General features: G+C 45.2%; 12 protein-coding genes and 1 pseudogene across 22 annotated transcripts; 7 read left to right on the forward strand and 6 right to left on the reverse strand.

The window, feature by feature from the left end:
• Positions 1 to 7,653: 7,653 nt before the first annotated feature.
• LOC127931353 (protein yippee-like 2) lies at positions 7,654 to 34,097 on the reverse strand. The gene is made up of 5 exons (XM_052523561.1): positions 33,850 to 34,097; positions 20,888 to 21,125; positions 16,981 to 17,024; positions 16,430 to 16,538; positions 7,654 to 9,674 (listed from the first exon to the last, which is right to left on the reverse strand). Exons 2-5 carry the CDS (start codon positions 21,002 to 21,004, stop codon positions 9,585 to 9,587), a joined length of 360 nt encoding a protein of 119 aa, XP_052379521.1. The 5' UTR covers positions 21,005 to 21,125; positions 33,850 to 34,097; the 3' UTR covers positions 7,654 to 9,584.
• Positions 34,098 to 35,161: 1,064 nt separating this feature from the next.
• On the forward strand, positions 35,162 to 39,456 carry LOC118384090 (zinc finger protein OZF-like). 2 transcript variants are annotated; one of them, XM_035770440.2, is made up of 5 exons: positions 35,162 to 35,457; positions 36,756 to 36,903; positions 37,148 to 37,218; positions 37,310 to 37,385; positions 37,514 to 39,456. In XM_035770440.2, exons 1-5 carry the CDS (start codon positions 35,293 to 35,295, stop codon positions 39,052 to 39,054), a joined length of 2,001 nt encoding a protein of 666 aa, XP_035626333.1. In that variant the 5' UTR covers positions 35,162 to 35,292; the 3' UTR covers positions 39,055 to 39,456. The 2 variants fall into 2 exon arrangements, with proteins under 2 accessions (XP_035626333.1, XP_052379544.1); XM_052523584.1 differs by lacking the exon at positions 36,756 to 36,903.
• A 6,135-nt stretch (positions 39,457 to 45,591) lies between these two features.
• On the forward strand, positions 45,592 to 54,662 carry LOC118384113 (gastrula zinc finger protein XlCGF26.1-like). 2 transcript variants are annotated; one of them, XM_035770456.2, is made up of 4 exons: positions 45,592 to 45,734; positions 51,194 to 51,458; positions 51,586 to 51,668; positions 52,910 to 54,662. In XM_035770456.2, the coding sequence occupies exons 1-4, from the start codon at positions 45,714 to 45,716 to the stop codon at positions 54,305 to 54,307; spliced, it is 1,767 nt and encodes a 588-aa protein (XP_035626349.2). In that variant the 5' UTR covers positions 45,592 to 45,713; the 3' UTR covers positions 54,308 to 54,662. The 2 variants fall into 2 exon arrangements, with proteins under 2 accessions (XP_035626349.2, XP_035626342.2); XM_035770449.2 differs by lacking the exon at positions 45,592 to 45,734 and adding an exon at positions 45,741 to 46,014.
• Positions 54,663 to 55,679: 1,017 nt separating this feature from the next.
• Positions 55,680 to 59,345, reverse strand: LOC118395208 (insulin-like growth factor-binding protein complex acid labile subunit). The gene is made up of 2 exons (XM_035788962.1): positions 59,304 to 59,345; positions 55,680 to 57,923 (listed from the first exon to the last, which is right to left on the reverse strand). The coding sequence occupies exon 2, from the start codon at positions 57,912 to 57,914 to the stop codon at positions 55,860 to 55,862; it is 2,055 nt and encodes a 684-aa protein (XP_035644855.1). The 5' UTR covers positions 57,915 to 57,923; positions 59,304 to 59,345; the 3' UTR covers positions 55,680 to 55,859.
• Positions 59,346 to 63,647: 4,302 nt separating this feature from the next.
• Positions 63,648 to 131,688, forward strand: LOC118384130 (MAP/microtubule affinity-regulating kinase 4-like). Of its 3 annotated transcripts, XM_035770471.2 has the most exons (18): positions 63,648 to 64,650; positions 79,962 to 80,159; positions 95,231 to 95,284; positions 110,209 to 110,257; positions 111,000 to 111,065; positions 113,533 to 113,603; positions 113,818 to 113,874; positions 114,071 to 114,307; positions 114,654 to 114,773; positions 114,874 to 114,973; positions 115,185 to 115,294; positions 115,881 to 116,064; positions 116,344 to 116,570; positions 117,146 to 117,252; positions 121,811 to 122,080; positions 124,183 to 124,265; positions 125,859 to 125,903; positions 128,858 to 129,069. In XM_035770471.2, the coding sequence occupies exons 1-18, from the start codon at positions 64,603 to 64,605 to the stop codon at positions 128,920 to 128,922; spliced, it is 2,091 nt and encodes a 696-aa protein (XP_035626364.1). In that variant the 5' UTR covers positions 63,648 to 64,602; the 3' UTR covers positions 128,923 to 129,069. The 3 variants fall into 3 exon arrangements, with proteins under 3 accessions (XP_035626364.1, XP_035626371.1, XP_035626357.1); XM_035770478.2 differs by lacking the exon at positions 124,183 to 124,265 and having other exon boundaries at positions 63,649 to 64,650; positions 125,867 to 125,903; positions 128,858 to 128,964; XM_035770464.2 differs by lacking the exon at positions 124,183 to 124,265 and having other exon boundaries at positions 63,650 to 64,650; positions 128,858 to 131,688.
• Positions 131,689 to 131,908: 220 nt separating this feature from the next.
• LOC118384153 (creatine kinase M-type-like) lies at positions 131,909 to 135,713 on the reverse strand. 2 transcript variants are annotated; one of them, XM_035770489.2, is made up of 8 exons: positions 135,546 to 135,713; positions 134,231 to 134,443; positions 133,814 to 133,968; positions 133,507 to 133,639; positions 133,229 to 133,400; positions 132,969 to 133,092; positions 132,591 to 132,780; positions 131,909 to 132,410 (listed from the first exon to the last, which is right to left on the reverse strand). In XM_035770489.2, the coding sequence occupies exons 2-8, from the start codon at positions 134,418 to 134,420 to the stop codon at positions 132,232 to 132,234; spliced, it is 1,143 nt and encodes a 380-aa protein (XP_035626382.1). In that variant the 5' UTR covers positions 134,421 to 134,443; positions 135,546 to 135,713; the 3' UTR covers positions 131,909 to 132,231. The 2 variants fall into 2 exon arrangements, with proteins under 2 accessions (XP_035626382.1, XP_035626390.1); XM_035770497.2 differs by having other exon boundaries at positions 134,231 to 134,440; positions 135,546 to 135,696.
• Positions 135,714 to 144,813: 9,100 nt separating this feature from the next.
• Positions 144,814 to 146,200, forward strand: LOC127908291 (putative protein TPRXL). Of its 3 annotated transcripts, XM_052466313.1 has the most exons (3): positions 144,814 to 145,242; positions 145,517 to 145,597; positions 145,801 to 146,200. In XM_052466313.1, the coding sequence occupies exons 1-3, from the start codon at positions 144,877 to 144,879 to the stop codon at positions 146,164 to 146,166; spliced, it is 813 nt and encodes a 270-aa protein (XP_052322273.1). In that variant the 5' UTR covers positions 144,814 to 144,876; the 3' UTR covers positions 146,167 to 146,200. The 3 variants fall into 3 exon arrangements, 2 of the variants coding, with proteins under 2 accessions (XP_052322273.1, XP_052322894.1); XR_008067706.1 differs by lacking the exon at positions 145,801 to 146,200 and having other exon boundaries at positions 144,814 to 145,080; positions 145,517 to 145,634; XM_052466934.1 differs by lacking the exon at positions 145,517 to 145,597.
• A 16,288-nt stretch (positions 146,201 to 162,488) lies between these two features.
• LOC118384171 (kinesin light chain 1-like) lies at positions 162,489 to 171,256 on the forward strand. 2 transcript variants are annotated; one of them, XM_035770510.2, is made up of 12 exons: positions 162,489 to 162,610; positions 166,983 to 167,213; positions 167,422 to 167,652; positions 167,952 to 168,027; positions 168,277 to 168,505; positions 168,631 to 168,718; positions 169,003 to 169,104; positions 169,903 to 170,076; positions 170,296 to 170,395; positions 170,572 to 170,752; positions 170,843 to 170,909; positions 171,107 to 171,256. In XM_035770510.2, exons 2-12 carry the CDS (start codon positions 167,004 to 167,006, stop codon positions 171,197 to 171,199), a joined length of 1,551 nt encoding a protein of 516 aa, XP_035626403.1. In that variant the 5' UTR covers positions 162,489 to 162,610; positions 166,983 to 167,003; the 3' UTR covers positions 171,200 to 171,256. The 2 variants fall into 2 exon arrangements, with proteins under 2 accessions (XP_035626403.1, XP_035626398.1); XM_035770505.2 differs by lacking the exon at positions 162,489 to 162,610 and adding an exon at positions 162,621 to 162,845.
• Positions 171,257 to 174,507: 3,251 nt separating this feature from the next.
• LOC118396298 (general transcription and DNA repair factor IIH helicase subunit XPD-like) lies at positions 174,508 to 185,355 on the reverse strand (annotated as a pseudogene).
• A 954-nt stretch (positions 185,356 to 186,309) lies between these two features.
• Positions 186,310 to 195,008, reverse strand: LOC118384190 (cdc42 effector protein 2-like). Its single transcript, XM_035770519.2, has 2 exons — positions 194,838 to 195,008; positions 186,310 to 188,367 (listed from the first exon to the last, which is right to left on the reverse strand). Exon 2 carries the CDS (start codon positions 188,011 to 188,013, stop codon positions 187,150 to 187,152), a length of 864 nt encoding a protein of 287 aa, XP_035626412.1. The 5' UTR covers positions 188,014 to 188,367; positions 194,838 to 195,008; the 3' UTR covers positions 186,310 to 187,149.
• Positions 195,009 to 205,444: 10,436 nt separating this feature from the next.
• On the reverse strand, positions 205,445 to 222,231 carry LOC118384201 (zinc finger CCCH domain-containing protein 4-like). Its single transcript, XM_035770526.2, is given in 15 exon segments — positions 205,445 to 207,511; positions 207,514 to 208,487; positions 213,166 to 213,414; positions 213,593 to 213,882; positions 213,981 to 214,411; positions 214,529 to 214,638; positions 214,830 to 214,941; positions 215,106 to 215,207; positions 215,334 to 215,470; positions 215,674 to 215,758; positions 215,909 to 216,096; positions 216,196 to 216,475; positions 216,590 to 216,697; positions 216,871 to 217,160; positions 221,909 to 222,231. Coding segments are annotated over 14 exon segments (4,041 nt in total). The 5' UTR covers positions 217,153 to 217,160; positions 221,909 to 222,231; the 3' UTR covers positions 205,445 to 206,818.
• A 2,570-nt stretch (positions 222,232 to 224,801) lies between these two features.
• Positions 224,802 to 242,816, forward strand: LOC118384212 (SUMO-activating enzyme subunit 1-like). Of its 2 annotated transcripts, none has more exons than XM_035770545.2 (9): positions 224,802 to 224,944; positions 227,712 to 227,823; positions 228,223 to 228,396; positions 237,428 to 237,573; positions 237,680 to 237,782; positions 237,878 to 237,983; positions 239,601 to 239,745; positions 241,592 to 241,661; positions 242,387 to 242,816. In XM_035770545.2, the coding sequence occupies exons 2-9, from the start codon at positions 227,806 to 227,808 to the stop codon at positions 242,477 to 242,479; spliced, it is 855 nt and encodes a 284-aa protein (XP_035626438.2). In that variant the 5' UTR covers positions 224,802 to 224,944; positions 227,712 to 227,805; the 3' UTR covers positions 242,480 to 242,816. The 2 variants fall into 2 exon arrangements, with proteins under 2 accessions (XP_035626438.2, XP_035626429.1); XM_035770536.1 differs by lacking the exon at positions 224,802 to 224,944 and adding an exon at positions 227,269 to 227,485.
• A 22,157-nt stretch (positions 242,817 to 264,973) lies between these two features.
• LOC118384231 (coiled-coil domain-containing protein 9-like) lies at positions 264,974 to 279,857 on the forward strand. 2 transcript variants are annotated; one of them, XM_052523720.1, is made up of 16 exons: positions 264,974 to 265,081; positions 265,633 to 265,690; positions 266,042 to 266,146; positions 268,113 to 268,274; positions 269,484 to 269,918; positions 270,217 to 270,300; positions 270,422 to 270,589; positions 270,808 to 270,992; positions 271,869 to 271,937; positions 272,255 to 272,295; positions 272,944 to 273,064; positions 273,145 to 273,271; positions 273,405 to 273,948; positions 274,168 to 274,326; positions 274,910 to 275,026; positions 277,971 to 279,857. In XM_052523720.1, exons 2-16 carry the CDS (start codon positions 265,688 to 265,690, stop codon positions 277,973 to 277,975), a joined length of 2,325 nt encoding a protein of 774 aa, XP_052379680.1. In that variant the 5' UTR covers positions 264,974 to 265,081; positions 265,633 to 265,687; the 3' UTR covers positions 277,976 to 279,857. The 2 variants fall into 2 exon arrangements, with proteins under 2 accessions (XP_052379680.1, XP_035626479.1); XM_035770586.1 differs by lacking the exon at positions 272,255 to 272,295 and having other exon boundaries at positions 271,869 to 271,933.
• The last annotated feature ends 8,501 nt before the right edge of the window (positions 279,858 to 288,358 follow it).

Here is a 288,358-nt window from a genome sequence, read left to right on the forward strand (position 1 = left end):
TGTGAGGGAGCCCACAATATCACAAAACAATTACATTGTGTCAATCCATATCTTTCATATCACTCAATCTATTCAGCACAGTATTGAATAGTAGGCCCCTAGTGTTTACACAGTTCCATTCCTACCATTGTTACTGCTATACTATACACAATAAGATTACGTTATGCCTGGACTGGAGAAAGAACATATCCTCTTTCAATGTTCAGCTAGAGCCTTTGTGGAGAGTTTTGATTTGATTTATTGCATGGAAAACAAAGTTGTGGTCGAATAAACTCTCCAATTGATCTGAGTAGACTAATACTAATGCACCAATATCCTGCTGCCTTTTCCACTCATTAAAGAAAGACCTTTTAACAAATACCGAGAGTCATTCCTGATTAAAGTCAATTCCTTGACGTCTGTACAGGACCTTGCTGTCAACATCAATGCCCAAGTAAGTACACTGTTGGTTAAAGTTATGTACAGCCGTTTAGCATTTGTCTTTTGCATTCTTTGAACACCGCTCCTTATTGTAACACAAGGCTTCTGTGGGGTTTGCCTGTCATGTAGAACAGAATCGTGTCTGTCTGCTCTATTCATTATGTTTCTGTCTGCAACATTCTGAACGTTTCACATCATGAAATAGACCCCTGTATCCAGCGTAATGATCAGTCTATAACTGTTCTGATAGCCCTTCATTATCAACTCAGCAAATAAAGAAACGTCCTCTCACTGTCAACTGAGTGTATTTTCAGCGAACTTAACATGTGTAAATATTTGTATGAAGATGACAAGATTCAACAACTGAACAAGTTCCACAGACATGTGACTAACAGAACTGGAAGAATGTGTACCTGAACAAAGGGGGTCAAAATCAAAAATAACAGGTCAGTATCTGGTGTGGCCCCCAGCTGCATTAAGTACTGCAGTGCATCTCCTCCTCATGGACTGCACCAGATTTGCCAGTTCTTGCTGTGAGATGTTACCCCACTATTCCACCAAGGCACCTGCAAGTCCCTGGACATTTCTGGGGGGAATGGCCCAAGCCCTCACCCTCCGATCCAACAGGTCCCAGACGTGCTCAATGGGGTTGAGATCCGGGCTCTTTGCTGGCCATGGCAGAACACTGACATTCCTGTCTTGCAGGAAATCACCCACAGAATGAGCAGTATGGCTGGTGGCATTGTCATGCTGGAGGGTCATGTCAGGAAGAGCCTGCAGGAAGGGTACCACATGAGGGAGAAGGATGTCTTCCCTGTAACGCACAGCGTTGAGATTGTCTGCAATGACAACAAGCTCAGTCCGATTATGCTGTGACACACTGCCCCAGACCATGACGGGCCCTCCACCTCCAAATCGATCTCACTCCAGAGTACAGACCTCAGTGTAATGCTCATTCCTTCGATGATAAACGCGATTCCGACCATCACCCCATGTGAGATAAAACCGCGACTAGTCAGTGAAGGGCACTTTTTGCCAGTCCTGTCCAGCGACGGTGGGTTTGTGCCCATAGGCGACGTTGTTGCCAGTGATGTCTGGTGAGGACCTGTCTTACAACAGGCCTACAAGCCCTCAGTCCAGCCTCTCTCAGCCTATTGCGGACAGTCTGAGCACTGATGGAGGGATTGTGCGTTGCCATCCTGCAGGTGTGATGTTCGGATGTACCGATCCTGTGCAGGTGTTGTTACACGTGGTCTGCCACTGCGAGGACGATCAGCTGTCCATCCTGTCTCCCTGTGGCGTTGTCTTAGGCGTCTCACAGTACGGACATTGCAATTTTTACAATGAAGAGCTATTTGGATTTTTACTAATTATCTTTGAGACTTATCCTGAAAAAGGGACATTTCTTTTTTTGCTGAGTTTATTTTCCAGGTAGACTGCATGGCAAGGAAGTCCGACAGTCTCAATCAATCTCTCAATCTGGGGATCACAGCAATTCCATATAACTCTCAGCCCTCTTCAGTCCTGGAGGGAAGACTTAGTTCTACATGTGTATATGAGTCCCTTTCACACGCTCGCACATACAATCTAAAAATATACATTTTCAAAGTGGAAATTGGGCGTGAATCAATCTGTATAATCTGAAATAAATGTGGAAGTTACAGCAAACTCTAACCTAGAGGAATTAGACCCTACAGTAACTCCTGGACCTGTTTTCTATCTGCCACACACACTTCTATACTGCATACACAGACAGCCGTACAGTACCAGTGAATCCCACCATTTTATTGCTAATCGAACACAACAGAGTTGTGTTCATTAGGGTACACAACAGAAAGCGTTTTTCAACAGAATGCAAAGGCAAATGTTTCTTATTTAGTCCCTCCCTGTTTCTGTCCATTTTCTCCCATTTGGTGCCAGGAGAGCATGCTGGTTTATTTATTTCAGTCTTCATTGTGAACAGGTGTCAGGCCCTACATGTGGTCCTCTCTCTGTGGGTGTTTCTGAGCAACTAGAGGTAAACATTCCTTCCCCCCTATGCTGTGCTGTGTACTGTACTGTTGGCCTCAGCTATGGGTGATCTGTGTTGGGATCTCTTCCTAACTGAGACCAGACCTGAGCACCCAGCGAAGACATCTGACCAGACTGACCACACACACACCACCGTGTCAGTATTAATTTTTCTTTGGTTAATGTAAAAAAAAAAAAGAGAGTTTACCCAATGTATTAATTTATTTCCAATTGTTCATTATCAATGTTCTGTACAACAATGTGGAGGATGCTGTTTGCTCGGCTGTTGTTTGGCTGATTTGTGTTGTAGGACACAACACGGCATCAGCCTCTCTAATCCATTACAAGCAGGGAGGGGAGGAGTGATTCCATGGCTCCAAGTGAGGCTGAGCTATTTTTAGTTCCCTGCGGTTGGTTGGGAGCTGAGGAGGCACTAGGCTCCATCAGGTCCCCTGGCAGAGGGCGAGAGTGAGAGCGGCCTCTCTCCCCCTATACTCCGATGACTGAGGTTCTCGTCATGAGGCCTGGACGGACCCCACCCCCACATCCCAAACAAACACATCCATTCAGACACACTACAGCCCCCCCGGTTGCTCTCATCACAGATGTTAATCTTGACAGGGTTGTTGTTTTTTTATTCCGCTGAAGTAAACAAGGTCTGGATCCTTTACATTGTCATTTTATTTATCGGATAGTGACTGTGGTTCTGATGCATAGTGCTTTGGATATAGGAGGGGAAAACAATATATTCCACTGAGGAAAACTGGACAATAACAGTAGAACGATGCCCATAACCGCATGTGCAGAATCACAATATGAGATGGATTCTAACGAATCATCACATGCTAGGTCATTCATAGGATGCGTGTGATCTGTTATCAGTCTGGTATTTATTTATTTTTTTGACCACATGACCTGACCAGGAAAATGTCTTGGGTCTACCCGCATCACAAGACTTTAGTGTGGAGTTGACCTGTTCATCTACTTGGAGCCAGGAGGAGCTATAGTCTTTGTGTGCCTTTACAGGGTTAAAGCTCTAAAAAGGAGCCCTTAGTAATGTGAAGCCAGGCCATGTGAATGTAATCACTGTTCCAATGTTTGTGTGAATAAGGGAGTCAGCCATAGGAACAATAAACTATGATCAAACCCAGCCTGCCTCACTGGAGGCCTTTGCTTACATTGTTTTCTCTTGCCTTGCACGTTGAACACCAGTCATTATGCTAACGCTAGTCAGCGTTAGAGGCAGTTTCGTAAGCTAACTTCCTTCATACTGGACCCATAGACATAGAAATGGTATTCACAAGTTCATCTGACTGGGGGCGTAGATAAAGGGCATCAATGCCAAAATCCCGAAGTGTCTCTATAAGTGACTGACACAGACATGTGGTCACTGGACAATAAAATAAAGAGCTTTCCTTTTCTCGGTCTCTCCTCTAAGGGCTGTGGTTCTTGAAAGCAAACAAGCAAAATGGCAAATGATACTGCTTTCTCAGGGGCGATGATGTTTCACCAACACAGACTGAGACAGAGTGCCCGCTGTTCATTGGACAGCTTTTAGAGGTTAGCCGAGTCCCCGGTGACCTTATGGTGAGATATCACACCAATATACCCTTAAACAGCTAGGAAAGCAGTGTTGCTGTTCGTTTTTATTAACTCCCAATAAAGAGCATACACCTTTAAGAACAGGGGGAAAGTTCCCAGCTACAGTCACAGTTCACAGGCACAGGACCATTTGAGTGTTGTTTCTCAATCTGTTCACAGAAAGATGATTTGACGCTTGTGGGTTTGTAATTAAGCCTTGTATGGCTAAAAGACACAAACAAACAAGGCCATGAATTAAGTGGGAGTGTAAACTGCATTCATTGTGTTTTCTTCTCTCCCTGCTATAGACAGCCAGTCTGTGTGGGTTGGTTTCTGTCCTCAGGCCGGAGCAGGGAAATGTCAAGAAGTGAGTCCTAACTCGCCCTCTGGGTCGGCCGAGGGCTGTTCATGAGAAAGCTGATGGGAGGATCGGGGGAGGCGATGATCACACAATGATATGAATGAACAAGTCCAATCATTCATTCAACCTCTTCAGGTGTGTGCATCCTCTTTCTGTAGGTGGTACAGTACGTGTAGTAGGCAACACAGTACCTTCACGAAGGCTCTGTGAGTGAGACAGTATGGCTCACATACTTTCATAAAAGTTTTGGGCCAATAGTTGAATGCAGCCACAGGTTAAACTGAAGCACTTGGGAGAAGCAAATGCTTTCTTTCTTACTTTATTCATAGTAACTCTATGCGTTTGTTTCACAACACCATATTCATGGCCCGTTGGTCTGAGGCTGGGAGTAAAGGCTGGGTCCAGACAGACAGACAGACAGACAGACAGACAGACGGTGCACGACACCAGCTCCTACCAATGTGCCACACCTCCACAAAATAGAGCCTGTGCGGTTGCTAAGAGAACTGGCCAAATACACAGCAACATCTGCTGCAATGATCTAAGAGGGTGGTGGACTGACCATGCAGCAGAGCCCCCTCTCAGCCTGGCACCAAGCTTCCACTGGAAACCCCTCCCCTTGGGAGAGGGGTTGAAGGGGAAGGAGAACGAGGGAATGATAGGAAAGCGAGAGAAAGGCGAGGGAGAAGATAGGGAAAGTGAAAGAAGAAGAGACGGGAGAGAGGAAAAGCCCACACATTCTCCCATGAAATCTGTTTCCCTCCCAACGAAAACAGCATGGGTTTCGAGCTAAAATAATGATCACATTTGTTTTTGATGAGGCTAGAAGTGGGGGTGTATAATCAGTCCTCAAGAGCTGCTATAGATAAGGTGAAGCTGCCATTTTGTTTTTCCACAATTTATATGTATGTACAGTGCTTTCGAAAAGTATTCAGACCCCTTGACTTTTTCCACAGTTTGTTACGTTACAGCCTTATTCTAAAAATGTATTAAATACCTTTTATCCTCATCAATCTACACGCAATACCCGACAGGTTTTTAGAACTTTTTGCATATGTATTACAAATAAACAGATCCCTTATTTACAAAAATATTCAGACCCTTTGGTATGAGATTCAAAATTGAGCTCAGGTTCATCCTGTTTCCATTAATCATCCTTGAGATGTTTCTACAACTTGACTGGAATCCACCTGTGGTACATTAAATAGTTTGGACATGATTTGGAAAGGCACACATCTGTCTATAAAGGTCCCACAGTTGACGTTGCATGTCAGAGCAAAAACCAAGCCATGATGGCGAAGGAATTGCCAATAGAGCTCAAAGACAGGATTGTGTCGAGGCACAGATCTGGGGAAGGTTACCAAAACATTTCCTGCAGCATTGAAGGTCCCCAAGAACAAAGTGGCCTCCATCATTCTTTAATTGAAAAAGTTTGAATCATCAAACTTAGAGCTGGACGCCTGGCCAAACTGAGCAATCGGGGGAGAACGGCATTGGTCAGGGAGGTGACCAAGAACCCGATGGTCACTCTGACAGAGTTCCTCTGTGGAGATAGTTGTCCTTCTGGAAGGTTCTCCCATCTCTGCAGCACTCCTCGAATCATGCTTTTACGGTAGAGTTGCCAGACAGAAGCCACTCCTCAGTAAAAGGCACATGACAGCCGGCTTGGAGTTTGCCAAAAGGCACCTAAACGATTATCAGACAATGTGAAACAAAATTCTCCAAGATTGAACTCTTTGGCCTGAATGCCAAGCGTCACGTCTGGAGGAAACCTGGCACCATCACCATGGTGAAGCATGGTGGTGGCAGCATCATTTTGTTGGGATGTTTTTCAGCGGCAGGGACAGAAAGACTTGTCAGGATCGAGGGAAAGATGACAAAGTACAGAGAGATCCTTGATAAAAACCTGCTCCAGAGCGCTCAGGACCTCAGACTGGGGTGACAGTTCACCTTCCAACAGGACAACGACCCTAAGCACACAGCCAAGACAACGCAGGAGTGGCTTCGGGACAAGTCTCTGAATGTCCTTGAGTAGCCCAGCCAGACTTGAACCGAGTCGAACATCTCTGGAGAGACCTGAAAATAGCCGTGCAGCGACACTCCCCATCCAACCTGACAGAGAGGATCTGCAGAGAAGAATGGGAGAAACTCCACAGATACAGGTGTGCCAAGCTTGTAGCCAAGAAGAATCGATGTTGTAGTCCCTGCCAAAGGTGCTTCAACAAAGTACTGAGTAAAGGGTCTGAATACTTATGTAAATGTGATATCAGTTTTTAATTATTTAGCTTTGTTATTATGGGGTATTGTGTGTAGATTGATGAGGAAAAAAATAATAATTGAATCCATATTAGCATATGTATACAAGATGTAGGCTATTGCAAATGGCTGTATATATAGATCTCGTCTGTCTTCAGCCTACGTCACTACCCTATTCTACGTCACTACCCTATTCTACGTCACTACCCTATTCTACGTCACTACGCTATTCTACGTCACTACGCTATTCTACGTCACTATCCTATTCTACGTCACTATCCTATTCTACGTCACTACGCTATTCTACGTCACTACCCTATTCTACGTCACTATCCTATTCTACGTCACTACGCTATTCTACGTCACTATCCTATTCTACGTCACTATCCTATTCTACGTCACTACCCTATTCTACGTCACTATCCTATTCTACGTCACTATCCTATTCTACGTCACTACCCTATTCTACGTCACTATCCTATTCTACGTCACTATCCTATTCTACGTCACTACGCTATTCTACGTCACTATCCTATTCTACGTCACTACCCTATTTTACGTCACTACCCTATTCTACGTCACTATCCTATTCTACGTCACTACCCTATTCTACGTCACTACCCTATTCTACGTCACTACCCTATTCTACGTCACTATCCTATTCTACGTCACTATCCTATTCTACGTCACTATCCTATTCTACGTCACTATCCTATTCTACGTCACTATCCTATTCTACGTCACTACGCTATTCTACGTCACTATCCTATTCTACGTCACTATCCTATTCTACGTCACTATCCTATTTTACGTCACTACCCTATTCTACGTCACTACCCTATTCTACGTCACTACCCTATTCTACGTCACTATCCTATTCTACGCCACTATCCTATTCTACGTCACTATCCTATTCTACGTCACTACCCTATTCTACGTCACTACCCTAGTCTACGTCACTACTCTAATTGATACATTATGGTGATGTATATCCAAGACCAACATAGCACGCAGAACACACCCAATACAGGTACCAAGGTGATGCTTTAATTGACCAAGTTCCAATGATATTGTCACTCCTATCTCCTCCTTTACAAAAGACACTAAAATTGAAACATTTTCAAAAGAGTAAAAAAGTAGTAAATATTGTTCAACCGACGAGGGATATACCAGAGAGAAAGCATGGCAAGAATCCAAATCATATTCATAATCATGACGATCATAGATAAGAGACATCACATATTACTATTTACATTTAGTAACACAGAGATTGACATAAATTATAATATATGTATATATTAAGATCTGTCATTTACAAAAATCATAATGCATTATATCACAGAAAGGCTATCCATAACCTTGGCTTTCAACAACAATTCTCAACCCCATGTTGTGCAACACTTTGACACAAGCAAAAAAAATGTATCTTGTGTTTGGTCAATTTATTGTAGATGGGTGTGTTCTTTGGTTGTGCTAGGGACTTCTACAGCCTCTGATTGGAATTCTGGACTGCCAGTCAGTTGCCGTGGATACCAGGGAGATTGGTTTGATTAGTTGTGTTGCTTAGTTGGCTTCTGTTTAGAAAAATCCACAGGTCTACTGTACGGCTTTTCTGTTCAGTGTTTTATGTGAGGGCCAGGTTGTAAATTAGAGTGTGTGTAACAATCTATGAACTGCTATGATCATCCAAGACTGAAAGAAAGCTTCAGAACTTCATAAGAGCATCTCCTAAAGGCCTCCACATCCCAACTGCTTTCAGTTACCATACCAGGCCAAAACACTAGAACCAAATCTCCAAGCCTGTTCAAATCAGAGTTTCAAAAGTCAAAGATGTTTAACTCTATAGTTCAAATTTAATCCAAAGTGGTGATGGTAGATGTATCTTAACTTACATCAGACACACCACATGAAGTATCCAAACATCACAAGACATGATTTCAGGCATCTACGGATAATGGAGAGAGCCAAAGCACTGACTGATCAGATTCTTCTCAGAGTTTAGACATATCCTTGAATCCTTTCACACTCCCTAACATCCTGATTCGCACAACAAAAGCTGCTGCCGGTAAGACCTGGACTGGATCACACGGCTGTGCAACCAGCTGTACCTACAACCCCACAACCAGGATGGACTCGAATCCAGAATCAGGACCTGCCCTCTCCCTGACCCACCTCCCCTCAACCCTTCCCCCGCCCAGCCCCCACAGTCCTCAGTGCCAAACCTTAACACCAGGCCTCATCACTGTCCCAGCTGGCACGGCCTTGGGTGGATCAGATCAACTGGATTTGGGGATAATCATCTTAGGCCATCTCATTCACATACAGACGAGAGCTCCCATCAGCTGTTTAAGCCAAGGCTACTGACCCTGCCAGGGCCTGGTCTCTCCTCACACTGCAGGTCAACCCGCCCTAACATAGATAGTAACACAACATTACTGGCCTTGGCCTGGCTCTCTATCTAAAGAGCTACCCATCAGGCTTGGATGTTGGTCTGGGACATGCGTGTGTGTGTGTGTGTGTGTGTGTGTGTGTGTGTGTGTGTGTGTGTGTGTGTGTGTGTGTGTGTGTGTGTGTGTGTGTGTGTGTGTGTGTGTGTGTGTGTGTGTGTGTGTGTGTGTGTGTGTGTGTGTGCACGTGTGTGTGTGTGCACGTGTGTGTGTGTGTGTGTGTTTGCTTGCCATTGCGTGTGTGTCTGGTGGTGTCCATCCATCCCCAATGACATCCTCCTCCAGTCCAGACACACACAGAGCCCAGAGGGGCAGGCCAGGCTGCTACTACAGCCTCACACACACACTCCCCTACTACCTCCACCCTGGAGGCTGCTGGTGTGTCATCAGGAGGGGAGGACAGAGGTCCATGGTAAATCAAAGTCGCACACTCACCCACACACTCGGCTCCTTTCCTCCCATCCACCCCCATTCAACCCCAAACCGAGTCACGGATGACGCTTCGTCTTTCAGTCCCAGCCGTTGTCCTTGATCATGTGGGCCAGCTCGATGATGAACTTCCCCTCCTTGTACTTCTGACTGCTCTCAAAGGCATGCTCCTGTAGGGGATTGTCAGGGTGTTGGAAGAGAAAGAGGGAGGGAGGGATAGGGGGAGGGGAAAAAGAGGCAAAGGGGAGAGAGGAGGAGGGAGAGAAGGAGGGAAAGAGAGGGAAAGGGGAGAGAGGAGGAGGGCGAGAAGGAGGGAAAGAGAGGGAAAGGGGAGAGAGGAGGAGGGAGAGAAGGAGGGAAAGAGAGGGAAAGGGGAGAGAGGAGGAGGGAGAGAAGGAGGGAAAGAGAGGGAAAGGGGAGAGAGGAGGAGGGAGAGAAGGAGGGAAAGAGAGGGAAAGGGGAGAGAGAAGGGGGGAGAGAAGGAGGGAAAGAGAGGGAAAGGGGAGAGAGGAGGGAGAGAAGGAGGGAAAGAGAGGGAAAGGGGAGAGAGAAGGGGGAGAGAAGGAGGGAAAGAGAGGGAAAGGGGAGAGAGGAGGAGGGAGAGAAGGAGGGAAAGAGAGGGAAAGGGGAGAGAGGAGGAGGGAGAGAAGGAGGGAAAGAGAGGGAAAGGGGAGAGAGGAGGAGGGAGAGAAGGAGGGAAAGAGAGGGAAAGGGGAGAGAGAAGGGGGGAGTGGTAGAGGGAAAGGGGATAGCGAGGGGAAGGGGAGAGAGGGGGGGAGAGATAGAGGGAGGAAGGGGAGAGAGAAGATTAGGCTTTTCCAGGATGATAAACTTCACACTCATTGCCATTGAAAACACTGTACTCTGATTTCACCTCTGAACCACTTTATATAATGGAGCATTGCAGAAAGTGCTGCAGGCTACTGCAGATTACAAATCTAGTCAAATGTGTTTTTACTGTACATCTCAATATCCTGTTTAGTCTTTCCTATTCAAGCGTAGAGAGGAGTTATCAGGTTACACGGTCTGGAAGTCTACTGGGTCAAGCGTCTGTGGAACTTGGACGGCGGTGTAGAAACAACCGTTTCAGAGATATTAATGGCCTCGTCCCGCTATCGTTATATCTGGGCAGACGTGTGAGGTATGAGTGAGTCATAACGACCCCCTCCCCTCCCCCCCACAGGTCTGGAGGAAGTGGCAGTGACAACCGGGCATAAAGCCATGCTGATAAACGGGACAGCTGGTATGTGGAGCGGTTGTGTGTTCCACGTTGACCTGCTACTAGAAATATCACCTTTACTAAGTACTGAACATGGAGGCAGAATTATATTTCAGTGCAAATATAAAGCTGTCCCCATCTATATCATAGATATACAGTACCAGTCAAAAGTTTGGACAAACCTACTCATTCAAGGGTTTTTCTTTATTTTGCCTATTTTCTACATTGTAGAATAATAGCGAAAATATCAAAACTATGAAATAACACATATGTAAACATATAGTTACCAAAAAAGTGTTCAACAAATTAAAATGTATTTTATATTTCAGATTCTTCAAAGTAGCCACCCTTTGCCTTGATGACAGCTATGCACACTCTTGGCATTCTCTCAACCAGCTTCATGAGGTAGTCACCTGGAATGCATTTCAATTAACAGGTGTGCCTTGTTAAAAGTGAATTGTTGAATTTCTTTCCTTCTTAATGCATTTGAGCCAATCAGTTGTGTTGTGACAAGGTAAGGGTGGTATACAGAAGATAGCCCTATTTGGTAAAAGACCAAGTCCATATTATGGCAAGAACAGCTTAAATGAGCAAAGCGAAACGAATGTCCATCATTACTTTAAGACATGAAGGTCAGTCAATCCGGAAAATTTAAAGAACTTTTGTTTGAGTGCATGATGAAACTAGCTCTCATGAGGACAGCCACAGGAAAGGAAGACCCAAAGTTACCTCAGCTGCAGAGGATAAGTTCATTAGAGTTAACTGCACCTCAGATTGCAGCCCAAATAAATGCTTCACAGAGTTCAAGTAACAGACACATCTCAATATCAACCTTTCAGAGGACACTGCATGAATCAGGCCTTCATGGTCAAACTGCTGCAAAGAAACCACTACAAGTATTTGATAAACTGCCGATTTTGCAGGTTTTTCTACTTACAAAGCATGTAGAGGTCTGTAATTTTTATCATAGATACACTTCAACTTTGACAGACAAAATGAGAAAAAAAATCCAGAAAGTCACATTGTAGGATTTTTAATGAATTTATTTGCAAATTATGGTGGAAAATAAGTATTTGGTCACCTACAAACAAGCAAGATTTCTGGCTCTCACAGACCTGTAACTTCTTCTTTAAGTGGCTCCTCTGTCCTCCACTCGTTACCTGTATTAATGGCACCTGTTTGAACTTGTTATCAGTATAAAAGACACGTGTCCACAACCTCAAACAGTCACACTCCAAACTCCACTATGGCCAAGACCAAAGAGCTATCAAAGGACACCAGAAACAACATTGTAGACCTGCACCAGGCTGGGAAGACTGAATCTGCAATAGGTAAGCAGCTTGGTTTGAAGAAATCAACTGTGGGAGCAATTATTAGGGAATGGAAGACATACAAGACCACTGATAATCTCCCTCGATCTGCAAGATCTCACCCCGTGGGGTCAAAATGATCACAAGAACGGTGAGCAAAAATCCCAGAACCACACGGGGGGGCCTAGTGAATGACCTGCAGAGAGCTGGGACCAAAGTAACAAAGCCTACCATCAGTAACACACTACGCCGCCAGGGACTCAAATCCTGCAGTGCCCGACGTGTCCCCCTGCTTAAGCCAGTACATGTCCAGGCCCGTCTGAAGTTTGCTAGAGAGCATTTGGATGATCCAGAAGAAGATTGGGAGAATGTCATATGGTCAGATGAAACCAAAATATAACTTTTTGGTAAAACCTCAACTCGTTGTGTTTGGAGGACAAAGAATGCTGAGTTGCATCCAAAGAACACCATACCTACTGTGAAGCATGGGGGTGGAAACATCATGCTTTGGGCCTTTTTTTCTGCAAAGGGACCAGGACGACTGATCCATGTAAAGGAAAGAATTAATGGGGCCATGTATCGTGAGATTTTGAGTGAAAACCTCCTTCCATCAGCAAGGGCATTGAAGATGAAACATGATTGGGTCTTTCAGCATGACAATGATCCCAAACACACTGCCCGGGAAACAAAGGAGTGGCTTCGTAAGAAGCATTTCAAGGTCCTGGAGTGGCCTAGCCAGTCTCCAGATCTCAACCCCCCCATAGAAAATCTTTGGAGGGAGTTGAAAGTCTGTGTTGCCCAGCAACAGCCCCAAAACATCACTGCTCTAGAGGAGATCTGCATGGAGGAATGGGCCAAAATATCAGCAACAGTGTGTGAAAACCTTGTGAAGACTTACAGAAAATGTTTGACCTCTGTCATTGCCAACAAAGGGTATATAACAAAGTATTGAGATAAACTTTTGTTATTGACCAAATACTTATTTTCCACCATCATTTGCAAATAAATTTACAATGTGATTTTCTGGATGTTTTTTCTCATTTTGTCTGTCATAGTTGAAGTGTACCTATGATGAAAATTACAGGCCTCTCTCATCTTTTTAAGTGGGAGAACTTGCACAATTGGTGGCTGACAAAATACTTTTTTGCCCCACTGTATAGGCTACATTATATATACACATGCTACATTATACTGTACAGAGGCCACATATATACAGGCTACATTATATACAGGCTACACAATGCATTATATCTAGGCTACATTATATATAGGATATATTATACATGCACTAAAATAGCTCAAATTCCCACAATAAGTTGGTTGAATTTTGGCCAATTCCTCCTGACAGAGCTGGTGTAACTGAGTCAGGTTTGTAGGTCTCCTTGCTCGCACACACTTTTTCAGGTCTGCCCACACATTTTCCATGGGATTGAGGTCAGGGCTTTGTGATGTCCACTCCAAAACCTTGACTGTTGTCCTTAAGCCATTTTGCCACAACTTTGGAAGTATGCTTGCGATCATTGTCCATTTGGAAGACCCATTTGTGACCAAGCTTTAACTTCCTGACTGATGTCTTGAGATGTTGCTTCAATATATCCACGTAATTTTCCTTCCACATCAGACCAAAAAGTACAATATTTTTCCCCGTGTGCAGTTGCAAACCGTAGTCTGGCTTTTTTATGGCGGTTTTGGAGCAGTGGCTTCTTCCTTGCTGAGCGGCCTTTCAGGTTATGTCGATATAGGACTCGTTTTACTGTGGACATAGATACTTGTAGCGGTTTCCTCCAGCATCTTCACCAGGTCTTTGCTGCTGTTTTGGGATTGATTTGCACTTTTCACACCAAAGTACGTTCATTTCTAGGAGACAGAACGCGTCTCCTTCCTGAGTGGTATGACGGCTGCGTGGTCCCATGGTGTTTATACTTGCGTACTATTGTTTGAACAGATGAACATGGTCCCTTCAGGCGTTTGGAAATTTCTATCAAGAATGAACCAGACTTGTGGAGGTCTACAATTTTTATTTTGAGGTCTTGGCTGATTTATTTTGATTTTCCCATAATGTCAACAAAAGAGGCACTCAGTTTGAAGGTAGGCCTTGAAATACATCCACAGGTACACCTACAATTGACTCAAATAATGTCAATAAGCCTATCTAAAGCTTCTAAAGCTATGACATAATTTTCTGGAATTTTCCAAGCTGTTTAAAAGCATAGTCAATTTAATGTATGTACACTTCTGACCCATTGGAAGTGTGATACAGTGAATTATAAGTGAAATAATCGGTCTGATTTGCAAAAACTATAGTTTGTTAACAAGAAATGTGTGGAGTGGTTGAAAAACTCATTTTAAGTGTATGTAAACTTCTGACTTCGACTCTATGTAGGCTACATTATACATAGGCTACATTATACAATATATAGGCTACATTATACTGTATACAGGCTACATTAAATATTGGATACATTATACAGGTTAGAGGGTATATTATGTATAGGATCCATTATACTGTATATAGGCCACATTATATATAGGCTACATTATATATAGGCTACATTATATATTGGCTACATTATACAGTATATAGGCTACAATATACTGTATATATGCTACATTATATAGGCTTCATTATACAGTATATAGGCTACATTAAATATAGGCTACATTACAGTATATAGGCTACATTACATATAGGCTACAGTATACTGTATATAGGATACATTACATACAGGCTACATTACACAGTATATATATATACACTGTATAAATAACTGAAAACTGCTGTTCACAAATGCTCTCCATCCAACCTCACTGAGCTCGAGCTGTTTTGCAAGGAGGAATGGGAAAACATTTCAGTCTCTCGATGTGCAAAACTGATAGAGACATACCCCAAGCGACTTACAGCTGTAATCGCAGCAAAAGGTGGCGCTACAAAGTATTAACTTAAGGGGGCTGAATAATTTTGCACGCCCAATTTTTCAGTTTTTGATTTGTTAAAAAAGTTTGAAATATCCAATAAATGTCGTTCCACTTCATGATTGTGTCCCACTTGTTGTTGATTCTTCATAAAAAAAAATACAGTTTTATATCTTTATGTTTGAAGCCTGAAATGTGGCAAAAGGTCGCAAAGTTCAAGGGGGCCGAATACTTTCGCAAGGCACTGTGTATATATAAATATATAAATAAATAAATAAATATAAATATATATAAATAAATATATAAATAAATATATAAGTATAAATAAATATATAAATAAATATATAAATATAAATAAATATAAATATATATATATAAATATATAAATAAATATATAAATATATATAAATAAATATATAAATATATATATATATAAATAAATATATAAATATATATAAATAAATATATAAATAAAAATAAATATATAAATATATATATAAATAAATAAATATAAATAAATATATAAATATATATAAATAAATATTTAAATATAAATAAATATATAAATATATATATAAATATATAAATATATATATATAAATAAATAAATATATAAATAAATATATATATATAAATAAATAAATAAATAAATATATATATATATATATATATATATAGGCTACATTATATATAGGCTACATTATACTGTATAAAGGCTACATTATTTATAGGCTACATTATACAGTATATAGGCTACATTATTTGTAGGCTACATAATTACAGTATATAGGCTACATTATTTATAGGGCCTACTTATTCTGTATACATAAAAACTGACCTTTTTTTGAATGCATTCTAACCCTTTGTCTAATTTGTGATTGGATAAGCAGTTGTTCTTGTTGCTGGTCAAACTGGTCTTGAATCACTACAGTTATCTCAGTGTTCGCTCTGGATAAGAGCGTCTGCTAAATGACTTAAATGTAATGTATGTAAATGTGGACAGCACAGCTCTGGTCCATCATGAATGACCACCATCTCTGAACTAGGGGAAGGGGGTCAAGTTTGGTTTGTTGAGTACTTAGAAAATGTATAGGCCTACATCATGAGAAATATGCCCCTTAGATCAAGATTGGGACTGCAAGGAATCCCTATGAGTCAGCCTATGTACTGAAATGTTACACTGATGTTAGGAATGATGGGTCCAAAATAGTCTCATGGTCCAAAACTAAAACCAGAACTCATCCATGTCAATAAGATAACATGAAGAGTGAAGTAGGGCCTGCACACTCAATTGTTCCAAAACCTTTATTAGTTCACAGTGTTTCAATCCTACAATGATTTAATAAGGTAATAAAGGTATTACTAATGAAGGTAATGTGCCAATGCCTATCCGCTCTAACTCTAGATACAGTATCTGCCACTCTAGATACAGTATCTGCCATTGTTCTACCCCCCTCCGACATGTGCACACTCTTACACTCACATATTTCCAACCCAGAGTTGTCTTGCAGTTCTCACAGTAGATATCTGCCACAGCATGGAGCCCCGTGAGCAACACTCTCTCTTCCGCCGGCCCACACCCCACGTTCACCCTGAGAGAGAGAGAGAGAGAGAGAGAGAGAGAGAGAGAGAGAGAGAGAGAGAGAGAGAGAGAGAGAGAGAGAGAGAGAGAGAGAGAGAGAGAGAGAGAGAGAGAGAGAGAGAGAGAGAGAGAGAGAGAGAGAGAGAGAGAGAGAGAGAGAGAGAGAGAGAGAGAGAGAGAGAGAGAGAGAGAGAGAGAGAGAGAGAGAGAGAGAGAGAGAGAGAGAGAGAGAGAGATTCGTAAAGGTTGCCCATCTATACTGAGTCATAACACGCCCACTCACACACACTAGATAATATTACCCAGAAGGCACTTCATACTGAGCTAGATAGGGACCATGTTCATACAGTAGGAATGAGCATCTTCATTTCATTCTGATTGTGATTGTGCTCGCGGGCTGAGGACTGGATCATGGCTGTACTGTAACTACATGTAGACACCGTGATACTCACACTGAGTTGAACAGATAAGCTCTGCCTTGGCTCCCCTGGAAAGACTGCAGGAGAAGAAGATAAGTAGGTTAAAAAGGAGGAGTATCCTCAGCAGTCAGCATTAAACACAAAACAAAAGAGCGAGGTAAAACCTCTAATAAATACACGGGACAAGACCCGTAATAACAGCACACGGGACGAGACCCGTAATAACGACACACGGGACGAGACCCGTAATAACAGCACACAGGACGAGACCCGTAATAACGACACACGGGACGAGACCCGTAATAACAGCACACGGGACGAGACCCGTAATAACGACACACGGGACGAGACCCGTAATAACAGCACACGGGACGAGACCCGTAATAACGACACACGGGACGAGACCCGTAATAACGACACACGGGACGAGACCCGTAATAACGACACACGGGACGAGACCCGTAATAACAACACACGGGACGAGACCCGTAATAACGACACACGGGACGAGACCCGTAATAACAACACACGGGACGAGACCCGTAATAACGACACACGGGACGAGACCCGTAATAACAGCACACAGGACGAGACCCGTAATAACGACACACGGGACGAGACCCGTAATAACAGCACACGGGACGAGACCCGTAATAACGACACACGGGACGAGACCCGTAATAACAGCACACGGGACGAGACCCGTAATAACGACACACGGGACGAGACCCGTAATAACGACACACGGGTCGAGACCCGTAATAACGACACACGGGACGAGACCCGTAATAACGAGTACACAATAGACGCAGTACGAAAGACAAAACAACAAAACACATGTACTCACAAGACCAACGAACATGGGAACAATAACCGAAAGAGACAATGGCGAACAGAGGGCACATGTACAGTTGAAGTCAGAAGTTTACATACATTTTAGCCAAATACATTTAAACTCAGTTTTTCACAATTCCTGACATTTAATCCTAGAAAAATGTCCCTGTCTTATGGCAGTTAGGATCACCACATTATTTTAAGAATGTAAAATGTCAGAATAATAGTAGAGATAATGATTTATTTCAGCTTTTATTTCTTTCATCACATTCCCAATGGGTCAGAAGTTTACATACACTCAATTGGTATTTGGTAGCATTACCTTTAAATGTTTTAACTTGGGTCAAACGTTTCAGGTAGCCTTCCACAATAAGTTGGGTGAATTTTGGCCCATTCCTTCTGACAGAGCTGGTGTAACTGAGTCAGGTTTGTAGGCCTCCTTGCTCACACACACTTTTCAGTTCTGCCCACAAATGTTCTATAGGATTGAGGTCAGGGCCTTGTGACGGCCACTCCAATACCTTGACTTTGTTGTCCTTAAGCCATTTTGGCAAAACTTTGGAAGTATGCTTCGGGTCATTGTCCATTTGGAAGACCCATTTACGACCAAGCTTTAACTTCCTGACTGATGTCTTGAGATGTTGCTTCAATATATCCACATAATTTTCCTTCTCTGTGATGCCATCTATTTTGTGAATTGCACCAGTCCCTCCTGCAGCAAAGCACCTCACAACATGGTGCTGCCACCCCAGTGCTTCACGGTTGGGATGGTGTTCTTCGGCTTGCAAGCCTCCCCCTTTTCCCTCCAAACATAACAATGGTCATTATGGCCAAACGGTTCTATTTTTGTTTCATCAGACCAGAGGACATTTCTCCAAAAAGTACTATCTTTGTCCCCATGTGCAGTTCTGGGATTGATTTGCACTTTCGCACCAAAGTACATGAATCTCTAGGAGACAGAACGCGTCTCCTTCCTAAGCGGTATGACGGCTGCGTGGTCCCATGGTGTTTATACTTGCGTACCATTCTTTGTACAGATGAACGTGGTACCTTCAGGCGTTTGGAAATTGCTCCCAAGTATGAACCAGACTTGTGGAGGTCTACAATATTTTTTCTGAAGTATTGGCTGATTTCTTTTGATTTTCCCAAGATGTCAAGAAAATAGGCACTCAGTTTGAAGGTAGGCCTTGAAATACATCCACAGTTAGACCTCCAATTGACTCAAATGGTGTCAATTAGCCTATCAGAAGCTTCTAAAGCCATGACATAATTTTCTGGAATTTTCCAAGCTGATTAAAGGCACAGTCAACTTAGTGTATGTAAACTTCTGACCCACTGGAATTGTGATACAGTGAATTATAAGTTAAATAATCTGTCTGTAAACAATTGTTGGAAAAATTACTTGTGTCATGCACAAAGTAGATGTCAATACCGACTTGCCAAAACTATAGTTTGTTAACAAGATATGCGTGGAGTGGTTGAAAAACTAGTTTTAGTGACTACAACCTAAGTGTATGCAAACCTCCGACTTCTACTGTACACAATTACTAATTAAGGGCAAGGGATTTGGAACCAGGTGTGCGTAATGAAACAGTTCATTGACGCCTAGAGGCCGGTGACGTAGACCTCCGGAACTGGTGCACGAAATGAGCTGCAGTACCGGGGGAATCCGTGACACACGCCACTTCAATGACATGATCATTGAACAGCAGGAAATATCCCAGATTTTGCCTTTAAATTAAGACAGACAGACAGACAGACAGACAGACAGACAGACAGACAGACAGACAGACAGACAGACAGACAGACAGACAGACAGACAGACAGACAGACAGATGCTTTTTGTACAGGTGAGGGTTTACTTTACATAGTGTAACACAAGGAAAAAGTAATATTCTAACACACAAACACACACAAACACACAAGCTGTAGAAGTAAGATGGCTGTGAAATGAGCGACACAGAGGTGCAGTAGGCTCGTTTCCCGTCTGAAAGGGCAGCGTCAGCTGTAATACTAGGTCCAAGTGTGAAGGAGTCAGCTAGTAGAGCTTTAAAGACAGCTGCAGCAAGCACTCAAACCTTTACAGTTATTACTGTGCGATGCATTGAAATTCTAATTAATCTGTAAAAACTACAGTATTTATACAGAATATCCTTTATTTAACCAGGGAAGTCACGTTAAGATGGACCTCTCTTTCATGTAAGCCCTAGAGCCTAACAGTAGCATGTTCTCTCATTCTCTCTCTTGGGAATGACTTGCATATTAGGGCAGTTTTTCCCTTACATACCGGATTCAATTTATCACCAAACTCTTGATTAGTAGATTCAGGGTCAAATTAATTTGGCACAAAACAGAGGTAAACGGACTGAAACAGGGACTGTCTACCTGGATTTGTCAAAAATACCTCTTATTTTCTGTTGTAAAACATTTTTTTAATGTTTTCCACTGCATGCCCTAATGAACACCACCCAGTTGTGTTAGTGCTGGGCTTTAAAGAGTGACTGCCTTTATAAAGCAACAAATCTCTTTGAAAACGGATATGAGTCAGAAACAGTTATTCTAGTGTAAAAATGTACTACAAAGTGTAAATAGGATAAGTCTTGTCTAAAATTCAGTTTGGAACATTCGTGAGTCACAACAGATAAACGAAGATGTCCATTTGCCCACTAACATTGGGCGAACAGCTGCAGTGATTTCTCTCAATCCAATAGCATAGACAGTGAGACAGACCTACCCAGCACTTCCAACTGTTTACATAAGACAACACGTCAATCATGTTTTTACTTGAGAAATACTGCACCAACCACCTTAGTTAGATCTAAAATTGCGTGACTAAAATATCCTTGGCAAAAATGTCAAAACGAATGACATATTTCTTGAGTTATCTTAAACATCATTAACCAATTGCGGAATCGGTCAGGAAACACACATCCGGGACTCAAATCTAGTTTTTCTAATGAGCAACAGAAAAACATAGGTGCCAATCGCCATGTTCTGTGGCTCTTTAAAGGAAACGTGGAATAGATTGAGGGAAACACTATTAGAGCAAGCAGTGTCATTAGGGGATGGACGGTTTTGGTCGGTATGTTAAACAGTCAGTATTCACCTTGGAGATGAGCTCGTCGTGGTTGGCCAGGTGCGCTCTGCAGTGGATGCAGCTGTAAGTTCGGTGGCAGCTGGGCAGGTAGGCCTGGAAGGTCTTGGAGCGTGTCATCCTGACCATCGGGTGGGGCGGGGTGGGGGGGCGGTGCAGGAAAGGGCTGCCGGCCCAGCTAGGCTCGCAGGGGAAGCACCGCAATACACAGGTGAGGGCCGTGGTGGGGGGCGGGGCGGGAGGCACACACCTGGTGAAGCGGAGCACAGGAGAAGCACACTGTGATGAAGGTGGTCTATACTCGAAACCTCGTTGTTGTTTTTGACCTAATCCCTGTGTAGGTTGTTGGCAACACAGCACAAACAGATCTGTGGATATAAAGACATTTTAACTTGAGTACCTTGGATTGTCTTTTATATATATGAGCTCCCACAGGGATAACTTTATATTGCTGCATAATATATATCATTGTGTGTAAAATAAGAAAATCTGTTTGCCTCCATATGTTCTCTGCATATGAAGTACAGTAGGCAAATTACTTTGCAGTGGAGCATGACAGAACATGAATGTGTGTGTAGCCTATGATGGACGACAAATGTCAACAAGCATAGACTGTGATATCATGATCCTTGTATTATACTAAGAGACAGTGGCTTTAAAATGATTTCACTCTAGACTGTTAACACAAAGAGGCTTGTAAGGGAAAGGCTGTGTGCTATAAGCCTTAAGACATGCCCTTGTTTTCTCTGTCGGCTTCTGCCTCTGAGCCAACCGTGTGGGACCAGGGCATAAAGAGACCACTCAGAGGTCTTGCGTGCCCACTAACACACACACACGCAAGCACACATAATTTAACACCAAAGCCTTTCCTTTCTCTCTGTCATTTTAGGACGAAAATGTGAGGATAAGGCTAAAGCACAGCTTAGCACAGATCCAAGTAATCTCCACAATCTCCATAGACTCCAATTAGGAACAGGTTGTTACTCTAAACCAGGCTTGTGGTCAATTCCATTTCAATTCAGTCAATTCAGGAAGTAAACTATAAATTCCAATTCTACATGTACCTAACTGAAACACATTGAAGAAAACTGGAATGGGAACTTCCTGAATTGACCCCAACCCTGCAATAAACCCTGGGTGTAATGAGGTTCATCTAGTCAAACAGCCTTAGAGAGAGACATTTATATCGGTCAACTAGCAGGTTCAAGGCCTGCCCTGACATTATCTTGAAATATGGAGCTAAATGCAGCTCCAATATATTTAGTTGCAGTTTACATCAAAGCAGTGCTCTATGAATCCAATATGTTCCGTGGCTAATGGATGACGAGTCAACCACACTCTGTAACGGGTCGTTTGATTATCTAGGTCTATTTCTGTCTCATGGGGACATCACTCACGCACACACTTACAACAGCAGTGTTGATATAGTATGTTGACATGGGGAAATGAAGTGTTGTGAAAGAGAAACCTTATGTCACTGCCTTTTGACTCACTGAGTCACTTTCCCACTTTCCATCCAAAGGATCTATTCCCAAGCTTTTCCAGTGCAAGTCAGTGACTCGAGAGATGAAATGAGAGCTGAGTCTCAAAATCAAATTATCCTTCCAAATCACCTCCATTAGTAATGATTTTCCATCCTCGACTCAGATATGGAAAATGATTTGTCCAAGTCTCTCCGCTTTAAGAGATATTACATCTCCATGTAACATATGTATAAAAAGAGAGTAACAGATATAGAAATAGCAGGTGAATACAATGCATTCGGACATTATTCAGACCCGCTTACTTTTTCACATTTTGTTACATTACAGCCTTATTAAATATTTTTTTCCCCTAATCCATCTACACACAATACCCCATAATGACAAAGTGAAAACAGGTTATTAGAAATGTTTGCAAATGTATTGAAAATAAAACAAGTATTCAGACCCTTTGCTATGAGACTCTCAAAATTGAGCTTAGGTGCATCCTGTCTCCATTGATCATCCTTGGGATGTTTCTACAACTTGATTGGAGTCCACCTGTGGTAAATGTACTTGATTGGACATGATTTAGAAAGGCACACGCCGGTCTATATAAGGTCCCACAGTTGACGTTGCATGTCAGAGCAAAAACCAAACCATGAGGTCGAAGGAATTTTCCGTAGAGCTCCGAGACAGGATTGTGTCGAGGCACAGATCTGGGGAAGGGTACATAAAAAATGTCTGCAGCATTGAAGTTCCCCAAAAGCACGGTAGCCTCCATCATTCTTAAAATGGAAGATTAGAACCACCAAGACACTTCCTAGAGCTGGTTGCCCGGCCAAACTGGGCCATCGCGGGAGAATGGAACCCAATGGTCACTCTGACAGAGCTGCAGAGTTCCTCTGTGGAGATGGGAGAACCTTCCAGAAGGACAACCATCTCTGCAGCACTCCACCAATCAGGCCTTTATGGTAGAGTGGCCAGATGGAAGCCACTCCTCAGTAAAAGGGACATGACAGCCCACTTGGAGTTTGCCAAAAGGCACCTAAAGGACTCTCAGACCATGAGAAGCAAGATTCTCTGGTCTTGTGAAACCAAGATTGAACTCTTTGGCCTGAATGGTGGCAGTATCATGCTGTGGGCAGGGTTGGGGGCAGGGTTGGGGAGTAACGGATTACATGTAATTACATGTAATCCGATACATGTAAGGGATTACAAAACAAACTAACTGTAATCCATTACTTTACCAGCAGAAATATTGTAATCAGATTAGATACTTTTGAAAAACTAGATGATTACTTCGAGGATTACTTTTAAATTCACAAAGGATGTTTTCAAAATGACATTCAAATCAGCATTGAAAAATGCGCAAGTTTAAATTTGTTCAACGTGAGCGAGTCTGACCATAAGTCAGAGACCACTATGATGACACACCAAATGTGTTTGATGGATAATGGGAAAAGAGCAGGAATAGGCTTTTGTAGGCTACAGTCCAAGCTATGTCTTCCAATAGTGCGGCTGCTGTCGGCATCCAAAGATTATCCAACTTGAATAAACGGTTGGAGGTAAGGATGACAGCAGTGGTGTAGTCTACAGCAATGCAGATATCACTTATTATTGGTATCTACATAGCGCATTGATGTGAATCACACTGCAGCGCTCTCATTTAGCTATTTGCGCCTTACAGATGGTTTGTTGTGGTTGTTGTCGATGGCTGTTCACAAATCTAAATGTGTATTGGAACCCAATAATTGTTGAATTCAAGATGTTTAAGCTGCCTATCAATCATTGTTTTTAAACCAGTGGACAGCCAGTGAAAAATGCGCTCTTGCAACAGCTGCATAGTGCGGATCCCAGCCTATGTAATAAAAGTGAGGCTTTTATTGCTCAATCTAATTCTTGCTGATAAAACAAATAAATCCATAGGCCTAATGGACATATACTTAAACTCGCACACTTTGTGAGACGCAGAGTAGGTGATCGGATGATCTCCAAATGTGTGGTTCCCACCGTGAAGCATGGAGGAGGTGGTGTGATGGTGCTTTGCTGGTGACACTGTCATTTGTTTTTCAACAGGACAATGGCCCAACACACCTCCAGGTTGTGTAAGGGCTATTTGACCAAGAAGGAGAGTGATGGTGTTGCATCAGATGACCTGGCCTCCACAATCACCTGACCTCAACCTAATTGAAATGGTTTGGGTTGAGTTGGACTACAGAGTGAAGGACAAGCAGCCAACTAGTGCTCAGCATATGGGAACACCTTTGGGACCACCTTTAAGACTGTTGGAAAAGCATTCCAGGTGAAACTGGTTGAGAGAATGCCAAAAGTGTGCAAAGCTGTCATCAAGGCAAAGGGTGGCTACATTGATGAATATCAAATATCAAATATATTTTGATTTGTTTAACCATTTTTGGTTACTATGTGATTCCATATGTGTTATTTCATACTTTTGATGTCTTCACAATTATTCTACAATGTAGAAAATAGTAAAAATAAAGAAAAACCCTTGCATTAGTAGGTGTCCAAACTTTTGACTGGTACTGTATTGATTGATTGTATGTCACGCCTTGGTCATTGTATTTTGTGTTTTCGTTATATGTTTGGACAGGCCAGGGTGTGACATGGGTTTATATGTTGTGGTTCGTATTGGGGTTTGTAGTATTTGGGATCGCGGCTGATTAGGGGTGTTGTATAGGCTTGGCTGCCTGATGCGGTTCTCAATCAGAGTCAGGTGATTCTCGTTGTCTCTGATTGGGAACCGTATTTAGGTAGCCTGAGTTTCGCTTTGTATTTCGTGGGTGATTGTTCCTGTCTCTGTGTAGTTTCACCAGATAGGCTGTAATTAGGTTTCACGTTCCATTTGTTGTTTTGTATCGTTATTTCATGTGTCACTTTTTTCTATTAAAGTCATGAGTAACCACCACGCTGCATTTCGGTCCGACTCGCTTTCGACAAACGAAGAACGCCGTTACATTGTATCGATTCTTGAAGAATATAACTTATAAATGCCTCATGAGTTCAAATGTCACACTCCATGAGAACCAAAAATATAAGATTGTTTTCTTCAATGTTTGTAAACGTTGTAAATGTTAACAAACACTGTATAGCCTCATAACATGGTTCAAACTATAATGTTGATACCATGGATGGTCAGTCCTTGCCTCCATAGCTCTGTCCATTAAGTGGTTACATTTCTCCAGGCCCATCCCTCAGCCTTTAACCAAAACAGAGGCAGGACAGCCGTTTTGTGATTGTTTTATCTGTGGATTTGCCCTTTAAACAGCTGCATATTATCAACACATCAAAGTGTCACCAACAAAAAGGTCAACAATAGGCCTATAGCAAATGCAGCATATGGCATTCATTTTTCACGTGTAAATAGCACTTTTCAATAGTGCTTAAAGCATGTCATTCCATGAGCGCAGCATTTATTGTTCGACTTGAATCAATGAGCCCAGTCAGTCCTCCATGACAACAAAATCATAAACAACAGAGTTGGGCTGGATAATAATTCCTTAGTTTTGGGGTCATGCTCAGATAAAACAATTAGTCTAATCTATAATTCCATATTTCCAAGTCCTATTCTTGAAGATCAAGGGGTACAACATTTATTGGAATGACTGGAATTCTGATATCTTTACATTAAAAAAAAAATGAAGTCTATCATTTAAATTGTATTATTATATGTAGTAGAAAGTGATGGGTTAGAAGAAGCCTACATAACCAACCCATAAAGTAAAATGTAACATCCATATATGGCCAGCTATGTAAACTTTAACATTGATTTACCCTGCAATAGATGTTGTTCAATTGGTAACATACATTTTTGTCTTCTTCTAATGCCTCTTAAGGGGAAAGTAATTTAAAAGTAACGGAATGTAATCAGATTATGTTACTGAGTTTGGGTAATCCAAAAGTTATGTTACTAATTACAATTTTGGACAGGTAACTAGTAACTAACGGATTACATTTAGAAAGTAACCTACCCAACCCTGGCTGTGGGGATGTTTTTCAGCAGCAGGGACTGGGAGACTAGTCAGGATCGAGGGACCGATGAACCGAGCAAAGTACAGAGAAATCCTTGATGAAAACGTGCTGCGGAGCCCTCAGGACCTCAGACTGGGGTGAAGGTTTACCTTCCAACAGATAACGAGTCTAAAAGACACAGGCAAGACAATGCTGGAGTTGCTTCAGGACAAGTCTCAGAATGTACTTGAGTAGCCCAGCCAGAGCCCGGACTTGAACATCTCTGGAGAGACCTGAAAATAGCTATGCAGCGACACTCCCCATCAAACCTGACAGAGCTTGAGAGGATCTGCAGAGAAGAATGGAAGAAACTCCCCAAACACAGGTGTGCCAAGCTTGTAGTGTTATACCCAAGAAGACCCGAGGCTGTAATCGCTGCCAAAGGTGCTTTAGCAAAGAACTGAGTAAAGGGTAAATGTGATATTTACATTTTTTTAAATACATTTCCAAACAGTTCTAAAAACCTGTAGATTGATGAGGGGGGGGGAAACGATGTAATCAATTTTAGAACACGGCTGTAACGTAACAAAATGTGGAAAAGGTCAAGGGGTCTGAATACTTTCCGAATGCACTGTATATTCACTTGCATCTAACATTTTATTCTTTAACTCAACATGTGTTGCACCTGTTGTTTCTTAGGTAAGAGGATGACGGACACATTGAAGAATCCTTCACTCATTTTCAAACACCAGATCATCTTTTGATGCGCCCATCTAGAAAAGGATCTCTTTCAAGACCCAGCATTTGTTTGTAGACTAAATGCAGCCCCTACAACAACACAGCACAACAAGTAGAGGCCTACCCTGCTTTGCACCAAAGCTTCTTTGTTTCATATCACAGAAGAAAATCTAAGACAGCTAAGAATAAGCCCAAAGACTAACCAAAACACAAATTCTCTCCCTGTAAAATAATTCTTCAAATATAATATGGATAGGATCCGCCAAAGCTGTCTGAGCTTGCAAAAACTGCCAGCGTGTTTTTCTGACACATCATCGCCCCTGAAGGCTGATGTGCTGAGCTGAATGGTATTGGTATAGTCTGGGTGCCAGACTACATGCCACATCACTTACCAGCCAAAGGTCCTCCCTGGTATCACAACAACAACCTTGCTTATGTAACCGGAGAGGAGCTGCTGCTGCGGTCAAACAGTCAGAGGGACAATGATAGCGATAGCAGCCAGGGGACTGAGAGAGAGAGAGAGAGAGAGAGAGATAGAGACGGACTGGGAAGCGTGCATCCTTGTGTTTGGGGCCCTACAGTAGCTGTCCTTCAGAGCACACAGCTCCACAGCTCCAATGGGAGGCTTTATGTAGTTTCCTCTCTCTCTCTCTTTCTCTTGTCTTTTTCAGGGGCAACAGACAGCATAGCGATGCGTTACATCACTGACTGCAGCAGACTGAATCTCAAATCCTCTTATCTGATCTTGAGGGTGGACAGTTATTGGGGTTTTCCCTTATTTGATCTGTATGAGCCTTCAAGGGGCGGACATACAGTACCAGTCAAATGTTTGGACACACTTTTTTCTTTATTTCATTATTTTCTACAATGTAGAATAATAGTGAAGACATCAAAACTATGAAATAACACATGGAATCAGTAACCAAAAAAGGGTTAAACAAATCAAAATATATTTTATATTTGAGATTCTTCAAAGTAAGCACCCTTTGCCTTGATGGCAGCTTTGCACACTCTTGGCATTCTCTCAACCAGCTTCATGAGGAATGCTATTCCAACAGTCTTGAAGAAGTTCCCACATATGCTGAGCACTTGTTGGCTTCTTTTCCTTCACTCTGCGGTCCAACTCACCCCAAACCATCTCAATTGGGTTGAGGTCGGGTGATTTTGGAGGCCAGGTCTTCTGATGCAGCACCATCACTCTCCTTCTTGGTCAAATAGCCCTTACACAGCCTGAAGGTGTGTTTTGGCGTATCGCTGCAGAATGCTGTGGGAGCCATGCTGGTTAAGTGTGCCTTGAATTCTAAATAAATCAGACAGTGTCACCAGCAAAGCACCCCCACACCATCACACCTCCTCCTCTGTGCTTCACGGTGGGAACCACATATGCAGAGATCATCCATTCACATGCTCTGCGTATGACAAAGACATGGTGGTTGGAACCAAAAATCTCTAATTTGGACTCATCAGACCAAATATTTCCACCGGTCTAATGTCCATCGCTCGTGTTTCTTGGCCCAAGCACGTCTATTCTTCTTATGGGTGTCCTTTAGTAATGGTTTCGTTGAAGCAAATCAACCCCATGAAGGCCTGATTCACGCAGTCTCCTCTGAACAGTTGATATTGAGATGTGTCTGTTACTTGAACTCTGTGAAGCATTTATTTGGGCTGCAATCTGAGGTACAGTTAACTTATCCTCTGCAGCAGAGGTAACTCTGGGTCTTCCTTTCCTGTGGCGGTCCTCGTGAGAGCCAGTTTCATCATAGCACTTTTTTTATGAATGCACTTGAAGAAACTTTAGAAGGTCTTGAAATTTTCCAGATTGACTGACCTTCATGTCTTAAAGTAATGATGGCCTGTCGTTTCTCTTTGCTTATTTGCAATCCAACATGGCGTAGCAGTCAGACGTATTTGTCTTGTCTTGTCCCGTGTATATCTTATTTTTTCTTCGTATATATTTTGAATAGATTTTTAAGATTTTTAACCTCAACTTCAACATACTCTCCTGCAACCCGCCTCTCCCAATGTGGTATGGATCTGCTATTTTTTATACTTTAGGACCAGAACCCCCAACAGAAGCTAGCCAATTAACTAGCTACTAGCTAGTAGTCAGTTAGCCACTGCTAGCGGTCATCAGCTAGCCTCAGCCTGGTCAACTCCTGCCAGTCTGCACAGTGCGATTCAACCCAGAGCATATCAGACTGCTTTTTCTCGACCACATCTCCACATCTCTGGATTCCTACCGCAAACTCTGAACCTTTTCACCTGGATCATCGCAGCGATCTAGCTGCTATCCGAGTGGCTACTCCGGGCTAACGACTCTGTCCTGAAGCAAGCACCAGTTAGCCTGGAGCTAGCCTCGTGCTAGGCCTATCTCCCGGCTAGCTGAAGAGGTCCATCAGCCACTTCTTGGGCTACAATACCTATTTTGCCAATTGGCTTGGACCCTAATACTGCCGACATGGAGCCCCACCGATCCATCACGACTGTTCTGCCGAAAAAACGTCTTAGGGGTTCCAACAGGCTCTTCCATCGCAAAGTTCCCCTAAGGCCCTTCTGCTAACCTGCTATCCCCAGCCTGCTAGCTGTCTGAATCGCCGTGTCTCCAGCTCGCCTAGCTATTCACTGGACCCTATGATCACTCGGCTACGCATGCCTCTCCCTATTGTAAATATGCCTTGTCCATTGCTGTTTTGGTTAGTTATTATTGTCTTATTTCACTGTAGAGCCTCCAGCCCTGCTCAATATGCCTTAGCTAGCCTTTTTGTTCCACCTCATTCGGTGACCTCACCTGGTTTAAATGGTGTCTCTAGAGACAAAACCTCTCATCTTCACTCAATGCCTAGGTTTACCTCCACTGTATTCACATCCTACCATACCCTTGTCTGTACATTATGCCTTGAATCTATTCTTCCGCACCCAGAAACCTGTTCCTTTTACTCTCTGTTCCGAACGCACTAGACGACCAGTTCTTATAGCCTTTAGCTGTACCCTTATCCTACTCCTCCTCTGTTCCTCTGGTGATGAAGAGGTTAATCCAGACCCTGCAGCGCCAAGCTCCACTCCCATTCCCCAGGCGCTCTCATTTGTTGATTTCTGTAACCGTAAAAGCTTTGGTTTCATGCATGTTAACGTCAGAAGCCTCCTCCCTAAGTTTGTTTTATTCACTGCTTTAGCACACTCTGCCAACCCGGATGTCCTAGCCGTGTCTGAATCCTGACTTAGGAAGGTCACCAAAAATCCAGAAATTTCCATTCCTAACTATAACTTTTTCTGACAAGATAGAACATGTCAAAGGGGGCGGGGTTATAATCTACTGCAGAGATAGCCTGCAGAGGTCTGTCATACTATCCAGGTCTGTGCCCAAACAATTAGAGCTTCTACTTTTAAAAATCCACCTTTCCAAAAACAAGTCTCTCACCGTTGCCGCTTTTTATAGAACACCTTCAGCCCCCAAATGTCCCTGGACACCAGATCTGAATTGATTGCCCCCCATCTATGTTCAGAGCTCGCACTGTTGGGTGACCTAACCCGGCACATGTTTAACACCCTGGTCCTACAATCTAAGCTAGATGCACTCAATCTCACAGAAATGATCAAGGAACCTACCAGGTACAACCCTAAATATGTAACCATGGGCACCCTCTTAGATATCAACCTGACCAACTTGCCCTCTAAATACACCTCTGCTGTCTTCAAACAGGATCTCAGCGATCATTGCCTGTGTGCGTAATGGGTCAGACGTCAAACAACCATCCCTCATCACTGTCAAAAGCTCCCTAAAACGCTTCAGCGAGCAGGCCTTTCTAACCGACCTGGCCCAGGTATCCTGGAAGGATATTGACCTCATCCTGTCTGTAGAGGATGCCTGGTTCCTCTTTAAAAGTGCTTTCCTATCCATCTTAAAAAACCCTGCCCAAGAACAGATATAGCCCCCGCGATATGCAATTTTTCAGGGAAGTCAGGAACCAATATACTCAGTCAGTTAGGAAAGCTAAGGCTAGCATTTTCAAACAGAAATTTGCATCCTGTAGCACTAATTCCAAAAAGTTTTGGGACACTGTAAAGTCCATGGAGAATAAGAGCACCTACTCTCAGCTACCCACTGCACTGAGGCTAGGAAACATTATCACCACCGATAAATATCCGATAATTGATCATTTCAATAAGCATTTTTCTATGGTTGGGCATACTTTCCACCTGGCTACCCCTACCCCGGCCAACATCTTAGCACCCCCTGCAGCAAGCCCCCCTCTCCCGCTTCTCCTTCACCAAAATCCAGACAGCTCTGAAAGTTCTGAAAGAGCTAAAAAAACATCTGGATCCCTACAAATCTGCTGGGCTAGACAATCTGGACCCTCTCTTTCTAAAATTATTCGCCAAAATTGTTGCAACCGCTATTACTAGCCTATTCAACCTCTCTTTCGTATCATCTGAGATCCCCAAAGATTGGAAAGCTTCCGTGGTCATCCCCCTCTTCAAAGGGGGAGACACTCTAGACCCAAACTGTTATAGACCTATATCCATCCTGCCCTGCCTTTCTAAAATCTTTGAAAGTCAAGTTAACAAACAGATCACCGACCATTTTGAATCCCACCATACCTTCTCCACTATGCAACCTGGTTTCCGAGCTGGTCATGGGTGCACCTCAGCCACGCTCAAGGTCCTAAACGATATCATAACTGCCATTAATAAAAGACAAGGCTTTCGACTCTGTCAATCACCGCACTGTTATCGGCAGACTTGGCTTCTCAAAGGACTGCCTCGCCTGGTTCACCAACTACTTCTCAGATAGAGTTCAGTGTGTCAAATCGGAGGGCCTGTTGTCCGGACCTCTAGCAGTCTCTACGGGGGTGCCACAGCGTTCAATTCTCGGGCCGACTCTTTTCTCTATATATATCAATGATGTCACTCTTGCTGCTGGTGAATCTCTGATCCACCTCTACGCAGACGACACCATTCTGTATACATCTGGCCCTTCTTTGGACACTGTGCTAACAAACCTCCAAACAAGCTTCAATGCCATACAAACACTCCTTCCGAGGACTCCAACTGCTTTTAAATGCAAGTAAAACTAAGTGCATGCTCTTCAACCGATTGCTGCCACTCCCGCCCAACTAGCATCACTACTCTGGACGTTTCTGACTCAGAATATGTGGACAACTACAAATACCTAGGTGTCTGGTTAGACTGTAAACTCTCCTTCCAGACTCACATTATGCATTTCCAATCCAAAATTAAATCTAGAATCTTCTTCCTATTTCGCAACAAAGCCTCCTTCACTCATGTTGCCAAACATACCCTTGTAAAACTGACTATCCTACCGATCCTTGACTACGGCGATGTCATTTACAAAATAGCCTCCAACACTACTCAGCAAATTGCATGTAGACTGTCACAGTGCCATCCGTTTTGTCACTAAAGTGACCTGTACGCTCTCGTTGGCTGGCCCTCACTACATATTCGTCACCAAACCCACTGGCTCCAGGTCATCTATAAGTCTATGCTAGGTAATGCCCTGCCTTATGTCAGCTCACTGGTCACCATAGCAACACCCACTCGTAGCACGTGCTCCAGCAGGTATATTTCACTGGTCATCCCCAAAGCCAACACTTCCTTTGGCCACCTTTCCTTCCAGTTTTCTGCTGCTAATGACTGGAACAAATTGCAAAAATCACTGAAGATGGAGTCTTATATCGCCCTCTCTAACTTTAATCATCAGCTGTCAGAGCAGCTTACCTGTACACAGACAATCTGTAAATAGCACACCCCCATATTATTACTGGGGTGCAAAAGAGCAAGAGGGTAAGTATCTCTACTTGCACATCATCATCTGCACATCCATCACTCCAGTGTTAATGCTAAATTGTAATTATTTCGCCTCTATGGTCTATTTATTGCCTACCTCCCTCTTGTACATTTGCACACACTGTACATAGATTTTTTCTATTGTGTTATTGACTGTACCTTTGTTTATGTATAACTCTGTGTTGTTTGTTTTTGGCGCACTGCTTTGATTTATCTTGGCCAGGTCGCAGTTGTAAATGAGAACTTTTCTCAACTGGCCTACCTGGTTAAATAAAGCTGAAATAAATAAATAAATAAAACATTTGAGCTGTTCTTGCCATACCAAATAGGGCCATCTTCTGTATACCAACCCTACCTTGTCAACACACAACCGATTGGCTCAAGCACATTAAGAAGGAAAGAAATTCCACAAATGAACTTTTAACAAGGCACACCTGTTAATTGAAATGCATTCCAGGTGATGACCTCATGAAGCTGGTTGAGAGAATGCCAAGAGTGTGCAAAGCTGTCATCAAGGCAAAGGTTGGCTTCTTTGAAGAATCTCAAATATATAATATATTTTGATTTGTACAACATTTTTTTTTGTTTTGCTCGGAATTTGCGCTACTCCACTGTATATGATTATATTGACATTGTCAGCAGGCTGGATTATGTTACTGCGCTCGATTCTCCCATACGGTATTCCTGCCTGCGACTGCTGGTGGTGCAGTATCAGGCCACGCGTAGCGTGTAATAATAATAACAACCAGCTCCACTGCAGACCTTGCCATCCCATCCATGCCCGCAACATAAACAACCAGCTTGCAACATTCTGAACCGCAATGGGCAATTCAATTATAAAAGCCTATTCCACCATAACGGTCAACCATTTCATTATGCAACTGAAATGTAATTTAATAATTATTATGACAGCAAACGATTCCCCATTACAACACAAATGTGTGTGTGTGTGTGTGTGTGTATACACACGCGTTATGGCAATGATTTACATAGATTTACCTTTGAATAGAAGAAAAATATATGTTGACCACTTAAAAAGTCGCACCTCCTCGTTTTCCTCGTAGCAATGCCAAACCTAAAACCTTCTTCGCATTCCTTTCGAGTAAATTTCCTCTCCAGCCTGGAAAGTCGTGCAGACGCAATGCTTTCAAGCGCGCGGTGCCCAGACCGAGTTTGATGTAATTGCACAGAATCACACTGTACTTCGTCTGGAGACAAATTGACAGCCGTGTCCGCCAACCAATACAGCGATAATGCATAGCAACACTGCGCTTATTGGTTATGAATAGACAGGAGCAACCAATACTCTTGTTCCGACTGTTAGGCTGGCTACATGCAGTTCTTTTCAGTTTTAGGACAGAGACAGATACAGACCTGTATTAAATAATTTGCTGAGGAAAGCTATATCATTCAGAAATTGTGTTGAAATTATGTAAATAGGCAGAATAGGCACAGCAATGGACTATGGACTTCAACAACTCAACTTTTGATCAAAGATGAACCCTTCATATGACTTGTTTTGACGTTTGGTGGACTCTCCTTGCACCCTACTTCAGGGTTTCCCAAACTCGGTCCTGGGGTCCGGTCCCCCTTGGGTGCACGGGATTTGGTTTTTGAATCAGCTGTGTAGTGCTAGGGCAAAAACCAAAACGTGCAAACCAGATAGTTAGTTTGCAATCTTTGTGTAACTGATTGCTGCCTCCTAGTGGTGGTTTTAAACCACACTCAATACAAATGAGGTGAAAGTAAAGGTTGCGTGTGAAAGCAGATCAGCACCATCTGATGTTTATACTTGGGGACGTGCTGTTTGATATAAACAATCTAATTTCTTTCCAAATGGCTTCAACATCTATAAACTTCACCTGAGTTTAATGGTAATTTAGCCGCAATCCTGATAGACACGAGACATAGATGCGTTGCCTTTTCTGTTCAATATGCCTTATTGTTGTATATTTTATTCTATGGATCCTGTTCGAAATCTTTACTGACTGATGTCTGGTGATTGTTGTACATATATTCGGATGTTAGTGGGATATAAAGCCTAGAGGTTAAGAGCGTTGGGCCAGTAACTGAAACGTTCGAATCCCCGAGCTGACTAGGTGAAAAAATATGTCGATGTGCCCCTGAGCAAGGCACTTAACCACATTTGCTCCTGTAAATCGCTCTAAGAGCGTCTGCTAAAGAGCGTCTGCTAAATAACTAAAATGTACATTTCCAATTATCTCACTTGTTGGACTTTTATTCTGAAACTGGAAAAGGCACAATAAGTCTATATATGACGTATTAGAGACGTTCTGGAAGTACCAAGGCTGCCATTTTTTGTCTGTTGAGACGTGCAAAGGGGCCATCAGTCAACTTTTGATTCAACTAGCTATCTTACTGGAACTAAAGAAGTCGAACAAAAATTGTTAATTTTAGTATTAGACTGAGGACACAATTTCAATGGATTACGAGTCATTTCAATCACAAGCAACTTCAATTTTGGCTATTGTTGTTGAAGCGTCCGTGGCAGAAATGTGCAGAGTTGAGCATGAAGCGTCAATCATGGCATCATGTAGTGAAATATCTTGCACTGGAGATGATGGTGATCAAAATGTCAACACAGGGGTGGGTGTCTTCCTACGTAGCCAGTTAACTAGTTTGGACTCAGTTTGCATAACAGTACCTAATGTAGCCTATTCCAAGATAGCTAGTTTGTAAATTAGCCTTACATCTTAACGTTCCCGATGCTCAGTTAATACATTTCACTGGCCAAGTCGTAACTTCAGGGGTCAGGAGGACTCGACACTCACTGGTATCTCACTGGTATGATGGCCAACAGCCCAAACTGGTTTTGGAACCACTGCTTTACTAGATGCCCCTAGTCCCCCCCCCCCCATAACACACTAAAGATCCAACTGTGGGATATGGGGTGTTGTTTATTAGGATCAAACGGTTGGAGATGGGGTGTTGTTTATTAGGATCAAACGGTTGGAGATGGGGTGTTGTTTATTAGGATCAAACTGTTGGAGATGGGGTGTTGTTTATTTGGATCAAACTGTTGGAGATGGGGTGTTGTTTATTAGGATCAAACTGTTGGAGATGGGGTGTTGTTTATTAGGATCAAACTGTTGGAGATGGGGTGTTGTTTATTAGGATCAAACGGTTGGAGATGGGGTGTTGTTTCAAATTGGAGATGGGGTGGTTTATCAAACTGTTGGAGATGGGGTGCTGTTTATTAGGATCAAACTGTTGGAGATGGGGTGTTGTTTATTAGGATCAAACTGTTGGAGATGGGGTGCTGTTTATTAGGATCAAACTGTTGGAGATGGGGTGCTGTTTATTAGGATCAAACTGTTGGAGATGGGGTGTTGTTTATTAGGATCAAACTGTTGGAGATGGGGTGTTGTTTATTAGGATCAAACTGTTGGAGATGGGGTGTTGTTTATTAGGATCAAACTGTTGGAGATGGGGTGTTGTTTATTAGGATCAAACTGTTGGAGATGGGGTGTTGTTTATTAGGATCAAACTGTTGGAGATGGGGTGTTGTTTATTAGGATCAAACTGTTGGAGATGGGGTGTTGTTTATTAGGATCAAACTGTTGGAGATGGGGTGTTGTTTATTAGGATCAAACTGTTGGAGATGGGGTGTTGTTTATTAGGATCAAACTGTTGGAGATGGGGTGTTGTTTATTAGGATCAAACGGTTGGAGATGGGGTGTTGTTTATTAGGATCAAACTGTTGGAGATGGGGTGTTGTTTATTTGGATCAAACTGTTGGAGATGGGGTGTTGTTTATTAGGATCAAACTGTTGGAGATGGGCTTTAGTTTTGTAGGATCAAACTGGGAGATAAGTACATGGTGTGATTGTGATATTAGGTAGCCTAATATTGCTTCGCCACGATTTTCTTCCCATTTCCATCAGGCACGGCTTGTCTCCATCATGCACCTGTTGATGAAGGAAGCCATTCGAAAGTTATGTAGGTTATTCACAGAGTGCACTACAATTCTACAAAATGAAAATGAGACCCTGAAGAATAAACTGGAATTAATGGTGACACCACTGGAAAAGGGTGAGATCTAAAAAAGACTAATTCTGTGTTGACCAAGAGTAATCAGTTTGGTTAGTTGGGAGTGTGTCTGAAATCCACAGGAAACCTCAGATTGTAAAAATCTGAAATACAACGTTAAAATCTAAATAGATAGAATACCATGCAGAGCATTCGATAAACTGGACTATGTAATCATATTAATCTGGTTTCATATGAAAGAGAAACCGAGTTTAAATAATTCCACTTATTTCCATTTCTCTTTTAGGTTATCTTGTGTCTCCTGCCAGTGCAATGAAAGATGGGGAGACTTCTGCATCATCAGAGGAAGACTGTGAGGTGGGTAGATTGTATTTCATCAAAACATGCCAAATGAAATCATTGTAATAGTAAGTCTGTTTTTACTGTGTGTGTATTTGTCTGTTGGCAGGAGGATGACTCAATCGACTGTTCCATCAAGGAGTGTGATATCTCAGGAATCAATGTGACATCAACCAGAGGAGAGGGTAAAACTCTTGGATTGTGTTATCTCAGTAATTCTGCTCAGTATACATCTCAACTGTATTTAGCTTATTTTGCAATTGACCAGAGGTTTATGTGGCTTTCTTTGTGTTTGCACTCTATTTGTCCTTAGGTCCTGCAGATGTTGATAATGCACGCAGAGAGAGTTCAGGCACAGACAGTGACCCCCCTGCAGGAGGCCGAGAGGAAGTAAAAACAGAGCCCACATCAAGAGACCCGGAAATTGGCGTTGAACACATCCATGATGCTCTCACTGATGGCCCACTAGTCAAAACAGAGGGCAATGGAACAAATGAAGAAGTTTCATCTGCTGATGTAACAGAAACTACAGAGCACAGCTGCCCCAGAACAAAGCAGATCTTTCCCATAAGGAAGAAATCCTTTAACTGTGACCAATGTGGGAGGCGTTTTCATCTGAGCAGCTTGCTGAAACAGCACAAGCGAGTTCACACGGGAGAGAAGCCTTTCTGTTGTGGCCAATGTGGAAAGAAGTTTATATACTTAACTTCTCTCAACAAGCATATCTTGGGTCACTCAAAAGGGAGGACTTTTGGCTGCACAGTTTGCGGAAAGACGTTCCGTGAGGAGAGAGCACTAAAGTCCCACGAGTTTGTTCATTCAGAGGCAAAACCATTCAACTGTCTGACTTGTGGACAGGGTTTCACAACAAGAAACAGTCTTATGGTGCACCAGAGAATTCACACAGGTGAAAAACCATATAGCTGCACTATGTGTGGAAAGAGTTTTGCACAATCCAGTTACCTCACGACACATAAGAGAACACACTCCCTCGACAAGCCATTTAGGTGTGCTCAGTGTCAAAAGGGTTTCATGACTGAGCGGGCATTGAAATCTCACCAGGTAGTGCACACAGGACTGAAGGCATTTAAATGTGAGATATGCGGAAGCAGTTTTGGTCACGAGGTCAACCTTAAAAGACACCGTCTGATTCACACAGGGACTAAACCGTTCAGCTGTAAGGTGTGCGGAAAGCAGTTCAACCAATCCAGCACCCTCAAAGGACACATGCAGGTACACGAAGGATTGAAGCCCTTTATGTGTGACATTTGTGGAAGAACATTTGTATACAATTACGCTCTGAGAAACCACCAGCAGACACACATGGATGACGAAAAGAAGGACAAGCACAGGAAACCACAAAGTTGTGAGATATGCGGGAAGTGCTACAGCTCCATTGGGACGCTTAAAATACACCAGCTGCTTCACACAGGTGAGAAGCCGTTTGTTTGCTCCACATGTGGGAAAACCTTCACCCAGCGAGCTGCTTGTGTCATACATCAGAAGGTTCACACTGGAGAGAAGTCTCACATGTGCAGCGTGTGTGGGAAGAGCTTCAGTTTGCCAAACAGTCTTCGACTACATGAACGAATTCACACTGGCGAGAAGCCTTACACATGTGAAACTTGTGGGATGACCTTCCGTATCAGCGGTAACCTTAAAAGGCATATGCGTGTTCATACAGGAGAAAGGCCCTTTAGCTGTGAAGTCTGTGGGAAAATGTTCAGCCAAGCTAATAATGTCAAAGCTCACATGCAGGTGCACAAAGCAGAAAAGCCATACTCATGTGACAATTGTGGAAAAAGCTTTGCCTATGTAAGAAATTTCAAGGAACACAAGTGTGTCAGTCGATAACCATTTGCAGCACTGTGAGGATTGTATCACAAAATGTGTAGTTTGGGGTGCCTACATGGTTGACAAGAGGATCAACTTTTAGTATTATTATTATTAAGAGAGTGGGATTTAAAAATGAAATCTCTTAGTTTTAGGGTTGATGATGCTGTAAACTGATATCTGGGCATTTGTTGAGCAGGAAGATGACATGGTCTCAGTAAGTTATTTATTTGTAGCAAAACTTATTTTGTTCTTTTAGCACTTTTATCAAATTGCATAAACTTTTTCTTTAATGGACAGATAGAAATGTACTGGGGGAGGGATGGTCCAAAATAAGGGAGGGTTGTCAATTACATTGTTTTGCTTTGGGGAGGGTTGTGTGGGTTTTTTTATTGGGCAAAGGGGAGGGTAGTGTGTTTTTTTGGGGGGTTCTCCCTGGTTTACATTCGCTCTTCTGCATGTATTTTCCCTATAGACAATGGCTTGTGGAAGAACATTTGATATTACACTAATAAACTTAAAAAATGTTTGTGAAGGTTTGGTATGATGTGGCTATAATTATGCTTTAGCTACTGCAAGCCTATGATATGAAGGCAGTGCGCCCTGGAGCTCCAACTGACTGACAGTTCAACTTGAGGTGAGGAGGTCTATTTCAGGTCTACCAGAGTTTACTCCTATAATCTAACAATATAATGCTTATCTTATCTTATCTTATCTTAATGCTTATCTTATCAAAAATATTCTGATTGAAAATCTACAAATTAGCCTCCGTCTGTACATCTATAGCTGCATAGCAGACGCTATAGCCTACAAAGAAATACATTGTGAAGCATTTGCGAGTGCGACACACTAGGCTGGTAGGGGAGTCAGGGACATTAAATGCTGAGCTTTTAAAAAACATTTTGTTGTATTAAATCATTATAGTCTATAAATTGCGCATATAGGCTGTGAGTTACTTATAATTAAATAAACAGTGACTTTGAATACATTTTTAGAAACACCAGTTTGGCCAGAGTCTGGCTTTAGGATCATGCAATGGTGCTGGGAGAGCATGCCAGCATCGAAGAATATCCTCTCCGCTCTTGCAGAGCTACTGGGGTTGCAAAACACTCTTTTGGCTACTCTTGCCAGGCTGGGCAGGGATGCAGAGTTTAAAAAATATATACACTGCTCAAAAAAATAAAGGGAACACTTATACAACACAATGTAACTCCAAGTCAATCACACTTCTGTGAAATCAAATTGTCCACTTAGGAAGCAACACTGATTGACAATACATTTGACATGCTGTTGTGCAAATGGAATAGACAACAGGTTGAAATTATAGGCAATTAGCAAGACACCCCCAATTAAGGAGTGGTTCTGCAGGTGGGGACCACAGACCACTTCTCAGTTCCTATGCTTCCTGGCTGATGTTTTGGTCACTTTTGAATGCTGGCGGTGCTTTCACTCTAGTAGAAGCATGAGACGGAGTCTTCAACCCACACAAGTGGCTCAGGTAGTGCAGCTCATCCAGGATGGCACATCAATGCAAGCTGTGGCAAGAAGGTTTGCTGTGTCTGTCAGCGTAGTGTCCAGAGCATGGAGGCGCTACCAGGAGACAGGCCAGTACATCAGGAGACGAGGAGGAGGCCGTAGGAGGGCAACAACCCAGCAGCAGGACCGCTACCTCCGCCTTTGTGCAAGGAGGAGGTACTGCCAGAGCCCTGCAAAATGACCTTCAGCAGGCCACAAATGTGCATGTGTCTGCTCAAACGGTCAGAAACAGACTCCATGAGGGTGGTATGAGGACCCGACTTCCACAGGTGGGGGTTGTGCTTACAGCCCTACACCGTGCAGGACGTTTGGCATTTGCCAGAGAACACCAAGATTGGCAAATTCGCCACTGGCGCCCTGTGCTCTTCACAGATGAAAGCAGGTTCACACTGAGCACATGTGACAGACGTGACAGAGTCTGGAGATGCCGTGGAGAACGTTCTGCTGCCTACAACATCCTCCAGCATGACCGGTCTGGCGGTGGGTCAGTCATGGTGTGGGGTGGCATTTCTTTGGGGGGCCGCACAGCCCTCCATGTGCTCGCCAGTGGTAGCCTGCCATTAGGTACCGAGATGAGATCCTCAGACCCCTCAGACCCCATATGCTGGTGCGGTTGGCTCTGGGTTCCTCCTAATGCAAGACAATGCTAGACCTCGTGTGGCTGGAGTGTGTCCGCAGTTCCTGCAAGAGGAAGGCATTGATGCTATGGACTGGCCCGCCCGTTCCCCAGACCTGAATCCAATTGAGCACGTCTGGGACATCATGTCTCACTCCATCCACCAACGCCACATTGCACCACAGCCTGTCCAGGAGTTGGCGGATGCTTTAGTCCAGGTCTGGGAGGAGATCCCTCAGGAGACCATCCCTCAGCACCTCATCAGGTGCATGCCCAGGCATTGTAGGGAGGTCATACAGGCACATGGAGGTCACACACACTACTGAGCCTAATTTTGACTTGTTGTAAGAACATTACATCAAAGTTGGATCAGCCTGTAGTGTGATTTTCCACTTTAATTTTGAGTGTGACTCCAAATCCAGACCTCCACGGGTTGATACATTTTATTTCCATTGATCATTTTTGTGTGATTTTGTTGTCGGCACATTCAACTATGTAAAGAAAAAAGTATTTAATAAGAATATTTCATTCATTCAGATCTAGGATGTGTTATTTTAGTGTTCCCTTTTTTGAGCATTGTATATAGGACACACCTACTCATTCAAGGGTTTTTCTTTATTTTGCCTATTTTCTACATTGTAGAATAATAGTTAAGACATCACAACTGTTAAATAACACATATGGAATCATTTAGTAAGCAAAAAAGTGTTAAACAAATCAAAATGTTATATTTGAGATTCTTCAAAGTAGCCACCCTTTGCCTTGATGACAGCTTTGCACACTCTTGGCATTCTCTCAGCCAGCTTCATGAGGTAATCACCTGGAATGCATTTCAATTAGCAGGTGTGCCTCGTTAATTTGTGAAATTTCTTTCCTTAATGCGTTTGAGCCAGTCAGTTGTGTTGTGACAAGGTAGGGTTGGTATACAGAAAATATCCCTATTTGGTAAAAGACCAAGTCCATATTTTGGCAAGAACAGCTCAAATAAGCAAAGAGAAATGACAGTCCACCATTACTTTAAGACATGAAGGTCAGTCAATTCGGAACATTTCAAGAACTTTGAATTCATTAGAGTTCATTCAAGTTCATTAGAGTTTCCAGCCTCAGAAATTGCAGCCCAAATATATGTTTCACAGAGTTCAAGTAACAGACACATCTCAAAATCAACTGTTCAGAGGAGACTGTGCGAATCAAGCCTTCGTGGTCGAATTGCTGCAAAGAAACCACTACTTGGCTTGAGCCAAGAAACACGAGCAATGGACATTAGATCGGTGGAAATCTGTCCTTTGGTTTGATTAGTCCAAAGCTTGTTGTCTTTGTGAAACGCAGAGAAGGTGAATGGATGATCTCCGCGGGTGTGGTTCCCACCGTGAAGCATGGAGGAGGAGGTGTGATGGTGTGGGGGTGCTTTGCTGGTAAGACTGTCAGTGATTTATTTAGAATTGAAGGCACACTTAACCATTATGGTTACCACAGCATTCTGCAGTGATACACCATCCCATCTGGTTTGCGCTTTGTGGGACTATCATTTGATTTTCAACAGGACAATGACCCAACACACCTCCAGGCTGTGTAAGAGCTATTTGACCAAGAAGGAGAGTTATTGATTGCTGCATCAGATAATCTGGCCTCCACAATGACCAGACCTCAACCCAATTGAGATGGTTTGGGATGAGTTGGATCGCAGAGTGATGGAAAAGTAGCCAACAAGTGCTCAGCATATGTGGGACCTCATTCAAGGTTGTTGGAAAAGCATTCCAGGTGAAGCTGGTTGAGAATGCCAAGAGTGTGCAAAGCTCTCATCAAGGCAAAGGGTGGCTACTTTGAAGAATCTCAAATAAAATATATTTTGATTTGTTTAACACTTTTTTGGTTACTACATGATTCCATATGTGTTACTCATAGTTTTGATGTCTTCACTATTATTCTACAATGTATAAAATAAAGAAAAAACATTGAATGAGTAGGTGTGACTGGTACTGTATACATACAGTGCCTTCGGAAACTCTTCAGACCCCTTAACTTTTTCCACATTTTGTTACGTTACAGCCTTATTCTAAAATAGATTAAATAAAAAAAATCCTCATCAATCTACTCAAAATACCTCATAATGATGAAGCAAGAACAGGTTTTTAGACATTTTCGCAAAATATTAAACAGAAATACCTTGTTTACATAAGTATTCAGACCCTTTGCTATGAGACTCAAAATTTAGCTCACATGAGAACACAGTGGCATCCATCATTCTTAAATGGAAAAGTTTGGAACCACCACGTCTCTTCCTAGAGTTGGCCGCCCAGCCAAACTGAGCAATCACAGGAGAACAGCCTTGGTCATGCAGGTGACCAAGAACCCGATGGTCACTCTGACAAATTTCCTCTGTGGAGATGGAAGAACCTTCCAGGAGGAAAACCATCTCTGCAGCACTCCACCAATCAGGCTTTTATGGTAGAGTGGCCAGGCGGAAGCCGCTCCTCAGTAAAAGGCACATGAAGCCCACTTGGAGTTTGCCAAAAGGCACCTAAAGGACTTGGGCCTCTGTCTTTTGCCTGAATGCCAAGCGTCACATCTGGAGGAAACCTGGCAACATCTCTACGGTGAAGCATGGTGGTGGCAGCATCATGCTGTGTGGACGTTTTTCAGCAGCAGGGACTGGGAGACTAGTCAGGATTGAGGGAAAGATGAACTGAGCAAAGTACAGAGAGATCCTTGATGAAAACCGGCTCCAGATTACTCAGGACCTCAGATTGGGGTGAAGGTTCACCTTCCAACAGGACAACAACCCTAAGCACACAGCCAAGACAATGCAGGAGTGACTTCGGGACAAGTCTCTGAATGTCCATGAGTGGCCCAGCCAGAGCCCGAACTTGAACCTGATCGGAAATCTCTGGAGAGACCTGCAAATAGCTGTGCAGCGATGCTCCCCATCCAACCTGACAGAGCTTGAGAGGATCTGCAGAGAAGAATGGAAGAAACTCCCCAAATGCAGGTGTGCCAAGCTTGTAGCGTCATACACAAGAAGAGCCTAGGCTGTAATTGCTGCCAAAGGTGCTTCAACAAAGTATTGAGTGAATACTCATGTAAATTTGATGTTTCAGTTTTTTACTTGTAATATATTTGTAAAAATTTCAAAAAAATCCCAATTTGCTTTGTCATTATGTGGTATTGTGTGTAGATTGAGGGGGGGAAACTATTTAATCCATTTTAGAATAAGGCTGTAATGTAACAACATTTTGAAAAAGTCAAGGGGTCTGAATCCTTTCTGAATGCACTGTATGTATTATTTTAACTGACAAATAAAATTAATCAATCAATCCAAACTGTGCAGCAGCCAACTGATGAATGAAAAGAGACATCTGTTACAAAACACCAAGTTTAAAGACATTCGGAGATTGTCAAGCCAAGCCTTCAATACTGGGTAAGCCTACAAGGTAGGGAGGGATGTATTTTCCGTTTGTTGAGATTGACATAATCTATTTATTTTGGTGTTGAAAATGCAAGCCATGATATTGAAGTGCTCTAAGTAGTCAGTATACTTTGTTTATTGGTTGTGTGGTGCATTGGCACAGAAACCTGTTGGTTGGAGAATTTGTTGCAAAGGTTTTATAGAATTATAAATATGGCATCAAAATGTACATCTGATTTCCCCCAAGCTGATCATTGTCTCGAGCCGGCTCTGATCGTGAAGTAGTAAAACAGGCAGGGAGAGTCTCGTCTGCGGTGGTCGGCGAACCCTCAACCTTCAAGCCCCTAGCCCTGTGTGGCATTGATAGTGCCACAAACGCATGTTATATCCACATTTATAAAGACATGGTCGCTACAGGTATTGTTAATTTTGGTCGTAAACATTCTTTTGAGCTAATTCTATGAAGTGGGAGGGTGTTCCATTTATTTTACAGTACAAGGGGAGGCTCATGTGAAAAAAAATGTTCATGTTGGGGAGGGGGGTGCATCATTTTGTTTATGGCATCTTGGGTTGGACAATCCCCCCCACACAGTACATTTTTATCTGTCCCTAACCTACATTAACATTCCCTACACACCTGCAAAGCAATCCCTGGATTCTTTGGATGTGCAAGTACATTTCACTTATGTCAAAATAAACATTTCCGTTGGCAGGAGACTGGGTGACTGATGACTTTTTAATGCATTTTTTTGTAATGATTTCTGCGATTTTTGTAGTGTACGAAATATTTTTCTGTAACACAAACATCACTCTTTCCCATATAGCTAATTTATAAGTGAAAACAAAGTTACTTTTATTTTGAAAGATTAAAAACGGTTGTCACAACACACCACAGCCACAAAGTCATAAACCCCGCCCATTTGTACAATTTATCTTCTTGGGTTTTTAAACTTAACCACACTGCTAACTCAATGCCTAACCCTAACCTAAAATTAAGACCAAAAAGCAAATGTTCATTTTAATGAATTTTTATGATATAAGCCACTCTGACTTTGTGGTTGCAATAACTAGTGGAAACCAATAACAAAAAAACATACTTCGACCCGGAAGAACATGTGACCTATGCCGGTCGAGTTGTTTCAGGTCAGTCGGACAACAACACTGCTAACAGCACTAGCTACACTTATTTTGTAGTTAACGTGACATAGGGCTAGGCCAACTTGGCCAATAGCGCGTATTTACGAAGATTTTTAAGTGCGTTGTGATTTTGACAAAAATGTCAGTTTTGCAAGGGCAGATTGACTCCATTTTGGAGATAATGGTTAGAGCGACTGTTACAGAAATTAGCAAAGTTATCGAGGGTTCTGCCTCGTCTGAAGTGCCAACAACGGGAGATAACGCGAATGAAGCCCCAAACGAACAGGTATATCTGCTGATTATGTAAAGTAAGGCATTTTGTAAACTAGTCCGCTATTTAATTGCACCGACGTAGCAGCCTCCACTCCACTCTGGGGCGCAATCATTACGCCCAAACCGTTTACTCCAAACGGAAAACGCATACGAGAGTTTCTATTCGACAAATTCAAGAAGAGACCTACCCATTTCGTTCGGTTTGGTTCTGCGTTATGCAGAAATCGTTCCGCCATTTCATAGTTAGCCTAGTTTTAGTTTGTACCAAAACAATTAAGTGTAGACTATTTATTTTATTTCACCTTTATTTAACCAGGTAGGCTAGTTGAGAACAAGTTCTCATTTGCAACTGCGACCTGGCCAAGATAAAGCATAACAGTGTGAACAGACAACACAGAGTTACACATGGACTAAACAATTAACAAGTCAATAACACAGTAGAAAAAAAGAGAGTCTATACATTGTGTGCAAAAGGCATGAGGTAGGCGAATAATTACAATTTTGCAGATTAACACTGGAGTGATAAATGATCGGATGGTCATGTACAGGTAGAGATATTGGTGTGCAAAAGAGCAGAAAAGTAAATAAATGTAACCTTTATTTAACTAGGCAAGTCAGTTAAGAACAAATTATTATTTTCAATGACGGCCTAGGAACAGTGGCCTGTTCAGGGGCAGAACGACAGATTTGTACCTTGTCAGCTCGGGGGTTTGAACTAGTCCAACGCTCTAACCACTAGGCTAGCCTGCCGCACCAAATAAAAACAGTATGGGGATGAGGTAGGTAAAATTGGGTGGGCTATTTACCGATAGACTATGGACAGCGATCGGTTAGCTGCTCAGATAGCAGATGTTTGAAGTTGGTGAGGGAGATAAAAGTCTCCAACTTCAGCGATTTTTGCAATTCGTTCCAGTCACAGGCAGCAGAGAACTGGAACGAAAGGCGGCCAAATTAGGTGTTGGCTTAAGGGATGATCAGTGAGATACACCAGCTGGAACGCGTGCTATGGGTGGGTGTTACCATCGTGACCAGTGAACTGAGATAAGGCGGAGCTTTACCTAGCATGGACTTGTAGATGACCTGGAGCCAGTGGGTCTGGCGACGAATATGTAGCGAGGGCCAGCCGACTAGAGCATACAGGTCGAAGTGGTGGGTGGTATAAGGTGCTTTAGTAACAAAACGGATGGCACTGTGATAAACTGCATCCAGTTTGCTGAGTAGAGTGTTGGAAGCTATTTTGTAGATGACATTGCCAAAGTCGAGGATCGGTAGGATAGTAAGTTTGGCGGCGTGAGTGAAGGAGGCTTTGTTGCGGAATAGAAAGCCGACTCTAGATTTGATTTTAGATTGGAGATGTTTGATATGAGTCTGGAAGGAGAGTTTACAGTCTAGCCAGACACCTAGGTACTTACTATACTTGCTTGTTTGTAGAGAATCAGAATCATTGTACCATCTATACCGCTGTGAAATCTCTTCCATAACCAAAAATATTGTGATTACCAGTGGTATAAAGTACTTAAGTAGTACTTTAAAGTATTTTTAATTAAGTCTTTTTTGGGGTTATCTGTACTTAACAATTTATATTTTTGACAACTTTTACTTCACTATATTCCTAAAGAAAATAATGTACATTGGTGTCCTTTAGGACCATGCGGAAGCCTCCGAGCGGTCGAGTAGGCTGTTTGGAGTGTTTTATCTGACTGGATTTAGGGATAGGCGTCCCGTTAATGGGACAGTTGTAAATCAGGCAGCACCTTTTGTGACAATCACATATTTAGAGAAACAACAAATGTCGGTACATATGTGTCTTATATCGCTGAAAGCTTGAAATTCGTTATTAATTAATATAACTGCACTGTCCAATTTACAGTAGCTATTACTGCTAACAAATGCCATGCTATTGTTTGAGGAGAGCTCCTAACAACAAAACACTTATTTTCACATGTGTACTTACATTCTGAAATCTTGCTCTGATTTATCATCCAAAGGGTCTCAGAGATAACATTTAAGTGTCGTTTTGTTACATAAAATAATTTTTCATATCCTAAAAAGGTCCATGTAGCATCGAGTTTCTATTTCCACTCGTTCAATTTGCAAAGAAAGGAATCTGTGAAAATCTAACCCTAAATGTTGTTTCAACCAGTCAAATCACATTCATATGTATTCCTCAGAGATCCTAGAACGTAACCAGACTTCACTATATCATTAAGGGTGTAGTATATCCTATAGGACACCAAATTTGGTCAGAGAGCGACACCTTTATGTCACGCCGATGATGCGGCCGGTCTTCATTTGATCTACAGTATCTTTGTCAAATAACTGTAGATGCTAACCTTTTGCGAAAGCATGCCCTTTCCTTTTGGACAAAAATTATACAGTTAGTGCATCCCGGGTGGCGCAGTGGTCTAAGGCAGTGCTAGCTGTGCCACCAGAGACTCTGGGTTCAAGCTCAGGCTCTGTCGCAGCCGGCCGTGACTGAGAAGCCCATGTGGTGGCGCACAATTGGCCTAGCGTCGTCCGGGTTAGGGAGGGTTTGGCCGGCAGGGATATCCTTCTCTCATCGGGCACTAGCGACTCCTGTGGTGGGCCGGGCGCAGTGCACACTGACCAGGTCGCTAGGTGTACTGTGGTTCCTCCGAGACATTGGTGCGGCTGGCTTCGGGGCTGTGTTAAGAAGCAGTGCGGTTGGGTTGTGTTCTCGACCTTCGCCTTTCCCGAGTCCATACGGGAGTTGCAGCGATGAGACAAGATAGTAAATAATAATAATTGGATACCACAAAATTGGGGAGAAAAATGGTCAGAAAAGTCAGAAGTTTACATACACCTTAGCCAACTACATTTTAAATTGAGTTTTTCACAATTCCTGACATTTAATCCTAGTAAAAAATCCCTGTCCCTGTCAGTTATGATCACCACTTTATTTTTATTTTAAGATTGTGAAATGTCAGAATGATAGTAGAGTGATCTATTTCAGCTTGTATTTCTTTCATCACATTCCAACTCGGTCAGAAGCTGACATACACTCAATTAGTATTTGGTTGCATTGCCTTTAAAATGTTGGATCAAACTCTTCAGGTAGCCTTCCACATGCTTCCCACAATACATTTTTAAAGTCATGCCCCTCTCCATCCTTGACTATTCCTTAAGTCTATTAAACACACTCGTTGTTCACAAACAGAACTGGTATTATAACCAGTTTTAGGTGGACGTGTCGTTTTAAGTGGTTTTCCCGTTGACTCTCCTCCCGACGGTAGGGCCTGCGCCCCTCCCAATAGTTGAAGGTGCCATGTCCAGTTGATAATCACCCAGATAATTGCCTCAACTCAACCTAAACTATACCAAAACTAATTTCACACTTATCACAACAGATCAAATAAATGAAGTAAAGTATGATGGGGAGAATCAGTGATTGAGAGGACACGGACACATAATTATGTAATCACCAATTGTGAATGAAGATCAGGACGGGCCATTCTATTGTATTAATCTATTCTAATTATAATCAGTCCACCGAATCCAAGCAGTCCTATCAGTCTACTCTGGCCTACTTGGGGTAAACAGTCAGTGAGGGCGTGCATCATTTACAATGGCAAGAAGATTAAGACAAATGGATGGACATGCTGTGTTAAGCATTGCTACCAAATCTGAATGAAAATGACTGATGGTGGGGAAGAAATTAATCTCGATGACATCTGATTATCAGCACAAAACGTTGTAACGGAGAGCACTCCCTAAAAAACATTTGCAACAAACTCGTCAGCTTTTGTTGTTTATGTGCATGCTTTAACTGATGCCATTGGGTGAAGAAGTACACCATGTATGCACGAGCTGACAATAATAGACTATTTTTGACTGCTGTCATATCAACACATATATTCGTTAAAAAGCCATTATTGCTTTTGTGCAGATGTTCCATATTTATCAAGCACACCTGACACTTATAATGATGTTTAGGCTACTGATGTTTTCATCATTCCACCGCATATGTTGCTGGCAGTGCGTCCCGGTGTTTGGGGTATTTTTATTTGGTTATAAAAAGTTATCTGTTACTTTCATTCCAACACATGCTTTCTTTTTCATAGTTATAACAAAGGCACTCCATGTACAATTGATTGAAACCTTGTGCGTTTTTAAATTATTTAATTTTGTGTTGAAATGTATCCTACAGTAACAAACTAATAAATGCTTTTGTGTTATTTGAGACCTTCATGGACACAACCAAATGATTATTTTTGAATTGGGGATATGAAATGTATTAATTACACTGCTAGAATGTTGCAGTCAGAATGACTCAAGGCCCAATGGTTCTAGGAGGTCCCATGAAAAAACAACATGCCCCCTATGGAAATGAAATGCCCGCCAACTGATTCGTTCTGGTGCCGGCTCAGCCATAGCCTGGGGACCTGACATTTGAATTTCATTCAATTCAGCATCGGGCGTAAATGAGCGTTTGGATCAGCAATGTTTCCTCTCGCAACCTCTTACAAGCCGGAATGTGAAATAAAATTACATTTTAACTTGCTTTAACAGTTGTCTGTGTGGTTGGTCCTTTTGCAGGTAGGAATGTGAGACGATATATTCACAGGAAGGTATAATTAAATCAACTTTTCAAAGCGCTGGTAGTGCGTTCAGATGTCTATCACCTGATGTATTAGCACTAGATGATAATATAATGCATGCATACTTGCCAAGCTCATAAATGTGTTTACACATTCTGCGCATGCTTCATGTGATAGAAATCTTAACACACTACCAGCGCTTTGAAACGTTTATTTAATTATACCTTCCTGTGAATATATTGTCTCACATTCCTACCTGCAAAAGGACCAACCGCACAGACAACCGGTAACGTTAAAATATCATTTCATTCAACATTCTGACTTGTAGAGGTCGAGAGGAAACCTTCCTGATCCAAACGCTCAATTAAATGAAATTCAGCTTTGGGTTTTTAGGCTACCCATCCCTGACCTAGGGTATGTGTTCTACGTCTGGTTAATTTAGCTAATACATTACGCTAGTACTTACCACAGGGTTGGCTCAACTGGAAACATGTTTGTATAATTTAGATCTGCAAGCATTTAGCATAATCGACAGAAATACTTGTCAGAGACGTTTATAATGGAAGCTAGCTAGTTGAGTAAACTGAAGTTTGTTCTGTATGCCCTAAACTTGCTTTTGCTCATTTCACTCAGTTGACCCAGTTGACATCATTCATGGAGATACTGGCAAAGGAGGCTGTGGACCAAATCTGCAAGCTATTCAACGAGTGCTCCTCTATTCTGCATCTGGAAGTGTCTCGGAGTCAAACTGAGAATGAGGACTTGAAGAAGAGGCTAGATGCGGTTGAGACCAAACTGAGGACTGTCTTAGAAGGGAGTGGAGGACAAGAGAACACATCAGCGAATGGCTGCTGCAGTGAAGTCAAGATCATCCACCAGTTAAAAGGCACATACCCAGGTGAGAGTTGGCATTATTTCAGGGAAGCCATCAATCTGGTTTTAGATTGCTTTGGTACACTGTTACTAAAACCAGTGCTTTTGAATTCAATTCAAACCTTTTTGATTTTGACTGCAATCTTTTTCAGGCGTATGTGCTGGTGATGCAGAAGTGAAACGATCCCCCATCCTCCACCTGTGGAAAGGGAGACTTCCCTCAGCTGTAAACGAGGTAGGCTTATTAAGTTTAGATCTTGGAAAGCTGTCTGGAATTACTAGGGTGTACAGAACGTAATAATCTATTTACTTGTCTGTATCATTATACACCATTTGGTACCAGGTAGTTACCAATTGTATTTAATTATTGGAAGTGAGTACAAGAAGCATTTTATCCCTTTGTGAAGATTTCTGTTGTTTTATGATATTATATGGATATATAGGTATAGATAGTACCAGTGAAACGTTTTGACACACCTACTCATTCAAAGGTTTTTCTTTATTTTACTATGTTCTACATTGTAGAATAATAGTGAAGACATCAAAACTATAAAATAACACCTATGGAATCATGTAGTAACCAATAAAGTGTAAAACAAATCTAAATATATTTGAGATTCTTCAAATTAGCCACCCTTTGCCTTGATAACAGCTTTGCACACTCTTGGCATTCTCTCAACCGGCTTCACCTGCAATGCTTTTCCAAGAGTCTTGAAGGAGTTCCCACATTCTGAGCACTTGTTGGCTGCTTTTCCTTCACTCTGCAGTCCAACTCATCCCAAACCATCTCAATTAGGTTGAGATCGGTTGATTGTGGAGGTCAGGTCATCTGATGCAGCTCTCCAGCGGTCCTCATGAGAGCCAGTTTCATCATAGCGCTTGATTTTTTTGCGACTGCACTTGAAGAAACTTTAAAAGTTCTTGAAATTTTCCGCATTGACTGACCTTCAAATCTTAAAGTAATGTTGGACTGTCGTTTCTCTTTGCTTATTTGAGCTGATCTTGCCATAATATGGACCTGGTCTTTTACCAAATAGGACAATCTTATGTATATCACCCCTACCTTGTCACAACACAACTTATTGGCTCAAATGCAAGAAGGAAAGAAATTCCACAATTAACTTTTAACAAGGCACAACTGTTAATTGCAATGCATTCCAGGGTCCTCATGAAGCTGGTTGAGAGAATGCCAAGAGTGTGCAAAGCTGTCATCAAGGCAAAGGGTGGCAACTTTGAAGAATATCAAATATAAAGTATATTTGGGTTTGTTTAACACTTTTTGGTTACTACATAATTCCATATGTGTTAGTTCATAGCTTGTAGAATAATAGTGAAGAAATCAATGTGGAAAATAGTAAAAATAAAGAAATACCCTTGAATGAGTAGGTGTGTCCAAACTTTTGATTGGTACTGTAGATAGAAATAGATGGGTCTCTAAACCTGCGTTCCATTAAATCCCTTTCCCTCTCATCTCAGCACTCTAACATGGAGGAAACGATCGAGTCAGTTATTATCAAAGAAGAAGGCTTAGAAGATTACTTGTACAGTAGCACCTCAGACCCAAGTTCTTTTTTAGAGAGCCACGCCCAGGAGTTGAGTGACCCAGAGGACCCAAAGGACAGAGGCGGCGCCGCAGGGCCAAAGCATTTGAGAAAGCCAAAGATCACTGGGGCTCGTCAGGCAAGGCCCAAAAAGGAGAACCATCTTAGCTGCAAGCACTGCAGGAAGACATTCAGCAAACTGATCCAGCTGAAAGCTCACCAGGCGATCCATGCAGCAGCGGAGAAACCTTTTAACTGCAAACAGTGCGGCAGAGGTTTTTCCTTTAAACGCAGTTTGGATGCACACCAGCTGCTTCACACAGGAGAGAGACCACACACCTGTGGCGATTGTGGTAAAGCTTTCACCTTAAAGCAGCTACTCAAGAATCACCAGAGACTCCATGCAGGGTTGAGACCGTTCCGCTGCGACGAATGTGGCAAGAGCTTTAACCGGGCCCACGGTCTCAAGATGCACCAGATCGTCCACACAGGAGAGAGGAAATACAGCTGTGAGATCTGCAAGAAGAGTTTCAGCATACCAGGAAATCTCCACAGGCACCAGCGTATACACACCGGTGAGAAACCGTTCCGCTGCGATACGTGCGGGAAAAGCTTCAACCAGGCAGACACTCTGAAAGGCCACCAGCGGATCCACACAGGAGAGAGGCCATTTACCTGTGAGACGTGTGGGAAGTGTTTCATTCAAAGAAGTGCTCTGAAAATGCACCAAAGAACCCACGCAGGAGAGAACGCCTTCCTCTGTGTGGTGTGCGGGACAGTACTGGCTTGCGTCAACTCTCTCAAAACACACCTTCAGGCTCACACAGCAGAGATGCCTTGTATTTGCTCAGTGTGCGGTAGTAGTCTTAGTTCATTCACTCACCTCAAATCGCACCAGCAACTCCATACTATGGAGAAGCCGCACAGCTGTGGCCTATGCAACAAGAGCTTCAAGTCGGTCAGCTACCTGAACATACACATGAAAACTCACACTGGGGAGAGACCGTTCACCTGTGACGTGTGTGGAAGGATGTTCACTCAACACAGCAGCCTGAAAACCCACCAGGCGGTCCATACTGGGGAGAAACCGTTCAGCTGTGAAACATGTGGGAAATGTTTCAGCAACACTGGGAACCTCAACAGGCACCAGCGGATACACACTGGAGAGAAGCCTTTTAGCTGTGACCTCTGTGGGAGGAGCTTCAACCAGGGCAACAGCCTCAAAGCCCACAAACAAATCCACACAGGGGAGAAACTATTCATGTGCGACAAATGCGGGAAGAGTTTTTCCTACCTGAGGAATCTGAAAGATCACAAGTGCTATTATATCTAAAACCAATAGGCATAGCCTCTTATTGCGATGGACCACACTTGGTTTGAACAATTGTCTCGGCATTAAAAATGCATTTATAGGTCAGTGAGTGGCATACTAACATAAGAAGTGTACTGATTAGATTGGTTGCCAAAAAAGCCTTTTTTTCCCAAAGTATTTAATTTTGTATAACCAGTTGCCTTTGTGGGGTAGAAATACTTTGAGTGGATTGGCTGGTGGTCCAGTAACTGTTCAATGAAGCAGAGCCTAATTTATTTGAGAAGGATGTACATCTGTAACCTTTCTTGTCTTGTGTACCTTTTATTACTGTTATCTCGTATTTGTGTGCCAATGGTAAATAAAACTCCTGAAATGAGTCCTTTGTTGGTGTGTGTGTGTGTGTTGCTATCCGTGCATATAGTCCCTCTAACAGCTGCAACATAACATTAATGCAAATGATCGAGTGCCTATAGGTTGGTGTCCCTCTATGGCGCCTTGTATGAAGTGCCTCAGATGAGACTGATAAGACTCGTATGGATATTACATAAGGAGAAACAACAGGAAAATAAACCTGTATTTCAGTCCATTTTTGGCATCAAATATGCAAATCCTCATAGGGTAATCAATGAAAGATGGTCCTAATATTGTTGCACACTTCACATTGATTAATTCATTTAATATGTGGTTTTGGTGGTCTGCCTCGCACCCATCTATGGTCATCCTTCCCTCCAATCCTATTCCTGAAAATCACAAGTCTACTTATGTTCCCTGTCAGTCACATTAATGGGTATGGCATAATGTCTATGTTTTGACCAAACTCACCAAAAATGAATATCTTTAATTATTTTCCCCAATGTTCTCTGATGTACTCCATGCACATAATAGCAGAGAACTTGTCATATATATATATATATTAAGGGGAACTTCCTTGCCACTCTTCACCACCTAGAATGCAGTGCAGGAGGTGAGGGACCAAACCTTGTGGTCTGCTGTCGGGAGCCTGACCTGACCCTGTGTTCTACAGTTACCGACATGTCTTTCCATTTAGGGTTAATCACATTCAACCTCAAAAGGTTGACTCGAGGCTCACTCACGAATGCTCAGCAGTAATGCCCCTCGGCACTTGTAGGTTAATGTATCCTTGAATCTGCACAGTGGGTACGCAGTGATGTCTAGTGGCGTTTCGAAGAACAAGCAGTTGTATCTCTGAGTGTGCGACTGCATGTCTTGAGTTGGAAAGAGTATGTTTTGTATCCATGGATGGGTGTTTAGTCATAGATTATAGAGTAAATGCCTCAAGTTTTTTTAACTCTGAGCAACACTCCTGGTGTCTAATTCACATCAAGATCACACATGGCAGATATTGTAACCCATCAAGAAATTAAATGATTTGTTTTATTTCAAAGAAAAGCATGAATTTTCAATCAAATATTTAACACCATTCCATGGTGTTTTAATCTTTACACTATATCACTTACTCTTCACAATGCATGTGCAATAGACAGTTGCATGAAAGCATAACCATCTGAAAACAAGAAACAAAACCACAATGCTGAAACCGCAAATGTGTACGTCAAAGAAAACCGCTAGCTAGAAGCCAAGCTGTAAGCACTGTCAGCATCTCTAGGGGAAGTTTGTGTCTGGGGAAGCATGCAAAGCTCACACAGGGCTTTAAAAGGTGTGCAGGCTGTGAAATGGGTCGGTTGAGTGTGGAACACATGGGTTCGTCCTGTAACATCTGGGTGTTGTTGATGATCCAGTTACTGATGTACAGGATGGGTGATCTGCAAGAGCAGTCCCAGGGGTTCCCCTCCAGGTGGAGGGCCTTCAGGCTCTGCAAAGGCTCCAGTGTCCCATTCAAAAGAGTACTGAGGCGGTTTGATTTCAGGTGAAGTTTCTGGAGACGGTGAGGGCCTTGAAACATGTCAGGGTGTAGCTGTTCTATCTGGTTGTTGTCTAAGTCAAGCTCCTGTAAGTCGGCCAGGGGTGCGAAGACTTGAGGGTGCAAGGCCACCAAGCGGTTGTTCTGGAGAAGGAGTCTACGTAGGTCATCCAGGGAGTAGAAGGTTGCATATGGGAGATCACGGAGCTGATTGAAGCTGAGATGAAGCTCCTTTAGTGTACCTAACCCATCAAAGCCTGCAGGAGTCAGTGCTGTGAGGCGGTTGTTATCCAAATCCAGCATCTTGAGGCTGCGAAGCTCAGAAAATATGCCTGTGGGAAGATCTTCGATCAGGTTTTCATTCAGCAGGAGCTCTCTCAGGTTTCCAAGGGTAGAAAACTGCTCAGGTTGAAGAGCTGTGAGACGGTTATTGAAAAGCTTCAGGGAGTGGAGTTTAGCCAGACCATGGAAGATGGACTTAGGGAGAGACCTGAGGTGGTTATTGTTCAACTGTAGCTCCCTGAGTCTCTTGGTCTTGTGGAATAGGCCTCTGTGAATCTTGCTTATTGCGTTGTTGTCCAGGTAGAGTGTCCGTAGCCTTCTCAGTCTGGAGAACAAGGCATTGTGGAGGTCAGCTATTTGATTGTTGTCCAGCTGGAGTTCCCTTAGCTTAGACACCATGTGAAAGAGCCCTGGTGGTATGTATGAGATATTGTTGCTGTCAAGTTGCAGCTCTCTCAGCATAGTTAGGTTGTGAAACAGGTTCTCTGGAAGGTATGTCAGCCTGTTGTGGTAGAGATCCAGGAGCTCCAGTCTGCATAGATATTGAAACACTTCAGAAGGAAGGGATTGGAGGTTATTGTAGCTCAGATCCAATTGACCGAGATGTGCTAGACCACTCAATGAGTCCTTAGCCATTATGCTCAGATGGTTATTATTCAAAACCAAAATCCTTAGATGGCTGAACTCAGAGAAAGCATCTTCTGGTAAAAATGTAATGCTGTTCTTCTGGAGGTACAAGCTGTGCAGCTTTGACACATCCTTCAGGGCAGCAACGGGCACAGAATCTAACCTGTTTCCACTGAGGTCCAGATGACTCAGGTTAACTGCTCCCCTGAATGTGCCATTCCCAATGCTAACCAAGTTGTTCTTAGACAAAATCAGCTTTACCAATTTGGATGAATTCTCAAACACCCCTTCCTCAAACTCCACAATACTGTTGCTGCTCAGGTGAAGGTCAGTGAGTGCAGGGGCTCCACCCAGTGCCCCGTACTGCAGGCTGTTGATCTGGTTCAGTGTTAGAATGAGCGTCTTTAATTGACCAAGGCCTTGTAGGGATCCTGGTTGCAGGGCCTCCATGTTGTTCTCGCTGAGGTCCAGGAAGGTGAGTGCTGAGAGGCCTTGGAGCTGCCGAGGGCCCAATGAACCCAGGTAATTACCCCTGAGAAACAGCTTGACCAGACTGCTCATGTTGGGCCAGATGAAGTTGGAAGTCAAGGAGACATTGAGACAGTTCTTGGTGAGATCCAGGTACTGCAGCTGCTCCAGTCCACTGGTGGGGAATGCCTCGATCAGGTTGTGGGCCATATAAAGCTCCTCAGTACCATCTGGGAGGTTAGGGAACTTCTTCAGCCTCTTGTCCGGGCAGCTGACTGTGACGTTGTCCAGACATTCACATGGTGAGGCAGGGCAGGTAGCAGCTACTGAGATGAGTGCCATGATGACCGTACTTAAACTCACCAACATTGCGAGGAACTAATATTGATATGACAGGAAAAGAAATTGGGTCAATGTGAGATCTGAAACAAATATATGAAACTTCTGTTGTGACATAATTCCTGTTTACCAGTACACATCCTGCTCAACCGTGTCAATGTAATCTATGCCAATTCATTGTTCATTTCTTTGGATATTCAGTACAATGTCTTGTTAATTATGTGAAAATCTTGCTACACTACAAACTTGTTGGACGCATTTGCAGTTTGTTTTGTTTGTGTTTCAGATTATGTTGTGCCCAATAGAAATTAATGGTAAATAATGTATTGTGTAATTTCAGAATCACTTTTATTGTAAATGAGAATTGAATCTGTTTCAGAACACTTCTACATTCATGTGGATGTTACTGTGATTATGAATGAATCATGAATAATGATGAATGAAAAAGTTACAGGTGCAAAAAGATCATGCCCCCAAAACATTGGAGTTGGAGTACGAGTTGGAGAACGATATTTATGGTAGCATCCACATTTACAATAAAAGTGAGTCCAAGATACATAAAGTGCTTTCATTTCTAAATGATAAAACAGATGAAAATACGCTCAAATTAAATGTGACATTCTGTACTGTACATAAATACTGTACTGAATGAAAACATTTGATCACAAATCCAAAATGGCGGAGTATAAATATATATATATTTTTAAAGTTTGTCTATAAACATATCAGTACTGTGTAGCAATGAGTACAATATAATTACACTGTGCTTTCCAACTTATTCCAACTTAACAAATATACAGGTTCCCTGTCACTTATTATAAAAATGGAACCCAACAGATTGCTTGGGAGTGACACCATCTGTCTTTACAGTAGATTCCCTTATGTAAAATTCCATCATTAAAACATTTATTGAGATTTAAGGGTCAACCTGCAGTTAAAAACATTAACAAAGCGACACCCCGCCACTCTTTTGGTTAAAAGCTGAGTGATGGGGCTGCAGAAATGTAACACTCAAATTCATGGACATGGCTATGGATACAAGGAAAAGTATAGTTTAAACCATGTTTTGAGGCTTTACATTGTTAGTTTACAAGTACAATGTTTACTAACAAAGGAGTAAAACAAGCTTATATTTTTGGTTCTGATTGGGTACAACTGTTGAACTAAGCTTATGAGGCATCCATAAGTTATATTCTTCAAGAATCAATGGGGATAATATAATTAATTTGAAAGTCTAAAAATGAATGTTACAAGGCCAATTGCCCCTTTAAGGACTTGCATGTTTATCATATTTTAGTAATGACAAAAGTGTAAAATATGTGCATGCATTTCATTCTCACTTTGAAAGTAAGAGTAAATGCACAGTTGCATACAAATATTTAACCACATTTTTTATTCACTAATCATAAGTCAACTTACCTTTGAGGAGGAGAGATTTGTGCTGCATGTGATTGTAGTGAAGTCATAATGGTGAAAGGCACTTGCTTTTAAAGGTGAGGGTTTTAGGTGTCGGAAACTTTTTTCAGAATATTACAATTTGTCAGCACAAATGTTGTGGTTTAGAGCCCCTATCTGTGACATCAGATCAGTCTCATATTTGAATACCACAGAAAGCAAAGCAGGTGTCTAGAGGTGAGAGATGCATGTCAGTACCAAGAAAATGAAATAAACCACTTCAAAGCTTTGTCTGTGACTGCACTGCAATCAGTCTAGTCTGTGTCTAGGGTATACTGATAATATCTTGCTGTGTTTGATAATGTAGAACAGGTAGTCCCAAACTGGGGTATGCGGAATGCCATCAGGGTATGCCAAGTAAAAATGTGATTCACATTTATTTATTTATTAATTAATTAACATTTTCAAACAGTTAATTTATATTTTCCAACAGGGCTATACATCTGGGTGAGGTTTTTTTCTCACCTGAGTAGCCTCGTTTCACTGCCAAAACTAAAATTAAACTATCTAGTGTTCAGCGAAATAACAACACAATGTCAGATACAGGTAGCCTCGTCAAATAATTAACGGGAATTCCACTAAGTCTGTATGTAGCCAAACGTAGCTGCTGCTCATTTCGTTTGCTCGAAAATTGATTGTTAAAATGTTTTTTTGTTGGTAAAAAAAGTAAGACCCTCGTCCATAGAGACACATACCAGCTCTACTGGTAGTACTGCTACTACCAGCAGTACTACACCTGCACCTGTCGACGACACAAGTTGTTCTGCTTCCACGAGCACATCCAATGCTAGCATGAGTAATTCTACATTTGTTGTTAGCCCAGCTAGCATAGACACTGACAGTTGTGAATCTGATGCAGCTGAAGAGCTACTGCCCCCTTACCCGGGAAGCACCGAACAACAGACAGGGACGTTGGACCCTCGAAGAGGTGCAAATATGATGAGAACTACATTGATTTGGTGTTCACTTATATTGGGAGTAGTGCCTTTCCCCAGCCACAGTGTGTTATATGTGCAAAGTACTAAATAGTCTGGGTCAGAGTATCCTGCCTTGGCAAATCGTGCTGTTATGACACTGATGCCCTTTGCAACCACATACCTATATGAGAGTGGATTCTCAGCCCTCACTATCATGAAAACTAAATACAGGCACAGACTGTGTGTGGAAAAAGACTGAGACTCTCTCCAATACAACCCAGCATTGCAGAGTTATGTGCATCCTTTCAAGCACACCCTTCTCATTAACTTGTGGTGATTTATCCACAGTTTTTGATGAAAAAATAAGGTTTTATATATAAGATGGCTAAGTAAAGAGCAAAATTATTGATTATTATTATATTATTATTTGTGCCCTGGTCCTATAAGAGCTCTTTGTCACTTCTCACGAGCCGGGTTGTGACAAACTCGCACTCATTCTTATGTTTAATGAATGTATCGTATAGTGTGTGTGTGGCAGGCTTTACAATGAAGGCAAAAAACAACATTTGAGAGTGCGCTGACCCTAGTGCTAGAGAGGGTACGCAGCTGGAGGTTGAATGTTTTAAGGGGTACGGGACTTTAAAAAGTTTGGGAACCACTAATGTAAAAAATGCAAAAGGCACACACATTTTGATGGGAAATATAGTATTTGTAAACAATTATCTGATACCTTATTATAACATAGTAATGTACTGTGCAGAGAGAGAGCGAGAGGAAGAGAGAGAGTAAGAGAGCGAGAGAGTAAGAGAGAGAGAGCGAAAGAGAAAGAGAGAGAGAGAGTAAGATATAGAGAGAATGCAGCGACGGCCTGTTTAGTTGATTCACTTCCTATTTATTTTTTCCTTCTATAATGTTTTAGTTTCAATCACCAAGCATATATCCGAGAGCCTTGAAGCATGGCAAGTAAGCTATGCTAGATGAAAGTGAGACCTTTTTGTAAGATGTCTTTCCAGGCTCTTTTTTGAGTGGCTCTGGTCATTTTCACCCTTTTAAGCATTTTGTGATCAACTTGATCTCATAATAGATGCAGACATAAAGGGCAATGGTAGAGAGTGGGACAATTCAATTTGTCACCCAAAATGTGGCAAGAGGTTCATCTAAATGCTGAAACTTGAAACAAGGATGAAAGATTAAAGTACTGTTGGCCAATGTCCTTCCCCGGCTGTTTTGAATAGGCCTCCCTGTGGTTCCAGTTCAAACTCACACCAGTTCGGAAGACTGGAAGTACTTTGATTTCCTGATGGTGCACTCTACCCTCTCTCTTATATAGACTACACAAATGGAAGAGGGGTTTCGGGCTCAAAGCAAGCAGGCGATCACCATGTCACAATTATAATGTTAAAAAGGGGGGTTTGCTGATGATGCAACAAAACACTGCCACCACATAACAAGTAAAAGAAAACAGAATCATTGACAACTACAAGATGACGCCATCACAACAGTAATAAGGATGCCTCTGGCCGTGATGAGGCTACTACTCCACTAGGTGGCCCTCTATAACCTAACATAATTTGCAACACAGCACAGAGAGCAAACAGGATGACATTGCAACTTCTCACCAACAAGATGTTATTTAAAAATGTCAATCAGCAAACAAGGTAAACATAACAAGCAAAAGTATGATAACTATATATGAGATATTAGGAAAAATAATTTCTAAAAATGCCACTCTTGCCTATTTCAATGTTAACCTAACCAATGTATTATTCTGTTCCCCATATACTCTTGAAACCCATAATCTATACAATCAATTGTCTTTACTTGTATCTATTTGATTCCTTTAACAATTTGCATTCATATTAATAGTTGGACAACATCTTCAAGCATATTTGAATTACAGCCAAGTCTCATCAAATATAATAATGATTCTACTGCCTGATTTTGTTCACAAAAAAAGGTATTTGTAAACTTTGAACAACAACATCCTGGGGTTCAGGGACAGTCAGGATTGGACAGACACTTGATTAAGGGCAGAACATAGCCTCCAATGTGCCTCCAGACATCATAATCTCTGCCAGATTAGAGATTAATGCATGGGGGGTTGGCCATGGTACTGCCTTCCAACAGCTGTAATTAGAGCATTGAGATGACTAGGTCTGAAATACAGTAGGTCAACTGGAATAGAGAGAAGTTTCAGTAGTTTGTAACTCTCCTCCATTTGAGGATATGTAAAACATTTTGGATAACAGCTGATACTGTTCATGTTGCCATGTGATGTATAGGTCTACACTGAGTATGCATGTTTTTTTAATAATAATGTAGAAGCCAAATAGTTCACATGTCAGCTGAAGTTGTAAGGTAACATGTTTGGAATGAATGGGCTACTAATGGGTTATTAATACAGTACTAATACTATTAATTTATGAAGCTATATCAAATCAGATTTGCCAAGAGTCTTGAGTCAGACAGTGGAGGCTCTGTTGGACAGCAGACCTGACTGGAGGTGGTTTGTGTTCAGTTCCTCAGGGTCAGCCAGGGTTGCAGTGGTGGGCAGGGCCCTGGTCGATCACCCTCACCCGCTCTGTGTGCACACATCACTTACAATCATGTCTCGGCTCTCTCCATGGTACATGGAAAGAGCAGCATCATCTGACGCCCACACTTTACCTGCCTTTGTACATACCCCATTAGGAGTATTGAAAGTTCCACATAAAGTGGTTCCCAAATTATTTGGTCCCAAATGACTGCCTAATTGATGCTGAGGGACTAGATGCTGATTAGAGAGAGTTTGACGTGTGGAACTTGTCAGGTTCACACTGTTTCAATAGTGACTCACTTTCACACACTGCTCTATCACCCATGCGAAACCAAGAAAAGAGCTAAACCAACATTCACTATATGCCTATCTCAATAACAAAATACCGAGTGCCCAGGGACCACAGCAGAATGAGGTGTTCATGGGCCCGGCCCTCTCATGTCCGATTTGTACAGGTGAGACTATAGTCTTTGGTGATGTGCTTCTGCTGTCATCACCCACTTGGTATAATCAATAAATAGACATGAATAATATAGATAGATTAAAACATAAATTATATACACCAGAGAACAGATGGTTTGTTCTCACAACAATATAAATTACAAGTGGAGGGAAAATTACATAAAAGTGCAGTAGTTTGTTGCTTTGTTAAAGTGTGTCTTCTTCAGACAGGGCCCTGTCGCCCCTGTTGTCAAATGCCCAAGAAATGCTGTCTGCAGCGTCAAGTGATGACATTACTGTACAGAATATTGCTTGCCAACGTGGTTGACGTGTGGCTGGTGCTGGTAACTGCTGTTCTACCAATAAATGAATGGGGGGATTGTCTCTTTAAGAATATGGGGGAAGGGTGTGTAACTGAGCCACCGACGCAGCCCTGCCTATTATTTCTCTTGAGGTTCTTCCCTCTTGCTCTTGTCATACAGTTTGGAGATGCCGTTTTCTGTAGGCAAATGTTACAACTGATAGTTATGTAGGATATCTGCGAGAGTAAAAGTTAAATCATTTTTCGAACGTTGAGTGTTATTCGACGGCTACTTTTTCAGGAAGTGGTCCATCACGTGCAGAAAGAGAAAGGGGGTAACAGTACATTCGCCGATGCTCTATCCGCAATTGTCATGTCGTTGTATTGTTTCTTTTGACGGTTAATTATTTATTAATTAACTATGAAATGTGGGCTGGCAATTAGGCTTAAGTCGTTCAGTGTTTTGCCTTGGGAGTGGTTGGTTTTGCGAGCATTATTTGGCACCCCCCCAAAAATACATATTTTTCAACGACAGACATCCACCCATGGTCGTGGTACGCGCAGGCTACCTGACCAATGTTTTTTGTTTTGACAATTGTTTTTTTATCGGATATAACAAACTGCTCTGTTCCTGACATACACCCACATTCATCACTGGAAACACAGAATTGCTTTAAAAAATGTTAGTATAGTAATGGTGCGATAGTGACAAGAAACCTATTTTGGGTTCATTTTATTTCCAGAATGAGGTACATCATTGATGCCTTTCTTCACATGAATAATCAACCAAACATGAAGTGGATAGCCTAGAAGGCTATTCGGACAGTTTTCTAGACAATTGTCGTGTTCGGTGCTTTTTACAATGAAAATGAGTATTTGAGGATACAATTCTGTCTCACTGCTCTCGAACCTGGGGTTGCGGGTAGGAAAGGCGGCTATTGCCTTGAACACTGGCTAGGCGGTGGAGCTGCCAATGTCGACCGTTATCTTCGGTAGAATATAATCTTGTATATAACTGTTACCTACATAAAAACCAAGTAGCCTAATAGAAAGGATACCTCAGGGACAATGTCTTCTCGTGCAGCACTACCTGGGAACGAGCGGAAATCGGACCTCGTAAGTATTTAATACATTTTATTGTCTTGTATAATCTTTTGTAGAGGTCTGACTGTCATGTGCATTACACCCTTTAAATGGAACAGTGGCATGGAATCAAGCTAGGTGACATATCAACGTACTAAAAAATGACAGGAGGATGCATAAAGCCGATACAATCATTGATTGCTGGCTGACTGTAGCCTATTTGCACTGCTGTTTAAACCATCATTCATTCACTCTGTACATTTTGTTCAAGTGAACAGAATAACCCATAATACATAATTTTGAGAGAGAGCACATGCTGCGCCTAGAAAGTCTGGAAATCAATAATGAAACATCTATAACACTGTCATACCATTATGTAATAATATGGCAATTCAATGTGACACATGTGGCCTAGCTAATGCAGTGGCAGGTTTATATACAGTCTCCCAGGCACAGATATGTCACTTTGGTTTCATTGTTTGCTTCACACACTTTTTTTTAGGATTGGTGAAAAGAGGACATTCTGTTAATCATCATAGAAAAGCTCTATACCTCTTCTAATTCCCGTCAATCATGAAGGAGATGTTTGGCTTGAGTCTAGTCTGTTCAGTACAGTATCAATGCTGTAGAATAACAGAGCTTAAATAACAAGTAGCTCACCAGTTTTGCACAGACCTTCTTGACGGATAACTGGCATTTAAAGACGTGGATGTTGATTAAGACAGCCCCCCGCACCTCTCTGATTCAGAGGGGTTGGGTTAAATGCGCAAGACACATTTCAGTTGAAGGCATTCAGTTGTACAACTGACTAGGTATCCCCCTTTCCCTCTAAACCTAGACCGTTGTATATGTTTACTGACAGTGATCCTCGGCCAGACACTTTTAGAAGTGTGAAAATCCACCCGGTATTTTGATCACAACATTGGACGGGCCCCAGTTTATTTCTTTATTTACATAGACGAACAATAGATAGATAGACAATTATATTATGCCACGCCCACATAGCATATTATGTTCTGATGATTGTTGTTGCTTTTATTTGTTGATCATCCTCTGCTACAATAAATATCAATTCAAATCCTATATCTAAGCAGGTCTCACATTCTCATGCCACTGACTTGGTCCTTCCTGGAAGGAATGGCATGCAAGAGTGACACCATCAAAGGCAGATAGATTCACTACAAAAGCATTTGAGTTGAATTGACAAAGCAATTTTGACAGGTGGATATATCGGAGAGGTGTAGGGTCTGTCTAGCCCTGCTGTGCCAACCCTCATCCATAATATTAGGGCATGTCAGGATGTTGGTTGATTGGTGTGGGTGCAGGGCTAAATTAGGATAATATTACGCAACTACAATACATGACCTGAGCTTACATTGTTTTTCAAAAATATTTATTAAAAGAAAGGGCATAGAAATCTTCGAGACATTCATGAAGCAGATCATGCTTGTTGTCCTCTTCAGAAAGGACAGACTTCCAGAAGGACTTCCATTGTTTGTTTACATCACATCAAGTGACTAGACCAGAGTACATTTTTGATAACATGATTCTCTTAATTACAACCTCTTTATGCTCGCTTCGAGGAATACAACACAGAGTCTTGTGTGAAAGCCCCTGTTGTTCCAAATGACTGTGTGATCTCGCTCTCCGTGGCTGAAGTGAGTAAAACTTTTAAACAGGTTAACACTCGCAAGGCTGCCAGGCCAGATGGAATATCAGGGCATATTCTCAAAGCATGCGCAGACCAGTTGGCAAGTGTGACATATTCAATCTGTCCTTGCCTGGCCTAGTCTGTAATCCCAAAGACAGTTTTAAAGAATCATGATATGAAGAAAATGTAGTCAAAACAAAATCAAATGTTATTTGTCACATGCGCCGAATACAACAGGTGTAGGTAGACCTTACAGTGAAATGCTTACTTACTGGGCAGTCCCTCAACCAACAATGCAGTTTAAAGAAAACTTTGAAAAGCCTATTTCAGAAAAAAGAATAGCATACTTGTCCTTATGTGGCTATGCCAAATGGTTGTGGGCTACACTAGTTAATTTAGCAGACAAAATTTGCTTATAATTCCATGGCATTATTTTATAGTGCGAAGAATACAAAGCTGAATAAAATAGAAACATTTTCTCAAAACGATTTGAGGGAGTGCACTCATGCGGCTATTCTGTGTTGAGCGGCTAACAAAGAAATAGGTATTCCTATATGCTTAATTTAGAGTTATTAATATATCGACATAACCTGAAAGGCCGCTGAGCAAGGAAGAAGCCACTGCTCCAAAACCGCCATAAAAAAGCCAGACTACAGTTTGCAACTGCACATGGGGACAAATATTGTACTGTTTGGAGGAATAAGGGGAGGCTTGCAAGCCGAAGAACACCATCCCAACCGTGAAGCACTGGTGTGGCAGCATCATGTTGTGGGGGTGCTTTGCTGCAGGAGGGACTGGTGCACTTCACAAAATAAATGGCATCATGAGGAGGGTGTGGATATATTGAAGCAACATCTCAAGACATCAGTCAGGAAGTTAAAGCTTGTTCGCAAATGGGTCTTCCAAGTGGACACTGACCCCAAGCATACTTCCAAAGTTGTGGAAAATGACTTAAGGACAACAAAGTCAAGGTATTGGAGTGGCCATCACAAAGCCCTGACCTCATCCAATAGAACATTTGTGGGCAGAACTGAAAAAGCGTGTGTGAGCAAGGAGGCCTACAAACCTGACTCAGTTACACCAGCTATGTCAGGCCAAAATTCACCCAACTTATTGTGGGAAGCTTGTGGAAGGCTACCTGAACCGTTTGACCCAAGTTAAACAATTATTATTAATTTATTTTACCCCCCTTTTTCTCCCCAATTTCGTGGTATCCAATTGTTAGCAGTTAGGATCTTGTCTCATCGCTACAGCTCCTGTACGGGCCCTGTGTCGGAGGAAACATCGTGCACCTGGCGACCTGGTTAGCGTGCACTGCGCCCGGCCCGCCACAGGAGTCGCTAGTGCGCGATGAGACAAGGATATCCCTGCCGGCCAAACCCTCCCTAACCCGGACGACACTAGGCCAATTGTGCATCGCCCTATGGACCTCCCGGCCGCGGCCAGCCCCCGACAGAGCCTGGGCTCGAACCCAGAGTCTCTAGTGGCACAGCTAGACCACTGCGCCACTCGGGAGGCCTAAGTTAAACAATTTAAAGGCAATGCTACCAAATACTAATTGAGTGTATGTAAACTTCTGACCCACTGGGAATGTGATGGAAGAAATAAAAGCTGAAGTCAATTATTTTCTCTACTATTATTCTGACATTTCACAATCTTAAAATAAAGTGGTGATTCTAACGGACCTAAAAAATTGAATTTTTACTAGGATTAAATGTCAGGGATTGTGAAAAACTGAGTTTAAATGTATTTGGCTAAGGTGTATGTAAACTTCTGACTTCAACTGTAAGTATTCAGATCCTTTGCTATGAGACTCGAAATTGAGCTCAAGTGCATCCTGTTTCCATTGGTCATCCTTGAAATGTTTCTACAACTTGAATGGCATACACCTGTGATAAATTCAATTGATCGGACATGATTTGGAAAGGCACACATCTGTCTATATAAGGTCCCACAGTTGACAGTGTGTGTCAGAGCAAAAACCAAGCCATCAGGTCAAAGGGAAGTGTCTGTAGAGCTCTGAGACAGGATTGTGTCGAGGCACAGACCTGGGGAAGGGTCCCCCCAAAAAATCTGCGTCATTGACGGTCCCCAAGAACACAGTAGCCTCCATTTTTAAATGAAAGAACGTGACCAAGGACCTGATGGTCACTCCGAGAGAGCTCCAGAGTTCCTCTGTGGAGATGGGAGAACCTTCCAGAAGGGCAACCATCTCTGCAGCGCTCCACCAATCAGGCCTATATGGTAGAGTGGCCAGACAGAAGCCCCTCCTCAGTAAAAGGCACATGACAGTCCACATGACAGTTTGCCAAAAGGCACCTAAAGACTCTCAGACCATGAGAAACAAGATTCTCTGATCTAAAGAAACCAAGATTGAACTCTTTGGCCTGAATGCCAAGTGTCACGCCTGGAGAAAACCTTGCACCATCCCTACTGTGAACCAAGGTGGTGGCAGGATCATGCTGTGGGGATGTTTTTCAGCGGCAATGACTGCTTAGACTAGTCAGGATCGAGGGAAAAACTAATAAAGCAATGTACAGAGATATCCTTGAGTGGCCCAGCCAGAGCCTGGAATTGAACCCGATTGACCTGAAAATACGAGCAATGGACATTAGACTGGTGGAAATCTGTCATTTGGTCTGATGAGTCCAAATTTGAGATTTGTGGTTCCAACCGCCGTGTCTTTGTGAGACGCAGCGTAGGTGAACAGATGATCTCCGCATGTGTGGTTTCCATCGTGAAGCATGGAGGAGGAGGAGTGATGGTGCTTTGCTGGTGACACTGTCAGTGATTTATTTACTGTTCAAAAGTTTGGGGTCACTGAGAAATGTCCTTGTTTTTGAAATAATTTTTTTTTTTTGTCTATAATAATAACATCAAATTGATCAGAAATACAGTATCAACATTGTTAATGTTGTAAATGACTATTGGAGCTGGAAACTGCAATATTTTATGGAATATCTACATATGCGTATAGAGGCCCATTATCAGCAACCATCACTCCTGTGTTCCAATGGCACGTTGTGTTAGCTAATCCAAGTTTGTCATTTTAAAAGGCTAATTGATCATTAGAAAACTATTTTTCAATTATGTTATGTTATTATAGCTGAAAACTGTTGTTCTGATTAAAGAAACAATTAAACTGGCCTTCTTTAGACTAGTTGAGTATCTGCAACATCGGCATTTGTGGGTTGGATTACAAGCTCAAAATGGCTAGAAACAAGACCTTTCTTCTGAAACTCGTCAGTCTATTCTTGTTCTGAGAAATGAAGGCTATTCCATGCGAGAAATTGCCAAGAAATTGAAGATCTTGTACAGCGTTGTGTACTACTCCTTTCACAGAACAGCGCAAACTAGTTTTTAACCATAATAGAAAGAGGAGTGGGAGGCCCCGGTGCACAACTGAGCAAGAGGACAAGTACATTAGAGTGTCTAGTTTGAGAAACAGATGCCTCACAAGTCCTCAGCTGGTAGCGTCATTAAATAGTACCCGTAAAACACCAGTCTCAACGTCAATAGTGAAGAGGCGACTTCGGGATGCTGGACTTCTAGGCAGAGTTCCTCTGTCCAGTGTCTGTGTTCTTCTGCCCATCTTAATATTTTCTTTTTATTGGCCAGTCTGAGATATGGCTTTTTCTTTGCAACTCTGCCTAAAAGGCCAGCATACCGAAGTCGCTTCTTCACTGTTGACGTTGAGACTGGTGTTTTGCGAGTACTACTTAATGAATCTGCCGGTTGAGGACTTGTGAGGGATCTGTTTGTGTCATGCACAAAGTAGATGTCCTAACTGACTTGCCAAAACTATAGTTTGTTAACAGGAAATTTGTGGAGTGGTTGAAAAATGAGTTTTAATGCCTCCAACCTAAGTGTATGTAATCTTCTGACTTCAACTGTATGTAAAACACAGGGAAATCCAATATTCTGCTGCACTGGCCCTTTAACAAAAACCGCATGTTGGTTGTCCTTTATGTGACAGAAATGTTGCAGGTCAGGGTTCGAAATGATTGACCTGCTCTTGCTGTCAACTGGGTCACATGCTCCTCTTGTTTGAAATCTCTCCATGGAAACCCAGGAGTGTTTTGCTTCCCAGTCCACTTTCCTCCCAGTTCGACATCTATGCTGAGTGAAAGGTGGTGGCGTAAAATGAGAAAGCCCACACCGATCTCCTCCTATCATGTTGCTCGCGCCATACCTCCCAGAAAGCCCCATCTGTAATTAAAATTATTTTAGATTGTATCGTCTTCCTCGATCTCGTTGCCTGGGACAGCCTGGGGGTGTGTGGGAGAGTGAAAATGTGTTGCGTGGAGGTTGATGTAGTGTATGTGTACAGTAGGGTGGGACGGGGCATTTATATGCTTAAGATTTTGGTAAATCATTGGTAACAACAAACCAGACCTGTGAGGCTGTTGGCCTAAAATGAAGAATTTCTTGAGGGTAGCATATTTGGCTCAGTAAACAATTGATACAACCACCATTTTCAATATTCACATGAGTTTTTCTGCTCGAATAGATAATAGGCCTACACATTGAAGTAGACTACTAACCAGAAGATGACATGATGTTCAAACTCCAAGTGGGGTTTCACTTGTGTTGTGCCCTTGTGTAAGACGTCTTCCTTTATCCTTGTACATCAATCTGTGTAAGCCTAATCATTGTAATTCCATGTCTGTAAAGCAAAGGAATGTGTTATGTAGGTCAGCCTAATGATGCTTATTCAATGGAATATTATCTCTCTATCATCATAACTTGAATAATAAACCTAACAACACACATGGTGGCACACATTAGTCATCCAGATTTGAGATTTGCATAATCGCACTTGCTTCGCACCTCCCGCTCCAGCATGTCCCAGGGATCCAAGTCGTTCTGAGTCAGGCCACTAATGCTGTCTTAGCACTGGTACAGTTTCGCACCCCCCTGCATTGTGACATCCTCTGTATGCCCCTCATTCTCTCGCTTCTATCAGCACCATCTGGTAGAGGGACCTTTACTCTCACTCTCCAGTTGCCCAGCCAGTCCTGTGAATGGAGACCATGTAGGCCCCCGTTTCTGTTGTTTTGATCAGTACATTTTACTTACCTCTATACATTTCTTATCCAGCTCAGCTTGCAAATTCGGCCCAAATACAAATAACCCTCCATATTGTGAACAAACTCTTAGTCATACATTTTGCATATAAACTTTTTGTTGTATTTACCTGTCAATAGTTTATGGCCCCTTTGCAAATAATTCACAAGCCTGTATAATGCAACCAGATGCAGGTCTGAATGAATGAACAGGTTTTTCCCGGTGGCACAGAACAGAGCCATTGTGTGGACTTGGGTTGATGGATTCATGATTTGGCTGTCTCTAAATGGAAAGGACTCCTCAAATCCCATTGGAGCCATGCAGGTCACGTAGGAATGTTCACAGTCTGTTGAATTGCATTGAACAGAACCTCGTATCAATGGTGGGCTATACATGACCTGCTCTATTTGAATTGCTTCAAGAACATTAGCACACAGCTCTCTGCACTGTTACGTAACCGTTGCACTCTGGTGTCACTTTACCTGTGCGTCTCCAGGGTTGAGTAAAGGGCTGGGCGATACTGTATATCGTGGAGACTAGTATACCGGTATGGATTTTTACAATACCCTCTATAAAGGTATTTTGAAACAATGCTAAATAAATAAAACAATCAGAACTAAGAAAGACCAATAAAATCACTTAGAAATAATGTGTGGCCTTTCTAGGGTCATTCACTACTTCTAGAACTTATTAAGATCTTGTAATCTTCAGAAACTTAAAATACCGCCATATTGCCCAGCCCTAGCTGAGTGGGTTACCTAGCGACGCATAAGACAGCTGTTTCACCTGGGCCTACTGTCGCTTTCCAGAGTGACTAGGCTGCACTAGAGCATTCCACTCCTGTGTTCGACCGCTACTCGTTATTTGTTTCACATTTTCATTATTGGATATAAAAGACTGTAAAACACCAGGAAATCAGCTCCAAGTGATTTTAATTTGGAAATCTTTTCCCAAGTATTCCCATGCATAATAGAGAGACATATTTGATCGTTTACCAATAATAATAATTGATTGGATTTATATAGCACTTTTCTACCAACTGAGGGGGGAAATGTGTAGCACCCACCTCAGTGATGTACGCCGACTATTTTTGTGCCAGAACGCTCACCACACATCAGCTATCAGGTGGAGAGGTGAGGAGTGATATATACCTATTAGGAATGAGGGGGATGAGTAGGTGGCCATGAACACCGGGGTGAAAACCCCTACTCTTGCAGTAAGCGCCATCTTTAATGACCACAGAGTCAGGACACCTGTTTTAACTTCCCATCCGAAAGATGGCACCCTGGGACAATGTTCCCAAATGTAATCAAGGTTTGAAATAATTATGTTTTAATAAATATCATATCTGTTGAGGCTTCTTGTGCTCAATTTGCAGTCAAAAAATATTTATTTTATAATGTTCCGGCCCCCTGACCATCCGCTCAAGCAAAAATTGGCCCGCGGCTGAATCTAGTTGATGATCCCTGCAGTAGATGGTAGAGTCATGAGTCCTAGTTTCAGTTCATGCCTAGTTTCATACAACAAATTATAGTGGACTCATAGAATGTGGTAGGATCTATCCTGTTTACTTAAGCCTATCTAGTTTCACTGCACAGTACTGCTCGACCTCCCCTGGCCTCGGCATGGAGCGTCTGTTGATGTTGGAAACGTCGCATGACATGTCACAGCACTGCACAGAGATTCTGCAAAAGCGAAGTGGATGGGCCCTCCCGAGTGGCGCAGCGGTTTAAGGCATTGCACCGCAGTGCTAGAGGCGTCACTACAGACCCATATTCAATCTCAGGCTGTGTTTCAGCCGGCCGCGACCGGGAGGCCCATGAGGTGGCGTACTATTGTCCCAGTTTCGTCCGGGTTAGGGGAGGGTTTGACCGGCCGGGATTTCCTTGTCCTATCGCGCTCTAGCGACTCCTGTGTCGGCCCGGGCGCATGCACGCTGATTTCAGTCACCAGTTTTATGGTGTTTCCTCCGATGCATTGGTGCGGCTGGCTTCCAGGTTAAGCGAGCAGTGTGTCAAGAAGCAGTGCGGCTTGACAGGTTTGTGTTTTTTGGTGGACGCATGGCTCTCAACCTTCGCCTCTCCCAAGTCCGTACGGGAGTTGCAGCGATGGGACAACATTGTAACTACCAATTGGAAATCACGAAATTGGGGAGAAAAGGGGTAATAAGTACAACAACAAAAAAATAATGAAGTGGAGAGGGAAATGGAAGCACAAGTGTCAATTGCGAAAAAATGATCTGGCAGAGTATGCAAACCTCTTCTGTCTAGCCACTGTGAGAGTGTATGTAAACAGAGGGAGACTGAGACAGTGAATCTGCTCTACAGGCTAATCTAGGGCAGCTAATTACGTTTTATCTCTGACCTTAGTCCTGCTACTTAGCCCCAGCAGACCCTATGGAGCCATTCATTACTTTTTAATCTGTGCTTGAGTTCTCCATGGGCCATCTGCCTTGTTCATGTATGAAACTAAGCGAGGTCCTGTACACAATCAAGAATGTTTGGTTCTTCAGCAGAAGGTCAGATAGGTATTTGCCTCCTGTGTGGGGTTATGACCAGAGCACAATTGGAAAAGCTAAGCGATATGGTAGGCTTACAGTGTTAGGCCAGTCTAGTGAAAGCAGTTTGTTATGTTCTGGTTTCACACGTTGCACACTGTAGTAAAATTAACTTTCCTATTGAAGACTAATGGCCCTGTTTCTCTGAGCCAGTGCTCCTGTGTTCTTGCTGGTGTTTAGGCTGTTTCATATGGCAGTGCCGTATAGATGAACTGTATAGGCTGTGCAGTGCACTGTAAGTGGCTTTGGATAAGGGCATCAGTTAAATTCATTTCAGGCTTCTAAGATACATCGATTAGAGAACCATGACTGAGAACTTGTGTGTGTTTGGTTTGTGTGTCGTATGTGTGTGAAACCAGAGAGCCATGGAGCCCTGTTTCTGTGTCCGCTAGAGGATGAGAGAAAGAGAGAGGGATATCCGACACAGGAAGAAAAAAGCAACATAAATAAGCAGTAGTGCTTGCTGGTAGAGTTCAGTTCCCTCCTTTCATCCGCCTTTGTTGATGTGTGTTTGTGTGCACTAGCACGTGCCTATGAGTGTGGGGGATTATTAGACATGTTGCAATGATACAAATTAACTTCAAAGGAAGGAGGGAGTCTGTCCTGTCACTCTTAATTAATGGGTTAAATGACAGCAGTGAGTGCAACTCCCCAAACCTGTTACTAATACAACATGACCAGATTTGTATCTGTTATTCGCTTAGTTTGTATAGAGGCTTAATCCTATGAGAGATGGAACATTTCCTGCTTTGAAAGCGAGATATACTCTGTCTGTCTGTCTGTCTGTCTGTCTGTCTGTCTGTCTGTCTGTCTGTCTGTCTGTCTGTCTGTCTGTCTGTCTCTGTCTGTCTGTCTCTGTCTGTCTCTGTCTGTCTCTGTCTGTCTGTCTGTCTCTGTCTGTCTCTGTCTGTCTGTCTCTGTCTGTCTGTCTGTCTGTCTGTCTGTCTGTCTGTCTGTCTGTCTGTCTGTCTGTCTGTCTGTCTGTCTGTCTGTCTGTCTGTCTGTCTGTCTGTGTACGGCCATTTTGTTCTAGAACATATTTGTTGTACTGAACGAGAAAGCTTCAGGCACTCTTAGAGGCAGATTGTTACTCAAGTTTGACCCGCATTCTCTTCTGCTCTTCATACATTTAGGAAAGACTTCTCACCTCTTCGGTTGCTGAGATATACTTAGGATTGAATGATCCTGATGATAGCTTTAGGGAAAGGAAAGGGGGGATACCTAGTCAGTTGTACGACTGAATGCATTCAACTGAAATGTGTCTTCCGCATTAAATTTGTTTAACCTTTATTTAACTAGGCAAGTCAGTTAAGAACAAATTCTTATTTTCAATGACTGCTTAGGAACAGTGGGTTAACTGCCTGTTCAGGGGCAGAACAACAGATTTGTACCTTGTCAGCTCGTGGGTTTGAACTAGCAAACTTCCGGTTACTAGTCCCACGCTCTAACCACTAGGCTCCCCTGCGACCCTGCCTGCCGTATTTAACCCAACCGCTCTGAATCAGAGAGGTGCGGGGGCTGCCATAATCGACATCCATATTTTTGGTTCTTCTTCTAACATTGTATTGGTTAGGTTCCAAGCCCTGAGGGGATGGACCTTTCCTGCTGTAGTGTTCTTTGCCATAAGCATATGGTCTTTACATTTCAAGGTTTTGTTTGACGCCAAGGTGAGACCTGTGCTGTGAACCACACCGGCTGCAGTGGCTGTGTCTCTAGTGTTCTGAAGCCATTATCTCCAGTCGCTTCTCAGCTGTGTTGCTCATGGTTTTGGTAAAAACCACAGTGGTAGTTTACCGACTGGACTGACTGAGGAGAGTTCATTCAGTCATGATTCATGCTGTAGAATTCACTAGCAGGCAGGTGAGCAGACTGTCTGAGACTCCCAGAGAATAGAGCATGTTCGGTCGTTGCTGCAAACTAATCTGCCCCCAACCAACACAACAGGATTTGCCAAAAGTTCAGTAAACGCTCTGGATTAACAGCAAAGCAAGTTTTACGTGAAAATGTACTGAAATGTAACTGCTGTAGAGCTACAAATTATTGAAGAGGATTGATACTGGCAGAAGAACTACAGTTTACCAGCTCAGTGTCTGACCTCTGCACGACAAAGCAAAAGATCTGTCCGAATGTAGCTAGTAGCAAATGAATAAAGTAGCCTAATGTTGGTTCTATTGGGATAATATGTTTTGGACGCTGTCTTATTCACACTCTGTTTTTTAACCAAGCTGGATTTCCTTGTCAACCAGTCCAGGAAACACTGCACAGCAGTGTATGACATGTGACAGTGTGGCATGTCACGTGCTCTTCAGGACAGTAAGACGCTGGCTACGGTCACAACTTCCAGTTTGATGGGTGCTAGCTAGGCTATATATCAGACATTTATGAACAGAGACATTCCAACTATCCACATATGTACAAGGGACATAGATTTTGTAACACTTCCTATACCATCATATTTAGATTCTACTCTATGGACATATCCAGCCTGAAAAACTGTCATCACAGGCACAGAGAGGAAGTCTGAAGGGAGGTTATGGGGGGGGTGGCATTGTGTAAGGACGGGATGTTGAAACCCTGACCCATCCTCAACCCATAGCACAGCCTCCTATTGTTTTGCCGCTCACCAGTCATGTGATCCGATGCAAAGATAGACACAAACCGCCCCCAGGCACTGTCCAGCCTTACTCAGACAGAAGTGGTTCACATTTGTCTACAATGGTAGAGATTGCCATGTAGCCTATTAGAATGACTTTTATATAGGTTAGCAATCATGCTAACCTATGCTACAGGCTTTTATTGGACTGAATATATAACTTGTAGGTTGCCATACAGACCTAGTATTTCAGGGATGGCCTCACCCAGTGATGCACAGGAAACTAAGTGTGCCTCCAGGTTGCCATTACATGACTGGGTCATGACAACTTTCCTCTTTAGGAGGTGTAGCCTTGACCCTGAAATTCTCTCTCTGTTTACCAGCTCTGTACTTCCTTTATTTTATTTATTTATTTAACCAGGAAAGTCAGTTAAGAACAAATTCTTATTTACAATGATGGCCTAGGAACAGTGGGTTGAGCATTGTTCAGGGGCAGAATGACAGATTTTTACCTTGTCAGCTCGGGGATTCGATCTAGCAATCTTTCGGTCACTGGCCCAACGCTATAACCACTTGGCTACCCGCCACCCCTTTAGAAGAAAATGGTGGAGTGAGAGAATGGCAAACTTGTTGGGTGTACTGGTGTTATCATATCACACCTGTTGTTGTAGTTATAGTTGCGTGCTATGACATAACCTGTATCTCTTTCTCTCTAGTTGACTATGACTAATTATGGTTTGATCCAGCAGGACCTTCAATTTATTTCAGCTGGTTGAATGTTATTTTGTGGAACATTTGCAATTCTATGCATTCCCTATTGTTTACACTCAAACCGATCCAATCTCTCACACTTGATTATTCTGGCTTTCACCCTCCAGGGTTCTCATGGCCCACACAGAACATTGTTGTTGCAATAAACAAGTAAAAATCACATGCATATAGTCACTTGTTTTTTCATGTTCATGTTTTTATTGTTGTGGTGACCTGTCTGTGACCCTGCTCTGTTGAACTGCTGCAACACACATTCATGTCTCTCTAGTCTTGCCCCCCAGTCTTTCTATGTATGTATCAGCGACTTCATCTCGTACCCAGCCCTCTGCCCTCAGACTTCATCCCACTATCTGAATACATTGACGTGGCAATTGGATGGAGAGAGAGAATCGATGGGCTCTCCTTGAAAGGGTCAAATGGAAAAGGGAGGGAAGAGAAGAGAACCCAGATTGTGAGGTTGGCTGAAAATGAGAGAAAGATAGCAACACTAGACACAAGGGGATCGGGGTCGGGTGTGGAAAGGAGAGGGAGACTAATTGATTTGTTTTGGGGGAGAGGGGAGATGAAGGGGAGGGGGCTAACTGAGGGCTTGTCACACCCAGTGAGATGGGGATGCAGGCGGGACATAGGGGCTCGGTCGGAGGCGATGCCCAATAGGAGTTCTCCTTTTTCCTGTGGGAGCGAACGAGCGAGGGACACGACATGGGAACAGGTGGATGAGAGGAGTGATAAACCGGACTGCGGCAGGGCGGGGGAGGGTGGGATGGGGAGGGGATGAAAGGGCTCTGCCAAGAGTAGTCTGATGCAGCACCAAATGCTCTGTTTCACCTGATGTGCTGATCTGGGTTTAAGGCTGATGCTCTTGCATATGCATTGCACATTTATGATAGTATACTGTGTGTGTGTGTGTGTGTGTGTGTGTGTGTGTGTGTGTGTGTGTGTGTGTGTGTGTGTGTGTGTGTGTGTGTGTGTGTGTGTGTGTGTGTGTGTGCGTGTGCGTGTGCGTGTGCGCGTGTGTGCGCGCGTGTGTGTTGGTGTCTCTGCGCATGTGTTTTAAAGAAAGACTGTCTCAGTCAGGCAGCGGGATCTTTCCTGGGAGTTAGGGTGCACTATTCTGTCTGAAGGTTATACAGTATGCCTTCCCTGTGCTAGCCTACACATGGCTGTGGTCTGAAGCTGGGAACTGGTTGTGCTTAGGGCTACTGATGAGATTGTGGGCCTCACCCCGCCTGCATCTGTCTTTTCAATCCTACCGTCTATCTCTCTGGGTGCATTCGAATAGGCATTTGAGGCTGGAAGTCTTTGACAGGTTGCAAGGAAAACCGCTTTCAAATGTATTGAACAAGGGAAGGACGATCTATCAGTCCTTACCTACCTTCTTTAGCCAAGGGTGTAGAGGCTGCGTTGTTGATTAATGTCGTCATAACTCCGCCTAAGTATAATGACGTGGTTTGGGGCGTTCTCTGAAGCGTTGGCTTAACATGATTTAAATACCACAAAATCATCATTATCTTCATTGTAGTGAGTTCCTCAGTAAATATGGATAAATAAATCCTTAAAATGTTACTTCATACATGCTTTAGTGAGATCGGAGTGGTGAGGATGGTTAGATTCATTCAAACGCTATCCCCTTTCCTCAGCGACTTTTCCTCCCCTCTTTACCTTGAACACTGTGATCTTTTCAAATAAGGTCAAGGTAAAGTCACCAGGAAAGGAAAAAAGCCCACCATCTCTCCTGCCCTTTTCCATAAGGGGCCCCACATTTCCCTTCCCTCACCACACCTCGCCTAAATTATTCAGTTGATTAAAAATAGTTTTACCTCGTCACTCCACTTCTCCCTTCTCTCCTCCCTCTCTTTTTCTTCATGCTCCTGCATTGGCACTGTATCATAAGGTCATTATTGATACTACGTTGGAAAGTGTAATTTCTCTCAAATGACTCTGTTACTTCAGGAACACCATGCTGTGACTCTTATCCAAACTATTCTCTAAACGTCGTTAGGGATTTGAAATGATTCAACCAAATGTTGTCATAGATTGTGTTATCCAAACTCTCCGTTTATGCTTTGTTGACTTGGAACATGCTGCGATGGGTAACCCATCGAGCCAAGGCACCGTGTAGGAGGAATGTTGAGCCGCTATGTCGCGTTGGCGTGCAAACACAGCTAGCTGTACGCTACAGTGTGGTGTCGGGCATTCCAGAGCAGATCGATTAGGAGATGCTGAGTTGCACCATGCCACCCGTCTTTATTTTATGACCTCAGAGGAGCATGCATGTGAAGAATGCCAGCAATGTGGGGTGGACTGAGATTAGCTGCCTTCCTTGGCTTCCATAGGCCTCATTAGCCACTGCTAACCGTGTTAATGTGTTAACCTGTTAGCTAGCTTGGCACTGCTCAGTATTTACTGTCAGCCCAATAGCTTACTCTAATAGCATTAACAGGTTTTTCACAACAGACCTTGATGAATTACTCATGGCCACTCAACACTCGACATTAACAATTCCATTCCACAAAGCCCTCTATAAATGTTGGCTTTGGGGGTTCTAGTTCACCAGAATTTCTTAGCTGATGTCTGCTTAAATCGCTTGTATGTGTTCTCGAATCATCTATTGGCAGAGAATTTGATTTCACACCATTGATGTCAAGATGCGATGCAGCTAGATGATTTTGAATTTTGTTTATGACCCCTTTCTCTTTTCCCAGCATACCTCTCTCTCGACGAGCCGCTCGGAGAAGAGCACTGGTTGGTCGAGCAGATCACTCGGAGCACGATGCCGGAACTCTATCGCCTCGTGTTCGGACGAGCAGCCGCACATCGGCAACTACCGTCTGCTCAAGACCATCGGCAAGGGCAACTTCGCCAAGGTCAAACTGGCCAGGCATATCTTGACGGGCAAAGAGGTGAGACTGGACTGGGCTGGAGGTGTGGATGGGCTAGACTGAGGGGGAGGCTGGACTGGGCTGGTGGTGTGGATGGGCTAGACTGAGGGGGAGGCTGGACTGGGCTGGTGGTGTGGATGGGCTAGACTGGGGGTGAGACTGGACTGGGCTAGACTGAGGGGGGGGCTGGACTGGGCTGGTGGTGTGGATGGGCTAGACTGGGGGTGAGACTGGACTGGGATAGACTGAGGGGGAGGTTGGACTGGGATGGAGGTGTGGATGGGCCAGACTGAGGGGGAGGCTGGACTGGGCTGGTGGTGTGGATGGGCTAGACTGAGGGGTGAGGCTGGACTGGGCTGGTGGTGTGGATGGGCTAGACTGAGTGGTGAGACTGGACTGGGCTAGTGGTGTGGATGGGCTAGACTGAGGGGTGAGGCTGGACTGGGCTGGTGGTGTGGATGGGCTAGACTGAGGGGTGAGGCTGGACTGGGCTGGGTGGCTGGTGGTGTGGATAGGAAAGACTGAGGGGTGAGGCTGGACTGGGCTGGACTGGGCTGGGATGGTGGTGTGGATGGGCTAGACTGAGGGGTGAGGCTGGGCTGGGTGGCTGGTGGTGTGGATGGGCTAGACTGAGGGGTGAGGCTGGACTGGGCTGGTGGTGTGGATGGGCTAGACTGAGGGGTGAAACTGGACTGGGCTGGTGGTGTGGATGGGCTAGACTGAGGGGTGGGACTGGGCTGGGTGGCTGATGGTGTGGATGGGCTAGACTGAGGGGTGAGGCTGGACTGGGCTGGGTGGCTGGTGGTGTGGATGGGCTAGACTGAGGGGTGAGGCTGGGCTGGGTGGCTGGTGGTGTGGATGGGCTAGACTGAGGGGTGAGGCTGGACTGGGCTGGTGGTGTGGATGGGCTAGACTGAGGGGTGAGACTGGGCTGGTGGTGTGGATGGGCTAGACTGAGGGGTGAGACTGGACTGGGTTGGTGGTGTGGATGGGCTAGACTGAGGGGTGAGGCTGGACTGGGCTGGTGGTGTGGATGGGCTAGACTGAGGGGTGGGACTGGGCTGGGTGGCTGATGGTGTGGATGGGCTAGACTGAGGGGTGAGGCTGGACTGGGGTGGGTGGCTGGTGGTGTGGATGGGCTAGACTGAGGGGTGAGGCTGGACTGGGCTGGGTGGCTGGTGGTGTGGATGGGCTAGACTGAGGGGTGAGGCTGGACTGGGCTGGTGGTGTGGATGGGCTAGACTGAGGGGTGAGGCTGGACTGGGCTGGGTGGCTGGTGGTGTGGATGGGCTAGACTGAGGGGGGGGACTGGGCTGGAGGTGTGGATGGGCTAGACTGAGGGGGAGGCTGGACTGGGCTGGTGGTGTAGATGGGCTAGACTGAGGGGTGAGGCTGGGCTGGGTGGCTGGTGGTGTGGATGGGCTAGACTGAGGGGTGAGGCTGGACTGGGCTGGTGGTGTGGATGGGCTAGACTGAGGGGTGAGGCTGGACTGGGCTGGTGGTGTGGATGGGCTAGACTGAGGGGTGAGGCTGGACTGGGCTGGTGGTGTGGATGGGCTAGACTGAGGGGTGAGGCTGGACTGGGCTGGTGGTGTGGATGGGCTAGACTGAGGGGTGAAACTGGACTGGGCTGGTGGTGTGGATGGGCTAGACTGAGGGGTGGGACTGGGCTGGGTGGCTGATGGTGTGGATGGGCTAGACTGAGGGGTGAGGCTGGACTGGGCTGGGTGGCTGGTGGTGTGGATGGGCTAGACTGAGGGGTGAGGCTGGACTGGGCTGGGTGGCTGGTGGTGTGGATGGGCTAGACTGAGGGGTGAGGCTGGACTGGGCTGGTGGTGTAGATGGGCCAGACTGAGGGGTGAGGCTGGACTGGGCTGGGGGCTGGTGGTGGATGGGCTAGACTGAGGTGTGAGGCTGGACTGGGCTGGTGGTGTGGATGGGCTGTACTGAGGGGGAAGACTGGACTGGGCTGGAGGTGTGGATGGGCTAGACTGAGGGGGAGGCTGGACTGGGCTGGTGGTGTAGATGGGCTAGACTGAGGGGTGAGGCTGGGCTGGGTGGCTGGTGGTGTGGATGGGCTAGACTGAGGGGTGAGGCTGGACTGGGCTGGTGGTGTGGATGGGCTAGACTGAGGGGTGAGGCTGGACTGGGCTGGTGGTGTGGATGGGCTAGACTGAGGGGTGAAACTGGACTGGGCTGGTGGTGTGGATGGGCTAGACTGAGGGGTGGGACTGGGCTGGGTGGCTGATGGTGTGGATGGGCTAGACTGAGGGGTGAGGCTGGACTGGGCTGGGTGGCTGGTGGTGTGGATGGGCTAGACTGAGGGGTGAGGCTGGGCTGGGTGGCTGGTGGTGTGGATGGGCTAGACTGAGGGGTGAGGCTGGACTGGGCTGGTGGTGTGGATGGGCTAGACTGAGGGGTGAGGCTGGACTGGGCTGGGTGGCTGGTGGTGTGGATGGGCTAGACTGAGGGGTGAGGCTGGGCTGGGTGGCTGGTGGTATGGATGGGCTAGACTGAGGGGTGAGGCTGGACTGGGCTGGTGGTGTGGATGGGCTAGACTGAGGGGGGAGGCTGGACTGGGCTGGTGGTGTGGATGTGCTAGACTGAGGGGGAGGCTGGACTGGGCTGGTGGTGTGGATGTGCTAGACTGAGGGGTGAGACTGGACTGGTGGTGTGGATGGGCTAGACTGAGGGGTGAGGCTGGACTAGGCTGGTGGTGTGGATGGGCTAGACTGAGTGGTGAGACTGGACTGGGCTGGTGGTGTGGATGGGCTAGACTGAGGGGTGGTACTGGGCTGGGTGGCTGATGGTGTGGATGGGCTAGACTGAGGGGTGAGGCTGGACTGGGCTGGGTGGCTGGTGGTGTGGATGGGCTAGACTGAGGGGTGAGGCTGGGCTGGGTGGCTGGTGGTGTGGATGGGCCAGACTGAGGGGTGAGGCTGGACTGGGCTGGTGGTGTGGATGGGCTAGACTGAGGGGTGAGGCTGGACTGGGCTGGGTGGCTGGTGGTGTGGATGGGCTAGACTGAGGGGTGAGGCTGGGCTGGGTGGCTGGTGGTATGGATGGGCTAGACTGAGGGGTGAGGCTGGACTGGGCTGGTGGTGTGGATGGGCTAGACTGAGGGGGAGGCTGGACTGGGCTGGTGGTGTGGATGTGCTAGACTGAGGGGAGGCTGGACTGGGCTGGTGGTGTGGATGTGCTAGACCGAGGGGTGAGACTGGACTGGGCTGGTGGGTGGATGGGCTAGACTGAGGGGTGAGGCTGGACTAGGCTGGTGGTGTGGATGGGCTAGACTGAGTGGTGAGACTGGACTGGGCTGGTGGTGTGGATGGGCTAGACTGAGGGGTGGGACTGGGCTGGGTGGCTGATGGTGTGGATGGGCTAGACTGAGGGGTGAGGCTGGACTGGGCTGGGTGGCTGGGCTAGACTGAGGGGTGAGGCTGGACTGGGCTGGTGGTGTGGATGGGCTAGACTGAGGGGTGAGGCTGGACTGGGCTGGGTGGCTGGTGGTGTGGATGGGCTAGACTGAGGTGTGAGGCTGGACTGGGCTGGTGGTGTGGATGGGCTGTACTGAGGGGGAAGACTGGACTGGGCTGGAGGTGTGGATGGGCTAGACTGAGGGGGAGGCTGGACTGGGCTGGTGGTGTAGATGGGCTAGACTGAGGGGTGAGGCTGGGCTGGGTGGCTGGTGGTGTGGATGGGCTAGACTGAGGGGTGAGTCTGGACTGGGCTGGTGGTGTGGATGGGCTAGACTGAGGGGTGATGCTGGACTGGGCTGGTGGTGTGGATGGGCTAGACTGAGGGGTGAAACTGGACTGGGCTGGTGGTGTGGATGGGCTAGACTGAGGGGTGGGACTGGGCTGGGTGGCTGGTGGTGTGGATGGGCTAGACTGAGGGGTGAGGCTGGGCTGGGTGGCTGGTGGTGTGGATGGGCTAGACTGAGGGGTGAGGCTGGACTGGGCTGGTGGTGTGGATGGGCTAGACTGAGGGGTGAGGCTGGACTGGGCTGGGTGGCTGGTGGTGTGGATGGGCTAGACTGAGGGGTGAGGCTGGGCTGGGTGGCTGGTGGTATGGATGGGCTAGACTGAGGGGGAGGCTGGACTGGGCTGGTGGTGTGGATGTGCTAGACCGAGGGGTGAGACTGGACTGGGCTGGTGGTGTGGATGGGCTAGACTGAGGGGTGAGGCTGGACTGGGCTGGTGGTGTGGATGGGCTAGACTGAGTGGTGAGACTGGACTGGGCTGGTGGTGTGGATGGGCTAGACTGAGGGGTGAGGCTGGGCTGGGTGGCTGGTGGTGTGGATGGGCTAGACTGAGGGGTGAGGCTGGACTGGGCTGGTGGTGTGGATGGGCTAGACTGAGGGGTGAGGCTGGACTGGGCTGGGTGGCTGGTGGTGTGGATGGGCTAGACTGAGGGGTGAGGCTGGGCTGGGTGGCTGGTGGTATGGATGGGCTAGACTGAGGGGAGGCTGGACTGGGCTGGTGGTGTGGATGTGCTAGACCGAGGGGTGAGACTGGACTGGGCTGGTGGTGTGGATGGGCTAGACTGAGGGGTGAGGCTGGACTAGGCTGGTGGTGTGGATGGGCTAGACTGAGTGGTGAGACTGGACTGGGCTGGTGGTGTGGATGGGCTAGACTGAGGGGTGAGGCTGGACTGGGCTGGGTGGCTGGTGGTGTGGATGGGCTAGACTGAGGGGTGAGGCTGCGCTGGGTGGCTGGTGGTATGGATGGGCTAGACTGAGGGGTGAGGCTGGGCTGGGTGGCTGGTGGTATGGATGGGCTAGACTGAGGGGTGAGGCTGGACTGGGCTGGTGGTGTGGATGGGCTAGACTGAGGGTGAGGCTGGACTGGGCTGGTGGTGTGGATGGGCTAGACTGAGGGGTGAGGCTGGGCTGGGTGGCTGGTGGTGTGGATGGGCTAGACTGAGGGGTGAGGGTGGACTGGGCTGGGTGGCATGGATGGGCTAGACTGAGGGGTGACGCTGGACTGGGCTGGTGGTGTGGATGTGCTAGACTGAGGGGTGAGGCTGGACTGGGCTGGTGGTGTGGATGGGCTAGACTGAGGGGTGAGGCTGGACTGGGCTGGGTGGCTGGTGGTATGGATGGGCTAGACTGAGGGGTGACGCTGGACTGGGCTGGTGGTGTGGATGTGCTAGACTGAGCGGTGAGGCTGGACTGGGCTGGTGGTGTGGATGGGCTAGACTGAGGGTGAGGCTGGACTGGGCTGGGTGGCTGGTGGTGTGGATGGGCTAGACTGAGGGGTGAGGCTGGACTGGGCTGGTGGTGTGGATGGGCTATACTGAGGGGGAAGACTGGACTGGGCTGGAGGTGTGGATGGGCTAGATTGAGGGGTGAGGCTGGACTGGGCTGGTGGTGTGGATGGGCTAGACTGAGGGGTGGGACTGGGCTGGGTGGCTGATGGTGTGGATGGGCTAGACTGAGGGGTGAGGCTGGACTGGGGTGGGTGGCTGGTGGTGTGGATGGGCTGGACTGAGGGGTGAGGCTGGACTGGGCTGGGTGGCTGGTGGTGTGGATGGGCTAGACTGAGGGGTGAGGCTGGACTGGGCTGGGTGGCTGGTGGTGTGGATGGGCTAGACTGAGGGGTGGGGCTGGGCTGGGTGGCTGGTGGTGTGGATGGGCTAGACTGAGGGGTGAGGCTGGACTGGGCTGGTGGTGTGGATGGGCTAGACTGAGGGGTGAGGCTGGACTGGGCTGGTGGTGTGGATGGGCTAGACTGAGGGGTGAGGCTGGACTGGGCTGGTGGTGTGGATGGGCTAGACTGAGGGGAGGCTGGACTGGGCTGGTGGTGTGGATGGGCTAGACTGAGGGGTGAGGCTGGACTGGGCTGGGTGGCTGGTGGTGTGGATGGGCTAGACTGAGGGGTGAGGCTGGGCTGGGTGGCTGGTGGTGTGGATGGGCTAGACTGAGGGGTGAGGCTGGACTGGGCTGGTGGTGTGGATGGGCTAGACTGAGGGGTGAGACTGGGCTGGTGGTGTGGATGGGCTAGACTGAGGGGTGAGACTGGACTGGGTTGGTGGTGTGGATGGGCTAGACTGAGGGGTGGGACTGGGCTGGGTGGCTGGTGGTATGGATGGGCTAGACTGAGGGGTGAGGCTGGGCTGGGTGGCTGGTGGTGTGGATGGGCTAGACTGAGGGGTGAGGCTGGACTGGGCTGGTGGTGTGGATGGGCTAGACTGAGGGGTGGGACTGGGCTGGGTGGCTGGTGGTGTGGATGGGCTAGACTGAGGGGTGAGGCTGGGCTGGGTGGCTGGTGGTGTGGATGGGCTAGACTGAGGGTGAGGCTGGGCTGGTGGTGTGGGGCTAGACTGAGGGGTGAGACTGGACTGGGTTGGTGGTGTGGATGGGCTAGACTGAGGGGTGGGACTGGGCTGGGTGGCTGGTGGTATGGATGGGCCAGACTGAGGGGTGAGGCTGGGCTGGGTGGCTGGTGGTGTGGATGGGCTAGACTGAGGGGTGAGGCTGGACTGGGCTGGTGGTGTGGATGGGCTAGACTGAGGGGTGGGGCTGGACTGGGCTGGGTGGCTGGTGGTGTGGATGGGCTAGACTGAGGGGTGAGGCTGGGCTGGGTGGCTGGTGGTGTGGATGGGCTAGACTGAGGGGTGAGGCTGGACTGGGCTGGTGGTGTGGATGGGCTAGACTGAGGGGTGAGGCTGGACTGGGCTGGGTGGCTGGTGGTGTGGATGGGCTAGACTGAGGGGTGAGGCTGGGCTGGGTGGCTGGTGGTATGGATGGGCTAGACTGAGGGGGAGGCTGGACTGGGCTGGTGGTGTGGATGTGCTAGACCGAGGGGTGAGACTGGACTGGGCTGGTGGTGTGGATGGGCTAGACTGAGGGGTGAGGCTGGACTAGGCTGGTGGTGTGGATGGGCTAGACTGAGTGGTGAGACTGGACTGGGCTGGTGGTGTGGATGGGCTAGACTGAGGGGTGAGGCTGGGCTGGGTGGCTGGTGGTGTGGATGGGCTAGACTGAGGGGTGAGGCTGGACTGGGCTGGTGGTGTGGATGGGCTAGACTGAGGGGTGAGGCTGGACTGGGCTGGGTGGCTGGTGGTGTGGATGGGCTAGACTGAGGGGTGAGGCTGGGCTGGGTGGCTGGTGGTATGGATGGGCTAGACTGAGGGGGAGGCTGGACTGGGCTGGTGGTGTGGATGTGCTAGACCGAGGGGTGAGACTGGACTGGGCTGGTGGTGTGGATGGGCTAGACTGAGGGGTGAGGCTGGACTAGGCTGGTGGTGTGGATGGGCTAGACTGAGTGGTGAGACTGGACTGGGCTGGTGGTGTGGATGGGCTAGACTGAGGGGTGAGGCTGGACTGGGCTGGTGGTGTAGATGGGCTAGATTGAGGGTGAGGCTGGACTGGGCTGGTGGTGTGGATGGGCTAGACTGAGGGGTGGGACTGGGCTGGGTGGCTGATGGTGTGGATGGGCTAGACTGAGGGGTGAGGCTGGACTGGGCTGGGTGGCTGGTGGTGTGGATGGGCTAGACTGAGGGGTGAGGCTGGGCTGGGTGGCTGGTGGTGTGGATGGGCTAGACTGAGGGGTGAGGCTGGACTGGGCTGGTGGTGTGGATGGGCTAGACTGAGGGTGAGGCTGGACTGGGCTGGGTGGCTGGTGGTGTGGATGGGCTAGACTGAGGGGTGAGGGTGGACTGGGCTGGGTGGCATGGATGGGCTAGACTGAGGGGTGACGCTGGACTGGGCTGGTGGTGTGGATGTGCTAGACTGAGGGGTGAGGCTGGACTGGGCTGGTGGTGTGGATGGGCTAGACTGAGGGGTGAGGCTGGACTGGGCTGGGTGGCTGGTGGTATGGATGGGCTAGACTGAGGGGTGACGCTGGACTGGGCTGGTGGTGTGGATGTGCTAGACTGAGCGGTGAGGCTGGACTGGGCTGGTGGTGTGGATGGGCTAGACTGAGGGGTGAGGCTGGACTGGGCTGGGTGGCTGGTGGTGTGGATGGGCTAGACTGAGGGTGAGGCTGGACTGGGCTGGTGGTGTGGATGGGCTATACTGAGGGGGAAGACTGGACTGGGCTGGAGTGTGGATGGGCTAGACTGAGGGGGAGGCTGGACTGGGCTGGTGGTGTAGATGGGCCAGATTGAGGGGTGAGGCTGGACTGGGCTGGTGGTGTGGATGGGCTAGACTGAGGGGTGGGACTGGGCTGGGTGGCTGATGGTGTGGATGGGCTAGACTGAGGGGTGAGGCTGGACTGGGGTGGGTGGCTGGTGGTGTGGATGGGCTAGACTGAGGGGTGAGGCTGGACTGGGCTGGGTGGCTGGTGGTGTGGATGGGCTAGACTGAGGGGTGAGGCTGGACTGGGCTGGGTGGCTGGTGGTGTGGATGGGCTAGACTGAGGGGTGAGGCTGGGCTGGGTGGCTGGTGGTGTGGATGGGCTAGACTGAGGGGTGAGGCTGGACTGGGCTGGTGGTGTGGATGGGCTAGACTGAGGGGTGAGGCTGGACTGGGCTGGTGGTGTGGATGGGCTAGACTGAGGGGTGAGGCTGGACTGGGCTGGTGGTGTGGATGGGCTAGACTGAGGGGTGAGGCTGGACTGGGCTGGGTGGCTGGTGGTGTGGATGGGCTAGACTGAGGGGTGAGGCTGGGCTGGGTGGCTGGTGGTGTGGATGGGCTAGACTGAGGGGTGAGGGGGGGCTGGGCTGGTGGTGTGGATGGGCTCGACTGAGGGGTGAGACTGGGCTGGTGGTGTGGATGGGCTAGACTGAGGGGTGAGACTGGACTGGGTTGGTGGTGTGAATGGGCTAGACTGAGGGGTGAGGCTGGACTGGGCTGGTGGTGTGGATGGGCTAGACTGAGGGGTGGGACTGGGCTGGGTGGCTGATGGTGTGGATGGGCTAGACTGAGGGGTGAGGCTGGACTGGGGTGGGTGGCTGGTGGTGTGGATGGGCTAGACTGAGGGGTGAGGCTGGGCTGGGTGGCTGGTGGTGTGGATGGGCTAGACCGAGGGGTGAGGCTGGACTGGGCTGGTGGTGTGGATGGGCTAGACTGAGGGGTGAGGCTGGACTGGGCTGGGTGGCTGGTGGTGTGGATGGGCTAGACTGAGGGGTGAGGCTGGACTGGGCTGGTGGTGTGGATGGGCTATACTGAGGGGGAAGACTGGACTGGGCTGGAGGTGTGGATGGGCTAGACTGAGGGGGAGGCTGGACTGGGCTGGTGGTGTAGATGGGCTAGACTGAGGGGTGAGGCTGGGCTGGGTGGCTGGTGGTGTGGATGGGCTAGACTGAGGGGTGAGGCTGGACTGGGCTGGTGGTGTGGATGGGCTAGACTGAGGGGTGAGGCTGGACTGGGCTGGTGGTGTGGATGGGCTAGACTGAGGGGTGAAACTGGACTGGGCTGGTGGTGTGGATGGGCTAGACTGAGGGGTGGGACTGGGCTGGGTGGCTGATGGTGTGGATGGGCTAGACTGAGGGGTGAGGCTGGACTGGGCTGGGTGGCTGGTGGTGTGGATGGGCTAGACTGAGGGGTGAGGCTGGACTGGGCTGGGTGGCTGGTGGTGTGGATGGGCTAGACTGAGGGTGAGGCTGGACTGGGCTGGTGGTGTAGATGGGCTAGACTGAGGGGTGAGGCTGGACTGGGCTGGGTGGCTGGTGGTGTGGATGGGCTAGACTGAGGGGTGAGGCTGGACTGGGCTGGTGGTGTGGATGGGCTGTACTGAGGGGGAAGACTGGACTGGGCTGGAGGTGTGGATGGGCTAGACTGAGGGGGAGGCTGGACTGGGCTGGTGGTGTAGATGGGCTAGACTGAGGGGTGAGGCTGGGCTGGGGGGCTGGTGGTGTGGATGGGCTAGACTGAGGGGTGAGGCTGGACTGGGCTGGTGGTGTGGATGGGCTAGACTGAGGGGTGAGGCTGGACTGGGCTGGGCTGGTGGTGTGGATGGGCTAGACTGAGGGGTGGGACTGGACTGGGCTGGTGGTGTGGATGGGCTAGACTGAGGGGTGGGACTGGGCTGGGTGGCTGATGGTGTGGATGGGCTAGACTGAGGGGTGAGGCTGGACTGGGCTGGGTGGCTGGTGGTGTGGATGGGCTAGACTGAGGGGTGAGGCTGGGCTGGGTGGCTGGTGGTGTGGATGGGCTAGACCGAGGGGTGAGGCTGGACTGGGCTGGTGGTGTGGATGGGCTAGACTGAGGGGTGAGGCTGGACTGGGCTGGGTGGCTGGTGGTGTGGATGGGCTAGACTGAGGGTGAGGCTGGGCTGGGTGGCTGGTGGTATGGATGGGCTAGACTGAGGGGTGAGGCTGGACTGGGCTGGTGGTGTGGATGGGCTAGACTGAGGGGGAGGCTGGACTGGGCTGGTGGTGTGGATGGGCTAGACTGAGGGGGGAGGCTGGACTGGGCTGGTGGTGTGGATGTGCTAGACTGAGGGGTGAGACTGGACTGGGCTGGTGGTGTGGATGGGCTAGACTGAGGGGTGAGGCTGGACTAGGCTGGTGGTGTGGATGGGCTAGACTGAGTGAGAGTGGACTGGGCTGGTGGTGGTGTGGATGGGCTAGACTGAGGGGTGGGACTGGGCTGGGTGGCTGATGGTGTGGATGGGCTAGACTGAGGGGTGAGGCTGGACTGGGCTGGGTGGCTGGGCTAGACTGAGGGGTGAGGCTGGACTGGGCTGGTGGTGTGGATGGGCTAGACTGAGGGGTGAGGCTGGACTGGGCTGGGTGGCTGGTGGTGTGGATGGGCTAGACTGAGGTGTGAGGCTGGACTGGGCTGGTGGTGTGGATGGGCTGTACTGAGGGGAAGACTGGACTGGGCTGGAGGTGTGGATGGGCTAGACTGAGGGGGAGGCTGGACTGGGCTGGTGGTGTAGATGGGCTAGACTGAGGGGTGAGGCTGGGCTGGGTGGCTGGTGGTGTGGATGGGCTAGACTGAGGGGTGAGGCTGGACTGGGCTGGTGGTGTGGATGGGCTAGACTGAGGGGTGAGGCTGGACTGGGCTGGTGGTGTGGATGGGCTAGACTGAGGGGTGAAACTGGACTGGGCTGGTGGTGTGGATGGGCTAGACTGAGGGGTGGGACTGGGCTGGGTGGCTGGTGGTGTGGATGGGCTAGACTGAGGGGTGAGGCTGGGCTGGGTGGCTGGTGGTGTGGATGGCTAGACTGAGGGGTGAGGCTGGACTGGGCTGGTGGTGTGGATGGGCTAGACTGAGGGGTGAGGCTGGACTGGGCTGGGTGGCTGGTGGTGTGGATGGGCTAGACTGAGGGGTGAGGCTGGGCTGGGTGGCTGGTGGTATGGATGGGCTAGACTGAGGGTGAGGCTGGACTGGGCTGGTGGTGTGGATGGGCCAGACTGAGGGGAGGCTGGACTGGGCTGGTGGTGTGGATGTGCTAGACTGAGGGGAGGCTGGACTGGGCTGGTGGTGTGGATGTGCTAGACCGAGGGGTGAGACTGGACTGGGCTGGTGGTGTGGATGGGCTAGACTGAGGGGTGAGGCTGGACTAGGCTGGTGGTGTGGATGGGCTAGACTGAGGGGTGAGGCTGGGCTGGGTGGCTGGTGGTATGGATGGGCTAGACTGAGGGGTGAGGCTGGACTGGGCTGGTGGTGTGGATGGGCTAGACTGAGGTGAGGCTGGACTGGGCTGGTGGTGTGGATGGGCTAGACTGAGGGGTGAGGCTGGACTGGGCTGGGTGGCTGGTGGTGTGGATGGGCTAGACTGAGGGGTGAGGCTGGACTGGGCTGGGTGGCTGGTGGTATGGATGGGCTAGACTGAGGGTGACGCTGGACTGGGCTGGTGGTGTGGATGTGCTAGACTGAGGGGTGAGGCTGGACTGGGCTGGTGGTGTGGATGGGCTAGACTGAGGGGTGAGGCTGGACTGGGCTGGGTGGCTGGTGGTATGGATGGGCTAGACTGAGGGGTGACGCTGGACTGGGCTGGTGGTGTGGATGTGCTAGACTGAGGGTGAGGCTGGACTGGGCTGGTGGTGTGGATGGGCTAGACTGAGGGGTGAGGCTGGACTGGGCTGGTGGTGTGGATGGGCTAGACTGAGGGGTGAGGCTGGACTGGGCTGGTGGTGTGGATGGGCTAGACTGAGGGGTGAGGCTGGACTGGGCTGGTGGTGTGGATGGGCTAGACTGAGGGGTGAGGCTGGGCTGGTGGTGTGGATGGGCTAGACTGAGGGGTGAGGCTGGACTGGGCTGGTGGTGTGGATGGGCTAGACTGAGGGGTGAGGCTGGACTGGGCTGGTGGTGTGGATGGGCTAGACTGAGGGGTGAGGCTGGACTGGGCTGGTGGTGTGGATGGGCTAGACTGAGGGGTGAGGCTGGACTGGGCTGGTGGTGTGGATGGGCTAGACTGAGGGGTGAGGCTGGACTAGGCTGGTGGTGTGGATGGGCTAGACTGAGGGGTGAGGCTGGACTGGGCTGGTGGTGTGGATGGGCTAGACTGAGTGGTGAGACTGGACTGGGCTAGTGGTGTGGATGGGCTAGACTGAGGGGTGAGGCTGGGCTGGGTGGCTGGTGGTATGGATGGGCTAGACTGAGGGGTGAGGCTGGGCTGGGTGGCTGGTGGTATGGATGGGCTAGACTGAGGGGTGAGGCTGGACTGGGCTGGTGGTGTGGATGGGCTAGACTGAGGGTGAGGCTGGACTGGGCTGGTGGTGTGGATGGGCCAGACTGAGGGGTGAGGCTGGACTGGGCTGGGTGGCTGGTGGTGTGGATGGGCTAGACTGAGGGGTGAGGCTGGACTGGGCTGGGTGGCTGGTGGTATGGATGGGCTAGACTGAGGGGTGACGCTGGACTGGGCTGGTGGTGTGGATGTGCTAGACTGAGGGGTGAGGCTGGACTGGGCTGGTGGTGTGGATGGGCTAGACTGAGGGGTGAGGCTGGACTGGGCTGGGTGGCTGGTGGTATGGATGGGCTAGACTGAGGGGTGACGCTGGACTGGGCTGGTGGTGTGGATGTGCTAGACTGAGGGGTGAGGCTGGACTGGGTGGCTGGTGGTATGGATGGGCTAGACTGAGGGGTGAGGCTGGACTGGGCTGGTGGTGTGGATGGGCTAGGACTGAGGGGTGAGGCTGGACTGGGCTGGTGGTGTGGATGGGCTAGACTGAGGGGTGAGGCTGGACTGGGCTGGGTGGCTGGTGGTGTGGATGGGCTAGACTGAGGGGTGAGGCTGGACTGGGCTGGGTGGCTGGTGGTATGGATGGGCTAGACTGAGGGGTGACGCTGGACTGGGCTGGTGGTGTGGATGTGCTAGACTGAGGGGTGAGGCTGGACTGGGCTGGTGGTGTGGATGGGCTAGACTGAGGGGTGAGGCTGGACTGGGCTGGGTGGCTGGTGGTATGGATGGGCTAGACTGAGGGGTGACGCTGGACTGGGCTGGTGGTGTGGATGTGCTAGACTGAGGGGTGAGGCTGGACTGGGCTGGTGGTGTGGATGGGCTAGACTGAGGGTGAGGCTGGACTGGGCTGGTGGTGTGGATGGGCTAGACTGAGGGGTGAGGCTGGACTGGGCTGGTGGTGTGGATGGGCTAGACTGAGGGGTGAGGCTGGACTGGGCTGGTGGTGTGGATGGGCTAGACTGAGGGTGAAACTGGACTGGGCTAGTGTTGTGGATGGGCTAGACTGAGGGATGGGACTGGGCTGGGTGGCTGATGGTGTGGATGGGCTAGACTGAGGGGTGAGGCTGGACTGGGCTGGGTGGCTGGTGGTGTGGATGGGCTAGACTGAGGGGTGAGGCTGGGCTGGGTGGCTGGTGGTGTGGATGGGCTAGACTGAGGGGTGAGGCTGGACTGGGCTGGTGGTGTGGATGGGCTAGACTGAGGGGTGAGGCTGGACTGGGCTGGTGGTGTGGATGGGCTAGACTGAGGGGGAGGCTGGACTTGGCTGGTGGTGTGGATGGGCTAGACTGAGGGGTGAGGCTGGACTGGGCTGGGTGGCTGGTGGTGTGGATGGGCTAGACTGAGGGGTGAGGCTGGACTGGGCTGGTGGTGTGGATGGGCTAGACTGAGGGGTGAGGCTGGACTGGGCTGGGTGGCTGGTGGTGTGGATGGGCTAGACTGAGGGGAGGCTGGACTGGGCTGGTGGTGTAGATGGGCTAGATTGAGGGTGAGGCTGGACTGGGCTGGTGGTGTGGATGGGCTGGTCTGGGCTGGTGGTGTGGATGGGCTAGACTGAGAGGAGGCTGGACTGGGGTGGTGGTGTGGATGGGCTAGACTGAGGGGTGAGGCTGGACTGGGCTGGTGGTGTGGATGGGCTAGACTGAGGGGTGAGGCTGGACTGGGCTGGTGGTGTGGATGGGCTAGACTGAGGGGTGAAACTGGACTGGGCTGGTGTTGTGGATGGGCTAGACTGAGGGATGGGACTGGGCTGGGTGGCTGATGGTGTGGATGGGCTAGACTGAGGGGTGAGGCTGGACTGGGCTGGGTGGCTGGTGGTGTGGATGGGCTAGACTGAGGGGTGAGGCTGGGCTGGGTGGCTGGTGGTGTAGATGGGCTAGACTGAGGGGGGAGGCTGGACTGGGCTGGCGGTGTGGATGGGCTAGACTGAGGGGTGAGGCTGGACTGGGCTGGTGGTGTGGATGGGCTAGACTGAGGGGGGAGGCTGGGGTAGAGAAGTGTGTACTTGACTGAAGAATGGGGTTAGGCTGGTAGGAATAGTGCACACGGCCAATGAGGTTTGTAATAGGCCATTTGACAGGTTGGTTGTGGTGAGAGCATTGAACATGTGGGAGGGATGGATGGTATTTGTAGTTTTAGAAACGTATTGAAAGAACAAGACTGGGTTTATTCTTCTCGTCTGTAATGACTTTTAAGGCCTGTGTAGTTGTAAACATAATGTAACGTTAACTCATAAAGCCCACATTTTTAGGTGCATAATTCCACAGGGTTATTAAAAGTTAAACCAATGACATGGAATGGGATCATGTGGAGAGCAGTGTGTAGTGAACCATATACATTTACAGTCCTAGTCTCACTCACACTTTGACCGAGACAAACCACGCTGTTAAACCACTTATGGGGCCTTATAGCTTTTTGGTCTGTTTTAGAGTTTGAGCTTTGGGAACTATTAAAATCAAAACATATGTCACTGTTTTGATTTCACTGATTGTAATGATTTGTCTCTCAACGTTTCAGGTTGCAATAAAGATCATTGACAAAAATCAGCTCAACCCGACCAGCCTACAGAAGGTGAGTGCTGTTGTGTGCATGTCATGAGAAACGGTTTGGAGAATAAAAGTCTTGTCTGGAAACGAGGCCGAAAAAGCATGCGACGTCACACAGTTTTACAAGACACAAACAGCATCAAGAAGCATCAAGAGAACCATAATCTTCATGTCATTTGAGAGAGTGATGGTTCGGAGCAGAATTTATCAGCTTGAATGCAACCTTCCTAACGTCATGGTTTTTGTTTCAATATTGACTATATTATGCTGACCTGCACTCTGTCTGTGCTCTCTCCCTACACAGCTGATAACTTGCTCAACACCTAGGCTAGTATCTAGGCTAAACAACTAGGTTAAAATCAATATACTGTGACAGGAAGTGGATTCCTGTGTATTCTTTTTGGGGGACATTTGGCCAGTGAGATGGTGTGAGGATTCAATGGCCTAACTTTTGACCTCGTTCTGAGTTCTACTGGTCTAGGAGGCGTATAGTTTCTGGGATGTTTTGATGGTTTTGCTGCAGTCCCTGAGGTCCAGAATCCTTGGGGCATCCCTACCCCATCTGAAGTTGAAATTTAAAATGGTTATGGTTAGGGTAAGACAGGGTTTCCCAAATTCAGTCATCGGAACCCCAAGGGGTGCACATTTTGGTTTTTGACCTCACACTATACAGCTGATTAAAATAATCAACTAATCATCGAGCTTTGATCATTTGAATCAGCTGTGTAGTGTTAGGACAACAACTAAAACGTGCACCCCATGGGGACCCGAGGCCCGAGTTTGGGAAACACTGGGGTAGGGGTCAGGGTTAGGGTCATGGTTTAGGGTAGGGACTTCCCAAGGATCCCAAATAACATTAACAATGTTGCTGCAAACATACCAGTATTTCAAGGCCATTTAAAGGGGAAATTGTTGAGTTTCTCCCATTCTTCTCTGCAGATCCTCTCAAGCTCTGTCAGGTTGCATGGGGAGCGTCACTGCACAGCTATTTTCAGGTCTCTCCAGAGATGTTCAATCATGTTCAAGTCTGGGCTCTGGTGGGGCCACTCAAGGACATTCAGAGACTTGTCCCAAAGCCACTCCTCTATTGTCTTGGCTGTGTGCTTAGGATCGTTGTTCTATTGGAAGGTGAACCTTCGCCCCAGTCTGAGGTCCTGAGCACTGGAGCAGATTTTCATCAAGGATCTCTTTGTACTTTGCTCCATTCATCTTTCCCTCGATCCTGATTAGTCTCCCAGTCCCTGCCTCTGAAAACCATCCCCACAGTGTGATGCTGCCACCACCATGCTTCAACGTAGGGATGGTGCCAGGTTTCCTCCAGACATGACGATTGGCATTCAGGCCAAAGAGTTCAATCTTGGTTTCATCAGACCAGATCATCTTGTTTCTCAGGGTCTGAGAGTTCTTTAGGTGTCTTTTGGCAAACTCCAAGTGGGCTGTCATGTCACTTTTACTGAGGAGTGGCTTCCGTCTGACCACTCTACCATAAAAGCCTGACTGGTGGAGTGCTGCAGAGATGGGTGTCCTTCTGGAAGGTTCTCCCATCTCCACAGAGGAACTCTGGAGCTCTGTCAGAGTGACCATCGGGTCACCTCCCTGACCAAGGTCCTTCTCCCCCGATTGCTCAGTTTGGCCGAACGTCCACCTCTAGGAAGAGTCTTGGTGGTTCCAAACTTTTTCCATTTAACGATTTAAGAATGATGGAGGCCATTGTGTTCTTGGGGACCCTTTATGCTGCAGAAATCTTTTGGTACTCTTCCCCAGATCTGTGCTTCGACACAATCCTGTCTCTGAGCTCTATTGACATTTCCTTCAACCTCATGGCTTGGTTTTAGCTCTGACATGCACTGTCAACTGTGGGACCTTATATAGACAGGTGTGTGCCTTTCTAAATCATGTCCAGTCAATTGAATTTACCACAGGTGGACTTCAATTAAGTTGTAGAAACATTTAAAGGATGATCAATGGAAACAGGACGCACCTGAGCTCAATTTTGAGCCTCATAGCAAAGGGTCTGAATACTTATGTAAGTAAGGTATTTGTGGTTTTTATTTTTAATACATTTGCAAACATTTCTAAAAACCTGTTTTCGCTTTGTCATTATGGGGTATTGTGTATATATTAATGAGGGGAATAAATGATTAAATCAATTTTAGAATAAGGCTGTAACGTAACAAACTGTGGAAAAAGTCAAGGGGTCTGAATACTTCTGAATGCACCGTATATGGTAACTTTTTTAGATATACAGGATAAAGTTGATCATTTCATAACGAGGACAGCAATGACATGTGTGAGGCGAACTGCATGGCCCAAGAGGAGATCACTCCATTAAAAACTTCCAAAAGGTCAAAACTATTTGATTTTGAATTGTGGGTGAAATCCAAATATGTGCTATATTTTCATTGACTATTTCATAGCTAATTTATAAACAGTAAATATTGATACATTACTAGCTCAAACACTTAACCTCAAAAATGCCAAGTTCATTAGTGGGTGATGGTGATTTCAGAACCAAAGTAGGGGGACAAAAACGGTCTACATTGCCCCCCATAATCTGGTATTGGGGTGGTAGAATCCTGGTCTCCTTTATGGCTCTGCTCAGGTGCCTACATAGTACATACACCATAGACACCCATCATTTACACACCACATACAAACGTTCTCTCATCGCACTGAATCGTTTCAAACTAAAACATGTCGTTCCTGTATCATATCGGAGTCCATCTAGATACGTATCGAATCGTCTTGAAAGGGAAATATGCACATCCATATAATCCATAGTTCTGTTTTCTCTAAACAGCCATTACAAACTTCAGCTAACTTCAGCCACCACTAGCTACAAATCAATGGGAATGATGGGGGCAATGATTTTGGAACATTGACAACTACGCAATGATAATGTTGCTGTCCATATGAGAGAGAACTGTGGGAAGGTGCTGCTGTATCATGTGTTGCCCCTCAGTGGAACTCTATTTAATCATGGAGCGATGTACATAACTGTCCAGTGTGGTCAGAGTTCATGGGCAGACAGAGCCTATGTAAGATACATTGCATAGCATAGCTGTAATAAGGTTAGTATGCTGGCCCGACTTCATATGACTGTAGTACGCTTTCTTCAGACAAAACCAATGGAGGACAGAGACATGTATTGAATTGTGTATGAGTGTCCCTCCTCATTTTGAGGCAATTGAACAGTTGGCTTGAGCTTGGTTTGACCACACATACACAGGCTTATTCCCATTGTGCGTCCCTTTACACTATATAGGGAATAGGGTACGATTTGAGACGCAACCCCAGTCACCCGTCATAATCAACCCCAGTCACCCGTCATAATCAACCCCGGTCACCCGTCATAATCAACCCCAGTCACCCGTCATAATCAACCCCAGTCACCCGTCATAATCATCCCCAGTCACCCGTCATAATCATCCCCAGTGACCCGTCATAATCAACCCCAGTCACCCGTCATAATCAACCCCAGTCACCCGTCATAATCAACCCCAGTCCCCGTCATAATCAACCCCAGTCACCCGTCATAATCAACCCCAGTCACCCGTCATAATCAACCACAGTCACCCGTCATAATCAACCCCAGTCACCCGTCATAATCAACCCCAGTCACCCGTCATAATCAACCCCAGTACCCTGTCATAATCAACCCCAGTCACCCGTCATAATCAACCCCAGTCACCCGTCATAATCAACCCCAGTCACCCGTCATAATCAACCCCAGTCACACATCATAATCAACCCCAGTCACACATCATAATCAACCCCAGTCACACGTCATAATCAACCCCAGTCACCCATCATAATCAACCCCAGTCCCCTGTCACAATCAACCCCAATCCCCTGTCATAATCAACCCCAGTCACCCGTCATAATCAACCCCAGTCACCCATCATAATCAACCCCAGTCCCCTGTCATAATCAACCCCAGTCCCCTGTCATAATCAACCCCAGTCACCCGTCATAATCAATCCCAGTCACACGTCATAATCAACCCCAGTCACATGTCATAATCAACCCCAGTCACCCGTCATAATCAACCCCAGTCCCCGTCATAATCAACCCCAGTCACCCGTCATAATCAACCCCAGTCACCCGTCATAATCAACCACAGTCACCCGTCATAATCAACCCCAGTCACCCGTCATAATCAACCCCAGTCACCCGTCATAATCAACCCCAGTACCCTGTCATAATCAACCCCAGTCACCCGTCATAATCAACCCCAGTCACCCGTCATAATCAACCCCAGTCACACATCATAATCAACCCCAGTCACACGTCATAATCAACCCCAGTCACACGTCATAATCAACCCCAGTCACCCATCATAATCAACCCCAGTACCCTGTCATAATCAACCCCAGTCACCCGTCATAATCAACCCCAGTCACCCGTCATAATCAACCCCAGTCACACATCATAATCAACCCCAGTCACACGTCATAATCAACCCCAGTCACACGTCATAATCAACCCCAGTCACCCATCATAATCAACCCCAGTCCCCTGTCACAATCAACCCCAATCCCCTGTCATAATCAACCCCAGTCACCCGTCATAATCAACCCCAGTCACCCGTCATAATCAACCCCAGTCCCCGTCATAATCAACCCCAGTCCCCTGTCATAATCAACCCCAGTCCCCTGTCATAATCAACCCCAGTCACCCGTCATAATCAATCCCAGTCACACGTCATAATCAACCCCAGTCACATGTCATAATCATCCCCAGTCACCCGTCATAATCAACCCCAGTCACCAGTCTCATAATCAACCCCAGTCACCCGTCATAATCAACCCCAGTCACATGTCATAATCATCCCCAGTCACCCGTCATAATCAACCCCAGTCACGCGTCATAATCCTCCCCAGTCCCCCGTCATAATCAACCCCAGTCACCCGTCATAATCAACCCCAGTCACCCGTCTCATAATCCCCCCCAGTCACCCGTCTCATAATCAACCCCAGTCACCCGTCTCATAATCAGTCAACTTACTACTGAGAGGGTCCATACATGCTGAATGGATCCTCTAGAGACCGCTGTAGGCTTTGTATGAGCATGGCAACGCATTCATGCCTCCAATGTGAGAATTGATGCAGATGACATCACGCTCATGCTTCCCTGTTGCTTGGCGAACATGTTTTGATCAACCATCTTGTCACAGGCATCTGACGAGGTGACCTGTGTCCGGTGCACATATTTGTATCAAAGCGTCATCTGCTGACCAATCTTTAGCCTCGTTGTCAGCATAACAGGAGCAGGCTCTTACTTAGGACAATTAAATCAATATAAAACACGCTGCTATTGATTGTGGCTCTGTTTAAGGTATTATTTGTCTGTCGCGGATAAAGATATGGCTGGCACCAGCCACTACAAATTATACTGTTCACAATTAGTTAGCTATTACTATTGCTTTGCAGACATCCTGTAAAGTAAACATATTCGTAGACCTTTTGTTATTGCTTGCAAGAAACTCCCATCGCAAGTTTTCAGTGATGAAGTGGCCACCATGGAGTTAAAGGGGCAATCTCGATTGGTACATCCATTTTGGACTTTGAAAGTAATGATATAGCCATTGATTCTTGGAGAATATGACTTATAAATGCCCGCTGTTCCAGGCTGCATCCCAAATGGAATCCTATTCCCTATAAAACTTTTGTCTAGAGCCCTATGAGCCTACATAGAGAGTAGAGTGGCATTAACGATGCACCCCTAGTGTTAAGTGGTTTCCTAGTGGGGACTGGGGATGGATGCCGGGAGGGAGGGGAACGGGGGTGGTTTGTGATCTCTGCATGCAGAGGTTCGCTGGTGGATGGATATTGCTGCAGTAGCGCAACGGGCAGACGGTTGTCCTGTCAGCACTATTCTCCTCCCATTCAGGACACACTAGACCAGAGCACCAGGTGACTCTCTCTCTCTCTCTCTCTCTCTCTCTCTCTCTACACTGTGTCCCTCCCCTCCCTATCCTGCTCTCTTTTGTATTGCAACATTCCCCTCTCCCACCCTGTCTTTTTCTCGCCCTCCCTCTCTCACCCCACTCTCTGACCTCCTCTCCCTCTCTATATGTCACCTAACCCACTTTATTTCCAGTTTCTGTCTATCTTTCCCTCCCTCCCTTCTCTCATCACCTCTCTTCAGGCACTGCAGAGTAACCACAGATGTACTCTCTGGTGTTTCTCTGGAGGCTGGACCCCCCACAGTAGCTAGGGGGACACGCCCAAGCGGTGGCAGGTGATTTAAGGGCCCAGGCTCCGCCCCCCACCAGCCAACTGCACTGCTGCAGAACACTTGGGATAATCTGGCTGCAGTCTGCAGGCTTTAATATGACAGTGACAGCAGGGCTGCAGCAGCAATGCTCCATGTTGGCCCACCACCCCCCAAAGTCACTCAGTCTCCCTCTAATCCCATTAGGGGCTGCATGGGGGATCCCCAGCAGCTGATACACACTGAGCAGGACAGACACTTGCACCCATCCTAAAACAACTGCCTGATGTATCTGAAACACCCCCAACCACTTACTAACCCCATGCCTAAACCTATGCCTATCTATCTCATACCCCTAAATACCTCCCACCACCTATGTCTCCTTCCTACCCCACCACTCACTCTACCTCCCACTCATTCCCAGTCCCAACCTCTGATCTATTCCACACTAGGCCCTTTAACTTTAAACCCTGTCTCTGTCATTCTTCACGTCACTTCTGTCCCTCACACCTCACCCACCCTACAGCCTCTCTGTACCCCCTTATTCCCCTCATCTTCCACCTCTCTCTCTGATCTGGATGTTGTCACGATTTTCTCAAGCTTCTTCACTGTCAAGAGTACGCATAAGTCTGCCTGTGAGAGCCTGTGTGAGAGTCTCTGTGTGTGTGGGGTGTAATCCTTCACCATGTAGGGCCCCTTCAAAAGAGTCTGATGCTACATTGCGGGGGGTTATCCCTCTTTCAGGCCCCTTCAGCCAGGAGCAGCATTCCAGACAGACAAACAATGGGGACAGCCGAACCCAGAGGAGGTGGGGTCCTCCAGGGGGCCAGGGCACTGGAGCTTGGATCCTGAGAAAGCAAGCAACCATGAGATGAGGCAGAACCAAAGAGCACAGACTGTGTGTGTGTGTGTGTGTTCTAGAGAAAGGGATAAGGACGCTGCCTGACAGTATGTTTGTTTATCAGTGGGTAGTGTGTATCATTAAGATTTTAAAGGAATTAATACAGAGGGGGTAGGATATTTTCCCACACTGTTGAAGGATGATGGGAAGAGTAGTTTTCATTCTGTTCATGCAGGGGTCAGAATATGTGCAGTAATCCAGTTTCTGAGTTGCTGCCTCTGAGTGCGTTCCAAATGGAACCCTATTCCCTATATCAACTCAGCAAAACAATAAACGTCCTCTCACTGTCAACAGCGTTTATTTTCAGCAAACTTAACATGTGCAAGTATTTTTATAAACATAACACGATTCAACAACTGAGACATAAACTGAACAAGTTCCACAGACATGTGACTAACAGAAATGGAATAATGTGTCCCTGAACAAAGGAGGGGTCAAAATCAAAAGTAATAGTCAGTATCTGGTGTGGCCACCAGCTGCATTAAGTACTGCAGTGCATCTCCTCCTCATGGACTGCGCCAGATTTGCCATTTCTTGCTGTGAGATGTTACCCCACTCTTCCACCAAGACACCTGCAAGTTCCCAGACATTTCTGGGGGGAATGGCCCTCACCCTCCAATCCAACAGGTCCCAGACGTGCTCAATGGGATTAAGATCCGGGCTCTTCGATGGCCATGGCAGAACACTGACATTCCTGTCTTGCAGGACATCACCCACAGAACGAGCAGTATGGCTGGTGGCATTGTCATGTTGGAGGGTCATGTCAGGATAAGCCTGCAGGAAGGGTACCACATGAGGAAGGAGGATGTCTTCCCTGTAACGCACAGCATTGAGATTGCCTGCAATGACAACAAGCTCAGTTTGATGATGCTGTGACACACCGCCCCAGACCATAACGGACCCTCCACCTCCAAATCTCTCCCGCTCCAGAGTACAGGCCTCGGTGTAACGCTCATTCCTTCTACGATAAATGTGAATCCAATCATCACCCCTGTTGAGACAAAACCGCAACTCGTCAGTGAAGAGCACTTTTTGCCAATCCTGTCTGGTCGAGCAAAGGTGGGTTTGTGCCCATAGGCGACGTTGTTGCCAGTGATGTCTGGTGAGGACCTGCCTTACAACAGGCCTACAAGCCCTCAGTCCAGCCTCTCTCAGCCTATATCGGACAGTCTGAGCACTGATGGAGGGATTGTGTGTTTTTAGTGTAACTCTTCGTGTAACTGTCCCACAGGTTTGATGTTTGGATGTACCGACCCTGTGCAGGTGTTGTGGTCTGCCATGTGGTCTGCCACTGCGAGGACGATCAGCTGTCCGTCCTGTCTCCCTGTAAGGCTGTCTTCGGTGTCTCACAGTACGGACATTCCAATTTATTGCCCTGACCACATCTGCAGTCCTCATTTCTCCTTGCAGCATGCCTAAGGCTTGTTCATGCAGATGAGCAGGTACCCCGGGGCATCTTTCTTTTGGTGTTTTTCAGAGTCAGTAGAAAGGCCTCTTTTAGTGTCCTACGTTTTCAGAACTTAATTACCTACCGTCTGTAAGCTGTTAATGTCTTAATGACCGTTCCACAACTGCATGTTCATTAATTGTTTATGCTTCATTGAACAAGCATGGGAAACAGTGTTTAAACCCTTTACAATGAAGATCTTTGAAGTTATTTGGATTTTTATTAATTTTCTTTGAAAGACATGCTGGACTAGACAGGTCCTGAAAAAGGGAGGTTTCTTTTTTTGCTGACTTTAGTACACTACTTTAGACCAGAGCCCTATTCCCTATATAGTACACTACTTTAGACCAGAGCTCTATTCCGTATATAGTGCACTACTTTTGACCAGAGCCATATGGGAATAGGGTGCCATTTTGGGAGTTAGACATGGACTGTTTTGTCTTCTCTCTTTGGGATCTAATGACTGTTGTTGTTACCCTTTACAGGAAACAATTTAATCCAGTTGCTGTAGTTCTGGATAGGCATGTGACTTGGATGTGCTTTATTGCTTCTTGCCAAACATTAAAGGTTGTACTACCTCATGCTCTGTGTATATTTGACTCTGTCAGCTTCTCAGTGTCAACAGTTACATGATAGGACATTCAATCTTAAACTATGGTCAAACAAACATGAGGTGAATTCCTATTGTTTATTATTACTGTCCATGAATCATTCAAACACTTGAAGGTATATTGTAGCTGAGGCTGGAATTATGCTATACCAATTTGGCCACAAACAGTCACCAGTGTGTGTTTGAACTTTGAACCCAATCTACTCTCATGCATTTGGGTGCTACACAGGGCAAACTCAATCCGGGTGGAAGCACCTGTAGTCCTGGCCCCTGGGGACGCCTCACCTGAACTCTGGCCCCTGAGGCTGCCCCTGCTGGGGCCATCTGTCTGACCCCATGTGGTAGAACTCAGCACTAGTTTTAGATTGGCTTGTAATGAGGAAGCTCCGGGTCTGCTCCTCATCACCATGGTCTCTGTTGAGGGGCCATGTTGACAACAGCCGTTGCCTTGAAACGCCCTGATCCACCATGTCCAACATGAATGGGCTCCTTCTGCATGATCACACCCCCTTTCCCAGAGGAGCAACCTGGGTCCCACAGGGACATGAAGGGGGGGATGGGGTTGGGGTGTATGGGGAGAGGGAGTTTAGGGCAGGGAGGGAGGGGTATTCTGTTGGTTAGGTTGGGGGTGGGGGGGGGGTTAGGGGCAGTGTAGGCAGTGGCATTTGCATCAGATGTTATCGTTATGCAGGGAGGGAGGGAGCAGTCATTCATGTGCGATGGCTTGCTTGGCCCTTGGCGTGGATAGATGTCTCTTTCAGAGACAGAGCAGGTTATTCAGTGGCTCTGCTGAGTCGTTTGAGAGGGGAGCCTGTGAGTTCCGTTTACCTCTATCGCTCTCTCTCTCTCCTTGTCTCTCTCTCTGGTCACGTGACAGTGTGGTCAGGGGGATGAGGGGTGTGCTTGTGTGTGACTGTGCGTGCGTAATGTGGTTGTGTAAAGTGTCTGTGTGGGTAAAGCGAGTGTATATGTGTGTGTGTCCTATGCAGGCATATTTTTCCCGTGTGTGAGTGCAACTATGCGTGGGATTGTTCAGGCCAGAGCTCGGACACAAGGCCTGGATTAACTGGTCAGAGTGAGGCACGCAGACAAAAACACTGCCTTGTGTTCAACAACTGCCTGTGTCCACCGCTGACTGACCCAACGGTAACCTCGACCCACAATGACACACAGAGAGTACGAGAGAGAGAGAGAGAGAGAGAGGCAATTTAGTAAGCTGCTTTGTGCAAATCCCCATGCAAAACAGAGGAGAAAAACCTTGAGGGAGCTCAGAGGTTGATTAATTCTGCCCTTTTGTGATCTCTCTGTTGCTTTCTGCTTCAGAGCGAGATTGGCTTCCGGTGTGATGTACAGGGTGAGAGGGATGTGCAGGGATGAGACGGGGAGAGAGGGTGGAGGAGGGAGGGAGGACTGCATTAGACAGATGCACACTGTGGATGGGCTGTCCGTTCCCTTGGCCAGTCAAGTGCTGAGGGTGGCAGACAATACAGGGCATGGTTGGGCAGCGGTGGGGTGGAGAAGCTCCCCTGGGAAGACACTTGCCTGGGGGTGAGACTAGGACTATAGAGTCTGACATGGGTTGGCATGGCAACAGTGACGTTGGGCCAAGGGAATGGACCAGGAAGTCATTTATGGGCGTGTGAGAGAGGGAGAAAGTGGTAGATAGAAGGAAGGGGGATATGACGGAAGAGAAAAAGATTAAGGAGGTGGCGGGAGAGATGGGCTTATCTGATTATATTTCTTTAGAGCTCAGGTGAACAGCTGATGCGCTCTGCTCTCCTCAATTAAATTACAGACAGTCTCAAGGGATGTGTGTTTGATTTGGATTGTATGTTCACGCATGGAGCTGCATCATGTCACTGATGTGTGTTTGTGGACACTGAATGTATACTTGTGTACTCTTTGTGGCACTCACAGTAGCCCTGGTCCACATTAGCCGCATTACTATGTGACATGTCTGCTTCACACAGGCTGATTGTCTCAGTGTGTCTGTACAGGACGGGACACATGTACACCATCAGATTTATGGTTGCGTCCAGCTGCCCTGCACTTTGGCATTGGAAAAATGTATAACAAGGGAAGCAGTGAGTCCTATTTTCTGCCTTTAAATTGTTTTTCAAGAACTAGGTTTCTCTGTACAGTGTTTAATCTCACTAGCCTATATCCTACAGTCATGTATCACTAGCCTATATATCCTACAGTCATGTATCACTAGCCTATATATCCTAGTCATGTATCACTAGCCTATATATCCTACAGTCATGTATCACTAGCATATATATCCTACAGTCATGTATCACTAGCCTATATATCCTACAGTCATGTATCACTAGCCTATATATCCTACAGTCATGTATCACTAGCCTATATATCCTACAGTCATATATCACTAGCCTATATATCCTACAGTCATGTATCACTAGCCTATATATCCTACAGTCATGTATCACTAGCCTATATATCCTACAGTCATGTATCACTAGCCTATATATCCTACAGTCATGTATCACTAGCCTATATATGCTACAGTCATATATCACTAGCCTATATCCTACCGTCATATATCACTAGCCTATATATCCTACAGTCATGTATCACTAGCCTATATCCTACAGTCATGTATCACTAGCCTATATCCTACAGTCATGTATCACTAGCCTATATACCCTACAGTCATATATCACTAGCCTATATCCTACAGTCATATATCACTAGCCTATATCCTACAGTCATATATCACTAGCCTATATATCCTACAGTCATGTATCACTAGCCTATATACCCTACAGTCATATATCACTAGCCTATATCCTACAGTCATATATCACTAGCCTATATCCTACAGTCATGTATCACTAGCCTATATACCCTACAGTCATATATCACTAGCCTATATACCCTACAGTCATATATCACTAGCCTATATATCCTACAGTCATGTATCACTAGCCTATATACCCTACAGTCATATATCACTAGCCTATATATCCTACAGTCATATATCACTAGCCTATATCCTACAGTCATGTATCACTAGCCTATATACCCTACAGTCATATATCACTAGCCTATATACCCTAAAGTCATATATCACTAGCCTATATATCCTACAGTCATGTATCACTAGCCTATATACCCTACAGTCATGTATCACTAGCCTATATATCATACAGTCATATATCACTAGCCTATATATCCTACAGTCATGTATCACTAGCCTATATACCCTACAGTCATGTATCACTAGCCTATATATCCTACAGTCATATATCACTAGCCTATATATCCTACAGTCATGTATCACTAGCCTATATATCCTACAGTCATATATCACTAGCCTATATATCCTACAGTCATGTATCACTAGCCTATATACCCTACAGTCATGTATCACTAGCCTATATATCATACAGTCATGTATCACCAGCCTATATATCATACAGTCATGTATCACTAGCCTATATATCCTACAGTCATGTATCACTAGCCTATAGTCCATAGTATGGCTGAGAGAGAGGTGTGGGGTGGGGGTGGCTGAGAGAGAGGGGTGGGGGTGGCTGAGAGAGAGGGGTCGGGGTGGCTGAGAGAGAAGGGTGGGGGTGGCTGAGAGAGGGGTGGGGTGGCTGAGAGAGGGGTGGGGTGGCTGAGAGAGGGGTGGGGAGGCTGAGAGAGAGGGTTGGGGGTGGCTGAGAGAGAGGGTTGGGGGTGGCTGAGAGAGGGGTGGGGTGGCTGAGAGAGAGGGTGGGTGGCTGAGAGAGGGGTGGGGTGGCTGAGAGAGAGGGGTGGGGTGGCTGAGAGAGAGATGGGGTGGCTGAGAGAGAGAGGTGGGGTGGCTGAGAGAGAGGCATGGGGTGGGGGTGGCTGAGAGAGAGAGGTGGGGAGGCTGAGAGAGAGGGGTGGGTGGCTGAGAGAGGGGTGGGGTGGCTGAGAGAGAGGGGTGGGGTGGCTGAGAGAGAGATGGGGTGGCTGAGAGAGAGAGGTGGGGTGGCTGAGAGAGAGGCATGGGGTGGGGGTGGCTGAGAGAGAGAGGTGGGGAGGCTGAGAGAGAGGGTGGGTGGCTGAGAGAGGGGTGGGGTGGCTGAGAGAGAGGGGTGGGGTGGCTGAGAGAGAGATGGGGTGGCTGAGAGAGAGATGGGGTGGCTGAGAGAGAGAGGTGGGGTGGCTGAGAGAGAGGCATGGGGTGGGGGTGGCTGAGAGAGAGGCATGGGGTGGGAGGGGCTGAGAGAGAGGCATGGGGTGGGAGTGGCTGAGAGAGAGACATGGGGTGGGAGGGGCTGAGAGAGAGACATGGGGTGGGAGGGGCTGAGAGAGAGGCATGGGGTGGGAGGGGCTGAGAAAGAGGCATGGGGTGGGAGGGGCTGAGAGAGAGGCATGGGGTGGGAGGGGCTGAGAAAGAGGCATGGGGTGGGAGGGGCTGAGAGAGAGGCATGGGGTGGGAGGGGCTGAGAGAGAGGGGTGGGGTGGGAGGGGCTGAGAGAGAGGTATGGGGTGGTGGTGGCTGAGAGAGGGTTGGGGGGCTCCAGAGAGAGTGAAAGAGAGAGGGATAGACGGGTGAGACGCAGCTCCCTGGGTGACGCTCTGTGTTTTGTAAGAATGGGCTTGAACTTCTAAGGAAGCTGGACACCTTCTCACACAACCATCAGCACATTCCGTCCATTGTGTGTGTTTCCTTCTCTATCCTTCCTGTCTTTCTCCCTTTCTCTCCTTCCTTCTCTTGCTTTTGCTCACTCATACATTGTGAAATCTAACTTTGTGTTTGCCTCTATTTCTGTCTTTATTGAAGTATTCCCCTTTCCACAAACCCAGCCCTTGTAACACAGTCTCTCGCGGATACTCTTTTACCTGGTCAGAGCAAGCTGATGCCTCGTCACCCAGTCTCACCATATACAGTTCAAAGAGAGCACTCTGTGGGCTGGTGCACAACATCCACTATAATTATCCCCAAGATGCTTGTATGTATGCCGTCAGCGCTCCCTGTTTCCCCACTTTCAGCAGATGTCACAACCAGGAAAGGAGGCTTATGAATGTGGTTCAAGGGAGGTCCATGTGTGTGTCAAATTGTGGGTGTGCGACAGTGTGTAAATACGATGGTGTGTCACCTCATAACCACAAGACGTTGAATCACACACAGCAGCGGTAGACAGTGCCCGTGCCGCACAACCGTTGCAGCGACTATGTGATGTGGCGCCCCCACTATTTCTAGAAAGAGAAGAGGCTAAAAGCAACGGCACCTCCATGATGGATGAGGGAGCCCTGTGGGGGAGAGAGGCTCTGCCCAGGGGGAGAGGCGCTCTGTCTAGTCAGGCTGTCCCTGGAGTGGTCCACTCTCTAATTAGCAGGAAGCCAGCTAGTGTTCCCGACAAGCAGCTGAGCTTATTTATGAATGAATATGAATGAATAAATGTATAAATGAGTGACGGGTGGAGGCTGGATAACCTCCTCCTATCCACCTGTATATATATATATATATATATATGCCATTTAGCAGACGCTTTTATCCAAAGCGACTTACAGTCATGTGTGCATACATTCTACGTATGGGTGGTCCCGGGAATCGAACCCACTACCCTGGCGTTACAAGCGCCATGCTCTACCAACTGTGCTACAGAAGGACCTGTCTGATGTTCAGTTCTTATATTATGAATCGGGAATTTTGATCATCCCCCACTTTCATACCTATCTTCACATGCGCTATATATATCAGTGTGGCTGTGAAGACTTGAATAAAGAAATAACATTCTTTTAACTCGCTTCTTCTCTCTCTCTTTCCTCCAGCTCTTCAGAGAGGTACGCATCATGAAAGGCCTCAACCACCCAAATATCGGTAAGTGCCTCGGCTATACTAATCTCCCCAGCTTCTAGGTTGTAGTGCCGCAGGGCATACCCGACCCCAGAACATCATCAGCCTAACACCCATCCTCACGCAATGTTCCCCTTCACTGTCAATACAGCTGCTGAGCAGGAGTCAGGACGTGTGATATGGATAATAGTCCCCCACTGAGTTGAAAATGATCCTCCTTTCCAGGGGGGTACAGTCTAACTGAGGGACACCCAGACCCCCTCGCGCTGCCCCTGTAATGGCTAGAGGCTGTGTCCCAAATAGCACCATATTCCCTATGGGCCCTGGTCAAACATAGTGCACTATCAAGGCAATAGGGTGCAGTCGCTCATATAAAGCCAGGACAAGTAGACTTCCTCCATTTTTTTATAATGCACACGGTCACATTTAATACTGCATGCAGCTGAAACATAAACTGCCGTACCATACTGTTGTGCATTTACGGCACATCTCCCTGCTCTAAGGAACACACAGTAAATCACTTTGTGCAACTGTGTGTGTTGTTTGTCTGTGCCACTATACTGAGGTGTGGTCCTTCTGGTCCTTCTGTAGCACAGTTGGTAGAGCATGGCGCTTGTAACGCCAGGGTAGTGGGTTCGATTCCCGGGACCACCCATACGTAGAATGTATGCACACATGACTGTAAGTCGCTTTGGATAAAAGCGTCTGCTAAATGGCATATATTATTATTATTATATAGGTGTCTATGTATGTTTGTGTGTTACAGTGCAGCTGTTTGAGGTGATCGAGACAGAGAATACACTCTATCTGATAATGGAGTACGCCAGTGGGGGTGAGCAGAGTACCTCCCCTCAATCCCTACACGCTCCTCCATTTCTCTCTCATCTCTTTTCTCTCCACCCTTCCCTCACGCTTTCCCAGTACCGCTGACCCATCGATTGTCCTCTGACCGCCCTCCTCCCTCCATCTGAACTCTCCATTTCTCTCCCCTTCCTTCACTTTCTGTCTATTCTTCTCTTTGCTTGTGTCCCCTCCCTCTTATAATCCCCACTCTGCTTGTTTGTCAATTTTTCTCCCATTCTATTTCTTGCCAAATAAGGAACTAATAGCCAAGCATGTGCCCCCTCCTGATCTCAACCTTGCTGCTTTTCTCCCAGTGGATGTGTCCTTTAGCATGTACTGTACAAAAACACAACACACACTCATGCATTCATTCATTCAGTCAATCTCTCTCTTTCAACTCTCTCACACCACCACTATATATTTCCAGACACATGCATGGGTCACAGACATGTAGACATGCCCATGCAAAGTTAACCATTAGGCCAGGGATCACTGAGATGAATGAGGCCCTATAGGCTCAATGATGAAGATACTGGTCCCAGATCAGGCTCAATTTAATAACCCATCTCACTGATGATACTACTGCTGTGTATGCTCTCCTTTGGCTTAGGAGTGCCGTACTACTATGGCTGACCCTGTAAAACAACACATTTCACTGTACCTATCCGGTGTATGTGACAATAAAACATTTGTTTATAAATATAATTGTTTTAGATTCTCTCTTCATATTCTTACATTACAATTTCTTTTCACTCACTCACTTAATGTGTACATCATAGAAATACAATATAATTATATTATAGAACTCTAATGAATACACTATATATATATATATATATATATATATATATATATATATATATTAGTGGTGCGCGGGTCAGCTGTTTGTTCAACCACCCGCAATACCTAATAACCCATCTGCAAACCATGTGGTAACTGGTAAAGTGAAAATCTGAGGCCCGACCCTAACCCGCTAATATAGAAAATCTGCTGTGCAGTCAGAGATGGTGGAGGTATTTTGGGGGGGGGCAGGCCTTTTTCGATAGGCCTATGTCTCTGCTTATAATTTCCGACATTTTGGCCGGCTATTTGTTAGTCGACTTTTAACAACTTCTACAATTAGATAAATGCAGCTTCTCTTCTGTCATGACTTGTTGCCCTGGAAGACTAAGTAAACCCTGCTCACCAGAATGACGTAGTTGATATTGGTAAAATGTTCCCCTTCATCGCTGCTTCTCTGACCGGGGAGAAAATTCAATAAATACATTTGTGGAAAAGGGAAAGATTTTCTGTGCAAAATTTCCCAATGACGTCAGTTTAACCGGTTTTAAGAAAATGTAAGAACATTTCAGCCCGACATGTTTCTGATAAGATTTCAGTTCGGCTTGGATGCATATTTTTATGTGGTTGAAATAGGCTTCTATCAGCTTTTATGATGCTGATAAATATAGTACCTTTACAGTCCCTAACTACACATTCATTCTCTCAAGATGCTGAAAGAAAGAAATAATGTTACAGAGTCAAAATCTACATTTGGTGTATCATTTTACTGTAAGAAATGCTTAATTTTGCAAGCCTTAGCGTTATATTGGGCTATGTGAGAGGTTATAGACCTACAGTCAGGGTCCAGGTTCCAGACTACTATTCCGTTTAACCCATCTGAACAGTAGTTCCCTTGACGGGCCATTTGGAAGTCCCCTTCTTGTGACTGTCGAATTTCTATAGCGCCTCACAATCATCACACATAACATAACACTGCTATCATCTTACCCCTTCACCACATCTTCCCTCAACATTAGACTACTGCTCTGACCCTCCCTTCGATTTATTTTCAACTTTCCATTTCGCAGCTTTTCTCTTATTGAATTAAACCCTGACATTGACCTTTTTGCCTCAGTGGACCGAAGTGAACTTTTTCTGCCCATGTTCCCAAAAGCATTTGGCGATGTATCCGGTGAGCCGTGTATCCGGTGGGCCGTGTATCCGGTGAGCCGTGTATCCGGTGAGCCGTGTATCCGGTGAGCCGTGTATCCGGTGAGCCGTGTATCCGGTGAGCCGTTTATCCGGTGAGCCGTTTATCCGGTGAGCCGTGTATCCGGTGAGCCGTGTATCCGGTGAGCCGTGTATCCGGTGAGCGTACAGTTAGGCGCTAAAGCTTAGTCTGCACGCTTTCGCCAGATAAAAAGAAAGAAAGAAAAACCTTAATGTAGCCTATAGATATGATTTGCACAAGAATGATACACTAATAGATTTTTAAAGCCCTTCATCCACTCAATATTTCGTGACCATTTACCCACCCGCCCCTCGGATATAACCGTGGGGACTGCGGGTTATGAATCAACCCGTGCATCACTAATATACAGTATAAGTGCCTCAATTACACACTGTATTCAATCAGACGGTGTTGTAAGCCTGATGCTCTGTCTGTTGATGTGGTTGGTTTCTCTCTCCCTCAGGTGAAGTGTTTGACTACCTCGTGTCCCATGGGAGAATGAAAGAGAAAGAGGCGCGGGCCAAATTCCGTCAGGTGAGATGTGACCAAAAATGTATAATCGCAACAAAACCCAGTGAATGGTGCTGAGTTGGCCTGAATGACATTGCAAGCATTATTCTAAGTTTGTATGTGTCAGTCTATGTGTTTGGCTTTTTTTACTGTGACTTATCTCACTCCCTTTCTTTCTCTCGTCTCTCCCGCTCTCTTCTCCCTCTCTCTCTATATATATCTATATCTATCTATTTAGATTGTGTCTGCTGTACACTACTGTCACCTGAAGAACATTGTTCACAGGGACCTTAAAGTACGTGACCGGTTCAGACCTGAACCCCTTTTCATTGTCCAAAATGACAACCACTCATTGATATTAAGTATATCATTATCAATACATTAAAAAACATGTCAAACACTGATAATCTCTTTCCTGAAATGAGCATACAGCCTGAACTGAACAGACTCTCAGTCCTTAAAATCTGCGCTATCTTCACCTGTCTCTGCAGGCTGAGAACCTCTTGCTGGATGCCGACTCCAACATCAAAATCGCAGACTTTGGCTTCAGTAACGAGTTCACCATGGGCAACAAGCTGGACACGTTCTGTGGCTCCCCTCCCTATGCCGCTCCGGAACTGTTCCAGGGGAAGAAGTACGACGGTCCTGAGGTGGACATCTGGAGCCTGGGGGTCATCCTCTACACACTGGTCAGCGGATCACTGCCCTTCGACGGGCAGAACCTCAAGGCAAGACCCCCCCGCAGTGCAGCCAAAATGGCCTTTACTTTGTCTGGGGCACTACATAAGGCACTACTTTTGGCCCGGGCCCATATGGTGTGGTCAAAAGTTGTGTACTGTATGGGGGATATGGTGCCAAATGTGACATTTTGGATACTAATGCTGCCCGTGGTACTGAAGGGTTTCGTGCTGATTACTTCATGTTCACCTTCCATTTTCATGTTCAGTTAATCAAGAGAAGGGACACGTTGTCTTTTAGTCCCTTTGCCATTATTATGTCCCATGTTTTTGTGTAACGTTATATAACATTCTGAGCACGTTTTGCGTAACGGTATCTGTATGTGTTGTTCCCCAGGAGCTGCGGGAGCGTGTTCTGCGGGGGAAGTACCGCGTGCCCTTCTACATGTCCACCGACTGCGAGGGCATCCTGCGCAGGTTCCTGGTGCTCAACCCCACCAAACGCTGCACCCTGGAGGTGAGGAGGGCAACGGCAGGCGGCACTCAGCTTTACAGTACACGCAACCACACACACCCTGTTTGTGCACTCTTTAACACATCGCTTTATCCCTGATTAGCAAATCATGAACGACAAGTGGATTAACTCTGGCTACGACGGAGAAGAACTGAAGGCTCATATAGAGCCCCTGGAGGACCATAATGATGGCAGCCGCATCGGTGAAATACCTCTCTATCACCCCTCTACTCCCTACCTACATATCGTATTTGTCCCAAATTGCACCGTATTCCATTTTTAGTGCACTGGGAGTAGTAGTAGTAGTAGTGCACTATTGTAGGGAATAGGGTGCTATTTGGGACACGGCCTTCCTCTTCTTTCTGTGAGCCTGTATCTCTGTCTAACGTCCCTCATCTCTCCGCTCGCCTTCAGAGGTGATGGTGGGGATGGGTTACACCCGTGATGACATCAAGGACGCTCTGACCACTCGGAAGTACAACGAGGTCACCGCCACCTACCTGTTACTGGGACGCATGAATGAGGTGAGGCACAACGAGACAACGTGTGTGTGTGTGTGTGTGGGAGAGAGAGAAAATTCTTCATCATTAAAGCTTTCTGTGTTGCCCGTCTGCCTTTCCAGTGTTCCCCCTAAAATGTTTTAATTGTTTTTTATATATACATATTTCTGCCGAGACACGCTCTTAAAGGGATAGGTTCAGAGTTGGGAAAAGAATTGCCAAAGTCTGGCACTATCCCTTTAAGATCAGTATATTTGTAGGAAACAGAGCAAGCAGTGGTGTGAATGAGAGCCACCGCTTACTCCTCCTCATCTCCTTACAGTGCAGCGGCGCGCACCAGTTACATTTCAGATGGTGTCAACGTCATTTCATTTCACCATAGAGTAGATTGTCCTTTTAAAAAGTCACCAGAAGTGACCTTCTCACAGTCGTTCTACACAAAAATCCCCCTCCGCTAACTTAGCCACCGCTGCTAATACAAATCCAAGCCTGGCGTGCCAGTCTGCTACAATACGTGTGTGTGTGTCGTTCCTGTGTGTTCACACTGTCCACAATCACCTGAGTCCTGATCCTAACCTAACGTGTGTGTTTCTCTCTGTGTGTATGTCAGGTGGAGGGCAGTGAGTCTCGGTCAACCAGCAGTCTGAGCCTGGCGCGGGTACGGCCCAGCACCGTCACCAACGGCACCAGTAAACACTCTACCTCCTCCACCACCTCCGCCTCCTCCTCCCACAGCAAGACCACCCAGCGCAGCGCCTCCACCTACCACCCCCGCAGGAGGCACAGTGACTTCTGTGAGTGGGCTGTCTCTTAGTCTGCGTCCCAAAATGCACCCTATTGTGAGGTCACCGGTCGTGTGTGTGATCTTTATAATTTGTGCAGTCTATAATATCATAACATGCTGTTTATCCCAAACGACTGTAGTCCATGCAGAAATGTACATATGGGTGGCCCCATCAGAATTCAAACCCACAATATTAGTTTTACAAGTGCCTTGCTCTACCAACTGAGCCACACAGGACCAAACTTTGATTCTCATGTCGTGTCTTCTGCCCTGTCTGCCTGTTGTGCAGGCGGTCCAGCAGCGCCCCCATCCCACCCCAAGCGTAGCCCCAGCAGCGTGGCGGGGGCAGACAGGGAGCTGAAGGAGGAGGGGGGGCGCATGGCGTCCCGTAAGGTCAGCAGCAGTGTGGTGGGCAGCCGTTCCATCCAGCCCCCCTCCAGCCCCATGGTCAGCAGCGCCAACAACCCCAACCAGTCAGAGATTCCCGACCGCCGCAAGGAGATTAACACCGCCACGGTGAGCACACACACACACACACACACATAGGCCATGTTCCAGGCTCACTACATGTCAGCAAACCACATCATATAATAGTTATCTGGTGCCAGACTGCGCTGTCAATGATGTGGCACGTAACCATTGGTTGATGCAGTGCAATGCTGTCGGCCTACAATATGACCTTATACGAGACAAGGTTACAAGAGATTAATGAAACTAAGATCAGTGTGCGGAGGAATGAACCAAGAACAACACTTTGGAGAGGGAATCTACAGATTCATGCTAAACTAAGATGTGGACAGAGAGAATAGAGATGAAACGCTGGCATGTAGGGAGTCCAGTTACAGAATAAGGATGAACAACAACAACAGTGTGAACAGAGAATATGTAGATGAACCCGAGTTGAACCCTTTGAAGGGCTCAGAGGCGCTCTGACAGGGTGGACTGAGAGTGACGACAAGAGTTCAGCACTGGTACTGTGGTTCCCTAAAGTACACTCCTTTTGACCAGGGCTCATAAGTAGTGCACTATATAGTAGTCACAGTCAATCACAGTCAATGTGTTTTCTAACTGTCATTCTCCCTGCCTTTCAGAACAACGTCCCAGCAAGTGCCATGATCCGCCGGAACACATACGTGTGCACCACGGACCGGAACAGCACAGACAGGCCCTCCCTGCTGCAGAACGGCAAGGAGAACAGGTGAGCAGAGTCTTTGGGTTTCATGTTTGAGCGTTGTACATGTGCTTCTACATTTGTTGAGTCCTCGAGAATAATAGCAGGGATACTGTACATTCACTTTCTCAACATTGTGTGCATTAATAACCTGTGTTTTGACTGTACTGTAGTGGTGTTTTTGTGTGTATAACATTCATTACGTCTCTTGACTATGGGATAAAGAGCTTACTGGTATGTGCCAGAAGGTGGTGGTTATCATGTGACCTACGGTCCTAGCACTGGGGGAGGGGTGGGGGTGGAGGGGGAAAGCGGTGGCAGGCTGTGTTCCAACTTGACCAGCAACCGCCTTCTAGGCCCTGTCAATGCAATGCAACCGCCTTCTAGGCTCTGTCAATGCAATGCAACCGCCTTCTAGGCTCTGTCAATGCAATGCACCTGCCTTCTATGCCCTGTCAGTGCAGTGCAACCGCCTTCTAGGCCCTGTCAATGTCATACTGACATGCATGCTGTCATACAATTACATGCTATATATTACATAATCATGCATTACATTCTACACATTTTCAATTCCTGCTCCTGGTCTCTTTTGCTCTGGGGCTCAGGTTGAGGGTAAATGATTGTGCTCTGAAACAGCTGCAAATCAACCAAAGGACTATAATGTGTCTGCCCTACTCGCCCCTCTCCCTGTGTGAGTGTGTGTCTGTCTATCAGAGCTCTGGTTATTTAGAGCGTTAAGTAAAGCGGCCCCAGGCCAACAGGGGCTCAGCCAGCCTAGCTAACCCGGCCAGTCAGGGAGAACTGTAGGGAGCGGGCCAAGGGGACGAGGGGAGGGGAGCTCTGCCAGGTGGATGAAAGGATGCAGGGTTAAGGGGGCATGGGGAAGGTGGGGGGCTACTGCTGTACGTACACAAGCCTCCAAGCAGATGGCTGAAATCTTCATTTTCAGTCTCTCTCTCCCTCAAGCCCTCTCTCTCGATCTCTCACCCTATCTCTCTATTTCTCACCCTCTCTCTCTATCTCTCACCCACTCTTTCTATCTCTCACCCACTCTCTCTATCTCCAACCTCTCTCTCTCTCTCTCTCTCTCTCTCTCTCTCTCTCTCTCTCTCTCTCTCTCTCTCTCTCTCTATCTCTCACCTTCTCTCTCTGTATCTCTCCCTCTCTCTGTATCTCTCACCCTCTCTCTCTATCTCTCACCCTCTCTGTATCTCTCACCCACCCCCCTCTCTCTCTCACTCACCCTCTCTCTCTGCATCTCTCACCCTCTCTCTCTACATCTCTCACTCTCTGCATCTCTCACCCTCTCTCTCTGTATCTCTCACCTTCTCTCTCTACATCTCTCACCCTCTCTCTCTCTGTATCTCTCACCCTCTCTCTGTATCTCTCTCTGTATCTCTCACCCTCTCTCTATCTCTTTCACCTTCTCTCACCCTTTCTCTCTGTATCTCTCACCCTCTCTCTCTGTATCTCTCACCCTCTCTCTCTGTATTATATCTCACCCTCTCTGTATCTCTCACCCACCCCCCTCTCTCTCTCTCTCTCTGTCTCTCTCTCTCACCCCCTCTCACCCTCTCTATCTCTCACACTCACCCTCTCTCTCACTCACCCTCTCTCTCTCTATCTCTCATCCACTATCTCTATCTCTCACCCACTATCTCTATCTCTCACCCTCTCTCTCTATCGCTCACCCTCTCTCAGTATCGCTCACCCTCTCTCTGTATCTCTCACCCTCTATTTTTTACATCCCCTCTCTCTCTCTCACCCTCCCTCTATCGCTCACCCTCTCTCTGTATCGCTCACCCTCTCTCTGTATCTCTCACCCTCTCTCTCACTCACCCCCTCTCTCTCTCACTCACCCTCTCTCTCTATCGCTCACCCTTTCTCTCTATCTCTCACCCTCTCTGTATCTCTCACCCTCTCTCTCGGTATCTCTCACCCTCTCTCTCTGTAACTCACCCATCTCTCACCCCCTCTCTCTGTATCTCTCACCCTCTCTCTCTATCGCTCACCCTCTCACTGTATATCTCACCCCCTCTCTGTATCTCTCACCCTCTCACTGTATCTCTCCCCCTCTCTATCTCTCACCCTCTCACTGTATCTCTCACCCTCTCTCTCTCTATCTCTCACCCTATCTCTCACCCTCTCACTGTATCTCTCACCCTCTATCTCTCACCCTCTCACCCATCTCCCCCCCCCTATCTTTATCTCTCACCCTCTCTCTCTGTATCTCTCACCCTCTCACTGTATCTCTCACCCTCTCACTGTATATCTCACCCCCTCTCTGTATCTCTCACCCTCTCACTGTATCTCTCCCCCTCTATGTATCTCTCACCCTCTCTCTCTATCTCTCACCCTCTCACTGTATCTCTCACCCTCTCCCTGTATCTCTTACCCTCTCTCTGTATCTCTTACCCTCTCTCTCTGTATCTCTCACCCTCTCTCTCACTCACCCTCTCTCTCTATCGCTCACCCTCTCACTCTCTGTAACTCACCCATCTCTCACCCCCTCTCTCTTTATCTCTCACCCTCTCTCTCTGTATCTCTCACCCTCTGTCTCTATCTCTTACCCTCTCTCACTGTATCTCTCACCCTCTCTCTGTATCTCTTACCCTCTCTCTCTGTATCTCTCACCCTCTCTCTGTATCTCTCACCCTCTCTCTCTGTATCTCTTACCCTCTCTCTCTGTATCTCTCACCCTCTCTCTCTGTATCTCTCACCCTCTCTCTCTGTATCTCTCACCCTCTCTCTCTGTATCTCTCACCCTCTCTCTGTATCTCTCACCCTCTCACTGTATCTCTCACCCTCTCTCTCTATATCTCTCACCCTCTGTCTGTATCTCTTACCCTCTATCTCTGTATCTCTCACCCTCTCTCTCTATCTCTCACCCTCTCTGTATCTCTCACCCTCTCTCTCTGTATCTCTCACCCTCTCTCTCTGTAACTCACCCATCTCTCGCCCCCTCTCTGTATCTCTCACCCTCTATCTCTGTATCTCTCACCCTCTCTCTCTATCTCTTACCCTCTCTCACTTTATCTCTCACCCTCTCACTGTATCTCTCACCCCCTCTCTGTATCTCTCACCCCCTCTCTGTATCTCTCACCCCCTCTCTGTATCTCTCACCCTCTCTCTCTGTAACTCTCACCCTCTCTCTGTAACTCTCACCCTCTCTCTCTATCTCTCACCCTCTCTCTCTATCTCTCACCCTCTCTCTCTGTATCTCTCACCCTCTCTCTCTGTATCTCTCGCCCTCTCTATCTCTCACCCTCTCTCACTGTATATCTCACTCTCTCTGTATCTCTTACCCTCTCTCTCTATCTCTCACCCTCTCTCTCTGTAACTCTCACTCTCTCTCTCTGTAACTCTCACCCTCTCTCTGTAATTCTCACCCTCTCTCTGTAACTCTCACCCTCTCTCTCTATCTCTCACCCTCTCACTGTATCTCTTACCCTCTCTCTCTGTATCTCTCGCCCTCTCTCTGTATCACTTACCCTCTCTATCTCTCACCCTCTCTCACTGTATATCTCACTCTCTCTGTATCTCTTACCCTCTCTCTCTATCTCTCACCCTCTCTCTCTGTAACTCTCTCTCTCTCTCTGTAACTCTCACCCTCTCTCTGTAATTCTCACCCTCTCTCTCTGTAACTCTCACCCTCTCTCTGTATCTCTCACCCTCTCTCTCTGTATCTCTCACCCTCTCTCACTGTATCTCTCACCCTCTCTCTGTATCACTTACCCTCTCTCTCTGTATCTCTTACTCTCTATCTCTCACCCTCTCTCTCTGTAACTCTCACCCTCTCTCTCTGTAATTCTCACCGTCTCTCTGTAACTCTCACCCTCTCTCTCTGTAACTCTCACCCTCTCTCTCTGTAACTCTCACCCTCTCTCTCTGTAACTCTCACCCTCTCTCTGTAATTCTCACCCTCTCTCTATCTCTCACCTTCTCTTTTTCTCTCTTTCCCTTTCTATTTCTATGCTCACTTTTCTATTCTCACATTTTACCAGCATACCAGTCACATTCCTCCCACATCCCCCTTTCCAGTCTGTCCTTCCCTCCTCCTCCCTGATCCCCCTCTCCCCCTCACAGTCTGTTTCCTCCAAAGGCCCAGTTCTGATTTGGCCTCACCAGCCTTCTCTTTCTGTCTTTTGAAAGCCAACACAAGTGGAAGCTCCTACCCTGGGACTCTGTAAAGGTTCACTATCCCTCTGCCAGATCCAAACTAACTCCAGCTAAAGCCTTTATGGCTCAGATCGTTTGTCTCAACGGATACATTAGAACGATGAGATGTCCTGTGCAAATGCTTTTTTTAGGCTGGATCATGTTGTTGTGTTGTATTGTATTGTTGTATGTTTTATTTATGTCATGTATTGATTGTTGTTGTTCTTGGCCAGGTCTCCATTGATAAAGAGACTCTGGGTCTCAATGGGCTTTTCCAGGTTAAATTAAGGTTAAATTAAGGTTAAATAAATGTTTAAAAACAATAAAAATACATTATGAACTGAGCACCTCACTGTTAATGGTTGAGTGATGGATGAATGGGATGATGATCTGATTGTTTTGTCCTTTCTGCTCTCTCCTCTCTCAGCTCCATGTCCCACCGGCTGCCCCCGGCCTCACCCTCCACCCACAGCATCGCTGGGGCCTCGGGGACCTCCTCCTCTTCAGGCTCCCGCCTCACCCGGGGCTCCAGCATCCGCAGCACCTTCCACGGGGGCCAGCTGAGGGACCGGCGGCCTCCCTCCCATGCACCCCCCACCTCCCCCACTCTGTCCCACGACGCCAGCCCCCTGCCGCACGCACGTACCCGCGCCACCTCCAACCTGTTCAGCAAGCTCACCTCCAAGCTCACGCGCAGGTAAGAGGAGAGTGAAGGGAGTGTGAGGAAGCCCTGCGCTTTAGCCCCCCAGTATAAGGATGACAACACTTCTAGGCTAGTCCATAGTGAGGGTAGAATTCTTAGCTTTAACCCTGTTGACTGGATATTTAAGGAATTTCAGTAGAAACATCAGAAGTGTAAGCAATCCTAGTCTAAACACCTGAAAGGGACAGGAAGCGTGAAATTGGGAGGATTCTAATAGATGTTAGGTGTAATTATACGATGCTGCGCGCAACATTGTGAAATTCAACACTCGTCAGGGATAGCGACTGCCGTTTAAGCAATTAGATCAAATAAAGATCATGTACGGTCTAGCAAGGACAAGGATTACTGTGAGCATTTGCTCCTGTTACGCCCCTGTGTTATTTTAAGTGTGAAAATCTGGGGAGCTCTTTGTTTAGCGAAGCCCTGTAAACTGCTCATCTGTGTGCACTGATGGAGACAGGCCTGAACCAAAAGGGAATGTTGATTCAGGCAAATCAACATGAAATAGCACCCTAAATGAGACTAGCGTGAGGTAGAGAGGCCTTTATGGGTCCAACAAGTTAGACGCGTTCCGAAATGGAAAAATGCATAAAACATTTTTAAAATAAAGAGACCCGTTCCGAACAGACCCGAGGACAACTAGACCCTTTCCGTATAGACCTGGTCGGATCCAGACCCGGTCCGAGCCGAGTGAAAGAAGCAGCAGAAAAGTCTATTTTTAAACTACTTTATGAACCGGAACTGATAAAGCGTGAAGGAGAGGAGGTAAAGAGAGGTGACGCTTTAGCAGGGGTCGTGCTGTGTGTAGGCTACTGTGAGTGTGTGTGAGTGACACGGGAACAGGGAGGGGGGAGGGAGAGGAGAAAAACTGGCAACCAAACAAGCTGACTCGCGCTATAGTAGACTAATAGCTGCCATGGCTAGGTTATTTATCATCCAAAATGTTTACATAGTACCTGTCTTGACTGCATCAAACCAGGAGGAGCTAGTTAAGCTAGCAGATAGCTAGGCTAATTGGTGTTGCATGCTCTTTCTCGTCCCACAGTTACAAACAGCAACAACTCCATTCAGAATATAAATTAGCTGCCTACCTGTTGGCTCTTGGTCGTTGTAGCATTTAATTTTTAAATCCATCATTTTAATTCCATATTCCATTGATTAGATATTTCCTAACCTTCGTCCCGAACAGAGGCTCTATGACTATAGCCTATTGTCGCTTTGATGACTTATGATTGACCAACAACAAGCTTACACGTGCCCCTCTCGTGAAAAGCAAAGGGTAGCAGCATCAATTATACAATTACTGTAGCAGTCGCGTTTGGATCTGTATGGGTCCTTCTGGAAAAGTCCGTTGAAATGACTCGTACCCGTGACAATCTGATCCGACCCAGACACGTGACATAATTTAGAGTTCTTGATCTGGAACCACTCGGGTCCTGGATCGGGTCTCGGGTATTCGGAGCCGTGAAGAACTCTAGCGTGTAGGCTACAGTGTTAGATAGTGTGTTAAGGACAATATAGTTAGGCAACTGTAGAGGAGGGCACACAAAGCCCAAGACAGGTGACAGTGACTTCCTCAATATGGAGAGCATTCATCTTATCCCTAGAGACACAGTGGAGTCAGTAAGGTGTGTGTGTCTGGCCATCGGTACTCAGACTTACACTGCTGGAGGGTCCGAAATGCTTCTGACGCCCCCCTCTCTCACTCTCCTTAATCTGCATTGACTTTACTCAGGCTTACTTCCTCCTCTATTAACCACAGGCTTCAAACCCCCCACTTACCCAGTTCACATCTTCCTACTACACTCTCTCTCTTGGTCTTGGCTGTTTTTTGGGGAGGTGCTTCATGTTTTCTTTTCTGTTTCTTAACTACTTTGCTTTTCCTGGTTAACTTTACTTTTCCTTGTTAACTTTTTCTTGTTAACTTTACTTTTCCTTGTTAACTTTTTCTTGTTAACTTTACTTTTCCTTGTTAACTTTACTTTTCCTTGCCAATCAGCTGCAATCTTTTATCCTTCTTCCCCCCTTATCCATATCTCGTTCTCTCTCTGTCTTTCTTTCTCTGTCTCGCTGTTTCTCCCTCTTCTTCCTCGTAGGGTCAATCTTGACCCCTCTAAGCGTCCCAACTCAAACAAGTCCGTCTCGGGCTGCACTCTTCCGCAGGGATCAAAAACAGTTAGTAAGTTATTCTTCCCATGTTTCTGGCTCCTTCTCTCTGCCTGCCTGTCAGTCTGTCTGCCTGTCTGTCTGCCAGTACCTCCAACCCCTCGCACACTCCCCTCTCATTCACTGCCTCAGTCTGTGTGCGGCTGTCTGTTGTCTGGGTTCAGTACAAGAGCGCACTCTAGAGGCCACAGGTGACACAGCATACCCTTGACAACAACAGAACAACAGCCAGCAACGACCCTGCTTTCCAAATGCTTTTAAAATGAGTGCAGGCGTATACATTCTTCTTGTATTTTCAGTTCAATTAAAGGCAATTGGTTAATGGATTTATTATTGTATGGATATCTACCAACTGATTGTGGCACTTCAAACAATAATACATGATTGGACATGAAACATTTCTTTATTCTTATCTTTGGAAATCAAAGGGGTCTGATGTGACTTTGGACTCTACGGGCTGTTCTTTACCTTCTCCTAAAGCTTTAGGGTGAGTGGTGATGACCTCACCACACATTGTGCAGTTGTATGCCGTCCAGTTGTAGTTTTGTAAGACGGTGACTCATTTAATGAACTCCATATATTCCTCGCGTTGTTAAAACACCATCAGTCTCAGAGCCAGTTCTGTGAAGTTGTTTCAGTGTTTTTGGTTAAGCCTACCTACCTCTTTGCCACAACACAACGGTATCACAAAGCCAAGGAGGCACAGATTGGTACAGTTTTGTTTGTAAGGAGCTGCTGCCATGCGTCCTTAGCATTGCTGACACTTTAAACTAGGATTAGTTGCTTAATAGAGCCTTTATCCCCCTCTTAACGGGATCCTCTTCACAGTCCCAGCCAGAGGCACAGGCTTGTCATTCCTTATCCTCCCTCTCCACTCCTCTCCACTCACCATGGGCTCCACTCACTCCCTCTCTCCCAGAGAGAGATTTGACCCAACATGGTAGCCCAGACGCTATCCCACTGGCAGATTTGTTTTAAGACACTCGACAGCTCAGATCTCTCCACTATCCTGTTTGATGGAGATTTTCTAGAAGGAAACCTCTAGTCCTTTCAAGAAACGCCTAGTTTCTGGAAAGGCATGTGGTTTGCCAGGTTCTTGGAGATGACATTTGAAATGGGAAGGTTACGAACATGGGCGACACTGTTTGTGGTGCTTGAAAAGCAGCGCCCCCTTGTGTGTGTTAGATGGATGTGTAATGGGACATCTCAAAACCTGTCCATACTTTAGTGGTAGTAGACATTGGGCGAACACCATGTGCTTTCATATGCTTTTTGTCCGAATTTATGGTACACATGTTCTACAAACCCACTGTCACGCATTGCAAGCAGTAGAAGCTTTCTAGTCTCTTGGCAGACACCCAAACCTGCCCCCAGTCCTTTTCTCTAAAATAGCTTTCTCGTGTGGCTTCAAAGTGTATGTTTTTATTTATTTCATTTCCTTGCATTTCGGAAGGTTGATGTCACTCTGGCTCTGATGAGTTGATGTTGGTGTTGTGGTTGATGTTGCCTTGCTGAGGGAAGCATTGGAATAGGAAGGGGAGGGAACAAGGGATATTTCTCTATTGGCTGATTCATTCCTAACACGCACCTTTGTCTTCCTCTTGAGGGTCACAGACGAACCTGAGAGAGTCTGCAGATCTCCGGTCACAAGGTGAGTGTATACAATACAGTATGTCCCACTGTGATAAGAACCTCTTTAATTACTGGCCCAAGATCAGTTTCCCCAAACCCAGTTGTAACCACATTCATTATGATCACACAATGCAAAACAGACCCCAGACCAGCTAGTTAGTTGTGATGGATATCAATCAAATACATTCTTTATCACTCCATGTCTGCCCACCATTGGGCAGTATGACAGCTCCAGGACCAGTAGTTACTAAAGGCATTTCTATTCTCTCCCTCACAATGTAGCCTCGGCTGCACAGTCTCTGGTCAGACAGTCTCTGGTTAAATCCAGCAGGTAAAGCTCAGAGCATGGGTCAATGCAGCATTAGCTCTAAATGCCCTTGGTGTGACTCGTAGATAGTAGATGTGGTACCCTGTGCTAGATGCCTGTGATTGAGTGCCTCTCTAATTCTTTTCTGAAGTAGGCTCCTCGGTGTGTGATAATAACAATTTAAACTCCCCATCCTTTGACATGAACCGCATTCTCACTTACTCAAATTATTTGAATAAATTAATAAATACCCATAATGTAGACATGCCGAATACTTACGGAGCTTCCATTTCACAACTTCCACTCTTAGTTGTGTTGGGTTGGTGGTGTGTGGATATAGTTGGTAAGTCATGCTGTTGAACTTGCCTATGATTCCAAGAGTAGTACTAGTACTAGTGTTTGGTATCCTGGCTATGTCCACCCCTAAACCTACACCTACCTACACAGCAGATGTGTTTTTGCTAGCTTGTGACTGAGCAAGGTAAGATACCACCTCAAGCTGATTCTGTGACCCACCAGGACAGCATTCCAAGGAAACATTTCTGCTTTAAAATGTAAATAAATCCCAACTTAAATTAGCTGTGCAAACCACCAGGGCTGGGCTCAATTTCATTTTCATTCAGGAAGTACACTGAAATTCCAATTTTCTTCAATGCTTTTCGATGAGGATTTTTTAAAATTAGAATTGGAATTTGGTTCAATTTCTGTACTTACTGAATTGAAATGGAATTGACCACAACCCTGCCATCCAAAGACACCTCCAGAAGTACTAATGTAATGATAAGAATATACAGTGCATTCGGAAGGTATTCAAACCCCCTTACACTTTTCCACATTTTGTTATGTTACAGCCTTATGCAAAAATTTATCAAATAATTTTTTCCCTCATCAATCTACACACAATACCCCATAATGACAATGCGAAAACAGGTTTTTAGAAATGTTTGCTAATTTATTCAAACAAAAAAACAGAAATACCTAATAAACATAAGTATTCAGACACTTTGCTATGAGACTCAAAATTGAGGTCAAGTGCATCCTGTTTCCATTGATCATCTTTTAGATTTTTCTACATCTTGATTGGAGTCTACCTGTGGTAAATTCAATTGATTGGACATAATTTGGAAAGGCACACACCTTTCTATATAAGGTCCCACAGTTGACAGCGCATGTCAAAAACCAAGCCATGAGGTCAAAGGAATTGTCCGTAGAGCTCCGAGACAGGATTGTGTCGAGGCACAGATCTGGGGAAGGACACCAAAAAATATCTGCAGCATTGAAGGTCCTCAAGAACACAGTGGCCTCCATCATTCTTAAATGTAAAAAGTTTGGAACCACCAAGACTCTTCCTAGAGCTGGCTACCCGGCCAAACTGAGCAATCGGGGGAGAAGGGCCTTGGTCAGGGAGGTGACCAAGAACCCGATGGTCACTGACAGAGCTTCAGAGTTTCTCTGGAGATGGGAGATCCTTCCAGAAGGACAACCACCTCTGCAGCACTCCACCAATCAGGCCTTTATGGTAGAGTGGCCAGATGGAAGCCACTCTTCAGTAAAAGGTACATGACAGCCTACTTGGTTTGCCAAAAGGCACCTAAATGAGCGCTCAGGACCTCAGACTGGGGCGAAGGTTCACCTTCCAACAGGACAACGACCCTAAACACACAGCCAAGATAATGCAGGAGTGTCTTCGGGACAAGTCTCTGAATGTCCTTGAGTGGCCCAGCCAGAGCCCGGACTTGAACCCGATCAATCATCTCTGGAGAGACCTGAAAATAGCTGTGCAGCGACGCTCCCCACCTAACCTGATAGAGCTTGAGAGCGAAAAAGAATTGGAGAAACTCCCCAAATACAGGTGTGCCAAGGTTGTAGCATCATACCCAAGAAGACTCCAAGCTGTAATCGCTGCCAAAGGGTCTGAGTACTTATGTAAATGTGATATTTCCGTTTTTCATTTTAATGCATTTGCAAACATTTAAAAAATATATATGTTTTTGCTTTGTCATGGGGTATTGTGTGTAGATTGATGGGGGACTGTTTAATCAATTTTAGAATAAGGCTGTAACGTAGCAAAATGTGGAAAAAGTCAAGGGATCTGAAAACTTTCTGAATGCACCAAGCATACATCATTGAGTGGGGCAGGACTGTAGCCTGGTCTAATGAATGAGGTATGATGGTGCAGCATCACTTAGAATGCTGTTGCCTTGAAGAACACGTGTCCTCAAAAAGGTAAAATTGTGTTGTTGACTTGCCTAAATTGTGTTGCTGCCTAATATTCAATTTTATTGCGCTTTGGTATCCTCTGAATAGTGCACCACAGATTTATTGTTCTAGAATTGTCTAAATTAAGATGGCGATGCAGCTTGTGTGTGTTGTGGATGCTACATCCACTCTTCAGTGAAGACTGTTAAAAACATTTTCTATACTTTCATTTCTATTGGCCTTGTTATCTATTTGAATTAATTTCTATTGCTGTTGATAAATTAAGAGTAGTGGCTGTTAAACCAAACCCTATATGATACTAATCTATTTCTCCCCTGTCCCCTTCTTCCCTTCCACTCACCCACATTAATGCATCATCTCACCCACACTCCACCTGCACCCTCTTCTGTCATTCAATCTCTCACCCCAACTCACTCCCCCACTCCCCACACACTTTGCCCCTGCAGTCGCCATCTACCTGGGCATCAAAAAGCGGCAGAGCCCCGGACCCCCCGATGCGGCTGGGATGTGAGGGTGCGGAGCCCGCGGGACCCGGCAGAGGTGGTGCTGGCGCTGCGCGAGGCGGCCCAGGGCTGCGGCTGCCAGGTCCACCTGGCTGGGCCCTTCCTGCTCTCCTGCACCCACGGGGCGGCTGGCTCACGCGTGGCCTTCGAGGCTGATGTGTGCCAGCTGCCCGCAGGCCCCGCCGAGACCAGCGGCGTGCGCTTCAAACGGCTGTGGGGGGCGCCGCTCGCCTTCCGGGACATCGCCACAAAAGTGTCCAAGGAGCTGGAGCTCTGAGGGCGACAGGGGGTGGGGCAGAGGGCTTCTACACTGGACAGACTGACTGAGGGGGCGGGAGAAGGAGACGGGCAGAACCCGCTACCCCCACTGCCAACCTCGCCTCACCCCCGCCAAAGACCCGCTTCTGGTGCCACACTGACACACAGGCACGGATGGTCCGGGCCCGCCACTCACAGACCTATGACCTACAAACCCTGCTAAGGCACCTCAATATTATGTGAATCTACGGAGTCAAGCAGTTATTTTTTAATTCCATATTTGCAGATGAAAATATTTTTCGTCAATGTCGTTATGATTATATTTGTTGTCGTTCCTTTTTAACAGCTGCTATTTAAAAGTTTTTTTCATTTAGTTTTTCTTGTTTTCGCTTCAATGAGTGATTGACGCAGACTAAATGCATATTTAAGAAACAAGGGACCAGCCCTTTCCTAGACAGACCTCCAGGCTATAGAGCAGGGGTGTCAAACTCATTTTACCCTGGAGGCCGCATTCGGTCTTCAACGAGGTCCGGAGGGCTGCACTGAAAATGTGACATATTTCTTCGCAGTCAATTTTCCAAAAATAGTCCTCTACCCATAGTTTTTTTTAAATGATTATGCTCTAGCTTTAGACTGCCTAGCTTTATTTGGGAGATTATTAACAAGCTGGACACAGTCAATAAACTGTATGAATGTAGGTCCATTATCTTATCATTTCTACACAGTTTCAATTTGGTTGTAGTTATTTTAAAGTATACCATTGTTCTGTTTTGTTTTACTGAAACCCGCGGGCCAGATTGGACCCCCTCACGCACCGAATCCTGCCCGTGGGCCGTATGTTTGACACGCCTGCTATATAGGGAGACATGCAGAAATGCAGAGACGGACAACAACAAAAACAATGCTGGAAAACAAAATGCCAGATTCTTCTGCCCATCCATCGCATCTGCTCAATTCTGTAAGGCCCCCTCTGCTACTCTCGTCAAGTTTCATTTTGTGTTTTGTATATACCGGTATGTTGGTTACCAATGAGCAAAGCTGTCTGACTTCAATGTCCAAAACAGAGTAGGCGATGACTGCTCTTCTGAGCCACTAACCCTTTGATTTTCTGCGTTTCAGCAGGTAATGTACACAGGCATTCTACACATTCTTCTGGGAGCACTTTTGATTTAGCAATATCACCTCTTCAATTGTATTTCCTCTTAAATGGTACAGCACATCCACCAGGCCAAGATTCCAAACATGATTTGATATAAGCGGTGTTTAGTATAATGTTGGGGAACATCATTTGTCACATTTCAAGGAATCTCAATGGATCACTTTTTTTGTATAAGATGACCCAAGATCGCGTAAAAAAAGAGAATTGGATCAACTCCTAATTTTCTGCTCAAAAAGAAAATAGTATCATTGATCACACAGACTAACAACTACAGCGATGCTTGTTGAATTGCATTCAGTATTTCAATTGGTCAGCAAAACAGGCGTTATGTAGCCGCTTCCCTTCTGGTAACCAATCAGCCTTCTGTATTCCTGAGTGACGTATGAGAGTGAGGTTGGTAGTTTAGAATGTGACCCTGGGTGACGTTGAAATCAACCCTGACACTCTTCTATAAATGAAGCACGCTCCCAAGCTCCTCACAATAGATCCAAGTCGGGTAGATAGTCAAGGCCTGAGTGAGTGACTGTTTGTCACTGGCTTTGGTTTGCACCAATAAACAGTAATGGTCCTTGTCGCCTGGCAGTGGGTCACAGCAGCAGACATGCCAGAACTTCATTCCCAGTTGGTGCAGTGAGCTGCAGTGGGCTCTTCTAAAGCCCTCAGAACCATGTTTCTATTTTCTCAGCTCAGACTGTTGGTGTCGCTGAATGTTCCTCAACCTTTCTTGTTTGCTGAAAGTCTGTCTGGTCTTTAAATGGCTCAAAGATTCATCAAGAGTGGATGTTCTCATTACAGAATGTGTTTGTCACTGTTCCAGTATGATGACATCTCTACAGTATGTAACATCCCAGTTATATTCCGTAACCTGTGACACCCCTGACCATCTTCACCAGCCTGCCCACACTGGACTGCCTGCCCAACACAATCTTCAGTCGTTTTCAAACTCCACCATTTTCCACCTTATTCCTTTTGGCAAAATTTAAATTGCACACGTGTATGGCAGTATTACATAGTAATCCAGGACACTACTATGACTTCAGTTTGCCTGTTGCAAGGAATCATGGGAGTTTTTAGTTGCAACAGGTGGCCACAAATGTCTTAAAATGTGAAAGCTGTGATTTAGGGCAATTCTTTTGCAACTTTGCCCAAAATAGGACCTCTTGCCCAACAATTCCCATCTGTATTGCTAAAAGCTTAGGACCATGCTTCAAGAGTAGGAAGTCGTTGTGTGCGTTTGAAGCCGTCGCTGTTATCGATAAAACGGGGTGCAACTATGGAAATGACTGACCTGCAGTCCTGCATGTCTCCTGAGGAAAATTGTATGAAGCAAAAATAAATTTCTCCTTTCAAATTCTGACATTTTGGATCAAGTTTATTTTTGTTCTCAGTGGGTTTGATGTGGTGTCAATAGATGACAGATTGGTCATGTTATATGTTTGTTTATTGTACCATGGTTTTAGGGCGTTTACGAGGCTGCTGTAGCGTGTGCACGTGGTGTGGGTGTGTGCCCACTGAGTGTGTGCGAGTGTGTATGTGGATGCACCGTGTGTTTTGAGACCATACATCAGACAGTGGGATTGATTAACTGGGCCTTGTTTTATTTGCTCAATACATTTTACAACCAAAACAATTATTTCAAGATGAGGTGCATACACAAAGTAATGGCCCATGGCACTAGACTATGTGATGGTACTTTTGATCCCAGGAAAGAGCGGAAGAGATGGAAAGTGACCATAGGAAGGAGAAAAGGAAATGATGAAGAGAAAGAATGAAGGATAGAAAAAAGTTGGATCAGAGTGAAGTGTTTTTAGGAAAAGTCCAGGGAGGCAGTCTCCTGCCCGCGTAACGACAAGGCTAGTCATTTTTATTGTACAAAAAACACTGAAGCACAAGTACCGCTTTACTTCTGGGCGGGGATCATGCCGTCGATGGCCTCTCCCTTCTCCAGCTTCTTCTCCATCTCCACCATGAGCTTGACGCCATCCACCACCATCTGCACCTGCTGCACCTCTGAGGAACCCAGACGATCAGCGTTGGAGATGTCGAAGATTCCACCCACGGAGGCCGTGTCCACACCACCTGCAGGCAAAGAGGTCAAAGGTGAATCTTCATAATCTTCTACACTGGTACTCAATGATGTACATGTCAGGTTAAATATGGCTTGGCTAGTCACCTCAGAAATCCATATGTAATGGCAATGTAATTACATTCTATGGACTATTGCATGAAGACTAAAGTGAGTTTGAGAGTAGCTCGTACCTGTGCCGCGCTTCTGCAGACGCAGCCTGGTCAGGATCTCCTCAAACTTGGCGTGTGTGCTCAGCTTGGGCAGCTTGACGTGCACGCCACCGCGCAGGCCAGTTCCCAGGTTGGAGGGGCAGGTCAGCACGTAGCCGAGATGCTCGTTCCACATGAAGCCATGGTTGTGCTTCTTGAAGACCTCCTCAATCTGCACAAGGTGGAGAAAGACATGAGACAAGAACGTTCCGGTGAGTGTGTTTTCAGGTGAGAACAGCCAACCGAAAGTGATGTGTGTTCGACTACTGACTATAAGAAAAGCCAGCTGCCATCGTTGTGAACGAGCAATAAATAGGTACTGACAGTGTGTCAGTCCTGTAGGCTCTGTGGCTAGCCTACCTTCTGCAGACCAACGCAGAAGCGTCTGAAGACCTCCTTCATGTTGCCTCCCTTCTCCATGGAGATGACACGAAGGTGATCCTCCTCGTTCACCCAGACCAAGAAGCTCTTGGCATCGTTGTGCCTTCAGAAAGGAGTACGTATTACATGACACACCACTATGATACACCGTGGGACATACTGTACATACATTATCTGGTTTCACAAATGTTATTGTTTTGGTTCGGGTATTGGTATGGGCCTGTGTCCTGGGAACTTACCAGATTCCTCTTGCGTCTGGCCAGTCACGGGCCATACCAGCGGACAGCAGCAAGGGGGAGACGGGCTTGTCAAACAAGAAGTGGTCGGCGATCAGCTGATCCTGCTCGGCATCGGTCATGGCGTTCAGGGGGTAGTACTTTCCCTTGAACTCACCATCCAGTGTGGCCAGGGCTGAGGGGAGAGAGACATGCACATGAGATTGACATGGTCGTGCTCCAAGGCAGCACAGCTGACCCTGATTTATAGTGCTGATTTTACTGAGTGCTCAGACACTTACCCTCAATGGACAGTTTCTCAACCATTCTGCGCTCGCCACGGCTGTTGTGGGGGGGCAGGGTGTATCCCTTGATGCTGCGTCCGGTACGCACACGGCTGGACAGGACGTAGGCGGGGTCAAGATCATCACCTCCCTGCAAACGGGGAAATTAATGTTATTTCACTCTAGACATATAACTCATTCAAATGCTGTCTAGTCACCACAGTCCACTGCAGCCTTATATATTAGCTAAAAAAAATCAAGCTTGCAAAAGTATCAACGCCAATGTAGAAATGTGACTGTCATGGCCACTTTCTTTCTCACTCACCTTCAGGTTCTCGAAGTTCAGGTCGGTCTTGTGCTTGTCGGTGGGCTTGTAGCCTCCGTGACGGTCGGAGATGATGGGGTCGAACATATCCTTAAAGACTTCGTAGCACTCTTCATCACCAGCAACGCAGCCGACGGTCATGATGAAGGGGTGTCCTGCAGACAGAAAGAGAATAAGTGAGAACTATTGCCACAGGAAAACTACATGTAACAGGCTAACAACAAAGTGCACTACCAACAAAGTGCATGAGCAACAGTCTCATTTTTCATGCCAATAGTGTATAAGTTAATATCACTAAGAATATTTTGCTTTGAGGTGCCCTTATCAGCCACCAATCAGAGCTGATCAGGACATGCATATCCTGTGACCTCACAGGGCCCTGACGGGTCTTCCTGTGTGTGTGCTTCTGAGTCTTACCAGGGTTGTCCACACCGGTCTGGGTGCAGTCGTCCAGGGTGAAACCGGAGGGGGTAGACTTGCTCCTCAGCTTTTTGTACATGTCCTTGGTCAGCACCTTGGCCATGTGGTTGTTGTGCAGGGAGAGGTCTGGGAACTCCTCTTCTTCTGAGAATTTCATCTTATAGTCATTATGGCAGTTCTTCGTCATGATTGCAGCTCTCTTTTGTCCTGCTAAAAGGAGGGGGGGAAGAAGTGTGAATATATGTAGAATTATCTGGCACACAGTAACGAAAGCCCTCCCAACTAAATATTCAAGAATGGTGAAAGAAAAATATCTTGGTCCCTAGCAACAGAATTGTGCCACAATTTGTAAAAGAGAGCATGATGGGTTTTCAGAAAAATAATCACAAGGAACTGTCCTAGCAGTGGCCTAACAAAGCAACACATACCACTAAATTTACCATCTTTTGGGTTTTGTAGTATTGAGTCTCCTAGTGTCTTATCTATCAGTCTCCTGGCCCCCTCTAGCCACCGTCTCATAATTCCACAGAGTGACAGGGGTGTGATCTACGTGCTTTATGCACTTAGCAGCAGAAGGTATTTTTAGACCAGGCCATCCACCCTACACCCTCTTGCTGTGGCTATACTCTGACACTGGCATGCAAGCCACCTTCCCATTCCTTCAAGGGAAACACCATCACTGGAGCCTAGTCTGGCTACCCCCCAGTAGGCGGTACCAGAGAGTTCCAGACTGACTTGATTCATTCTCCGGTCATTAGCACAACTGACCTTCATATCGGAATGAATAGGATCGCAGAATAAAAACATCACAACTACAAACATGCTGAGGAACAATTGCAGACATTATAGAAATTCAATACTTCACATTGCATGTTTTTTTTCTGCAAAATATCTAAAATGACTCGGTGTCATCTATAGATCACCACTGGTAACAAATCAACCAGCTACTGTTCTGGGACTATCCTTCCTCTACAACAGCCGTTAGTGATCATTGCTGTTTTCAAACCAGTGCTCTCTTTTATGACCAAAAGTTTTAACAAAGTTACAGTTTGCACTCAAGAGGATGATGAGTAAAAACGCATAAGTAGTAATATATCTTCCATTTTAGGAAACACAGCAAAGAAAAGGAAGAGGGGTCCAATGCAAAAAACAAGAATAACCGATTTCAGGATTCCAAATGGTGCAGCGACAGAGAGGTTTCAATTGCCTAGTGTTTGTTTAAAATTCCTCTTCTTTTTGTGCTGTTTTTCAGGAGTTCTCCTGATTTCTACTTAAAGCCATTTTCCAGAAGCTCGCTGCCTAGTAGGTTTACCTGCACAGAAGAAAAGAAGGAGGTAATGTTCCTGGGATCCACCAAAGCCAATATAGAGGTTGCCCAACTTTGACAGGTGTTAAACCTTAGCTTATATACCCAGACCTTTGCACCCATAGGCTGGTTTGTCTCTGAATTCTCTCAATCGATTGGACAGCCACAACCCCCGATGTCCAGTTGAGTTTCTAAAAGGCAAGAACTTACATCACAACACCCGAGACGGTATAACAGCTGTGCCAACCCCCTGAATGGCAACGTCCCCCTCCTCCTCTTATTAACTAGTTGAGGTGGAGGGGGTTGAAAGACACAGTTGAAGTAAAGCGACAGTTGTAAAAAAAACACTTTCTCCGTGGACACTTATGTAAGTGTTCACAATGAGAGATTGAGGTATCCTGGGGAACAAATAACTACTAAACTCAGCAAAAAAAGAAAGGTCCCTTTTTCAGATCCCTGTCTTTAAAATATCATTTGTAAAAATCAAAATAACTTCACAGATCTTCAGTGTAAAGGGTTTTTAAACAATGTTTCCCATGCTTGTTCAATGAACCGTAAACAATTAATGAACATGCACCTTTTGGAACAGCCGTTAAGAAATTAACAACTTTCAGACGGTAGGCAATTAAGGTCACAGTTATGAAAACTTAGGACACTAAAGAGGCCTTTCTGCTGACTCTGAAAAACACCAAAAAAAGAGATGCCCAGGGTCCCTACTCATCTGCGTAAACGTGCCGTAGGCATGCTGCAAGGAGGCATGAGGACTGCAGATGTGGCCAGGTCAATAAATTGCAATGTCCGTACTGTGAGAAGCCTAAGACAATGCAGTGGCTGCGGTGGCAGACCACGTGTAACAACACCTGCAAAGGATCGGTACATCCGAACATCACACCTGCAGGACAGGTACAGGATGACAACAACAACTGCCCGAGTTACACCAGGAACGCACAATCTCTCCATCAGTGCTCAGACTGTCCTCCGCAATAGGCTGAGAGAGGCTGGACTGAGGGCTTGTAGGACTGTTGTAAGGCAGGTGCTCACCAGACATCACCGGCACTACGTCGCCTATGGGCACAAACCCACCATCGCTGGACCAAACAGGACTGGGAAAAAGTGCTCTTCACTGACGAGTCACGGTTTTGTCTCACCAGGGGTGATGGTCGGATTTGTGTTTATCATCGAAGGAATGAGCGTTACACCGAGGCCTGTACTCTGGAGTGGGATTGATTTGGAGGTGGAGGGTCCGTCATGGTCCTCCACCTGTAATGCTCATCCTTCGACGAATCTGATCATCGCCCCTGGTGAGACAAAACCGTGACTCGTCAGTGGAGTACTTTTTGCCAGTTCTGTCTGGTCCAGCGACGGCGGTGTGTCACAGCATCATTGGACTGAGCTTGTTGTCATTGCAGGCAATCTCAACGCTGTGCGTTACAGGGAAAACATCCTCCTCCCTCATGTGGTACCCTTCCTGCAGGCTCATCCTTAAATGACCCGCCAGCATGACAAGACCATCTGTAACATCTCACAGTGGGGTAACATCTCACAGCAAGAACTGGCAAATCTGGTGCAGTCCATGAGGAAGAGATGCACTGCAGTACTTAATGCAGCTGGTGGCCACACCAGATACTGACTGTTACTTTTGATTTTGACCCCCCCTTTTTTCAGGGACACATTGTTCCATTTCTGTTTGTCACATATCTGTGGAACTTGTTCAGTTTTGTTTCAGTTGTTGAATCTTATGTTCAAATAAATATTTACACATGTTAAGTTTGCTGAAAGTAAACGCAGTTGACAGTGAGAGGACGTTTCTTTTTTTGCTTACTTTGTCTAAAAGCGTCTGCTAAATGGCATATATTATATTACTAGTTGTGGGTTTTCATGGGAGTTCTCCCCTACAGTCATTGGAGCTCCCTCTCATTCATCTGTAGTGTGTTTGGTGTGTATTCCCACCCCCGTGGTCCTAATTTGAATCACTCAAGTTAATATGATTTTGCATAGGAATATGGTTGTGGTCCCTTGAGAGAGATGGAGAACAGGAAGAGGAGAAAGGAGAAAGCCACTTCATAGAGCATTTAATAAACAATACCTGACAATATCAACCACAAACTGGAACTGTGTGACACACTCCACTTGGATTCAGAGCAATTGGTCTTCGCAGAGGTTTTTGTTGAAGCTCATAGTCAATCAAGGCTTAATGTGATTTCACACAAGGTTTAACAATTTTAACAAGGAGATTGTTTAAAACAAGTCTTCCGCACAGTGCCACTGTGTCTCCCAGCTCAATGACAAGACGGAATGAACAAGTGGCACAATGTTAGTCTGATGTAAACAGGCCTATTTTGGGTGAATTTAACAAACTAGTGCTTTTCTTAATATCAAGAATTGTTAAGGTCCAAATGTTGGTGAAGATGATTCTATCAGAAATTATATCTTATATTTGCTGATATTTTTACTAGTCTCCCTCTTTTCCTTTGTCCCTCTTCAAAGTATTCTTCATATTTCCATCCAGTTTAATCAGGGATGCCAGTACAGAACATTCCACTGTCTTTATACCTTGACACAACCTAGTTGGCGAATGTTACCACTTTTAGGTTTTCATGGTTATCATTGGTTTTGTACAGACGGGCTCGGGAGGGGGGCATCTTCTTTCGTTCTATCATCAGATGAGAATAGTGAGAACTACAACTGTAATACTGAGCTTTGGCATGAATCACCAGATGACTAGTGGCGGCTAGATCTAATCCCCGAGCTGCCACGGTAAACATCTGTTGTTCTGCCCCTGAACAAGGCAGTTGAACCACTGTTCCTAGGCCGTCATTGTAAATAAGAATTTGTTCTTAACTGACTTGCCTAGTTAAACAAATAAAAAATGACGATGCTAAAAAGTCTAGTTGAGAACAAGTTCTCATTTACAACTGCGACCTGGCCAAGATAAAGCATAGCAGTGTGAACAGACAACACACAATAGGGCACAAAATTGGGCACACAAAAGGATGAAAGTCCCTTACTCACAAATCCATGCTGGCCACCCTTTGCTTTTGTGCCAACCATTCTGTCAGGACATATCTCCCAACTGTGCTAGATAATATATGCCTTCGTTTCTATTTCTAGCAGCATGCCAGGGCCCTGCCAAAAAAAGATACTGTGTCCCCATGGGGTGATAGTCATAACAAACATGCACACATAGAAGAAGAAGGTGTCTTTCTTTGGTTGGAAGTGCAGCATAAGATTTAATTGAAAGCATTTACTGTCTACAACCAAAGTTTGCTGAAGCAGATTTAGAGACGGTAAGAGTGATAGAGGTTGATTGTCAAGACCTCTTACACAGTATGTATTATCAAAAGTATTATTAAGTTGATCATTACAAAATTCGGTCAAAATTCAGTCTTGTATGGAAAATTAACCTTGCATAATACAAAAAGCAAAGTGACAGTGGTTTTATACACTGCTCAAAAAAATAAAGGGAACACTAAAATAACTCATCCTAGATCTGAATGAATGAAATAGTCTTATTAAATACTTTTTTCTTTACATAGTTGACTGTGCTGACAACAAAATCACACAAAAATGATCAATGGAAATCAAATTCTTCAACCCATCGAGGTCTGGATTTGGAGTCACACTCAAAATTAAAGTGGAAAACCACACTACAGGCTGATCCAACTTTGATGTAATGTCCTTAAAACAAGTCAAAATGAGGCTCAGTAGTGTGTGTGGCCTCCACGTGCCTGTATGACCTCCCTACAATGCCTGGGCATGCGCCTGATGAGGTGGCGGATGGTCTCCTGAGGGATCTCCTCCCAGACCTGGACTAAAGCATCCGCCAACTCCTGGACAGGCTGTGGTGCAATGTGGCGTTGGTGGATGGAGCGAGACATGATGTCCCAGATGTGCTCAATTGGATTCAGGTCTGAGGAACGGGCGGGCCAGTCCATCAATGCCTTCCTCTTGCAGGAACTGCTGACACACTCCAGCCACATGAGGTCTAGCATTGTCTTGCATTAGGAGGAACCCAGGGACAACCGCACCAGCATATGTTCTCGCAAGGGGTCTGAGGATCTCATCTCGGTACCATATGGCAGTCAGGATACCTCTGGCACATGGAGGGCTGTGCGGCCCCCCAAAGAAATGCCACCCCACACCATGACTGACCCACCACCAAACATGCTGGAGGATGTTGCAGGCAGCAGAACGTTCTCCACGACGTCTCCAGACTCTGTCACGTCTGTCACATGTGCTCAGTGTGAACCTGCTTTCATCTGTGAAGAGCACAGGGCGCCAGTGGCGAATTTGCCATCTTGTTGTTCTCTGGCAAATGCCAAACGTCCTGCACGGTGTTGGGCTGTAAGCACAACCCCCACCTGTGGACGTCAGGCCCTCATACCACCCTCATGGAGTCTGTTTCTGACCGTTTGAGCAGACACATGCACATTTGTGGCCTGCTGGAGGTCATTTTGCAGGGCTCTGGCAGTGCTCCTCCTGCTCCTCCTTGCACAAAGGCGGAGGTAGCGGTCCTGCTGCTGGATTGTTGCCCTCCTACGGCCTCCTCCTCGTCTCCTGATGTACTGGCCTGTCTCCTGATAGCGCCTCCATCCTCTGGACACTACGCTGACAGACACAGCAAACCTTCTTGCCACAGCTCACATTGATGTGCCATCCTGGATGAGCTGCACTACCTGAGCCACTTGTGTGGGTTGTAGACACAGTCCCATGCTACCACTAGAGTGAAAGCACCGCCAGCATTCAAAAGTGACCAAAACATCAGCCAGGGAGCATAGGAACTGAGAAGTGGTCTGTGGTCACCACCTGCAGAACCACTCCTTTATTGGGGGTGTCTTGCTAATTGCCTATAATTTCCACCTGTTGTCTATTCCATTTGCACAACAGCATGTGAAATGTATTGTCAATCAGTGTTGCTTCCTAAGTGGACAGTTTGATTTCACAGAAGTGTGATTGACTTGGAGTTACATTGTGTTGTTTAAGTGTTCCCTTTATTTTTTTGAGCAGTGTATAACATTATTTTGAGATGTTCAGCAGCAGTATGAGATGTTGCAGGTGCCTTGTGTCTGAGATCTATTACATATCAGTAGTGCAATTACTGACAGATATTAAATCAAAGAGAGCCCATGTGACAACAAAATTGTTGATGGGTGTGACGCAAACACTACTAATCCCTCCCATTATGCAAAGTAGAAGGCAAGAGAAGCTAAGCTTTGCTACTGAGGGGTCCCGGTCATAGCAATGTAATAAATAACCAAATGTGTGATGACTCAATAACCAGGTTCATATTTCTTAATGGGGGAAGTGGAATCTGTCTCTGCAATATGTTTCAAGCTTGCTATTTTCTGTGGTACAAGGAAGATGCGACTCTGATACACATGGGAATATCTTTGGTTTGTCATTATGAAGCTGAACTATGAATTTCCAGAGGCAAGCAGTAAAAGAAATTTGACTTTGCTTGGGAAGTAAATCTCATACAATGTCATGGGCATTAATGTGTAGCTGCTATAAACAGCCTCTCTTCTGGGAAGGTTTTCCACTAGATGTTGGAACATTACTGCGGGGACTTGCTTCCATTCAGCCGCAAGAGCATTAATGAGGTTGGGCACTGATGTTGGATGATTAGGCCTGGCTCGTAGTAGGCGTTCCAATTCATCCCAAAGGTGTTAGATAGGGTTGAGGTCAGAGCTCTGTTCAGGCCAGTCAAGTTCTTCCACTACGATCTCGACAAACCATTACTGTATGGACCTCGCTTTGTGCACCGGGGCATTGTCATGCTGAAACAATAAATGGCCCCAAACTGTTGCCATAAAGTTGAAAGCACAGATTTCCCTTCACTGGAGCTAAGGGGCCTAGCATGGACCATGAAAAACAGCCCCACACCATTATTCCTCATCCACCAAACTTTACAGTACTATGCATTCGGGCAGGTAGTGTTCTCCAGACATCCGCCAAACCCTGATCCATCCTTCGGACTGCCAGATGGTGAAGCGTGATTCATCATTCCAGAGTACGCGTTTCCACTGCTCCAGAGGCCAATGGCGGCAAACTTTACACCCCTCCAGCTGATGCTTGGCATTGCGCATGGTGACCTTAGACTTGTGTGCGGATGCTCGGCCATGGGAACCCATTTCAAGAAGTTCCTGACAAACAGTTCTTGTGCTGAAATTGCTTCCAGAGGCAGTTTGAAACTCGGTAGTGAGTGTGACAGACAATTGTTATGCGTTAAGCTCTTCAGCACTCGACGGTCCCATTCTGTGAGCTTGTGTGGCCTACCACTTCACGGCTATAGCTCCTAGATGTTTCCAGTTCACAAAAACAGCACTGACAGTTGACCAGGGCAGCTCTAGCAGGGCAGAAATTTGACGAACTGACTTGTCGGAAAGGTGGCATCCTATGACGGTGTCACGTTGAAAGTGACTGAGCTTTTCAGTAAGGCCATTCTACTGCCAATGTTTGTCTATAGAGATTGCATGGCTGTGTCCTAGATTTCACACACCTGTCAGCAACAGGTGTGGCTGAAATGGACAAATCCACTCATTTGAAAGGGTGTCCACATACTTTTGTGTATATAGTGTATGTCTGGAAATCTGGTCTGGACTTTATTTTCCTTATCCATTATTATTATTATTATTAAATAGTCATGAGTCTTGTTAAATTACGTAGAATGTCAGGAAATGAGCTTCAAAACAACTGTCTCCTAGGTCCCTCAAATTAAACAAAATCAAGCTGGTGGTGTATTTAATATAGGCTATCTCAATGAATCAATCAAATGTATTTATAAATCCCTTTTTACATCAGAAGAGATGTCACAAAGTGCTATACGGAAACCCAGCCTAAAACCCCAAACAGCAAGCAATGTAAATGTAGAAGCACGGTGGCTAGGGAAAACTCCCTTGACAGGCAGGAAGATGGCCATTTAAGTACATGGCCATTTAAGGCCAGATTGTTCTTCAAGATGTTCAAATGTTCATAGATGACCAGCAGGGTCAAATAAGTTCACTAATAATCACAGAAATGAAACTAGACAGTCAGGGAGCATTGGAAATTACAAAAACGATTGATATAGGACAATTAGTTGCTAATTTTGACGGCGAGGAAATATACCATATTTTCAGTTCAGCCCTCCAGACCTTGTTGAAGACCCAATGGGGCCTCCGGGGCAAAATGAGTTTGACACCCCTGCTCTAAGCCAATGCTCAGGGTCCAGTTTCACAGCTGTGCCGTGCCTATCCTCCCCTAACATGACTGACCAAATTAGTCTCTGTCTCTGTCCATGTCCCCATGCCCCTCCCGTGTGCCCCTGTCAACCTCATAAATCCCTCCATGATTAATGCACCATGGTCAACAGCATTACCATGACTGCATGTTGGGCACCACTCACTTCTGCAGCTTATTTGAGGTTCCCTTTTCAAATGTTCATCAACCAATCAATAAAACCCATTCAATCAGTCATTTAATTTGTCTTGGTCTTGATATTTGTAGTTTTTCCTTTTCAGTGTTGACCATGTACAAAATACACCTACATGCTGAACACTGTCCATGCATAGGTTTTATGTCTTTCTGCATTACGTCTACACACCTGCTCTGCCCACTGAGGCCTCCATGACACATGCTGGTCTCTCCACCAGGGTGCCTGGGCCCTGCTTGTCTCTGTGCTGGTTTGAAGCCAGACCAGACAAGGTTCTGCTTGTCTCTTTGCTGGTTTGAAGCCAGACCAGACAGGTTCTGCTTGTCTCTTTGCTGGTTTGAAGCCAGACCAGAAGCCAGACCAGACAGGTTCTGCTTGTCTCTGTGCTGGTGTGAGGCCAGACCAGACAGGTTCTGCTTGTCTCTATGCTGGTGTGAAGCCAGACCAGACAGGTTCTGCTTGTCTCTTTGCTGGTTTGAAGCCAGACCAGAAGCCAGACCAGACAGGTTCTGCTTGTCTCTGTGCTGGTGTGAGGCCAGACCAGACAGGTTCTGCTTGTCTCTGTGCTGGTTTGAAGCCAGACCAGAAGCCAGACCAGACAGGTCCTGCTTTTCTCTATGCTGGTGTGAAGCCAGACCAGACAGGTTCTGCTTGTCTCTGTGCTGGTGTGAGGCCAGACCAGACAGGTTCTGCTTGTCTCTGTGCTGGTTTGAAGCCAGACCAGAAGCCAGACCAGACAGGTCCTGCTTTTCTCTATGCAGGTGTGAGGCCAGACCAGACAGGTTCTGCTTTTCTCTATGCAGGTGTGAGTCCAGACCAGACAGGTCCTGCTTTTCTCTATGCTGGTGTGAGTCCAGACCAGACAGGTCCTGCTTTTCTCTATGCTGGTGTGAGGCCAGACCAGACAGGTTCTGCTTGGTGAGGATTCACTGAGGAGACGATAGAGAAGGAAAAGAGGAGACAGAGTGAAGCACTCTGGGCCAGCCTGCCACTTTATCCTCTCTCTGGCTCCAGATGCCTGGGCTGGCAGACAGGATGAACAGTTATGTAAAGCTAGCAGCAGCTTGAGGAACAGCGGGGACGGGACAGTGGTCCCCGTGAACTAATAAGACGCGCCCTAAGGCCCTGCTGTGGAAGCGCCAGGGAGCAGCAAGGGAACCGGGAGGGAGTGAAAAGGGGGAAGGGTCTCCACACACAAGACAACTGCTCCTCAGAGCACCTTGTGTTTAACAGAGCGCCCGTGTGATTGGAGTGTGTACGTGTTTACCGCAGAGGCGGCCGGTGGGAGGAGCTATAGGAGGACGGCTCATTGTTATGGCTGGAATGACATTTGTTATTTTTTCTTTAAGTCTTTAGTTTCATCTGCAATTACACTAAAAACGTCACTTTCTTTTACTTCTCTTATTTCACTTTGTACCATCTCAGCTAAACCCTCAGGAATTTGTTCTGGATTTGGTGGCTTGTGGACTTAACATTGCCACATGCATTCTTCCCTTTCACAATGAGAAGGTCATGCTTTGCTATTTCTTCGAAGATTGTCAAAAAATGATCCTTGTTGTGAGAGTCACCAGACTCTCGATGACCCTCTCTGCCCTATATTTTGAGTTCATGTAAGTACTGCTGTTGAAAGCCCTTTTCCTAGTACCATGCTGAGTTCTGGGAAATGTTTTCAAACACGGCTGTACAGGACCATCTTCTCTGGATCTTGAAATGTCTGAAATACACGTTAAATAATGTGTCATATCTCTATGGAAATGTATAATTAAGGGATCCACAAGATTAGATACTAACAGCTGCCAACTAAATGTGTAGTTTAAAGTATAGGCCTGGCCTACCATTGGGTGTAGTTTAAAGTATAGGCCTGGCCTACCATTGGGTCCTTTTGGAACAGCATATCTGGTGCTTGATGCTGTTGGGAGGGGCTCGATGACATCCCCCAGCAGCTCTGGCCCACGGTCTTGCTCAGAGGTCTCTGTGTCATCCCTTGATGCAGTTGGGAGGGGCTCGATGACATCCCCCAGCAGCTCTGGCCCACGGTCTTGCTCAGAGGTCTCTGTGTCATCCCTTGATGCAGTTGGGAGGGGCTCGATGACATCCCCCAGCAGCTCTGGCCCACGGTCTTGCTCAGAGGTCTCTGTGTCATCCCTTGATGCAGTTGGGAGGGGCTCGATGACATCCCCCAGCAGCTCTGGCCCACGGTCTTGCTCAGAGGTCACTGTGTCATCCCTTGATGCAGTTGGGAGGGGCTCGATGACATCCCCCAGCAGCTCTGGCCCACGGTCTTGCTCAGAGGTCTCTGTGTCATCCCTTGATGCTGTTGGGAGGGGCATGACATCCCCCAGCAGCTCTGGCCCACGGTCTTGCTCAGAGGTCACTGTGTCATCCCTTGATGCAGTTGGGATCGATGACATCCCCCAGCAGCTCTGGCCCACGGTCTTGCTCAGAGGTCACTGTGTCATCCCTTGATGCAGTTGGGAGGGCTCGATGACATCCCCAGCAGCTTGATGCTGTTGGGAGGGGCTCGATGACATCCCCCAGCAGCTCTGGCCCACGGTCTTGCTTAGAGGTCACTGTGTCATCCCTTGATGCAGTTGGGAGGGGCTCGATGACATCCCCCAGCAGCTCTGGCCCACGGTCTTGCTCAGAGGTCACTGTGTCATCCCTTGATGCAGTTGGGAGGGGCTCGATGATGATGACATCCCCCAGCAGCTCTGGCCCACGGTCTTGCTCAGAGGTCACTGTGTCATCCCTTGATGCAGTTGGGAGGGGCTCGATGACATCGGTCTTGCCCAGACATCCCCAGCAGCTCTGGCCCACGGTCTTGCTCAGAGGTCACTGTGTCATCCAGAGGTCTCTGTGTCATCCCTTGATGCAGTTGGGAGGGGCTCGATGACATCCCCCAGCAGCTCTGGCCCACGGTCTTGCTCAGAGGTCTCTGTGTCATCCCTTGATGCAGTTGGGAGGGGCTCGATGACATCCCCCAGCAGCTCTGGCCCACGGTCTTGCTCAGAGGTCTCTGTGTCATCCCTTGATGCAGTTGGGAGGGGCTCGATGACATCCCCCAGCAGCTCTGGCCCACGGTCTTGCTCAGAGGTCTCTGTGTCATCCCTTGATGCAGTTGGGAGGGGCTCGATGACATCCCCCAGCAGCTCTGGCCCACGGTCTTGCTCAGAGGTCACTGTGTCATCCCTTGATACATCTATTACATTAAAATAACACAAGAACCATTAGTGTATAATCAACATAAAAATGTCACAGCCATCAAAACAAGAACACACATGAATCAACAACCAACATTTTAAAGTGAGGCTTAATCTGACAAAATCATCTATTACAAACTGAAGCTAAACTTAAAATCTGAACTGACCTGGTGGTGGTAGACTGGGTCCTTGTGAAGTCTGACCACACAGACTCGGACTCTGACCTGGTGGTAGACTGGGTCCTCAGGTGACCACATGGAGCTGCTAGGAGCTGGGGTCCAGTGGTGATGCAAGGGCTGGGGTCTGTTTGCACCTGATCTGCCTGTTTGTGCTTCTTTAAAATGAAGTCTGATCTCTCTCCCTTTCTTTTCATGTTTTATTGACCCTATGCAAAAATAAAACAGTCTATGGTTGCATCGAAGCATCCAATTACCCACATTTTAGTCCAATCTCAAATCACCATTATCATAACTGTACCTAAAAATCCCAGAGGTAAAGACAGTTTCAGGTTGGATATTCGCCTGTAGTTCACCAACAGCAGTCAGGGATGGTCAGCATAGTGACAAATCAAATTTTATCATTTCAATAGCTCTTTAACCATTACTCCTAAAACCTTCAACACTGGTTGTAGCTAACCCGATGGCATAGACACACATTCAACAAACTTCTTTTTGTCGATTTACATCTCACACTATTTTAAATTATTTATTTACATTTTTTCATTTCAATAGCTCATTGGTCATGTGACCTACTGGCTTCAAACAAGGTGCAGAATGTCTACTCAGTGAGCCTACATATTGCACACCCTTTAGTTTGTCCATTTTCATCTCACACGTTTTTACATGAATTTTTCCTACATTTTAATTTAAATTGCTCCTTGGTCATGTGACCTACTGACTTCAAACAAGGTTCAGAATATCCACGGACTACCCTTCTATATTGCACACACTAATTTGTCCATTTTCATCTCACAAGATTTTACATGAATTTTTCTAAATTTAAAATTTAAATAGCTCCTTGGTCATGTGACCTGCTGACTTCAAACAAGGTTCAAAATGTCCACTCAGTGGACCTACACATTGCACAGATGGGCTATGTACAGGTGTAATGATCTGTAAGCTGCTCTGATAACTGATGCTTAAAGATAGTGAGGGAGATATGAGTCTCCAGCTTCAGTGATTTTTGCAATTCATTCCCGTCATTGGCTGCAGAGAACTGGAAGGAAAGGCGGCCAAAGAAGGAATTGGCTTTGGGGGTGACCAGTGAAATATACCTGCTGGAGCACGTGCTATGGGTGGGTGATGCTATGGTAAGACCTGGAGCCAGTGGGTTTGGCGACAAATATGAAACCAGGGCCAGCCAACAAGAGCATACCGGTCTCAGTGGTGGGTAATATATGGGGCTTTGGTTACAAAACGGATGGCACTGTGATAGAATACATCCAATTTGCTGAGTAGAGTGTTGGAGGCTATTTTGTAAATGACATCACCAAAGTCAAGGATCGGTAGGATAGTCAGTTTTATGAGGGTATGTTCGGTAGCATGAGTGAAGGATGCTTTGTTGTGAAAATTCGAAGCCGATTAAAGATTTAATTTTGGATTGGAGATGCTTAATATGAGTCTGGATGGAGAGTTTACAGTCTAACCAGACACCTAGGTATTTGTAGTTGTCCACATATTCAGAACCATCCAGAGTAGTGACGCTGGACGGGCAGGTAGGTGCAGGCAGCAATCGGTTGAATAGCATGCATTTAGTTTTACTTGCATTTAAGAGCAGTTGGAGGCCACAGAAGGAGAGTTGTATGGCACTGAAGCTCGTCTGGAGGTTAGTTAACACAGTGTCCAAAGAAGGGCCAGAAGTATACAGAATGGTGTCATCGGCGTAGAGGTGGATAGAAGAGAGGAGGAGAGGAGAATCACCACCCGCAAGAGCGACATCATTGATGTATATGTAACGGATGTGAAACGGCTAGCTTAGTTAGCGGTGGTGCGCACTAAATAGCGTTTCAATCGGTGACTTCACTTGCTCTGAGACCTTGAAGTAATAGTTCCCCTTGCTCTGCAAGGGCCGCGGCTTTTGTGGAGCGATGGGTAACGATGCTTCGTGGGTGACTGTTGATGATGTGTGCAGACGGTCCCTGGTTCGCGCCCGGGTATGGGCGAGGGGACGGTCTAAAGTTATACTGTTACATTGATGCTGTTGACCCGGATCACTGGTTGCTGCGGAAAAGGAGGAGGTCAAAAGGGGGGTGAGTGTAACGGATGTGAAACGGCTAACTTAGTTAGCGCTGATCTCTCTTATCTGATTAACTGTCTGTTAATGGAGCCAAAGGTGTAACTTTAACTTACACAGCGACTCAACTTTCGTAAAAGTTGTTCAGGAAACCTAAACCCGATGCTAAACCTTAAAACTTACTTCAAATATGATGCTATCGCGAAAAGAACTCATGGATCTGTGGAACTATTCTCTCTTCTTCTTCTGTATCTCGCAACCAACTTTAATATTCTCTCGTCCTCGATTTGAAAACGTCAAAATAAATGCTTCTTTCAACAAGAGGTGAAATGAGATCAGCATCAAACTGCCAGTAGCAAATTAAATTTTGGCCAATCAGAAGGCAGGGGTGTCCAGTGCCACCCCGGACACCCCTCTGGCTCTTCCTCTGGGCCTAGTGTCTGCAGGATTTTGTTTTCTCAATTAAGCCCTAGACAACCAGGTGTGGGGAGTTCCTTAATAATTAGTGACCTTAATTCATCAATCAAGTACAAGTGAGGAGTGAAAACCCACAGCCACTCGGCCCTCCATGGAATGAGTTTGACACCTGTGATAATAGAGATTGCGGACCAGTTGTTGCTAACAAAGAGACACCCCCTCTCTGAGCTTCCCTGACGCAGCCATACTGTCCTACCGATGTATAGAAAACCACCTAGATTTATATTTATAATATCCTTGTTCAGCCACTACTCTGAGAAACATAGAATATTAAAGTTCTTCAGATCACGTTGATAGGATAGTCTCGAACGGAGCTCATCCAGTTTATTCTCCAGTGATTGCACGTTTGCCAATAGAACAGATGGTAAAGGCAATTTATCAACTCTCCGACTTGCTCTCGTCAGGTATCCCGCATGTCGGCCTCTATAGCGCCGTCTCCTCCTTCGAGTGTCAGGGATTTGGGTCTGGTCCGCGATAATCAATATGTATTGTGCCTCTGACTCATTGAAGTAGAAGTCCTTGTCGAAATGGAGGTTAGTGATAGCTGTTCTGATGTCCAGAATCTCTTTTCGGTCATAGGAAATGATCAGCGCAAAAAAACAAACATAAAATAGCACAATTGGTCAGGACGACCGACAACGACCAGCTTGTTGCTTATTGAAAGTAAAGCACGAGTAACAGGTGTCACTGTGCTTGCGTAACAGTTTAGCTTCCTTCCACGTCTGCTAATGGACGTGATCCCGAATACTCTGCTTCGCAAACTCACGTGACCGACCTCTTGAAAATGTTTTTGCCAACTACGCTACCGAAAATCTAGCAATTTCATAGCGCATGTGTAGACATTTCAAGCTGGGGAGTAAGGATACAAATCCAACTCCGTTTCACATGCACTGAGGGATGTAGGCTACTTTTAAGGAAAGCCTAGAAGGTTAGAGTGTAGAAGAGGCCTGGAAGAGGCTGAACGAGCAGAGAACTCCCCTAGAAGCGATGATGGCTGTACTACATGAAACATAGAATATGAGACAGGAAGTTAACGCTGGGCTACAGTGACACCTTCTTTGGAATCCACACATGGTTTGACCTCTGAGCGGCCAGTGTCAAACATGTATACCTATGTAGAAAAAAGCGTGTTAGCAGTTTGCAGACCCTACAAATAGATCGAGCATTTGAAATAGGACACCATCAACATATGTGACTATGTTGCATTTGTTGCAAAGTGGAATAGACTGGAGTGGCGTTCTAAAGACTTGACAGAGAAGTGGGGGTTGGTGTTGTATAGGTAAGGTCTCACTGTCTGAGTTTCAGATGCCTCTAAGATATTGGGTAGCATTGTAGTACCATGTACAACTAGATCGTATAGATATTTGCAAAGCACTACAATGTGTTTAACGTTCAATTTCACATAGGTGTCAAAGCCTCACCACAGTACAGCAGCTTCCCATTACCATCACTATTTGAGTACTTTCACACATTACAGAATCAAAATAACCTTGGCAGATTATGTGTGGATTGCTGTTGCTATTCAAAAACATGTTTTAATGTTAGTGAATGGCAATGGAAAGCATCACAGGTCCCTATATAAAAAAAATGCATGTACGAAATGTGTACTGTACATATGACCTGTACATAATGTACAGTGCCTTGCGAAAGTATTCGGCCCCCTTGAACTTTGCGACCTTTTGCCACATTTCAGGCTTCAAACATTAAGATATAAAACTGTATTTTTTTGTGAAGAATCAACAACAAGTGGGACACAATCATGAAGTGGAACAACATTTATTGGATATTTCAAACTTTTTTAACAAATCAAAAACTGAAAAATTGGGCGTACAAAATTATTATTATCTTTCTCAAAAATATTTGTATATTGTCAAATACAACGATCTGTACCCAGCAAATAAATCTAACAAAAATTACATTAAATTGCAGATTACACTGCAGTTCCCCTCCACTAGGTGTCGGGACCCCGACTTTGAATACCACTGCCCTAGATACTTCTTGGTAGGACAACGACCCTAAGCACACAGCCAAGACAATGCAGGAGTGGCTTCAGGACACGTCTTGAATATCCTTGAGGGGCCCAGCCAGAGCCTCGACTTGAACCCGATCGAACATCTCTGGAGAGACCTGAAAATAGCTGTGCAGTGACGCTCCCCATCCAACCTGACGGAGCTTGAGAGGATCTGCAGAGAATAATGGGAGAAACTCTCCAAATGCAGGTGTGCCAAGCTTGTAGCGTCATACACAAGAAGACCAGAGGCTGCAATCGCTTCCAAAGGTGCTTCAACAAAGTACTGAGTAAAGGGTCTGAATATATAGTTTTATATATTTTTTTTCAATTTGCAAAACTTTTTTTTTTAACTGTTTTTGCTTTGTCATTATGGGGTATTGAGTGTAGATTGATGAGGGGGAAAAAGCGATTTAATGGAGTCCAATCAAGTTGTAGAAACATCTCAAGGATGATCAATGGAAACAGGATGCACCTGAGCTCAATTTCGAGTCTCATAGCAAAGGGTCTGAATACTTATGTAAATAAGTTATTTCTGTTTTTTATTTGCAAAAATTTGTCATTATGGGGTGTTGTGTGTCGATTCACGGAAAAAAAGGTTTTATCAATTTTAGAATAAGCTTGTAACATAACAAAATGTGGAAAAAGTCAAAGGGTCTCAATACTTTCCGAAAGCACTGTATATGTAACTAGTCCAAGGGTGATTGAGAAAGTACACATTGTAATGTAAACCCTCTTATTACTCCCCATCCCGGAACCGGGATCGTGACTACTGCTCAAGCTCATTACCATAACGCAATGTTAACGATTTCTGAAAATCGCAAATGAAATTAAATAAATATGCCTGTTCTCAAGCTTAGCCCTTTCTTAACAACACTGTCATCTCAGATTTTCAAAATATGCTTTTGAACCATAGAAAATCAATAATTTGTGTAAGAGTGTTGATTTGTGTAAGAGTGCTTAGCATTTAGCGTAGCATGTATCACGCAACATATTCACAAAAACCAGCAAAGCAATCAAATAAAATAATTTACCTTTGAAGAACTTCAGATGTTTCAATGAGGAGACTCTCAGTTACATAGCAGATGTCCAGTTTTTCCTGAAAGATTCTTTGTGTAGGACAAATCGCTCCGTTTTGTTACTACACATTTGGCTACCGAAACGAACCGAAAATTCAGTCACCTAAACCTCGAAATTTTCCCGAATTAACTCCATAATATCGACCGAAACAATGGCAAACGTTGTTTGAATCAATCCTCAAGGTGTTTTGTCAAATATCTCTTCATTGATATGCCGTTCGTGGAATCATGGTTTCTCTCAGAATCCCATGGAAAAATACCAGCAGCTGAGTTTTGCGCACCAATTTCCACGCAGGACACCTTGCGGACACTTGGCAAATGTAGTCTCTTATGGTCAATCTTCCAATGATATGCCTGCAAATACTTCACAATGCTGCAGACCCCTTGGGGAAACGATAGAAAGGGTAGGCTCATTCCTGGCGCATTCACAGCCATATAAGGAGACAATGCAAAACGTAGCTTCAGAAATCCTGTTCATTTCCTGGTTGCAGTAACATCTTGGTTTTGCCTAAAGCTTGTGTTCTAGGGCACTCACAGTGAAAATCTTTGCAGTTCTGGAAACGTCAGAGTGTTTTCTTTCCAAAGCTATCAATTCCATGCATAGTCGAGCATCTTTTCGTGACAAAATATTGCGCTTAAAACGGGCACGTCTTTTTATCCAAAAATGAAATACTGCCCCTAGAGTCTTAAGATAACATATTATTTATCCACGGAGTCAAGCACTTACACTACCGGTCAAAAGTTTTAGAACACCTACTCATTCAAGGGTTTTTCTTTATGTTTTGTATTTTTACTATTTTCATTGTCCTTGTTTTTCAACAGGACAATGACCCAACACACCTCCAGGCTGTGTAAGGGCTATTTGACCAAGAATGAAAGTGATGGAGTGTTGCATCAGATGACCTGGCCTCCACAATCACCTGACCTCAACCCAATTGAGAATGTTTGGGATGAGTTTGATCGCAGAGTGAAGGAAAAGCAGCCAACATGTGTTCAGCATATGTGGGAACTCCTTCAAGACTGTTGGAAAAACATTCCAGGTGAAGCTGGTTGAGGGAATGCCAGGAGTGTGCAAAGCTGTCATCAAGGCAAAGGGTGGCTACTTAGAAGAATCTCAAATATAAAATATATTTTGATTTGTTTAACACTTTTTTCCATATGTGCTATTTCATAGTTTTGATGTCTTCACTATTATTCTACATTCTAGAAAATAGTTAAAAAAATAAAGAAAAACCCTTGAATGAGTAGGTGTGTCCAAACTTTTGACTGGTACTGTATATTTTTCAGGTTTTTGGAAATTCTCCCGCAACTCCATTTTCATATCAGGTAGTATCTCTCACACACAAATGATCAGTCTCTCCCCCACCGTTTGTGCCAGATTCTGTGTGCCATACCACTCTTTCAGATGTTGTGTATTATATTTATTTTGATATTTTTATTTTGTTCATTTTTCGGAGTTCCCTAGTGTGATACTGCTGTTATAATATATATTGTTTTGTGCAGGCCCTATATGTTTTTTCTCTCTGGATTTTGGAAATTCTCTGAGACCCCGTTTTCATATCAGGTGACCCCATGAGAGTCGAGACCCCTACTTTGGGAACCGCTGATGTACATAGACAACCCACTCAGCCATTCCCCCATCTAGGTTACGTAATATATTTTTATATAACCTTTATTTAACTAGGCAAGTAAGTTAAGAACACCAGCCAAACCCTTACCCCAGCCAAACCCTAACCCAGACGACGCAGGGACAATTGTGGGCCTCCCTATGGGACTCCCGATCACGGTCGGTTGTGATACAGCCCAGGATCGAACCAGGATCTGTAGTGATGCCTCAGACCTCTGCGCCACTCGGGAGCTGTTATTGATGTAATTTGAGAAGCGTGTTGGGCCTAGGACAAGGCCTTGGGTTACTCCATTGGTAACAGGCAGTGACTGAGACAGCAGATGTTCTGACTTGATACACTGCACTCTTTGAGAGAGGTAGTTAGCAAACCAGGCCAAAGACCCCTCAGAGACACCAATACTCCTTAGCCGGCCCACGAGAATGGGATGGTCCACTGTGTCAAAAGTTTTGGCCAAGTCAAAAGAAATAGCAGCACAACATTCCTTAGAATCAAGGGCAATGGTAACATCATTTAGGACTTTTAAGGTTGCAGTGACACATCCATAACCTGAGTGGAAAAATTCTGGTCAGTAAAAATCCACTGTTCTAAAGTCACGGGGAGGAGTGGAGGTATGGGTAAAGAGACTATAGACAGAAAGACAGACAGACTGACAGCTGAGTCGATGCAATTTAATCAGCCAATCTGGAACTGGTGGATGGAGAACATTACACTGTGGCACTAAACTTAGCCCCTCCAGCACAAGTGACTGAACTGGCTCTGGTTTCAATGGATGCAATTTCATCACAAGACACACAACACACCCAAACGGAGAGTCATTATTTTAATGGACCTGTTTCCAAAGATGTATTTTGTTTACTGTTTATACACTACCGGTCAAAAGTTTTAGAACACCTATTCATTCAAGGGTTTTTCTTTCTTTTTTACATTTTTCTACATTGTAGAATAGTATTGAAGACATCAAAACTATGAAATAACATATGTATATATATTTTTTAACCTTTATTCAACTAGGCAAATCAGTTAAGAACAAATTCTTATTTTAAATTATGGCCTAGGAACAGTGGGTTAACTGCCTTGTTCAGGGGCAGAAAGCCAGATTTTGGTCCTTGTCAGCTCAGGGATTTGATCTCACATCCTTTCGGTTACTAGTCCAATGCTCTAACCACTAAGCTACGCTGCCGCCCCGGAAACATGTAGTAACCAAAATAAAGTGATAAACAAATCTAAATATATTTTATATTTGAGATTCTTCAAATAGCCACCCTTTGCCTTGATGGCAGCTTTGCACACTCTTGGCAGTCTCTCAACCAGCTTCCCCTGGAATGCTTTTCCAACAGTCTTGAAGGAGTTCCCACATGCTGAGCACTTGTTGGCTGCTATTTCTTCACTCTGCGGTCCAACTCATACCAAACATTCTCAATTGGGTTGAGGTCAGGTGATTGTGGAGACCAGGTCATCTGATACAGCACTCCATCACTCTGCTTTTTGGTTAATTAGCCCTTACACAGCCTGGAGGTGTTTTGGGTCATTGTCCTGTTGGAAAACAAATGATAGTCCCACTTTGCCCAAGCCAGATGGGATGGTGTATCGCTGCAGAATGCCGTGGTAGCCATGCTGGTTAAGTGTGCCTTGAATTCTAAATAAATCACAGACAGTGTCACCAGCAAAGCACCCTCACACCATAACACCTCCCTCTCCATGTTTTACGGTGGAAAATATATGCTGAGATCGTCCGTTCACCCACACCGCGTCTCACAAAGACACGGCGGTTGGAACCAAAAATCTCCAATTTGGACTCCAGACCAAAGGACAAATTTCCACTGATCTAATGTCCATTTTAAGTATTTTCTTCTTATTGGTGTCCCACTCCAATTTGCATACCGCCCAAACAGATCCACAGATGATGCAATCTCTATTGCACTCCACACTGCCCTTTCCCACCTGGACAAAAGGAACACCTACGTGAGAATGCTATTCATTGACTACAGCTCAGGGTTCAACACCATAGTACCCTCAAAGCTCATCACTAAGCTAAGGATCCTGGGACTAAACACCGCCCTCTGCAACTGAATCCTGGACTCCCTGACGATCTGCCCCCAACTCTGTGAAGCATTTATTTGGGCTGTAATTTCTGAGGCTGGTAACTCTAATGAACTTCTCCTCTGCAGCAGAGGTAACTCTGGGTCATCCATTCCTGTGGCGGTCTTCATGAGAGCCAGTTTCATCATAGCGATTGATGGTTTTTTGCGACTGCACTTAAAGAAACGTTCAAAGTTCTTGTCTTTAAAGTATTAGAAAATAGTCAAAAATGAAGAAAAACCCTGGAATGAGTGTCCAAACTTTTGACTGGTACTATATATACACTGAAACTCACATCAATACCTTTGTCAGATAACACTGCCCAGGGACTGCGGTTTTAAATTAGCCGGCTGGCTAAAACCGCTACTGTTACTGAAACGTTGATTAATGTGCACTGTCTCTGTAAAAATTAAATAAACTCAAACTTAACCTCAAACTGTTCAACGAATAATGTATGCTATTGCTAGCAATCGAGAAAACTCCTCTGCTTATGCTCTCCAAATGGACGTAGTCTGTGAGGGCCGAGATTCCCATGCATTGACTTTTGTTCCCTATACATGTCGGTGGAATGCTCTTTCACAAGGATATATTGTTCTGTCTCACGGTTCCTGAGCATGAAACGGCAAACGGGATGTTCAGTGTGCTACGTGGCTATATTGACGAGAAATGGTGGGCTTTTGCACAGATGGCTCCATCTATCCCGGGACAGCGGGCAGGCCAAAGGGACTCAAAGGAAATAACCTGCTGTCTCCCTCTGAGTATTAAATGCTGCGTTCAAAACAACTGAGAACTCGGAACTAGGAACTGTGAAATCTCAAATTCCGACTTCAGTGTGTTCAAGACAGCTGGGACGTCGTAAAGAAATGAGCTCTGACTGGGAAAAATAGTTTTGAACGGCCATCCAACTTGGAATTCCAACTCAGGAACTCTGGCTTCTTTCTGAAGCTCTGACTTTCCGACCTAATGATCACTGATGTCATGATTTGACCCCGTATTTTCCTGCGTTCCCAGTTGTCTTGAAAGCACCATAAAACTCATGGTAGGCTACCCTTCACCAGCTCATGTATGTGTGAAGTTGGATTCAGTGCTCTCGTCTGCAATAAAAACAAATCATCCACACAGGTTAGATGTGAAAGCAGAGATGATGTGCTCACTCTGGTGGTGAGATAAGAGACAATATGTCAGACTAATTTGCAATTGACTGCCCCACATTAAAAGTATGTGATGGTGAATTGAGAAGACAATCAGAAATACTACTAGAAGGTTTTTCAATTGACTGCCATAGCCCCAAATAAAAAACTAAACATTGGCTGTTAATTGCATACATTTTTTCACATGGGTGGTCATTGGCCAAAAACGATTGGCAACCCCTGATGTACATGTTACAGTGTGTCCACTATGTTAGCCTGTTCATGTACACTTGTTTACATTCATGTTCCATTTCTCAGGGTCACCAATTATTTGTTTAATTGCTTACTTACTTTACATGTTGCCACGAAGACATTGCATAATGCCCACCCCCAAACACACACTAACCTCCATACACTGACTGATAGGCAGTCATCCAACTGTCCTATGATTCCCCCCTCTCAGGCATGGCCAGTATGCACAGAGGCAGCCGTCCAGTGGGCGTCAGTTGGTGTAACGTTCGCTTGTACCATTTGCCAAACCCCCTGGACACAGACGCATTGATCACATTCCCTGCGATTAACACAGGCTTTCCACAAACCCATATCTTCTGGAGCCTTAAGCCCCACTGCAAACAATGAGCTATGGGAAAACAAACACACACACAATGTCCTGTTTCAATATTGAATGGACAGTCCACTCTGCAGGACTACATGGACGCTGGCTCGTGTTATTATATAAAGGAATGACGGGCTGTCGTGGCATAAACCAGGACAGTTCAAACCACTGACATTTGGGAAATCAGTTGAAGCATCATTATATATTATTTTTAATATTGACATCACACTAGAAAGGGAGGGTGCACTTTATTACATTGCCAGAGATATAAACGTAGAATAATATTGTATGGTTATTAATTAACCTCACATTTTATATTATATGAATTACATCTCGCTTTTTTGTTTCTTTTTTTTTTGTACATACTGGGTCTGGCTCAAAGGGAACAGGATAGCATTTGCAGACCTAAATAAGATTGAAATCACAAAAGTGTAAAACATAAGGCCAACTGGCAAACATATTGCCACAGATGGAAAAACAAATAAACATTCTGGTCCACGCCACTGAATGTTGAATTGGGTGCAGAGTGCACTGCAGGGTCACTGATGCTGCCAAGCAGGTGACCTGATCTGTCCTCTGAGCAGTGTTCACCTAGGACAAGATCATCATTGACTTCAGGAAACAGCAGAGGGAGCACCCCCCTATCCACATCGACAGGACTGCAGTGGAGAAGGTGGACATTTTTAAGTTCCTCTGCGTACGCATCACGGACCAATTGAAATGGTCCACCCACGAAGACAGTGTGGTGTAGAAGGCGCAACAGTGCCTCTTCAACCCCAGGAGGCTAAATAAATGTGGCTTGTCAACTAAAACCCTCACAAACGTTTACAGGGGCGCAATTGAGAGCATCTTGTCGTGCTGTATCATGGCCTGGTACGGCAACTGCACCGCCCACAACCGCAGGGCTCTCCAGAGGGTGGTGCGATCTGCACAACGCATCACCGGGGGCAAACTACCTGCACTCCAGGACACCTACAGCACCCGATTTCACAGGAAGGCCAAAAAGATCAAGGATAACAACCACCCGAGCCACTGCCTGTTCACCCCGGCTACTATCCAGAAGGCGAGGTCAGTACAGGTGCATCAAAGCTGGGAACGAGAGACTGAAAAACAGCTTCTATCTCAAGGCCATCAAACTGTTAAACAGCCATCACTAGCACTGAGAGGCTACTCCTACATACAGACTTTAAATCATTGGCCAGTTTAATACATAGAACACTAGTCACTTTAATAATGCTACTTTAATAATGTTTACATTTCTTGCATTACTCATCTCATATGTACAGTGGGGCAAAAAAGTATTTAGTCAGCCACCAATTGTGCAAGTTCTCCCACTTAAAAAGATGAGAGAGGCCTGTAATTTTCATCATAGGTACACTTCAACTATGACAGACAAAATGAGAAAAGAAATTCCAGAAAATCACATTGTAGGATTTTTTATTTATTTATTTGCAAATTATGGTGGAAAATAAGTATTTGGTCACCTACAAACAAGCAAGATTTCTGACTCTCACAGACCTGTAACTTCTTCTTTAAGAGGCTCCTCTGTCCTCCACTCATTACCTGTATTAATGGCACCTGTTTGAACTTGTTATCAGTATAAAAGACACCTGTCCACAACCTCAAACAGTCACACTCCAAACTCCACTATGCCCAAGAGCAAAGAGCTGTCAAAGGACACCAGAAACAAAATTGTAAACCTGCACCAGGCTGGGAAGACTGAATCTGCAATAGGTAAGCAGCTTGGTTTGAAGAAATCAACTGTGGGAGCAATTATTAGGAAATGGAAGACATACAAGACCACTGATAATCTCCCTCGATCTGGGGCTCCACGCAAGATCTCACCCCGTGGGGTCAAAATGATCATATGAACGGTGATCAAAAATCCCAGAACCACACGGGGGGACCTAGTGAATGACCTGCAGAGAGCTGGGACCAAAGTAACAAAGCCTACCATCAGCAAGGGCATTGAAGATGAAACGTGGCTGGGTCTTTCAGCATGACAATGATCCCAAACAATGATTTCATTTACCAAACGCTCATCCCGCCTGGGCATACATTATGACATCCAGTGGAACAGCCACTTGCATCTAAATTTTTTTTTGGGGGAGAAGGGGGGGAGAAGGATTACTTACCCTTACTTACCCTATCCTAGGTATTCCTTGAAGAGGTGGGGTTTCAGGTGTCTCCGGAAGGTGGTGATTGACTCCGCTGTCCTGGCGTCGTGAGGGAGTTTGTTCCACCATTGGGGGCCAGAGCAGCGAACAGTTTTGACTGGGCTGAGCGGGAACTGTACTTCCTCAGTGGTAGGGAGGCGAGCAGGCCAGAGGTGGATGAACGCAGTGCCCTTGTTTGGGTGTAGGGCCTGATCAGAGCCTGGAGGTACTGAGGTGCCGTTCCCCTCACAGCTCCGTAGGCAAGCACCATGGTCTTGTAGCGGATGCGAGCTTCAACTGGAAGCCAGTGGAGAGAGCGGAGGAGCGGGGTGACGTGAGAGAACTTGGGAAGGTTGAACACCAGACGGGCTGCGGCGTTCTGGATGAGTTGTAGAGGTTTAATGGCACAGGCAGGGAGCCCAGCCATCAGCGAGTTGCAGTAATCAAGACGGGAGATGACAAGTGCCTGGATTAGGACCTGCGCCGCTTCCTGTGTGAGGCAGGGTCGTACTCTGCGGATGTTGTAGAGCATGAACCTACAGGAACGGGACACCGCCTTGATGTTAGTTGAGAACGTCAGGGTGTTGTCCAGGATCACGCCAAGGTTCTTAGCGCTCTGGGAGGAGGACACAATGGAGTTGTCAACCGTGATGGCGAGATCATGGAACGGGCAGTCCTTCCCCGGGAGGAAGAGGAGCTCCGTCTTGCTGAGGTTCAGCTTGAGGTGGTGATCCGTCATCCACACTGATATGTCTGCCAGACATGCAGAGATGCGATTCGCCACCTGGTCATCAGAAGGGGGAAAGGAGAAGATTAATTGTGTGTCGTCTGCATAGCAATGATAGGAGAGACCATGTGAGGTTATGACAGAGCCAAGTGACTTGGTGTATAGCGAGAATAAGAGAGGGCCTAGAACAGAGCCCTGGGGGACACCAGTGGTGAGAGCGCGTGGTGAGGAGACAGATTCTCGCCACGCCACCTGGTAGGAGCGACCTGTCAGGTAGGACGCAATCCAAGCGTGGGCCGCGCCGGCAACGAAGGAGTGGCTTCGTAAGAAGCATTTCAAGGTCCTGGAGTGGCCTAGCCAGTCTCCAGATCTCAACCCCATAGAAAATCTTTGGAGGGAGTTGAACGTCTGTGTTGCCCAGCAACAGCCCCAAAACATCACTGCTCTAGAGGAGATCTGCATGGAGGAATGGGCCAAAATACCAGCAACAGTGTGTGAAAACCTTGTGAAAACTTACAGAAAACGTTTCACCTCTGTCATTGCCAACAAAGGGTATATAACAAAGTATTGAGATAAACTTTTGTTATTGACCAAATACTTATTTTCCACCATCATTTGCAAATAAATTTACAATGTGATTTTCTGGATTTTTTTTCTCTTTTCTTTTTCTGATTAAAATTACAGGCCTCTCTCATCTTTTTAAGTGGGAGAACTTGCACAATTGGTGGCTGACTAAATACTTTTTTGCCCCACTGTATATACTGTATTCTATACTATCTATTGCATCTTAGCCTATGGCACTCTGTCATTGCTCATCCATATATTTATATATTCCCCCCTTTACTTAGATGTGTGTATTAGGTATTTGTTGTGTAATTGTTAAATATTACTTGTTAGCTATTGCTGCACTGTCAGAACTAGAAGCACAAGCATTTCACTACACTCGCAATAACATCTGCTCAGCATGTGTATGTGACCAATCAAATGTGATTTGATTTGACATGGGGAGTAGTGAGGCCTAGCGCTCAGGCCTGGCTTCCCTTATAAGGTATGGGCCTCAGTAGCCACACAAGCCCAGCAGCTGAACCATCAATCACCCCGATCATATAACTGTCTACAGAAACCCACAGTGTGATCTGCTCTCTGTCTCCCTCTCTCTTCATCTCTGTAGAAGATGCCACTGTGTTCTATAGTCCATGTTGGTCTCTAAAGCCTTGCAATTTGTTTCTCAGATTGCCCCTGCTCTTGCCATCTTTCCCATCACTCTGACTTTTCCTCCCGATTTCTTTCTGGGTTTCGTGCATCCTTAATATTTGCAATGAACCTTTTTACATGAATGTTGTAATTCATTCATTCTGGGAGGCCTGCACATCAAATATGTTGTCCAATATCCACAGACATCAATACTATTTAGTTGACTTACATGATCTTTTTCACTCCTATATCTAAGCCATTAAGTCATTGCTCTTTTACTGTAACTAATGGTGATGCCTTGTACAACCCTGCCATCACCACTGTCTCAACTAATACTGCTACTCCTAATGTTTATTATTCTCCCGGGGCCATGCCTCCATCCCATCCCACCCTTTTAATCTGCTTTGTTGAAAACTTGACAAGTTATATTAAGTCCCCTCGGGATTCCACTACCCCTTTTACTCCACCCGAACACACCCCTGTCCCACACACGCTGGCCCCCACCTTTCTGTTATTGTTGGCTATTTCGAAGTCTGCATGATAAATACAACACCATGCAGTGATGTGTGGTGCCACTGGGCATGTTTGTGTGTTGTGTTGTCTTGTGTTGTGTTGTGTTGTGTTGGTTACAATGTAACTGACTTATGGACAATAACCACTGACTCAGCAAATGAATTATGCACATACCAATTCGTTACTTACAATAACAGTAACACTGTGCACACACGCATGCAGCATATTCCCAAAGAATACCACAACAAAAACGCATTTCATGGAGAAATAGCCACAAATTTGTCCATATCATCAGAATACCAGTTCTGGTATGTAGCACTTTGAAAACTAAAATGTCATTCCATTACAGCCTAATACATTGAGAGCCTGTCATAGATAAATATAATTTATATCATATTAAATACATAATATATTATTTGAATATATACCCTTTTTTATGCGTTTATTTAACATTAAATGTGAATAGAGCAGTTCATTTCGGTGACAGTCAGCCTTTACAGTCCTGTCTGTGCTGGTTTGTACCGTCACTCGCAGTTCGGAGCACCCACAGATAGATGGCCTTGTCCCCAGACGGAGATGACATCCATCTACCGCGGTGCATGGTGGGAATGATCTGATCAGGTAAGCTGAAATGAGAGTCTGAGCCGCAAGAACAGGTGAATGATTACTGAATTACTGAAGGACTACTGTTAATGCCGTCGTCTAAATTTATCCGTTATATTGGTCCCATAATAAACAAATAGTGGATGTTTTCACGCGAACGGTCCAATTAACTTTAATGGGAGCCCAAATAAAAATCGGAGATACGTGACAAAAAGAGGTCGACAACTCGCCAAAAGCCTGGAATTAGCAGCAAGTAGGTTAAAAATAACTTTGTTGATAGTACTCTTGTTAGTGTGAACATCAATGTGTTCTTTAACATGTGGATCATACTTTTGTAGTTTCTATGGCTGCATTATATCGCAATGGTCTTAATTTTCTTCTGCATGATTGTAGTATTGTCATCAATACATTTATTTGACAAAATGCATTTATTTATTTTGATGAATATATTTTTGTCTGTATTTGTCGTAGCCTACGCAGTATACTTTCCCCTATACAATTTTAAACGCGTTGACAAAGCCACAACAATACACCGGCCTAACCATCTGTTGTTATTGCCTAATGTTATACAAATTCGTAATCCATATAAAACCGTGAATGCAGACACAGTAGTAGCCTATAGCACAAGTCCTCCTGTACACGGACGGGCACATGTTGTTTATCTGTCTCTGACAGGTGTTGCATTTCTCCCATAGACCTACAGAGGAGCATCCTCTATCGTAACTGTAGGTCTATCGTAACTCTTGGCCTATCGTAACTGTAGGCCTATCGTAACTGTAGGTCTATCGTAGGGCTAACTATTCAGTCATCACATTTATTGCTTTCAATTGATCAGGCCCTCCTGAATCTCACCACCACTTACTTGTATGATATAGAATTTCAGGCACAACACAAAAACTTCAGATGATGTTAAATAGGGTCTAAGCTACAACCTATACAAAAATGAAGAGAAAAATTGAGTTTGCGTTTTTAGATAATTGACGTTAAATGTTTTATTATTGTTACAATTTTTTTATTATTATCTTTTTTTAAAAAATAAATAATAAAATATATTGAACAAAAATAAAAACGCAACATGCAACAATTTCTAAGATTTTACTGAGTTACATATAAGGAAATCAGTCAATTGAAATAAATTCATTAGACCCGAGTTTATACATTTCCCGACCGGGCAAGGGTGCAGCCATGGGTCAGCCTGGGAGGGCATAGGTCCAACTTTATATGTTGCATTTATATTTTTGTTCAGTATAGTTTGACAACACTATTAGTAAGCTTTTAAATTATCTCAAACTCAAAAGTGTATATTTTCCAGTGATGAAGACATTGATGTCTCAAGGTATGGTGGAGTATGCAAAATGGGCCAACTGAGTACTTTTATCTCCTGAATGTTTTAGCATTCATGTTCAGAAAGTCACTTTCTGGCCACTTCTTCCATGGGCAAACATGTCTGGAAATGTACTGTATGTTTAAATCAAAAGTGGTGCTGTCAAAAAGGGATTGAATTGAAATGGATTTACCCAAATATTAAATAAGTTCACCACTCTTTTCAACTTTAGATCCGTTATTGGTCCTTTATAAACTGACTGCAGCATGAGTCCCAATCAATTCCAATGACCACTGTTGTTCACAACTGCCATACGCTGCTCTCCTCCCAGGAGCCACGAGTAAACCGATATCCTTGTGTTAATGTATGGTCTGCTGCAGCTGGCCTGCCTTTTGGTGTTATGCTGATGCAGCCTCGTGCTCAGGCCCAGCACAGCTCACTCTCTTGTTCCCCAAAGACACCTGTTTCTCCTCTTAGGCGCTTGGCTTCACAGCGCAAACCTCCTGTCCTGTACTCCCATTAATATTGGTATGGTGAAAGGGCGATCAGAGGTCTTTTATGCTCAGACTGCCCATCTGGTCTTTGAGAAGCCAACCTTTTTAAACATATTTTTTTGAGGCCATCCCCTGTAGCTGTGCTGCAAGATGCATCAACATGTTATTACCACAGAGAGCAAGGACCGTGAAATAGAACACCCAACCAGAAATTGAACACCCAACCAGAAATAGAACACCCAACCACTATGTTTTATTTGTATCTGTACCAGGTCAGGGTTGATATTGTTGTGGGTTTTTCATCTAATGTCAGAACTGCACTCCAACCATATGATCAGACCTTTTCTCTCTGGGCCTGTTCTCATTGTACTACACATCCCACTCCAACCATATGATCAGACCTTTTCTCTCTGGGCACGTTCTCATTGCACTACACATCCCACTCCAACCATATGATCAGACCTTTTCTCTCTGGGCCTGTTCTCATTGTACTACACATCCCACTCCAACCATATGATCAGACCTTTTCTCTCTGGGCCTGTTCTCATTGTACTACACATCCCACTCCAACCATATGATCAGACCTTTTCTCTCTGGGCCCGTTCTCATTGTACTCCACATCCCACTCCAACCATATGATCAGACCTTTTCTCTCTGGGCCTGTTCTCATTGTACTACACATCCCACTCCAACCATATGATCAGACCTTTTCTCTCTGGGCACGTTCTCATTGACCTTTTCTCTCTGGGCCTGTTCTCATTGTCCACTTTTCTCTCTGGGCCCGTTCTCTCCCACTCCAACCACATCCCACTCCAACCATATGATCAGACCTTTTCTCTCTGGGCCTGTTCTCATTGTACTACACATCCCACTCCAACCATATGATCAGACCTTTTCTCTCTGGGCCTGTTCTCATTGTACTCCACATCCCACTCCAACCATATGATCAGACCTTTTCTCTCTGGGCCTGTTCTCATTGTACTACACATCCCACTCCAACCATATGATCAGACCTTTTCTCTCTGGGCCTGTTCTCATTGTACTACACATCCCACTCCAACCATATGATCAGACCTTTTCTCTCTGGGCCTGTTCTCATTGTACTACACATCCCACTCCAACCATATGATCAGACCTTTTCTCTCTGGGCCCGTTCTCATTGTACTCCACATCCCACTCCAACCATATGATCAGACCTTTTCTCTCTGGGCCTGTTCTCATTGTACTACACATCCCACTCCAACCATATGATCAGACCTTTTCTCTCTGGGCCTGTTCTCATTGTACTACACATCCCACTCCAACCCCTCAATGTGGCATGAAGGCCCATTGACCAGGAAGTAGGCTACATCATGTGTTATGACTTGATTCGGCTCCAGGCTTTATGCCTTCGTGCTCACAGAGCAACATCACACCGTTGTCCCAGGATGTGTTTTACATACAGTACAGTCCCATCGGTGTCTGTATTGGCTATTCACTGCTTCCTTTGACTGCCAGAATGCATAGTGATTGTGGTTATGAAAGTTTGCATAAAAATACCCAGGCAGATCAGGTCAGCATGCTGTTGTCATTGGTGACACCCCCCTGTGGTGGTAAACATAGGCCACACTTGTAGTTTTGCACTTTGCACGGAACATTTTATGTTCTGATAAGACATTTTGTTTTGTAAAACAGCTATAGGACAAATAAAATGGATTGTTGTCATTATGGTAGGCTTGTGTGTTATTAGTTTGGTTAGAAGTGACTTATCCCCTCTCCTTTCTCCTCTGTGTGTTTGTCTTTGTGTGTCTAGGGGCTGCTGTTTGTGAGACATCTCAGTTCAGTACCAGCTGTATTTTACTGTAAATCACTAGTCACAAGTCTCTTTAGCGTACTGTCAGTGGTAAAAGGATAGTTGCATTTGTAAAGCTAGTTGGTTAGCCAGCACATTGTCATAGTCCAACACAACATTGTTTACTGTGGAGTGTTGCCATTAGCCATATTACCACCAGTGCACAATTCCATGCTGCCATTAATTCCATGCTGCCATTAATTCCATGCTGCCATTAATTCCATGCTGCAATTGAACAGCGCTGTTGGACCTTTATTCACTTGGTGTGTTCCATGCATATACACTGAGTGTACAAAACATTAAGAACACCTGCTCTTTCCATGACAGACTGACCAGGTGAACTCAGGTGAAAGCTATGATTCCTCGTTGATGTCACTTGTTAAACCCACTTCAATCCGTGTAGATGAAGGGGAGGAGACAGGTTAAAGAAGGGTTTTTAAGCCTTGAGACGTGGATTTTCTGTGTGCCATTCAGGGGGTGAAGTAGTAAGTGTCAGGCGCAATGATTTGTGTTAAGAACTGGAACGCTGCTGGGTTTTTCACACTCAACAGTTTCCTGGTTTCCTGTGTGTATCAAGAATGGTCCACTATCCAAAGGACATCTGGACAACTTGACATAATTGTGGAGTCAACATGGGCTTGCATCTCTGTGGAACGCTTTCTACGCCTTGTATAGTCCATATGACCATGTACAAGTATTTTTTTAAATGGTGAACCCTCCCCTTCCTCCTCCTCCATCCAGGGTTGAGCTGAGAGTGGCACCATGTTGTCGGGGGAGGAGATTCTGTGCAGCACGCGGCAAGTGATCGCGGGCCTGGAGGCGCTTCGTGGCGAGAACCACACCCTCCTGGACGACCTGCAGAAGGCGCTGGAGGGCCGGCCGGTGGCCGACAGTGGCAGTGTGGAGCAGGAGAAGAGTGGGATCATCCGCCAGTCTCTGGAGAGGATAGAGCTGGGCCTGGGAGAGGCACAGGTGGGATCATACCGGAGATGAGGGAATGTATGGAGATAGTAGAATGCATAAAGACCGCATAATGGGGGAAGTTGTCTTATTGGCTGTATTTTGGGTGTGTTGTATCTGTACATGTGTATATATGCACACCTACTTCACTCTCTTTCTCTTTCACTCTCTATCTATCTTTCTTTCCCTGTACCTCATCCCTCTCCCTCCTCCTCCCCAGGTGATGATGGCTCTGTCGGCCCACCTGGGCTCCCTGGAGGCAGAGAAGCAGAAGCTGCGGACCCAGGTACGGAGGCTGTGCCAGGAGAACCAGTGGCTGAGGGACGAGCTGGCCGGGGCCCAGCAGAGGCTGCAGGACAGGGAGCAGGTGGTGGTCACGCTGGAGGAGCAGAACAGACACCTGCAGTTCATGAGCAGCATCCGCAAGTACGACCAGGAGGAGCCCCCACCGGTATGTCACAGACCACCACAATCAGGGTCATATTCATTAGGCACCAAACAGGAAAAAACAGACTGATACAGTGAGGAACTACCAAAACTTGTCTAATGAGAAATGTTTCGCTACGGTGTGTCTTAATGAATATGACCCACGACATGGTGCATGTGTTTGCCTCATCTTTTATGTTATGACTAAAGCTAAGCTGTTGGTGGCTTATCAGAACAGGTTGATATGTGTTTGTCTGTAAAGTTCATATAGATACTCCCCTCAGCTCTGCACTATAAATCTAGTTATGTTTACTATGTCGACAGGAAGACAAAGAGACGGGCTCCACCAAGGAGTCCCTAGATGACCTTTTTCCCACGGACGAGGAGGAACAGTCACAGAGTACGTGCACTCGTCAAATGAGACGGATATTTTTGTCTATCTATCTGCTGTGCAGACGAGCTATGCATGTATGTGTGCCGGTGTCACGATGTGTCCCTTTGTGTTGCATAGTCTGTCACTCACTGTGTGTTTGTATATGTGTATATGCACAATATATTTGCCAGTGAGCATATGTGTCCATGTATGTCTGTGTTCATGTATATTTGTGTGTCTGTATGAATGACTCTACCTCCCTCTCCTGTCCCCCAGTATCTCAGCCCCACGGTAGCAGTGCGGCAGCAGCGGCCCGGCAGGGAGGCTATGAGATCCCGGCCCGCCTGAGAACCCTTCATAACCTGGTGATCCAGTACGCCTCCCAGGGCCGCTATGAGGTGGCTGTGCCCCTCTGCAAACAGGCCCTGGAGGACCTGGAGAAGTCCTCGGGCCACAGCCACCCTGATGTGGCCACCATGCTCAACATACTGGCCCTGGTCTACAGGTGATTGGCGCCACGTTAGCCTAGCATAGCCTCGATGCTAGGTCTTACTGTGGGAGATTTCTGTAGTGTGACGAGTTAAGTTAGCCGTGTGCTAAAGCTAAAGGCTGTTTCGCTCTTCTCTGTAGAGACCAGAACAAGTACAAAGAGGCGGCGAACCTCCTGAATGACGCATTGGCCATCCGGGAGAAAACCCTGGGCATAGATCACCCTGCGGTATGTTCCTCTATAGTCTATAGTGAAGGTCAAGGGTCACCAAAATGGACAAACAGCTAAATAAGATGTCTAAAACATGCTTAGCTAATGGCTTTCCCCAGCTCAGTGGATAAGCAGCTACAATATGTAACCAGTGGTGTAGTGGAGGGTAACCCACCTTTTGTGGAAAAATGAAAATATAGGGAGTGTTTCTTTTTTCACTGCGATCAGCGATCAGAGTTTACCCCCCCTTTTTTTACCTCTACATCACTGTATGTAACTAACAGTACTGTATTTGTTTATAGGTGGCAGCCACACTCAACAATCTTGCTGTACTGTATGGAAAGAGAGGGAAGTACAAGGAGGCTGAGCCACTGTGTAAGAGAGCCCTGGAGATCAGAGAGAAGGTAATGAGGCAGTAACCTAGCAGCACCGTGACTAGAAACCCTGCCGTCTGATGGACCAATGGCAACTCTGCAAGAATTCTGTACCACATAGCACTGCAACCATACTACATAAAACATTGGGGTCGTTACTCAAAAAAAGTAATATTACCGATGACTCATTACTTCTTTAAAAAATAAATAATTACTTACTTCTCCCTGGGGAAAGTAATTTGTTATATTACTTTTGCGTTACACCCCAAAACGTTTCACATTCTCACTCAATGAAAACAATGTTGTGTTTCTAGCAGTGGATAGGTGTTTCTCGCCTGGACACAGTTGACATTTTACTGTTATATTCTTGTAATTGTATCCTACCAAATCAAAGTAATGGGAGTACTTCCGCGCTGAGAAACTCAATGTTTAAGATGCTTCTACTATTTTCCATCTCCCTCACTAAACCAGTTAGTAGTGTGTGTGTGCATGCGTGAACAGGAACTTTGTGAGAGGGCGTCAGATGAAAACCATTAGAATCTGAGGCGGGGGGATTTAAAAAATATATTTTGCTCTGTCACAAATACTTATTTGGATCAGTAACTGTAATAGGAAATGAATGATAACACAAGTAACAACCCAAAAATGTATCAGTAACTGTATTATTTAAATTGGAACAGTAACTCTGTTATATTACTCGTTACTGCAAAAAGTAACTTACTTACTGTAACACATTACTTTGTAATGCGCTACCCCGAACAATGCTTATTACCAAAACCTGCCTGTTGATCTCCCTTCACCCCCCTCCTCTCTTGTTGTCGTGGGCAGGTTTTAGGCACGGACCACCCTGACGTGGCAAAGCAGCTGAACAACCTGGCGCTGCTGTGTCAGAACCAGGGCAAGTACCAGGAAGTGGAGCAGTACTACGAGCGTGCCCTGCACATCTACCAGAGCAGGCTGGGCCCCGACGACACCAACGTGGCCAAGACCAAGAATAACCTGGTGAGGGATGGAGAGGGAGATGGAGGGAGGTGTAAAAAGGGGGAGTGGACATGGTTGGCATGGTCACTGGGCTAGATGATACCATATTATTTGTGTGTATAATATGCTATACTTGGGTAGAAGTGGGGGGCATAGACACACGCATGCAGCTTGGGTCAATCTATCTGAGGTGTGATTGCGCTATTTGTGACTCTAGTATTGCTGTATTTCTGGCTACAGGCTTCATGTTACCTGAAACAAGGGAAGTACAGACAAGCTGAGGCTCTGTATAAAGAGATCCTGACCCTGGCCCATGAAAAAGAGTTTGGATCTGTGGATGGTGAGAGCAAAGTCATAATATGCTCTTTGAAACCTGCTCTCTAGGTTCACTAGCATTTTGACCCTAAAAGGGTGTATGTATAGGAATAATAATGTATCTCAGATATGTACTGTAAATAGCTAATCTTAACAGAATGATGCCACTGATGTGTAACCTCTGTGATGTTGGTGTCTCAGGAGAGGTGCGGGATATCTGCACCCACACGGGAGAGGAGGGTTCCATGCAGGATGGGCTGGGCAGTCTGAAGCGCAGCGGCTCGTTCACCAAACTCCGCGAGTCGATACGCAGGAGCAGCGAGAAGCTGGTCAGGAAGCTGAAAGGAGTCGGAACTCAGGATACCACCCCTCCGACTCCTGGGTAAAGACCAAGTCCTCATTCTGCATGTGTTAGCTCTCAAAATGATGTTCCATTTGTTACTCTCACTCTCTCTCTCTTGTTCTCTCTCAGGATGAAAAGGGCTAATTCTCTGAATGTGCTGAACGTGGGTGCGAGGGAGCGGCAAGAAGCGGCAAGGGTGAGCATCCGTTTCTGGTTTCTGGCTTTTTCTCACATTTCTGTACAATATGATTGTTAGTGTTTATTCATCACATTTTATGTGCTTCATATCCTAAGGCATTTCTCTGGCTGTGTGTCATCAAAATCAATGTACTGTGTATGTCATTGTTATACACATACGGTCAGACTAGTCAAGTGTTTTGTATGTTCTTCCAGGGCACCAGCGACCTAACAGAGAACCGAACCCTGAGCTCCAGCACCCAGAGCCTAGCACGGCGAGGGTCCCTCAGCTACACGTCTGAACACTAGCCCTCCTCCTAACAATCAGGAAGTACTCATACAGCTCTGGCCCCAACTCCACTCTCTGTCTGTGGATTGGCCTCTTGCGCCTACATGGGTCACTCCACCCCTTCCCTGTTTAAATCGAACACTGATCCATTATCAGTTGAGGTTTGTTTACTGCACTATGTTGTAGCTGGGGGAGGCCACTGGTACTCCTTGCCTGCTGTCTGCTAGTTTCATCCCCTGGTGCCCCAGTTCTGGGGTATAGATTAGGATACACACAGCAATGAGGGCTGGTTTTGAGTGACGCAGATGGTATCCATTTCAGACCAGTTTAATCTGGAAATGAAATTACATTTAGCTTTTTTATAATGATTTAGTAATGCTCTGTTGTGACTTACTGTACAAGGAGGGAAATGCTTGAATTCTTCAATGATTGTTCACAATTATGAACATGTTTATTTTTATTAAGGTAGTGTCTGAAGCTATTGGATATTATCTAAATGACTGTAGCTATGCATGAAAAAATACCTTATTTATACAATGTGTTTTTAAAAAAATGTGTTACATTCTGATTTTATCTTCTTGTGTTCATGTTTACCAGCGGTTCTCATGTTTTTGGCACTAGATGATTTTAATTCCAAAACACTGATCTGCACAAGCACAATTAAAACAAAGATTTACTAATATACAGTGGGAAGAATAAGTATTTGATACACTGCCGATTTTGCAGGTTTTCCTACTTACAACGCATGTAGAAGTCTGTAATTTTTATCATAGGTACACTTCAACTGTGAGAGACGGAATCTAAAACAAAAATCCAGAAAATCACATTGTATGATTTTTAAGTAATTAATTTGCATTTTATTGCATGACATAAGTATTTGATACATCAGAAAAGCATAACTTAATATTTGGTACAGAAACCTTTGTTTGCAATTACAGAGATCATACGTTTCCTGTAGTTCTTGACCAGGTTTGCACACACTGCAGCAGGGATTTTGGCTCACTCCTCCATACAGACCTTCTTCAGATCCTTCAGGTTTCAGGGCTGTCGCTGGGCAATACGGACTTTCAGCTCCCTCCAAAGATTTTCTATTGGGTCCAGGTCTGGAGACTGACTAGGCCACTCCAGGACCTAGAGATGCTTCTTACGGAGCCACTCCTTAGTTGCCCTGGCTGTGTGTTTCGGGTCGTTGTCATGCTGGAAGACCCAGCCACGACCCATCTTCAATGCTCTTACTGAGGGAAGGAGGTTGTTGGCCAAGATCAAGCGATACATGGCCACATCCATCCTCCCCTCAATACGGTGCAGTCGTTCCTGTCCCCTTTGCAGAAAAGCATCCCCAAAGAATGATGTTTCCACCTCCATGCTTCACGTTTGGGATGAGGTTCTTGGGGTTGTACTCATCCTTTTTCTTCCTCCAAACACGGCGAGTGGAGTTTAGACCAAAAAGCTCTATTTTTGTCTCATCAGACCACATGACCTTCTCCCATTCCTCCTCTGGATCATCCAGATGGTCATTGGCAAACTTCAGACGGGCATGGACATGCGCTGGCTTGAGCAGGGGGTCCTTGCGTGCGGTGCAGGATTTTAATCCATGACGGCGTAGTGTGTTACTAATGGTTTTCTTTGAGACTGTGGTCCCAGCTCTCTTCAGGTCATTGACCAGGTCCTGCCGTGTAGTTCTGGGCTGATCCCTCACCTTCGTGATCATTGATGCCCCACGAGGTGAGATCTTGCATGGAGCCCCAGACCGAGGGTGATTGACCGTCATCTTGAACTTCTTCCATTTTCTAATAATTGCGCCAACAGTTATTGCCTTCTCACCAAGCTGCTTGCGTATTGTCCTGTAGCCCATCCCAGCCTTGTGCAGGTCTACAATTTTATCCCTGATGTCCTTACACAGCTCTCTGGTCTTGGCCATTGTGGAGAGGTTGGTGTCTGTGTGATTGAGTGTGTGGACAGGTGTCTTTTATACAGGTAACAAGTTCAAACAGGTGCAGTTAATACAGGTAATGAGTGGAGAACAGGGGGGCTTCTTAAAGAAAAACTAGCAGGTCTGTGAGAGCTGGAATTCTTACTGGTTGGTAGGTGATCAAATTCTTATGTCATGCAATAAAATGCTAATTAATTACTTAGAAATCATAGTGATTTTCTGGATTTTTGTTTTAGATTCCGTCTCTCACAGTTGAAGTGTACCTATGATAAAAATTACAGACCTCTACATGCTTTGTAAGTAGGAATACCTGCAAAATCGGCAGTGTATCAAATACTTGTTCTCCCCACTGTATCTAGTGAATGTGATGTACAATCTGTGTATTGGCTTCCATATTAGGTTATGGTAAAGGACTCTCCTTAGTCCACAATATTACAGCAAAATCTCTACTTCCCAGTCCAGCTGTAGAATGCTAAGTAATCGTCTAAGGCTTGGCATTCTGAAATATGTTTGAACTATGTTTAGCCGATTTCATTATGAGCAGATATGCTTTTTATAAGGGGCTCCCAAGTGGCAGTCTACGGCACTGCATCTCAGTGCTAGAGGTGTCACTACAGACCCTGGATAGGGCGTTGTTAGGGTTTGTAAATAAGAATTTGTTCTTAACTGACTTGCCTAGTTAAGTAAAAGCACTACAGTATGTGCCTGTATGTAATCTCTTATTTTTAAATTTGTCTCAGTTTGGGATACATTTACAGTTTTGGGGTATAGCTGGCTCTAATTTAAATTCCTTCTGGAACATGTTTTAAAATTATTTGATTTTGTTGATGTAGTCTATGCATCTTATTCAAAATGTTAGCAAGTCAAGAGTAAATATGCAATTTGGAGGGACAAAAAGTGATTGTTAATTCACTGTGGCGGTATTGGCACGTGATCATTGAAAGAGCTGTAGAGGAGTGACTAATGTAGAAAACCTAGATTGTTAACCCCCATTAAAATGGATTGAAGGCGTTAAATGCAGATTGCGACAAGGTCGCCAGTTCGAATCCCAATGAGTCTTATTTTCCAACCTTAACCACATTTCTCATTTGACGTTCTAAATGACTGAACAGCTTTATAAATGTGGAAACATGTGGCACCCTCCCTCATGCTGCTGCAGTGGACTAGAAACTGGGATAGGGACCAGAAGGACACAGGTTCTAATCTTTCCCATCATGCCCTTTTAATAGTCTACAATGTGCACAATCCGATAAGGACACAGAATGCATGTTAGAAAGGGGGATAAACTGACAAAAGCACAATAAGGGCTCTCTATTCAATATGTATCAAGCGTTTCAGATTGAGCCGACATATGCAGCGTTTACCATGAATGCAGTTTTCGCCAACACGGGAACATTGCCTTTACATTTTAATCACGCTGTAACGCTAAACTTCATCAGTACAGATGAAATAGAATCCTACTCATGTTGAACTCTTGCTGTTACGGAGAGCTTTCTTTGCAGATTGTTAATGTTATTGAAAATGACAAATGTATTTAATATCTGGAAACCATAGCAAACAAATGTCAAATAAAGTATATTGAGTCTCTTCAATCCACTGTGTTCATGCTAGCCTTGTCTGTTTCATGATGTACATCTGCAAATATTTAGAAAAAAAGAAAACATGCCCACTGCATGGTAGAAACTGTAAACATTTGTTTTTCAGCCTCCAGGCTTATGCAAATATAGACTTTGTAAGAACAGAAACTTATAGGTACAGTAGGATTGAAACAGTGACCTTGTGGGTTTGACTGGGTGATAACATTTCCTCTTAGGCTTGGTGAGTGATCTGGGCGATCTTCTGCAGCATGTCTTCTGACTAGCTGCTCCAGTGTCAGCAGAGACAGGCCCAACTGGTCCTCCTGGGGGGAGAGGGGGGGCATTCAGAGAAAAGAGGGGTTAAGGGGAGACCTGGGATACGTTCACTTGGTAAACATTGAACGTTGCAGGTAGAGATGTCATGAATAGATCTGACGTGAATTCTTATTCTACATGTCAGACGGGCATCTCCATAACATTTGTTTCCACAACCTCGGAAACCTGCTAAACATGTGCCTGTACTGTGCAGTACCTGTCTGAAGGGCTGGGCCATCTGGCGTAGGAAGTGTTTGGACAGCTGTACCGTCTCGTCGATGGTCAGGTTGAGGTGCTCCTGAATCCACCGGGGCAGCTTCTCTCGCTTGTCAGCCCGGGCATAGCGCTGCAACACGAGAGAAAAAGGATCTTAGGCTTTGTTCCAATTCTCTTCAATACTGATGTGAAGGAACTAGATCACTAACAGCATTATGGAACAACCTGCTGTGAGCGCAGAAATCCACTTGGATATTTTTTATTACAAAAGGAATTTAGAATTTTTATTAGGATCCCCCATTAGCTGACGCCATAACGTCAGCTAATCTTCCTGGGGTCCAACACAGAACTATAAATATATTAAACATTTATTTAAATAGACAAAAGAAAATGATAGAGGGTCGAGTCTGTATCAATGATCAGAGTGGTAAGAAATGGTCCAACAATTCCTCTCAAACTTCGACACACCAAGTTCCAAAGGCCCACCTTGTCTGCGAAGATCAAGCCGTAGTCTGTCTTGCCCCTGATGGCGCGGCCCACACATTGCGCTGCGTGCCGCATGGCGTCAAACGTCAGGAAGTCATTCTCTCTAATCTGGAACTGGTCCCGCAGGTACTCCAGACGAGCCTGGTAGGTATAGACCGAGGGAGGAGAAGGATCATTATTTTGGACAAACAGCCCATTAGGATTAAAGGAAGTAAAGTGTAAGACAAGATAGAGGGTTGAGGAGAACATACGCGGAACGTAAGAGAGGAACAGACCAAAACAGTGAATAAAGCAGAAGAGAAGAACAAGGGAAGGATGATGAACAGAGGAGTTGGACTGACCTTCAGGATCCGGCTCTGTGTGTAAACGTAAGGCACTCCGAACATGATCACCGCACGGCCAAAATGGTGGACTGAGGGAGACAGTTTCACATCACTCATCTCGTCAAATAACTACAATGAACTGCACATGACCTGTGTTGTAACTTTGGCGGGCATTTTGTTTTGCAAATGAGCCTGAAGGAGACTATACAACTGCTACAGGAACTAAAAACACTCACCAAAGTCGATTCCCTCAGGCACAACGGATAAGAGGTCACAGGTTGTCTTCTGTCGTTGACTCTAAGACAATCAAAGAAAGGGTCTCCTGACCTCCTGGTATTTCTCCAAAGCCATACTGGTCTCTGCTGCGTCTGGGGTCTCAATGAAGATCAGCTTGTTCCTCTGGACGTTCTCCAAGATGCCCTACAGACAGAGACACACCGGGATAGGACAAGAGGACAACGTTTACTCAATTTTCAGATTACTACCCTTCAAAAAAAATTACATTTCTCCAACTCCAGAATCTATCACCAATATAAACATTGGGCACAATTCTAGCTGCTACCAATAAAATGCTAACATTCTGTATACTGAACAAAAGTATAAAACGCAACATGCAACAATTAAATCAATTCATTGGGCACTAATCTATGGATTTCACATGACTAGGAATACAGATAATTGGTTGGTCACAGACACCCCCCCTCCAAAAAAGGTAGTGGCGTGGGTCAGAAAACCTGTCAGTATCTGGTGTGACCATGTGTCGTGCTGCATGAGGCAAATCTCCTTCGCATAGAGTTCATCAGACTGTTGATTGTGGCCTGTGGAATGTTGTCCCACTCCTTTTAATTTTACCTTTATTTAACCAGGCAAGTCAGTTAAGAACACATTCTTATTTTCAATGACGGCCTGGGAACAGTGGGTTAACTGCCTGTTCAGGGGCAGAACGACAGATTTGTACCTTTTCAGCTCGGGGGTTTGAACTCGCAACCTTCCGGTTACTAGTCCAACGCTCTAACCACTAGGCTACGCTGCCACTCCTCTATGGCTGTGCGTAGTTGCTGGATATTGGCAGGAAAACTAGAACATGCTGTCTGGTGAGTATGCAGGCCATGGAAGAACTGGGACATTTTCAGCTTCCAGGAATTCTTCTGATCCTTGCGACATGGGGCCATGTGGAAACGAGGTGATGGCGGGGATGAATTTCACGACAATGGGCCTCAGGATCTCATCACGGTGTCTGTGCATTCAAACTGCTATTGATAAAACGCAATTTCTCTTTGTTGTCTGTAGCTCATGCCTGCCCATACCATAACCCCACCATGGGGCACTTTGTTCACAACGTCATCAGAAAACCACTCGCCCACACGACTCCATACACATGGTGAGGCCAGTTGAGCTTACTGCTAAATTCTCAATTTACATTAGAGGCAGCTTTTGGTAGAGAAATTAATTAATTAATTCACTGGCACCAGCTCTGGTGGACATTCCTGCAGTCAGCATGCTCCCTCAACTTGAGACATCTGTGGCATTGTTTTGCGTGAAAAAAAAATCACATTTTAGAGTAGCCTTGTATGGTCCCCAGCACAAGGTGCAACTGTGTAAAGATCATTCTGTTTAATCAGCCTCTTGATATGCAACACTTGTCAGGTGGATGGATTATCTTGGAAAAGGAGAAATGCTCACTAACAGGGATGTAAAAAGAATTGTGCACAACATTTGAGAGAAATAAGCTTTTTGTGCGTATGGAAAATGTCTGGGATCTTTTATTTCAGATCATGAAACATGGGACCAACACTTTACATATTGTTTGTATTTTTGTTCAGTGTAGCTATGTCTATTGCCATAACAGCACAAACAGAACCACACGATATTCACTTTTAACATTTATTCTCACTTCCATTTGTGTGTACACACCTGCTCATACCACAATGTTCTCCAAGTAGGTGTAGCTGGTAAAGAAGGCCACGATGCCATCGGGCACGATCGCAGACATCTCCAGCAGCAGGTTGCCATAGTTACGGATGACAGCTGAAAATAGAAACCAGACCAGGTTTATTCCAATGTTTTGTTTTATCACAACTAAGGAAAGGAGAGTCTAAGCTTACAATTATTTCAATACAATGTAACAATCACTAACCAAAATCTTAATGTGTCTCAAACTTGGAGGTCATGGCCACCTGGTCGTTCCCCCTCCCCACCACCTGAAAGAGGAAGAACTCAGTGTCACCCCCTTACATCCTTTCTGAAGCTCAGCATAGCTTGAATTAACCACTCAAGTCATATCACATAGACTGTTTCTGAGGTTACTCACAAGAGGGCAAAGGCAGGTGCGTGCCAGCGTCATGGTGAAGGATGCCGTGGTAACAGGCCGGAAGTCCAGGATTCGGGGGGTAAATGTCCAACGGTGAAAGGGTCTGTGGGTAGAAACATGATCAGAAGTAGACATCCACAGGGTAGGATAGCAGAGCCAACACACAGCCAAGGGATCTAGTGTGCGGATCAATGGCGTGAGGTGATGATTATACTCCTGAACTGACTGCTGAAGACACCTACAGGCAAAATAATATAACTATCGTACTTCTTTACATTTGTTTGCATCGCATGAACTTTGTCATTCTGAATGGTGGTCAAAAATATATATTTTCAAAAAAGCTGCAGATTTAAGGGGGAATGCCCTGTTGATAAAGTACTGAGAAACAAAGAAAATGCATTTGTCCCTCATTAACACATCTACATAGACAAGATACAGCACTAAGTTTACAAATAGCACCCGAGCCTGACTGCATTGGAATGTGAGTGGCCACATCTTGGGCAGATGAGACCATCAGCAGGTGGCTTATAATCACTGATTAGTGGCTAGGTCACAGGTAATCTAGGAACAGGAGAGAGAGATTACCCAAGACGTAATGATGACAGACTGGAAGCGCTCAAACACAGGCTTGATGGCAATGGAAGGGTCCATACAGCTGAAGGGAGAGCAGAGCCAGGGTTAGAAGTAGATCCCAGATAAAAAGCGTAAACAGACACACGTTGGTGTTTTTTTAATGCACTAGCCCATAAAATAAGTCTGTTTAATATCTGAAACTACATGAATGTCTGGACATGGATTTTTGCAACATATAATATGTTCCTGTTTCTTTCAAATAGATCCCAAATAAGATGAATGCCAAATCAATTCTTATGATTGCATTTAAACTATCCAATGACACAATGAGTATCTAAGCAGAGTGTATACATGAGTCATTCACTTGCATCCTAATGGATTATTTCACCCTTGGCTCTTGCAGTGGTACAACATCTCATCCATCAATAACACACCGTTCTGCTGGCAAAACAAAACATGAACCGCACCTGAAGTGCAGAACGGGGTTCGCAATGGTGGGGGTTCTGTCTTCAAAGGGTTCAATGATGATGGTGAATCCTGAGGGTGGAAGATGGCAAGGAACGGACAAAGAAAGTAAATAACCACAGAGCTGTAGCCGTGTAGAGGTAACATAGACACAGTCAGCCTAGGGAGGTTCAGTACCTTTGCTGTAAGTGCTGACCAGAGTGGCAAAGTTGGAGATGAGGGTGATGGCTGAGAAGTCTGCGATGTCAGCTCTCTAAAGTCCTCAGCAACGAACGCAACCTCTCGGCACAGAATCTAGAGAAACAAATAGATATGTAATATAAGGAGTGACTTGTTTCGATGTTCCCAAGAGACATAATCCACGATGAAGTCTTAAGTCTAGGAGCATTCCTTCTGCATTCCCTGGTGGATGGAGTTTGGCCATTCCATTGGTCCTAAAATAGAAATCTCCATGGTCCTAAAGTGGAAATCTCCACCAACCAAGGGCACCAGGCTATACAAAACTAACACAAAAGTACTGTAGAAGTCACGTGAGGGGCTTGCGGTCAATGCAAACCTTCTCAAAGATGTCTTTGAGGAACTGGGGAGCGCTCTCCTGCATTACATGGTGAATCCTCAGCCTGGACTTCAGGTACTCCAGGAAACGCTTCATGAAGCCCACAAAGTGCTCTGCCGTGCGGATGCTGCCAGGCACAGCCTCTGGAGGGGGGAAAGACGGAAAAAAAGACAGTGCGGGGGTGGGAGGACAGGTTATAGAAAGGAAAAGATAGATGCATGAAACCCTGTTTGAGCATAAATCGATACAAATATGAACAAATATTCAATAACTGGGTTGTTTGACTGGACTCCAGGGGGCTAACCATTAAGGATCTCATCTGACAACATGTGATTGGACATGTAGATGTCAGTCTCCCTGGCAACGTTGGCCTCTTTCAGGCCCTCCACCAATCGTCTGTATTCCTCTTTCAGTTTGGCTGCGTCTGTCTCCTTTATCCTACAACAGAGGACAAGCGGTTGAGATGATGTCACAAGACTCTTCACTCCTGGGGCAAGAACAACAAACTGGTTGAGTCGGTCTTATTAGACTCCTTGTACATTCTCCTTTGTACACAGAAAATGTTAGTGCATCTAGTGCTGCTCTCCACTAGACCCCTGAGCGGATGACCTTACTTGAGAATGGTATTCTGTAGGGTCTCCACGTTGGCCTGACTGCGGTCCAGAGTCCTCCTGGTGATGTTGACACTCATGGAGTCAATGACACGTTGTCTGAGGAAGAGGATGGAACATCAGCTTGTGGAGGTTTGAAACAGTGGGTTACTTAAAGAAATGGGAAAGAAACAGGTGGATGTCCTTACCGATGTTATGTGCTTCGTCAAAAACAACCACTGATTTATTGGAACTCCTTTGAGACTAGGTCTGCAATCTTTGGGTCCAGGAGGTAGTGGTAACTGTAAACTCTGATGTTGGCATGGAGGATCTGTATGTGTTAAGGAAGCAAAAAGGAAAAACATCCTCACTTGTCCATCTCCCTCATACAGTAATGCCAGAGAGTTTCTAAACCCAGAGGCGCAACATAGCAAGACTTCCTCGAACGGTTGCGAAACAGACCAAGCAGACCAGGCCAGGGTTTGAGAAGTCAATGAGAGAAGTGAAAAGTTGTTCCTTACTTGTTAATTTTCTCAAAATGTAAAAGGCACAACCTAGATCCGAGCCAATGTCTTAAGTAGTTAAATGTTATTACTCCAACTTTGTGAAAGTAAACTGACACATTTTCACTTTTGTCAAAAACAACTTTATATCGAAAGTATATTGCCTAAAAGGGTGATCGGAGATTTCTATTGGAGAATCAGTTTCTGCCCATCTTCATACTGTACCGTCATTAGTAATGCTGTCAAATATAACATGCTACAAAAACAATTGTAAAAGAAAAACATCAGAAGCTATGACAAAGGGCTATTCTTACCGAATATCGTGCTAGGTAGTAGGGGCACCAGCCTTTCCTCCGCCCAAAGTCCTTCATATCGTCCAGGTTGTAGACTCCAGCTGGGAGGGGCACCTGCTTTCCCATAGCGTCAAACTCCTAAAGCAGATAGTCAGTCAGACAGATAGAGGCATGGAAGTCTCCAGATCACCGTTGGGCGCGGATGTATGACGCTGTCACGCTGTGACATTTCCCATCCATCTCCTTCCCAAAGCGTAACGAGCTCACCTGAACACAAAGAATCATGCAATTTGGACCATGACATGGACAACAAAAATATTTGCTATTTTGACCACACACACAAATGTGTTTGAAGAGTGTTACAGGACCATGGTTATTGGGTGTCATCGTGAAGTTATAATGTCGGCAGTGTACTGACTGCTAGGGCCGGGCAATAAAGGTGTCTACCGTGACCCTTTACAGACAGAACGCAGTACAGTAACATGTCGATAACTGATCCCTTTTCAGAAGCGTCTGTACCTTTTCAAATTGTAGAATTCTGCATACAATGTTCCATTGTTTCCCTGACAACAATAAACATTGCAATTTATGGTAGGGTGAATAGATGTGCTTTCTTTCAACTAAATGTCTAGGTAAGTTGCAATATTTAATTAACTTTAAAGTACAATTTATTTAGGAAAGAATGATCTACGGGTGGGCAGCAGGCAGGCTAGGATTGACTGTTCTGGTCACATACTGATGGAAGTCAGTCCCGCTTCAAAAGCGGCATTACTTTACAGACAAATAAAATGTCATTCATGTCTCCAAAGAAGGTTTTGTGTCAGCTTTTAAAAAGCTGTAGTGTAGCCTACCCTAACAGACAAACAAACATGTCGTAGCAGAGGTGCTTCTAATGGGCCACTAACCATTATATCTGAAAAGGGCCATCGATACAGGCTATACTGGAAGCCTACTGTCATTTCATATTATGAGACAAAAACACACCCACCCACTCATAAACGAAGAGTAGCCTACCCCGTGCTGGCAAGACTGGCCTCAAGATACCCCTGTATCCCAGCGACATTGGTCCCATAAATAGCTTAAACTACGATATTCTACACGCAACAGACTGAACACACACACGGGTCATTAGCAAAGAGAAAGAGCAGGCAGGCCAGCACGAGGGAAAGACAGGAGGGGCCATGAGCATATGTCTTGGTAATCTGCATCTTGCAATGTCTTGTCTTGCATGCCTCGCAAATTCACCAAAGTAGCCTAAAGTTAGTCTCTTCCTCTCTGGTTTTATTTAAATTACACAACCTTGCCCAGGTCTTTATAGCCATATAAATCTTGTTAGGCTATACCACAAAATAAATAATGTTTTGTGATAACTGCACTGTGATTTTAATTGTGTGGGGGGAATTTTTGGTTTGTTCTTCTTAATGTTAAGGATTCCAACTTTGTTTAAACGTTTACACCCCTAATGGAATCCATGTTTGATTTGGAGGGGTGATAGTAGTAGCATCTAATATTGGATTTAATTATTTCCTGGGCACCGCTCGGTGATGCAAACGACTCCTTCCCCAACAGAACCGTCCACGGATATACCCTCCAACGTGGAAAAAGCAATGACAAACAGGCAGACACCAGTCAGTATACTGTATGTTTCAAGGATTGGGATTGTTAAGCCCATAGACCTCCATTGATTGAGGTCTATAAATGTGCTATTGGCACTCCTACCTCGGGGTGAACACAGGTTTTTTCGAGAGGAGTTGTTCTTCTCTCCCGTCTCCTTAGAATAGAACTCTGTAAAGCTTCCTCAACCACCTGATGGAGAAGGGAGCAACATGGCATCAGAGAAGGAGAAGCATCCCAGAGCGCTAAGAACCTTGGCGTGATCCTGGACAACACCCTGTCTTTCTCAACTAACATCAAGGCGGTGGCCCGTTCCTGTAGGTTCATGCTCTACAACATCCGCAGAGTACGACCCTGCCTCACACAGGAAGCGGCGCAGGTCCTAATCCAGGCACTTGTCATCTCCCGTCTGGATTACTGCAACTCGCTGTTGGCTGGGCTCCCTGCCTGTGCCATTAAACCCCTACAACTCATCCAGAATGCCGCAGCCCGTCTGGTGTTCAACCTTCCCAAGTTCTCTCACGTCACCCCGCTCCTCCGCTCTCTCCACTGGCTTCCAGTTGAAGCTCGCATCCGCTACAAGACCATGGTGCTTGCCTACGGAGCTGTGAGGGGAACGGCACCTCAGTACCTCCAGGCTCTGATCAGGCCCTACACCCAAACAAGGGCACTGCGTTCATCCACCTCTGGCCTGCTCGCCTCCCTACCACTGAGGAAGTACAGTTCCCGCTCAGCCCAGTCAAAACTGTTCGCTGCTCTGGCCCCCAATGGTGGAACAAACTCCCTCACGACGCCAGGACAGCGGAGTCAATCACCACCTTCCGGAGACACCTGAAACACCACCTCTTTAAGGAATACCTAGGATAGGATAAAGTAATCCTTCTCACCCCCCTTAAAAGATTTAGATGCACTATTGTAAAGTGGCTGTTCCACTGGATGTCATAAGGTGAATGCACCAATTTGTAAGTCGCTCTGGATAAGAGCGTCTGCTAAATTACTTAAATGTCAAATGTAAATGTAGAAGGGGCTGAGAAACATATGTTCTTCAAGGACTGGAGAGCACACACAAAGGTGAAGGAGAAATCACCTTCTCTATCTCAGGAACAGTTTGGGAACAGTAGATCAGCTTTGTGACTTCAAGGGGATACTCCTGTCAAAGAGAGACCACTGTATAAGTGTACTGTCAAAATGGTCCAATTGAGTCCTGACGGAGAAACTGACATATCTTGACTCACCAGCTGATATGCAACAATCAATGACAGAAGAGAGATGGTTTTCCCAGTTCCCGATGGCATCTCCAGAACACCATGTCCCTTTGGATAAGCAATGTGTTACCATCATGCATAGGGCCATAATATTAGGATAGAGTTACAACAACTGGCATGTTGCTGGGTCTCTCCAGTTACCTTGGCATCCAGGGTCGTCTTGAGTTCCAACATGTTGGAATATTGCTCTGGGTAAATGTAGTCATCAAGAAACTAGACTAACAACCCTTCGATGTTGAGCCTATGTAACGGATGTGAAACGGCTAACGGCTTAGTTAGCGGTGCGCGCTAAATAGGGTTTCAATCGGTTACGTCACTTGCCGCGGCTCTTGTGGAGCGATGGGTAACGATGTTTCGTGGGTGACTGTTGATGTGTGCAGAGAGTCCCTGGTTCGTGCCCGGGTATGGGCGAGGTCTAAAGTTATTCTGTTACACCTAGAATAAAAGGTATTACAATTTATTCAGTGAAATAGTAAGGGCCTTTTAGCCAGGTAACGTTCACTAGCGAAACACAGCTGTGACAGCACGTACCATAAGCTAAATCAAAGAAACCTATAACTACCTAGCTGACGCCCATATCCATCTGTGGCTAAATTGGTTCCAACAGACATTGCATGGTGCAATGTTTACAGTTTAACCAGCTAGCTAGCGTATGATAGCCAACTGCAAGCTATGTTAGCAAAGAGCGGACTTAGTAACGTTTACTAGCTAACGTTACGTGCGCTAGCTAGCTAACTTTGCCCTGTCTGATAATCTCTCTGCCACGAGCACTCACTTCATTTCGGTAGGATTTTTTTGCAGCGATGAGCAAAGCAGCTTCTTTGGGTCAGGCACTTTTTAATTTTTTCACAATAAATAAACGCCTAGCTAACTTACTGGCTAAACAAAATCCTTCAATTAGCTAGCTATGTCCCACACGTTAGATTTATTCAGACATTCTCCATCTACACTTCTACACAAAGGCCCACCCTTTGCTTCTCTGATCGGTTGCAGAACTGTGAGCTTGTCATTTGGTCTTCCCTGATTGGGTTTTTATGCGTTCCTCAATGGTAGTACATACCGTTTCTTTAATCAGACCTAACTAGTCAAATATCGAGTTCAATTTTGACCTGAATTGCATTGGTTGTGCATTGTGGTTGTGGCTGGATATTTTCCCCTCTGATCGGGGATCATTTTATCATTTTAGCTAACCCTAACCCTTTTCCTAACTTTGTTTTAATTGTCCTAAACCTGCCAATGTAATTTTCCTAACCTGCTACGATACTTCTGCTTGTCAAAACCGTCAGACCTGCCTGAGAGCAGTGTGGGTATCCACTAATGCGATGCAGCCAGCCAGGGAGGTTCAGAGAACTTCATAAAACCAAGCAAAAAGAAAACTGAAGTACTGAAGTACAAAGATTTACCTGAACAGAATATTATATTTATATTCAACATGAGCAGATGGTATTGTCATAATAGTAGTAAAGGTACTGTACTATGTTTTTCATTTGACAAGTTGTAAGATAGAGTGGGATAAAAACAAAAATAAATTAAGTATCACTCCATCAAGGGAAATATGGTATTATTTCATACATATATTTCAGGCCTTTGTATCCCTGGAGATAATCAACATTCACGTAAACTTTACAGTTTGAAAACATACTGTACCTTGTCCAAAAAGAGTACTAGAGGTGTCACTACAGACCCTGGTTCAATTCCAGAAGGTATCACAAGTGGCCGTGACTGGGAGTCCTATAGGATGGTGCATAATTGGCCCAGTGTTGGCTGGAGTAGGCCATCATTGTAAATAGGAATTTGTTCTTAACTGACTTGCCAAATAAAATAATTGAAATGCATTCCAGGTGACTACCTCATGAATCTGGTTGAGAGAATGCCAAGAGTGTGCAAAGCTGTCATCAAGGCCAAGGGTGGTTACTTTGAAGAATATAAAATATATTTTGATTTGTTTAAAACTTTTTTGGTTACTACATGATTCCATATGTGTTATTTCATAGTTTTGATGTCTTCCCGATTATTTTACTATGTAGAAAATAGTAAAAATAAAGAAAAACACTTGAATTAGTACATTTTGACTGGTACTATATATATAAAAAAGGGATGGTACAGCATCTAATGTACATATTGATTTAATACATTACAGTAATATACAGTACATAACAATTTGAAATACACTAATATATCAACACAATATAATAAAATGCTGAGGGATTTGATGCAATTCCAGAAATTGCACCGCTGTTACAAAATATGAACTTTCTCTGGTTATCCCACTATATTTAAATGATTTTGAAGAAGCTGCACATTTCTCATACTTTGATTCTAATGCACACAAAAAAAACATTTTGACCTCAGTTTTTGCCCTGCTAGAACGGTTGCATTTTGGATGTCATTACATCTGCCACTAGATGGCAACCTAATACATAGAATACTCCATTCTTGACAGTGTTGTACTGACATAAAACAGTAAAATTCCTCACAGAGGTACACACAGAATTTAAAAAAAGGTGTGCCTGTAAGAATATCAAAAGCACATGAGTTGCATTTTGAGGCAACTACGTTTCATCCTATCAGAAAACCACAGAGCTTACTTAGGGAGTTAGTGAAGTATGATTTATGTACCCTAACAATATTGAAATGCTGAAAAACATGTAAAATGATAGTCTGCGAAAATGTAGACAGCATTTGGGTGGGAGAAATGATTGTCTCTCCACCATTGTGAATCTGAATATCAAAAGACAAATGGTTGGTTCTGAAGCTGCTGTGTATCCAGTCTGGATATTATATAGTCCCACAGTCCCAGCGTTTGTGTCCGTCAGTCCTGGCACTATCCTCTGTCTCTGTCTGTTTGTTGGACCAGACCAATCATCATTAGGCTATATGGAGGATGGCAATAAAAGTGTCCCAGACACCTCTCTGCACAGCGGTGTCTAAGCCGCTTTCCTCCCTCTGCTCACAACTCACAGCGGTCATCAATGCTCTTGTAGCGGTCCATGATCCTCAGCACGTCCTCCAGGATGGACGGCCCCAGGTCCAGATCCAAGCCCATCAGGGACTCTGAGCGGGAGACGCCGGGAGAGAACCTAGGGAACACGGTGGGCGACTCACTCCACTCGCTCCCCAGGTCCTCATTGCTCAGGCCAGCATCTGAATCCAGGCTCAGCCCCCTCCGAGGGTCCAGGGGGCCACAGCTCTCTGACATGGAGTCCTCTGAGGAAACCTCTGAGAAGGAGCCGGAGGAGGGCACCATGTGCCTGAAGGAGGCAGAGTAGCTAAGGTTGTGGCAGGGGTCCATGTAGCAGCCGACACCCTGGTCACACACAGAAATAGAGTAATGGTTCTGCTGGTTTTGGTTATGGTTGTTTGGCTGAGGTTGGTACTGTTGCTGCTGGGACGGGGGGGTTGAGTCCTCCAGGTGAAGTCGAGGTGGCTTGGGCGGGGCCTGCTCATGGGCGATGAACACAGGCATGGAGATGGTGCTCTTCAGCATGCTGGTGGAGTGGTGGTAGGGATTGCGGTGGTTGTTACAAGAGTGGTTGGATCCTTTGTCGTTCATGGGGTAGGCCTCTTCCAAATGCCTCTCCATACTGTGGGACCGTGGTAAGCCGTTCAGGGAGGGCAACATGTCCATCTTGCCCTGCAAAAAGCCCACGTCTCCGAACATGTCGCCCTCCCCCTCCGGCCCGACATGGGCACTATGGCGCATGTCCCCTAGCGGGGGGCTAATCATGTCGCTGGACAAGACGTCTCGCAGCTTGAGCTTCTTCCCCCACTTTGGTGTGGTAGTCTTTAAGTACATGGGCGTCTTGGCTGGCATTCTGTTTCCCAGAATTCAGTGTGTGAGGGGATCGTCTATCAGTAATAAGATTTGCACCTCCTTTTAATGATATGCCAGACAAAAGTGATTTTTATTGCTTATCCTTGTCCTTACTTTGTCCACTTCCTGGTGATCACAGTGGCATGTAGGCCTTGACCGGAGATCAACACACTCTCAAAAAGTCACCATTATTCAGTAAGGGTGGTGGGTGTTCCAGCTTCAAAGCCTCCCTTCTTCCTTATCATTTAGCCTCTCTGAAGATGAAGAATCCTTTGTCTGCCTTTATGTCTGCCGATTCTCTGACGAGGCTCAGTTGCTTTGGGAATGTGGCATCAAAACGCTAGGCTTGGAGGTCTGTGGAGACACAGAGAGAAAGACAGAGAAAGATTTACACCCTTGGAGCCAGAGGACAGAAAATATAAGGGGAAACACTTCAAGAATCTGTGTTTGCTGAGGGGGACTGGCTGAAACCACACAAAATGCCTTTAGTTTAACATGGCAGATGATGTGTGCTGATTTGAGGTTTGTGTGGGGTTTTGCAGTGAATCACACATTAAATCATACACCCTCAGGAAATCATTGCACATTCCAAAGACTTGCTAGACTTTTGTGGAAACACAATTTGCCAAGGAAGTTGTTTGTTCAAAAGATTTTGTGTGCGTCTCCCTGTGTGGTAACCTGTTATCAGGGCCTCTTTGTGGTTCCGTTACTGAGAAAAACATTGCGTATTATACAGCTGTGTACATACTGAGGGAGCAAGAGAGATTATCATACAAAACTAACACTTTACATACAAAACTAACACTTTACATTTACATACACATTTAAATGCACGTTAACTGTAGACTTTTTCTTCAAAGTCCATTTGGATAACAGACATTAAAAAAATCACGATCATCATGATCTGTTGGCTTTTGCATAGCATCCTTATTTCCACATTTTGTTACGTTACAGCCATATTCTAAAATGTATTAAATTGTTTTTTTCCTCATCAATCTACACACAATACCCCATAATGACAAAGTGAAAAAAAATTCTAGACATTTTTGCTAATTTAAAAAAATTAAATGAACAGATATCACATTTACCTAAAGTATTCAAACCCTTTACTCTGTACTTTGTTGAAGCACCTTTGGCAGCGATTACAGCCTTGAGTATGACGCTACAAGCTTGGCACACCTGTATTTGGGGAGTTTCTCCCATTCTTCTCTGCAGATCCTCTCAAGCTCTGTCAGGTTGGATTGGGAGCATTGCTGCACAGCTATTTTCAGGTCTCTTCTGGAAGGTTCTCCCATCTCCACACAGGATCCCTAGAGCCCTGTCAGAGTGAACATCGGATTCTTGGTTTCCTCCCTGACCAAGGCCCTTCTCCCCTGATTGCTCAGTTTTGCTGTGCGGCCAGCTCTAGGACGAGTCTTGGTGGTTCCAAACTTCTTCCATTTAAGAATGATGGAGGTCACTGTGTTCTTGGGGACCTTCAATGCTACCTTCTCCAGATCTGTGCCTCAACAAAATTGAGGAAATTGGGGGCTCCTGAGTGGCGCAGTTGTCTAAGACACTGCATCTCAGTGCAAGATGCATCACTGCAGTACCTGGTTTGAATCCAGGCTGCATCACATCCGGCTGTGATTGGGAGTCCCATAGGGCGGTGCCCAGTGTTATCCGGGGTAGGCCGGCATTGTAAATAAGAATTTGTTATTAACTGACTTGCCTAGTTAAATAAAGGATAAATACATTTTTAATATCCTGTCTCAGCGCTCTATGGACAATTCCTTAAACTTCATGCCTTTGGTTTTAGCCCTGACATGCACTGTCAACTGTGGGACCTTTATAGACAGGTGTGTGCTTTTCCAAATCATGTCCAATCAATAGAATTGACCACAGGTGGACACCAATCAAGTTGTAGAAACATCTCAAGGATGATCAAGTTAACAGGATGCACCTGAGCTCAATTTTGAGTCTCATAGCAAATGGTCTGAATACTACATAAATAAGGTATTTCTGTTTTTTTGTTTAAAATACATTTTTTCAAATTTCCTAAAACCTGTTTTCGCTTTGTCATTATGGGGTATTGTGCATAGACTGCTGAGGAAATTGTTTTATTTAATCAATTTCAGAATAAGGCTGTAACAAAATGTGGAAAAAGTCAAGGGGTCTGAATATTTTCCGAATGCTCTGTTGATACAAAAGTATGTGGACACCCCTTTAAAAATAGTTGTGCCTATTATAGCCACACCATTTGCTTACAGGTGTATAAAATCGAGCACACAGGCATGCAATCTCCATAGACAAACATTTGCAGTGAAATGGCGTTACCGAAGAGCTCAGTGACTTTCAACGTGGAACCGTCATAGGATGATACGTTTCCAACAAGGCAGTCAAATTTCTGCTCTGCTCGAACTGTCCATGTCAACTGTAATTGCTGTTATTATGAAGTGGAAACGTCTATGAGCAACAACGGCTCAGCCGCGATGTGGTAGGCCACTCAAGCTCACAGAACTGGGCTGCCGAGTGCTGAACTGTTCGTCGGGAGCTTCATGAAATGGGTTTCCATGTCAGAGCAGCCGCACACAAGCCTAAGATCACAATGTGTAATGCCCTGGTGTAAAGCTCGCCGTAATTGGACTCTGAAGCAGTGCAAATGCGTTCTCTGGAGTAATGAATCAAGCTTCACCATCTGGCAGTCCGACGGACGAATCTGGGTTTGGCCGATGCCAGGAAATACTACTGTAAAGTTTGGTGGAGAAGGAATAATGGTCGGGGACTGTTTATCATATTTCAGGCTAGGGCCCTTAGTTACAGTGAAGGGAAATCCTAATGCTACAGTATACAATTACATTTTAGATGATTCTGTGCTTCCAACTATGGCAACAGTTTGGGGAAGGTCCTTTCCTGTTTCAGCATGACAATGCCCTTGTGCACAAAGCGAGGTCCATACAGAAAGGGTTTGTTGAGATCGGTGTGGAATAACTTAACTGGCCTGCACAGAGCCCTGACCTCAACCCCATCGAATACCTTTAGGATGAATTGGAACGCCGACTGCGAGCCAGGCCTAGCCTCCCAATGTCAGTGTCCGACCTCACTAATGCTCTTGTGGCTGAATGGAAGCAAGTCCCACAGCAATGTTCCTACATCTAATGGAAATCCTTCCCATAAGATTGGGTCTGTTATAGCAGCAAAGGGGGGATCAACTCCATATTAATACCTATGATTTTGGAATGAGATGTTCGACGAGCAGGTGTCTACATACTTTTGGTCATTTAGTGTAGTTCGTGGCTGTGCTCTAAGCTGACTCACTGATGATACCGCTTACTGCATTCAGCTGATGACATTATCGTTAATTATCTCAGTTAATGGAATCGCCACCAATCCTAGGACTTTACGCCTTCTGAAAACCTTCTTCTTCAGGAGTCACGTGTTTAAAAGTTAAAACAATGTGAATGTCTAATAAGAATTGAGGGGATTTGTGTATGAATCATATCCTGTATGAGTTATAGTACTATTGTCTCACATGATATGTGTTGAAATGTTACACATTTTCTACTGCAGCCAGTCGACTCCTGGCATCTCTAACCATCATGTGAATTTTAACACGCTAGCTTCACATATAAAGCTGCTTGAGATCTTTGTAAGAGGAGAGGTGCTGCGACTTGTTGGTGATGATTTTCACAGTGTTAATTGACTGCAGAGTCCTTGGCCACATAGTGACAAGGTATTGTGTCATTGTGTAGAGAAATCAGATGGGGGCTGATCGTGAAAGTACTATACCATTTCTGCAACACACCATCAGATAAGATACAAACAGCCCACTATTCTCTGAGACAGAGAGATTGAATTCTCCTTCTTGAGTTGGAAGTAAACAATATTTCACCCTTATATCTCTATATTATGTGTCTGTCAGATTGTATGCAGGGAAGTGAATCTATAAACATGCCGGTTGTCAAACACAATAGGGATAAAGTGCTGGGCTGGCCCATGCATTCTGACAGTCCTTGCGCTGCATGACAATGATGTCCTGCTCCACTCTTTATTTAACTAGGTAAGTCAGTTAAGGACAAATGCTTATTTACAATGCCAGCCTACCCCGGCCAAATTGTGCACCGCTCTATGGGACTCGCAATCACAACCGGATGTGATTCAGCCTGAATTTGAACCAGGGACTGAAGTGACTCCTCTTGCACTGAGATGCAGTGCCTCAGACCGCTGCGCCACTCAGGAGCCCTAGGGTTTTTATTCAGGCCCTGTTCCTCACTTATTTATGGTGACAGACTTACCCTAATTTCATCACAGAGGAAATTTTATCAAACACACACACACTCACAAACACATACAGTCACACACACACACACACACACACACACACACACACACACACACACACACACACACACACACACACACACACACACACACACACACACACACACACACACACACACACACACACACACACACACACACGTACATACACACACTACTGATAAGACAGTTGGATGAAAACTGACAAAAATGTTGATTTACTCATCACAACTGTGAAGTGACAGATATTCCTAAATATAGCTTGTTAATTCACCTATTAATGGTGATATTTAAAGTTTGAATGCAGCCATTTAAAAAAAATCTCAATATCAAATCATTTCTGGGTAACAATAAAGTATATTACAGTGATTGTGTTCAATTAAAATGGTAAAAAAAATAAACAGAAATAGCTTCTAAGCAAAGAGCAATTTCCCAAGCAAGAATTTGGGGAGTGGGCTGAGTGGAGAGGGGGAAACTGAAAACTAGCTGTAATTGGCAAAGAGGTTTGGAACTCAAATTCTTATTGGTCAATTAACTCATTTACACCTGGTGCAGCAAAGGGGGGAGTGAGTGGTCGTGATTTATTGTCTGTGTCCAGTGGGTGGGTTGTACGGACACAATGTCACGTTATCTTTTGTCAAACAGCTATTACACTAAAATGGCATTATCATCCTTTTCACAATTTCTAAGTGTATTTCCAAACTCATAGTGTGGAAATATATATAAAACACAGGAAAATCACGTTTCTGATTGCAATGGGCCTTTAAAATATATATATTTTTATGATATATTTCGTTATTATTTTCCTGGACACATATGTAACATTGTTATTCAAGTCAAACATCTGTTTGTAGTTTCCGCCACATATGGTCTCAATTTGCGTTGTGTATCAAAAGGTTATACCATTATACCGCCAGTTCCGCACTCCTTGTTACATCTCTAATCGAACAAGGAAAGTAGATATTAAGAAATTGTGAATCATTCCTTGTCCTGAAATTCGGCCATCCTAATGGCACGTAGTTCCCCTAAACAGAATGCCTTTTGAGTCATACGTAATGTGGTTGACCTTTTGCTTAGTTTTTCTCTCTTCTGGTGACCAATGTGTTTTTGCAATATAACCAGACCAACAAAATAACCCAATGCCCAATCTATTAAATAATGGTAATAGTGTATTTTGCAGTGGGCGTAAGACATTATTCAGACGTTTTGGGAAAAGGGAATACTCAGGCTATTGCGCAAATGTATTCCCTGTCAATTGTAGCATCATTCATCTATGTTGTGAATATTGCTGTGTATATTCTGTAGCCTACCTAGACCGTATAATTTACTCATGGCAGCAGTGAATTCAATCCGTTCAATGTTGATGAGGTAATGCCTAAACATCTAAATGTATGGCCAATGTAATTTGTCATCTGGTTTGTGGAAAACAGATTTCTGGGTTTGACATTAGATTGCAAATCAAATCTTATTGGTCACGTACACATGGTTAGCATATGTTAATGTGCTTAAGGCGAGACAGGCTCTGATTTATTGTCGTGATTAAGGTCCCAGGTTCTTGTGACCTTGAGTAACAGAGTCTCACTCAGACCCATTTGTTCCTTCCTGCCCACTGGTTGAATCAACGTTGTTTCCACGTCATTGAAATTATGTTGAAATTATGTTGAACCAACGTGGAATAGACGTTGAATTGACGTCTGTGTCCAGTGGGTGGGTTGTACGGACACAAGCCTTATGTAATATTTAGGCTCTGAGATCATCCAATTCCCGGACATCCCCCAGTTAACTATTTGGTAGGCTACCACTGTATACCTGCTAATCCCCACACACACAACTCGGCTATTTTAAACGCGATTCTTTTCCAAGAGAGCAATGCATAAGCCCACAAACGGTTTACGTTCGTAGGCATATAGGACACACGCTTGAAGGAGTATCCGTTCAAGTTTATTCAAGAGGCCATTGATTAGGGTATACCAGATGGATACTATAAACGGCTGTAAATAATGGGATGATGTAGGCTACATGATTAAATGATTATAAGGAATATACCCAAACAAAAGTACGAACACGTTTATAGCAAACAGCTGACTTTAAAGTGGCCTTCTCACCGACTCATTTTGTGAGGGTCGCGTGGCTCACACTGGATACTTTTGTTAGTGGAAAACCCTGTTATACATAAGCTTTTAATCTTCTTAAAATATTAGATCCCTCATAATCAGATGCAGAACGTGGTTCCGAATTTTTCGAATTGTATCCATGTTACCAATTTACGCACATTTAAGCTGCTCATCTCATGTGAATAAGTCATTTCAACACATTTTGATTTTGGTATTAGTAATAAAAAAAACAGCGGTATAAACTGATTTCTAATTTGCAAGCATGCAGGCTGGTGAAATAGAACCGATGTATTATTATAATTTAGGTGAGAGATATTCGGACACAGGACGGACAAGTGACAAAAAGACTTGGAAAGTAACTGTTTTAATTTCGTAATAATAGTCTAACAGAAGTAAATAATACTTGCCTACCTTGTACACGAATAGCTATATTTCCACAAGGAATAAACACGGAGCTGTCTGTCTATAGTCCACCGTTAAGGCGTCAGCTTCTCTCGTTAGTATAAGAACAGGTAAACCTCTTACTGCGAACTGTTTCTGAAGTCGAGGAGCCTCGCAAGAGAAGGGAGGGGACGTGATGGTTGTGAACGAAGAAAGTGAAAGGGGATCCTGTGAGGCGCGCTCTTGGACGCAATTAACTCATGGTAATGTATTGTAGGCTAAATAGCAAGCAGCAACAGATTATTAAAAAACAAATTGAAAGTAAATTCATCACACAGACTATTAAATCTTTGGCTAAGCATAAAACAACCGTTTTTAATGTTCGGTGAAGCACAAACACAGTTGATGTGCACATTCTGCATATGGGTCAACCAATTAAGCATAGGCCTAATAGTTTTGAGCAGGGGCGCAACTTTGGTTTTAGGAGTGGGGGGGACATTATTTTTTATTGCATATTTTATCCATTCAGATAAACACTCTAAACAGCCTACCTAACTGTTCGGAAGCGTCCTCGTGGTCCTAAAGCACAACGTTGCCTTGTTTTGTATCACATTCAAATGACAAAACTGGGGAGGGGGGGACGCAATTTCAGAATCTGGCGGGACAGTGAATGTTGCGACCCTGGTTTTGAGTATGTGATATTGTGAAAGTCAACGTTTAAAATGGATCTGTCATTGCTTTTCCCATCTCTGGGGAACTGTCATGATGGCCAAGAAGTACCTAGGCAGGCCTACTGTCCCGCCAGATAATTAATCATCCAATGGCTCAATGGTTAACTCTGAAAGTGATGTGACAGCACTGTTCCCCAGACTTTACCTGATGGCCCCATGCACAACAATTTGGACACGGTCCAAAGACCTGCAATTATATTTCTGTTCAGTGTAGTATGATATATTAAGTTCTACTGCTTTAGTATGAAATGCTGCCTTTGACTGCTTTAGTGTGATATGCTACATTAGGTCAGGGGTTAAAGTTAGGGTTAAGATTAGAGGTTAGGTTAAAGGGTTAAGGTTAGGTTTAGGGGAAGGGTTAGCTAACATGCTAAGTAGTTGCAAAGAAGCTAAAAAAAGTAGTAAGTATTTGAAAAGTTGCTAATGACCTAAAATGCTAAAGTTGTCAGTGAGGAGATTCCAACACGCAACCTGTGGAATGCTAGACATTTGCATTATATGCCCATCCACCCCGACCAACTTCCCTCCTTTCATTTTAATAAAATTTAATACGTTTTGCTCTGAGACCAGTCTGAAACGTTAGGTCTTCAGGAGTCATAAGGACAGAAGAGCAATAACTGATTTGCGGTCCTTGCATTATGCGTGCAAGGTAGATTCAAAATATTTGTTTCACGTTCAGTATTGCCGTTTGGGCGGGTCTGCAAGACAGACATTTTGTTCACTGAATTGACTTCACACTGTAAAATTACTTGCAGGCAGAACAACCGCAAAACATTCTACAAAATAAATCCTCATTTAACTTTTATGGTCTTGTAGTTTAAATGCTCATTAAAGTTAAACTCAAGAACTTGAGAGTGGAATTGTTTACAGGTTCCAACACACACACACACACACAGACACACACACCATACTACAATTCCAGCCTTTGAAGTGCTGAGAGAATCTTTACACAAGATAAGAAATGACACAGGCCAGGGCAATAGACTGATAGTAAATGTGGATAGATCAAAGAGAGTACAAGCACTCTACAAAACGGGAGATAGTTATGAAAACGGTTGAGTAATTGGGGACACAGACAGGGTGGGGTAAAGTCAAGAGGACCCCCTCAAAGGTTGTGTGGGTCCTGTCACTCCACCCTCTACCTCCACCCCCGACCCTGCCTCTGTCTGTGGACCTTCTCTGCCTGTGCTGCTGGGTTTATCATATGCTGCAGTCCTTTCTTGCTGTGTGGGTTCAACAGCTGGCCAGCTCTCACAGCACAGAGCTGAATAGGGCTGAATGTGGGCCTGGTCACAGCTACAATGACCCCTTCCAATCTTGGTTCCCCTCACGACCCCATAGAAAGTCTCAGATGGCTACCTAAATCCATCAAGGGCTCCATTGTTGATCAGAGAACACGGATAATCATACAGTATTATATTGAGCAAATTTGGGCAGTGAAAGTCATGGACAATGGACAGCTGAGCAACAGAGTGACCTCACAAGCAGGAATCCTGGGAATTCTGGGATGTGTGTGTGTTCATGTCATGTGGTTTACATTATAGATGACTTCGAGTGCTTCAGCTAAACTCAGGGGGGGAAATTGGGCTGAGAAGCTCCATTTGGAAAGGATGACTCAAAAGCGGGAAGGAGATTAAATAGTCAGGCAGTCAAGTTCTACTCAGTGTCAGAGTGTGAAGCAGCAGTAACCCTGACTCAATCCCTCACTAATCAACTGCAACTGTCTACCCAGTTTAAAGTAGGATGTGCAAGTCAGTAATGGTTATAAACTCATAGTGAAAAACTGCTGGACACTTTTGCATCAATAGAAATGGGTAAGGAAGGAGAATGGCCACCAAATGCTTATGTGTTGGTACTGATGTATTTCAGTTCTTTCCAGTCTAATTTAAAACGTGTCGTAAAAAGACAGACAGTCTTGTTGACGGGCAACTAAAAGATTTCTGTAAAATAAAACAAGGAGACAACAAAAATTTATTATAGAATGCTTTATTGAATGAACTTGTAAAATTCATTCGTGGTCACTTTTTCCACATACTTTTTTCATTGGGTGTATAGGCCTGTGAAACACATAACAATGAATGATAAAACAGGAGGGGGCGAGGCAGATGAAAATAGCAGAGGGTGAAGGAAGGATGCTGAAAAAGTAGCCGTCCTCCACGCTACTGTACACACAGGCGGTTAGACAGCCAGTCACCCTCTGTCACTTCTCCCTCTCTCTTTTTTCTTTCCCACCCACTCTCACTCTTTCACACACACACACACACACACACACACACACACACACACACACACACACACACACACACACACACACACACACACACACACACACACACACACACACACACACACACACACTTCCCTTTAAGGAAGGCCAGCCATCCCTGTCTCCTCCCTTTCCCATCATTCTCTCTGTCCCCCCACGACAGGGCCAGGGTGGATTCGTGGGTCATGGATAAGGGCACGCTAGAGCAAACAAACCAAAATAGTCAACAACAAAGAAAGAGAGGAAGGGACTAAACACTACACTGCCAAACTTGGGCGGATAGCTACTTATCAATGATTGGTAGATGGTCAATTGGGCTGGAACATTTTGAACCTAATGGAGGAAAGATTATGTACTAAACCTGATTCGATAGAAGTCACATACATACACAAACAAACATACACTACTAAAAGTGAACCTGGGAATCACTACAGCTGAGCAGTAAGATAAATAAACAGAGCTCACGGCTCATTGAATGTGACCAAATCTCAAGGGGATGGAGGGCACAATACTTCACAGTGAGTGGGGCAGCAAGTTCACACAGTGAGAACCCAGAGGGCCTTTTCACAATTTCTCATGCCAAAGTCTACCCTGAAAAACTTTTGGTGCAGAGGGGCATGTTGGAGTTTGGGTGCCGATTCAAGGGCACGACAGGCGACTTTTAGACAGTTGGAATAAATCTTTCTCCTGTTCCACAGATGTATTCTGAGTTTGTGTGCTTTTGACCACAACAGGATTGGGAGGTGTTGAATGTTGGTGGCATAGGGAGGATGAAGGCCTTATTAATTGGACGAAGGCCTTATTAATTCATTTGTTTTCTTAATCCCCCTAAATCAGTGCCGCTTGTCTTGGTTGTATTGTAGATGATAATGCCAGTTGAGTCAGAGTAGAGACACCTACATCCTCTTTCCCTGTTATAGATATTACTTTCTCAGACTATCAGTTCATAAGAGCCTTAAAAGAAATGCAGGCGCTAAAACAAACCATATCTGCAAATATGCTTCATGGCAGTAAAAAAATGTTAAACATTTGTTCCTGAACACCCATAATAGATCACGGCATAATAACCTATTTTAGTACTTCAAAGCATCAACCTATAAAGTAGTGAGTCAAGGGGAAGGGGCCTGCTAAAGAGGACTGGACGTTTCACTGTGTTATTTCCAAAGGAAGTCAGAGCTTTGTTTTGAAGTTTCTTGAACAGCCACTGTGGCGTGTAGGAGCAAAGTTGTCTCTACCATACGCAGACAGGAGTATTCTCGTGAAAAGCAAGTGTTGTGTGGAATTCTTCCAAAGGGCAGAGGAAATGGGGAGGAGGGGTACAAGCTGGGATTGAAGTCCCACGGTAATTGCAAACTTGACGGTCCCAGACGTTTGGCACAACACTTTGGAGGGGTACATGGTGTTCACACAGAGGAGGAATAGAAAAATCCTCCTCAACCCCCCCACCCGACCCCAAAATAACACAATTGACCTCATGCGGGTAAGCTTCCCATGTATACATCAAGAGCAGTACATTTTTCTATAATTTGACTCACTCCAGACTGTTGCTGTTTTATTGTTTTGGATATTATCAGCATTTTGAGATGTGTGCATTCATTGCCCACAGGGAGACATTCACTGGCATGCAACATGGGCCTACTCCACCAAACACAACAGCGCATACACCAGAAATCTATCTGTGTCATATCTCCACCAGACACATGCCAAGGGGTTGAGGTCAGTCTGTTCATCCAAATATACAATAATGTCACTGATGCTAAGAAAATGCTAAAGTACATTGTTCGTGGGAGCAAATACAAAAAAATCCTATTTTCTCCCATGTTTGGCCCTGAAAATGTTTGCATATCTGATACATAAGAAGATGAAAAGAAGATGGCAAGACAATGTTGTGCAACTTTAAGGGCCGATTTCCCAAAAACACAGATTAAGCCTACTCCTAGATTTATTAGGGCTTTGAATTAGGATTCTCAATTGAGAATGCTCTTTAGTCCAGGATTAGGCTTAATCTGTGTCTGGGAAACAAACCTTTTTTTAATGATGGTTAATGTTTTCTGTGGCTAACTCCTCCAGAAAAGCAGCCGAGACCGGAGTTAAGAAGGATTCAGCTGATGTTGATCAGTGATCAAGCAGGAGTGTTAGTTGAATACTGAATACACAGAAGGAGCCCCCAGCTGATGGCAGTACTACAAATCCCAGGTGCCTTCCAATCCTGACCTATTTTAACCCAGAATTAAATGTCCAATGCAGCCATTTTTTATCTCAATATTAAATCATTTCTGGGTAATAATGAATTACCTTACTGTGATTGTTTTCAATTACAATTAAAATAGTTGAAAATAAGCAAATAACAATTTCTCAAGCAAGAATTTTGCTAGGATTGTCTGGGAGTGATCTGAGTAGGGAGGGGAAAATGGGAAATTAGCTGTTATTGGCACAGAGGATCGGAACTATTTTTTATTGGTCTACTAACTAATTTACCACCTCGCGATATCACCAAGCAGGCCAAAACTCCATCCCACCAAAACAGGATGAAATTTCAGGCTGTCTTTTCAAACAGCTCGTACACTAAAAGGGCATTGTCATTTTCATTTTATTATTCCAACCTCATAGTGTGGAAATATATGTCAAATACAGGATATTCACATTTTTGACTGCACTGGGCCTTTAAGGAGATAAGGCATGCTAGCTATATATAGACTGCTCAAAACAATAAAGGGAACACTTAAACAACACAATGTAACTCCAAGTCAATCACACTTCTGTGAAATTAAACTGTCCACTTAGGAAGCAACACTGATTGACAATAAATCTCACATGCTGTTGTGCAAATGGAATAGACAACAGGTGGAAATTATAGGCAATTAGCAAGACACCCCCAATAAAGGAGTGGTTCTGCAGGTGGTGACCACAGACCACTTCTCAGTTCCTATGCTTCCTGGCTGATGTTTTGGTCACTTTTGAATGCTGGCGGTGCTTTCACTCTAGTGGTAGCATGAGACGGAGTCTACAACTCACACAAGTGGCTCAGGTAGTGCAACTCATCCAGGATGGCACATCAATGCGAGCTGTGGCAAGAAGGTTTGCTGTGTCTGTCAGCGTAGTGTCCAGAGCATGGAGGCGCTACCAGGAGACAGGCCAGTACATCAGGAGACGTGGAGGAGGCCGTAGGAGGGCAACAAACAACCCAGCAGCAGGACCGCTACCTCCGCCTTTGTGCGAGGAGGAGCACTGCCAGAGCCCTGCAAAATGACCTCCAGCAGGCCACAAATGTGCATGTGTCTGCTCAAACGGTCAGAGACAGACTCCATGAGGATGGTATGAGGGCCCGACGTCCACAGGTGGGGGTTGTGCTTACAGCCCAACACCGTGCAGAACGTTTGGCATTTGCCAGAGAACACCAAGATTGGCAAATTCGCCACTGGCGCCCTGTGCTCTTCACAGATGAAAGCAGGTTCACACTGAGCACGTGACAGACATGACAGAGTCTGGAGATGCCGTGGAGAACGTTCTGCTGCCTGCAACATCCTCCAGCATGACCGGTTTGGCGGTGGGTCAATCATGGTGTGGGGTGGCATTTCTTTGGGGGGGCCGCACAGCCCTCCATGTGCTCGCCAGAGGTAGCCTGACTGCCATTAGGTACCGAGATGAGATCCTCAGACCCCTTGTGAGACCATATGCTGGTGCGGTTGGCCCTGGGTTCCTCCTAATGCAAGACAATGCTAGACCTCATGTGGCTGGAGTGTGTCAGTAAGAGGAAGGCATTGATGCTATGGACTGGCCCGCCCCGTTCCCCAGACCTGAATCCAATTGAGCACATCTGGGACATCATGTCTCGCTCCATCCACCAATGCCACGTTGTACCACAGACTGTCCAGGAGTTGGCGGATGCTTTAGTCCAGGTCTGGGAGGAGATCCCTCAGGAGACCATTCGCCACCTCATCAGGAGCATGCCCAGGCGTTGTAGGGAGGTCATACAGGCACGTGGAGGCCACACACACTACTGAGCCTCATTTTGACTTGTTTTAAGGACATTACATCAAAGTTGGCTCAGCCTGTAGTGTGGTTTTCCACTTTAATTTTGAGTGTGACTCCAAATCCAGACCTGCATGGGTTGATAAATTTGATTTCCATTGATAATTTGTGTGATTTTGTTGTCAGCACATTCAACTATGTAAAGAAAAAAGTATTTAATAAGAATATTTCATTCATTCAGATCTAGGATGTGTTATTTTAGTGTTCCCTTTATTTTTTTGAGCAGTGTATATATACAGTGGGGCAAAAAAGTATTTAGTCAGCCACCAATTGTGCAAGTTCTCCCACTTAAAAAGATGAGAGGCCTGTAATTTTCATCAGAAAATCACATTGTAAGATTTTTAATGAATTTATTTGCAAATTATGGTGGAAAATAAGCATTTGGCCAATAACAAAAGTTTCTCAATACTTTGTTATATACCCTTTGTTGGCAATGACAGAGGTCAAACGTTTTCTGTAAGTCTTCACACACTGTTTCTGGTATTTTGGCCTATTCCTCCATGCAGATCTCCTCTGGAGCAGTGATGTTTTGGGGCTGTTGCTGGGCAACATGGACTTTCAACTCCCTCCAAAGATTTTCTATGGGGTTGAGATCTGGAGACTGGCTTGGCCACTCCAGGACCTTGAAATGCTTCTTACGAAGCCACTCCTTCGTTGCCCGGGCGGTGTGTTTGGGATCATTGTAATGCTGAAAGACCCAGCCACGTTTCATCTTCAATGCCCTTGCTGATGGAAGGTTTTCACTCAAAATCTCACGATACATTTCCTTATTCATTCTTTCCTATACACGGATCAGTCGTCCTGGTCCCTTTGCAGAAAAACAGCCCCAAAGCATGATGTTTCCACCCCCATGCTTCACAGTAGGTATGGTGTTCTTTGGATGCAACTCAGCATTCTTTGTCCTCCAAACACGACGAGTTGAGTTTTTACCAAAAAGTTATATTTTGGTTTCATCTGACCATATGACATTCTCCCAATCTTCTTCTGAATCATCCAAATGCTCTCTAGCCAACTTCAGACAGGTCTGGACATGTGCTGGCTTAAGCAGGGGGACACGTCTGGCACTGCAGGATTTGAGTCCCTGGCGGCGTAATGTGTTACTGATGGTAGGCTTTGTTACTTTGGTCCCAGCTCTCTGCAGGTCATTCACTAGGTCCCCCCATGTGGTTCTGCGATTTTTGCTCACCGTTCTTGTGATCATTTTGACCCCACGGGGTGAGATCTTGCGTGGAGCCCCAGATCGAGGGAGATTATCAGTGGCCTTGTATGTCTTTCATTTCCTAATAATTGCTCCCACATTTGATTTCTTCAAACCAAGCTGCTTACATATTGCAGATTCAGTCTTCCCAGCCTGGCGCAGGTCTACAATTTTGTTTCTGGTGTCCTTTGACAGCTCTTTGGTCTTGGCCATAGTGGAGTTTGGAGTGTGACTGTTTGAGGTTGTGGACAGGTGTCTTTTATACTGATAACAAGTTCAAACAGGTGCCATTAATACAGGTAAAGAGTAGAGGACAGAGGAGCCTCTTAAAGAAGAAGTTACAGGTCTGTGAGAGCCAGAAATCTTGCTTGTTTGTAGGTGACCAAATACTTACTTTCCACCATAATTTGCAAATAAATAAATTAAAAATCCTACAATGTGATTTTCTGGATTTTCCCCCCTCATTTTCTCTGTCATAGTTGAAGTGTACCTATGATGAAAATTACAGGCCTCTCTCATCTTTTTAAGTGGGAGAACTTACACAATTGGTGGCTGACTAAATACTTTTTTGCCCCACTGTATATACATACCCACACCAGGAGCAGGTACCTTCACTTCATATAGATTTAAGGGGATGTGGTAAAAAATGTTAAAGTGTTATTTTTTAGCCTTTGTGGCCTATAAGCGGTAGGCCTATTTGCTACTATTCAGATTCTGCCCAAAGAAAATCAACACATTTTCAAGGTTCCAAAAGCAACAATTACAGATGATTTGGGAGGGGAAACACTCAAAGTAGGATCATCTTTAGCTGAGGACTAAATATAAAAACAAACACAAACACTACTGTAGTAGGATTTCGTATTGATCTTTTTCTGGTACGTTCATTCCCTGGGTATTGTTGCAAATTTGTTCGTTGTCAGGAGGATCGTGAGGAAGGTCATGAGCTGTTTTGGGATCAAGCCTGGGTAACACTCCCCGTCCTGAATGCCAAAACCTAAAGGCATTCCTGTCATAAAATAACTTCCCAATACGGTATGGAATCAGTGGCCTGAATACTCACTACCTCAACATTCACATACATGTTTTAAGAATAAGTCACTCTTAGAAGTTCTTCAGCAGCCAACTATGCCTGAAACTCAAAGTGACACTAAACCATATGAAACCAACAATAGGTTATGTCAGGTTTTTAACCCATCTGTTTGAGATCCTGTGTAAGGTAGGAACCATTATGGTGGTTTCCTATCTAGACTTACCTCCACACCAGGGTGTCACCTAGCCTGATGACTCACTATCTAGACTTACCTCCACACCAGGGTGTCACCTAGCCTGATGACTCACTATCTAGACTTACCTCCACACCAGGGTGTCACCTCACCTGATGACTCACTATCTAGACTTACCTCCACACCAGGGTGTCACCTAGCCTGATGACTCACACTAAATTCTTCCACTGCTCTGTCATTCGCTACATCATTTAGTCTGAGATTGCAATCATTGAAGTCATTTTTGGTGACGAGGGGAAAGGAGGGGCGTCGTACAAAACAAAGTAATCAGCGATTGGATCGTCTCTAACCAGACTATCAAAGCCAATGCCAAATGCGCTTTACCCATGTGTGTACTGGCTCTGGCCCAACCCATCAGTTTCTGGACCAATCAGATGGCCTCTAATGTTTTCGCATTCGGTGAAGGGTCAGGGAGGTACTCAGATCCAGACTCATTGCAAAGAAGAAGCTAATGTTTGTGGGCGTGAAGTAGCGTTTGGCCGTGTTTTGAGTATCAAAACCGTAATGTATCATGGGTAAATTGTGACTGACTGATTGATCTACAGTACAAATAATAATGACTAGTTATTTATGATGAAAGGTTCTTCGTAGATCAGCCAGTCGGCAGTCACCTGCACTGTAGGCAGCATCGTCGAACAAGCCCAATGTGTTTCCATCAGTAGCGTGACACTAAAGACTTGTGGCGGGCAGAATCAACAACCTCTGCATCATTCCAGACTGTTGCTGTGTGAGAAGGTGTTAAAGTTCAGTTAGCCATTGTTACTGTGTATGTAAACGCAAGCTAAAAAGTACCCAGGGACTTGCCTTGGCTCCAAGTCAGAGCAGGTCCACTGGAGCCATGGCCCAGTGAGAAACAGGTTCCGGCCGGCGTAGATGGAAACAAAATAGTCTGCGTCTTTTGGGTAAAACACCGGGGTAAATCCTCAGTGGACATCCACCATTAGCTAAAGAGATCTGGGATTGATGATGACGTGACTTCCTGGAGCCAAGAGGTGTAAGGAAATGAGTCACACAGGGATCATGGTTAGCAGGAAACACTAGGATAACAGGTTGATGACATACTACCAGAGACGCCTGTCCGCCCTACCGTCTAGGCTGCCCACCAAACTACGAGAAACACTGGTCAGTTAGTTACTGGTTGATCACGTATCGCCTTTATTAAATACTTCACAACCTCCCCTTCAGTGAACAGTTACAAAATGTTACCTCTTGTCAAACAGGACACTGTTCAATTTACAAAGCATTCACTTTTTGTAAAGGGCAAAACAAAACTAGAAAAAACTAGATGCTTGTGTAGCCAGGCTTTCATACCTCTATGGATTTGAGTTGAGTTTATTTTATATGTTTGAACCTTCAACAAAACAAGAATGTCAGTGTCTGTTTCTCCTCTCACGGTTACAGGCTGCATCCCACTTAAATGCAGGGGAATTAAATGTATTTCTTTCTAATTATATATATATATATATATATCAAATATACACACGTGTGATATATATATATATATATATATATACACACACACACAATATCAAATGATTCAAATGAACTGTCATGTGACAGAGAGGAGACAGGAGAGGCAGATATCTCATAAGTATAAAAAATAAATTAAAATGATCATATCTCACGTGACAGATACTCTATGTGGTTTTCAATTCACAGTTCTGACTCTGGCAAAGAGGTGTGAGTGGAACCTCAAGCATGGGTGTGTGGGGTAGTGGGACCAACATGGCCGACGGACGGACGGACGGACAGACAAGAGATAACTGTGCCGACAGAGCATAGGGCTCAAATATTAAATAAGAAGAGAGCCAATAGAGGGGAAAGACTGGCAGATAACAGACGGACAGTGCAAAGAAATTACTTCAAATCAAGCAACAAAATAATTGTATTCATATATAATATACTGTACTGTTATAACGCTACAGGCAGAGGGAGTGGCAGTGAATGTTCTCTATGTGTTATCTTTGCCTGTGATTGTACTAGAAAAGCTACAATGATTGACAAGTATTCTGACGGCGACACAGTGGAAGCTAGTGACGTGAAAGGGGTGGTGGGATATGGACAGAACGGATGATAAAAGGGAGAGCTTGGAGACTAGAGTTACAAACAAATGCAAAGGAAAATGAACAGGACTAGGAGGAGCATAAATGACAAAGTACAGCCCATTTAAATCTGTGGACTCATTTTTGTTGTCCTATAATTGTTCTCTCTTAAAGTAGGGAGGGACTCTCGTAAAGGGAATACATTTATTTATACATCTGTTTGTTTTAAAATAGAGTTCGCTCTTTCCCAGACTCCAACATATCCACCCTAAACCCTCCCTCCCTGGCCCCAAAGTCTTTTATAGAATCTGATTAGCAAACACTGCAGGTGTGACGCCAGAGCAACATGTTCAAACGTTCACAGTCTGTGGCCAGTCCAATTGCTGCCTCAGTGCGCTCCTTGCTGATGCGTTCAGTGTTCGTCTCTAAAACAATGTTCGACCAGGATAGGCTCAGATATCACTGGCAGAAGGGTGATGCCGTGGGGTCAAAGCCTTTGAAAACCTCCTTCAGAGAAGCATTGTCCTGCTCCGTGGTGGTGGTGGTGTCGCCAGGCTGGGCAGGGCTGTTCCCACCAAAGGGGCTGCCGGAGCCGCTGGGCTTGCTGGCCTGTTTCACCATGCTGAAGAGCGAAGACACAGGCAGGTTGTGGACGCCCGCCGGGGCCTGCTCGGCACCACCAGGGGGGCCCTGTCCGACCATGGAGGAGACAGAGGCAGCAGGACCTCCGGGGGGCCCGGTGGACGGCGAGGGTGCAGGCTTGGGCCTGGGCCGGTTATAGCTGTTGTAGCGGTCAGTGGACTGCTCGCTGCTCTTCTCTGGCTCCGGCTGGTCCAGGGCAGACTTACGGACAAACAGGGGCTCCTTGGCCTTGGGCTTGGCTGGTGCTGCCTCACTGGGTTTGGGCTCTGTGGGGCCACTGCTGGGGGTTGTGTTTGTGGTGGCACCAGGGCCCTCAAGTTTACCTGCACTAGGAGTCCGGGGATCATAAAGACTGATACCACTCAGCACACTGCTGCCACCAACTGCACCCGCTCCCCCTCCACGACCCACTCCACCTGCAGACAGTAGCCGAGGGTCGTAGGGGGCGATGGTGTGGGAGGAGGAGCCGGAGGTGGGTGGAGGGGCTGCTGGGGTGACCGTCAGAGGGGGACAGGGGACTCTGAAGGCTGCTTCAGGACAGATTTCTGCGGCTGGAGCCGGGGGTCAGCGGGGGCTTTGCGGGCCATTCGAGGATCGACGGGCTTGTCGACAGGGATGGGCAACAAAGCAGGAGGCGCCGGCAACAAGGCCGGTGGAGGGACAAGGGGGAGAGAAGGGGATGACTGGGAGGGGCCGGATGAGGCGTTAACAGTCTTGAGGATGCGAGAGAGCAATTCAAAGTCTGGGAGGGAGGAGGAGGGGGCTGGGGGTTCTAAGGAGGGAGGGGGGATGGGTGGGGTATGGGGGAGGGCCGTATGGATTCGCTGCTGGCTGCGTGAGAGGCGGGGATCCAGGGCTGAGACAGGGGGGATGCCTGGAGGGAGGGGGAGAAGGTCCTGTTTAGGGATTGGGATAGGGATGAGGTCCTCGGGGTTCCATGTCACTGTCTTAGCGTAGGGGGGCATGTGCAGGAGAATGTCCTTCTTAATGTGGCTGAACTGCCTCAGCTGGGAGCGTGGGTCCCTCAGGGCCATGCCCATCAGGGGGTCCAGGGGGATGGGCACAGGCTTGTCCCTTAGAACCCTCTCTGTCTCCTCCTCCTCTGCAGGGGGAGCCGTGAGGGGCGGGGGCTTGTACACCAGGGGGGCGTCTGGTTTGGGGGTGAGGGTGGTGGTAGCGAGCCGTGCCAGGCGGGGGTCTGCAGGGGTGACGGTGGAGGCCAAGGAGGGGTTGGGAGAGTCCAACGCCTGGGCAGAGTCTGTAGCCCGGGAGAGGCGGGGGTCGCGGGCCAGCCGGGGGTCCCCCTGACGGGAGTCCGCCGGTCGGATGGAGGGGTGCGCTGGGGAGCCTTTCTGGAGGCGGGGGTCACTGGTGGGACCTTCCGGTTTGGGGGGCCCTTGGCTCTGCTGGCGGAGCGTCTTCAGGATGGATGTGACACTGCCACCTCCATCATCATCCTCACTGGAGTACCAGTTAGCTGAGTCACCTAGGAGATAAAGCAACAGGAATCAGTGACATAGTCAACCGTACTGACGGTCTGTAAGTACCACAACCACTGAACATTTAAACGTTAAAACTTTTAAACGAAATTGGGATCCTGCTTGGGGTCATTGTCCATTTGGAAGACCCATTTGCGACCAAGCTTTAACTTCCTGGCTGATGTCTTGAGATGTTGTGTCAATATATACACATAATTTTCCTTACCCATGATGCCATTTATTTTGTTAAGTGCAACAGTCCCTCCTGCAGCAAAGCACCCCCACAACATGATGCTGCCACCTCCGTGTTTCACGGTTGAGATGGTGTTCTTCGGCTTGCAAGCCTCCCCATTTCCTCCAAACATAGCTATGGTCATTATGGTCAAACAGTTCTATTTTTGTTTAAATCAGAAAGGATGACATTTCTCCAAAAAGTACGATCTTTGTCCCCATGTGCAGTAGCAAACCGTATTCTGGCTTTTTTATGGCGCTTTTGGAGCAGTGGCTTCTTCCTTGCTGAGTGGCCTGTCAGGTTATGTCGATATAGGACTCGTTTTACTTTGGATATAGATACTTCTGCACCTGTTTCTTCCAGCATCTTCAAACGGTCCTTTGCTGTTGTTCTGGGATTGATTTACACTTTTCACACCAAAGCACATTCATCTCTAGGAGACAGAACGCGTCTCCTTCCTGAGCAGTATGATGGCTACGTGGTCCCATGGTGTTTATACTATTGTTTGTACAGATGAACGTGGTACCTTCAGGCATTGCTCCCAAGGATGAACCAGACTTGTGGAGGCCTACAATATTTTCTTGGCTAATTTCTTTTGATTTTTCCACGATGTCATAAATACATCCACAGGTACACCTTCAATTGACTCAAATTACATCAATTAGCCTATCATAATCTCATAAAGCCATTACATAACTTTCAGGAATTTTCCAAGCTGATTAAAGGCACGTCAATATCAGTGTATGGAAAAATTACTTATGTCATGCACAAAGTAGATGTCCTAACCGACTTGCCAAAACTATAGTTTGTTAACAAGAAATTTGTGGAGTGGTTGAAAAACAAGTTTTAATGACTCCAATCTAAGAATATGTAAATTTACAACTTCACACTGTATACCCAAAATTAAAATAATTAAAATAAAATAATATTTTATCTCAGAAAACTTAGGGGGCCCAATAAAACCTTGGCCTGACCTAAATCAATGTCAGAGCCCAACATAATTAGTAGTCTCACACACCAACAGCTCCACCTAGCGACAGAGTGGAGTAGAGGCCCATTGGAGTCACTAATCTGATCCATGGGAGTGTATTACACAACCAGAGCCCAGAGGATGTTGACTCTGCTGAGGGTTACAAGTGAGGGTCAGCGGTGTCATACAGACATTTCCTGCCTCCTCGGGACACATATACATTTCTAACAAAACAAAAGGAGACAGGAACACTGTACATTTTCCAGACTTACACAAGCACTTTGAGGATAAAACCGCACGACTTGTTAATTACCGTTAGCTTTATATATGTTCCAAATGGCACCCTATTCCCTGTATAGAGCACACTTTAGACCAGGGTGCAGCCAGGGTTTACACAGCATATGCACTCGACTGAACCTACTTTATGTGCCTTACGTAGCTAGCCTATACGGGTGAGTGCGACCTAGAGCAAGTATTTATATGATGTCAGTATTAATATAGCATTGTCCTGCAGTGTTTGCACTGCCAATGCACTGTTTATACGGTGTCAGTGGGAATTGTTTGTTTTGTCTATGGTGAATTGCGATGGAGTCATGCCAGGTTAACCAGGCCCAGTAGAAGTACTTATGTTTTTGTCTGTGTTGGCTTGCTATTATATTAGTGTCTAAGCAACATACCAGCATGGCCAGCAGCATACAACCCTGCATACCACTGCTGGCTTGCTTCTGAAGCAAAGCAGGGTTGGTCCTGGTCAGTTCCTGGATGGGAGACCAGATGCTGCTGGAAGTGGTGTTGGAGGGCCAGTAGGAGGCACTCTTTCCTCTGGTATAAAAAAAATATCCCAATGCCCCAGGGCAGTGATTGGGGACACTGCCCTGTGTAGAGTGGCGTCTTTCGGAAGGGACGTTAAACGGGTGTCCCGACTCTCTGAGGTCATTAAAGATCCCATGGCGCTTATCATAAGAGTAGAGGTGTTAACCCCGGTGTCCTGGCTAAATTCCCAATCTGGCCCTCAACCATCACGGTCACCTAATAATCCCCAGTTTACAATTGGCTCATTCATCCCCCTCCTCTCCCTGTAACTATTCCTCAGGTTGTTGCTGCAAATGAGAACGTGTTCTCAGTCAACTTACCTGGTAAAATAACAGATAAATAAAAAGCATAATAGACTTCAATACAGTGTCTAAAACAGGGGTGGGCAATATTTTCGGACCAATTTGTTCATCAAAAGCAATTTGCAGGCCAGAAAAAGGATAGTTATTTGAAAACTATTATAATTTGACATACACCGATTCCAATTAGTGGATTTGGCTATTTCAGCCACACCAGTTGCTGACAGTAGGGCTGGGTGATATGGACAAAATCTCATATCCCGATATAGGTAATTTCATATCCCAATAACGATACATCTCACAATATACACATTTTCTGTCAATTCAATTAATAAATAGTTTATATAAAATGACCACACGTAAAGGCCTATTTCTTATTACATTTTGAATTATACTCAACAAATAGGGCATTTGGTACCTTGGGTCGAGTGTTGAGCACCAACTCACGAAACCCCCATCTCTCAACCGTGTAAATTGGGGCCATATCTTTGCAGATGTAAGTTGTAACGGCAGCTGTTATCTCCTTCCATCTTCGTGATTCTTTGCCAATAGGCAAAAGCCTATTGCAAGGTCTGAGTCGGGGGTTTGTTTTGATCACTCGGCTGTACTTTTTTGGGTCTCATCCGTAGACTCTCTCCGTACTGTTTCACATGATTCTTGTGTAGGTGGTAAGAGGTTAGTGGTGTTTGAGCCTGTTGTCGGGACCGGCCTGCGGCACATTTTGCAGAGGACGGTTTTCTGGTCCGTGTCCGACTTTTCATACCCAAACCACGTCCATGCGACCGAAATAGACCCTCTTTAAGGTACGAGCTCCGTGCTCTGTGTCACATTCACTCTCCTCCATGTTTGTTTGTATTGCAAATTTCCTTTTACACGCAAAGCGACGTCCAATTGACAAAAAATATTGCCATAAAGAGTGTGATTTGCGACACAACGAAATAAACGATAGGAAAATATCTATCGTTTCATATTATGCTCTATCGTCAGACGATATATATCGTCATATCGCCCACAATGCCCAGCCCTAGCTGACAGGTGTATAAATACAGAGCACACAGCCATGCAATCTCCATAGAAACATTAGCAGTAGAATGGCCTTACTGAAGAGCTCAGTGACTTTCAACGGGGCATCGTCACAGGATGCCACCTTTCCAACAAGTCAGTTTGTCAAATTTCTAACCTGCACCGGTCAACTGTAAGTGCTGTTATTGTGAAGTGGAAACGTTCAGGAGCAACAACGGTTCAGCCGTGAAGTGGTAGGCCACATAAGCTCACAGAACGGAACCGCCGACTGTTGAAGCTCGTCTGTCCTCAGTTGCAACATTCACTACCAAGTTCCAAACTGCCTCTGGAAGCAACATCAGCACAAGAACCGTTCGTTGGGAGCTACATGAAAGGAGATTCCATGGCCAAGCAGCCGTACACAAGCCTAAGATCACTATGTGCAATGCCAAGCGTCGGCAGGAGTGATTAAAGCTCACCGCCATTGGACTCTGGAGGAGTGGAAATGCATTCTCTGGAGTGATGAAATCACGCGTCACCATCTGTTAGTCCGATGGACAAATCTGGGTTTGACGGATGCCAGGCAGGAGAACGCTGCCTGCCCCAGTGCATAGTGCCAACTGTACAGTTTTGGCAACAGTTTGGGGGAGCACCTTTCCTGTTTAACCATGACAATGCCCCCTTGCACAAAGTGAGGTCCATACAGAAATGGTTTGTCGAGATCGGTGTGGAAGAACTTGACTGGCCTGCACAGAGCCCTGACCTCAACCACCTTTTGGATAAATTGGAACGCCGACTGCGAGCCAGGCCTAATTGCCCAATATCAGTGTCCGACCTCACTAATGCTCGTGGTCTGAATGGAAGCAAGTCCCACAGCAATGTTCCAATCTAGTGGAAAGCCTTCCCAGAAGAGTGGAGGCTATTATAGCACCAAAGAGGGTACAAACTCCATATTAATGCCCATGATTTTGGAATGAGATGTTCGACGAGCAGGTGTCCACATACTCTTGGTCATGTAGTGTACTTTATATCTAGTTTAAGACATTCAAGAGTGGCCTGGGTGGCCTAGAGTGGTGTAACTGCTGCAGCATAGATTCGAATCCAGCCCATTTCAGCAACTCTCTCCTCTATCTTTCCCCTCTCTCTCTCTCTCTCTCTCTCTCTCTCTCTCTCTATCCAATCACAATTATTTTTTAAACATTTTTTAAAGAGTGGCCTGGAGTGTCTACGCCTGGGGGGGAGGGGTCTAACATATGTAATTGTTTTAAAATGGTCATACCAAGGATCATTTAGATATGTGATTTTGAATTTTAGGATTAAAAAAATATTGAACGCATGTTGCCCACGCCTGATATATATATAGAACGTACCTTCCACGTCCCTCTCTCCTACCCCCTTGGCAAGTCTGGCCCTCTCCTCATCCTCCTGCTGTTTCTGTTGAATTCTCATGAACAGCATGCGTTGGGCCGGCGGCAGAAAGTCAGGCACTCCCATCCCCGCCTGCTGATTGGCCGAGCCTCCGTTTGCGGGAACGTCAGGACCTCCCACGGAGCTATGGTTTCCTCCCGATCCTCTTGCTTCTTTCACGTCCATCCCTCCAAAGCCCTGGAAGTGATCACCTGAAAGGTACAGGAGGAAGGTTGACAACTACAATACAGAACACTCTCAGAGACACATAACAGCACAGGTTTAGATTCAATCTGAAATCATATTGGAGGGAAGTATCTGATTAGTCTCTGATGCGAACAGTGATTGTATGCTTCGTTCATGATGTGATACGATATCAGCTCAGCTCACCTTCCTCCACTACCTCGTCCATATTCATGTCTTGCTGCTGGTTGAAGAAGTTATCAAAGAAGTTACCCCCTGGAGGAGGTCCGGGGGGCATCATAGGCCCCCCTTCTGGGCCAAAGCCTGGCATCATGGGGGGTCCTCCAGGGCCCATGGGTGGGGGAGGACACATGGACATGTCTGGGGGCATCATGCCAGGTGGAGGGAACCGAGGCGGAGGCCCACCAGGGCCACCGGGGTGCCCTTGGGGGCCAGTGGCGCCAGCTTGGCCTGTGGCAGTTCCTGGGGTCTGACCTCTGCAGAGAGAAAGATTGTTGAGTTATACCATGTTCCTAGCGCAGACTCAAACTATAAAAGCCACATAAATAGGTTTGGATGGATGTGAAAAGCTCACCGGTGATTAGCTAGTTTCTGAGCTAGCTGTCCCGTGGGCTGCACCTTGATCTCAAACAACGAGGGGATCTTCTTCCCTCCATTGCCAGGACAGGGGGGTGGGGGGCCCATGGATGGGGGTGCGGGACCATTGGGGTTGGGAGGGCCCTGGTAGGGGCCACTGTCTGGGTAGGCGGGAAGGGAACCAGGACAGGGACCGGGCCCTTGGTTAGGCCCTGGGCCGGGGAGGCCGTTGGGGGACATGGGGCCCTGTGGTGGTCCAGGAGATCCAAAGTCCCCAGGGCCAGAGTTGTCGGGTGGCCCTGGTCTGGGCGGTGTCGGGAGCAGGCCCACCCCAGGAGGAGGCTTGGGAAGGGGGTTGATCCCCTGCTTCTTTAGCTCCTCCACCTCCTTCTCATCCTCAGCTCCAGCCTCGGCATCCTCCGCCAGCATCTACAAACATGAGGTGAAAAGGTGGTCAAAAGGGGTTAACAGACTAACACAGAGGAGAGGGAGTGATTTAAAGAAACAGAGAGAATTGGTGTCTAAATCCACTTGAGGACGGCTCACCTTGTTTAGCAGGTCTTGGGTGTCGTCGGTCAGAGGCTCGTGGGAGAACATGCACTCGTCTCCATTCACACAGCTCCCGGTGGTGTGGAACAGCTTGCAGGGGAAATCACGTGCTGGGGAGTTAAGGAACTATGGAAGGCCTGGATGGACTGAACTCACTCAAAGACTGTCTCGGGGGTAGCACTGATATAGGCTATACTAAACTTGACAACTAGTATGGCCGTTCTAGCAATGCTAGCTGGAAACACACACTGAAGGAAATGTCCTATCTGATACAAAGTGAACTGCAGGTAAAGGATATCATGCATGTAGGGGCAGTTTTCAGCCCGTGCGCAGAAGCCAGTGATGTAGAACTTGCAGAGTTCTTTCTTCTTGGGCAGCTCAATGTCGTGGCTGAAGTTGCAGTGTTCCCCCTGGAAAGTTGGCAAAGCGTTAAAACAATAAAAAATCACGCTTAGACAAGATTTTAAAAAGCAGTTGACGGTAACATATGTCAGAAGAAAAATGATTTGGCATTCTATTGAGAATGCCTGGCAAGAACATTATCTCTGCTCAAATTCCATGATTTCCTTCTTACCCAAGTACAGCGGCCCTCCATGTAGTACTTGCAGATGGGTTTCCCTTTCTTATCTTGGTGCTTGTCCCCCTGGTGCTTGTTATGCTGGCCTCCTCCTCCATCCTGCACCACAACACAAGCAAACAAACATTACCAGTTTCAGAGCGTTATCAGAAACTTGTACATGTTGCGTATTCATTCAGATGAGCGAGCAGGCCTGTAAGGCGTTGTAGTTGGTTTTATTCTCACCCCCATGTCCCCATTGTCTCCATTGTTGTCCTCATCGTGACCCTGGTCTCCACCCCCTCGGCCTCTCCCCCGGTTCCTCCCTCGGCCTCCCCGGTTCATACCACGCCCCTGTTTCCCCCTGCCCCGCCCCCGCCCACCTTTACCACCTGGTTGGAGCAGAGAGAGACACTTCATCAGTGGGCTACAATGGAACAAGACAGGCAACCATTTTGGATCAGGTGCAAAGCATGTTTACTTAGGAAGGACATCAGAACAGCTAACCTAGCATGTCTTTATTACAGTAGCATGACTAAGTATTGTGTAGTGTGAATAATAGTGGTAATCCGGTCAGCCAACTCACCCCTTCCACGGTCTTTGGACTTCCTGTACTGAGAGTATTCATCATAGTCATCTTCACCCATGTGGTCATAGTCATCGTCTCCATACTAGAACACAACATCAACGGGACGAGGAACAATTCAGAAACAAAACACTTTCCCAAAACAATATAATTTAGCAAGCACACCAGTATCATTGATAAACAATGTGAAATGATCTGTGCATCTGGGGCCAGAGGATGACTGTCTTTGACTCACCTCCATCTCGTCTCCTCCTCCTCCTCCTCCTCCTCCTCCTCCTCCATACATCATCCCTTCTCCATCCTCATTGTCTCCGCCCATCTTGCCCCCTCGTCCCCGACCCCTGCTCCCTCCTCTTCCTCTACCTCCACGCCCTCCTCTCATGCCTCCTCGACCTCTCTGGTTCTTCATACGACCTTTACCTCCTGTGGAGAAAGAAAAAGAAGCACTGTCAGCACCTTGTGTCAGCATCTCCACGGCACGCGGGGACCTGCAAGCAAACTAGTAAGGGTCGTTCAATTCACCTCTGACCCCATTTTTTCTACCTCTGCCCCCGCGACAGTTGCCCCTTCCACCTCCATCGCCGCTGCCTCCCTCCTTGGCCTTGCGGTACTGGTTGAGCTCCTTGGTGAAGTCATCGTAGTCTTCATCGCCCATCTCCTCATCCTCCTCTCCCTCGTAGTTCTCCTCTTCATAATCGCCGTAGCTCCCGTAGCTTTGCTTGTCCATCTTCACGTAGCTGCCCTTCTTAGGCATGGGGCCCCCGTGGCCAGAGGACGGGGCTGGTGGGTAACCTCCAAGGGACTGGGAAGGAAACAAAATCATTGTTAGACCACTGTAATTACATGGTGACAAACAGACGAGCAACTCCGCAGCAGGTATCATTGTGATTTAGAGTCCCGCCATGGGGTAACTTACAGAAGGGGTGTACGTAGGGCTATAGTCCCGATACTTCCTCTTCTCACCTGGGCTGTAGTCAGAGTCATCGCTAAAGTCTGAGTGGTCATCACTGGAGGAGGCATGACGCTGTAACACCACACACAACACAGAAAGAGAGATAGGTTGAGTGACAAAGTAAGAAGAAACATTTACACTAAACAGTAAGAAAGCAATAACATCCCTGATCTGAAGGGTATGTATAGGACGATGAAAGCCAGAGCTGAGCTGGATGTGAAACACACACACAAACGCTATCTTACTTTGTGCTTGGATTTGCGTCTCTTCTTGGCTCTTCTCTTCTCCTTCTCTCGCTCCCTCTCTTTTTTCCTCTTCCTCTTGTGGCGGCGGGCCTTCTCGTCGTCCTTCTCGTCGCCGCTGGCGTGGCGCTCTTTGCTACGGCGAATTTTCTCTGGGGGCCGCCTCTGTTGCTGTTGCTTCTTCACCTGCACCTCCATCTTCTCCTCCTCCCCCGGTGCTGGGCTCCTCTGCCACCTCCACCTCTCCACCATCATCCTCCAACTCCCCCTCTTCCAGCTCACCATCCTCACGTCTGTGACAAACAGAGAACAGATAGGCAGGACATCAAAATGCTGTTCAAGCCACACTCCGGTCTCAAACGCGTAGTTCATGTTTGGGACAGTTCATGGGACATGTGGATGGTTCCTGGGTGGTGAACATTACATTCCTAGACACCACCACCAGACCATAATTATAAGGGATCAAAGCTTTTTGTCTGGGGAAAGGTAAAGTGGGAAAAAATGCCATTAACAACTGCGAGTGCTAGGCTGGGAATTTGGATAATTCCTTTTTCATGGTTGAGCTAAAATAGCAAAATTCAAGTGTACCTGTTCTACACATTGAGGACTTGTATAGCCCGAGGGAGTCACTTCCCTCATGTTCTAACGTGAAGAATTTAATTTGTGGGTTTTAATTATGGCGTTTCCTTGTGCATTTCTGTACGTTTGTCTTGACAGTGGAGATAATGCGGTTGTCCTCGGGGCCAATCAGCTGTTGTTATCCTATCCTGTGATAATGTCTGAGAGCTGCGTTTCTCTGAACTCGTCAAACATTAATCACACCACCGTTCACCCACAAACCATGACACAATGTAGGCTGCTCTGCTGGAACATTCTGATGAGTTATGAGTGTTTGGGTGACTGGGTTGACGGTTGGCTGTTATTGTGGGTGACATAAAGGACCTAGTGTCTGCTGAGAGTCAGAGGGCCAGATCATTTTTTTCTTAGACTGAACACATAGGCCTAATGACTGTATGCTGGAGATAGGACTGCTAGGGTGTAAAGGATGTGTGTTATTTGTGTCAAAACAAGCTGAGTTATCGCGAGGAGGACAGGGATAAGGTGGGTGTGGTCTGTGGTAAACAAATTATATGGCAGTTAATATATGGGACAGCAATCAGTAACAGCAAGTTTCTCTGCATTTCGTTATAGGTATGACATTTCCATGTGTGTGTAATGTGTACACTTTGAGCTTCACTGTTTTGTCTCTTTGGACTGGGAGAAGTTGAGAGTGATGCAACTATGATGATGCAACTGGTGGGGAGGGGGATTCAGTACTGCTGGACATGCGGAATCCGTTGGCCTTCATGACACAGGGTGGATTCAACATCAACATTCATTTCAAGGACATTTTGAAAGCAATAGGCCCATCACTATATCGAGCTAGTCATTCCTGTGCGGGGAGATCAAAGTGTTTACATAACAAAAATGATCTTAAACAGTCTGCTATTTATCAGTGAAGATTAGTCAATTTCATCTGTCAACAGACCTCAACAGCATGCAATATGCTTGCTTAGAAGATGAAAATATTTAACCAACAACCAATACACATCTCAAACTTTAACAGGAAACTGCAATGGTTAAAACTGTATTAAAACTGGAATAGCTGGGCCTAAATGTAGCTAGAGAAAACAGACAAGAAATTAGAAACAGATACATTTTTCCCCTGCCATCTTTCAAGGTGTAGTTTCAGAGGCGTGCCATTACATGATTTACTGAAATACACTGGCGTGACAATAAGGCATGTGAGGCAAGTCAGTTAAGAAAAATGTTGTATTTACAATGACGGCATACCTCGGCCAAACCCTAACGACACTGGGCCAATTATGCGCCGCCCTATGGGTGATAAGTAGGATATAACCACTATGTCCATTTGAAGCGTCACTATAGCCAGAGTTCAGCCTACAGAGTGAATGGATATTTGCTGACACTGATCAGAGCAGGCTTGAGTAACAGTCTCGCTTTAAGTGTCTGGTATAGCCTAACTTCAAAATGGTACAGGTTAGGCCTTTATTTGATTATTCAAACACGGATTACAATTCTGACTTTTGGCCAAAGTACACAGAAATGGTTTCGGTAGTAAAACAATGACTTCAATGTAGGCTATAGAATAGACTATACTCTGAGCATACAGACCCAATCTGTGGACATAGGCCAATTGACACAAATAAATGTTGACTGATCTCTCTTTATACCCACACCAACACAGTCCACACCACATCCTCAACATACTAACTTCCTATGTAGGACATGACTTTCCTCCGGGGCCCGAGGGTTGCTGGGACTTACTACAGTCTCCTGCTCCTCCTTACGTTTAGTTATCCTAAGTTTACTCTCAGCCAGAAAGGGACCAGATATAGATCTAGTCACTCTTAAATAAACCAAATTCCTCTACAACGGCAAGTTGATACATTTTTTCCTTCATTGTGAATGGCACGGTATTACCACTTGGCATAAATCAATGGCGTCAACATAATTTAACTCAACACAGCCAACCCTTGAATCATGATCACTCACGTCCTTCAAGAGGCACAATGAGGCCATTCTTGATGAGCGCAGAACTTTGCATTGCTGGGGGTTCTTTGGACTGACATGGGCACGTACACAGAACAAAGGCTCAACTGACATAGCTCTGACTTCTTGCCCCTTTCTCTAGTGGGGTGCCAGGTTCAAGTATTCAGGATTCTGCGGACAAGCAAAACGCTTTATCATGATTTTGCTCAGTTCAGATGCCAGTCAAGCCAACCTATACTTCTACAGAGGTGTGCCACTCCCATTGGTTGGGAGTATGCCAAACAATTTAGTTGTGTAAAGAGACGTTAGGGTCTAGCCAAACCTATCTTGTCTTACCCTGAATGAAAACTTATTCTTACAACATTTTCAAACTGAGGTTACAGGTGTTTTGGTTTATTAACATTACAGTAATAAAGAATTTGATATAAAAAGTATATTGTCAGGCTGGTTAGATGTCCTGACAATTGTGTTAAATGGCAAATGCAAAGCACCTGTCAACAGCCTCCTCTGGGTTTAATAGCCCACATCACAAAGACTTTGCAAAAAAAAAAAGGATGTATCACTCCAATAACAACAGAGTGGTCAGGAAATGATAGCACTCACTACTGCCAATTAGATAAGGCTCTAGTCTACTCTACGCCAAAGAACTATGAACAGAAAAAAAGTTACACTTGGATCCAAATATATAGCCTAATAAAAAGAAATAATACACAATCACACTTCAAACAAGACAACCTTTTCAGTTGCTCTAATGTTGTGTGCGTCCACTGGACACACCCTATGTAGTTCCAAGAGCATAAACTGAGTTAATGCTGAAAGTACTAGGTACAATCAGTCATGTAAACTTACATTTTCACTTAAAAATACATTTTACAATACTTTTCATGCATCATCACAACACAATTACAGCTTAATTAAAAAGGTCAAAAAGTTCACTAATAATCATTAAACTACAAACAATGGGCCTTTGGGAAGTACTTACTGTGAGAGGTTTTCACATTCTGCACTCAAAAGTACTGGTATGACCATTCCCCCCCCCCCCCCAAAGTTTTTGGAACATAATAGTGGTCTCCCCACTTTATTATTAGGGTTTGTGGAAATGGTATAACTTGGGTTGTTGGGGGTGCTGAAGACAGTGAACATTTGTGGTTTACTTGACTTTTTAGACATCTGATATGCTTTGCAAACGTTCAACACAGTGCTGGGATTTGGTGGGTGTTTGGGATAACAATCTAAAGTAATATAGCAGTCTGTCCTGAGAAAAGAGAAACTTTATAGGGGCACGAAATTAGGCAATTGTCCTGAACTAGCAAAGGAAGAAAATGTTGAATCCATTAATGTACAGATCTAGTAATAATTCAAATAACGTTTTAAAAATGGGTGGCACAAACATTAAAGTGGATGAGCATGCTAAAACAATTGTGCAATCACGTTTGTTACATTTTTGTTGACTAGTTAGTATGACCAATTTCACGCCCTGGAAATGTATCAATTTGTTCATTGTTGGTGATTAAACGTTATATTAATCCCTAGCTAGTTGTCTTAGTTAACATTATCCCGTGGACCAATAGTGAACTTCATAGGTAGTTAACATTAACTGATCGAACCAATTCATTTTATTCGCCGATTTAAGAGGGCTCCGTCTATATATAGGGTGACAAGTGAACAGCTGCATCAATTCCAATGACAAAATGCTTTCAACACAACTATCTAGTTGCTAAAAAAAAGGGCAGGCACAATGGCGGCCTCTGCTTACAAGCTAGATTGATCTGGCTAGCTAGCAAAAAAATAACTGCGTAGTTAGCCACTTCGTTACTTAGCATGAGTGCTAATAAAGGAAATACCTCCAATGTCCCACAGCTGGCTATTAATCCATTGCAATCAAGTCTTTGTCTGACCTGAAAAACCTAGAATGTAATGATTAATTATGAAACTGTTCAAATTCGCCCTATTGGCTTGGCGGACAGTTAGCAAACTGTCTTTTTTCCCCACGGAGGGCAGCCAGCTAGCTGGCGAGTTGGAGCGTTAGCTAGCCGTCTTTGCGATGCAATTTTGCAAAGCTTTTGTGTTCAAAAACGTTTTGGACATATAACTAAATGGAAATCTATTCAGAAATACATTTTTGCTAGTTGAGTTGATGGTGGACAATTAGCAAGCAAAAATCATATTTTTCTTCATTCACTCTACTTTGGTGGGGATGCAACTTTGATGGATCAATTATTTGAACTGATGGTCTTTTTCCTTCATAAAATAACTCCTTGAAATACTTATTCAAACTGAACAGATCGCAGGTTCATATTTGACCTTCCAGTTTGCGCTGAGCAACGTTTCAAGATGGCGTTCGTTACCTCTGTACTTGTTCCCCAGAAAAAGGCGAGTTTAATCCCTTTGAAAGAAAAAAAGGAAAAAGAAACCCTGGCTTTTTATACCTTAAAAGCACAGGACAAATAAATAGTTTGATAGAAATATGATTGTAGAATTACTCGACCTTTCGTCAGTGAGAAGACTGTGTTCGTGGTTGGTTGTTGTTGGGGAGTTTGGATGGACAGTCATGCTTTCCACAGCCATTTCCTCTAGCTACATTTAGGTGCAAAAAAAATTACAACTCTACTGGCTTATGCGTCACTTAACTTGGATCTACAGTACTTGTTAATGGTTTAAGGAAGAGTTTCAGTTCATAGTAGTCAATTCCCCACTAACAGTTGTTAGAGAAATAGGTTGAAATTGTGTCCTGAGATTCTCCGTCCTACAGTTGCGCTGTAAAATGAAACTCATCCACTTAAAATGGCTGACTGTCTCCTCCAAAGAGAAGGGGCGGGATATTCCGAATATGACGACATAAACATTACGTTCTCATACGTTTCACGGAAATAATCATTTTTCGTTCAGCAGTTGTGAAAGATCACTCTTTGGCATGTGTTTTGGCATGTGTATATGCATATCTGCAGCATAGGGGACTGGATTTTAGGGCACGTTGAGGTATTTTGCTGCCTGTCTAGTAATTTGAACAAGTTCACTTTACTTTTCTCTTAGTTGGCCCTCAGTTCCCTCTCCATGGAATGACTATATTGGTGGTAGCTGTGAACGGTGACGTGTGTCTTCGAGCCAATCCTAATTATAATTTACTATTAAAGCCACATTCAAATTTCAACTAACCGATTATATTTCATTAATTGGGTGTTTCACCTGACAGTGAAATGCTTACTTACAAGCCCTTTAACCAACCATACAGATTAGAAGAAAACAATATATAACTAATAATTAAGGAATATCACAAAATACAAACCAAGGACCAGGTATAGGTTCCATTTTCATGTTTTTGTTGTCATAAGGGAACTTTGATTTATAGCTTCATATCATGTTTTAAAAGTAATTTCCTCTCACAGAATGTCTGAGCACTGCATTTAAAAAGGTCATGAATTCATTTATTCCACTGTTACATTTGTTGGTAGGCCTGTGCTATGATGGTATGCATACAGTGGCAAGACACAATGTGAACCCTTTGGAATTACCTGGATTTCTACATAAACTGGTAATCAAATTGGATCTGATCTTCATCTAAGTCACAACAATAGACAAACCGTGTGCTTAAACTAATAACACACAAGTTGTAATTTTCTTGTCTATATTGAATACATAATTGAAACATTCACAGTGTAGGTTGGAAAAAGTATGTGATCTCCTTGGCTAATGACTTCTCCAAAAGCTAATTAGAGTCAGGTGTCACCTAACCTGGAGTTCAATCAATGAGACAGAGATTGGAGATGTTGGTTAGAGCTGCCTTAACCTATAAAAAACATTCACAAAATTTAAGAACTAAAGAGATTGCAAAATACCTAAGATTAAAAATGGTTGACTTGCATAAAGTTGAAAATGGTTACAAAAGTATCTCTAAAAGCATTGATGTTCCTCAGTCCACTGTAAGACAAATTGTCTATAAATGTAGAAAGTTCAGCACTGTTGCTACTCTCTAGGAGTGGCTGTCCTGCAAAGATGACTGCAAGAGCACAGCACAGAATGCTCAATGAGGTTAAGAAGAATCCTAGAGCGTCAGCTAAAGACTTACAGAAATCTACGGAATATGCTAACATCGCTGATGACGAGTATACGATATGTGAAACACTGAACAAGAATGGTGTTCATGGGAGGACACCACGGAAGAAGCCACTGCTTGCAAAAGTGCACCTGGATGTTCCACAGTGCTAATGGCCAAATATTCTCTGGATAGATGAAACTAAAGTTGAGTTGTTTGGAAGGAACACACAACACTGTGTGGAGAAAGAAAGGCACAGCACTCCAACATCAAAACCTTATCCTAACTGTAAAGTATGGTGGAGGGAGCATCATGGTTTGGGGCTGCCTCAGGGCCTGGATAGCTTGCTATCGTTGACGGAAAAATGAATTTCCAAGTTTATCAAGACATTTTGCAGGAGAATGTTAGGCTATCTGTCCACCAATTGAAGCTCAACAAACGTTTAGTGATGCAACAGGACAGTGACTCAAAACACTGAAGTAAATCAACAACAGAATGGTTTCAACAGAAGAAAATGTGCCTTCTGGAGTGGCTCATTCAGAGTCCTGACCTCAACCGATTGAGATGCTGTGGCCTGCCCTCCAGACAGCAGTTCACCCCAGACATCCCAAGAATATTGCTGAACTGAAACAGTTTTGTAAAGAGGGATGGTCCAAAATTCCTCCTGACCGTTGTGCAGGTCTGAGCTGCAACTACAGAAAACGTTTGGTTGAGGTTATGGCTGCCAAAGGAGGGTCAACCAGATATTAAATCCAAGGGTTCACATACTTTTTCAACCCTGGACTGTGAATGTTTATACGGTGTGTTCAATAAAGACATAACGGATAATTGTTTGTGTGTTATTAGTTTAAGCTGACTGTGTTTGTCTATTTTTGTGACCCAGATGAAGATCAGATCAAATTTTATGACTAATTTATGCAGAAATCCAGGTATTTCCAAAGGGTTCACATTTTCTTGCCACTGTATGTCTTACAGTGAGAAAATGGGGACAAAAAAAACATAAGGAGATGGCCTATTCTTTTGATAAAGTACAAACCTCTACGGATCTGAGTTTCAATGGGTCCACTCTCTTCACATATAGATGGAAAAATTTGAAACAGTCCCTTTACAAGTCAAAATATAGAATAAACGTAATTTGAACTTTACCTGTTGTCCACTGATTTCGTTCTGCTGGTAGAATTTGAGACAAAATATCCGCAGGAAAGTATTATTAAATCGACTTCAAAAGGTGGGTCTCTGTGTATGGCTATCACGATTTGTTTGCTCATCACCTAAGGGATGTGCACAAGATGGAAGTACATCCACGTAATGTATGCATACTAACCAAAGTCTTGCAGGTGTTTACAAGGTTTACTGCATGTGCTAGGTGATAGAAAAGTCTCAACCGCAGTGCCGTTACTCTAAAAGGTCAGGTGAATAATACTGTCGTGTGGATATTTTTTTCTCAGATTTTGACCCGAATAAGGACCAACCACACAGACAACCGGTAGAGTAAGTCCAAATGAAATTGTACTCTACATTCTGACTTGTAAGGAAACTTTCAAGTTGTTGCAGTTCTTTAATTCAGACTGTGTATGCAGAAAGCTTGCCCGACGACTCAAACGGAATTCTTAAACTACTCTATGTTCGCTACAGAAGAAACTAACGTCCGTGGGACTAAGAAGGTAGACAGGGAAAAGGGAAGAACGTGGAACATATTAAGAGTAAATATTGAGTGCTACAGAATACAATGTAACATGACTAGTGAGGGTGAATTAACTGCGGTGGCAGGTGCGGTGAAGAACGCAGATTTTGAGCCTCATTCAGATGGCGATAAAGATGTTTTTGCCCAGTGAGAGTGAGATTTTTTGGAGAGAATGGATCCTTGCCTTCTGGGTGATTCATATGTGGTGTCAGGTTGGGTGGAGGAGAGTTTGAGGAATGGTGGGGAAGTGGAATCGTGTTTATGTTTTTGTATTTCTGCCGTCCAGAGGAACGTGCGCTCCGCACCACCTGGCGTTAAGTGTTGAGGAGGCTCAACTGAAGTTTAAGATTCCTGGTGTCTGTGACACCCACTGTTTGGTGCAACGGAGACCCCCGGTGGAGAGGGTGGTGAAACAGAGATGCCACTGTCTGTACTACTGAGTTTTGATGCCTTTATCTGGTAAAAACTCTGCAAGTTAGGATGTGTCAGTTATACCATGAGAGCTTTTGACCCGAACCCATTACTGGTTTAGGTTTCAAGCTTATGGTCATGTGACAGTAGTGTGTAGGATGGATATTCCTAGATGTGAGAAGTGTGCAGGAGGGCCTAAGACAAAGGATTGTGTAGTATCGGTGGAAAAGGTTGTGTGTGTGGAAACAGTAGGGGTATCCATGGTGCTGGAGATCAGAGGTGTCTGGTGAGAGAAAGGCAGGTTGATGTTGCCAGGATCAGAGTAATGCAGGTGTCATATGCTGAGGCACTAAAGAGAGTAGTAGAGGAAGATGAGTCCACCCTTACGGAAAAAGATTGCTGTCAAAGTGCAGTATAATGGCAGTATCAAATCAAATTGTATTAGTCACAGATGCTTGGTTAGCAGATGTTATTGTGAGTGTAGCGAAATGCTTGTGCTTCTAGTTCAGACAGTGCAGCAATATCTAACAAGTAATATAACAATTCCACAACAACTACCTAATACACACAAATCTAAGTAAAGGGATGGAATAAGAATGTGTACATATAAATATATGGATGAGCAATGACCAAGCAGCATAGGCAAGATGCAATAGATGGTATAAAATACAGTGTATACATAATGCAGTAATGCAAGGTATGTGAACATCATTATTAAAGTGGCATTAATAAAGTGACTAGTGATCCATTTGTTAGAGTGGCCAATGATTTCACATCTGTATGTAGGCAGCAGCCTCTCTGTGTTCGTGATGGCTGTTTAGCAGTCTGATCGAAGCTATTTTTAAATTTCTCTGTCCCAGCTCAGCAGTACTGACCTCGCCTTCTGGATGGTAGTGGGTGAACAGGCAGTGGCTCGGGTGGTTGTTATCCTTGATGATCTTTTTGGCCTTCCTGTGACATCGGGTGCTGTAGGTGTCCTGGAGAGCAGGCAGTTTGCCCCTGGTGATGTGTTGTGCAGACCGCACAACCCTCTGGAGAGCCCTGCGGTTGTGGGTGGTGCATTTGCCGTACCAGGCAGTGATACAGCCCGACAGGATGATCTCAATTGTGCATCTATAACTGCAGTATGCTGCAAATACTGCGTCCAAAGAACACGTTTTTTTTAACTGCAGTGATTTTGTAGTATAACAGCAGTTCAACTGCAGGACACTGCAGTTATTCTGCAATTACTGTGTCCAAAATACTACAGTCGACTGCAGTTACTACACTTTTACTGCAGTTTCAAAACAGCAATCTTTTTTTGTAAGGGTGACGGATCCTAAGTGGATCCCTGTGAGTAGGACGAGGTAAATAGAGAGTGATAGGAATAACGTGCTTTGGTAAGGTTGTTTTTTTGGCGTACATGGCCATGGTGGGCAACTGTACCGCAGAAATGGAATGTAAATCACAGAGGATAGATGTTGTGGTGGCAGCTGCAGAGAAGTACTTGGGTGTACAAGATTTTACTGCAGAAGAGTTACAAGGTGTTTTGTGCAGGATGGCCAGGTGCAGGATTAGATAGGACCAAAGTAGTGGAATAGTGATGATAGTTGGTAGGAAAAAAAAATCATAAAGTGTAATGAATAGATACTACAGCATAGTAGGCTGATACACAGCCAATACAGTAGATGGCGGCATGCACCTAGAACATTTGTTTGCGGACCGCCATAATACCAAAAAAGAAGAAGATAACGTCATCTTCCAGCGTCCGTTCAAATCAGCGATAGCGGTACCCTACCTGAATTTGAAAAGTGGCATATTAATCCCATTACTGTTAAACTAGACAAACAGTTTGAGATGATAGACATGATTGAGAAGGAGGATTCTATCATTAGCGAGGAAGAAGCTGCTCAGTATGACCGGCAGATCCGACTATGGGGCCTGGATGCACAAAAGAGGTAGTTTTTGCTAACCATCGAGCTAGCTTGAATCCGATTTGTTCGTTCTGGGTTAAAATGGCGTCCCACAGCAAGAATGGATTGTAAAACACTCAAAATGTTGATGTTTACATAATATATCAATCTGCACGAGGCATGCATATTTTGTCTTTACTGCTTTCTACTCGTTATTGTATGATGGCGCTACATAGCTAATTAAGGTTTTTGCCATCTTCTTCTGTTCCAGACTGCGGGGGTCTCGTGTGCTCCTGGTGGGGCTCAGGGGCCTGGGGGCTGAAGTGGCCAAAAATCTCATCCTGGCTGGAGTGAAGGGGCTGACCATGCTGGACCACGAACTGGTATTGACCACAAACACAAAGGGGGGAGGGAGGGGAGGGGGGGGGGGTAACACAGTTAGGTCAGAACAGAGGTAACCTAAAGTAGCAGGTGTAAAATAAACACCTGAAACTAGATCCACTGGTCTTGAAGAGAAGGGGAAAAACTGTTGGTGGAGGTATTCTTTTTCACTCTCCAACCAATCCAGTAAATGTGGGGGAGGAGTTCAGATGGAGTTTTGCCTTGTTAACGTCTAATAGCGGAAGTAGCGTCACAGGCTCTTTCCGTTCTTGGGGACTCGGCAGAGGCTAGGTGAGAGGGAACCTTCCCAAGTAGGCTAATGGTTGGATAAACACTGAGAAAATTGCAGGACAGTAGAAATGAATGCTACAAATTACTATGTCTGTTCCCTTGCTTCCCAGGTGACGGAGGAGTCATGCCGAGCCCAGTTCCTGATTCCAGTGAACAATCAGGGCCAGAATCGAGCCCAGGCCTCCCTGGAGCGTGCCCAGTACCTCAACCCCATGGTCGAGGTGAAGGCAGACACAGACAGGGTGGAGACCAAACCAGACAAATTCTTCCTACAATTTGAGGCAGTGAGTAGGGTAGTGCAGGACCGGTCTATTATCAAGATTACTTTTGTGCATCTTTTTTTTAATTTACCTTAAATGGCCTCTAGGTGTTGCATTTACACCATACTTCTTACCACATTTTTTTGTCACATACACATATTTAGCAGATGTGTAGCGAAATGCTTGTGTTCCTAGCTCCAACAGTGCAGTAGTATCTTAACAATTCACAACAATACACAAATCTAAAAGTAAAATAATGGAATTAAAAATATATAAATATTAGGATGAGCAATTTCAGAGTGGCATTGATTAAATACAGTGGAATAGAATACAGTATATACATATGAGATGCGTAAAGCAGTATGTACACATTATTAAAGTGACTAGTGTTCCAATATTAAAGTGGCAAGGGATTTTATGTATATAGGGCAGCAGCCTCTAAGGTGCAGTGTTGAGTAGCCAGGTGGTACCCTTGAGGTAGAAGCTGTTTTTCAGTATCTCGGTCCCAGCTTTGATGCACCTGTACTGACCTCGCCTTCTGGATGGTAGTGGGGTGCACATGCCGTTGGTCGTGGTGGTTGATGTCCTTGATGATCTTTTTGGTACTTCTTGTGACATCGGTTGCTGTAGGTGTCCTGGTGGGCAGGCAGTGTGCCCCCAGTGATTCGTTAGGCAGACCGTACCACACTCTGCAGCAGACCAATGCCAGTGTAGCACCTGTTTTGCGCATGTTTTTTTTTTAAAGCCCTTTATCTGCTTCCCCAGACTCAGATGAACTCATGGACGTCATCAACTTTTATGTAACTGCATCCAATATGAAGGAAGTTCGATGCTAACTAGCATTACCTCCTTCCTAGCATGCTAGCAGTTACCACAGACTACCAGTAATTGCGCTAATGCTATTTAGCAACTTCCTTCAAACATAAAAATGGTATCCACAAGTTCATCTGACTGGAAGTAGATAAAGGGCTTCATAATATGATGCATATAAATATAATTTATACACTGACAGAGTGAGGGAATTGACAAGTGCCAGTAGGGGAAAAGAATAGCATAAACATTAAAGACCCTCGAGTTTGGAGATAAATGCATTTATGTCTGTACAGCTAACAAGTAGAAACTTAGCTTTCCTGTGGCGTTTGGTTCCAGACATACTGCAAAGGAAGCTGTCTGAAGTGCTCTGCTCTGAATCATGTAGTGGGGCGGGGGTTTGAAGAGACTCCTCATCAGATGCTCAGGGATTTTCAAAGCGCAAACGAGCCGCTTCCCTAGTCTGACTGTGGTGGAGAAACGGCAGAAGCGTCCCGGGGGGAGTGCTAATGGAAGTTCAGGAGGAGGGGGAGGCGGAGTGGGCTGTGCTGTAGACTGGTAGACTCTTTTATCTGCTAGCTACGGATCTGTCTTGTCTGTGTGGTGTAGCACTGGGAAACTGAAACTGGTTGAAATTTGCTGCAATACATGACAAGGGGCTGCTATTTTTAGTCACTGTGTTTTGGACTGAGGGATTGATATGTCTGGATTATAACTTCGATCCTGAGAGAGTGTTTGCAGGTGTTTTTGTCTTATAGAGATCATTTAAGGCAACAATTCACACCCACAACAAACAAACACATTCTTGTTTACTTCACTCACCATACTGGTATACTCTCCCAATTCTCACTCATGTACTCTCATTGAGTCACTCATAACCACTCATTCTCTGCATGTCTATCACTTCACTTCTCCCTTCACCTCCTACCAGACCAATTCTTCGTTGTTAGGTTCCATTGTACAGATAAGCTATATACCCCCCCCCCTTTCCTCGCTTCCTTCTTTTCACTCCCTCCCTCTCTCCCTCATGTCTCAAACAATCCAGCTCAGTGTCCCTCTTCACAAAGCCCTTGCCCGAGGCCATCGGGAGGAGGCGCCCAAGCTGCACGCCTCCTTCAAAGGGAAGAGACAGTACGGCTGGCCAGGCTGTTAAAAAGCCCTGTCCCCTCCGGTCTGCCAGTGCCAGCAATCTCAGTTCCCACTGCCAATCCACTCTAATGAACTACACCAGCAGCAGTAGCCCAACATGCCCAGCCAGGGTCTCTCAGTGTTTGTTGCCAGTGCCACAACAGAGGGCTTGCCTTTTTGTAGCTGGCAACTAAAGCCAATAGGACTTCCATAGTAATCTGTAAGGGTTCCCCTTCCCCCATAAGACCTCCTTCCTGTTGAGGTGTGGTTTAAGGAAGATTTCCGGTCCATTTTTCAATCATCAAGTATGCACCCAACATTGATGATTTGTCTATCAATCTTCAAATCAAATTTTATTGGTCACATACACATGGTTAGCAGATGTTATTGGTCACATACACATGTTTAGCAGATGTTATTGGTCACATACACATGGTTAGCAGATGTTATTGGTCACATACACATGGTTAGCAGATGTTATTGCGAGTGTAGTGAAATGCTTATTCTTCTAGATCAGACAGTGTAGCAGTAGCTAACAGGTAATATCAACAATTCCACAACAAAACCTAATATCTAACAAATTCCACAACAACACCTAATGCACATAATCTAGTAAAGAAATGGGATAAGAATATATGAGTATAAAATATATGGGTGAGCAGTGACAGAGCGGCTAAGATGCAATAGATAGTAAAGAATAGATAGTGAAGGAAACAGTATACAGCATATACATATGAGATATGTAAACATTGTTAAAGTGCTAGTGGTGGCTCTGTGCTAGTGGTGGCTGTTTAACTATCTTGACCTTGAGATTGAAAAACAGTTTCTATCTGTCTGTCCCATCTTTGATGCACCTGTACTGACTTTGCCTTCTGGATGGAAGCGGGGTGAACAGGTAGTGGCTCGGGTGGTTGTTGTCCTTGATGATCTTTTTGGCCTTCCTGTGATATCAGGTGTTGTCGGTGTCCTGGAGGGCAGCTAGTTTGCCCCCGGTGATGCATTGTGCAGACCAGAGAGACCTGCGGTTGTGGGCGGTGCAGTTGCCGTACCAGGCGGTGATCCAGCCCGACAGGATGCTCTCAATTGTGCACCTGTAGAAGTTAGAGGGTTTTCATTGACAAGCCACATTTTTTTCAGCCTCCTGGGGTTGAGGAGGTGCTGCTGTGCCGCCTTTACCACACTGTCTGTGTGCGTGGAGTATTTCAGTTTGTCGGTGATATGTACACTGAGGAACTTAACTTTCCAACTTCTCCATTGCTGTCCCGACGATGTGGATAGGGGGGTACTCCCTTTGCTGTTTCCTGAAGTCCACGATCATCTCTTTTTGTTTTGCTGTCATTGAGTGAGAGGTTATTTTCCTGACACCACAGGCCGAGGGTCCTCACCTCCTCCCTATAGGCTGTCTTGTTGTTGGTAATCAAGCCTACCACTGTAGTGTCGTCTGCAAACTTGATGATTGAGTTGGAGGCGTGCATGGCCCCGCAGTCATGGGTGAACATCAAATCAAATTTATTTATATAGCCCTTCGTACATCAGCTGATATCTCAAAGTGCTGTACAGAAACCCAGCCTAAAACCCCAAACAGCAAACAATGCAGGTGTAAAAGCACGGTGGCTAGGAAAAACTCCCTAGAAAGGCCAAAACCTAGGAAGAAACCTAGAGAGGAACCGGGCTATGTGGGGTGGCCAGTCCTCTTCTGGCTGTGCCGGGTAGAGATTATAACAGAACATGACCAAGATGTTCAAATGTTCATAAATGACCAGCATGGTCGAATAATAATAAGGCAGAACAGTTGAAACTGGAGCAGCAGCACAGTCAGGTGGACTGGGGACAGCAAGGAGCCATCATGTCAGGTAGTCCTGGGGCACGGTCCTAGGGCTCAGGTCCTCCATGGAGTACAGTAGAGGGCTGAGAACTCACCCTTGTGGGGCCCCAGTGTTGAGGATCAGCGGAGTGGAGGTGTTGTTGCCAACCTTCACCACATGGGGCGGCCCGTCAGGAAGTCCGGGGCCTAGTTGCACAGGGCGGGGTCCAGACCCAGGGTCTCAAGCTTAATGATGAGTTTGGAGGGTACTATGGTGTTGAATGCTGAGCTGTAGTCAGTGAACAGCATTCTTACATAGGTATTCCTCTATCCAGGTGGGATAGAGCAGTGTGATGGCGATTGCATCATCTGTGGACCTATTGGGGCGGTAAGCAAATTGGACTGGGTCTAGGGTGACGGGTAGGGTGGCGGTGACGTGATCCTTGACTAGTCTCTCAAAGCACTTCATGACGACAGAAGTGAGTGCTACGGTGCGATAGTAATTTATTTCCGTTACTTTAGCTTTCTTGGGAACAGTAACAATGGTGGCCATCTTGAAGTATGTGGAGACAGCAGACAGGGATAGGGATTGATTGAATATGTCCATAAACACACCAGCCAGATGGTCTGCACATGTTCTGAGGATGCGCCTTGGCATGCCGTCTGGGCTGGGAGCCTTGCGAGGGTGAACACGTTTAAATGTTTTACTCATGTCACCCAAGGAGGAGGAGAGCCCACAGTCTTTGGTAGCTGGCCGTGTCGGTGGCACTGTATTGTCCTCAAAGCGCAAAGAAGTTGTTTAATTTGTCTGGGAGCAAGACGTCGATATCCGCGACGGGCTGATTTTTTCTTTTTGTAATCCGTGATTGTCTGTAGACCCTCGTGTTTGAGCCGTTGAATTGCGACTTCACTTTGTTTCTGTACTGACGCTTTGCTTGTTTGATTGCCTTTACGGGAATAACTACACTGTTTGTATTCGGCTATGTTTCCAGTCACCTTGCCATGATTTAAATACAGTGGTATGTGCTTTCAGTTTTGCACAAATGCTGCCATCAATCCACAGTTTCTGGTTAGGGAAGGTTTTAATAGTTACAACATCTCTTATACACTTCCTTTAAACTCGCCCACCGAGTTAGCATATGCGTCAATGTTATTGTCTGAGGCTACCCGGAATATATCCCAGTCCACGTGATCAAAGCAATCTTGAAGCGTGGAATCCAATTGGTCAGACCAGCATCAGATAGACCTAAGCACAGGTGCTTCCTGTTTTAGTTTCTGCCTATAGGAGGGGAGCAACAAGATGGAGTCATGGTCAGATTTACCAAAAGGAGGGCGAAGGAGGGCCTTGTATGCATCGCAGAAGTTAGAGTAGCAGTGGTTGAGTGTGTTACTCGCTTGTGTACTACAAACAATATGCTGATAGAATTTAGGCAGCCTTGTACTCAGATTAGCTTTGTTAATCCCCAGCTACAATAAATGCAGGCTCAGGATATATGGTTTCCAGTTTGCATCAAGTCCAGTGCAGTTCCTTGATGACCGTCTTGGTATTCGCATGCTTGGGATATACACTGCTGTGACGATAAACAAGGAGAGTTCTCTTGGGAGATAATATGGTCTGCATTTGATTGTGAGGAATTCTAGGTCAGGTGAACAAAAGGACTTGAGTTATTGTATGTTGTTACAATTACACCATGAGTTGTTAATCATGAAACACACACCCCCGCCCTTCATCTTACTAGAGAGATGTTTGTTCCTGTCGGCGCGATGCACTGACAATCCCGTTGGCTGTACGGACTCCGACAGCATGTCCCCAGCTAGCCATGTCTCCGTGAAACAGAGTATGTTACAATCCCGGATATCTCTTTGGAAAGCAACTCTTGCCCTAATTTCATCGACTTTGTTAACTAGGGACTGGACATTAGTGAGTAATATACTCTGAAGCGGTGGGTGGTGTGCGCGCATCCGAAGCCTCACTAGAAGACCGCTCCAGCACCCTCTCCTCCGATGGTGTTGTTTTGGGTCGGCCTCTAGAATCAGTTCAAATGACCTGGGAGGTGCAGACAAAGGATCCGCTTTGGGAAAGTCGTATTACTGGTCATAGTGCTGGTAAGTTGATGTCTCTCTGATATCCAATAGTTCCTACCAGCTGTATGTAATAACACTTAAGGTTTTCTGGGCTTGCAATGTAATAAATAATACATTAAAAAAAAATACTGCATAGTTTCCGAAGTACTTGAAGCGAAGTTGCCATCTCTATCAGCGCCATCTTGCGTTAGATGAGGGCAGCAATTTAAAACAACTTCAAACATACAGTCACACATCATTAAGCTGCCCTTGGAAAAACACTGGCGCGTGTAGTCAACTCGATGCTGGCACTTCCTAACATTGTGGTACTTTGTGTTCTGGGAGGGAACAGCATGTACCACTCACCCATGTCAGCGATGCCACAGACAGATGCCAGACAGCCCCTTATCTCTAGCCAAGTGTGGCGTGTGCTGGGTTTGGTCTAAAGAATAAGATGGACCCAGCCCAAGGGTCAGTTGTTTATTAAGGCCCATTACCCCCCCCCGTTCAGATAAAACAAACTGGCCAAAACAAACTAGTTGATTCTTTGACTGAATAACAGATTTAGTTTACTTGAACATGTTTTGTGTCAGAAGGACGGGGTGTCTGTTGTAGAAGCTGGTGTGTGTGTTGTTCAAGGGGGTTAACTAAAGGAGTAGGTTGTTTAAGAATGGCTATGGTGTAATCTATCCAAAAGGTGTGCGTGTAAATGCAGAGTTAGGCCTACTTGCTCATCATCAAGTAATTTGTCATCACATTCCCTGCAAGGTCTCTCAATGAACATGTACACTGTATAGTTGGAATTGGAAAGCAGCCGCGGTCATCCCCCTCTTCAAAGGGGGAGACACTCTAGACCAAAATGCTACAAACCTATATCTATCCTACCCTGCCTTTCTAAGGTCTTCGAAAGCCAAGTTAACAAACAGATCACCGACCATTTCCCACTGTACCTTCTCCGCTATGCAATCTGGTTTCAGAGCTGGTCATGGGTGCACCTCAGCCACGCTCAAGGTCCTAAATGATATCATAACTGCCATCGATAAGAGACAATACTGTGCAGCCGTATTCTTCGACCTGGCCAAGGCTTTCGACTCTGTCAATCACCACATTCTTATCGGCAGACTCAACAGCCTTGGTTTCTCAAATGACTGCCTCGCCTGGTACACCAACTACTTCTCAGATTTCAGTGTGTCAAATCGGAGGGCCTGTTGTCCGGACCTCTGGAAGTCTCTATGGGGGTGCTACAGGGTTCGATTCTCGGGCCGACTCTTCTCTGTATACATCAATGATGTCGCCCTTGCGGCTGGTGATTCTCTGATCCACTTCTACGCAGATGACACCATTCTGTATACTTCTGGCCCTTCTTTGGACACTGTGCTAACAAACCTCCAGACGAGCTTTAATGCCATACAACTTTCCTTCCGTGGCCTCCAACTGCTCTTAAATGCAAGTAAAACTAAATGCATGCTCTTCAACTTCTCTTCTCTTTTGGCTGTTTTTCCTTCCAGTTCTCTGCTGCCAATGACTGGAACGAACTGCAAAAATCTCTGAAGCTGGAGAATCTTATTTCCTTTACTAACTTCAAGCACCAGCTGTCAGAGCAGCTCACAGATCATTGCACCTGTACATAGCCCAGCCCATCTGTAAATAGCCCATCCAACTACCTCATCCCCATACTGTATTTATTTATTTAGCTCCTTTGCAACCCAGTATCTCTACTTGCACATTCATCTTCTGCACATTTGTCACTCCAGTGTTTAATTGCTATATCATAATTACCTCGCCTCTATGGCCTATTTTATTGCCTTACCTCTCTTATCTTGCCTCATTTGCACACACTGTATATAGACTTTTTTCACAACTGTATTATTGACTGTATGTTTGTTTTACTCCATGTGTAACTGTGTTGTTGTATGTGTCGAACTGCTTTGCTTTATCTTGGCCAGGTCGAAGAATGAGAACTTGTTCTCAGCTAGCCTACCTGGTTAATTAAATGTTAAATAAATTAAAACAAATTTGTGGACACCCCTTCAAATTAGTGGATGCAGCTATTTCAGCCACACCTGTTGCTGACCGGTATATCAAATTGAGCACACAACTATGCAATCTCTATAGAGCAACTTTAGCAGTAGAATGGCCTTACTGAAGAGCTCAGTGACTTTCAACGTTGGACCATCATAGGATGCAACCTTTCCAACAAGTCAGTTCGTCAAATTTCTGCCCTGCTAGAATTGCCCCGGTCAACTGTAAGTGCTGTTATTGTGAAGTGGAAAGGTCTAGGGGCAACAATGGCTCAGCCGTAAAGTGGCACACAAGCTCACAGAATGTGACCGCTGAAGCGCATAGTGCGTCAAAATCGTCTGTCCTCAGTTGCAACACTCTACCAAGTTCCAAACTGCCTCTGGAAGCAATGTCAGCACAAGAACTGTTCTTGGGAGCTTCATGAAGTGGGTTTCCATGGCCTAGCAGACACATACAAGCCTAAGATCACCATGCGCAATGCCAAGCGTCGGCTGGAGTGGTGTAAAGCTCGCCGCCATTGGACTTTGGAGCAGTGGAAATGCGTTCTCTGGAGTGATGAATCACTGACAAATCCGGGTTTGGCAGATGCCAGGAGAACGCTACCTGCCCCAATGCATAGTACCTACTGTAAAGTTTGGTGGGGGAGGAATGATGATCTAGGGCTGTTTTTCATGGTTCTGGCTAGGCCCCTTAGTTCCAGTGAAGGGGATTCTTAACCGTACAGCAGACAATGACATTCTAGTCGATCCTGTGTTTCCAATTTTTTGGGCAACAGTTTGGGGAAGGCCCTTTCCTGTTTCAGCATGACAATGCCCTCTTGCACAAAGCGAGGTCCATACAGAAATGGTTTGTTGAGATTGGTGTAGAAGAACTTGACTGGCCTGCACAGAGCCCTGACCCCATCAAACACCTTTTGGGATGAATTGGAATCTGAATGTGAGCCAGGCCTAATCGCCGAACATCAGTGCCTGACCTGAATAATGCTCTTGTGGCTGGAGTCCCCGCAGCAATATTCCAGCATCTAGTAGAAAGCCTTCCCAGAAGAGTGGAGGCTGTTATAAAAGCAAAGGGGGGACCAACTCCATATTAATGTCCATGATTTTGGAATTAGATGGTTGATGAGCAGGTGTCCACATACTTTTGGTCATGTAGTGTAGATAGCACCATGGGAGTTGGCGTTTTAGCTGCTCTCTCTGACTTTGTCCTGCCCTCCCTTGTTCCTCTCAGGTGTGTCTGACCGGCTGCTCCAGAGATCTGATGGTACGCGTGGACCAACTCTGTTTCAAGCACAACATCAAGGTCTTCTGTGGCGACGTCTTCGGTTACCACGGATACATGTTCTCCGACCTTGGCCAGGAGCACAACTATGTTGAGTGAGTGTTGTGTGTGTGTGATTGTCGTGTGTCTAATTTACTTGTCTTGATTATTCAACAGTTATACTTATGCTCATCTGTCCCTTGTTTTGATGCCCCCGTCTAGGGAGAAGCCCAAAGTAGTCAAGCCCAAAACAGAGGAGTCCAATGATGGACCCGAGGCCAAAAAAACAAAGATTGACCCAAATGAGACCACCGTGATCAAAAAGGTGAGCATTGTATAATAATATCTCAATTAGCGTTATCCTCCTCCACATCTAATGACGTCATGTTCCTTGGCGCTCTCTCTGTCCCAACTGAACAGACGGCCTGCTTCTGCTCCTTGAAACTGGCTCTGGAAGTGGATTGGACCAATGAGAAGGCCAAGAGCAGCCTGAAGCACACCCCCGTGGACTACTTCCTGCTACACGGTACATGCACCTTCCTCAAAGCCATTGGATATAAATGTCTATCTGATAAAAGGGAGTTAGATCACTAACTGGCTGCCATCACGTATTTTTTCCTCTACACGTGTGTGCCTGCAGCTCCAATGACATCGCCCACCACCATACACCCCCCTCCTGTTTTGGTTGTTGTAGCATTTCACCCTGTTCCTTCTAGTCTGATTTTGTCCCTTAATAGCCTTCACCTGGTTTCATAGACCTTCTTAACATGGCTCTGTTTCCATCACAGGCTCTCCATGGCCAGTCGTGTGTGACTTTAGAACAGAGAAACAAACAGCCACCACCCACGACACTTCATCCGCAAGGCTGCGTACTCTAGCCCCTGTTGTTAGCTAATATTAAAATAACAGCCGGAAAGGAAAGAAGCTGTTCATTTGTTTGTTTTTGTCGTTTTCAGGAGGTGTGTTATAGCATTTGGGTTTCTATAATTATGTCTAGACGTAGTGGTATCTCTCGACCGAGCTGCTCTTGAGGAAGTGGTGCTTCCTCTGTTACAGCTCCTCTGTGTGTCAGGGGTTGGGGGTTAGCTTACTGTATGCAACCATAACACCTCTGGAGGAATGGAAGGCAGCACAGGCGTGGGGGGGCACAGGACTGTTTTCCCTCAACTTTGATTTAGTCAATGTAATTTGAATGTGTTGTTTTTGGTTCATCCGTTTGAATCTAATGAAGAATGTTCCAGACTACTCTCTTAAGACAATGTTTACTTTGCACAGATATCTTTGTACACTTACAGGTTGAGATAATTCAATGGGTGAGAGAATATTTAGTTGATGGTGATTTATGCATTTCTTTTATTTATTTATTTTGCGAGCGTGCGAGGCGTCATTCTACTGGAAATAGCCGTGGGCGGACTGGGCTCCATGATGTGTTTGATGGGCAGCTAAAGAGAGGAAGTTATGACACCTGTTTTAACACTGAGGGGGCGAGTAGAGCTGCCAGGCTTAAAGGGGGGTTTAGAACCTAAAACGTCTCCGTTGCAACGGTGCGTCCATCTCTCCCCCTTTTAATTATTTCCCTTTTAGTAATATTCCGACTCTAAACCACATCCTGCTCATATTGACACATCTGCCCACGGTCTCACACAGGATGGGTGTAGTACTAGTGGCGCGTGCTGACAGGACAAGGACATGAGTCATCAATGTCTGATCACGGCCTTGTCAAACGGATCAAAAACTGCTCTTCATTCAAAGCCATTATCAGATGAAGAGGTTTGTTGGCGCAACACTTGTGGTGCGTTGATTGCCACTGTCAATCGTCTGTGGTACAACACAGATAAAGATCTGATTGCACACTGTTTCCACAAGATGATCAGTATGTAATTGGAAGCGTTTCCATTTTTTTGTACTTAAAAAATATAATAATAATTCCAGCCAGTGTCATTCCAGCAAGTGATAGAATCACAACTCCACCAACATTTCCTTAGTAACATATTCTGTGTCGTATGGAAACGCAGCTCTGTATATGAAGCAATGTAACCCATAAAATCAGAGCTTCCTCTGTGTGTCTTCTATGGTTTCCAGCACTTCTCCACCACTCGATCTATTGTTTTCTCTCCGTTTGTTCCTCTCTTCTTTCCCACAGTACTGCTGAAGTTCCGTACAGACAAAGGTCGCGACCCTCACCCAGAAAGCTTTGAGGCAGATTCCATGCTCCTGAGACAGATCCGGGATGATGTCCTGGAGGCCATGGGACTGAGTAGCGACCTGCTACCTCACGACTTTGTCAGGTGCCCGGTTCAATTCAACCCAGATTTCACCACATGGTGCATCACTTGACAGCCACATATTAAGCTGGGCTGTTAGTAATACAGTGCATTCGGAAAGTATTCAGACCCCTTGACTTTTCCCACATTAAGTTACGTTACAGCCTTATTCTAAAATGGAATAAATCAATCTACACACAATACCCCATAATGACGAAGCAAAAACTTTTTTTTGCAAGTGTATTAAAAATAAAAACCTTAAATATAACATTTACATAAGTATTTAGACCATTTACTCAGTACTTTGTTAATTAAAGTACCTTTGGCAGCAATTTCAGCCTGGAGTCTTCTTGGGTATGATGCTACAAGCTTGGCACACCTGTATTTGGGGAGTTTCCCCCCATTCTTCTCTGCAGATCCTCTCAAGCTCTGTCAGGTTGGCTGGGGAGTGTTGCTGCACAGTTATTTTTGGGTCTCTAGAGATGTTCGATCGGGTTCAAGTCCGGGCTCTCACTCAAGGACATTCAGTGACTTATCCCAAAGCCACTCCTGCGTTGTCTTGGCTGTGTGCTTAGGGTTGTTGTCCTCTTAGAAGGTGAACCTTCACCCCAGTCTGAGGACCTGAGCACTCTGGAGCAGGTTTTCATCAAGGATTTCTTTGTACTTTGCTCTGTTCATCTTGCCCTTGATCCTGACTAGTCTCCCAGTCCCTGCTGCTGAAAAACATCCCCACAGCATGATGCTGCCACCTCCATGCTTCACCATAGGGATGGTGCAAGGTTTCCTCCAGATGTGGCGCTTGGCATTCAGGCCAAAGAGTTCAATCTTGGTTTCATCAGACCAGATAATCTTGTTTCTCAAGGTCTGTCCTTTCGGTGCCTTTTGGCAAACTCCAAGCAGGTTGTCATGTGCCTTTTACTGAGGAGTGGCTTCCGTCTGGCCACTCTACCATAAAGGCCTGATTTGGTGGAGTGCTGCAGAGAGGGTTGTACTTCTGGAAGGTTCTCCCATCTCCACAGAGGAACTCTAGAGACAGAGCTCGAGAGTTGACCATCGGGTGACCATCAGGCTCTTGGTCACCTCCCTGACCAAGGCCCTTCTCCCCCGATTGCTCAGTTTGGCCGGGTGGCCAGCTCTATAGGAAGAGTCTTGGTGGTTCCAAACTTTTTCAATTTAAGAATGATGGAGGCCACTCTGTTCTTGGAGACCTTCAATGCTGCAGAAAGGTTTTGGTACCCTTCCCCAGATCTGTACCTCGACACAATCCTGTCTCAGAGCTCTATGAACAATTCCTTTGACCTCATGGCTTGGTTTTTGCTCTGACATGCACTGTCAACTGTGGGACCTTATATAGACAGGTGTGTGCCTTTCCAAATCATGTCCAATCAATTGAATTTACCACAGGTGGACTCCAATCAAGTTGTAGAAACATCTCAAGGATGATCAACGGAAACAGGATGCACCTGAGCTCAATTTCGAGTCTCATAGCAAAGGGTCTGAATATTTATGTAAGTAAGTTTAAATAAAAAATAATAATAATTGTTTTCTCTATTGTTTTCTCTATTTCTATGGGGTATTGTGTGTAGTTTGAGGGGGAAAAACATTTATTCCATTTCAGAACAAGGCTGTAACGTAACAAAATGTGGAAGAAGTCAAGGGGTCTGAGTACTTTCCGACGGCACTGTAGGTTTGTAGGGGTTTTGCCAGTGATGGTAGTTATTAGATGTATCAAAGATCATCTGTAACTGGCTGCTCCATTCTGAGCTATTTCAGTTTTTCCAGAGGTAAGACAATTGTTAATTCATCCTACTGAACTGGAGAGTTTGTTTCTGTTGGTGACACTCACGTTGTTGTTTTGGGTTGTCATCAGCTACTGCTTCTCTGAGATGGCCCCTGTGTGTGCTGTGGTGGGAGGAGTGCTGGGACAGGAGGTTGTCAAGGTTGGTTGTCAGTTAGTTTTTTTTGTATTATTGACTTTTCATTAGTTTCTGTGACTTTAAATCATTCTTACTTTACTGTCCATCCTGGCTCTAAACTAGTGTCGACCACCACACATCACAGACTGTGGTGCAGCTTTCACTGGGGAGAAAGATGCCATGTTATATTTTGGGGAGGAAGAAAGCTAAACACTCGACAGCAGGCCGCTCCACTTGATTCTGGGTCCAATCCAGAAATATCCAGATATGTTTCAGTCCTGTGGGGCTTTTGGGGAGATTGAGGCAGATGGTGTGGCTGTTTTGGATATGACCTGAGTATTGGAGAATAAGGGAAGTGTCACAGTCCAACCTATGTTTGAGAGTTGAGGGAACCAGGTGAGAAGAGGTAACGTCAGTCAGTACAGATGACAACCCTCTCAGCAGGATGATGGCACTGCGCCAGGCTTGTCTGTCTCCACGATATGACGTAATGATGAAACCAGATGAAACCGGATGAAACGGCCTGCAACCGGCCCGACGTCTCACTGGGTGAAGTCAAGCGATCACACAATGGACAGTGCACCCGACGCTCACGCAATGGAGCGGACACTAGAGGACACCGCGTGTATGGAAAGCTGGTGGATCTCCCAGAGCAAAGCTATCCGTACCTATGGTTGGCTTAGTTTGAGAGATGGTCAGGTTGTGAGTGTGTGTTGTTGGCTGGTATTAGCGTCTGTTTGTTTCTACAGGCTCTTTCCCAGAGAGACGCACCGCACAAGAACTTCTTCTTCTTTGACGGTATGAAGGGCAGCGGGGTGGTGGACTACTTTGGCCCAAAGTGATCGACCATATTCCCACCAGAGGAGCGAGAGGTGTGTGCATGGCAGATTAAGGCCTACACTCGCATGCACAATACGTTTGGTCCTTCTTTTTTCCAGTCAGACCATTTATCGATGTGTAAGCGTTCACCTCCAGCTGAACGTTCAACGAGTGTTTCAACAGGCGAAAAGGTCGTTATACATGTTCTCCTTCTTCTATACGCACACACACAACACACAGACGGTTTTTTTCAGCCTTCTGGAAGTTCTCTTTTCTTGTTCGCTATTGTCAGACTGTCCGTTTTATGTTTCTAGCACAGAGGTATTTTTACATTTTGTAATAAAACTATTGTGAACAGAATTATTAGCCTTTCGAGGGGTTATTTGGAAATGAAAAGTAGTGACATTTTGAATGACTCAGTAGGTGTCTAGCAGTGGGTCATATATGTTCCAATGAGTGGATGTATGGCCGTGTGTATGTATGTATGTATGGGTGAAAGAGCAGGTATCAGTTCCCTGCAGCAGCAAAATACAGGGATTTCCCCAGGTGCTTCCAAGACATGCCATGCAGGCCTGTCATGAGCATCATAGTTTCCTCTTCAGTCACCAAAACAGGGGATCTCTCCCTCCATCAGCATTAGGTGGTTGGACAATGTGGAGTTGGTCTGTAGGTATGTATATAGAGGGAGTGGCAACACCCTAGACTGAGTGTATGTACAGTACCATTGAAGAGTTTGGACACACTTTCAAGGGTTTTTATTTGTACTATTTTCTACATTGTAGAATAATATTGTAGAATAATAGTGAAGACATCAATACTATGAAATAACAGATATGGAATCAAATCAAAATCAAATTGTATTTGTCACATGTGCAGAATAAGTGTATAACTGTGAAATGCCCTTAACCAACGATGCAGTTCAATAAATAGTTAAGAATATATTTACTAAATAAAGTATCACCAAACGTTTTAAATCAAAAATATTTGAGATTTTTCAAAGTAGTCACCCTTTGCCTTGATGACAGCTTTGCACACTCTTGGAATTCTCTCAACCAGCTTCAGGAGGTAGTCACCTGAAATGCATTTCAATTAACAGGTATGCCTTGTTAAATGTTAATTTGTGGAATTTCTTTCCTTCTTAATGTGTTTGAGCCAATCAGTTGTGTTGTGACAAGGTAGGTTTGTATTCAGAAGATAGCCCTATTTGGTAAAAGACCCAAGTCCATATTATGCCAAGAACAGCTCAAATAAGCAGAGAAACAACAGATTAACACCATCATGTACAGGTAGAGATATTTTAAGACATGAGAGCTATTTACCTATAGACTAACAGCTGCCATATTAGCTGATGTTTGAAGTTGGTGAGGGAGATGAAAAAGTCTCCAACTTAGATGAGTAGGTCCAGTCAACTGGAGACGAAACAACAGTGCCAAATGACTTTAAGGATGATCGATCTTAAAGTGATAAAGAAAAATTAGTGGTAGGTGTGTCAACTTGTTTGACTGGTACTGTGATTACATCAGTGTGGCTGAGGTGATAAATTAGTGGTAGATGACTTTCAAGAGTTGAACAGGCTGGTGAAGGGGGGACAATGACGATCTTAAAGTGATAAAGAAAAACCCTTAGATGAGTAGGTGTGTCAACTTGTTTGACTGGTACTGTACATCAGATAAATTAGTGGTGAGCTTTTGACATTGACACGTGACTGACGTGTAGACTACTATTCTTTGAATTTAACGACCTTGATAGAAATGACAACCTGTATGGTGAAACGTCAATGTAAATGATGCTTCTTCCCCAAAAAGTATTTTTGTCCTTGACCATAAAACTACATGCAGAGAAGTCTTTTCAAGCCAGAGGCACAAAACAGCATGAAATTCCACATAGTGTATCATGTTTGTTTGAGTATCTGTTTGTGACGTATTGAAGAGAGAACGGGGAGGGGAAAAGCACCTTGGTGGAAAATAAATGTATTGTTTTTCGCCTGCAGTGGGGATTCATGAAAAGGAAAACAGCTGGAGCCTTGAAATGAAACCATGGCTGATTAAGCCCCATAAGGAGGCACTGCTCTTTTCCAGGGATTAGGAAAATACAGGATTAATTACTGACATCACTTTAAGCCCATCCTTTTAATTAAAGCAAATCTCTTATCTCCTCTCCCGACCCCCCCCATCCCCCACTCTCAAAAAAAAGCTACCCCCCTTCAGCACTGTGGTGTGGTCATTCATTTTGTCAAGACCCCCGACTGAGCAGCAAAGATCCAAGCGGTCATCCCAGACACCAATCACAATTGGGACCTCGTTCTGCCACTGACACGGAGGGATTCAATTGGTTCATATGTGGCACAAAGTGCAGGTGAGGTCCTCCGGTCCAGATGTTGTCTGTTGACTCATTCCAACACGTCTTGACTGCGTGTTCAACGGCGGAGGGGGTCTTATTCATTATAAGTAGGTGTCATTCGTCTTCTTGTTTTGGAAACCATGTGCAATCTAGGCCGTGTTTAGAACTATGAGAACAACAAAGCCTTCCAGAATAGAGAGGACATTGCCAACAGTACAACAATCTCCAAACAGTCCCACATAATATGATTAGCAGCCAACATCAGAGCATTACACACATACATGTGTTTAAGCTTGCCTTACTGTGTAGTTATTCAAGATGTCTCTGTGCTCATGTTATCTGGTAATCCCCGACATGTTCTCCATATACTCTATGTAGTGTTTCTGTTTGTCACGCACGTCCAGTCCAGACCACCACACTGACCATCACACGCCAGCCACAGTTGAAGCACAGCCCCCCATTCATCCACAAGGAGTCAGGTGACTGACTACAAAGAGTCATTGGTGTGATAAGATCTTACCAGTATAATAGAGTAGCAGAAACAGGAGACCAGTGAAAGAACATAACCTGAGATTGTTCTTTAATCCAGGGCCATGAGGATAAAGTACTTGTGAACCAACAAAAGTAATTGTATTATATTAACATTGCGCTGCAAAGGTTCACTCAATTTTATCACAGACAATCATATCATTCTATTAGAATCTTTATTTTAAAGGTCAAACGCAGCCCTTTTTATCTCGATATCAAATCACTTCTGGGTAACAATTAAGTACCTTACTGTAATTATTTTCAATTAAAATGTTCAGAAAGAAAAAAATCGCATCTTAGCAAAGAGCAATTTCTCAAGGAAATGTTTTGCTAGAACTGTCTGGGAGTGTTGTGAGTCGGGAGGTGTTATTGGCAAGCAGGTATGGAACTATTTTTCTTATTGATCTATGAACTAATTAACCGTCTGGTGATGTCACCTGGCAGGCAAAATATCCATTACACCAAAACAGGCAGACATTTCGGGCGATCTTTTTAAAACAGCTCTTAAACTAGAAGGGCATTATCATAATTTTCACAATTTCAGAGTATTATTCCAACCTCATAATGTGGAAATATACATAAAACAGAAAAATCCCATTTTTGACTGCACTGGGCCTTTAATAAAAATCATAACCTCTGATAATCTTACTCAAAAATACATGTCAGAACAAGTGAATAGATTTCAAATCTTTATTGTAAAAAAGGAAAGAATCTGTACAAAAAATTCATGTAGAAAGTTCATAATACAAAAAAAGAGTCAAAAATAGCACATTTTCACTGCATGAAACAGATTGATTACAAAAAAATGCAGAGCTACTTTACAGTACCTTCAGTAGCGCTTTCCCTCTGTGAGGGAATGTATTGGAGAACGGAACCACATGAAGTCACATAGTCGCCACAGGAAGTGGACCACGACACAGCACACACCACAGGATGTCATGAGCCAGTCAGGAAATGAACTACACATGCTCAGAACGTTATGGGGACGCCCAGTCACCCACAGAAAAAAAGTGGTTGGGTATTCTCACAGGTTCTTTGCGTACAAGTGTAATTACACTGCAAAAAGGGGCTCTTTAAAAAAAGAAGCCCTGAACTGAAAACAAAGCAGACTGCAGTAATGTTAAGGCCATAAGTGACACAGTATGGCAACACACAGAAAATAGGATGATCACAGTTGTATCCATCAGAACGTCTGTTTCAGGTTTACATGGCAAGTTGGGACTGTGTTAACCTCTTGGGTTCAAGGTTAAACTGCTGGCTACAGTGAAGGCTCAGTTTCTCCCACTGACATGCAAACGTTCTCAACCGATTTCCATCACTACATTGCTTGTTGTTGTGACCTCTTTCTAAACATTTAGACCAACTTTGTTCCTCGTTGTAATGCTTTGGAATGACAGTAAGTTGGTTTACAGAAATGGTATGTGTTTCTTAAGGCCTGCTTTCCTGGACACTTTGAAATAAAACTTGATGTACAAACTGGTTATGGAAAAAGTCATACTACGCCACTTTTAAATGGAATGCCTTGGCAAAGACAGATATCAATGCTCTGACACAGTTGACGGTTAACCCTTCGTGTAACTGGGGATGAACTGACTTGGGTCCAGTTAGTTCAGTCTATTGTCAGATATTTATCTGTCAGCTTTTTCAATCCTCCTTTTATTGGTTCTTGGCTTTTAAATACATTTTGAAATCATCTTTTATTATGAATGAAAAGTAAAAATAACTTAATTTCATCACACATTTTTTCAAAACAAAACAAAATGCTACAAAACGTGGCTACCGTCACGAGAAATGAAGGTCTTCAGTTTCTTCTCCCAAACTTCAATACATGTATCATACAATTAAGGGCAATTTGATCATCATTTGATCACCTTTAGTAATCATGAAAAGATACAGATCCAAATCATGTTTTAACGAGAAATACCATCTCAAATCCACTGGATTTAAATACACTAACTGCTTCCAACTGTCGGTCCAAAGACAGAAACAACTGCACACATGGCAGATTTCAAACACAAACAGAGAACTTACAATTGAAGTACTTTTAAAGCTCATTGACTCTCATCCAATAATAACAGGTCTTCAGACAGCGAAATAACCATGATGGCTTGTTACTGGCTCCTACTATCAACCTCCAAACCATGCCATCATCTCCCAAAACAAATATATACAAACAATTTAACACTGGTGATAATAGTGGGATTGTCCGACAGTGCTACTGCTCAACTCAGCACCTCCAATAGAGGTGATGGTCTGGTAACTGACGCATACAGTGTTCAGTTCCAGTGTGTGTGTGTGTGTGTGTGTGTGTGTGTGTGTGCGTAAGGAATGTGTGTGTGTCAACTACTGCTCTATCCAGGGTCCCACACACCAACCGCTGATTGTCCCGGTGATAGAGTAGGCCATTCTGGAGGGAGTGATGGAAAAGTCAATGAAATGTATTCAGCTTCGAAGGGAAGAGTAGCAAACATATCAATTTATATACACCACTACACTTTTAAAAAACAAAGTGCGATAGGGTACTTTGGCTGTCCCCGTAGGAGAACCTTTTGAAGAATCCTTCTTGGTTCCAGGTAGAACCCTCCGTGGAAAGGGTTCTACTTGGAACCAAAAAGGGTTCAACCTTGAACCAAAAATGGTACTCCTATGGGGACAACTGAAGAACCCTGGCATTTTTTACCAAGTCAAGTTGGTCTTGTCGGAAACTATAGGCCGAGCTCTTGGAGTGAGGAAATCCTAGTTCTAGACAGTAATGATTGTATAGCGCAAGTGTGTCTCTACAGCAGATCCCATATACTATATCGCTATATTATTCAGGCCATAGTGTGACTTACAGGGGATTCTACACGGGCCCCTCAGTAGCCGCATCAAGCCACACTGTCAAGGCCAGTTGAATTGCTCATTCTAGCATAGCCTCAGTTGGAAGAAGTTGTACACACACATACAGGAACCATAGCCTCTTCACCAAGTAAAGCCTTCGCGTCACCACGACACCCAGCACTGTGCTTCACAGTTTACAAGGAAGCATAGGAACACACACACAAGACCACACGGTCTGGGAGACCCACCTGGGTCAGAATGCTACATCAATAGCTGTCCCAACGAGAGATTGAAAAAAACATATATATATATATTATATATATATACACACACACAAGATGTACAAAAGAAAAGGGGTCCGTCCGTTCCAGCGGACTCAGTCCATTCTGAAGCAGTCTGTGATTCGTCCAGTAGGGAGCTCCGGCGCATCCAATCCCGATCCAGAGTCAGTTTATCTCAGTCGGTGCAGAGTGCTGAGGGTATCCGAGAGGAAACGGAGGACTCCTAGACACAAGCCTCTCCAGCCCTGCCGTTGGGGGATGCCACCCTGAGAGAGAGAGAGAGAGAGACAGAGAGAGAAATAGGGAGAGAAGGAGAGAGAGGGAAAATTTGTGGTCAGCCCCAAAACAATTGTGTCTTTTACTGTTGCCCTTTCAGTCTTGATGCTCGTTCAAATGAACGATTGTTGACAGTCTGCAGCAGTAAATAAGGGATAGAGGTCACATTGTTGATGATTGCAGTGTAAGACCACACGGACATAAGTGACCTAATTCTGGACAACACTCAAATGACTTAGCTCTTAAGATCTATTTAGAATAGCTTGGGTCTTTTTACAAACATCCACAATTACACCAAGAGATTCATTTAGAAAATGCCATAGGATAGCATCCAGTTCCCTGCTTTAAGAGAAATTCACAACATCCTATCATTATGATATAGGCTCTGTGAAACCACTACTACACAGTCTCGTACTTTCTAGATTCTATACTTTTTAACAGACTTTAATATCCCCTTACTGGAACAGGTGAGCTTTCCCCGCATGTGAGTCTGTGTGTGCGTGTGTTTGTGTGTGTTGTGTGTGTGTGTGTGTGTGTGTGTGTGTGTGTGTGTGTGTGTGTGTGTGTGTGTGTGTGTGTGTGTGTGTGTGTTTGTGTGTGCGTGTGTATGTGTGTGTGCGTGTTTGTGTGTGTGTTTGAGTGTGTGTGTGTGTGTTTGTGTGTGTGTATGCCGTGCAACTGGGTGGAGTTAGGAAGTCCCAGACAGACACTGGCTGCAAAACAGAGCCATGAGAGGCGGCACATTGCCCGTCAACAGCTGCTTTGAGTCACTCACTAAAAATAGCCCTGCTCCTTAGTGAGAGAGAGAGAAGTGAAAAAGAGAGTGAGAGAATGTGGGAAAGAGACAGAGAGAAGTAGTGAAAACCAGACACTGACAGACAGAGAGATGCCAGCATAAAGCTTATAATAATACACAACGAAAGAGAGTGAGAGTTACCGCTCAGAGAGGGAGGGAGAAAGAGAGGAAAGATTGAGAGGTGGGGAGAGAGAAAAATAGAGTAGGGGAGGATACAGGGTAAGAGAAGATAGAAAACCACTGGCCATGCAGAGAAAGAGGGGCACAATTGGGGAGGTCACAAGACAAGATACAGACAAATAACTCTGAACAAGAGAAACAGTCGAGTGGTGTGTGTGTGTGTGTGTGTGTGTGTGTGTGTGTGTGTGTGTGTGTGTGTGTGTGTGTGTGTGTGTGTGTGTGTGTGTGTGTGTGTGTGCGTGTGCGCGTGTGCGTGTGTGTGCGCGCCCTTTTGCTGTTACTCGTGCTCAGGAAACCCCTGTTCTTTTAGCTATCCTCACTGTGAACCACGTTTCTGAAAATCCCCTGTCCTTCCACTGATACCAGACAGTAGGGCAAGAAAGAGCCAGTTTAACCAGGGCACACAATACATCGCCATCCTACTCCACAGACCAAGGGCTTTATTATACTGTAATAAACTTGACAGTTTATTATGTGTGTGTGGGTGTGCGGGCATTTGTGTCTATGTCTGCGAGTGCGCGTAGTAAATGTCGGCTCGGCAGAGGCATCCGTGTGAGTGAGTGAGCGCTGGAGTAGAGTGACGTCAGCTGTGTTTGTCTGCAGAGGGGGATGCAGGTTGCCTGGGGGGGGGGGATTAGCTTGTGTTTACCCCTGCGACTGCCTCACTGACTGGCTCCTCACGCGATACAGCCCAGCAGGGCCCCCAGGGGGAGGGAGGTAGGTGAAGAGACAACGGAGGGAGGGAGGGAGGGAGGTAAAGAGACAACGGAGAGAGGATGTTAAAGAGACAACGGAGGGAGGTAAAGAGACAACAGAGGGAGGGAGGGAAGTAAAGAGACAACGGAGGGAGGAGGTAGAGAGACAGAGGGAGGGAGGTAAAGAGACAACGGGGGGAGGGAGGGAGGTAAAGAGACAGAGCGAGGGAGGGAGGGAGGGAGGGAGGGAGGGAGGGAGGTAAAGAGACAACGGAGGGAGGTAAAAAGACAACGGAGGGAGGTTGGTAAAGAGACAACAGAGGGAGGGAGGGGGGGGAGGTAAAGAGACAGTGGGAGGGAGGTAAAGAGACAACGGGGGAGGGAGGGAGGTAAAGAGACAGAGGGAGGGAGGGAGGGAGGTAAAGAGACAACGGAGGGAGGTAAAAAGACAACGGAGGGAGGTTGGTAAAGAGACAACAGAGGGAGGGAGTGGGGAGGTAAAGAGACAGGGGGAGGGAGGTAAAGAGACAACGGAGGGAGATTGGTAAAGAGACAACGGAGGGAGGTAGGGAGGTAAAGAGACAGAGGGAGGTAAAAAGACAACGGAGGGAGGTTGGTAAAAGAGACAACGGAGGGAGGGGAGGGAGGTAAAGAGACAACGGAGGGAGGGAGGGAGGTAAAGAGACAACGGAGGGAGGTTGGTAAAGAGACAACAGAGGGAGGGAGGGGAGGGAGGTAAAGAGACAACGGAGGGAGGGAGGGAGGAGGGAGGGAGGTAAAGAGACAACGGAGGGAGATTGGTAAAGAGACAACGGAGGGAGGTAGGGAGGGAGGTAAAGAGACAACGGAGAGAGGGAGGGAGGTAAAGAGACAACGGCGGGAGGGAGGGAGGTAAAGAGACAACGGAGGGAGGGAGGGAGGGAGGTAAAGAGACAACGGAGGGAGGGAGGGAGGTAAAGAGACAACGGAGGGAGGTTGGTAAAGAGACAAGAGAGGGAGGGAGGGAGGGAGGTAAAGAGACAACGGAGGGAGGGAGGGAGGTAAAGAGACAACGGAGGGAGATTGGTAAAGAGACAACGGAGGGAGGTAGGGAGGGAGGTAAAGAGACAACGGAGAGAGGGAGGGAGGTAAAGAGACAACGGAGGGAGGGAGGGAGGGAGGTAAAGAGACAACGGAGGGAGGGAGGGAGGTAAAGAGACAACGGAGGGAGGGAGGGAGGTAAAGAGACAACGGAGGGAGATTGGTAAAGAGACAACGGAGGGAGGTAGGTAAAGAGACAACGGAGAGAGGGAGGGAGGTAAAGAGACAACGGAGGGAGGTAAAGAGACAACGGAGAGAGGGAGGGAGGTAAAGAGACAACGGAGGGAGATTGGTAAAGAGACAACGGAGGGAGGTAGGGAGGGAGGGAGGTAAAGAGACAACGGAGGGAGGGAGAGAGGTAGGTAAAGAGACAACGGAGGGAGGGAGAGAGGTAGGTATAAAGAGACAACAGAGGGAGGGAGGTAAAGACACAACGGAGGGAGGGAGGGAGGTAGGTAAAGAGACAACGGAGGGAGGGAGGTAAAGAAACAACGAAGGGAGGGGGAAGGGCATCAAGTTCCAACAACTGGAAACTCAACTAAAGTCACAACACTCCCAGCTCATGGATATCAGATTGATCCATTTACACCACTGGCACATGCTCAATCATGCACACACGCGCACACACTCACATATACACACAGATGCACACACACTCACATATACACACATGCACACTCACACATGCACATTTAAATTGATAACACCTCTACACATTTATTAGAACAGACCAAACAATACACCATCTCATAAAGGGATAATTCGACCTTACCATTCTCTGGACGATCGTAGCATTCAAATCGTCGCCGATTCTCTTGAGCTGGTTGGCCACTAATTCCACCACCTCGTCGTCCAACCGCGGGTCCGCTACTCCAGGGGCTCTGTGCTGGGGAGAAGCCTGGGGAGAGCGATCTCTCTGGGGCAGCAGGTCAGGGAGGGGATCCCTGGCTGTGGTGTCCTGGAGCTCTCTGTCTGGGTCTGGGGAGAAAAAACAACACGTGCCATTACTGCCTTGGGCAGACAGCTGGACCTCCATAGCCCACCACGACCATCTCTGAAACACAACATCAACTAGCCTATATCAACGGCAGCACAGACCAGGCTGAATCAGGTCAAGTTTCGGTGGGAGGCAGATTGTGGATAGCACGCTGGCACATAAAACATGTCTCCTGTATTTTATTATTTAACCTATACTTAACCAGGCAAGTCAGTTAAGAACAAGAATTCTTATTTACAATGACAGCCTAGGAACAGTGGGTTAACTACCTTGCTCAGGGGCAGAATGACAGTTTACCTCTTCAGCTCAGGGATTCGATCTAGCAACCTTTCGGTTACTGGCCCAATGCTCTAACCACTAGGCTACCTGCTGCCCCTGTATATTGTTGTCACGTATAGCAACAAAAATATGATCTAAAACACCCCCCCACACACACACACACACACTTCTCTGGCTCCATAAGAGTCTTAGGTGTCTAGAAACAAGCATGAAACCATATAGGCTACAATCTTAATGATGGCTAGGCTGCTTAGCAACACAGAACCATTGTTTACTGGGTTAAACATGTGCCCCCCCCTTCCCCCTCAAAGCAGCCCTCCACCACCCCTGTCAGACAGTTCAAGCTAGTCTCGAAGACTCATATGCACAGGCTACACGGGGTGTGCACAGTACTATGAAATGCTTTAGTGACCGTTTATAAACTGCTGTGCTGTGTCAAGACACTTCAAATTAAGTGGAAGAAAAAGCTCTGTGCATTCTATGGATGGTTTCTATGGATGGTTTCCGTCCAAATTTCCTCCTGAACCCCACTGTGTTTGTTCACAACCCTGACAGAACGCTCCACAGGAAGCAAGGCTCCTGGCAACCGCGGGATTTGTGTCACTGTCCTGAGTATTTTCTGATCCTTAAGATGCAGGTGACTAGACAGCGAGAGAGAGAGAGAGAGAGAGAGAGAGAGAGAGAGAGAGAGAGAGAGAGAGAGAGAGAGAGAGAGAGAGAGAGAGAGAAAGAGAGAATGGAGAGGAACTCTGGCTTGTTGCCAGGGTAACTATAAACTGGAATCAAGCCATTGGCGGACGGATTCAGGGGCTAGGCTGGGATAGGGTGGACAGGCTGAGGGGCGGGGAAGGACCAGTCTGCCCGGGGACTGGGGAAGAGGCAGTAAGAGCAAGAGAGTGCAAAAGTAGGAAACACAAGGGAGGGGAGGGGTTAAAAGAGGGATTAGAAACAGAAATGGTCAAGTAGTACAAGCGGCAGTCCCCGCGGAAGGTAACAGGGGGAGAGAGAGGGCTATGCCTCTAACCAGGGAGGGCATTGACAGGATGGATGGTTGACTGGCTTGTTGAGCTGACATCCCGCTGAAGGAAGTCGAGCAGACTTCTCTCTATGGGAAGCCATGAGCAGGGGACAAGTCTCGACATGCCCCAACCACAGTGTTTGACTTACAGCCAGAGAGAGAGATACGATTCCAAACTATTCCTTTCAGTTACATAGCCACATGCTCAAAATGCTTCCCTCACCTCCTAAGTAACTCCATAGCCCCAAGACCAAAGCCGGCAGCCCTAAAATCCTCACATGCACACCAATACCACACCACATCAGTACAACCCTGAGCTCTTCTCTGACAAGATTCAGAGAAATAGCCTGATCCACACTTACCATTGTAGTAAATTACAGTGACAATTACCCACATGCTGTAGCTTGTGTCCTTCAAAACATAGGCTTAACTTTTCACACCTGTCAATGACTGTGAAGCTCCTATTCGAGATGCAATACTCTGACTGCCTTCTTCCTGGCCCCTCCCCTCATTGGTTCCCATCTCAATTGTTTAGCGGTTTGTTTACTCTTTCCACAAGCATGGACACACCAGATCAAACTGAGTGAATAAAACAGTAGCAAATGTGTAACATTCGGTTGAAAGCTTTCTATCTGGGGTCCATGCCATTGCCAGGGGCAGACTTCTTAGTTAGCAAGTTCATACTAAAGGGCCTCCCGGGTGGCACAGTGGTTAAGGGCGCTGTACTGCAGCGCCAGCTGTGCCATCAGAGTCCCTGGGTTCGCGCCCAGGCTCTGTCTGGGCGCGACCGGCCGCGACCGGGAGGTCCGTGGGGCGACGCACAATTGGCCGAGCGTCGTCCGGGTTAGGGAGGGCTTGGTCGGTAGGGGTGTCCTTGTCTCATCGCGCACCAGCGACTCCTGTAGCGGGCCGGGCGCAGTGCGCGCTTGCCAAGGTGCCCAGGTGCACGGTGTTTCCTCTGACACATTGGTGCGGCTGGCTTCCGGGTTGGATACGCGCTGGGTTAACAAGCAGTGCGGCTTGGTTGGGTTGTGTATTGGAGGACACACGACTTTCAACCTTGGTCTCTCCCGAGCCCGTACGGGAGTTGTAGCGATGAGACAAGATAGTAGGCTACTACAACAATTGGATACCATGAAATTGGGGAGAAAAATGGGTAAAAAAAAATATAAAAAATAAAAAAAGTTCATACTAAAGGCAATCTAGGTAAAGCGTCATCAGGTTTAGGCCATATAAGGGAGGATGCTTAAAGGGCACTGTATATCCTACACGTGATGACAACGGTTTTATGACTACTAGCCAACCCATTTCTACTTGGTGGAAAATTAGCAGATGAGCTTCACTTAGATGTACAATGGCTTATCTTAGATGTACAAATATCAACAAGTATAATAACAATCACATTGAATTATATTGCTCCATAGTCAATGAATCTCTATTTCATCAACTTTCCTTTTCGATCGACTCACACATTCCATCACACAGTTGAGGGGAACTTTCCCATCCAATGCCACTGCACTGGCATGTGAGCATGGTGTCCTTTGATGCTAGTATTTCCTCATAGCACTAAGCTATTCACAGCTACCACTATGCTATGAGGAAATACTAGCATCAAAGGACACCATGCTCACATGCCATATAGATCCTATGACCATGGTTTCTGCCTCAGTGGCTTACCATTTAGGCCTATGCCTAAGAACTCTGTATTAGCAGCAACATAGACTATATGAAACATCACAGTATCCAGCAACTAGTAGTAATAACCTACCTGTGCTTGCTCTTCTGAGGGTGTCCAGTGGATGGGCACTGGGGGGTGGGGAGGCTTCTCTCTGGGGCTGGGGGGGTGGAGAGACCTGGCTGGGCTGGGTGTCCATGTTGGGGAGCAGTTGGCAGGACTGGTGGTATGCAGCCTGGAGAGGGTTGTTGCTGCCACCAGGCCAGGCGTCTGGCCGCTGGACTTGCATGCTGCAGGTGTGTTGTCTGCCCCGACCATGGTGGTCCACTCCACTCTCCATCTGGGGGCGGGCCATACCAGGTGCAGTCTGTTGATGTTTACAAATGCATAACAAAATTGTAATAGACCATGACTGATCGCCCCTTTTACAAACTGTTGTCACCTGGTGGATATTGGGGAACTTTTTACTATGAGCAGTGTGTGTTTGTGTGTAAAGGTATGCAAACAATCAATCTCTCTGGTTCTAAATCAATAGTCTGAAAATGTAGGAAACATTAACATGAAATATGCTTTGTGGACTTCACCGGACAGATGTTGCTCTCTGGTTTTATGATTAAACAAAGGTGCAGTTGAAATTATTCTGCCACTGTGTCTTCTTATTGTCTCGGCCTCAGACCTATATATCACGGTCACAAGGCATATGAACTACCATGTTATAGAGCAAACAACACAATTATCACAACACATATGTTGTAATAAATTATGTTGTTTTTTTCTGGCTTCACCACTGATTTTACCCATGCACCGCTACTGATGGAGGACTGCTCCTACTGGGAGAGCCTATATGGCCGACCGGTGGCTTCAAAGCCTCTCAATGGCCAATACAAAGCATCAGCAATCCAGGGTTTAAATATACATCATTGGGTAATACACCATGTCAGGAAGAACTATGTCCTCGGGTCTCGGTGCTGTGGAGTTAGAAATTCCTCAAAACCAAATATCAAGCAAAATTGTACATTAAATTAGGTTTAAAGGTACAAGCTTAAAATACCTTGTTCCACTGGAAATACAGATTGTCTTAGCATATGTATGTTTTCAAACAGTGACTTTTCGACAGTTTAACCTTCCAACCCATATGTTATGTGGCCGCTAGATGGCAGCCACTACGCCCTCGTGTGTGCGATCCTTATTTATAAACAACTCCACAGCCAAGCCAGCAGCGGGTCGACACGCGCTCATTCACATCACTGAGCGCGCCAAACTCTGTCCGCAGTAAAATTGTATTTTTTTTTGTCAAACGCCTGTCATCCAATGAACTGTTGCAAAGCTTGATATTATTTTTTGCTCAAGCAAAACATGTATTTACGTTGTAACACACGGGTCGTATCATTCCTATCCGACTCAAAATACATAAAACGTTTCACACGGAAATTATGAAGTATGGAAAATAAACATTGAAGGTGGATTGTGATTGCGCAGGATAAACCGTTCCACGCGATAGGGGTCTGCCTCGGTCCCAACTTGTTGAAATACTGCCTTGTGACAGTCATGTAATTGAAGATGGGGGAAAAATGCTCAACATGGTATAAAAAACGTGAATTCCATATCTCGAAGTTGAACGTGGAAATGCATCACTGGGCTGCTGTCATATGTTATCTTATCTGTTCCTCTCCACACAACCATAAAAGTCCCCACATCAAACTCATGACAGCCAAGTGTGTAAAACAAGAGACAACAAACGCTTTCGAAAGCAGCAACCAACAAGATGATGCCATTTGAATTTCACACAAACACACTTTCTGCATTACAGGAAAACCCATTCATGCCGCTGACTCCTACAACGTGAATCCTTTATTTTTTCATATTTCTAAATAGCTAACTTACATCATTGATTGCCTCGAAAACTATCTTCTGAAACTACTACAATACGATTACAATGTAGCATGCTAGCTATAATAGCCTAATTTGACGTGTCAAGATATTTTGACAGCTAGCTAAATCCACAGCCGAAAAACCCTCTAAGGATTTAGATAGCACATTTTGTGTAGCTAGCAATATCTAACAACTCGACCTTGAAAGCTAACGTTAGCAGCCTGTCAAAACTCAGCTGTACAGTACAGCTGTAGCCAAGTCTAGCAGCATCGTCAAGATATTTGCTAACTTTTAAGACTTACTTGATGTATCTGATGATTCGCGATTACTGTAAATCTGTCTGCAGTTGAGGCACTGTCGATGGCTTGTTGACATCAGAATGTGTCCAACAAGCGGCTTGTCCTTGCGTTGGATGTGGAAGAAAGTCCACTTGCAGTTTGTGACATTCCACGTTTCCCGCTGCGATTCTCAAAACAGTCAGCCCATTCAAACCATATAGTCTTGTTTTATTCCGTGGAAAACGATGCTTATCCAACACGTTATCGCCGAGCTATGGTCCAAATGTTGATAACAGGGGAGACTGTTTCATAGTGGTATTACTCTGCTTTCACTCCCGCGGTTGGCTGTTTCGCCACGCCCTCTCCTCGATGCATTACAACAAGTCCTGACATGCACATCGACAAGATTACATGCTGCTACTCAGTTTAAATACCCCGGACAAGACTTTCAAGGAAGAAACAAAACACCTTTTTGCCCAACCCTGCCCAATTGCCTCCCCTTTTGCTTTCCTGTGAGTTTACCACGTCTGTTGCACCTTTTATGTTAACGGTCAACAAAGCCTGGTTGGATAGTAGTTGGTGCCTCGAGCCTATGGGTGCAAAAATCTGTAATATTTTTTAAACCTGTCCTATGTATACATTGAATGGTAAACAGCATAGTAAATCAACAGCGGCAGCGTCATTATCAATGCATGCATTTGTCAGACCATAAAAATCATGTTGGTCTCTTCTGGTGTGTTGTGAAGTTGAAATGGGGTATGAGGAAATTGACTGCCTATGTATGACAAGGGTTCAAAGTGCCTCTGCATTGCATATTATAACACGTAATATATGACGTCATTTGGTTATAACCTCGTTATAACCATGGGCTGTAGGATACAATAACACAGACACATACATGAACAATTGTAGAGTAGGTCTATTGCGCATTGCTTGAATGACACTCATAACCATAATCACATTGTTAGGGGTGGTCACGCATTGACTTATTGCACCCATTTTCTTTATCAATTGCATGCTTTTTATTCAAGATCAGATATTTTTATGATCACACATAGGGGGAAAATATACTTGAAAAAAAATCATTTAAACGTGTTGCCCTTTTGTGTGGGGAAAAAACAACCTTTTAGGGTAAGATGTATCTCTAAAATGTATATTTTTCAATTTCTCATTTGGATAATTGCAATGATGCAATTGAAAATGGTATTTGTAATCCCTTACATTAAAGACACCAAATGCAAAATGATGACTAGGCCTATGCAGCTAATGCTTTGATGTTTTAAATCAAATCCTTAAATGACCTCCCACAAAACGAAAACATGGCCAAATTATGATATGGGATTAGGACATGTTTTGTCAAACACTGAAATCCAGTTATGACAAATCGCCTAATCTGTGGATATTCAACCTGCTTGCTGATATTGGATTAGATATATTAAATTGTAGTCTTCATGTGCTTTTCAAATGACAAGGCCTTTGCTTTTTTGTGTGTGGTTGTTTGCAAACATTTTGCAGATTTGGGATCTAGGGGTTTGTTGACTAGGTTACATTGCAGGCTCAATTTCATAGCATATGTCTCTATAGCCTATATATGCATTCATTTAACACGTTTAATGATGATAATGCAGCCTATACACGCTGTCAAAACAACCACAAACTGCGCATTGGAAATCCCCTTGTCTTGTCCTTTAACCTCAGATGTGAAACGTGACTGTGCGACCATTGACCCCAACCATTCAACTGCGGAGTGCTCGCCGTGCGGCTTTTGTTGCCGTGCCTAATCGGCTGGAAATGACAGATTGTCCTCGCTGAAAAAGGGGAATCCCTCGCAGGTACATGTCCGGGCGAACATCCCATCATGGGCAAATTTGCTTGGCATCTTGCGCGACTCACGAGAGACCCGAAGAGAAGGCAATACAATATACATGAATCTCTCCCAACTCTCCCCACCTTGCCATACAGCTAGTTAAATTAATTGAGACATTATCTGCATGCATATCTAGGAATGAAATATAGACATATTTTAGTTAATCTCTAGTAATCAAACGTATTTGGTGCGCTATTTAGATAAGAAACAGCCAAATGGCCTTGTATTTTAATTTAATTCTGAATGATTTATTAATTTTGCGTCTCACTTGGACAGTCATAATCATTCATGTATTCACACATCAGTGAATCCTGCTCTAGGGATCTATTGCTCTGATACAGAACACAAAGTGAACATTTTGATTGTGATGCACAGCGAATGCTTTTCGGGAACTGAGCCCTCATAATCAAATGTGACAACAAGCTGTCAACAATTTCATTGTTGGAATATATAATGCTGCTGCTGTACGCTGTGTGGTGCCACACGGACGATGCTGTTAATGGTGGATGATGAAGTTACGCCCTTGGTCATGTGATTGGTGTTCTATTCTTGGCTGCATCATGCGTTAAACGAGGGCACATAATTTGAGTGAGGTCATGCAACTCAAATGAGGGCATGATAGCGCCACAACCACATGCACTAATTTATCTGCCCTGTCTGTTTACCTGCACATACACACTCCCTAATAGGCAATTTTCACCTCTGTGATAGTGACAAGCATGCAAATGAGATCATTTGCTTTGTACTGAGTTATCTCCCTGTTGTTTTCCCCATGCCCTCTGTTCTGTGCATCATCATCAGGTCCCCCCTGTAGGAGGGTCATGTCTAGACAAGATACAGTTTATGTCAAATTTACTTCAAAGGTTGTAATTTTTTGCACTTGAGTTAACCCTAATCCTAACCCCTTTCCTAACCTTAAAACAAAGTATCCTACCTGCAACTTTAATTATCCTAACCTGCTGTACAAATTCTGCACCAAATGTAAATTCTGACATAAACTGACATAAACTGTATACCATCGAGTCAAAACTCTGTAGGAGGGCCAGAGCTAAAAGCTGTCTTTATGCGTATGTGTGTGTGTGTGTGTATTTGTATCAGTCTAGTAGTAGTTATCACAATGACATCATCCATTATTCCCCCTCCCCCCCACACACACACACACCCTCTCCTATTTTTTTTTCAACTCAGATTGGAGACTGCAGAACCCTCCCCCCTCCTCCCCCCCACCTCAATTTCACAAATTACTTTTCATTGTTGCTGCCTTAATTAGCTGCCAAACAGGCGTAGTTGGGCCAGCTGAGGTGGCATTGGGCAATCAGCTGCCTCCACAAACAAGGTAATGGCAGGGTGCTGAGAGACAGACCTGAGACCTGAGCAAACCATCACCAGGTAGCACCCATACCATGGAGTACTGTAGCAACCGGGGTCTACACTACTGTGTAAGAGACAGCGCGTGATAAACAGGCTTTCCCGAGAGTTCTGTCTACAGTCATTGGTCTCCATAGAGTGGAGACTAAGACTACTGTATATCTATAGCAGAGTCTGAAACTATACATGACAAACATATATGAACATTATATGGCTGTAGTTATTACTGTATACGACACAGATAACTATTTATCTTAGTGTTCCATAAATCAAACAACGTGCAAAACACCAGTCTCAAAGTCAACAGTGAAGAGGCAACTCCGGGATGCTGGCCTTCTAGGCAGAGTTGCTCTGTCCAGTGTCTGTGTTCTTTTGCCCATCTTAACCTTTTGTTTTTATTGGCCAGTCTGAGATATGGGTTTTTCTTTGCAACTCTGCCTAGAAGGCCAGCATCCCGGAGTCGCCTCTTCACTGTTGACGTTGAGACTGGTGTTTTACGGGTACTATTTAATGAAGCTGCCAGTTGAGGACATGTGAGGCGTCTGTTTCTCAAACTAGACACTAATGTACTTGTCCTCTTGCTCAGTTGTGCACCGGGGCCTCCCACTCTTTCTATTCTGGTTAGAGCCAGCTTGCGCTGTTCTGTGAATAGAGTAGTATACAGCGTTGTACGAGATCTTCAGTTTCTTGGCAATTTCTTAGATGGAATAGCCTTCATTTCTCAGAACAAGAAAAGACTGACGAGTTTCAGAAGAAATGTTTGTTTCTGGACATTTTGAGCCTGTAACTGAACCCACAAATGCTGATGCTCCAGATACTCAACTAGTCTATTCAGCACAACAGTTTAACTGTGTTAACATAATTGCAAAAGGGCTTTCTAATGATCAATTAGCCTTTTAAAATTATAAACTTGGATTAGCTAACACAACGTGCCATTGGAACACATGGTTGCTGACAATGGGCCTATGTACGCCTATATAGATATTCTATAAAAAATCTGCCGTTTCCAGCTACAATAGTAATTTACAACATTAATGTCTACACTGTATTTCTGATCAATTCAATGTTATTTTAATGGACAAACATGTGTTTTTCTTTCAAAAGCAAGGACATTTTTATTAAGTGACCCCAAACTTTTGAATGGTAGAATATACACTGCTCAAAAAAATAAAGGGAACACATAAACAACACAAAAAGCATTGACTGTGACTTTTTTATGACTGTTCTTGAAGGCTAACCCAGACATGACTTTACGTTGAGGTCACAGGGCCTGTTGCATTGTAGGATAATTCATGAAATATGTGAAGAGATGCTCCTGTTTGAACAGGGCTTTAGTGATAAAGAGGTGCGATGCTTCAGGAACAACCATTACCTCATCATCATCACCCAAGGCTGGCTGGACAAATGGCTCGTGGCTGAGGGGTGTCAGCTGTTGCCATCGTACCCTCATCTGACTCCTTTTAGTCCTACAATGCCTTGTTATCATAAGGCTGTGGAACACAATGTGAAGGAATGTGCATTTTCAGCAATCCACATGAGATCCACACACTGCTTTCCCATGCGCTAGCGAGGCTGAAACCCAGGATTAGCAATAGAAACTAAATTAAAATGGCATCTTGGATACTCCTCATCAGCAGCACAGAAATGCAAACCAGTGCACTTTTTCCTCCCTCTGTAGACTCATGGGTTCCCATATGGGCTCTCAGGGGTCCGTTGTTTGCCTGTCAAAACAATTAGGTCATCACCAGGTCTCTGTTGGGTTGCTCTGTTTACAGATCTCAGAGAGGTGGTAGCCATTGCACAGCAGTAATAGGACACCTTTTCGCTCAGTGACAGGTCCAGGATCTTGGACCATGGGTGGACAAACAATAGTAAGGTCTGTAACAGAATTCGACCACACGTCATTGTCTGTGTCAACAGATCGGTCAATACAAACCTGTAACTGATTCCTCTCCTCTTCACTCTCTTGAAGTGTTGATGCAGTGATACCAGGATCAAGTTGCATGGTGGCCTTATGAAATGATTGATACACAAATCTTGCATGCATTGTTTGTTTTGCTTAACAATGGGATTGTGTGTATGTGCCATGCAGGGCTCACAAAACTCAAATTCATAGTGGATTAAATGATGAACTCACTTTTGTTTTGCACTGACTTTGCTGATAGCTACTTTAATGTGGAAAAATGTACTTGCTATGACTGAGATATGTGGTTGTCCCATCTAGCTGTTTTAAGATGAATGCACTTACTGTAAATTGCTCTGGATAAGAGCATCTGCTAAATGACTAAAATGTCAACGCAATATAGGCCTACATCCTGGTGTTCATGAGCCATGGTGAGTAAGGATTTTAGGATTTATTATTATTTAGGTTTTTACCTCATCGGTTTCTTTGTAGGCTACACTTTCTTGACAATTTCTTGTAGGCTACACTTTCTTGACACAACTCTCTAACTAACCTGTTGCACCTTTATCATAATTTCTGCCATAGAAAATACCAGAGGCGTCATTCCCATGGGGGGGCACAGGGGTACGTGCCCAAACAGATTTGTCCTGTAATACTACTAGCCACGTAGCAATTTTATGAAGTTGGCTTTAGCTAGCCCGGATATATTCCCAATGTCACAACCTTCATATCATAACTAGCTACCAAGAAGGCATTTCAGGCTATCAATCAAGTTAGAGTAGATAGTTTGTCTATCTTAGTTGGCATGCCTGCTGACAAGGTTGATAGATTTTTAGAAAAGCAAGCAATAACTAAATGTACCGAATAAGACTCACATTCCTTTCAATCTTTTACACAGATTTTAAGCAGAAGAAGCATATGTAGTTTCTTTAAAAAAAGAACCCTTTGAAGAACCTTTTGGGTTCCATGTAGAACCCTTTCTACAGAGGGTTCTATGTGGAGCTCAAAACGGTTCTACCTGGAACGAACCAAAAAGGGTTCTAGCTGGAGCCGTACCAAAAAGGGTTCTCCTATGGGGACAGCCGAATAACCCTTTTGGAACCCTTTTTTTATTTGCAGGAGAAGGCTGTTTCGGGTGTTTGAAAAAGTCTCCAATTTATGGACTGGGCATAGCACCCCTCCCGACCAGCCACCAGCCATCTTCCTGTACTTTGTGCCCCCTCAGATTTAGTTTCAGGTGTTTGAAAAATACAACAGTCTCCAATTTATGGGCTTAGCACCTTTCCAGACCAGCCTCCAGGCATCCTCACATACTTTGTTCCCCCTCAGATTTAAGGGGTGCATGACACCCCTGGAAAAGACTTCATAAAGAATCTGCTGAATGCACCACGTGATGATTGGTAATCTCGAATTATGCGTCCCTACAACAGAGAGTGCGTGTGAGAGAGCGATACCAAATCTGTCACGGATTGTTTTCCTTTGATAAATCTCTTCTGCCCGGAAACAGCGTAGGGGCAGCAGTGGCAGGGAATGAGCGATTGGTTGGAACTGTGCGTGGCATGGAAGCGGTTGAGAGGATGTCAGTAACTCAATGAAGTGCTTGTGTCACTCAGTTTTAACATCATCCGTTTTCCATTTGTCTGCCTGCCTATTCAGGAGATAGTGACACACACACCTATTTTTAAACTGTATAAGGAAGGACCAATTGTTTTAATTGTCCAAATTGTTTCAGTTGTTATATACCTACACATTATTGTTATTTTAAAATGTTATATTCCCATTTCACCACAATTACACATTTTGTTTCCATAATTAATATTTGGCAACATGTGGCCAGAAGATATCATATGTTCATAGGATCTATTTGAATGCATTGAAATGTGAAGGGGGTGTTATATTGCCCTATCCCTGATCCAGTTCAGTATCTTAATTATAAAGCCACAGACTCTAATAACCGAACCCTTATAATAACCACAATAACTGATAGATGTTGACTACCAGACGAGACAACGCAGGATTATTGATGTATTTTTGTTTTGGTAGACATTGTCGCCCCCTTGTGGATTTGGCAGATGTAGGCAAATTATATGCATTTTCACTCAGGTGAATCCTTACCAAACATAAATTGCTATCCGTTCATTTATTTCCTAGATATATAGGCTATTTATCTGTTAACATAGCCCACATTGTGGAGGCAGGTTTGAAATAGCACGCTATGCTTACTGTCTCTTTAAAAACTGTGAAGGTTCCAAATTTGGCAGGAAGTTGAATTGACATTACAGGAAATTAGTATGGGGCTACATTGTCGTGGAGCTGGATCTGATACATTGTATTGATCACACTGTCGGTAAACACAACTCGCTTTGATAAAGGTAATCTAGTTCGACTGTATTGTGATACTTTGTATCTTTAAGCCAACCTCATAAACAATGTTGCATATTTTTAATGCAGTTACTTCCAACAGGGGGCTTCAACTCCATATTGATAGCGTAGACATGGCCCGGTGTGGTGTGCATACCTCACATGTGTCTAAATAAAACTATTAAAACCAAGGTTACTTACTTGTTTAATTTTTAAAGAGAGGCTGATGTGTAAGGTATTTCCTATAACATGTGGTTTGCGTATAATTTTAAGCTCCTTTCTAGGTTATGTGCACTCACTAATACGCTTAAGAAGGCTTTCTCACAGAACGCAGCTTGGACTCATGAAGGATTTATGGATTCACGTAGGCTACAACACCTTCGCTTTATGTATTTATTGGCTACCAATAGTCTTTAAGTGGCCAATTCCATTCTGGTACTCCGTTCATGCTGTACACACGGTTGTTTCACATTTGCACCCCCTTTCTATGCACCGCAGTGGTTATTGTGTAAACAACCCTCCAGGCTGCATTTCTCACAGACCTTTTTTAAACCCACATCAGCTGGAAGAGGCAGGATTTCAGACCACCACCTGCGCATCAGGACGGGCTAGAGGCCATGGTGAGCTTCTGAAATGCAATTATATATTGTTGTAATTTTGCAGATTGACTAGTTTAGGCTGATATATTATTTTAATCTTAATTCAAACATTGCATTATCATACATAATAGCTTCTCTGAGAATATGTGATAATGCAAACCATAATGGGATTCAAATGTGCTGATACTAGTATCAGTTGGTTAACTATGACATGCAATACTAAAGTAATTGTACAGTGGGAAACAACTGTTTTAGCACGGCTGTGGCCGAGTACCGTAGATCAGCACCAATCACAGTGCTTGTTTTGACCAACACGTTGTAGAATCTTTGTAGAATCGTATTCTAAATGTATATACACCTTCAATTTCTCAGTCTACAGTGGTGGATCTCAAGACAAAGGAGGAGAAGGATGCAGAGCTTGACAGACGGATCGAGGCTCTGCGCAAGAAGAATGAAGCTCTGGTCCGGAGGTACCAGGTGAGCTCCCACAGGATCAGAGATATAGCCCTGTTGTTGCAGCAGCATTATCTGTGTGGTACAGTTGGTAGAACATGGCACTTGCAATGTCAGGATTGTGGGTACGATTCCCATTGTGGCCACCCATTCGAAAATGTATTTACACACTATAACTTGCTTCAGATTAGTGTCTGCTAAATATGCTAAATAATATACCCTTTTGTATTATATTATTAGCTTATATCAAACCGCTACAGTACCAGTCAAAAGTTTGGACACGTACTCATTCAAGGTTTTTATTTTATTTTTTTACTATTTTCTACATTGTAGAATAATAGTGAAGTCATTAAAACTATGAAGCAACACACAATCATGTAGTAACCAAAAGTTTTAAACATAAACAATTCTTCAAAGTAGCCACACTTTGCCTTGATGACAACTTTGCACACTCTTGGCATTCTCTCAACCAGCTTCATGAGATAGTCACCTGGAATGTATTTCAATTAACAGTTGTGCCTTGTTAAAAGTTTATTTGTGGAATTTCTTTCCTTCTTAAAGTGTTTGAGCCAATCAGATTTTTGGTTCCAACCGCTGTGTCTTTGTGAGACGCAGAGAAGGTGAACGCTTGATCTCCGCATGTGTAGTTCCAACCTTGAAGCATGGAGGAGGATGTGTGATGGTGTAGGGGTGCTTTGCTGGTGACACGGTCTGTGATTTATTTAGAATTCAAGGAACACTTAATCAGCATGGCTACCACAGCATTCTGCAGTGATACGCCATCCTATCTGGTTTGCGCTTAGTGGGAGTATCATTTGTTTTTCAACAGGACAATGACCCAACACACCTATAGGCTGTGTAAGGGCTATTTGACCAATAAGGAAGGTGATGGACTGCTGCTTCAGATGACCTGGCCTCCACAATCACCTGACCTCAACCCAATTGAGATGGTTTAGAATGAGTTGGACCACAGAGTGAAGGAAAAGCAGCCAACAAGTGCTCAGCATATGTGGGAACTCCTTCAAGACAGTTGGAATAGCATTCCAGGTGAAACTGAGAGAATGCAAAGAGTGTGCAAAGCTGTCATCAAGGCAAAGGGCAGTGGTGTAAAAATACTTTAAAGTACTACTTAAGTAGTTTTTTTGGGTATCCGTACTTTACTTTACTATTTATATTTTTGACAACTTTTACTTCACTACATTCCCAAAGACAATATTATACTTTTTACTTTATACGTTTCCCCTGACAACCAAAGTACTCATTACATTTTGAATGCTTAGCAGGACAGGAAAATAATTAAATTGACGCACTTATCAAGAGATAATGTGGTCATCCCCTCGTGCCTCTGGCCTGGCGACACACTAAACATAAATGCATCTTTTGTAAATATTGTCTCAGTGTTGGAGTCCGGCCGTCCGTACATTTTAAAAACAAGAAAATGGTGCTGTCTGCTTTGGTTAATATAAGGAATTTTAAATGACTTACTTTTGATCCTTAAGTATATTTAAAACCCAATGCTTTTAGACTTTTACTCAAGTAGTATTTTACTGGCTGACTTTCACTTGTACTTTCTATTTAAGTATCTATACCTTTGCTCAAGTATGACATTGAGTACTTTTGTCCACCACTGGCAAAGGGTGGCTACTTTGAATAATATAAAATATATTTTGACTCTAGTTTTTTTGGTTACTTTATGATTCCATATGTGTTATTTCATAGCGTTCACTATTATTCTGCAATGTAGAAAATAGTCAAAATAAAGAGAAACCCTTGAATGAGTAGCTGTGTCCAAACTTTTGACTAGTACTGTAAATTGCACGGCCACATCGCAAAATAGCTTTCTGACTGTCAGGATATTCATATTAAGGTTATTATACTTTTCTGTTGAATGTCCCTGTGTTCATGCTTGATTTATCAGGTTAGGGAGAGACACTGATGCGCCTTTGTGAGTCTATCATCAGCCAACCTTTGTTTTGTTATCTTTCTGCAGGAAATAGAAGAGGACAAAAAGAAGGCGGAGCAAGAGGGGATTGCCGTGAAGACGCACCCACCCAGGAAGGGCCGCCCTCACGATGGCCCGCCAGAGGGAGACAGATGGAGGACAGAGAAAGAGAGCTTCACTGTCACCGTAGACCTCTCCAAACCTGCAGGGGTGAGGCCAGAATGAGGGCTCTGTCTCAGCACATACTGTAGTACCAGGCTATATCAGACCAAGCTAACGAATGCCCAAATAAATCATGTTCATTAGGCACAAAAATGAGATATGGACTAGTTACTACCTGAACCTGTCCAATAAGAACACACATTTTCCATTTGAAAACTATTTATTCAGTTTGTGCCAACTGAATAAACATGATTTAAGAAGACCAAAAACATGACAATGTGCACTCTCAAACACTTTGCTTGGAGAGAACCCCCTGAGCTCTGAAAGATGGCCTCTACCAGAACAAGTCTCATAGACTTTAACAGGTGCCCATCTATTTGCCCGCTCACATCCAATTTCCTGTCAGTCAAACTATTCATATTCCCCTGCTGTGGCAGCTGGATGAGATTAGTGATATCTAATGGAGGATGTTGAAATGAGGTGGACTTGAGAGGGACATGTATCTTAAAGCAGCTGGGTGAAATGATGCAAGCTGAGTGGTACACCTGACACAGACAGGAAAGTGATGACGTACACCATGAACAGAGAGATGTTTTGAAACCACTCATGGAAATTGTGTCTGGTTCCAACTTTTATACCCCTGCTTCAGCTTGATGATTATACATCTACTGTATATTCAGATGGGTAAGTTATATAATTATGTTCTACATAGATAGAGGTGAATGCAAATCCCTTGCTATGGTTGTCCCAAATGGCAGCCTATTTGCTACATAATGCACTACTTTTGACTAGAGCCTATGGGGGAATAGGGTGCCGTTTGGGTAGTACCTGTATTTCTACCTGAAGGGGATGCTCTCAAGCCATTGCTGCTCTTGAATGCAATTCTAGTACATACTACCTCCTGTCAGACAGTATGTTTTTTAATCAGCCTCCTGTGGACTGGAGAGACAGGCTGGAGTGCATTTTAATCAGCTGTGATCCACTCTTCACACTAAAGGTCACTCATTCAGACAAGAAGGGACTTATTGAGGGTGCTGTAGTATTGCCCTAAATGGGTTATGATATGGATAGGTTTTAGAGTTAAACGTTCGGACACCTAAGTCTTCTTACACCTCATATTATATCGTTGACCTTTGTTTTCAGAGACATGTGTTGTGTGTCTGGGAATTTGGAGTGACAATATAGCACTGTATGTATGCAAGGGTTATTCTGGTCTTTTAGTGGGTCTAATCAAAACTGCACCCGTTTCTCCTGCAGGAGAAACGGGTGATCAATGACTGGAAACAAGGGCCACCTCGAGGCAGGCGGGACTCTGAAGAGGGAGACGGCCCCAGAGCCCAAGGTGAAAGCCCTCCGCTGAGGGCCGGGTCCGGGCGGCTCAGCAGGGGTGGACAGAGAGGGGGAGGACCACGGCAGGAGAGGAGAGAGCAACGCCCTGACAGACCCCTAGCAGACCCACGCCAGGCCCATGACAGACCACCCCGAGAGGACAGGGGTCCACGAGAGGACAGGGGTCCTCCACGAGAGGACAGGGGTCCTCCACGAGAGGACAGGGGTCCAGTCATGGAGGGGCCAGGAGAGGGGCCCGGCCACAGTGAACGTGCTCCACGCGGAGGACGGAGAGGAAGAGGAGGCCGAGGAGGACGAGAAAGAGAAGAAGGAGGACCACAGGGTGGTGACAGGAAGTCTAAGGTCTGTGAGCAAAATGATATCAGCCAATAACTAGCGAGGCAATGTTGCTATAGATGTGCCAGGTTGAGGTTTACCATGGGTATAGTCTCCATAATGATGGTTGGACTGTGTATCTTGGTGATGATGATGTTGGTTATTTTACAATGACATGAGTAATGGGAAGATGAGTACATACTATAGTAATTGAAGAAAAAGACTGAACAAGATTTTGAATATATGGGTGTGAAATTTAGCGAATTGTGATGGCATACTCCTCTATTCTCTTTATTTTTTTCTAAAATATTGTGCCTCTCTGTAGGAGTGGGAGGAGAAAAGGAGGCAGAACATTGAGAAGATGAACGAGGAGATGGAGAAGATTGCAGAGTATGAAAGAGGACAAAGGGTTTGTACCGGAAGCCATTTTGTAAAAATTGGATTACTATCAGATTATTTGATGACAGTTTAGCATTGAAGACCTGAAATAGATGGAGTGTAAGGGTGCTGTCTTTGGAATCCTTCTGCAGCCTGCCGAGGGAGACAAGCCCATCCGTAACTTCCTGGATGACCCGCGGCGCTCCGGCCCAGTCCCGGACATGGACCGCAAGGAGGGCAGCCGCCGACATGTCCGAAACTGGGGTGGAGTAGATTTTGACAATGTGAAGACGGGATCTGAGCTGGAGAAGGAGTGGACAGTGAGTGCTCTGTTCTGTTTTGTAGAAGACATGATCGGTCAAATGTTCTGTGTGGTTTGTCTTCTTCATTTTGTTAAAACGATTCCTTTATTCAAAATTAGAACAAAGTTTGATTTATCCGTTCCCTTCTCTCTTACATCCTGCTACTTTACACTTTCTCTCTTTCTCTTTCTCTCTCTTTCTCTCTTTCTCTTTCTCTCTTTCTCTCTCTCCAACAGAGTCGGAGACCAGGAGGCCCTAAGGGCTCCATGGATATGACCATGTCTATGACGGGCCGGGAGCGTGCCGAGTACCTCCGCTGGAAGAAGGAGCGTGAGGAGATTGACGAGGAGCGTCTGGCCAGGCACAGGAACGCCACGGGCCAGTGGAGACGGGAATGGGATGCCCAGAAGACTGACAGCTTGTGAGTGACTGACTGGAGGAGAACCGCGAACACCACTGACACGCTCTGATCATGGAGACAGCCAGGGCTTTATTTACAAAAACACCACAACAGCAGGCATTCAGTGAACCAAACCAGACATGTGCCTACTGAAGCCCAAGAATGACAACACCGCTCCTAAATATCTCTTTATTACCAGATGCCACACTTGATGTTTTAGATGTTGTGTTCAATTTACTGTACATCCTGAGATGCAGACCAGAAAGGGAGAACCACAGGAGCAAGATGACTGAAATAGGACATATCTAAATAATAGTGGATAAACATCTCACATTCAATACATCCTCTCTTTAGGTCTTTCTTTAGCCATGAGAGCCATGTGAGATTAGAAGGTCCATACAGGAGAGAGGCTGGTCAGGGGCTTGGCCGTGAGAAGGGGTTGCGTTTGAGTTTTACATTTTTTTTACAGGGACAGTCAGTGCACATTCATCAATGTTTCAGTAAAAGTGCTAGTTTTAGCCAGCTGGCTAATTTTCAACCGCAAGTCCCTGGGCAGTTTATTAAGAATACAGATAAACGATGAACAGCGAGCACATGCACAGCAGCATAGGACAAACTACACGTATCAGACAGACAGCGCAATAGCACAAAAAGCCAGAAAACAAAATGCATAACGGAAACAGTGTTTCCACACCTCACAAGCTACAGACATATAACATGGAAAGCAGCAATATCCAGCTAGGGAATATGTTCACAAGTCTGATTGTCCTTTAGGCATGTCTCTGTCTCTTGTGAAGGTGCGATAGGTGTGGGGGTGGTGGCAGGTAGGGATTGACAGGTCCAGTGGTGATGCAGTGTGACAGGGTGAGAAGGTCTGACCCTGCGGCGCTTTCACAGGTTTAAGGAGGACCCAGCTGTGGCTGCAGAGGCCATGCTGCCAGACCAGGGAGGCAGAAGGAGAGGCAAGTCACACCCCCCAGACTCCGATGACAAGGCGTAGCTAGTTCCCACTGATCCACAATCACTGACGGACAAAGACGGCGGACTTTACTCAACCCTTTCTCCCTCTCTATCCCAAACAAACACGTTCACCCATTCACGGATAAGTGCACGCACACAATCAACACTGCTTTGTCGGAGCAACACTCTCATTTGAAGAACACTTTTATCCAGGCCCCGTTAACATAGTGTATTATCTGTGTATATGGTAGATACTGTTGTTGTGGTGGCCCTGTGTGTAGTGATGTGAGTGATGTCACTCTGTGTGTCCTCCCCACAGCCAGGGGGCGTGGCTCCCGCACGCAACCTCACGGCAGGGCCTCAGGTTAGCCAATGGCATGGGACTGAGTTGGTGTGTGTTCCGTGTCCCCCCCCCACCCGCGTGTGTGTTAGGTTGTGTCCCGAACGGCATCCGATTCCCAAGTCGTGAACTAAATAGTTAATAGAGGTGCTATTTGGGACTGAGCCCTATTCTAGACATCACGTCTGACTTCTAGTCAACCATGGAATGCCGCCACGGGTTGATCAAGCACAACCTAGCCTGGAATACTAGTGTGTCTGTAGTCTGAATATATGCATTGCCCCTCAGATGCTCTCCCGAGGATGGAACCTCCCTCCCTCATTGAATGCACTTGCTTTGGCTGTGTGTCCGTGTGTGTTTGTCTCAGTTGTCGCTCTGTGGCGTCTCTGAGCTGCTATGTGTTGCAGTATTTCTCCATCCCTTCCTCGAAACCCAACAGCAAATGTGTGTCCCCCAAATGGCACCCTATTCCCTTATTAGTGCACTACTTTTAACTAGGGTCCTGGTCAAAAGTAGTTCACTATAAAGGGAATGGGGTGCCATTTCAGAGCAGCGCTGCTGTGTCAGTACTGGGGCTGCCATTAATTTGTTTTCAAGGTCTTGAAACCTAGTCTTCCACCCCAAACCCTCTAAACTGAACTCACTTCCTCCCTCATCCTTTACTTCCCGCAGACGAGGTGAAGGCGCCTCCCAAGGTGCCCACGTTCGGAGACTTCCTGGGGCAGGGTAGAGGACCCAGGGAGGGGGGCCGTGGAGAGCGGGGGAGGGGACGAGGACAGAGACAGAGCTACAGGTATAGCTTCTCTTCTAAGGCTCTGACTGCATCTGTTGTTTTGGTTCCTCTCCATTCCACTGACTGGATCTCTTTGACAGCATGCACGATAACCGCTGGGAGGCGGAGAAGGAGGAGGACAGGGAGAAAGAGAAGGAAGACAAACCCAAGAAGGAGGAGAAGACCCGGAAGGAGGAAGTGAAGCCCAAAGCTCCCTCATCACAAAAGGTACGTCGTCTCCCACCACCCCACACTGGGGTCTGTGTTTCAGCACATGTATGTATGCCTGTGTTGTTTTTGAACATGATCTCTTTCCATGATCCACATTAAGAGGTGACTTTTCTGTTTCTTTCCCTCTTAGATGGAGGAGAAGAGTGGTGACACAGAGGAGGATGAGGATGAGTGGGAGGATGCCAGCGACGAAGAGGACGATGATATGGACGGGGTTGATGACTCGGAGGGAGACGATGAGGGGGATGAGGAAGGGAAAGACGGACAGTCCCCGACGAAGGCACCTCGCTCAGAAACCACAGCAGGGAAGCCCGCCGCCACCTCACCTCCTCCCTCCACTCCCCCCTCCGCAGCCAGTCCTAAAGAGCAGCGCACCCAGAGGCCCAAGGTCTACATCCCCTCCCAACAGGAGGCTCAGGACTCCCCCGCTGGCCCCAAGCCCCTCAGCCCCTTCTCTCCCCTGGACGGCCACCAGCCGGTCACAGACTGGGGGGAGGAGATGGAGATGCAGTCCCCCCGGAGCAGTATGGGGGAGAACCACCTGAAACCGCCTAGCACTGAGGGAAGCCCTGCCCAGGTTAAGGTCCAAGAAGACAACCGCAACTCCAGCCCCAGCCCAACCCCCAGTCCCAGCAAGCCAGCAGAGCCAGAGAAGGAGAGGGACGCACGGACAGGTACAGATATTTATATACTGGTTTGACGGTTGTATTATATTGCAAGAACATAACATACATTTGGCATGCTGTTGAATGTGCTTTTAATTCAGGACAAACCTGCAAAGTTGATCAGAAGAATATGTGTGTTTTGATGCTCAGCATTCTATCAGTTGTCTGTTCTGGGTTTTTTTTCATCCACACTCATACCCTCCCCCTATCGTTCTCTATAACTCACAGTTGTGGTCACTGCTGCTCCCCCGGAGGAGACTCTGATCCAGGAAATAACTCCTGTATCATCATCATTAGAACTTGTCTCTACCCCCACTGACCTCTCAGAGAAAGAGGAGACCACCACCACTTCACCAGCCCAGGAGACACCTGCTACCCCCACAGAGGGTAATTATCACACTGCCAAGCAGCTGTTTTTATCTCAATATCAAATCATATCTGGGTAACAATGAAGTACCTTACCAATTGTTTTCAATTAAAATTGTAAAAAAATTAACAAAAATAGCTTCTTAGCAAAGAAGAATTTCTCAAGCAAGAATTTTGCTAGTGGGGAGGGGAAAACTGAAAACTAGCTGTTATTCGTAGAAAGGTTTAGAACTTTCTTTCTTATTGGTCTATTAACTAATTGGCTTGATGTCACCAGGCAGGCCAGAACTCCATCCCACCTAAACAGGCAGACATTTTAGGTGGCCTTTTCAAACAGCTCTTACACTAAAAGGGCATTATCATAATTTTCAGTATTTCACAGTATTATTCCAGCCTCCAGAAATATATATAAAACACATGAATATCATGTTTTCGACTGCACTCTGCCTTTATTGTTAATATGGTGACTTAAAGATCCCATAGGGCTGAATTACACACAGAATATAAATGCAGGCAAAGCATCATTGTTGCTTATGGTCACCTGCCGTTTTATATTTATGACCACTTGAAGGCTGTTCTTCCTTCCCTGTACCATCTGAACCAGATGAGGAGGAGACCCCTGCCGCCACTCTTGCCCCTGTCCTGGTGATTGACCAGAGCCTGTCTGAGCTGGCCACTGCCCCAGAGATGGCCCCAGACACCTCGGAACAGTCATCTTCAGGTGCGGTTCATATCACTGACTTTGAGACGGTGGCTTTCTGTAAGAAGTCTCTGACTCCCGCCGAGCACTAACCACAAAACACAAACCAACGTACCTCCCTCTTTCCTTCTATCTTTCCCTCTTATTTATTTTGTCTTCGTTCGCCACTCACCTCTCTCTGTCCTCTCCATCTGTCTGTCGGAAGTTGGCTGACTGGCATGACCCCACAACCGACGTCTACTGTCACTCACTGCATCACTTGGCATTCTTTGGCCAATTGAAGCCCTCTCTTTTCTCCAAATCCTCTGTGAAACTCCTCCGCCTTGCCGTTTCCTCCTGGGGAAATGAATGTACTAACCTCCGTCACCTTCACTATGGCTACCACACCTCACTGTGTGAACCCCTGTCGTTTTACCCCTTGAACACTTTTCCTTTTGGTTCTCCTTCTCATTTCCTTGTTTTGTGGGTTAATGCATTTACTACGCATGCTGCCCACCCTGTCCCCAACCTCGGATGAGCAGAATCATATATATTTTCTGTTTTTCATGGGTTTGTTAATCGCATGACTGTCATATGGATGAGGAGTGGCTTGAGAAGGATGAGAAATCAAATTTGCTCTTCCTTTAATTTTTCCTTGTCATGTCTGCTTCTTAAATTGACGTCTGTTTGGCTAAGACTTCACTACGCCTGAAATGGAATGTTGCAAATGATGCGAACCAGAACCAGACACTCATTGGATGGTAACAGAACATGTTTAAACAGTGCATTACTCAATTGAAACCACCAATCACATGTGTGTTTGGAAAATGTTTTTTTTTTTGTTGCCCTGTTTGTTATGTATTTTGTCTCATGTCATCAAAATGCATAACTTCGCCTTTCCCAGAGTCTCCACTTTGACATCCCTAGGAAGGTTGAATACCGCGTCTCTTTTAAAGCTCTTCAATGACAAACACAACGATTCCTGTGTTTCTCACTTAAAGCTAGAATACTTAGTTGCCACATCCAGTGTTGGACGTATAAGTTAATGACGTATACCCATTGGATTCTTGAAGAGTGTAACTTAGAGATGCCTCATTAGGCACACATTCTCGAACCTTCACCTCTCCCGAGGCTGTACGGGAGCAGCGATGGGACAAGGCTGTAAATACCAATTTGGATATCACGAAATTGGGGAGACAAATTGTGTAAAAAGTACACACACAAACAAAAATGCCTCATGAGCTTAGTTCAACTGTCATAAACTATGAGAGAACCCAAAATATAAGCTTGTTTTACTCCAGTGTTTGTAAACAAACACTATAGCCTCAAAAGATGGTTAAAACGATAATCTCGATATCATGGATGGTCAGTGTCTGCATCCATAGCTCTGTCTATGAATTTGAGAGCGGTTACATTTCTCCAGGCCCCATCCCTTAGCGTGATACCAAAACAGAAGCGGTGTGACCACTTAGTTATCGTTTCAATTAAGGATTCTAGCTTTAATATTTTCAGAAACCATTTATTGCTTTCTCATAAGCTTAGTTAAAAAAAAAATGTTAATAGTTACATTATAAAACGTGGCCCATTAGCACAGTATAAAATGCACTCTATAAATAATTTTTTAACGATGTGTAGGATTATGTGCATTCATTGCGCTCCCTTTGTCTCTGAAGGCAGAGTGCTAAGAATTAGCACTGACATGCCTTTTTAGAAGTGGATCATTTATTATTAATAACTCACGTTTTTATGCTCTTTAATACATCAGTAGAGTTTATCTGTAACAGCCCAGATTGTATATTTAGTGATACACAGAACAAATAAATGTAGCATTTCCCTGTGGAGCTACAATGCACTACACTTTGACAACGCAGCTTAAATGCCCCCCAAAAATTGCCATTTTGAAGGTGGGATTCTATGAATAGATTTTTGTAGATGTTTAGTTGTGAGTACTAGAATGTAGAATCCGTCCCTCAACCCTTATGAGTGTTCTGTTGTAGACCGATAGCTTCAACATGGATTGTTTTTTTCCCCTTCATTTTGGTTTTTGTAGGTTATTGCACCCATCTGACGCCATGACTTCACAAATGAGGTGATTGACAGCAGTACTTCTGTCTCACAACATGATACCGTTATGACTGTTTTTCTTATTGAAGCGAATGTAGTGAAAACACCCATAGTCTGTAAAAGGCTCTTCTGAGTAGATAAATGATTCCTTGTTGTCTGGTCCTTGTCATCATTGTTAGGTTTCTCCTTACAGCGTTTTAAGTGTTTCTCTGGTGGTAATCACCACAGCTAATGGCTGGGCATGCATCCCAAACAGCACCCCATTCCATTGATAGTGCACTACTTTTATAGGGCTCTGATCAAATGGAATAGGGTGCCATTTTGGACTAAACCTGGGTGTCTATGCTTTGGCTGAATGAAGACGCTCACTGCCCCAAATCCGATTAGTCTAATGAGGGTGGAGATCGGTGAAGTACAGGAAGAAGAGGCACAATTAGCATTGAAAGGCTTTTATGAGGAGATTAGCCGCAGTCTGACCGACATGATGGTATGGATGTAATGGAGACCCTTTTGAACTCTGAGCCTGATTGATTAAAACCGCTTCTCTTCGAGTTCTTTTGATGTTTTTGAGGGAGACTAATATTGATCCATGAGAGGGTCTGTTACCCGATCAAATGAGCATTTCAGAAAAGGTCTGTTTGGTTGTTGGACACATTATCAATGGTGAGTAGCTTGGGTTACGTTAATCTATGCATATGTACTATAATATCATGAATGAGTTTTGCATACATTTTTGGACAATTATTGGTACTTATTTGTCTGCTGAGAGCTAATACCAGACCAGACCAGACCAGGACCATGCCCTGCCATACCATGCCATGCTGTCCCTTGCATGTTGTGCTGCGTTAGCAGTGTTGCAGACAGCAGATTAAGCCAGCTTGCAGCCAGTGACCCCCACACTCCCTCTGTTCTCTATCGACAGGCTGAGAGCTGCTCTGGGAAACTGACTTTTCAGTGCTAGTGTTTCACAGATGATGGTAGGATGAGGGGAGAAAATAATGACAAGAAGAAAGGAAACCGGGCCTCGCACACCATGACTGGAGCAGCCATCACATACATCCTGGAGGGACGTGGCCAGGCACCTGGCCTCCAAACATCTCCTCAATAATCAGACCACATATGTTCTGTACTGTTTGACTCTGAGCTGCAAGTTGCATAGAATAGTGATACTGCCATTCATCTGAGCCACTATGGTAAATGGCTTAGGTTTTATAGCAGCCAATTAGGATGTTACTGTGATGTCAAGTCAACAAAGCCCCAACTTGTTTTTACCTTTTGATATGTGTATGATTTAACAAATCAAATTATTACATTTAGCGAAGACTCACAAATATGAAATTCTCACCTCAATTGTTCAACCGTAGCATTTTTGTTTTTTAAACTCCACCTCTTTTGAAAGGTCAAAGAGACTGTTATGCCTCTTCAACATGGCAAAAAAATACATATTTGAAATGCTAACAGTTGAAAGAGCATTCTCCTCCCTCAATATAGACAGCTTATTGACTACAGTTTATCCACATTTGTTTTAATAGCCCTTACTTTAAAGATTCCCAAGACCCCCCCCAACCCACCCAAAACTGTCCTGACCTGTTTGCCTGTAAAAGCTGAATTAATGTTTGAATGTTATTGGACATTATGTTTGTGTCCCAAATATCACTCTATTTCTATATAGTGCCCTACCTTTGTGTCCTATGAGCCATGGTCAATAGTAGTGCACTATAGAGGCAATAGGGTGCCATTTGCGACTCAAACCCTCTCTTTGTGGAGTTTGTATGGTTAGGGTTTGGTCCCCTTTATCCTTAACTCAATACATTTTAGTTGTATTTTGTCATGAAACAAATCATGTGAACAAATTTAAGCCATGGCATTGAAAAATGTACATTATGTTTCCTAATAATCATGTAACAAAGTTGGTTTAGATTTGGGACCCCAAGAGGAGTATAGTTTAAATGATATTAGTTTATTTTTAAGTGAGATACACTGTACTTAACCAAGCACATGCATAAAGTGACCCTGACAATGTTTGTTAATAACCATCCAAAGCTTTCCTTTCGTTTCTCATTTGCGATAGATTGCTAGTGGCCTTTCTAGTTTTAATCGAGGGGCATCAGAACATGTACCTCAACAGACCCAAGATTTAGTTTAGATTTTTTAAGTCTCGTTGGCTTTTTTTTTAGCCTACTCTTGGTCATGAACTCAATCTGGCTCACCTATAATGAACACGAGCACAGATATTGAACTATGCTTTAATTTTATTTCTTGAAAAGGAATTAAGAGTTTAAATGAATTGAATGGATCAAGAACTCAAGGAAATGCAATATGTAGTTTAGTATTTTGAATTCCAACTAAACATTCCAATGTTTTGTGTGGGAAAAAAGGCATCTATTTTTGTTCTTTGTGGTTTGCATTTGGATATCCTCATTCTTTTCGTTTCTGATGACTTAGTGATTGTATTACAAGCATCACATTTTCCTGCACTTCTAAAATATCTGTATTTGAATATACAACTACATTATTTGGGTATGTTTTTGGAGTGGAGTGTAACTGGCCTGTCTAAACTAGCATGATCTGAAATTCAATACTTTTTTCATCTGTTGATTACCATGAATTCGTTTTTATCCCAAGATATTGACACTTTAATCAATCAAGCAGAAGATTACATTTGATAGCTTTTTCTTTTAAGTATTAAATTGTGATTTGGCAGGAAATTCATTGGTTCATACGCAACTGTCAAATGTACAAGATAAAATGTGTTCTGTTTATTTTGCTTCTTAGTTTTCATATCAAATAAATGTATGGTGGTCACGTCTCTATGTTTCTTGTGATTCACAATAGTCTCGAGGAGGCAGAGAGCGAGACACAGCTGCATGTGAGCTCTCACATTTTTCAACATGTTTCTTTTTCAAAAAGATAGATTTGGAGTAATGAGATTTTCATCAGGGACATATGCAGTATGCTACCCTCCACAGCATGGCCTTCGCTCCAGATCAAAACTCCAAGTATACAACCTAATTTTGGCCAAAATTAACCGGATAGATTACTGCTACCAAAGTTTCCTGTTTCCAAGCTATACAGAGGGTGCTCTAGCAAACAAACAGCAGAGACCTGAGGACACCATCCAACCTGGAACTGAGTGAGTAGTGTTTGGTCTGATGCTATTTTGAAAGCCAAGAAGAAAACATGAAGTACATTACAATGATATATTTTATTTTATGGAGACTGAATGCTGAGTTAAGGCTGCCAGGCTTGCAGGACAGACCAGATATAACTTCAATTAGCACTGAGGTGTGAAGTGAAAGGTGTTGAAGCCTTGGGCCCAACGAGTGGCAGGAGTATTTGAAGACACCTCCTGCTGTTCAAAGACCATCCACTGGCGTTTTCTACAAGAAATCTGCCTCCAGAAATAAAAGTTTCTCCCAAGTGGGTGTGACACCTATTCCTGTTGCCTGCTGCACTGCTGCTTGGATTCCACCTGGAAATCTGTTCACCGTCTTCCCTGGCCTGTCTGGTACAGGTACCCCCCTCCCTCCCGAGCTTTTGCTCGCCTCCATCACACACGTTGTTGGGGAGAGTGACTCTGAACTTGATGGCTCGCCCCAAGTCGTTATTTATTTATTTTCTTGTGCATTTTGCTGTTTGCCTCATGACTCCTGCATGCTTTGCTGACTACTAACTTTCTTTACCCAACCGTGGGACAGACTGTTTGTTTGTTCCCACACTCGGGACTCTGACTCTATTGGTTACGCAGAGCTCTCCCTGTCCTATGCCGTGCCTTGATTGTATAACTATTGATGATATCTGGAAATGTGCATGTACACCCTGGCCCATCTACTGTTTCAGGCCCCAATTCTGACTTCTGCTTCACTGATTTCTGCTCTCGTGAAAGCCTGGATTTTCTGCACGTTAACACTAGAAGCTTGTTACCTAAAATGGATCAATTGAAAGTGTGGGTTCACAGCTCCAATCCAGATGTTGGTCATTACTGAGACGGGGTTAAGGAAGAGTGTTTTGAATACTGATGTAAACCTTTCTGGTTATAACCTTTTTTTGGCTAGACAGATCTTCCAAAGGTGGGGGAGTGGCGGTATTTACCAAGGATTACCTTCAGTGCTCGGTTGTCTCCACCAAGTCTGTCCCCAAACAAATTGATTGACTGGTTTTAAGCATTAAACTTTCAAATAGTACTTTGTTGACTGTTGCTGGGTGCTATTGTCCTCCAGCACCGGCCTGTACCCTATCTGCCCTAAGCCCTATCCTGGCCCCTTACACTAAGTCTGAATTTGTCCTGCTAGTTGACCTAAACAGGGACATGCTTATTAAACCACTTGACCAAGTCCTAAAACAATGGGACTCCCTAAATCTTTCTCAGATTATTACCAATCCCACAAGGTATGACTCCGAACACCCAGAAAAGGCTACTCTCCTCTATGCTATCCACACAAATAATCCTGATGGGTATCAGTCTGGTGTTTTCTGTAATGACCTGAGTGATCACTGTTTTACAGCCTGTGTTCGTAATGGCTGCTCAGTGAAACGACCTGTCCTGATTTGTCATAGATGCTTGCTAGAAAACTTTAATTAGCAAGCCTTCATTCATGAACTGGCCTCTGTAAAATGGTATAGAATCAGCTTGACCCCTCTGTCCAAGTCGCTTGGATCTTCTTTTTTTCATATTCTTTTTCATACTATCAGTGGTGTTGTTAACAGACACGTCCCCATAAAGAAAATTAGAATTTAAAAACAGGTTCAGCTCCTGATTCTACAGTGATCTTGTGGAGTTACTCCACCTCAGCAATTGCATTTGGCTAAAGGATCGGAACACGCATACTCAGGCTGACTGGCTCTCGTCCGAAAGGCCAAAGTTAGTTACTTTAAGGAGCAGTTCTCTCTCTGTGGGTCTAACCTCAAGAAGTTCTGGAAAACTGTTAAAGACCTGGAGAGTAAACCCTCCTCCTCACAGCTGCCCATGTCCCTTAATGTTGATGATGTTGTTGTTACTGACAGGATGGCTGAGCTCTTTAATCACCACTTAATTAAGTCAGGATTCCTATTTGACTCAGCCATGCCTCCTTGCCCGTCCAACATTTCCTCATCTCCCACACCTTCTAATGCGACTATCCATGATGCTCCTCTTCTCCCTCTTTTTCCCCTGCCCCGCCACATAGTTTCTCCCTGCAGGCAGTCACTGAGTCTGAGGTACTAAAGGAGCTCCTGAAACTTGACCCCAAAAAACATCTGGGTCAGATGGTTTAGACCCTTTCTTCTTTAAGGTTGCTGCCCATATCATCTCCAAGCCTATCTCTGACCTTTTTAACCCGTCTCTCCTTTCTGGGGTGGTTCCCATTGCTTGGAAGGCAGCCACGGTTCATCCTTTATTTAAAGGGGAGATCAAGCTGATCCTAGCTGTTATAGGCCTATTTCTATTTTGCCCTGTTTATCAAAAGTGTCAGAAGAACTTGTCAATAATCAACTGACTTGCTTTCTAGATGTCTGTAGTATTCTCTCTGGTATGCAATATGGTTTCCGCTCAGGTTATGGATGTGTCACTGCAACCTTAAATGTCCCCAATGATGTCACCATTGCCCTTGATTCTAAGCAATGTTGTGCTGCAATTTTGACTTTGCCAAAGCTTTTGATACGGTAGACATTCCATTCTTGTGGGCCAGCTAAAGAGTATTGGTGTCTATGAGGGGTCTTTGTCCTGGTTTACTAACTACCTCAGAGTGCAGTGTAGAAAGTCTGAAAATCTGCTGTCTCACCCACTGCCTGTCACCAAGGGAGTACCACAAGGCTCAATCCTAGGCCCCACGCTCTTCTCAATTTACATCAACAACATAGCTCAGGCAGTAGGAAGCTCTCTCATCCAGTTATATGCAAATGACGGTCTTGTACTCAGCTGGCCTCTCTCCAGATGTTGTGTTAAATGCTCTACAACAAAGCTTTCTTAGTGTCCAACAAGCTTTCTCTACCCTTAACCTTGTTCTGAACACCTCCAAAACAAAGGTAATGTGGTTTGTTAAGAAGAATGCCCCTCTCCTCACAGGTGTGATTACTACCTCTGAGGGTTTAGAGGTAGTCACCTCAAGCAAATACTTGGGAGTATGGCTAGATGGTACACTGTCCTTCTCTCAGCACATATCAAACCCGCAGGCTAAAGTTAAATCTAGACTTAGAGGAAACCACCGTAATCGCTCCTGTTTCACCCCAGCTGCCAAACTAACCCTGATTCAGATGGATGACCATGCTATATTATGGAGACATAATTTATAGATCGGCAGGTAAGCAGCTCTCAAGCAGTTAGATGTTCTTTACCATTCGGCCATCAGATTTGCCACAAATGCTCCTTATAGGACACATAACTGCACTCTATGCTCCTCTGTAAACTGTTCATCTCTGTATACCTGTCACAAGACCAATTGGTTGATGCTTATTTATAAAACCCTGATAGGCCTCACTCCCCCATATGAGATACCTACTGCAGCCCTCATCCTCTACATACAACACCTGTTCTGCCAGTAACATTCTGTTAAAGGTCCCCAAAGCACACACATTCCAGGGTTGCTCGTCTTTTCAGTTCGCTGCTGCTAGTGACTGGAATGAACTGCGACAAACACTCAAACTGGACAGTTTTATCTCAATCTCTTCATTCAAAGACTCAATCATGGACACTTTTACTGACAGTTGTGGCTGCTTTGCATGATGTATTGTTGCCTCTACCTTGCCCTTTGCTGTTGTTTGTACCATATTGTGATGCTACCATGGTGTGTTGCTGCCTTGCTATGTTGTTTCTTAAGTCTCTCTTTGTGTAATGGTGTGGTGTCTCTCTTGTCGTGATGTGTGTTTTGTCCAATTTAGAAATAAAAATAAAGATGTAATCCCAGCCCCCCTCCCCTCAGGAGGCATTTTGGTAGGCTGTCATTGTAAATAAGAATGTATTCTTGGTAGGCCGTCATTGTAAATAAGAATGTATTCTTAACTGACTTGCCTAGTGAAGTAAATAATGGTTAAATAAATAAGTGCAACCCCAAACGGCTGCCTGATTTATTTTGCGCCTCTTGTGAGTGTAGGGATTATAATGTGAACACTCCAGGGAGAATATTGTTTGATGCTTTTAAATCTATTCACCATCCACGAGACCAGATATATGAATATAAAATAAATGAATACCCTGCAGATTTTTATGTTCATCCTTTGGTAAATAAATCTAACTTGATTTTCAACATTTTGATAGGGGTCTGTGCGATAAACATAGGTGCATTTGCCTATCATATTTCTGGGACGTAGGCTAACTGCTAACTGTGAAACTATAATTGATCAATGTGCTTTTATAGTTTTTGACCCGCCCCATTTGATCCTTTTAAATTGTGAGCTTTTCTGGTGCGCTCCAGTCGCCCTGTCCAGTTCATAGAGAGAGGGTTAATTAAAGCAGCATCCCACCGGGAGCAGTGACAGCGGTTTCCACAATGCCCACCTGACTTGAAGGGGGAAGAGATCATTTTGAGGATTTGGACACTACCACATGAACAGACTACATTCATTGCCAGAACAAGGGTATAACAATTGCAAGATGAAAGCCAACACACAAGTTACCACGGTGAAGCAGAACGGGGATATGAACAGGAGGCCGAGCTATACCGGCGACCAGCGGGTGAAACATGCCAACATAACCACAAAGATTTGGGTGAAAGTGGCGATGGCGATTGCTTATTTCATATGCGTGTCAATATCTGCCTTTATTCTGGCAATCTACTATGTTTTCTTTTGGAGTCCGGATCCTGTCAATGCCCCGGCATCGGACAATGTCACCATCCCGGCAGTAAACAATAACACAATGTGCCAGCCAAGGTTATGACTGCGTTAGGTCCGCAGACTATCCTCCGCGGTGATATCCCGCGCAATGCTTGACACTTTTTAGATGCGCTTTAGGACACCTGGAGACAACCTAGGCACAAGCAGCAATGATGTACCGCGACAGAGGGGACAGCAAGACGTTATTTGAAGAAGGATATTGGGATTTTTTGCAGCAGTCTGCTGAACTATACAGGTTAGCCTTCCGAGGAATCAAATTAGAGGTTGACAGCCTAAAGACTTGTGATTGCCTGTAGCTTTTCGGATGCAGAGGGAGGGACATTTTATTCAATTAACCCATCCACTCAGATGATCTCTGTTACTATAGAAATGTAGAGACAGTTTAGTACGTAACTCCAGAGCATAGACAAATAATTCACCTTCAGTGGAACTGTTGTAGTCTGTGACACACCCCTATGGACTATCTGTTATCTATTGTGTTGCACTGTACACCCCCTGTACAATTTAAATAGGTATAACAAAAATGTGACACTTTTTCATTATAGACAGCATTTCGTTTCTAAGTACATAAACATTCACAATGTATGTTTTGGATTTCATTATTCTCTGTGTGTAATATGATATTCTCAAAAGGCAATCGATTAGAATCAAGCAGATGTTTCTTTTGTTACTTGTCCATGGAGAACAGGCACAGGAATTGGGCACACTACATCTGCCTTTTGTCATTTAATGAGTCAAGCGTCTCCTATGATCCTACATGCTTCATGGTTCACAATAGTGATGAAAGAGTACAGTTTGTCCTCTGACCCCCAGGTGTTTATGTTAACTCTTGATCGGCACTTCTTTTTTTGTCAATTTTCGTCATTACCTGTCTATCTTTGTTTTATCAAACTTCAGTTGGTCTATTGCTAAGAGAAGTAAACACAGCCTACCATTAGCCCACTGCTTTCAAACATCATGACAGTAGCTATGATTGACAATTATTGTTACCACTGAACAGTCAGTTGGTGTACCCCACTACTCTCTCCCTATGTCTCGAAGGCATATGGGGAAAGCGGGAGAGAGTTGCAACACTTCCTTCGATCAATAATTAAATTGCACTGAAAGTTGTCAAGACCCATTCCTTCTCTCTGGCTGCCTTTGCCTCCATCTCCAAGGCGACACCCATGTATGACTCAGCATGACAGAACAAAGGCTCCAAGAAGGTCACATTTTTTTCAACAGCTGTGATGTGATGGCTCCTGAAGAAGCATGTCAGTTGACACTTAAAAAAAAAATGTATACCCAACTTTTGATTTAACCAAGGTGGGAACTGGGAAGGTGGATTAGGGTGGATACTCCTGACAGAAGTTGTAAGTGTCATTAAGAAGGGAACTGAGGGACCTGTCTGAGCTGGATCTGACCCCTACAAATCTGCCACCAGACATTCCCCTCGTGTTCCAGCTGTCTATTGGAGTTCTGCCTTCTGTGTAGGCAAAGAAGTATTACCTACATTGCTGTACTTGATATTAAACAGTACACTGAACAACATTGATTAGAAAATGACACTGGTGCTCTACGATGCCATGGGATCCTGCAATGGGAGCATGGTGCCCTAATGTTCTCTCATTACATTCACTAGAAACAAGATAGTGAGACGGTTAGGGAAAATATCCTAACTGCTGTAGTTTAATTTCCACAAGAAATCGTGTCATTTTCTCAATGTTCTTAGTTTGGTTGTGTGGAATTCTCTTGATAACAATATCCACTCCGGGTTCAAGATCATTGGACCAATGGAAATTCAATAAGTTCAAGCCATTAGAAAGGTAGAATTGTCTTTATTACCTATTATTATTGTCAATTAATAAAGGAATAGCATACAAATAGCAATACACAGAATTGCAATTGTTGTGCTCTAAGAGAACACTAAAAATTATTAATATATAGGTAATAATACGAATATTTCATTACAGTTTAGAAAATGTGTAGTATGTGGTCATTATCGAACATTTCCACTTCAACACAATACTAATAAGGGAGAAGATATCTGTTTCGCCACTAGGGGTCATTGTTATATAAATTATGAGTATGTGGACGATTACATCATGCCAGTCTTCTATTCCAATATGTAACAGCCATATCTGCTGTCCTTGGTGACTTTCCAAAAATAATTATAAACTGGCACACCCAGTTGCAATTGGACATTAATATTGTATTTTGACAAGAAAATATGTTGAATACAATATCAGTATTTGCAATGTAACGGAAGCACACAGTGTTGTATTTACTGATTCTCAGCAATCGATATTTGCTTGAGTTTTCATAATTAAAAGCTGCCGCTCTAACATTCCGTTAAGTACAAAACTAGATATTATAGTAAAACAACTCAACAATTCACGTGGACAACTCACATTATCATGTTGGCATTCCAAACTCTCTTCAATTTAATTGTTGTCAACCAGTCACAAATGCTCTCGGTCTCAGTGTGGTCCTCAGGAACTAGTTCCTCCAGATCAGTGTCACAAACTTCCCTTAGGAAGTTCAACTCCAGGGATGTGTGGCGGCAGAGTGCTTGGAAAACGTTACACCCAGACCCAGACCTAGATCCTCAGTGACAGTAGGGACAACGCTTGGCCTGCTGAGGGGGTCTGCTATCTCTATCTCTGCTCACGCCACATCTCATTAGGCATGCTGCATCGTTTCACCCTGTGACATCTACAATACCCTGTTTGTAGAGAACCATCTATCATCCTACTCCCAACATATCCTTCCTCCAGAAAGCATCAGTTTGGAAGCATGGTGACTTAAGATGTGTAGTGGGACTCCAATGCTGAGGTGGTGGAGGAAGACTAATCTTGTAGGGGATTGTTGTTTTCTGAGTGTGACTCTGGAGAGGTGTCAGTCCGAGGGATGTGAGGTCCAGGCCCAGCAGTGCTCAGCAGCACTCGTCTGGGTGTCATCCATTTCCAGAAGCTACTAGAGGGTTTGGTGGAGTTGACCTCTGTGGTAGACTGGTCAATAATATAGGAGTGTCCTCTTTTCAGCCAGCTAGAGATTAACCTTCTCCTGGGTGTTTCTCCTGAGCCCTGTGGTGATTGGTAGGGTTGGGAGTGGCAGACATACTCCTCTCTGGCTCCTGACTGGCAGAGCAGAGGGTTCTGGATGACCTGGTCAGACAGTGACTGGAGGAGGAGTGGGGACATTGCTGAACAAGTGGAGCAGTGGCCACGGCTCATTCCACTAACACACCTGTCCCCAGGCTCCTCGTCCAGGGCATAAGGGTTGCAAATCACATGGTCAACCAGGAGCAGGTCACCCACGGTGTTCTCACAGCGAAAGTAGCCTATGTCTTTTGGGGGACCACTCAGTCTGAGATAGAAATAGCCACTACCTGACCCTTCAACATCTGCAGTCTCCAAAGACTTTCTCTGCCCACCCTGTGCTTCAACTGCTGAGTGTCCATCCTCTGAGGGGTTCTCTTGGCTCTTCTTGACCCCCTCTACCCCTCCATGGAGATCCTCC

Source organism: Oncorhynchus keta, chromosome 1 (assembly GCF_023373465.1).
Source record: "Oncorhynchus keta strain PuntledgeMale-10-30-2019 chromosome 1, Oket_V2, whole genome shotgun sequence".
Classification (NCBI taxonomy): domain Eukaryota; kingdom Metazoa; phylum Chordata; class Actinopteri; order Salmoniformes; family Salmonidae; genus Oncorhynchus; species Oncorhynchus keta.

Coding starts and splice junctions, on each gene's coding strand:
- LOC118384231 (XM_052523720.1), top strand. Junction 272,296..272,943: donor ACCTCACGGCAGGGCCTCAG/GTTAGCCAATGG, acceptor TACTTCCCGCAG/ACGAGGTGAAGGCGCCTCCC. Junction 273,272..273,404: donor AAGCTCCCTCATCACAAAAG/GTACGTCGTCTC, acceptor TTTCCCTCTTAG/ATGGAGGAGAAGAGTGGTGA.
- LOC118384130 (XM_035770464.2), top strand. CDS start 64,603: ATGTCTTCTCGTGCAGCACTACCTGGGAACGAGCGGAAATCGGACCTC. Junction 64,651..79,961: donor ACGAGCGGAAATCGGACCTC/GTAAGTATTTAA, acceptor CTCTTTTCCCAG/CATACCTCTCTCTCGACGAG. Junction 110,258..110,999: donor CCTCAACCACCCAAATATCG/GTAAGTGCCTCG, acceptor TGTGTGTTACAG/TGCAGCTGTTTGAGGTGATC.
- LOC118384090 (XM_035770440.2), top strand. CDS start 35,293: ATGGATTACGAGTCATTTCAATCACAAGCAACTTCAATTTTGGCTATT. Junction 37,219..37,309: donor CATCAGAGGAAGACTGTGAG/GTGGGTAGATTG, acceptor GTCTGTTGGCAG/GAGGATGACTCAATCGACTG. Junction 37,386..37,513: donor GACATCAACCAGAGGAGAGG/GTAAAACTCTTG, acceptor ATTTGTCCTTAG/GTCCTGCAGATGTTGATAAT.
- LOC118384153 (XM_035770489.2), bottom strand. CDS start 134,420: ATGACGAAGAACTGCCATAATGACTATAAGATGAAATTCTCAGAAGAA. Junction 133,401..133,506: donor TGAGAAACTGTCCATTGAGG/GTAAGTGTCTGA, acceptor CTCTCCCCTCAG/CCCTGGCCACACTGGATGGT. Junction 132,411..132,590: donor TCTGCAGAAGCGCGGCACAG/GTACGAGCTACT, acceptor CTTTGCCTGCAG/GTGGTGTGGACACGGCCTCC.
- LOC127908291 (XM_052466313.1), top strand. CDS start 144,877: ATGACATCCCCCAGCAGCTCTGGCCCACGGTCTTGCTCAGAGGTCTCT. Junction 145,243..145,516: donor GCCCACGGTCTTGCTCAGAG/GTCTCTGTGTCA, acceptor TCTTGCTTAGAG/GTCACTGTGTCATCCCTTGA. Junction 145,598..145,800: donor GCCCACGGTCTTGCTCAGAG/GTCACTGTGTCA, acceptor TGTCATCCAGAG/GTCTCTGTGTCATCCCTTGA.
- LOC118384190 (XM_035770519.2), bottom strand. CDS start 188,013: ATGCCAGCCAAGACGCCCATGTACTTAAAGACTACCACACCAAAGTGG.
- LOC118384113 (XM_035770449.2), top strand. CDS start 45,868: ATGTCAGTTTTGCAAGGGCAGATTGACTCCATTTTGGAGATAATGGTT. Junction 46,015..51,193: donor ATGAAGCCCCAAACGAACAG/GTATATCTGCTG, acceptor CATTTCACTCAG/TTGACCCAGTTGACATCATT. Junction 51,669..52,909: donor TTCCCTCAGCTGTAAACGAG/GTAGGCTTATTA, acceptor CTCTCATCTCAG/CACTCTAACATGGAGGAAAC.
- LOC118395208 (XM_035788962.1), bottom strand. CDS start 57,914: ATGTTGGTGAGTTTAAGTACGGTCATCATGGCACTCATCTCAGTAGCT.
- LOC118384171 (XM_035770510.2), top strand. CDS start 167,004: ATGTTGTCGGGGGAGGAGATTCTGTGCAGCACGCGGCAAGTGATCGCG. Junction 167,214..167,421: donor TGGGCCTGGGAGAGGCACAG/GTGGGATCATAC, acceptor CCTCCTCCCCAG/GTGATGATGGCTCTGTCGGC. Junction 170,077..170,295: donor CCAAGACCAAGAATAACCTG/GTGAGGGATGGA, acceptor TTCTGGCTACAG/GCTTCATGTTACCTGAAACA.
- LOC118384212 (XM_035770536.1), top strand. CDS start 227,385: ATGATAGACATGATTGAGAAGGAGGATTCTATCATTAGCGAGGAAGAA. Junction 227,824..228,222: donor CCATGCTGGACCACGAACTG/GTATTGACCACA, acceptor CTTGCTTCCCAG/GTGACGGAGGAGTCATGCCG. Junction 241,662..242,386: donor TGGGACAGGAGGTTGTCAAG/GTTGGTTGTCAG, acceptor TTGTTTCTACAG/GCTCTTTCCCAGAGAGACGC.
- LOC127931353 (XM_052523561.1), bottom strand. CDS start 21,004: ATGGTCAGGATGACACGCTCCAAGACCTTCCAGGCCTACCTGCCCAGC. Junction 16,539..16,980: donor GCTTATCTGTTCAACTCAGT/GTGAGTATCACG, acceptor TCTCTCTCTCAG/GGTGAACGTGGGGTGTGGGC. Junction 9,675..16,429: donor CAACTCTGGGTTGGAAATAT/GTGAGTGTAAGA, acceptor AATCCCCTACAG/GAGCATGCCTTTGAGAGCAG.